At 45.3% G+C, this 249,022-nt stretch overlaps 6 protein-coding genes, 1 long non-coding RNA gene and 3 other non-coding genes across 13 annotated transcripts; 9 read left to right on the top strand and 1 right to left on the bottom strand.

The window, feature by feature from the left end:
• Positions 1-16,416: 16,416 nt before the first annotated feature.
• EIF2B5 (eukaryotic translation initiation factor 2B subunit epsilon) lies at positions 16,417-43,881 on the top strand. The gene is made up of 16 exons (XM_035133626.2): positions 16,417-16,611; positions 24,524-24,648; positions 25,729-25,914; positions 26,042-26,219; positions 27,925-28,005; positions 29,225-29,302; positions 29,656-29,968; positions 30,681-30,826; positions 31,359-31,497; positions 32,435-32,536; positions 33,668-33,775; positions 33,997-34,087; positions 36,337-36,460; positions 40,638-40,763; positions 41,726-41,836; positions 42,314-43,881. The coding sequence occupies exons 1-16, from the start codon at positions 16,447-16,449 to the stop codon at positions 42,377-42,379; spliced, it is 2,139 nt and encodes a 712-aa protein (XP_034989517.2). The 5' UTR covers positions 16,417-16,446; the 3' UTR covers positions 42,380-43,881.
• An 8,223-nt stretch (positions 43,882-52,104) lies between these two features.
• DVL3 (dishevelled segment polarity protein 3) lies at positions 52,105-107,060 on the top strand. Of its 3 annotated transcripts, XM_035133622.2 has the most exons (17): positions 52,105-52,484; positions 79,592-79,661; positions 82,393-82,514; positions 84,128-84,234; positions 84,954-85,089; positions 86,393-86,486; positions 86,682-86,751; positions 88,356-88,495; positions 90,534-90,610; positions 91,098-91,165; positions 92,047-92,097; positions 92,215-92,364; positions 94,204-94,335; positions 95,408-95,575; positions 96,174-96,386; positions 99,818-100,210; positions 100,644-107,060. In XM_035133622.2, exons 1-17 carry the CDS (start codon positions 52,318-52,320, stop codon positions 100,673-100,675), a joined length of 2,190 nt encoding a protein of 729 aa, XP_034989513.1. In that variant the 5' UTR covers positions 52,105-52,317; the 3' UTR covers positions 100,676-107,060. The 3 variants fall into 3 exon arrangements, with proteins under 3 accessions (XP_034989513.1, XP_034989515.1, XP_034989516.1); XM_035133624.2 differs by lacking the exon at positions 92,047-92,097; XM_035133625.2 differs by lacking the exon at positions 92,047-92,097 and having other exon boundaries at positions 99,818-107,060.
• A 745-nt stretch (positions 107,061-107,805) lies between these two features.
• AP2M1 (adaptor related protein complex 2 subunit mu 1) lies at positions 107,806-134,873 on the top strand. Its single transcript, XM_035133641.2, has 11 exons — positions 107,806-107,906; positions 115,630-115,746; positions 122,290-122,555; positions 124,341-124,423; positions 128,344-128,479; positions 128,592-128,733; positions 131,052-131,171; positions 132,090-132,225; positions 132,678-132,775; positions 132,917-133,028; positions 133,732-134,873. The coding sequence occupies exons 2-11, from the start codon at positions 115,673-115,675 to the stop codon at positions 133,864-133,866; spliced, it is 1,302 nt and encodes a 433-aa protein (XP_034989532.1). The 5' UTR covers positions 107,806-107,906; positions 115,630-115,672; the 3' UTR covers positions 133,867-134,873.
• A 6,170-nt stretch (positions 134,874-141,043) lies between these two features.
• On the top strand, positions 141,044-154,771 carry LOC118093957 (matrix metalloproteinase-23-like). Its single transcript, XM_035133825.2, has 8 exons — positions 141,044-141,719; positions 142,424-142,551; positions 144,516-144,652; positions 148,130-148,297; positions 148,961-149,125; positions 150,738-150,851; positions 151,027-151,159; positions 153,430-154,771. Exons 1-8 carry the CDS (start codon positions 141,567-141,569, stop codon positions 153,644-153,646), a joined length of 1,215 nt encoding a protein of 404 aa, XP_034989716.2. The 5' UTR covers positions 141,044-141,566; the 3' UTR covers positions 153,647-154,771.
• A 314-nt stretch (positions 154,772-155,085) lies between these two features.
• On the top strand, positions 155,086-155,204 carry LOC118094098 (5S ribosomal RNA). Its single transcript, XR_004693716.2, has one exon. It is a non-coding gene; the product is annotated as a 5S ribosomal RNA (ribosomal RNA).
• A 667-nt stretch (positions 155,205-155,871) lies between these two features.
• Positions 155,872-155,990, top strand: LOC132592227 (5S ribosomal RNA). The gene has a single exon (XR_009557700.1). It is a non-coding gene; the product is annotated as a 5S ribosomal RNA (ribosomal RNA).
• Positions 155,991-157,103: 1,113 nt separating this feature from the next.
• On the top strand, positions 157,104-157,222 carry LOC132592213 (5S ribosomal RNA). Its single transcript, XR_009557686.1, has one exon. It is a non-coding gene; the product is annotated as a 5S ribosomal RNA (ribosomal RNA).
• An 11,265-nt stretch (positions 157,223-168,487) lies between these two features.
• Positions 168,488-215,889, top strand: LOC118093867 (cytochrome P450 2J5-like). Its single transcript, XM_035133647.2, has 18 exons — positions 168,488-168,677; positions 170,936-171,098; positions 172,945-173,094; positions 174,242-174,402; positions 175,842-176,018; positions 178,907-179,048; positions 179,432-179,619; positions 181,658-181,799; positions 182,825-182,991; positions 195,884-195,985; positions 201,876-202,038; positions 203,898-204,047; positions 204,227-204,387; positions 206,993-207,169; positions 208,950-209,097; positions 210,063-210,250; positions 213,327-213,468; positions 214,054-215,889. Exons 1-18 carry the CDS (start codon positions 168,510-168,512, stop codon positions 214,239-214,241), a joined length of 2,877 nt encoding a protein of 958 aa, XP_034989538.2. The 5' UTR covers positions 168,488-168,509; the 3' UTR covers positions 214,242-215,889.
• Positions 215,890-217,008: 1,119 nt separating this feature from the next.
• LOC118093865 (cytochrome P450 2J2-like) lies at positions 217,009-237,978 on the bottom strand. 2 transcript variants are annotated; one of them, XM_060274310.1, is made up of 9 exons: positions 237,708-237,978; positions 234,150-234,312; positions 227,625-227,774; positions 226,960-227,120; positions 226,383-226,559; positions 221,370-221,511; positions 220,600-220,787; positions 219,377-219,518; positions 217,009-218,310 (listed from the first exon to the last, which is right to left on the bottom strand). In XM_060274310.1, exons 1-9 carry the CDS (start codon positions 237,873-237,875, stop codon positions 218,123-218,125), a joined length of 1,479 nt encoding a protein of 492 aa, XP_060130293.1. In that variant the 5' UTR covers positions 237,876-237,978; the 3' UTR covers positions 217,009-218,122. The 2 variants fall into 2 exon arrangements, with proteins under 2 accessions (XP_060130293.1, XP_060130294.1); XM_060274311.1 differs by lacking the exon at positions 237,708-237,978 and adding an exon at positions 236,121-236,505.
• On the top strand, positions 236,121-241,964 carry LOC132592141 (uncharacterized). Its single transcript, XR_009557557.1, has 4 exons — positions 236,121-236,156; positions 236,245-236,322; positions 237,107-237,560; positions 239,837-241,964. It is a non-coding gene; the product is annotated as an uncharacterized LOC132592141 (long non-coding RNA).
• Positions 241,965-249,022: the final 7,058 nt, after the last annotated feature.

Genomic DNA, 249,022 nt, shown 5'->3' on the forward strand with positions numbered 1-249,022 from the left:
TTTATGTGCCAACATTGATGCCGTTTTGCCATCTCAGTATAGCTTTTCCCTCAATAACCTATGTCACTATGATTCCTTCTGTAAAGATGATGAACTGCAGCGAAGATTGTGACTTGCCCATCGGCCATGCAATAATTGCGTGGAAAATTTAGGACTTGCTCGGACTCCCCCGGACCTGTCACTCACAGAGCCATGCTGGCTCCCAGTACTGGGTTTCAAAATATAGGCTAAATAAATTCATTTGAATAAAATAAAAAAATTCCTTCAGTAGCACCTTAAAGACCAACTAAGTTTTTATTTTGGTATGAGCTTTCGTGTGCATGCACACTTCTTCAGATATTTGAATAAGAGAGCAATCATTGCATTATTTACAGAGTGCAGGATTTGTAGCTTCGGAGTCATTTCTCATCTTTGTATTATTTGGGCTTTACGGAAATATGGGGCCTAGATTTCACACATCACTAAGACCTAAGAGGCCCCATTTCTTTCTTTCCAGGAAAGGAAAAGCAACTTCTGTCATTTTAGCACAGTACAATATGGTTCTCTATAGCAATGGCTCACCAGCTATGACATTTTGCACAAGAACATCAAGGGGGACTTTGTCAAAAGCCTTACTGAAATCAAGATATACTATGTCCACAGCATTTCCCTGATCCACCAAGCTTGTAATTCCATCAAAAAAGAAATTACTGTATTCATCTGGCATGACTTGCTTATGAAAAACTCATGCTGGATCTTAGTAATCACAGCATCCTTTTCTAAGTGCTCACAGACTTCATTATCTGCCTCCAGTCTGCAGGTACATCACCTGTTCTCTAAGAATTCTCATAGATTATAGACATAGGCTCTGAAATTACATCTGCAAGTTTTTAATTTATTTTCATTAAAGATTTTCTTGGTTTATAAAAGTTCATGCCTTGTTTCTTTTTTTCTGGTTTTACAGACTTTCTTACAAATCGGTTACATTTGTTGTGAGACATTAGTGTTGGGGAAGAAGAGGGGGGAGAGGAGGGGGTGGTGAGGCTTATATTATTTTGTATACTGTATGTCTGGGGTTTTGTGTCAGCGTCAACTGGGTAGGCTTGGTAGTGAGAGGTATGGGGGAGCAGGGTGTGGTTGGTTGTCTGTGGTTGTCTGCAGTGGGGTTTGTTTGCATTGGGGGGGGGAGGGCTTGTTGGGTCAGGTAAGCCAGATTGATTTGTATGCTCTTGGTGAGTTCTTGTCGTTGCCTTGTTGGTCTGTGTATGTGATAAAGGGGAGCCATACTGGGGTGAAGGCATCCTCTTCTATTTGTCCCCATGTCAGTTTCCGTTTATTGCTCAGCTTTTCTAGTAAGGCTGTTTCCCATACAATTTGATACCATTGGTCCATGTTTACTCCTGATAGGTCTCTCCAGTTTCTGGCTATGACGCTTCTGGCTGCTGAGAGTACGTGGGTTATAAGCTCTGTATAATGTAAGTGGCATTATGTGATCTTAAGGATTTTCAGTAGGGCCAGTTCTGGGGTGAGTTCTAATACCTGTTTAGTTATTTTGCATATCTCTTGTCCAGAAGGGCTGGATTTTAGGGCATTCTCACCACATGTGGAGGTATGCGCCTGTGCCTGTGGAGGGGCAGCCTCTCCAACATCTTGGTGAGGTTCCTGGGCGTATCAGTGCCAGTTTCCATGGTGTTAAGTACCACCTGTAGGTGAGTTTCAGAGTACATTTCCTTCTTTTGACCGGTATGGACTTAAAGGGAGGTTTAGACCACATTCTAGTCCATTGGGTGGAGTTAATTTCATAGCCTATGTCATGCTCCCATTGTTCTTTGATTGTGTCAAGGGGGTTTCTGTGATGTTGGAGCAATATTTTGTATATTGTGGATACCATCCCTTTGCCATGTCCCTCTGGTGTCAGGAGGTTTTCGAAGGTGGTCAAGGGCCTAGTGGCTGCTGATTTTACTGCTGGATTGTTTAGGAAGACATGTAGTTGATGGTGTGTTAGCCAAGGTATTTGGGTCTCCCCTAGTTTGTCTTGTATTTCTTGTGTTGCTATGGGTTTGTTGTTTTGTAGAAATCTTTTAGACAGTGTAGGCTTCCAATGTCTTTCTGAAGGTAGAAGTCATTGCACTCTCTAAAGCACAGGGGTTTTCCACCAGAAAACTAATAGGTCATGTGAACTGGAAACCAGAATAAGGACATCACCACGCAATGTTCCTAGTGTTACGAAGGCAAGAGTAACAATTGTGACTCTCCAATAAAGTCAGCCTGGAGTGCGTGGGAGTGCTTTGCTCTCTCCGTGAAAATCTAGCAAATACAGAGGAAAGATTTGCCCAGGAATGAAGTGTTTGAGAAACTGCAACTGTAAACCTAACAGCATTAAGCCAGCACACATTATGTTGGAAATGTCAAATCTAACTTTAGATTTACCAAGCCACTGGTTTCCATCCCCCACACAAATTCCTGTGAGGCATTGGAGGCTGCCATAACTACATCTAGGTGTAGTGTGCCTTAGGTATGACTGATATGGGGGGTGATTAACTTACCTGCTCTGTTTGCAGCCCTATCCTGCTCCTGGAGGTCTGCTTTCCAAGCAACACACCAGAGATGCTGGTACCTTCACATCAGGGGTCACCCAGTGAGCTTCATGGCCAAGTAGGGATCTGAACCCAGGTCTTCTAAGCCCTAGCCCAACAATCTGGTTTCCCCAGCCACTCTGAGCGGCTCCCAACAGAATATTAAAAGCACGATAAAGCATCAAACATTAAAAACTTCCCTAAACAGGGCTGCCTTCAGATGTCTTCTAAAAGTCAGATAGTTGTTTATTTCCTTGACATATGATGGGCGGGTGTTCCACAGGGTGGGCGCCACCACCGAGAAGACCCTCTGCCTGGTTCCCTGTAACTTCACTTCTTGCAGGGAGGGAACCACCAGAAGGCCCTTGGAGTTGGACCTCAGTGTCTGGGCTGAACGATGGGGGTGGGGACGCTCCTTCACTACATGGGCTGTTGCCCACACTGGAGACATGCATTCCACCAACCAGATTCAGGAACAAAATTGTGGCTCAGGAGCCTTTATTCCTTTGATTTTGGAGGAAATCCAGGAGTGGAGTTTTGTGCAAAAGGCTTGTGAGCTCAGTTCTGGTACTTGGGTGGCTCAGGAGAGGATTCCTTGAGCATGTCCTCAGAGGCACCCTGACCCTTCATTCCCAGTGTGTGAGTCAGTCTCCCGAGCCATTTGACTCTGGTTGGCCTAATCTGTGGGCGGGGGACTTTTTGTTGTTGCTGTTGTTAAACATTTAGGACATTTACCCCCTTCCTCCCCGCTTCCCTCAGTGCCGTTTAGAGGAGGGGGTGAAAGTGTACAGTATTTGTGGTTTCTGAACTGAGTGCATAAACAGCAAAGGCTTCTTAATGTTGACACAATTCCCGGAGCCCAGCCTTTCAAGATAAACATCTATGACCATGAAACTACAAGTTAAAAAATTCCTTCCAGTAGCACCTTAGAGACCAACTAAGTTTGCCACACTGTGTATCTGAAGAAGTGTGCATGCACACGAAAGCTCATACCAATGACAAACTTAGTTGGTCTCTAAGGTGCTACTGGAAGGAATTTTTTTATTTTGTTTCGACTACGGCAGACCAACACGGCTACCTACCTATAACTAGAACCATGAGACTAAGGATAACATTACAGAACATTTCTGGTGGAGCAATGGAGCAGGAAATGTTTCTTAAAGGCACAGCCCTACACAGGAGTTTTCCTGGATGAGGGGTTGTTATCTTCTGGAGCCACACTACACCTGTAGAATGACCGAAAGATGCTCGTGGACCACTCCATCCCCTTCTGCAGGTGAAGTCACGCTTCCCCTCCAACACACAAGCTGATGAAAGCTTGCTCTCTAGCAGGGCACAGACAGCAGATAACACTCTGACAGCCCCCTTCCCCAGTTTCCCCAAAGATATTGCCACACACCACCCTAATCTCCAAGTGACATTAGTTTCCAGAGATTCCAAGCGTTTGCCCAAGGTTCATAGGCACCTGCAGCGACTGTGGTGTCTTTATGATATATGGTTCATTTCCACATATCTACAACCTGAGCCTACGATGAAGGGGTTCACAGCATGGACACTCCAAGAGGGTCTTGTTTTTCCCATAGCCACAGCCCTGGATTCAAACATCACTCTGTCTTTCTCGTTTCCCAGATTGCTGCTTTGCTTCCAGCTCACATCACTCCAAACTATCTGCTCTCAACTTTGCCTTTGCCCTTCTAACTACCCGTGAGTTGAGGGAGGGGGCACCACCTATTTGCCACCTTGCACAGAGCCACTTCCTTTGTTCCCCTTCATGGCCCATCACATCACCAGGAAGCTAGCTAGCTATTTCAGGAATTAGAAGGTGGTCCAGGAACACCCCCCCCAAAAAAAAATTAACAGTGTTACGCCCTTTTCTCTGAAGCATTATGTCCGTCCTGGGATTGACTGGTTGGAGCCACTCAAAAATCAGAATCCCACCTGTACCAAGCACCCCTTATCAATGGAATCCATCTGACCACCCAGAGGCAACCAGAAGCCTATTTGTAGGTAGCTGTGTAGGGCAGAGATAGAAATGTTTGTTTCCTTCCCTTCTCCCTTTTGCTCTCTTCATAATAGCTGCTGGAGTTTATGTGCATTTGTGGCAGCTTGTGGGAGGCTCCACCCAACACTGCCTTGAACGTCTGGGCTCATGCCACACATTCGTCTCTGGGGAGAATTGGAGGAAAGCAAGCAGTTCAGTTTCCTGGAGAGAAAAGAGAGGTGCGAGCTGGATGCCCCATCAACTTTCTAACTGATATTAATCGCTTGCAGCCTTGAGAACTGATTGCCTTTGTCTCAAGGTCGGACAAGGGCTGTGCAAGAGCTCGCTGTCGCTTGACGTCTGTAGCAACTGCTTGTGCAAATAGTCTGAGAAATGATTCGATCTTCCTGTTTTGTTTGGACGTCACGTCAGCGGCTCACACCAAAGGAATATACACATGTTGCTGTAGATAAAAGCTTTAGGCATGGAGGCATGCAAGACAAGACCTGCGCGATCAGTTAAAGCACCAATGGAAAACTTGTGCCTTTCTTCCTGTGCCAGGATCCACACGGCACGAGTCCCGGGTTGCCCTGAGCAGAGCAAAAAAAGGTTTCTCAAGTCCGCTTGCAACAAAACACTGACAAGAGTAGACCAAATAAAAAAATTCCTTCAGTAGCACCTTAAAGACCAACTAAGTTTTTATTTTGGTATGAGCTTTCGTGTGCATGCACACTTCGTCAGATACACTGAAACAGAATCCACCAGACCCTTATGTATATTCAGAGAGTGGGAGGTGGGGGGTGGGGGGAATGGGTGATGGGCTGATAGGAGTGGTAAACCTGTAGATGCACACGAAAGCTCATATCTGACAAAGTGCACATGCACACGAAAGCTCATATCTGACAAAGTGCGCATGCACACGAAAGCTCATATCTGACAAAGTGCGCATGCACACGAAAGCTCATATCTGACGAAGTGTGCATGCACACGAAAGCTCATACCAAAATAAAAACTTAGTTGGTCTTTAAGGTGCTACTGAAGGAATTTTTTTATTTTGCTTCGACTCAGACCAACACGGCTACCTACCTGTAAAGAGTAGACCAGGAAGGGTTTTTTTGGGGGGGGAGTGGGCTTCTGGTGGTGGTCGCAAGGAGTGGAAACATTTGGGTGAAAGGAAAGCACCCATTATTCTACTTCACCATCTTTATTAAATTCTCTGTCACTTTGTATGGAAGAAAAACTTTCGAAGTGGCTTGACAAGATATTACGCTGATAGTATGCAGTGGTTTGACTTCACCCCCCAGAGGCACACTCCATTGCCTCTCAAGACAGATAGATGCCAACAACTGTGTTCCTCACTTGATTTGCAAACAGGGACTGAAGCAGAGCAAGAGCTCCAGCTGGTGGCTAAGAAGTGAACCATCTCTGGGGGAAGCCAGGGAATGCACTGGCTTTGGGGGAAGCTCCCACAGCTTTTCAGCAGCAGCCTGGAGACTGGAAAGGAATGCTTTTAGCACAGGGTTGGGGAACCTTATTTCAGCCAGAGGGCCACAGTCCATTCTGGGTGACCTTCCAGGGGCCATGTGCCAATGCTAGGACAAAAGTGGGCAAAGCAATGGATACAAATCCAACCTTCCAACAAAAGGCTGGTTTCCACACACAGAGACAGAGACACAGCTCTCTATCCAGGCAAGAAAGAGGGTGAAACATAGGGGAGCCCTGGGGAGGAGATGTTGCCTGGGAAGAGTCTCAAGGGCCAGACAAAATCTATATCCATAGCAGTGAGTGACCAGGGGAGGAATAAAAAAAAATTCCTTCAGTAGCACCTTAAAGATCAACTAAGTTTTTATTTTGGTATGAGCTTTCGTGTGCATGCACACTTCTTCAGATACACTTGAAACAGAAGAGTCAACCCTTATGTATATACAGAGGGGGGTGGGGGGAGGGTAGGAATGGTTGATGGGTTGATGGGAGTGGTAAACCTGTAGATGGCTGTTAATGACTGCTGATGACTGCAATTGGTCCTGCGGGGGGGGGGGAGCAAGGGCTGAGGCGCTAATGAAAGCTTGATCATGCATAATGAGATAATAATCCAATGTCTTTGTTCATCCCAGGTGGCTCCTTGGTTTTAAGCTTGGTAATGAGTTCCAATTCAGCAATTTCTCTTTCCAGTCTGTTCCTGAAATTTTTCTGTAATAAAACAGCTGCTTTGAGATCTTGTATAGAATGTCCTGGGAGATTGAAGTGTTCTCCTACTGGTTTCTCTGTCTTGTGGTTCCTGATGTCAGATTTATGTCCATTTATCCTTTGGCATAGGGTTTGGCCTGTTTGTCCAATATAGAGAGCTGAAGGGCACTGTTGGCATTTGATGGCATACACAATGGGAGGAATGACAGCTAGGAGGAGTGCAGAGAGAAGAAATGCAATGGTGTATCTGACCCAGCTACAACAAAACACATCTCTCCCGTATGGGTCTCTACAGCCACAGCAAATGCTGCAACAGGCCAACAGTTTGCTCTCACCCGCAAAGGCACACTTCTCCACAGTCTCCTGAGACAAACAGAAGGCAACCTCTGGTTATCTCTCTGTGGTAAGAGACTGCTATTAAAGGTTGGAGCTAGGCCAGTGAGCTGTCCTCCTTCTTCCAGATCCCTAAATCAGTCTTCCCATACCTGGTGCCTATGATATAAAAATTAATAAGTTCCCTTAAAGGGAGATCAGCCTCAAAAGGAGAACTGAAATCCTCTAAGGCAGGCATCCCCAAACTGCGGCCCTCCAGATGTTTTGGCCTACAACTCCCATGATCCCTAGTTAACAGGACCAGTGGTCAGGGATGATGGGAATTGTAGTCTAAAACATCTGGAGGGCCGAAGTTTGGGGATGCCTGCTCTAAGGAGCAGATGGACCTAGGCTCCTTTTGGTTGGGATAAAATGACAAAGACCAAAACCCAGGGCTTGTAAAGCAAAGCGTGATCTTTATTAAAAAAAGACAGAGGTCTGTTATAACAGAGGTTCCCCCCCCCCCCCGCCCCAAAGCAGAGATGGCAAGAGGGACCCTGAACAAAAGAACATTTCCCCTTATATACCTTTGGCTGTACATGTAAGTGGATGGAGCGAAAACAGGCGGGAAGGGGAGATTAAAATTTTCAGTAAACAGAGCACTTGTGAGCATTATCTGTGAATCTTCTGGAAATGGCACCCTGATTATTCTGGAGATGGCTTGATTACAGCGATGTCCCTGAATTTGACAATATGTAAATGCAAGTATTGTTGGTAAGCGGTTGGGTGTGAGGAGGCATTAACATGAAATCCTGTCTATCCTGTTTACTATGTAACTTATTAATTTAACAAAGTTCTTAGTTTGCCTTTTCCTGGGTAGCCTGGCCATTCCTTTGAGATGGAAATCACTTTAATTCTTGAGACAATGAGAAAGTTCCTTCACCCTCCTTCTCTCCTTGCAGAGAAACATTTGGTCGTTTTTGGGAGAATCAAAATGGTTTTCAGGCCTGTCTTCCTGTACTGTTTGCTTGGTACATTTATGAACATTTATTACATATATGACCTCAAAATTCTTACACCACTTAGAAATCCCTTTTTTTTGGCCTACAACTCCTTTCTGCCCCAAGCAGCATTTCCTCAGAAACCCTCAGTCCCATTAACCAAGAGAGAGAGAAAGTCATGACTGTGTGATTTTGCTTCATTTAAGATTGCTGGACTTCTGATTGCAAACTGAACATTTTACTATTTCTTATAAAGGTAAGGCATAAGACTATAAACTTAGGAACCACTTCCTTGCTTTGTCACCAAGATCTGCTGATTGGCTTCAGCCAGTTCTAACATTTGCTCCCCAGTTGTTGGAGGGATGGTGAAGTATTCCCACGACATCCAAAGTGACATTTCCCCATCTCCATCTGACAGCAAACACACCAGGAGTAGATTCACAGCTCTTGTCTTCACTGTGCTGTTGGCAAATGCTATCCCACCTCCCACCCCCCAAATGATAAATCTTTGGGGTGTGATGTCTGCAAAGAACTCCTGCTAAAACATTCTTGTTTAGACAAGCCTACCCAGATGTTGAGAAAGCTGAGGTAAATTTTATCTGCTTTAGCATCTGAACTTTTGTATGCTTTCAAGTAGGGTTGCATTTTTTTCTTGATTTGGCTGTTTTACCTTTTGTAAAACGCTTTAAAGTTTTTGGGATTTGTTTTTAAACAATCAAGTGGTGTTTAAATTTTATGTAACAAACAAGGAGAGTGGCTTCCCTTCATTTGTGAATCCTCTTCCAACCTGGCCACCCTCCTTGAACAGGCACCCCCAAACTGCGGCCCTCCAGATGTTTTGGCCTACAACCCCCATTATCCCTAGCTAACAGGACCAATGGTTGGGGAAGATGGAAATTGTAGTCCAAAACATCTGGAGGGCCGAAGTTTGGGGGTGCCTGCCCTTGAACCTTCAGATCCAAAACAAGTGAAGTTTCCAATGCTCTGTCTCCCTTGACACTTTTGATGTACTGTCTTTTGTCTTCAAGTTTCACTTTCCATTGTGACCGATTAGCACAGAGAACGAGGGAAACAAGGAAGCAGATGCTGGATACATCTTTCCTTTTCTTTGATGGGGTTCCTACTTCACCCCAGCAGTTTAAATGGTAATACTTCCTTGCAAGATGATGATGATGATTATTATTATTATTTGCATTTCTAATTAAAAGGTAAAGGTTGCATTTCAGATTGCTGAATATATTTGCCACTGGAGATGCTGCCATGGATTAAACCTGGGGATTTCATAGAATCATAGAGTTGGAAGAGACCACAAGGGCTATCCAGTCCAACCCCCTGCCAAGCAGGAAACACCATCAAAGCATTCTTGACATATGGCTGTCAAGCCTCCGCTTAAAGACCTCCAAAGAAGGAGACTCCACCGCACTCCTTGGTAGCAAATTCCACTGCCGAACAGCTCTTACTGTCAGGAAGTTCTTCCTAATGTTTAGGTGGAATCTTCTTTCTTGTAGCTTGAATCCATTGCTCCGTGTCCGCTTCTCTGGAGCAGCAGAAAACAACCTTTCACCCTCCTCTATATGACATCCTTTTATATATTTGAACCTGGCTATCATATCACCCCTTAACCTTCTCTTCTCCAGGCTAAACATACCCAGCTCCCTAAGCCGTTCCTCATAAGGCATTGTTTCCAAGCCTTTGACCATTTTGGTTGCCCTCTTCTGGACACGTTCCAGCTTGTCAGTATCCTTCTTGAACTGTGGTGCCCAGAACTGGACACAGTACTCCAGGTGAGGTCTGACCAGAGCAGAATACAGTGGTACTATTACTTCCCTTGATCTAGACGCTATACTCCTATTGATGCAGCCCAGAATTGCATTGGCTTTTTTCGCTGCTGCATCACACTGTTGACTCAGTGTGATGCAGTGTGATTTGTGCATGCAAATTAGATGTTCTACCTACAGAAGGGTTAGAAGGAATCAGGCAGTCCTTAAAGTGACCGGTGTTATATGGTCCCATTGGCCGCTCCCAGTCACCAGTCTAGCTGCTGCATTCTGGACTAGTTGTAATTTCTGAGTCACCTTCAAAGCAGTCACTGATAAAATTCCTAGCCGCTGAGGCTGCCTTTGTCACCTTCAGTGACAAAGATAGATCCCCAAACTATTAACCTGTTATTTCAGAGGGAGTGAACCTCATCCAGAATAGGTGGCTGACCAATCTAATCTCCTCAAGTGGTTTTCTGGTATCAAACCATCTGCAAGTGGCCTACCTGAACTTTTCTACTGCTCAGCGTCATGGTGTCAAGGGCAAGGCTAGTGTTGCACCGTTTGTACAAAGAGGAGCTCCTTTGCTGACGCAGCATCCTTTATCCCAGGCAGATGCTCTCTTGCGCTGACATGCCAACTAATCCTCTCCCACCAATTTGGGCTGCTTTATTTCCCCAGGGCAGCTGGTCTCCAAAGCAGCATCTGTTTCTCAGCAGAGGTCTAATCTAGCTGCTTTATTCCTGCCAACCAGCACAGTTTCTCCTCTTCAAACCCAGCCTTGCCTTCAGTGATGCTGCAAACCGTTTAGTCTAAAAATCTTTGCCAATACACCAATAATACACTCATTAGCTTCTCCCCGCCTTGAAAAAAAAAATGGGTCAATATCTCATTTATATTTCAAATCAGGTTACAAATATGCTGTCTTTTGCTAGATTACTACAGATCTAGGGGTACTGGTACGGCCTCAGCCGCGTATACCTGAAGGAGCGTTTCCACCCCCATCGTTCAGCCCAGACACTGAGGTCCAGCTCTGAGGGCCTTCTGGCAGTTCCCTCTGTTGTGACGTGGGGTTTGTGATTTCAGCTCTCTTGACATAACATGCTGGAGACAGTTCTCTAGTAACAGCTCTTTATTAAAGTGAACAAGACTGAAGACTGAGGAGAGGAAAGCTACATTTATAGGGACAGGGGACTAGCTAGGAAGGGATACATTTTGGAGGGAACAATATCAAGCAATCACAGTGCTGCCTTTTGGAGGAAACCAATAAGACAGAGGATCCAAATACAGCAGCTTAAATGAACCAATAGTAGCTGTACCCTCTGGAACCAAAAGGCAGTTACTTTATCCTAATGCAAATACAGACAATAATAATACAGATATAAAATCCTTTGACTCAATACACAACACCCCTCCCCCCCTAGTGAGCACAGCAGACGTAATCCCTCAGGTACTGTGGGGTCCTACAACTTCTACCTGATCTCCTGACAACAGGGGTTGCAGGTTCTGGATTGGGTGTTACCTGTGGTGGAGGGGCTGCTATAGGGGTTTCGTCAGGAACAGATGGAGTCCCAGACATCTCAGGGTCCCCGACCTGTACCTCGTCATCCTGAGGACTAGCAGACCCTGGTTCATTTGCTGAAGCCCCTGGTGACTGCACCTCTGGGCCATCTTCACTCTGGTCTCGCAGCTGTGCGTCATTAGCCAGGGATGAATTATCTGACTCCTCCCTGCTGAGCGCCCGGCGCCTCAGCTGATCTATATGTCTCTTCCAAACTTGCCCATTTTCCAAGGTCACATAATAGGACACAGGTCCACTAGCCCGGGTGATCACACCGGCCACCCACCGCGGACCTCGTGAATAGTTCCTCACCCAGACCAGATCTTCAGGGGCGAGATACCTTGTTGTGTCAGTCTCAGCCTGGGGGGTTGCTCTTGAATTATGGTTTGGCATTTTATCTGGGTGGACATAATCCAGCACCGTTACCAGTCTTCTACCTAAGAGCAGCTCGGCTGGCGACTTGCCCGTCGCAGTACACGGCGTCGCATGCTGCAAAAATAACATTCGCGCAATGCGAGCCGACCAGTTACCCTCCATTAAGCGCGCAATGGATTCTTTGGCTGTTCTTACCATGCGCTCAGCCTGCCCATTGGAGGATGGGTGAAAGGGCGCGGATGTGACCCCTCTTATAAAGTTATCAGCCAAGAATGCCCTGAATTCTTGGGATACAAAAGCTGCCCCATTATCTGATACAATGGTCTCAGGTAACCCGTGGGTAGCAAACAGCTGCCTCAACACCTTGATTACGGCAGCTGATGCCATACTAGGGACCATCGCCACTTCTAACCATTTGGAATATGCATCAACGATAACCAAAAAGACCTTCCCTTGGAATGGCCCAGCAAAATCTATGTGCAGCCGGCTCCAGGGAGTCCTGGACTGCTCCCACCAGTGGACTGGTGCTCTGGCCACTTCTGGCCGCACCTCTTGGCATGCCTTGCATGTTCGTACCCATTGTTCTATGTTCTGGTCCATTCCAGGCCACCACACATAACATCGGGCTAGCGACTTCATCCTGACCATTCCCGGGTGTCCCATGTGAAGCGTCTCAAGAACCCTGTTTCTCAGTGGTGCTGGGATGATCACCCTATCTCCCCATAGGAGACAACCCTTATGCATGGACAATTCGTGCTGCCTTGTCGCATAAGGCCTGAATTTTTCTTCATGCGGACCACCTGGCCACCCCCTCCCCACCCAAGTGAGCACACGGGAGAGAACAGCATCTTTCCTAGTTTTCTCAGCTATATCCGTAGCTGTTACAGGAGCCCCCGGAAGTGTTTCTAGCATCATAATGTGCTCCGCCAGAGCAGGATCCTCATTGCTCCCGCCAGGAAGGGGCAATCGACTCAGCGCATCAGCATGGCACAACTGTTTCCCCGGCACATGGGTCAAGGTGTACTGGAACCCATTCAGGAATATTGACCAACGCAACATTCTGGGGGAGAGAATTTGTGGCGTTTGTTTGTTTGGGTTGAACAACCCTAACAGTGGTTTGTGGTCCGTTTCAATGGAGAAATGGCGACCGTACAAATAATCATAGAACCTTTTGATTCCGGACACAATAGCCAGTGCCTCTTTATCAATTTGAGCATAGTTGCGCTCTGTGGGCGACAACGTACGGGAATAGAAAGAGATGGGCTTTTCCGACCCATCCGGTTCCCTATGACTCAGCACAGCCCCCAGACCGTATTGAGAGGCATCACATGCCAGGACCAGCGGCTTTGACTCATCATAATGAGCAAGGACGCTCCTGCTACTCAGCATTCCTCGCAAGGAGTCAAAAGCCTTCTGCTGCTCCCGCCCCCATCGCCACACATTCTTTTTCTGCAATAGTCTATGTAATGGTTCAGCTACCGAAGCTTTCTGGGGTAAGAACGAATGATAAAAGTTAATAAGTCCCAGGAATGACTGCAACTCCGTCTTGTTCTGTGGTCGTGGTGCCTCGATGATGGCCTTAATCTTAGCATCTGTGGGGTGGATGCCTGATGCATCAATTTTAAACCCCAAGAAATCCACAGTTGGCACCCCAAAACTGCATTTTTCTTTTTTCAGTTGCAACCCCACCTCCTTGAACTTGAGCAACACTGCACGGACACGCGCAACCAGTTCCTGTGGGTCTTTTCCAGCAATCAAAACGTCATCAAAAAATGGCAAGACCCCCGGCAGACCTCTTAACAGGCGTTCCATGAGCCCTTGAAAAATCCCTGGGGCCACACAAACTCCGAACTGTAATCTGTTAACTCTGAACACCCCTTTATGTGTGACAATAGTCTGTGCTTCCGCTGATTGTGGGGTTACTGGCAGCTGTTGGTAAGCTTGTGCCAGGTCAATTTTGGCGAACACCTTGCCCCCAGCCAGTTTAGCCAACAGATGTGATACGACTGGAATGGGGTATGAGTTTCCCCTGAGTGCCTTATTGATAGTACATTTGTAATCTGCACATATCCTGACTTCCCCATTTGCTTTAAGGGGCGTGACGATTGGAGTCTCCCACTTAGCAGAGTCCACGGGTGAGAGAACTCCCTGCTTGACCAATTTATCCAGCTCTGCCTCGATCTTGGGTTGCAGTGCAAATGGCACTCGCCTTGGTTTGAGTCGGATTGGGGCCACACCGGGGTCCAACTCGAAGTCAACTGGGGGCCCTTTATAACAACCCAGTTTTCCATTAAAGAGACCAGCAAATTCCTTGCATAATGCCTCGCTCATCTCAGGGCAGGTTTGGATTGAATTAAGCCCTGAGATACTCAGTCCCAGGGCGGGGAACCAGTCAGTGCCCAGGAGACTGGGGCGACTGCCCTTCGCAATCACCAGTTTGAGTACAGCCTGTTTGTCCCGGAACTGTACTCTCACGGCACACATTCCCATAACATGGATGCGGCCTGCTGAGTACGACTGCAAGGTTGCCGGGAAGGGCTCCAGAGGGGGCAACTTACCCCTGGGGAAGAATGTCTTCGCGGTCTGGTCCGACACGATGGTGAATGCAGATCCGGAGTCCACCTCCATGTCGCACTTCTGACCCTCAATCTTCACCTTGACGTGTGCCTTGCCTTGCGCTGGAAACTGCACGGCCCTCCCGTTGATCTCCGTTACGTAGTGGCAGTCCTTTAGAAAACGAGTTGCTGTGGGCGGTCTGCGATGCTCCAGTCTAGGTGCTCCTGTTGCTCCCGACGCCGCCGATCTACAGACCCTGGCGATGTGACCCGTCTTTCCGCACGTCCGGCACATAGCATCCCTGAAACGACAACTCTTCCGCTCATGGTTTCCGCCACAACCTGGGCAACTGCCTCGGCGATCTTTGTGCACTGTGCAGGCCTGACGCACCAACTCGACCCCACGGACTGGGCTCTGGCTCGGAGTAGCCTCTAGCTCGTCCATGGCATGCGCAACTTCTATCTGTGGCTTAGTGGCCTTGCGACTGGCATCAAGCTCCTCTCTTTCATAATTCTCCGTGGCGGTGGCCTCCTTCAAGGCTGAAGCAAGGGTAACCTCTTCTTTAGCCACGATGCGTCTTCTGGCTTTCTTGCTGCTCAGACCACCAATAAACCGATCCAGGAGAGTCTCTTCCAGATTTTGGAAGCCGCAGTGCTGAGCGAGCTTCCGGAGTTCAGCCAGAAATGTGGATACAGACTCCCCAGCATGCTGCTGCCTCTTATGGAACTCCATCCGCCGGGCCATCTTGGTCTCAGTAGGCGCCAAGTGGCTTGTTAGGCAGGCAAGAATATCTTTGAGAGATGTCTCACTCAGCTTCGCTGGAGCAAGTAATGCCTTGGCCAGCTTGAAGGTCTCGGGCCCACAGTAGCTCAGGAATGTGGCCCTTCTTTTGCTGGCATCGGTGATCCCTTGAGCCACTGCAAAGAACTCGAAGCGTTCGACGTAGTCTTCCCATGTGTGGGGCTCTGATGGCTGGAAGGGCTCCAATACCCTTGGACTCTCCATTGTCCTAGCGGGCAGGGTCGTCTTCTCAGCTGGCCAGTGAGTCTTGTTCTAAGCTGCAATCCGGACTCTGAGGCAGGGCTGTGTTTAACCGCTCCTCAGCATTCCGGATCCCACCTTCGTCGCCAGTTGTTGTGACGTGGGGTTTGTGATTTCAGCTCTCTTGACATAACATGCTGGAGACAGTTCTCTAGTAACAGCTCTTTATTAAAGTGAACAAGACTGAAGACTGAGGAGAGGAAAGCTACATTTATAGGGACAGGGGACTAGCTAGGAAGGGATACATTTTGGAGGGAACAATATCAAGCAATCACAGTGCTGCCTTTTGGAGGAAACCAATAAGACAGAGGATCCAAATACAGCAGCTTAAATGAACCAATAGTAGCTGTACCCTCTGGAACCAAAAGGCAGTTACTTTATCCTAATGCAAATACAGACAATAATAATACAGATATAAAATCCTTTGACTCAATACACAACACCCTCCCTGTGAGAAGTGGGCTCAGTGTCCTGCACTCTGAGAGAGGCATTACCACAAACCGAAGCACCCATGCAGGACCTGCTCCAAGTCTGAGCAGAGGCAAGCAGGCAAAGGTTTATGCATTTATCTGTATTTAAAAGAATAAAAATTGTGTGTGGGGTTCCCTGGGGAACGCCCTCCCATCAGATGTCAAGGAGATGAAAGAACTTCACACCTTTTGGAAGACATCTGAAGGCAGCCCTGTATCGGGACGTTTTTAAAGATTGATGCTTTATTATGTTTTTATAGGTGTTGGAAGTCGCCCAGCATGGTAGCCAAACGGGCGGGAAATAATATATAATACTAATACTAATACTAAATTATAAATAATAATAATAACTATTATTATTTTACTCTGAACTCAGCAACCATTTTATTTGGGTGCAGGATCGCTTCCCAACTTTTGCGCAGAGAACAAGCCGCTAAAGAAGAAAAGGCGCCGGAGCCACGCGCTGGCCACACTAAGTCGAACGTGCGCATGCACCGCGCGGGCCCCTCATTCCTCGTCTCCCCCTCCGCGCCCTGGTCTTCGCTCTCCGTCTTTTGTCTACTCTGAGGCACCGTCCCCCTACCCCTTTCCCCGCTTTTTCCGGAAGCGGAAGAGGCGGGCCCACACGCCGCGAGCGAGAGCGAGGCGTGATGGCGGCCCGCGTCGGCGTTTCCTCCTCCGGGAAGCGTGGAGCCGGGTCCGGGGGCTCCCGGGGAGCCGAACCCCAAGAAGAGCCGCCGCCGCCTCTCCAGGCCGTGCTGGTCGCCGACAGTTTCAATCGCCGTTTCTGCCCCGTCTCCAAGGACCGTCCCCGGGTGAGGCGGCCAGGGATAGCGGCGTGGCCTTCCCTCCCTCGCGGATGCGCTGGGGCCTCCGGGCCGAAGCGAAGCGCCCGGAGCTTCTGCGTTGCTGAGGGTCGGTGTGTGGGGGTTTCCCAGGTTCGACCCTCAGAGGCATCTCCGGACAGGTCTGGGAGAGACTCGCTGCCTGGTCAGCGCTGATAATACTGAGCTGAACGGACCAGCCTTTCTCAGCCTCGGGTGCCTTACACTAGAACCGTAGAGTTGGAAGGGATCCCGAGGGTCATCTACTCCAACCCCTTGCAAGGCACGGATCCTGGCTAAAAGATCCCTGACAGATGGCCACCCAACCTCCACATTAAAACCTCCAAGGAAGGAGATCTCTGGACTACAGCTGCCGGCACTTCTAGCCAGCAGCCAGGGAGGTTGGGAAAGCGCTGCTGGCATCTGTCTCAGGAAGGTTGCAGCGGCCATGGGGGCTGTAGAGACTGATGTGGGAGAGACATGTTTTGTTGCAGCTGGGGTGGATGAAGGCTTCAGGTTGTACTGCTGCAGGTGCACCGTGGCATTTCTTCTCTCTGCGATCCTCCTCTCTCGTTCCTCCACTGGTCACTGCTGTGGATGCATGCCCTGACTGGCTGTCTCCAGGCACTGCGACCATTTGCAAGGGATGTTGCCAGCCTTCATGTCACAAATGTAGACATCTTTGTAACGCAGAATTGTTTTGCCAACGGCCTTGGTCCCTGAAGCCAACTCAGCTCTGTGTTACAAAGATGTCTGCAAACGCTACATGAAGGATGGCAACACCAACCCTGCCGTGTGGGAATCCCTTGCAGATTATTGTAGTGCCTTGAGGTCTGGCTCGGCTTAAGGCAGCTTCCTATGTTGTTTGTGGAAGGGCTGCAGCTTGCGTCTGCTTTGGCTTGGTTCAGTCTTCAGTGTCATCTCCAGCTGAGTTGAGAGAAACTCCTGACTGAAATCCTGGAGAGCTGCTGCTGGCCAGTGTAGGCAGTGTTGAGCTGGGTAGACCCCAGTTGTCTGGCTCATTTTGGAGAAGAGCCGCAGCCCAGAGAGTAAAGTTGCAAGCAGAAGGTCCCAGGTCTGGTCCCTGGTGACATCTCCAGGTAGGGTTGGGAAAGGTTCCCTGTCTGAAACCCTAAAGACCCACTACCAATCACTGCAGACAATACTGAGCTAGGTGGACCAATAGTCTGACTTGGTGTAAGACAGCTTCCTATGTGTACCCTAGGAGTAAGCCCCATTGAATTCAATAGAGCTTCCCTGTGGTTGATCACAGTCTGGATTGTGCTGTCATTCAGTGGTTGAAATTCATCCCCCTTCCACACAACACTTTGCCCGTCTTTGGAAAAAGCTTCATCTCTCCTGTTGCATGACAGTTTGCTGTTAAAGCAGCAGAAATTATTTCATTTTTTTAATAAAAAAGAATGGCTGACTTTCAACTAAACAATTGCACAAGCCAAATGAGCCTCATGTGCAATGGAACTTTTGTCCTCCCCTTTCCCCATGCACACACCCCGTTGTCCCCAAATGTGCTGCAGAGGGTTAGGTTAGGGGAACCTCATAACAGATTTAGGGGGTGTATGGGGAGAAGAGGGGGAGAATGTTTTATTGCACAAGGAGAACTCCTAGCACTGACATAACATTTCCGTTAGTACTGTGTTGAATTCCATCCCTTGTGTCTTCCATTCTTGGAGAGATGACTTCCATTGTGTTTTTAGACTCCATTCATATCACACTCCTTTCTTAACTGATAGTTTTAAGAATCTCATTGTCGGGACATGTTTAAGATGCTCACCTCCAGCCTCTGAGCCCTGCACCCAGCGCTGTAAGCATTTTGTGCACACACAAATGCCAATGAAAAATCTCTTGTGTTGGGATGTTTTTGGGAGAATTTCTGAGGGCTGGAAATATGTTCTTTTTTCTGAAAGTGAGCCAGATTAAGTCATCTTCCACCTGTCAGAACATTAGCTTGCATCTTTTAAAGTAAGAAAAGTCATGATCCCTTATATTCAGTGCAATAGAAGGGTTAGTACTAAGACTTAAACCTTTCTAGATATTGTCAGTTGATGGAGAAGGTAACTTCTCCGGGATAATTAATATTAGCCTTGAACAACAGCATGCCTTCCACTGAAATTACCAGTTGTGGAAGATGTGTCATCCTTTGATCTTGTCTTTTATAAGAGCGGGGTGGGGGTTGGGATCCCAGTATTTAGGAAGCCCTTGCTGGTTGTTAAGCAGGCTTTGCTAGATAGTTTTTGTAGCAGCCAGCTTACCTGCACAGAGTTGATTGCTGGTGAGATTTATCAGTTTACAGCTGGCAAAACTTATTAAAAAGAGACACCTGTTATTGTGAGAATACCAGCCGAGTCCTGTCAAGAAAAGAGAATACTGTAATTCAGCTCTTGAGCAGATACTTTGGTAGGCTGGAGAATTCTCATGTTTTCTTACAAGAGGAGTCCACAGTGATTGCTACTGGTGGCTGGTAAAAATACTATCCAATTTTGAGGCACCTGCAGTCATCTGAGGAGTTATGTGCAGCACTTACTTGATTGCATGCTTGTTTTGGAATGAACACATGCCAACAGTTTGCTAAAACTGAACACATTGAACAGTTTCAGCAGAGTGCATGTTAAAGAACACACTGAGAATTTGAGACTCATTTCCAACAAGAAACTTTAAGTGAGGAATACCATATGCAGCAAGCTGGAGTGAATTGGTTAGATTCAAGTTGCTGCCAAGATTTTGTGGCACAATGGGAAGGGAACTGAACTAATTTTTTTTGCAAGGGATGATGGAGACAATAGCATTGCTCTTAAGAAACTCTCATAGATGAACTTGTAGGCTATGAGCAGGAATGGACAGAAGGGTGGCACAACTGAGAAGGCCCACTTAAATATAGTTGCCCGTTTTAACTTGAGAAGCAGGAGCAGGATTCCCCCCCCCAATCTTTGATGTAAAGAACTTGTAGGCTATGAGCAGGAATGGACAGAAGGGTGGAACAACTGAGAAGGCCCAGTTAAATATAGTTGCCCGTTTTAACTTGAGAAGCAGGAGAAGGATTCCCCCCCCCCCCAATCTTTGATGTAAAGGGAGAGTGTGTGGGCAGATGCATTTCTAAAAGTTACTGAGTCCAGAGGATTAAGAGTTTTTAACATTTAGCACTTTGAAGTTTTCCTGGAAGCTGTATGGTTCATTGAGAGCTGGCTTTCGGCAAATTCCACAAGCCAGACACCTAATGTATAGGCACTTGTGTACACCTCAGACATGCAGGTCCCCTTAGGTTTTAAAACTTTAATGTGGGACCTTACCATCAGTCACTAGTTTACAGGGAAGAAAAATAAACTGCAAATCCATGCTGTGGTTAATTAGGAAACAATCTGCACCCAGCAGCTTGAATGTTTACCGTTCTGGCTGTTGGAGCTACTGTTGTCATGTGTGCCTGGAAACAATGTGTGCCATTGTGTAAGAAAGGAAAGATGGCTGATCAGTGTGATAAGAGAGCACTTTTATTACCTGAAATTTGAGGATGTGGCCATATGTCAAAAACCCTCTCACCACAAGGTAACAGCCAGGGGGAAAGGGAAATAGGAGGGATCAGGGATTATAACAGCCATAGTATGGCTGTGCTATCTCGTTTCCTGCACTTCCTGTGAATGAAAGGCTGAATTTGGGCTGAAACGAAATTACAGGCAGAGGTTTCTAGCAAAAGTTCTGTTGGTTCGCCTGTCTAGACTCTGTGGAATGGAGCCACGAGGCAGGGAATGTGTGGGAAGGCTGACTTGTTAATTGGTTTATACGCAGAAATGATTCAAACAGGTTTTATGTTGAGGAAAAATAAAACACATACCTGGACTGTGGTTAGTGAAAAAGGAACTCCACAGCAAGTATTTTGGAGGCTGTTTTGCTTTTTACCTTGCTGACGTAGAAGCTGCTGTCGTAATGTGTTGCTGTGAGGGCTTTGTGGCTTCGCTGGAGGCGAAAGAGGCAAAACCACCACACAAAACTGCATTGCTTCCAGGGTGGATTTGATTTAAATCAAACTGATTTAAATCACGATTTAAATCACGATTTAAATCACTAGTCAGTAAGGCTTGATTTAAATCATAGTTGATTAAAATCATAAAGACTAATTCTTGCTGGTATAACTTTATTATGCAAGTAGATGAAGATTTTTAGAATAACAACTTTTCATATTAGTTTTTTTATCCCCAGTTTAATAGGTTAATCATTCATATTTGGACAACTTTACTGTTGTACTTAGGAAGGAGAAACATAATCATTACCTTAATAATAACAATTTAAATAGATTTATTCAACTGAAACAATAACATTTCAGCAAATGTTATTTGCTTAAACAAACATCCATGTTTGTTAACTAATTTGGCTAAACAAAAACAATATATATATATTTAAGAAACTTAGACTGTCAGCCCAGCCTACACATGAAAAACTTAAATACTGTCCAAACAATCAGAAAAATATTGTTTCTATTCTATTCACTGAACTTCTTGAAACTTAGCACTGAAGGGGTTGCTTCTGTATTCATAGGTTTGTAGAACAATAGGATTAAGGCAGGGGTCCCCAGACTTACCGTGCGGCGGGCCGGTGCCCGCCGCGCCGACCGCGCGGTGGGCCGGAGGGCAGGGGAGTGCGCGCGCAGCGGGCCGGAGGGCGGGGGAGTGCGCGCCCGTGCGCATGCGCACACGCGCCCGTGCGGGGAAAAAATCGCCGAAAATCGCTTGTGCGCATGCGTATGAGCCTCCCCTGACCCGGAAGTGCACCAGAAATGACCTCTTCCGGGTCAGGAGAGGCCCATACGCATGCGCACAAAGGATTTTCGGCGATTTTTTGGCGATTTTTTAGATCGTCGCTGCGCCGCGCGCCGTGAGAGCGGGCGGCAGCAGCGGGCGGCGGGGGTCGTCGCGGGCCGGATTGGAAGGCCGATTGGGCCGCATCCGGCCCGGGGGCCGTAGTTTGGGGACCCCTGGATTAAGGTCTTTTTCTCAACTCTGTTCATGTTATAACATTTTTGCTGTGAAGAAGAGGCGTGTGATCTCTGTTGAGTCAAATTCAGTTTTGAGAACTGCAAAAGTAAACCAAGCACCTGTGATAATATCTTGTAGGCAGAGAAACTGCCCAATAATCTTACAAAAACCTCTGGAAGAGGTGAATGGATTAATGGAATTTATTTACCCCATAAATTAAACATATACAACCTTATACTACATAATTAAAAAAACTAATCTTTATTTCATGATGGAATAACCTTTGGATGGTAATATTCTTTCCTCAAAAAGCATTTTATTTAAAAAATCCAATTTAAAGCAAAAAAATCGATTTAAATCAAAAAAATCCGATTTAAATAAAAAAAATCCGATTTTTTTTGATTTTTTTAAAAAAATCATTGATTTTTATCCACCCTGATTGCTTCCCTGCATTGAATTGGCCAGCCAGTCTTGTAAGAAGAGTACTTTTACTACCTAAAATTTGAGGTTGTCGCAGCCTGGGAGGATGTGTAGCTTTTGTGTTGTCTGATGAACAACTTGGGTCCAGGGTACCCTAAGGATCGCCCAGTCCTTATATCCCAGCTTGTTCACTGGGATAGTCTGGACTCTGGAGGAACGCTGTTCATTGTGCCCCCTGCTACAGAGGCCTTACTGGCCTCAAACAGAAGTCAGACACTTTTGCAGAAGTAAAATAAAAAAATTCCTTCAGTAGCACCTTAAAGACCAACTAAGTTTTTATTTTGGTATGAGCTTTCGTGTGCATGCACACTTCTTCAGATACCTGTAACCAGAACTTTTGCAGAAGAAATTCAGCAGGCACTCTCACTTTTGAAGACTTTCTCATGCCAACAGGCCTATGTAGCTGCTTGAAAGTTTCTTGTTTTTTGAGTGGCCAGTTGTTTTAATCATTGTTTTGCATGGTTGTTTTCCATTTTATCTTTGTACACCACCCTGATACTGTAGTAGATAAATGCCAGTATATAAATAAATGATGACCTTGGCAACTAGACATGCAATGTTTTTAATGTCTGATATTTTATTGTGTTTTTAATATTCTATTGGGAGCCGCCAAGGGTGGCAGGAGCAACCCAAGTTAGATGGGCAGCATATAAATACAATCATCATCTTGCCACTTATTTTGGGGGACTGGTTGAAGACAGAACGGGAACTATCCCTAAATTTATCACGAGCAGCTTGGTTTTAAGATTGACCAGGAGATAAAAGGACGTGATTTGCTGGCTGCTGCATCAGCAATAGGAGATAGCAGAGCATGACACAGCAGGAATTCATACCAGGCCGTGTGTTATTGGCTGTTAGTATGCTTTGTTGAAGAGTCAGGTTAAATGGAGCCTGCATGCAGAGATAAAAGCTTGTGGAACTTTAAAGTAGGAGAGCATACTTTGTGATGCAATCCTTTGCATTTCTAAGGTAAAGGTAAATGGACCCCTGACCATTAGGTCCAGTTGCGGACGACTCTGGGGTTGCAGCACTCATCTTGTTTTACTGGCTGAGGGAGCTGGCGTTTGCAGACAGCTTCCAGGTCATGTGGCCAGCATGACTAAGCCGCTTCTGGCGAACCAGAGCAGTGCACGGAAACGCTGTTTACCTTCACACCGGAGTGGTGCCTATTTATCTACTTGCACTTTGACGTGCTTCCGAACTTCTAGGTTGGCAGGAGCAGGGACCAAGCAACAGGAGCTCACCCCGTCACGGGGATTCAAACCGCTGACCTTCTGATCGGCAAGCCTTAGACTCTCTGGTTTAACCCACAGCACCACCCATGTCCCATTTTGCATTTCTACTTGGGTCCAATTCCCACCAAGTTACGTGGGAATGTGCTTAGTAAATGTGCCTAGATTTGCAGCCTTACAGAGCAATCCTAGGCATGTGTACTTGTGTTAATTGTCCCATTGTGTTAATTGGGGCTTACTTCCAGGAAAGTGTGCATAGGATTGCTGCCTTAATTTCTTTAATAGACCAACTAAGGCTGGTTAAATTAGTGGAGCCGAGACTGAAAAATAATGGAAAATTGGAGGCAATGGGTGAAGATGTACCCCAGTGCCTGGTTCAGTATAGCTGCTGCTGTGTTGTGATGCCTGTCACCTTCCTTTTACATGAGGTGGAAGATGTGCTCATTTGGATGTCATGTTGGCTCTGTTGTATTGCTAGACTAAGGCATGAAAATATTAAGATGGCCTATTGATAAAAGCTGCATCTCATTGTTAACTTAGCTTGTCATTTTAATATCTTCAGAATGGCACTCGTGGTGAGATTTGGTAACATACAGAATTTAAAATTTTAATTGGCTAATGCTAGAAGGAAGGTGGAATGGTGTGCAGGACTAAGTCCCCGAAGAACACAAAACTTTCAAACTCGGCAGTGCTGTTAAAGAGGATCAAAACATTATTCTAACAAGTTTCAGGGGCATGAATTCTATAAACCCAGGGTATGGGGTTGTTAATTTCAAAGTCAAATTACACAGTATGCTAAATGCATGATTGCGTTCAATATGTCTGGTGGGTTTTTTTTAAAAAAAAACCTAGTGGCTGTGGATTGGGACCATGCAGGGAGTGTCCCTGTCCTGGCCATCCCTGTCCAGATGAATATCACCCCTTGAAGTTTGGCATTGGGGAGAAGCCACTATTAGCACCAGTAGCAGCTTGGGGGCTGATTTTTGTCAGGTGTGCTGTGGGAGGGCGGGGGGTTAACCCTCCTTGCTGTGGTCCTGATCCTATCCCCCCCCCCATGGCTGCTATTTAAAAACAACAACACACAAACTGTTTCATTAAATACACTCACACACTGAACAAGACGTTAGGGTGTGTTCCTGCTAGCAGAATTATAGAATATAATGTATTCTAACTTTTTTGTGGAGACACTGACTTTTCTTTATCCTGTAGGCTCTGATTCCATTGGCAAATGTAGCCATGATAGATTACACCCTGGAATTCCTAACTGCAACCGGAGTGGAGGAAACCTTCGTCTTCTGCTGCTGGAAGTCAGCAGAGATCAAGGAACATTTGCTGTAAGAGCAGACACATTTTTGTTGCTTTTGGTCCTCCTTAGCTTTATCTTAGGGCAGCTATTCCTGCTGGTGGTGGGTGCATGGCTTTTGTAGGCCGGAGGTGGTCAGCCCCCATAACCTCTTGCTTCAAGTGGCATATAGGTTTGTGGCATCCAAGGGCAGATATGCTACAAGATGATGCTGTGCTTTGCTAGGAATTGGGCACCATGTATGAGTGTGTGCTAAGTGGTGGAACTGAGGCAGAGAGAGATCTTGGGGGGAGAGGGAATGTTAGCAAGAGAGAAAATGGGATTTTAAACCTGCTCCTGCTTTCCTCAAAGACTGTAGTACACACTCTTTATACAAACAGTAGGGTGACAGAATAGTTAAGATATCAAAGATGCCTAAAAATCAACTCATTCTTTCCAGCTTTTTTTTTTGTTAGGTGAGACCCACATATGAGAGGTTTCCTGTAGATGGTGCCTTTTATACTTCGTACACAAGGCAATATCTGCTTTCCAGGATAATCTGGAATAGCTCTTGATCTCCAAATTTATAGTAGTGCTAATAAAGAATAATAAATGTGGGTTAAGCAGTTTTTAGCTTTATGCTCTGCTCAGGTGGACTCATTTGGTGATTTTGGTTTATAATGCTGTTGTGTTTTTTTAAGTATGTATGTCTTGGGATTTATATCACTCCTTATTCTGAATGCTTAGAATGACTAGTAGCATTTTAGTACTCTGTGTTTCTTTATAGCTCCCCCATGCATGGAGAAATCTTCTAGCTCGATCCTTTGCATTTTTATTATTAATTAAATTTATTAGATGCCTTCTCTCGCCACATGCTACTCAAGGCATCTTTACAGAAAACAAAAACGAAAGCGACAAGAAAACACACACACTTATTTTCATTAAAACCAATGGGGGAGAGGGTGTTAGGGTTATTTCCTTGTTGCTCCCTGAAGACACTTCAAGCCATTTGATTTGTAATAGGGTTTTTGTTTCTTCTAATGCTAGAAAAAAAAAATCATGGAGTCATCATCTACTGTACGCAGTGTGCATCTTTCCCCTTTAATTCCATTCCATCTGCCTTCTTTGCCAGGAAATCTAAGTGGTGCCGTCCAGCCTCTCCAAATACTGTACGGTTTGTGACTTCAGACCTCTACCGCTCACTTGGTGATGTGCTGAGGGATGTTGATGCCAAGTCACTCGTTCGCTCTGACTTCATCCTTGTCTCTGGAGATGTGGTGTCCAATATTAACGTTTCCACAGCTTTGCAGGAGCACAGGTGGGTACCTGGGAGGAAGATGAAGCAGCCTTTCTTGATGAGATGGTCTCTGACTGTTTTCTCCTGGCGTGTGTCACTTAAATTGAAATCTCTCTTCCTTCACCTCACCCTGGCCACCTCTTCAAAGGCTACGGCGGAAGCTGGAGAAGAACGTGTCCGTGATGACAATGATTTTCAAGGAATCCACACCAGGTCACCGTTCCAGGTGCCAAGAGGATGACGTCATCCTTGCCATGGACAGCGCGACGAAGCAAGTGCTGCACTACCAGAGACCTCAAGGGCTGAAACGCTTCCGGTTCCCTACGGTGTGTTAATAGGGGAGCAATTGTCAGGAACCTGAGGGTCAGATTGGACTAAACCAGGCATCCCCATACTGCGGCCCTCCAGATGTTTTGGCCTACAACTCCCATGATTCCTAGCTAAGAGGACCAGTGGTCAGGGATGATGGGAATTGTAGTCCAAAACATCTGGAGGGCTGAAGTCTGGGTATGTCTGGACTAAACAGTTGCGCGAGTGGGAGCCAGCGCAACGAGACCTGTTGGTGCAACAGGGCTCTCCCTTCCCAACTAGCTTTGAGGTGTTGGGGATTCATGTGGGGGAGGAGAGGAGAGAAATGCTTGCAGTGATGGAACAATCCTAATAATGTGACATTGAATTCCTCATCCAGTTACGTTCTTCTCTTGATAATTCTTCACTGGTTCCTTTCCAAGACCCGGGCTTGGGCTTGGGCTTGCTTTTGAGCACGGACAGTTCAGTGCACCTCCCGTCTTAAGATTATTTTGCAGGGTTGGTTGATGGTTGAATAAGAAAATGTTGTATGCATGCCTAAAACAGGAGTAGGGAACCTTGCGCCTGGCTGCAACCCACAGAGCCTTTGGGTTCTCCCCCTCAAAGGAACAATTAGGCTCTGTCTCCATGGCCCGAGGCAGTGTGTCTTGGAATACCAGTTCAGACGGTTGTAAATCACAGTTGGGTAGAATGTTGTTGCGTTCAGCTAATGGGAGAAAGAAGGGGGTATGGAGAGGACAGAAGAGTTAGTTAAGAGAAGGGGAAGTTTAGATTATTATGATTTTATTATATATTGAATGCTGTGGATGCTTGTGAATTGATGTCATTTTTGTTCCACTAGGGCAACTTGCTGCACCCTAGTTTCAGTTCTACACTTCTTGCTGTGAGGGAACACCACATGTTGCCTTGAAAGTGTAGAAAGTCTTAAACTAGGTGCCTGATCCCCACTTCCAGTTCAAATCCTAGGCAAGCTCAGAACAACCGGGGAAAATGTGTTCGTCCCCAGCTTTGGTGGGACTCGTCCTAGACTGAGTTGGTGGTGTTTCAAGTCAAAGGATTTTGGGTTCTGACAAAATTTGAAAGGACACTTCTTCCTGAAAACTTCAGAGCTGCTGGCTTTTGGAGCAGACAAAACTGGGCTCTCTTGGTGTGAAGCAATTAGAAGATGTGCAAGTTGCCTGTGTTTTCCTCTGTGAGCTCCTCCACCTAACTTGTGATACTGTCTGGAAACACTGGGAGGCTTATTGTTTTACATCTCATTTCACCCCACCAATGGGGTCGCAGGGAAGTGCTGCAGAGCTCTCTAGATTCCCTGTGTAGTGTTGTGAAAAACACACCGGCCTTTCACGAACAGAAAACCACTGATTTTTAAAGAAATGTTAGCATTCTTTACCAGGAAACTTAGAAGAAAAGCAGGTAACGGTTATGCCATTAACATTCAAACATGCATTGATTAAAGTATTAAATGCTGAAAACGTATTGGAGTTTGCTCCTGATTTCAATTCTGTGTGCAGTTTCTGCAGGCACTAAATGTTTCTGCTGCAGGTGGTTTAGTCTGAGCTGGTTGCTGGGCTTGGTTCGTGTGACACCGTACACACATGGTCCATTCAGGGCACTGCTCCTGCCAGATTCTTGCTGTCAATTCTCTAGGTTAGCACGGAGAGATGTTGGTATCGAATTTGTTGTGCGAGGCTCACTAGGCCTTTGCTGTGTCCTTTTCAGAGCCTGTTCCAGGGCAATGTTGAAGAAGTACAAATACGACATGATTTGTTGGACTGCCACATCAGCATCTGCTCTCCACAGGTGGGTGTCAGAAGCAGACTCAGTGTTGCTGCTGGGGAGGCCTCCATCTCAGGTGTCACTCTATCTCAAGTTTGAGCAACGTTAAGGCAAAATGTGTTAGGTGGATGCTGAGGGCTGGCTGGTGTCTTCTGCTTAGGGAAATACCCTGTTTCCCCGAAAATAAGACATACCCATAAAATAAGCCGTAGCAGGATTTCTAAGCATTTGTGCAGTATAAGCCATCCCCCAAAATAAGACATAGTGATAAGGCGGAGTTCTGGAGGGCGTCAAGGAAGAGGCGAGGCTGGGTGCATAATTAAAAATGAGACATCCCCTGAAAATAAGCCATAGTGTGTCTTCTTGAGGAAAAATCAATATAAGACAGTGTCTTATTTTCGGGAAAACATGGTAGTTTATGCAGAAGGACTTCAGCCTAGAGGAACGACTGCTTTGCAGTGAAACAAGCTATATCTTCCATCCATCATTGCGTGGCCCTGAGTATTATGGGAGAGTGAGAAAAACGTTTCTCTCTGCTCTTTCCACACAATGTATGATTTTATACAACACTTGCCAAGCCCCCTCTTACTTGCCTTTTCTCTAAACTGGAAATCCCCCAAGGGTTGTCACCATAAGGCTATGGAAGTTAAGGCTGTCAGTGGCTACTGACCAAGATGGCTATGCTTTGCCTCCACTGATGGAGGCAGTGTGCCTTCTGAATGCCAGGTGCTGGGAGAGGCAGGTGGGGAGAGCATTGCGGCATTCATGCCCTGCTTGCTGGCTTCCTGGAAGCACCTGGTTGGCTGCTATGAGAACAGGATGCTGGATGAGATGGGCTGTTGGGCTGATCCAGTAGGCTCATAGGTTCTTAACCTTTTCTCATAAGGGAGTTGCTCCATCGCCTTGAGAATTTTGGTTGCCTATTTCTGAACTTTTTCCACTGGACAATATCCTATTTCAGGCGAGGCAGCCAGAAAGTATCTGGTATTTTAACAGTTGCACTTGTGGAAAGTTAGGTTATATAGGCAGTAAAAGCTGGCAGTTGCCCTGGCTTGGATGCATTGAATCTCTTTTGTGTTACACATAGTGTGTGTGTGTGTGTGTGTGTGTGTGTGTGTGTGTGTTAGAAATTCACTGCATTTTCTTCATCTTGATTCAAAGCTTTCTAAAGAGGATTATTTGGAGCTGTGACTTCCTGTTCTGGCTTGTTTGCCCTTATGTCTCTTCTCTTGTCTTCTCACAGGTGGCAGAGTTATTCACGGATAACTTTGATTATCAAACTCGGGATGACTTGGTGCGTGGGCTTCTAGTGAACGAAGAAGTAAGTTTGTGTGGTGGGAGGTTGCTTTGCGAGGATGAAGAGCCAGAGTGCTAACGTCAAGGACTGATGAAGGGGTTTGTTGGGTGGAGGAAGTACAGGGAGCTGGGGGCCCTCAATCTTTAGTGTCATATTTGAGCAATGTTGGCAGATTGATGTCCCAGGCTGGTTGCTGAAGCACATCCATTGCCTTTTGACATCAGGAAGGCTCCTTCACACTACTCTTTATGGCAGCCACTTAAAACATTTTTTCTCTGCACAAGCCTGTTCAGACATACTGTACATACATAATTTTATTTGTATGACCCTTGGGCACCCCTTCCAACTCTACAATTCTGTGATTCTCCCTTCTCCAGGTCCTGGGCAACCAGATCCATATGCATGTAACATCCGAAGAGTATGGCGCCCCTGTGTCCAACTTGCTGATGTACGAGTCTGTGTCCTTTGACGTCCTGCAGCGCTGGGTTTACCCGTTGACTCCGGAGATGAACTTCACCGACGACAAGACACAGAGTTGCACGCATTCGCGGCACAACATCTACCGGGGGGCGGGGGTGAGCCTGGGCCACGACAGTGTCTTGGAAGAGAACGTCCTCATTGGGCAAGGAACATCTGTTGGCAGGAAATGCTCCATAACCAACAGCGTTATTGGCCCCAACTGCAAAATAGGCAAGTTCTTCCCTAGGCAAGGGTGCACAGGCTGGTGAAGAAGTCCACACTGTTTTGTGGCTGAAGAAGCAGGAGTTCTGATAGAAGAAATGATAAATAGCCACCAAGAGACAAATGGGGAAGGTGAAGTTATGTTGGAAGGGGCAGAATTAATCCATCTCTGTCTCAGGGAATTGGTTCTGCTACTCAGACAGTGTAGCATAGGCTTTGACAATCTGTTCTGGACTGCAAGCCGTCACAGCTGGGCTGGAGTGCATTGCATGGCCTGCGTTGGTTCAGGCTCATACTTCATGGGGTTGACCTATTGGGTTAAGCTTGAGTCTTTCTTCTTTTGCTCCTTGAGTTTGCCCTACTTAAAAGACCTGCTGCTACCTCTTGTCTTTGAGCGCCAGCTTCCCAACACTGGGGACAGGCTCAGAGGTGTCACAGCATGCTAGGTTCTGCTCAGAACATGGAATGTGGCACCCTACTTACCATCTGCAAGAGAAGGATGGGTGAGTGGGAGAGGTAGGAAATGGGGGAAGCTGCGACAAGGGAGAAGCAGGTAAAGGGAGGGCTAGGATGAGTCAGGGTATATATTGGCCATCCCAGGTTCTTGCACGGAGCGTCTGCAGGGTTAGCCAGCAGCATTGAGTGTTTCTGCTGCATGATGAGTAACTGTGTAGTGTAAGATGACAGTTCTGTTTCACGTCCTTTTGTTTGTGATTGGCAGGGGATGAGGTCATTTTGGACAGGGCGTTCCTGTGGAACGGCGTCCGTGTAGGGGACCATGTACGAATCCAACAGTCTATAGTTTGCGATGAGGCCGAAGTGAAGAAGGGGGTAACCTTGAATCCTCGCTGCGTCCTCACTTCCCAGGTGAGTTCGAGAAGCTGCTGCTCTGCCCTTAGACTTTGGTTCCTTTGTGATATGTCAATAGGCAGATTTCTGGCCCTTTGTCCCCAAGACGCCCCTTTCAGAATTAAAATTCTGGCTGATGACTTGCATTATTATTATTATTATTATTATTATTATTATTATTATTATTATTACCCCACCCATCTGACTAGGTTGCCCCAGCCACTCTGGGTGGCTTGATGAATGCCCTAGGCTAGTTGCTGACCCAGCCTCTGCTGCCAATCTGTGAAATGGAGATAATGGTGACCTGCTCTACAGGAGTCCTTGCGACGTAAAGATCACAAGGCATTTTGAGCAGCTGTCAGCTTTCTTTAAAGCAAGAGTGTGATGGCCAAGATGAGAATTGCTGGTGGCCTTGACCACTGACCCTTCCGCAAGCGCTTGGATTTGTTATTTGGACCATCTGCCTGCGTGAATGCTCTGGAATTCTGGGCCTGGGGTTTGCAGGTGCTTTTCCCTCCTGGCATAGATGGAAACATTGCTTCATTTCCAGGTGGTGGTGGGCCCTGACATGGCCCTCAAAGAAGGCACCGTCATCTCTCTGCATCCCACGGACGAAGAGGAGGAGGATGACGACCAGTTCAGTGATGATTCGGGTGTGAACAAAGAAGAGAGCAACGTGAAGCTAAAAGGTGTGTGAACAATTCTGCCTGGAATTGTTGGCAAACAAAGTGTGGGGTCCCTTGCCCCCCCGGTGCCTTGTTTTCATGGTGGCTTTTACAGAGCCTTGTGCTTGTTCAGTTTGGAAAATTAGATAATTTGCAAGTATTGGTGCTTAAGCAAGTGGCCGAGAGACCTGTCCCTAGGGTAGCAGGGAGGAGATGCAGGAGAGGACAGAGACTTCAGCTCCTTCTGTTAGGGTGGTGCAGAATTCAGCATATCAAGCTGATCTTAGGTTCAAATCCAAGCTCAGCCCTGGTTTTGCCAGCCTTAATTTCTGCATCTTGAAAATTGTAATTGGGGCTTAACTGCTGGAGAACATAAGAAACTGCTGGACCAAGCAGGACCCAAGCACAAGAGCCATCTCTCCTCCTGTGGCTTCCAGCAACTGGTATTCAGAAGCGTTACTGCCTCTGACCATGGAGGCAGAGGGTAGCCGTCATGGCTAGTCATCACAGATAGCCTTATCCTTCATGAATGCGCCTAATCTTTTAAATCCACCCAAGTTGGTAACCATCACTGCCTCCTGTGGGCTAAGAAGCAATAGCTTGAACCTTCTTAAAAGGGAGAGCCCACTGTTAACTCTGTGTTGTTAGTTGGTTCGTTTTTGATAACATGGAAATAATCTGATGCTGTGTTTTAGAGAACGATTTGGAAAGAAAGATGTTTGTCCGAGGAAGAGATACATATGGGGAAGTACCATGCTAAACATGTACAGTACCATTTTCAATATTGAACACAGGCTGCCAGCCTTGATCTACAGGTCATCATGCACTGTTTGGGCCACATCTATCGGGGGGTGGGGGTGGGAGTGGGAGTTATGCTGGCCGCCTCCTTTTCTTAACCCAGCCTGTTTCTTGGGAAGTGGTTAAAATCAAGCCAATGTTGCTTCCTTTTCCCCTACTCTAGGCTTCAATATAGCAGACGTTGGTTCAGAGGGGAGAGGCTATCTCTGGAAAGCAGATGATGAGAATGATGTAGACCAAGTGGAGCAAAGGCACAGTCTTTGGGGTAAGAACAAATGGCACTTGGGCAAGGTGGGTTTGAACAGGCGCCTGTTGATGGAATGTCACAGCTGCTTGTCCCGTGCAGATGCCCTTGGAATGAACAGAAGCTGGGCAAGAAGGCAGAAGAGGCCACAGCTTCCCTTAGCCTTGCAAAATATTGACTTGTTCTGTGTTCAGGCTTCCTCCATATGGCACAGCCAGATACAGGATTCTTATTCTTATTCTTACTATTATATTTATATTTGTGTGTGTGTGTGTGAGACACGCGCGCGCACACACACACACACACACACACACACACACACACACACCTTTTCCCCTGATGGGACTCAAGGCAGGGGTATCTTATTTTAGAGAGAAAAATAAGAACTGCTAAAAATATAGGGGGGACTATTATTAAGGAGCACCCAAACACTGATGCATTTAAAACTATATACACATATAAAATCTATTAAAACCATACAAATAATCACAATAAAACAGCATGGCACCAGCCCTTTAATTGAAAGCAGTCAGTTCCCAAAAGCTGGTGGGAACAAGAAAGTCTTCACCTGCTGGTGGAAGAACAAGGGGGAAGCCAGTCTAGCTTCTCTAGGGAGGGAGTTCCAAAGACTGGGGGCAACCACTGAGAAGGCCTCCTAGGAACATGTCCTACTTGGGAGGCCATGCTGATGCCTTCCATAGGCAGGATCCTGCACTCCCGGGTGACAGTTTCCTTTCCTAATACTCGCTGTGGTGTCCAAAGATCAGCTGAGAGCATCTTGCAGTACACAGTCCTTGGGAGACTGAGCAAGGGTGGGGTGGGGTTCAGCACTGCGTTCTTCCAATTGTTCATCTCCACAAGCATTTCAGCTTGCCAGATGGAACGATCCCTCCCTCTCCTCCCCACATGCGCTGTTCCTGAGGTTCTCCCGATGCCCCCAGAGCCAATTTCAGGGGTGTGGAGGGAGGCGAGGGAGGGGGAAACCTTGTTGTGCAAGTATAAGTCCTTGCTCAGGGTTTGTGCTCAAGGGGAATCCTGCCCTTTAAAAAGCCATTCTTGAGTGGCTTCATAGCTTTGCAAAAACACCCAGCAGGTGGAATATCATCCGAAGGGGTTCCGCAGCCGGTCACTTTCTCTTTCCATCTTCAATAGGTCCCATTTTAAACGCAGAAGAAGAAAGTGAGTCAGAAAGTGAAATGAGCCTGGGGTCTGAAGGAGCAGACAGCCGGACAGCTTCTCCTCTGTTGGATGATATTAAAGGTAAGAGCCATTTGGCTTTCAAGGTAAGGAGTTAGCTCTGCATGCATCCTCTTCCCTGTTGTGTACTGTGTAGAACACCACTTGTGCAATAAAAAGAATTCAAGTTTGGCCACTGGACTTTGCCGATTTGGGAACTGATGTCTCCTGCTACTGGCTCTTTCCCAGGGAGTGCTGGTGTTTGTTGCTTCTGATCTAACAATCTGCTGTTTCCCTGACTGCAGTTTTCCAGAATGAGGTGCTGGGTACCCTGCAGAGGGGCGAAGAGGAAAACATCTCCTGTGACAACCTGGTTCTGGAGATCAACTCTCTCAAGTATGACAATCTCCCCCCCCCCCCAGACATTTGGAACTTGCAGGAGGTTGTTGTTTGATGGTGGTCTTCTCAGTCCACAGACAAGACAATTATCCAGGCCCACAGTTACATGTACAAAGCTCTATTTTGTGTCAATTTGATTTTTGAACTGCAGGAGATAAAGCAGAATTCAGGTCAATGCCCTGTTCTGTTCCTCTTGCGTCTCAGGCTTCTTTCTAAAGCCAGTCATGGAAGCAGGCAGGATGAGGAAGAGGATGCTCTGACCAGGCGTGTCTGTACGTTCCCTGTCTCTCCACCTCTTCCATGATAGCAGAGACATTTTGGGTGGTTGCAGTGCTAAACCTCTGAGATAGGAAATTTCTCTAGGCTGGGCTTTTGGTGCTCCAGTTGTTATTGGACTCTCTTTCCAGTCATCCCTGACCATTGACCATGCTGCCTGGGGCTAGTGGGGCTTGGAGTCCAACAACATCCCTCCCTGCTCTAGGTTTGTCTGCTACAGGATCCTTTCCCACTCTGTAACCTTACGCCCACGGAGGATAAGGCTATGCTCTGCCTCCACGGTCGGAGGCAGGATGCCTTTGAGCACCAGCTGCTGGGAACTGCAGGAGGGATGCAGAGATGGATGCTGGAGTAGGTGGATCATTGACCTGATCCAGGCTCCTCTAACATAGATATTCAAGAGCTGCCCCCTGACACATCTTCATGTTCTCCTCTGCTGAGCTGCAGGGCTCCTACTGCTGAGCTGCAGGGCCTAACTCCCAGATGCCTCTGCGATAGCTCAGTGGGTATAGCAAGAGACTTTTAATCTTAGGGTCGTGGGTTCAAGCCCCATGATGGGTGAAAGATTATTGCATTGCAGAGGGTTGGACTGGATGACCCCCGGGATCCCTTCCAACTGTGCGATTCTATTATTACAGTCATACCTCGGGTTACAGCCGCTTCAGATTGTGTCTTTTTGGGTTGCGCTCCATGCCAAACCCGGAAGTACTGGAACGGGTTACTTCCGGGTATTGGTGTGTGCATGCGCAGAAGCACTAAATTGCACTTTGCGCATACACAGAAGTGCAGAACCGCGACCTGCACGTGCACAGATGCAGGTTACGAATATGCCTCCCGCACGGATCACGTTTGCAACCCAAGCGTCCACTGTATTAACACTTGTAGTGTGAGTTACAGTATGAGTTTCTTTACTGCTAATAGTAGTAGGCGTAGTAGTAGTAGTAATAAATCAACTGAGAACATAACCTGTGAACTTCTTGTCAAATTGGCATACTTTTTTCAGCATGCTATTTATATAAGATTATTTTTGTGGCAGTCAAGTTCTGGTTGTGGGCTTTGCTGGCACTCTTAAATATTTAGGGCTGGGTCTGGAAACTGGGGACTGTGGCTGAGCATGCAGTAGCACAGAGCAGATAAAGATTGTTAAAAACAAAGCAGTGAATAGGAAGTTTTTTTCAAATGACAGCTATGTTAACACAGAATCTTAATATAAGCATGATAACCGTGAAGTGAATCTCTACACTAGATCAGTGCCTCTACCAAAGACGTACTGATAGTCTGCCTACCAAACACAAGGCATTTCATTTTCTCCTGATGAAAATAAGTTGCTCAATTCTCTCCAGTAGCTCTCTGACCTTGCTTCCACCCTCCAGTCATGGGAATTTCATTTTTGCCTGCTAATTTGTTTTTGTGAGGGGAAGGCAGGGCTAGGCAAAGGCAGACAGGAGCAGCCCTGAGAAGAGGGGAGGAGAAGAAAATATAAAAATTTCCAGTGTGCAGCTTTAACTTCAAAAACTACCATGAGTGCTGGCTGTAAGAAAGAGCCTATATGGCAATATTTCAAAGATGTTATCTTTGTAAGTAAAAAATGGAAGCATGTAAAATATGCAGAGGTGCCAGGTCTGGTTGGAATGAAAAGTGTAAACAAAGAAAGAACAGAAAAACCACCCTACTTAGTTGTAAATGAAAACCACATGGTCAGGCTTCTGCCATTGTTTTAAAAATGTCAGACAAAGGATCACAGCAGGGAACTCTTTAAAATCCCTTAATTTTATTTGGATAGTTTTCCTTGCTCATTTGAGCCAGCCCACCCTGCAATGCTACACGAGTAATTAGAGTGTTGTTGAAAGCACACTGCATTTTCTTTAAGCAGTGCATATTGGTAGTGGGTAGCAGATCAGATAGGGGAGATTTATGAGTTTCCCCTCCATGTCCCATAATACTTTGCTATCTCTCTCTTCCCCCTTCAGATATGCCTATAATATTGGCCTGAAAGAGGTGATGGAGGTGCTCAGCAAAGTGGTTCTGGAGTTCCCACTGCAGCAGCTGAATGCGGAAAAGGACCCTCAACAATACTGCACGCTGGTAGTCCCTGTGAGTTTCCCTGCTCTCTTGCTTGATGCAGTGTCTGTCTTTAGTTCTTCAGGAACTCCCCTCTGTGTTTGGAGAAAGGGCAGGATTTGCTGTTCCAGAGACACAGGTCTGAACCAGCTGCCTCCGATGAGACACTGCTAGATTCTCCCTGGGCAATTGTTTCCTGTATTGGATTTTGTGAACTGTAAAAGCATTATCTGCAGAGAAAGTGTTCACTGTGTTTGCAATTTCCTGCTCATCTGTGGCCTGGAAAGCTTATTATCTATCTATCTTTTTTTTTATAAAAAAAATACTTCTTAAGCACCCTTCACCAAAAGGGCAGCATACAAAAGTGTAAATAAAATCAATTCACGCAGCATATATTAAAAGCAAACAAAGCAAGCATAAGAAAATCCAACAAGTCAAAATCCCTAATCTAGCTGCATCTTTTCGTTCTTGCTTCCCCCTCCCCTTTCCTCTGCCATGGTGCAGCTCCCTCTTAAACACTTTAATAGTTTTCTTTCGTAACTCCTCTTTCTTGTAAGTATAAAATAGTAAGAAGCTGTTAACAGGCTCTGGCCGAAGTGCTATACTTAGTGGGGCTGTCTTGCTGCTTCCAGAGTGTTAATTAAATGGTGCAGGAGAGGATTGGCCAGGAATGCAAAGGGCTTCCTGCCTTTCATCCTTTCTCCTGTTCCTGGCAGTCTGTGCTGATAATCCTTGCAGTGCCCTGACTTGTCTCAGGCGAGCACAGATGGAGTTTCAGGAAGGCTTCTTAAGCAAGGGGTGCATTTGACAACTAGCCTCCTCCAGAGGATACTAGGGGGGGCTCCACTGGAGCCCAACTTACAGGTGAAACTCGGAAAATTAGAATATCGTCGAAAAGTGCATTTATTTCAGTAACGCAACTTAAAAGGTGAAACCAATATATGAGATGGATGCATGACATGCAAAGCAAGATATGTCAAGCCTTTATTTGTTGTAATTGTAATTATTTGTCGTTAGGCAGGTAAATTACAAATGGAATGTAATTAATGAAATGTTGTGGGCTAAGCCACTGAGCCTAGGGCTTGCTGATCAGAAGGTCGGTGGTTCGAATCCCTGTGACGGGGTGAGCTCCCGTTGCTTGGTCCCAGCTCCTGCCAACCTAGCAGTTCGAAAGCACGTCAAAATGCAAGTAGATAAATAGGAACCGCTATAGCGGGAAGGTAAACGGCGTTTCCGTGCGCTGTTCTGGTTTGCCAGAAGTGGCTTTGTCATGCTGGCCACATGACCTGGAAGCTATACGCCGGCTCCCTCGGCCAATAATGCGAGATGAGCGCGCAACCCCAGAGTCGGTCACGACTGGACCTAATGGTCAGGGGTCCCTTTACCTTTACCTTTAATATTGATGTTTATTTTTGTTTTATTGTAACTATTTGTTTTATTACAGTGGAATTTCCAAAAGAAAGCATGTGTAAAAATTAAAAGAAAAATAAACAATAATAAGTTGCATTACTGAAATAAACACACTTTTCGATGGTATTCTAATTTTCCGAGTTTCACCTGTAATTGCTCCTTTCTTCCACTCCTGCTGTTGTCACAGGAAGTTGCCTGGTGCACTCTTGCTCAGAATCGTCTACACCAGAAGTGGGGAACCTTTTAAAAAGAGGATTGGACAAATTCATGGAGGAGAGGGTTTTCGGTGGCTACTAGCAATAATGGCTGTGCTCTGCCTCCACATTTGAAGGCAGCAATGCTGCTGAGTAACAGTTGCTGGAAACCACAGGAGGGGAGAGGGCTGTTGTGCTTGCATCCTGCTTGCAAGGCATCTGGCTGGCCTGTGTGTGAGAACAGGATGCTGGACTAAACCAGGCACCTCTACCCTTTCCAGACCCAGGACCCACTTTTAACGCAGCAGGGACTCATTTCTTAACCTTTCACCATATGTTTGCATAGTGGCAGTGCTCCTGTTGAGAGTCACCCTACATCAGGCCGCAGCCCACCAGGTGAAGACCAGTGTTCTAGGCTGAGATACATTGCTTTGGGTTGGAATCTGTCCCTTCCATTGAAGGCTCTCCTCTCCTCCTGCACCACCCTCCCTTTTCTCCAGTCCTCTGGGGCAAATCTAGGGAAGGTGTGTGGGTGGCTGCTAGAGGGAAGGGAAACTGGGCAGAAACTACCTCCTTCCCTGTTCCATGGACAGAAGCCTCTGCTGGATTAGAGAGCCTTCTGTCAGCAGACAGACCCTGCTGGATCCAATCCAGTGCTTTTCATAATGAATATTGCAGGTTTTTTTTTCTTGTCGGCTTAATGTTTTCCATATTTAACTGGTTTTGGTTTAGTCCTTGCATGTTGCCTTGGGTGCTTACAAAATGTGAAACATAAGTAAATTAATTCTCTTTTTTTTAAAATGGCTTTTTCATGGTACATGCAAAACTTGCCTTTCATTCATGTTATGTGGAGGGCTTTGCCAGGATGTCACTCACGTCCTCTTGAGTGTAAACAAAGCTTGCAAATTAATTCTGAGTTTCCATGCCATGCGAGCTGCCCCCCCAAATTAACTACATACACACACACACTAGATACAGCCCCCGCCCCTCGCATCTTTATTTTAATTTACGGAATAAATAAGAATCCGCTACATTATCAATATACTTTTTAAAAAATGAACCCAATTTTCAGAACAAATGGAAATTTCATGGTTTTTACAAGCCCTCTGTTAATAAGCAAGCAGCTCTGGTCCTTGCGAGAATGTGAGCTATTAGTGGGAATGCTTGACTGCCTTTAGAGCAAGTTTTTGGCTCCCCAGCTCCCATATTTTCTGACCATTGGCCATTCTGGCTTCAGCTGATGGGAGTTGTAGTCCAAGAACTTCTGGGTGGGCTTTGAGCGCGCACAGATAATGCACATAGTTATAATGGATAATGTGAAAGGAGTTTAATTTATTTTGGCTTCCCCCAAATCTGCAACTTGTAACCGGTTGCTGTGGAGCAAAATCAACAGAAGGGCTAAGCCTCAAGTACAAGTGATTCTTGTTTCTTTGCAAGCTGTAATAAATTCCCATAATGCTGCCGTGTATGTGATGGAGCTGCGTTGTAAGGCCCTCAACCATCCTGAACTGCCAAGCAGGGACAATGCACCATCTCAAATTGCACGCGTTTTAATTAGTATCACATGCAGATGTTGCTACAGGTGCTAATAAAGCATCCTGTCATTGTGTTGTCAGCTCTTAAGGCCTTGTTTTTCAAACATCTGGAAAGGGGGTTGCACTCGATGACCCTTGGGGGCCCTTCCAGCTCTACAATTCTATCATTCTATGACAGGCATCCCCCAACTGCGGCCCTCCAGATGTTTTGGCCTACAACTCCCGTGATCCCTAGCTAACAGGACCAGTGGTCAGGGATGATGGGAATTGTAGTCCAAAACATCTGGAGGGCCGAAGTTTGGGGATGCCTGTTCTATGACTCCAGGAAGGAGCTAGCTCTAAATGTGTTTAATGTGAGTGATGGCTAAGGTAATTTAGCCTTAAAGCAGACTTTGCCAACCCCGGGGAGTATCAACTTGGAGGGTACCAGGCGGTCAAGGGTTGCCTTATTGTTTTCCATTAATTTATGTCATCTTTTCTCAAACTTGGGCCCCAAGCTTTTATTGGACTACAACTCCAACATCCCAGACCACTGGTCCCGGTAGTGAGGAATGAAGGGAGCTGCAGTCCGGCAGCAACAGGGGACCCAATATTGAGAAAGGCTTATTTCGACAATGTCAGGGTCAAATTCTCTAGTGATCAGATGATCAACAAAGGAAGCCTTGTACTGAATCAGGGCATTGGCCCATCCATTGGCCGGTAGTGGCTCTCCAGGGTTTTGGGCTGAACTCCTTCCCATACCTACCTGGTGATCCTTGGGATTGACCCCGGGACCTTATGCATGCTCTGCCTGTGCTCTGCCACTGAGTTATGGCCCTCCCCATATATATTTGTATGACATAATGCATTGTTTCTCAAAACTTGGATCTCCAGCTGCTTTTGGACTACAACTCCCATCATCCCTGACCACTGGTCTTGCTAGCTAGGGATGATGGGAATTGTAGTCAAGAAAAACAACAGCTGGAGACCCAAGTTTGGGAAACACTGATGGAATGGCACGTCTGTATATGATACCTCTGTCTAAGTGGTCACCACTTTGTCTCTCTTCTGCCCACTTTCCCCCTCTAACAGTTGCTGAAGAACTGGGCTCCAGTCTTCAAGAACTACATAAAGCGGGCGTCAGATCACTTGGATGCCTTGCACGCTATCGAGGAGTTCTTCCTGGAGCATGAAAACCTATGCATGTCCATGGCCAAAGTGAGTTTTATGCCAATGGGAAGGGTGTGTGTGTGTGTGTGTGTGTGTGTGTGTGAGTGAGAGTGAGAGAGAGAGAGAGTGAGAGAGAGAGAGCTTGTTCTTTCCAACGTGTCTGCCTGAATTATGCCTTGTTTTCTGCACCAGCAGTTAGAGTTGTCCCTTATCAGGAAGGGAAGGGTTCATGTGCCTGTCAGCAGGAGTTGATTAAGAAGCTGCTTTACGATCGTTGAAAGGGACTTGTTTGTGCAGCCAACACAGTTGGCACGCAACACAGTGCTGTGTGCCTCTTGTTAAAGGCAAATGTCCAAGACGCACAAACTCCAAATGCCTGCTGTGTAGCAAGAAGACGCTAACCCTCGGATCAGATCCCAGTTTAGAAAGCAAGTTTTTGCAAAGGCTCAGAAGCCTAAGCTACTACAAGTCTCTTGCATCACCTGCGCTGCTGAGACTGCCAGGGACCTTGGAGGGAGCATGTGCCTTCAGCTGATTAATATTCCACAGTGTTTAAAATGTGTTTGTGGGAAGGGGGGGTGGGGTAATAATTTTGGTGTCTTTGTTTTAACTATCTTGTATTTTATTCTGTGAGCCACCCTGAGATCTTGTGAAGAAGGAACATTTTTGCCTGGTGCCTAAAGATATATAATGAAGGTGCCAGGCAGACATAACTGGGGTGGTGGGGCTGCATTGTACAGGTTTGACTTTTGTCACCAGCTGTTTTCCATGCAAGCCTCAGGAGGAGAAGGTTTTTATTTAAAAGTGGTGGCATTTCTATGAAGCCTCAGGAACTGAAAGAGGGCTGTGTGAGCCTTGCCTGCTCTGCACAGTTCCCTTTCCTCAGCCTCCTCATCTTGCATCCCAGGGCCTCTGACATTGGTTTGCTGTGCCCTTTTGGCCCCCGAGTAAGCACCTGATCCAGAATAAACTGCCCACTTCATCTTAAGTGCCCAGGGCTCTTGTTGCAGGTCTTGATGACTTTCTACCAGCTGGAAATCTTGGCAGAAGAGATGATTCTCTCCTGGTTTTCTCAACGGGACACAACGGATAAAGGCAGGCAGCTTCGTAAAAACCAGCGGGTGAGTCTCCAGGGTGAGAGGAAGCTTTTATCGGCAGCTGTGTTGACTCTGTTGAGACCAGCAAGTGCACACATGGCACCTTTTGGCAGTGTCTCTCCAGGGTTTCAGGCCAAGGGAACTGCCAGCCCTACCTGGGGATGGGGGAATGAACCAAGGACCTTCTGTGTACATAACAGGTGCTCTACTGCTGAGCTCCAGCCCTTTTAAGCGGGGTAACATTCAATAATGTGCCGACACACCCCTGCTGGAGCCTGAAGTGGTACAGGCCGCTCTACCACCTCATTCTGTACCTGTAAGCCCCATGCAGTGTGTGGTAAACCAAGGATGAAGTGAGCAAACTTCTGTGTACATGTGGATCAGCCTGTACAAGTGAGCTCAGTTGGTCTCGAAAATGTCTGAAGCTGTTGGTGTTCCACTGGGGAGTTGCCTTTGCCGATTTCGTCACGTCCTGTTACAGCTTCTTCTTTGCTCCCTCAGCTTCAGAAGTTTATCCAGTGGCTAGAGGAGGCCGAAGAGGAGTCGTCCGAAGAGGAGCAGAACTGACCTGGCAGCCTCTCTCAGAAAGAGATGCCCCCTCGCCCTGCTTCCAAGAGGGAGAGGGCCGCAGTGCCAGACTTTGCCTGGCGAAGTGGCGGAGCGAGCAAGAGCAAGACCCGGTGCATGGCGTGTACGTGGGGGACCTGAAAATCAAAGCTGACTGACAATCCCATTGCTGTTTATGTACTTAGCATCTACCCCTGAAAAGGCACCGCACGCAGGACAATGAGAGAGCAGTCAGAAGGAAAAGCTAGAGCTGTGTAAAGTTAAAAGATTTTTCTGAGACATATATGTGTGAGGGTGCGTGTATGTATGTGTGTATACAAACACACAAACATGTATGTGTATACACACAAACATCTATGGTGCTGTATAAGGAAGCTGTCCACTGGGACGGGGGCTTTGCTGCTGCTGGAGGTGGTGACAGAGGCAGATTTCCATGTCAGCCTTATCCCTTGGGGGCTTTGAGCCACTTCGGATTTGCGTAGAAGGCAGTCCCGTAAGACCAAATTCCCCAGGAGCCCCTGACTTTGCTGCACGTGCTGCACTTGCAGCGGGTGTCCCTCTAGTTTCCTTGATGGGGACAGCTGGTAAAGCAACATGAGGCAGGAAGAGAGTTCAGCAGCCCAAAGTCAGGGCTGATACCTGAAGCCTCTGCTGCAGATGGAGGTGGAGCTGTTCCTGGATCCGGGTGAGATTCAGAAGAGAGGTGGCTTGGCTTCCTTTTTAGCTTGGAGGTCAACTTGGCAACGCAGCCTTTGCCAGAATCACGGAGCCTTTTCTGTTTCAACTTCTGTTCATACAAAACGGGGAAACGTTCACCTACCTCACCAGGAGTTCATTCATAAATGAAAAATCTGTAGCAAGCAAGTGCTGTTCTTACGCCCCTGATAGTGGGGGCCTTTTGTCTGCGTCAAGCCTGCTTACTGACCAATCTTAACCCTTTGGATCTGGAACAGCAGATCCACGCCCAGCTGCAGTGGAACAGATGTGCTTGGTATCTTACCAAGACGCTGCTGGAGTCTGTCCTCTGCAGCTTTTGACAAAGGTCGCTTCAGAACCCTTTGGGAGTTCTGTTTTGGCCCCTGGGGACACTCACTCGGCATAGATGCAAGTTAGGTCAACCACACATGCTCCACATAATTCTAGAGATTTTCCAGCCATGCTTTATATAGGGCATAACCAAGATGGTTCCTTCTAGATGTTGTGGGACTAGAACTCCCATCAGCCCCAGCCACCGTGACCAGTGATCAAGGATGATGGGAGTTGCAGTCAAAGCGGCATCTGGAGAGGGCTGCATTGGCTAGCCCTGTTTTATATAAGAAGCACTTACGTTTCCTCTTAAATGCTGACATCAGAAGGCCTGTGGTTCTGGGTTTGGCATAGGAGTGTGTGGTAGCACGTTCTCCCTGCCCTGGCACCATTCTCATAATTCACAGAGTCCTCAAGCAGCCACCTTCTCTTGAGTTGCAGGTCAGCATCCATCCTTCTGCTAAAAGGGAACGGGAGGCACAGTAGGCACTTACCTGTGTCTAGCAGTCAGTCTGACTTGTTGATCTTGTTCCTTCCGGGAAAGGGCTGCAGTCTTCTCTAGATGAAGGGAGTCCAAGCTTTGCCAGTCTGGAGGTGGCTGTAACCATTGGTGCTGCTGTGCCATGCAGGCACATTTAGACTGCCAGAAGCCTCTGGGGGAGCATTGCCTGCTGGGATGGAAGCTCTTGAACATTGGCGGTGGTGTTGGGCTCCTCGTCGCTACATCCTCTTGTAAATGTCGGGAAAGACGACGTGCTTTTTCTGTGTCTGCCAATATTTAATTTGGGGAGTAATTAAACATCCCTTCTGCAAAGAATGTTGTCTGTTCTGTAATATGTCAGCATCTACGCAAAAGTCTCGGGTAGGCCTCATTGGCCTGAGGCTCACAGGTAACCCCACATACAAAAATTCTCTTAAATCCCCTTTACATGTTGCTCAATTGATGTGGTTGCCATAGCTCCTGCAACAATATGTACCTGGAATGAGTTCTACCCGTGTGGTTCACTTTCTTGTTATGTTTACGAACCGCACAAATGATGTCTGGACCCTTGGGAGGCCTGCCACTAATGCATGGTTTGCAAATGTGTTAGGAAGCCAAACTAGGCAAGTGGAAGCCGTTCTACCTCTCCATACCTGCATGGAGGGGGAACGAACAACCACAGAGGTAGTGGCAAATGTAGCAATTAAAGGCATGTCAAGTGGGGAGCTTAATGTCCATTCCTTGTTTTGTGTGCTGAACAGGAGTTCCAAAATCCTTGTCGTGATTGGATTCTAGTGAGTGACTTAGCAGGGATTTTAAGTGGATTAATGCTTTTTCAATTAAGAGATACATGGCCATTCTAAGAAATCAGAGAGAGAAATACTAGCAGCTGTCCTATTTTGGGTAACGTGACTGATGGGGTGGCTATAACGCAATCAGCAATTGCAAACGACTCTTGGGAGAGCTTCTTACCTGAACCATGGCAAGGAATGGGAAGGTGGTGGTGATAATGTATTTACAGTAACCAGTCTCTCTCTCTCTCTCTCTCTCTCTCTCTCTCTCTCTCTCTCTCTCTCTCTCTCTCTCTCTCTCTCTCTCTCTCTCTCTCCCTCCCTCCCTCCCTCCCTCCCTCCCTCCCTCCCACACTGTTGAAAATGGGCACTCCAGCATTGATAATCCAATTAACATGTGTTTTTAAAAACAACACCTTTGTCCCAGTTCAGGAGTGATTGGATTGCACTTCCCTGATGAACTGTAATCCAGTGATTTCACTGGATTATTTCCCGAGATAGCAAATCGTAGCAGAATGCGATGCACACATCTTACTTTTCCTATTGATAAAATTTACCTCTCATTATTAATATTAACCTGGTCCCTTGAGAAATGGAGGGTAATGTCTGGCAATTTTGAAGTCAGGGAAGAATTTGTTAATTTTTTTAAATCTCTCTTGGGTCTCGGAAATGTGTCTGGTTTTATGGAGCATTAAATTGAAGAGAGTCCCTATGTGAAACGTTGTAAAAATATTGCCCCTCCTGCAGTGATAAATTCTGTATATGAAGCCTTCCTTAACTCCCCCCCCCCGCACCCTATAACCGTTTATGGATGCAGATAAATACTCCCCACGCTCTAGCCTAGTGTGAGCTCTCCCAAGTGTTTACAAGCTGTATAAAATGCAGACATTTAAAAATCTTGCTGGATGCCTGAGGTTTTCTCTCTTTTAACAGTTCAAAGGTGGCTTTAAAATGGGTTTGCCTTGTGATTCCATATCTGGTGGTTTGTTTGTTTGTTTTTTTAACTAGAGGCAGAGAATATTTGGTGCCACGTAACAAATTATGTTCTGCTCAAATCCTGTGCTCTGAAAGTACCAATTTTTATTGTGTGCATTGATTGCTAACATTCAGTCATACTGGGAGCATTCTCTAGATTTGTTCAACAAAAGAATCCAGCAGTGCCATCCTATGCATGTCTGTTGGGGGGGGGCACAATCCTACTAGGCTCACTGGGATTTACTCCAAAGGTGGCACTGTGGGTTAAACCACAGAGCCTAGGGCCTGCCGATCAGAAGGTCGGCAGTTCAAATCCCATGACGGGGTGAGCTCCCGTTGCTCGGTCCCAGCTCCTGCCAACCTAGCAGTTCAAAAGCACGTCAGAGTGCAAGTACAGTGGAACCTCGGTTTACGACTACCTCCGTTTACGAACGCTTCGGCGAGCGAACGCCGCGGACCTGGAAGTGTTTACATCCGGATTCTGCGGCGTCGGATGCGCAGAAGCACTTTATCGGTGCTTTGCGCACGTGAACGCCTCCGCGGAACGGATTGCGGTCGCAAACCGAGGTACCACTGTAGATAAATAGGTACTGCTACAGCAGGAAGGTAAACGGTGTTTCCATGTGCTGCTCTGGTTTGCCAGAAGCGGCTTTGTTATGCTGGCCACATGACCCAAAAGCTGTCTGCGGACAAACGGCGGCTCCTTCGGCCTATAGAGTGAGATAAGCGCGCAACCCCAGAGTCATCTGCGACTGGACCTAATGGTCAGGGGTCCCTTTACCTTTACCTTTATGTTTTAGGCAGCAGGCTTGAGAGTATGAAAATGAAGCTTTACAAATGATATATCAGAAGCAACCATCTGAAAAACATTTGCACCATCTCTTCTAGACCAAAGTTTCCCAAACTTTGGTCTCCAGCTGGTTTTTTTACTATAACTCCCATCATCCCTAGCTAGCAGGACCAGTGGTCAGGGTTGATGGGAATTGTAGTCCAAAAACAGCTGGAGACCCAAAGTTTGGGAAACCTGTGTTCTAGACGATGTCCAGTGATGCCACTTTTAAGAACCTTTCTTTTGAAGAGTTCTTCTTTCTTTGGCGATCACTCGTAGCTGAGTAAGATTGCCTTACATAAACACTGAGTCCGTAAGTGACTGTGGAGGCCAATTGTGGATCCAGACGCTCTTCCACGGGGGGGGACGGGGGGGACATTGCTTTCCGGGCAGGAGTTGATCACGGTGTGGATTTGCCAAGCATGCCTTCCTCATGTTTCTCCCTTGCATCCTGAGTTCGAGTGTCTTCAAAGCCTGTGACACCTTTGGTAAAGGCTGTTCTCCAACTGGAGCGCTCACAGGCCAGTGTTTCCCAGTTGTCAGTGTTTATACTACATTTTTAAAAGATTTGCCTTGAGACAGTCTTCAAACCTCTTTTGTTGACCACCAGCATTATGCTTTTCATTTTTAAGTTCGGAATAGAGCAGTTGCTTTGGAAGACGACCATCAGGCATCCGCACAACATGACCTGTCCAACAAAGTTGATGTTGAAGAATCATTGCTTCAACACTGGTGATCTTTGCTTCTTCCAGCACACTGATATTAGTTCGCCTGTCTTCCCAAGTGATGTGTAAAAATTTTCAGAGATACCGTTGATGGAATCTTTCGAGGAGTTGGAGATGGCATTCATAAGTAGTCCATGTTACACAAACATATAGTAAGGTTGGTAGTACAATAGCTTTGTAAACCTTTGTAAACGTTTTACCTTTTGAAGAGTAGCCAAGCCTGAAAACCTGATTTCAAGGTAGACTTTCAATTGTAGCTGAACAACCCTTTATATATTCCTACTTGATAAGTGGAAAAGAAACAGCTTCCCCCCAACCTGGGCCTAGCCTATATGCATGCGGTTTGTGTTGAACAGTTACACAGTTCCCTGAAATAATTATGTGCTGGGGCCTATCAAGCATTTTGCTGGTATAAAAATTAATAATGTTGGATGCGAATCACCCTGTGGAATATATCACAATCTTTAGATGTGCATCAGCATAATCCTTTATATGAAATGGAGAGGATGTGGCTGCTTCTCTGGTGCTGCTCATGCGGTTGCCAAGGTATGAACAGACAGTGTTGGGCTAGTTGCAGATAAATCTCTGGTCAACAATGGAATTTGGGCTAGGGGGTAGAATCCTGCCTGTTTGGATTGGCACGGTTCCACTTGAGAGGGTGGGAAACTAGCCTGAGTGCAGCAATGGGAATAACAAAACACAGTGAAACCACAAACACCCCTGTGCTTGAGGCTATGTGCAAACTGCAATTCCACACAAGTTCGGAGAAAGAATTGTGAGAGTAGCATTGGGCATTGAATTCTGCATTCCTGAAAATCTTTGCTTTAAAATGATGTTTAGCCTTCACGGGTGTGAAGACATGCTTGAAAGCTCATGCAAAGCCTGAAGAAACCTTAGCCACAGGGATTGCTAAGTAAGATTTGTCCAAGGAAGAGTTGGGGCTTAAGACTTGCATATCTTTTTAGCCCTTTCCATGACTAGCAGAAGCAGAATGAATTATTCAGAAGAAATTATGCAACTGTACCAAATTTGCATAATTAAACAGGCTCCAGAACTTGCCTTTTCTTGCATTGTTTTAGTTTATTTTGTGTTTTTTCGTTTTAAATCTCTATAAATTCTGTATAAATAAATGTGAGACAGCTTAGAAAAAAAAAGAAATGTTTTAACACACATCACTTGAGAAGGGGAAATCAACAAAAAAAAAACATTTGGGGTTTTTTGTATGTTGCTTTTCCACAGTAAACTAAGCAGTACACTACATGTTTTGCCAGGTGATCTATTTAAACTGCCTGGTGGCAATTTGATCCATTAAAATAAATATATTAAAAAGTGAAGGTGGCAATTTGATCCATTAGATTGCCCCATTTTCAAAAAGAGGGTGCAGCTATTGCTTCTTTATCCTTGCTTTGTAACCTTATACTGTATGTGTAATTGTAACACCTAGCACAAACTTGCTCAGTCTGCAACTTCCACCTTGGAATGAAGTCTAAAAACCAGCCTTATTTGCGTAACATCTTTCCTGATTAAGTGTTCTGAATGGCTCAAGCATTTGCATATTTTGGTTGCTCAACAATGGATTTTGGAGTTCCTGTATAGATAGAAATCAGTTCACATTAAGATCCGATCACTAGGCAATCAGCAAGCCCCTAGCTGTTGAGAGGATCAGGTACAAGTGTAAGCCCTTCTGCAAACTGAAAGGAGAAGCTTAGTCTGGAACAGGGACCCCAAACTAAGGCCCCGGGGCCGGATGCGGCCCAATCGCCTTCTAAATCCGGTCCGCAGACAGTCTGGGAATCAGCATGTTTTTACATGAGTAGTTACGGTATCTGAAGAAGTGTGCATGCACACGAAAGCTCATACCAAAATATAAACTTAGTTGGTCTTTAAGGTGCTACTGAAGGATTTTTTTTATTTTACATGAGTAGAATGTGTCCTTTTATTTAAAATGCATCTCTGGGTTTTTTGTGGGGCCTGCCTGGTGTTTTTACATGAGTAGAATGTGTCCTTTTATTTAAAATGCATCTCTGGGTTATTTGTGGGGCATAGAAATTTGTTCATATTTTTTTCAAAATATAGTCCGGCCCCCCACAAGGTCTGAGGGACAGTGGACCGGCCCCCGGCTGCAAAAGTTTGCTGACCCCTGGCCTGGAAAGTCTTCATGTGAGAGAATTGGTCTCAGGCATTCCAGAGGGGCACCTAGCTAAGAGGCCTTTGCCCTTGAAAGGTTAAGACAGCGACCATCCACAATCACCAGAGTATAGCTTATTGAACGTTGTGCTACCTACTTCAGAATAATCACCTACCTAATAGCCGACATAAGATTTAGTTTCCCACCTCACAAAAGGAGAGAGGGGAAATGTTACTAGGAAGTAGCATCTGCTACAAGGCCGGCCCACCCATAAGGCAGGGTGAGGGGATCGCCTAGGCGGCAGGATCCACAGGGGCAGCAGATCCTGAGCTTCCTTGTTCTTGATGTAGATCTTCATACCCCTTCTCTGGTGTGGAGGAGAGGCACCATTTTGCAGTTTGCTGCAGGTGCCAAAATGTCTTGGGGCTGGCCCTGTTCTGCCATTATTGCGTAAATGTAAACAAGGTCAGGGTGAAGAATAAAACCAGGGTGGTTGCAATCTACCATCTGGAAAAGAAGTGGCACAGTGTGCATGGACACCTAAGAGAGAAGGGACCACTGGCGTCTGCTCTGAACTAGCTGCTCCCAGTCTCTCTTCAGCCCAACTCCAATAGGACCGAATCTCCATATAAATTCTGATCCAGCAGCTTGACATGTCATGCTCTGCCTGCCCACAATAAATGTGCTAGTTTCTAAGGTGCCTTGGGATTCCTTGTTGCTTCTGCCGCAGCAGAATGACTGAAATGCGTTTGCTTTAAAACTGCCTTTTTATCAGTCCTCAGACTTTACACTCTAGGACCAACATGGCTATAACAGAAAAACATTAAGCGCCCTTCATTCACTGCATCATCAATTAATTTAAAGCTATCGGTGATTGATCTAATGCTTAAAGTAGCAGCAGCTTTATTGTCTGTAGCGACTTGAGCGACTACAATTTATTTTAAAGTCAAAATACTAATACTAATACTAATAATAGATACCCTGCTCATCTGGCTGGGTTTCCCCAGCCACTCTGGGCATTAAAACATTAAAAGCTTCTCTAAACAGATGCCCTGCCTCCACTCATGTGCATATGGTACCTGCAAGAGAGATGGGAAACCACTAGCTCCAAGGGAGCAGGGCCTGCTGGCTAGTCCCAACAATGCATACTGAGCACCTGTCTTTGAAAACAACAAAACAGGCCTAAGTGAACATTTTTGCTTCTGAGCCAAAGAGAGATAATATGTTTGTGCATATATGCTTGTTTTTGTTTTAACAGGGCTTGGCCTGGGCTTCCTACGGAATGTTTTCTGGTGCTGTATACTTCCCCTCACGCTGCAAGTTTAGCCCTGAAACATCTTATCTTATGAACATAAAGAGAGACCTGCTGGATCAGGCCAACAGCCCATCTAGTCCAGCATCCTGCTCTCACAGTGGCCAACCAGATGCCTGTGGGAAACCCTTCAGCAAGACATGAGCACAAGGCCCTTCTCTCTCACTGTGGTTTCCAGCAACCGGTATTCAGGAGCATTGATAGAGTTAGAAGGGATCCCAAGGGTCATCTATTCCAACCCCCTGCAATGCAGGAATATGCAGCTGTCCTGTACAGGGATTGAACCTGCAACCTTGGCGTTATCAGCACCACACTCTATGACCAACTGAGTGGGATCGCCCTCTCCATGAATTGTGATATTTTGTTTCTGTCCTTAACCTTATGCCCCATATACACTTTGCACATATCAGAGGAATGAAGAATGATCAGTTTATTGCACAAAATTGAATTTACCGGTATATCTTGCCTTTTCCTGCTAGGAGATTAACAGAATACTGCACGGGGCGGACTTGTTTCCGTTTGTTATTATGGTGTGCATTTTTGTATTCCAAACCACCCCGTGCTCTTCGGATGAAATTCGGTAAAGAGTAACAACAAATTTGTCCAATGCTCTCTTAAAGCCATCCAAGTCGGTGGCCATCCCTGTCTCCTGTGGGAGGGAGTTCCATAGTTTAAATCTGCTTACCTGTCCTGAATCTTCCAATATTCAGTCTTGCTGGATGTCCATGACATCCAGTTTTATGGAAGGGAAGCTTCTCTCTTCCCACTTCTCCTTATGCTGTGCATAATGCCATGTGCATAACAAATATTGAAAAACATTGGAAATACTCAACTGAGGTTTTGTGTGTCCCCCCGCACCCCCATGGCCTGTTTTTGGTGGGGTTTATGTGTGTGTATGTACATACACACCAATGAGTTCTCCCCAAAAGCTCAACATCTTTGGCTGCCCACCCCCCCCCGCCCCCAATGATGCCATGCATTTCTATCATGGCAATATGTTAGTGCCTGTTTTCTACTTCCATGTGGCGCGTTCAGGAGTCCTTAAAGCGGTCTGGGTACCACATAGCTGCCAAGTTTTCCCTTTTCTCGCGAGGAAGCCTATTCAGCATAAGGGAAAATCCCTTTAAAAAAGGGATAACTTGGCAGCTATGGTACCACCTCCCTCGGGTCAAAATAAATAAATGAGCAACAAACACCCCACCAATACCCGGCCTCACGGCCTTCCCCTGGCGGCCCTCCCCCCGCGAAGAAGCTTCTCCCTGAGGCGCGATATTCTGCCCGATATTCCCCGAAGGGCAGCTCCGAGGGCGAGGCGAGGGGCGCAGGAGGGCTGCTGCGGAGCCGAGGCCGGCGGCGTCCGCGTGAGGCGGGGCGCTCGAGAGGCGGCGGCGAGGCCCGGCGGCCGAGGAGGGGAGGAGCCGCCGCCGCCACAGGAGGCGCTGAGGCGGAGGAGGAGGAGGAGGCGGCGGCGGAGGCGGGAGTTTGCGCGGTGAGGCGGCGGCCGAGGGGACCCGGCCGGGAGGGGCGGAGAACGTGAGGCCTGCGTGGCCCCCCCTCCGGCTTCTTGAGAGGCCGCCGCGGCCGGCGGGACGGTCGGCTTGGGCTACTACTAGGCCGCGGCGCCTGGCTTTGCTCCAGGGGTCCCGGCGAGGAGGAGCGGCAGCGGCGGCCATGGCGGCGGCGGAGACCAAGATCATCTACCACCTGGACGACCAGGAGACGCCGTACCTGGTGAAGCTTCCCATCCCGGCCGACCGGGTGACGCTGGGCGACTTCAAGGCGCTGCTCAACCGGCCCAACTACAAGTTCTACTTCAAGTCTATGGACGATGATTTCGGGTGAGACGGAGGCCCCGCTCCCATCCCCTCCCCTCCCTCCCTCCTTCCTTTATCTTCTTTCCCCACCTTTCAAAATCAACGCCTCGCCACGGACACGTCTGCAGCAGCAGCAGCGGCGGCGGCGGCGGCCAAAGCCCTCGGGATCCTGCCGCAATGAATGGCCCCCTTGGCCCGTCCTGTGTTGCTGACCTCCTCTCCCTCTTCCCCTCTCCTCCTCGCGAGTAGTGCGGGGCGAGCACAGCCCTCTGCCCTGGTTCATCTCTAGTGGGACCCCCAACAGGCAGGCAAGAGCTTCTCCTTTCAGAGGAGGGGACCCCACCCCCCGAACCCACCCCAGGGTCATGTACTCCAACCCCCCTTGCAATGCAGGAATCTCAACTCGAGAAGCACCCATGGCAGATGACCACCCGTGTTTTGCTTAAAAACCTCCAAGGAAGGGGTAGTGCACCACCTCCAGAGGTTGTCCCCTTCCCTTCCCAAGCTGATATATTCTCAAGCCTTTGCAGAAGAGCAGAGGGAAGGGGAGAGAAGGGGCTTGGGGAGACATAAACCCACCTCCACTCCAAAGAGGTTAAATGTGAAGTGGACCTTAAATGCCCTTCTCTGCTAGGAAGATCTTGGGAAGGCCAGCCAGTGCCAGAAGAGAGGTCTGTCTCTTTCTGGCTGCCTCTCACACACAATTCTCCCCAAGTCTCTTCAGGAGAATCCCCATGTCACGCTGGAAATTCTTTGCATTGGGGACGGAGGACTTGTGGCCCTCCAGATGTTGTTGGAAACCCATCACACACAGCTAACATAGCCCAGTGGCAAGGGAGGCTGGGAGCTGGGTTCCAGTATTGCCTGATTCCCCAGACCTCCCTTGCAGGCTCTCTTCCCTCAAATGCATTAGAGCAAGGCACTTCGTAAGTTCCCACTCCTGATAAATTTCATTCTTCCTTGAGGAAGGAGATCTGTTGTTTGTGGGAACGGAGGGGTCTTCCAGCACCAGGCTTACTGCGGACACACAGCCCAAGCGAGGAGAGATTAGGGCTGCTGGTGACTTAAGTGCGGTTGTAAGAGATGCGCCCCAAGAATCCCTTGCCAGGGGATGGGTTCAGTAGTTGCCCTTTCTTTCCCCAGCATTCTCTGCAGTGCACTTCTTAGCTTGTGCAGTGCAGACCCCTGAAAGGCCTTTTGTATGCAGTTACTATCTGAAACTGTGCAGAAGAAGCAGCTACTGTAGAGTCCTGCTCTTTCATCCTGCAGCGCTCCCCAACACCCAAATCCTTGGTGTGTTGGGAACACTGACATCTCAAGGGAAATTAACCATGGTCTCTCTCCTGTCACTGCCCCCCCCCCCCCGTTTTGATGCTTCCTTTTGCAGGACAAGGTGGTGTCTGAGTAAAATGCAGGAGAGGTTGTTTTCTTTGGGGTTGGTTTAGCTTCCCAAAACCTATTCCTTGTAAAACCCTGCCCTCTGCTCTGATTGTGTTCTGCTCTGGTTTGTGAGCCTCTCCCACAATCCTCTGAAGGCCGTGTAATTTTCCAGACTCTGATTGTATGTCCTAAGACACAAAGAAATTCCTCTTTAAGGAATTGGCTATGTACGACTGCTGCTCCCCCCCCCTATATTTTTGTGACACTCTCTTCCTAGGATCTTTCTGTCTCTTGCAAATACATACCGTACATCCACACTTCACACCTTGCTGTCTTTAACATCCTATCTCTGTGAATCTTTCCTGGTTTCCTGCTCTTCCTAGGGCTCCAGTAGCATTCACAAGATTGAAGTGTTCTTTTGGTGTTTGCTTGTGAGAACTGGGCAGCAAGTTTTGTTAGAGCTTTGTAGTCCTACAAAGACATTCTGCTTGTGGCCACCTACCCTGGGGTTGTATCCTGCTCACAGCTCTTGTTATAAAAAGCTGATCTACAAGTGCAGCACAAGTACATGGGCCAGCCTTTTTTGTTACTGTAGCAATTCACAGCAGAAATCAGTATTTGTGTGCATGCTCCCCCATACACAAAACATTTCAGCAAGAAAGCTAAGGTAGAATCTCTCTTTCCATGGGTAGGAAGCATTTAATGTGTGGCACATTTGATTCTGTGACTTTCCCCAACTGCATTCTGATGTAGTTCAGTCCCATAGCTCTCCCCACCCCTGTCCTCCTGAATTTGCAGATGATTGCAAAGGCTGGTTTTGACCTAACAATGCATGTTTGGCTCAGAAGCCTGCACAAAGCTTGTGGAAAATGTAGGGAGTAAATCAATAGGAGGCATTTTCCCCCATATAAAGCACAGGCCATGATTTGCTGGTTTTCCTGGCATATGAAAAGTTCCAGGGATGTTGAGTTTTTTTGGCTCACATACTTGCTGGCACTGTGTTTGTCATTCTTGATTTCAGTACAGTATATTGTATCTTGGTCCCTAAGCCCTAATATTTTAGCTGAGTCTGCTGTGTGTTGCTAAACAGCTGTTGCCTCCCAGGCAGAGAGGGCCTGCCCTTTCCTTGGTGGAGGAAATGCTGTGGATATGTTTATAAACCAGCACATTGGGTTCTTTGAAATCTTACACTAGAAAATAATTGGTGCAGGTCTGTTGCAATCTTGCCATATGGGCTGAAATTGTATAGTGGTAAATGAAACATATGGGAAAAGTCAGACTATTAATATTCAGCACTATAGTAGGATGTGACTAGTAGATCAGAACTTGACCATGGAAACTTGGGTATGAAGCTTTGCTTGGCCAGTATCAATATCTCAGAAAAAGGTCCTCCTTTCTTTCCAGCAGTGGCAATTTTAATCTGAAATTTTAGGCACTGTACTGCACCCAGAGCTCAAGAACTGCTCGCATTAATGAAATTCTCTGTCCCAAAACGTGCCTAGAACAGTGGGAGTTTTGAACACTGGTTTTCGGCAAGACTATGTAAAGGTGTACATCAGCTCAGTTTGTGTACGTGGTTGTGAGAGATTTGCACATTTGCAAAATGTCTGGGGTTTTTTTTTTAATACGGTAGATAAACATTGTGGATAGCAGAGAGCCAGCATGTTGAGCCAGACCTTAGATATGCATTTAAGTGCTACCTTTGCAAGGATACGTTGTGAGTAAAAGAGGAAAAAAGGGCTTCTAGCAAAATATTACTCAGTGGCTTGGTTTGCATGTTACACTAAAGTTTAAACATACTATGGCTAAATGCGATCATGCTGCTCAAAAATTCCTAGGGTGCTCCTTTCCTGTTCCTGCTGTTGCCATGCCAGAGACAAGAAAGCTGGAGTCTGGCTTGTCATGTAATCTGAACCTGGGCTCCTCAAAACAAACCGCAATCAGGAACCAGGGTTTACTCTTGGCTTAGTGCTAGAGAAGCCAACCATGGGCCTGAGTTGGACCAAACACAGCGGAGACTCTGGCTTTTGTCATCTGCAGCACGGCAAAAGCAGGAGTTGGGGAAGTGCTTTCTGGGGAAATCTTGAGCAGTGTTCACGGACACACTGTTCAATCACATTAAATCATAGCTTGCTTTAAGCTATGGGTTAATGCAGGGGTGGGACACCTCTGGACCTCCAGAGGTTGTTGGATTATGGCTCCCATCACCCCTGACCACACCATAGGTCATGCTGGCTGGGACTGATGGGAGTTGAAGTTCAACAACACCTGGCAGGCTACAGGTTTCCACCCTTGGTTAACAGGATGTGTGGACAGGGCCAGTTATCTTTAATAAGCAAAAAGGAGCTAGGGTGTTTAAGAGTAAATGAAAACAGGACTAGGAGATAAATAAGGACATTTATATCTATATAGTAATGGAGCAAAAGATTCCTCAAAATAACTTTAGAAGTGCATTCCTATATATGCGTACTTAGAATTACATCCTCTTTAGTTCAATGGGGCTTCCTAGTTAAATGGCCTAGGATTGCAACCGTAAGTGGATTACACAGCTCCCAAATCCTTTGCCAGTGTACATTTTTACATAATGAAGATTTCCACTTGGAGTGAGCATGTTCTACCATTTAAACAGTACTGGAGAAATATAACAAATATATCATTTAAAAAATAAAACAGTTGAATGTTGGATATCATTTCCATTAATTTTGTTACATAGAAACCATTATGATTGTATCAACAACTGCTGGAATAGGCACGGCAAAGAATTGTGTCACTAAGCTGTGAAGCCTCTAGAAAACAGTGGGGTTAACTTAGTAGACTCCATGTGGGAACAGAGCCGACATCTGAATAGCTTCATTAAAAACATGTACTGTAATTTGTGAAGTACTTCATGCCTTTTTTAACTTTTACTTTTGAAAACTGCTGTGAGTTAAGCCTGTATTATTCCCAGTTTTACAGACTGAGGAGCTGAAATGGAGAGGAGATGACTTGCTCAAGGCCTTGCCAGGAATCTGTGACAGATCTGGCTTTGGAGCCCAGTTCCCCCAGTTCCAAAGCCAACCCTCTTTCACAGGTTCTTGTTACACCTAACAAAGTGGGCTTGAGTCCATGAAAGCTCATGCTGTAATACATTTGTTAGCCTTTAAGGTGCCACAATACTCTTTGCTGTTCTTGCTACAGATGTTTTTCTTTTAACGGTGGGAATACAGTCATACCTCGGTTTAAGTACGCCTCGGTTTGAGTATTTTCAGTTTAAGTACTCCGTGGACCCGTCTGGAACGGATTAATCCCATTACTTTCAGTGGGAAAGTTCGCTTCAGGTTAAGTACGCTTCAGGTTAAGTACGGACTTCCGAAACCAATTACACTCATACCTCGGGTTAAGTACGCTTCAGGTTGAGCACTCCGTGGACCCGTCTGGAACAGATTAATCCACTTTCCATTACTTTCAATGGAAAAGTTTGCTTCAGGTTAAGTACGCTTCAGGTTAAGTACTCCACGGACTGTCTGGAACGGATTAATCCACTTTCCATTACTTTCAATGGGAAAGTTTGCTTCAGGTTAAGTACGCTTCAGGTTAAGTACAGACTTCTGGAACCAATTGTGTTTGTAAACCGTGGTACCACTGTATTGAGTCACATCAGTAAGCAAATCAAATTGTTTTTTTGCGAATTTCCATATGTTTTGCTATTCAGGTATCACTAATGTTATTTAAGCAAAGGTTCTAAGTTTCAAATGGAAAAGGTCCTATATAAATGGTAGACAGTAGTGAATTTTGGTTTTGTGTTAGGAGCAGTTGCCTTGGTTTCATAAATGGTTCCACAGAGAGAGAAGGGCAGGGTTTAATATTGCAGGTCACAAATGGGATGTCTTTTAGATCCCAGCAAGGGCTGAAAGAACAAATGCGGAATGCTCAGGAATGGGCAGTAAACCTTGACTCACTTGGGCCCCAAAGCAGCTAAAACAGCTGTGGAGGAAATTCATCCTACACCCTAATCCTCTTGAGAACTGGGTTGCTTGCAAAGCAATGCAAATTTTACAAGATGTCAACTTAATAAAAGCCAGTGTGTGTATAATAATGGGCAGTTATGTAATGTGGCCCAGTCTGCCTGGGCCTGGGCCCCACTTCTATTCAGAAGAGAATCTCTTTCTCTGCAAGACAATAGGAACACCAGGCCTGGAATGTTGTTGTGCTCAGCCCTGGGCTTCTCAAACAAGAGGAATGAAGAACTGCTAATTTGGAGAAGAGCTTACTGATGTGTCTACTTGAGATTAGCATAAAAACAGAGGCCAGTTTGGGAGGGGGGGGGGAAGCTGCAACTCTGTAAATGCATTGAATTTCTCCAAAAGGCTCGGGTGGGCAGCGTTTCCACTTCCCTCTTTTATAGTTGCATTTATCCTGTGAGTCAACAATATTCCTGTTTTACAAATGAAGGTTCCTAGTCTTTGCAAGAATTATTTGCTCCTGTCACCAGAAGTGGAATGTGAGGCTAGAGCAGGGGTGGTTTGCCTGCGGTGCTCCGGATGTTGTTGGACTCAAACTCCCATCCGCCCCAGCCAGCATGGCTGGCAGTCAGGGAAGATGGGAATTGTAGTCCAGCAACATCTGGAGGGCCACAGGTCACCCACCTCTAACATATAGAATCCCGAGTTCCATGAGGGAAGGGTGTGACACTGGTGTGATGGATGAATGCAGAGATGGCAAGGAAGCCCCTTGATGGAGAGAATAATAAACAAACTACTGACTCCAAGGAACAGCTACAGTTGGAAGCATGCATGCCAGGCTGTGGGCCACTTTGCATTTGATCCCTGAGTGATGGATTGACTGCCGATCTTCTGTTAAGAGTGTTCCACCTGCTGCTGTTTGTTCTAAGGTCCTGTTCAGCTACATGCATTTCGTAGTGAGCTGAAGTACTGTGTATACCGTAACTGCCTTCTCACTGTTCCAGACAATTTGCCTTTTGCTTCAGGTTGTGCGGTGTCTTGTAACTGCTGTGTGCTTGGGTTAAAGTGAATGGAAGTCACCTTTTAAACAGTTTTTTTAAAGGCCCTTCCCACTACATTCCTCTCTCTCTCTCTCTCTCTCACACACACACACAGAGAGAGAGAGGGGGGGGGGACATGAACGGCATGTTGGCATCTTGTTATCTTGTTATGATGACTGGCTTCTCCAGTTTGTTTTTTTTAATGCCGATTAGTGCTTTGTACAGTTGTTACTCTGCTTGTTCTTGTGGTTCTGTCCTGTTTTGCATAGCACTGTTGCTAGGAGTCAGAAGTCCAGCAGGTGTCTTCCTAACTGCTTTCTTCCTAACTGCACATAACAGCCTCTGTCGCAGTGTTTGGGATGGGCAACTTGACACTTCTCATAAAAGCCAGATAAAACTATCAGTAAAGGTAAAACATACTAAACGCCTGGGCAGTGAGCCTTCCCCTGGTGCAGAAAATACAACAGTACTAGGCATGCCTCCAGAAATAATATACTCCAATACATATTTTACCGGTCTGCGGATTCATACTGTGACAGTCTCCCAGTGTGTTGCTGATCTGATCTCAATCTCTTTGGTCAAGTTTGCATTCTCACTCTTTCCATCAAACAGATGTTTCTGTTGTGGCCATTGATGAAGAACATGATTACCAACAGAAGCTGATCCTTCTGGTCTTTCCTACATAACATTTCTGTGTTTGGCGCTCAGGTTGCCTGTGCGAAGCATACAGTGCTTTACCATAGACTTTGGGGGCCAGTATGACACCCCCTCTTCATTACTAGGAAATTGTGGCAGTTTTCATAGAATCATAGAACTGTAAAGTTGGAAGGGACCACGAGGGTCATCTGGTCCAACCCCCTGCAGTGCAGGAATCTCTTGCCCAACATGGGGCTTGAACCCACAACCCTGAGCTTAAGAGTCTCATGCTCTATCGACTGAGCTATCCCCTATATAGAAGTTCAAGAAGCATGTTAACATATCACAGCTCTAGGGTAATTGGCTAGTGGTGGTGGGGTTTTGCCTGAAGTTCAGCAGTGGGTTAGTAGTAGTGCTGTGCCAAAACGGTTCCTCCAATTTCTCAGAAAGTTTTTCTTCTAGGGTGAGAGAGGCTTTATAATTTCAGTTAGTGCAGGGTTGAGCTTAACTTGCCCTTGAGACATGGCCAAGTGGTGTCAATTGGAAGGTATGTTGAGGTCCTGTAAGGTTAAAATACATAATTTTGCATCACAAGGGTGTGAAGACCTGCTCAAAACCTATCAATTTGGTGATTGAAGCAGAATATTTGTGTTAATAGATAGATAGTGACACTCCCTTAAGCTGTTGAAGGTCTCCAGGCAGGGGAACATGTTCATTATCCTGACAGCTGGCAGGCGGTGCAAGGTCCGGGCAGCTGTAGGCTTGTGCTCAGCTGCTGCTAAGCAGGGGTTCTAGCATTGCCCTATCCTGTGAAAGCAAAAGGGTTTTTTCCTTCCTAGGTGTTGGACTGCTTCCCCCAAGCCATCAGATTCCTGAATACCAAGTTTGCAATATCTTGCTCTGCTGACAATTGGTTGCATCTACAGTTAAATGCTTCACCCCACACCAGAATTATGATGTTTGATTGCTTTTGGCCATTTTCCTAGATAAATTTTGGAGCCTGTGGCAAGTGATGGGTGGAGAGTGGACAGATACTTTTGTGTGCAGTGGTGAGGAGACTACGAATGTGAGAGTTACCTATCAGGATACTAAAGGTAGCCATTCAGATATCAGATTGGGTAGGTCAACTCACAGGCAGATTTGGATTCCTTGCTTATCCTGCCTTCTAGCTATGGCAGCCTGACTTGTCGCTGGAAAATATGGGAAGCACATAGTTAGAAGTTAGAATGTCACCACTCCAATGTATGCCACTTCATTTATTTCTTGAATTTATTAAAATTTATGCAGTATACCGCTTGATTGCAAGAAAACACCTCAAAGTGGTTATAAATATAACCTGCCCCTCACTGTATGGCCCCAGAGAGGGTTACATAAGCAGTCGCATTTTAAAACAATGTTCAATTCATTGAAACCATACATTAAAACCACAATGCTAAAGAAAATCACAGCAACAGAAAAACAGGAGTTGCTTGTTATTATATTATGTATGTTTGTGGTTTTATACTGTAAACCACCCTGTGATCCTTGGATGAAGGGTTGTATAGAAATACAATAAATAACAAATCACCATCATCTTCAGAGGGGAAACATCCACTCAGCCCCAAGTCTTCCTGTTGACTTACTTGATGTGTTGTTGCACATTCATCTCACCTGGAGAGATCATCTTGGAATTCCAGTTCTCCAGGTAGCTCTGTGTGCTGAATGTGGCCCTCACTGATGAACACATTGCCTTGGGATGCCAGGTGAGGCATTGGGATGGAGACCATTTGTCTTCTCCATGAAAGTAAATGGTGTAGGATTCTTTCCATCGACTTGTACAAGGGGCCATAGTTGATATCCCCTTCACTCCAGACTTGGTTGTTCAGAGTCCATCTCCCTTACTGCCCAGCAGTAGTACTCCATTGGGACCCCCCTGAGTCACCCCTGCTCTCTCTGTCTGTGCTCTACTCCCATCATGATGCCCATATCACAAGAGATGAGGACTCTGGAGTTTGAAGAGGAACCTTGTGAATTAAGGATAGGAGTAGAGTCAGTTGTAACAGCTAGAGTATGAAATTTCAACCAGGAAGGCTTGGGTTTGTCTCCATTGAGCCCTGAGGCTCGCTGAACTCATTCGGGACCATCACTGTCTCTACCATAAAATGAGAATAAAATATGGGAGCAGAGGGAACAATATGTGGCGGAAGGATGGGGGAAAATGAAAGAACAACATTGCACCACTGCTATTTTATAAAGCAATCATCAGCCCCGGCAGCTGGCAGGCAGTCTGAAGCCTCTGGGTCGCTAGGCTTGGTATGCCAGGAGCCTGGCCTTCTTGCCCGTACCTGTTCAACAAGGCAGGACCTTCTAACTTGCTGCACACTTGGCTCCAGTTTCAGCAAAGGACAACAGGAACCCTGTGTTGCAAGCTCACCATCTCAGGTCTACAACAGGTATGCCCTAACTGCCCCCCTTACCCCTATTTGAGAATACCTGGCTAGGGATTTACTTGCAAAGTAAACACTCCACTACTGGGTGCAACCCTTTCCCAAACAGAGAAGCAAGCGGTCTTTCTGTTAGTGTGACACAGTGATAAGATAGCTGCTTTCCCCTCCTGATTTTTGCATCTCTTTTTGCAGCTGGTGTTTCCAATTTTAAGTTCGGAGAGATTCCCTGGTCTCAGCTGGTGAGTGAAAATTAGTATCCCAAGTAATTGCTGGTCTGATGACTAAGCCAGGGCTGCTTAATTATCACCCATCTTTCACTGGATGGGTTCAAGGCTGAGCTTTGCGGGACTTCGCAGAGGAGAGAACAAAGAAAGCGCTGCTGGAATTCCCAGTGTGTCAGCCAGACGCTGCTGGTATTTGGCAGCCTCCTCTCGCACACATGTGCATGGGGGAAATGTGTTGACGTGGGCAGAGCAGCAAATTGATTTATTTTTATTGTATGTCCTGTTTGAAATCAGTGCCAGGAACCCCTGTCCTCCTAGCAGAGACATTTTCCAAATACAGTATGGATCTCCTAATAAATTGCAGTCCTCAAATGATGTTCCACCTTCGCCTGCCTTGTGGCCTGCTAGCCATTTGTATCCCAAGTTGACATTTCATTCTATTGTTGACAGTTTGCAGGAGCCCCTTGGCTGTGTCATGCTGCTGGCTGATGATGGCTGCCTCTGTCACTTGAAGTGGGTTTTGTGGAGGGCCAAGAGAGAATGTGAGGACACTATTTGCAAACTTTGGATGTGCTGTGTGGCTTGTTTGCTTTAGTAATTTCCATTGTTGCTCATCTGGTTGAGTGGCAGGGCTGCCTTGCTTCTGAGCTCCAGGCACTGACTTGCTGGCTTCACCCAGATATTGCAGACTGGCTCCTTAAAAGAGCCGGGAATGTTCGCCCTTGAATTACCTTGCTTCGTCTATTGTCCACTGAAGTGCGTTTTGGTGCAGAACGGTGTGATACCATGTTTTCTCTCTCTCTCCTTTCAAAATATTCCCAAAACTCCACTTTCTCCCTAAAACCATTTTGTCCTCCAACTGAATTTAAGCCTGAGTATGTGCACATTTGTCCATTGTTACCCTTGCCTTTCCCCTCTGTTGTCTCAACCCCTGCCCCCAACAAAATTAGTGTTTAGCTTCCTTGGAGCAAGGAACTGTTATTTTGCTTATGAAATGGGGTGGACTTTGGCACTGTGTAAATAGCTACTGATCCCCACCCACACCCGGTGGGACTTGGTGGCAAGTAATACCTGAAAGAATTCATCCACCTTTACTTGGGGGAAAGGAAGTCTATAGTTTTATTTGGGAAATTTGTGCAGCCATTGTGCAGTCCCCAAGTTTCCCTGGACCATTTTGTAGTACACTTCCTAGAGTTCCACTATCAAAAGCTCATTTTCCTTCTTTTTATACCTATTTCAGCACCATAGGCTTATAACACACCTCTTGTTTAGATAGGTTTATGTAAACTGGTAGATAGTTGGTAGCTGTTGCTGCTTTTATTATTATTTAAATACATAGACTGTGCAACACTTGTAAAGCTCTTCTCTTATGGAAGAGAGTAGTGGAAGGTTGTTTTAATGTTTTTTTTAAAATGCTGCTTTCATTGCAACACTTAACACCAGGTTAAAAAACTAGTGAGCTGCAAAGTCGCTTAGAGGTCTCTGTGATGCAATGTAATGGCTGTTCCTTGAGTAACGGACATTCACATTTAGCTTGAGGAGCACAGTGCTTTACTGTGTTTTTCTGATGCAGGGCATTTTCCATTTCTGATTCTGTACATTTTGGTGGTTTTTGAGGGAACCATCTAGACCAAATCTGCACAGTTGGCAGCATCTTAACCTATGAAGAACTGCCAGAAGACCCCGTGCCAGGTCAGGTCTTGTTAAAACAGTGAGTCATCCTCCCCCTCTGGCTACTTGGAGAAGAGGACTTGCGTGGTTTTCTAGTTTAGCCTGAACTCGCCTGTCTTAGGCTAACAACGAAGCTATAGCAGTAATTTGTTTGATCTGCTGATGCATCTTTTAAGAATTATTTCTTAGGACTTTGTTCAGATCTGGTTGCCATTTAGAATGCGAACACCTGGTGCAAATGGAGAGTACTGTAAATTTCAGCTTCCCAGAAGGACACATCCAGCACCTCTTTGAGGCCTCTGTTGTTGACTGCTGAGAGGGCTTCTCTGTCAGCATCATTCTGTCAAAGAGCTTTATTGAAGTATAATAAACAAGGCTTGGAATTTTCTCATAATAAGGCTGTGTTGAGACAATTGAGTTTAACTGCCCTTTGGAAAGGTGTCTCAGTTGATGAGCCTTGTGATTGGCCAAGAAACCGAAACTAGGAAACATGGTTTAAAGTCTTCCTGTAAACTATGGGTTGGTGTGATGTCTGAGTTGACAAACAGTAGGGCAATTGCCTCAAGTGCTGAGCTGATGGCAAAAGAAAGCATGCAAGCATTTCTGAACTATTGGATGTTCAAACCGTGGTTTGGGTTGTGAATTCACCATTTTGAGTTTTCTAATCAAACTTGTACTGTACATGGATGTACTCCTTTCTGGCAAGTCTTTCCTCTGCCACCTCTTTTCCTCAACATATCTTACCAAAGGTTTCCTTTTCCTTAAACCTATTACAGTACTGCTTTTTCTCAGAATATTTCCGGTGCCTGGGCGATTGCTGACCAAATACTAAAGTCCTGCAGCTGTGCAGCATCAAACTGTTCTCTCCTCAGCCAACAATATGTCTGCTGTGTCTTCTGCACAATGGACCCTGTGATTCAAGGCAGCTTCTGAGCTGCCCCATTGCTGTTCACGGCCTAATTCCCTCATAATTAAGGAAATAGCTGACAATGCGCAAAATGATGCAGCACACGGTGCTTCCTTTGTGCTGGGTGAGATCATCATTTGGACTGGGGTGGGGGCAGAAAAAGCATGTTGAATTGAGTGTTTGTCATTGTGTGTCAACTGACTCATCCTGTCTGCTGCTTACCTCTGATAGCAGCATCTTCTCCCACAAGCAAGGGAAAAGCCTGGCTAGGCTAGGTAACACCCCTTAGATTCCAATCCTTAACTCCCACAGTCTTCCAGGTGTGACTTTCCATGGCCTTCAGATCTTGCTAGCTGCTTGCAATTCCTGTGTACCAGATAATCTAGTTGTGAGAAGCATGGTCTGGCTACTTGGCCTCTGGCTCTGTTTGCAGATTGTCTTTTAGGGTAAACATGCAGAGCGACCCCATATGCACAGAGCACTGTGTGCATACTAAAGCATTCCCACATTTACCAGTTTCTGCCAACTTCACTCACTTCTGATGCTTGGGATGCTGCTGCTCCAGGTTGTGCTATTTGCCCATCTCGCCTGGACTTGCTTTCATTTTTAGGTACCGGTATCTGTAGGACGGAGCACTTTACTCTCTACCGTGTCAATTTCTGGCCAAATGTTCTTTTCAGATTTGTTTTTCTGAACTTACTCATCTACTTCCTTCAAAACCCTGTAGTTGGCACATCATATGTTCTCTTTAAACCCCTACAGTCATTAATCACTCCTGCAAGTGCTGCAGTGCCCCAAATGTGTGTTTTTATATACCGTATCATGGTTCTACAAGTCCATATACATAAGAGCCTAGATATTAACTTCCATTACCGTACTTCATATATTCAGGCTATTGTGCCTACAGGAGATAGGATGAGTGCGTTGCCCTTTTGACAATGATCTGTGCAAGCCTTAGCAGGGAAGCAACATGTTGGCCTTGCATTAAGCCACAGCTTTCCCCCTTAAATTGAGTCCAGATGTGTGATGGAGCTGTAGCAACATATGGAAAAACCCCACTGGCTGCTTGTGAGCAGCAAGTCACTTTGGCAATTGCAAGAGCTTGGCTTGAGGCCTTAAGACTAATTGCCAGTTGTCTTAAGCCACACACCCCAGCCCAGGGAGCTAAGTAGCTGGGCAGGGGAGGGGTGTGCGATGATAACTAGCTTCTCAGAATTTACTTCTGACATTTTATCCTAGCCTTTGCTGCTGTAGGTCCCCTTTGAGCAGTGTAGATGGGGCTCGGCATCAAAAGTAAGTCGGTCTGTCTAAAAATTAAATATTCTGTGTAGCCCCGGTGGGTCCTACACACTTCATAGGCAAACTTCATCCACACTGCACTCAGCAATGAAATTTGAATGTCATGTGGGGCCTATATTTGGAGTGGCAAAGCCCCAAGCAATGTAGCACACCAGGGCATGCACATTTGGCAAAAGAGTTTTCACTCATAACTTGTCAATTTTTACTCTCGAGCTGCAGTTACTATTTTGAGATGCCTGCAAATTCATTTCACATTCTTGATCTGGCACTATGCTGTCCTGTGGGGTTGGGAGCGTCCAAACTAGCTGCTGCTTATTGACTTTGTAAGAAACATCTACCCTTTTGAAAGCTGAAATGTGGCCAACTTCTCGTCTAAAAATCTTTTTAGAGGGAAGGAAGAGTCCAAGCGAAAGCTGTGTATGCTATGCTTTTGTCGGCTTGCATTTCTATCATTCAGGGCTGATTTCAACTTCAAGCCAGTTCAATATTTTGGAGAGGAAGAAGGGCAACACCCTATTTCTTGAGGGTGCGTGTGTGTCAGAACAAGAGCTGGGAGCCTCTGACTGTGAAGTTGGATGAGATGTATTATGGAGGGAGATAATGAGGCTGTGTGTGTACTCAGTCCTTAGAGCCCTGTTCAGGAGCAAAAGGGAATGGCCGTATGCAACATGACCCTCTGCTATTAGCAGGCAGGATAAAGCATTCAGATTGGGCTGGAATGTGTATAAATGCTAGGATCCTTCTGTCCTGGTCTGGTCAACAGAGCAGCACCTTCTGCCAGTTGCACTTAAGGCTTCAGTGAAGCCCCAGTTCTTAGGTAGTCCCTAAGAAAAGGTTGTATATTGTCTCCCTGCTTATTTAACTTATATGCAGAATTCATCATGCGAAAGGCTGGACTAGATGAATCCCAAGCCGGAATTAAGATTGCCGGAAGAAATATCAACAACCTCAGATATGCAGATGACACAACCTTGATGGCAGAAAGCGAGGAGGAATTAAAGAACCTTTTAATGAGGGTGAAAGAGGAGAGCGCAAATTATGGTCTGAAGCTCAACATCAAAAAAACCAAGATCATGGCCACTGGTCCCATCACCTCCTGGCAAATAGAAGGGGAAGAAATGGAGGCAGTGAGAGATTTTACCTTCTTGGGCTCCTTGATCACTGCAGATGGTGACAGCAGTCACGAAATTAAAAGACGCCTGCTTCTTGGGAGAAAAGCAATGACAAACCTAGACAGCATCTTAAAAAGCAGAGACATCACCTTGCCGACAAAGGTCCGTATAGTTAAAGCTATGGTTTTCCCAGTAGTGATGTATGGAAGTGAGAGCTGGACCATAAAGAAGGCTGATCGCCGAAGAATTGATGCTTTTGAATTATGGTGCTGGAGGAGACTCTTGAGAGTCCCATGGACTGCAAGAAGATCAAACCTATCCATTCTTAGGGAAATCAGCCCTGAGTGCTCCCTGGAAGGACAGATCGTGAAGCTGAGGCTCCAATACTTTGGCCACCTCATGAGAAGAGAAGAATCCTTGGAAAAGACCCTGATGTTGGGAAAGATTGAGGGCACTAGGAGAAGGGGACGTCAGAGGACAAGATGGTTGGACAGTGTTCTCGAAGCTACCAACATGAGTTTGACCAAACTGCGGGAGGCAGTGGAAGACAGGAGTGCCTGGCGTGCTATGGTCCATGGGGTCACGAAGAGTCGGACACGACTAAACGACTAAACAACAACAACAAAGAAAAGGAGATAATTTAATATCTTTTATTGGGGAATTTCAGGACAGTTTTTAGCCTGTAGCTGTTGTCACTTTTCTAGTTGTAGCAGGGAGAGGGCTTATGTGGTCTTGGAGACTTTGGGAAGAGCTTGATGGGCCATGGTGCCACGCAAGAAAAATCCCATTGCAGAGAGAGGATAGCTGCCAGAAGGTCATATTGCCTGTGCTGGAAAACTTCTCTGTCCTATTTTAGCTTGCCTTTGTTTCTTTGTTGAAACCAGGGTGGATAAAAATCAATGATTTTTTTAAAAAAATCAAAAAAATCGGATTTTTTTGATTTAAATCGGATTTTTTTGATTTAAATCGATTTTTTTGATTTAAATCGGATTTTTTTAAATAAAATGCTTTTTGAGGAAAATATATTACCACCCAAAGGTTATTCCATCATGAAATAAAGATTAGTTTTTTAACTATGTAGAATAAGGTTGTATATGTTTAATTTTGGGGCTAAATAAATTCAATTAATCCATTCACAATGTCATGCTCTTCCAGAGGTTTTTGTAAGATTATTGGGCAGTTTCTCTGCCTGCAAGATATTATCACAGATGCTTGGTTTACTTTTGCAGTTCTCAAAACTGAATTTGACTCAACAGAGATCACATGCCTCTTCTTCACAGCAAAAATGTTATAACATGAACAGAGTTGAGAAAAAGACCTTAATCCTATTGTTCTACAAACCTGTGAATACAGAAACAACCCCTTCAGTGCTAAGTTTCAAGAAGTTCAGTGAATAGAATAGAAACAATATTTTTCTGATTGTTTGGAGTGGACAGTATTTAAGTTTTTCATGTGTAGGCTGGGCTGACAGTCTAAGTTATATATATATATATATATATATATATATATATATATATATATATATATATATATATATTGTTTTTGTTTAGCCAAATTAGTTAACAAACATGGATGTTTGTTTAAACAAATAACATATGCTGTAATGTTATTGTTTCAGTTGAATAAATCTATTTAAATTGTTATTATTAAGGTAATGATTATTTTTCTCCTTCCTAAGTACAACAGTAAAGTTGTCCAAATATGAATGATTAACCTATTAAACTGGGGATAAAAAACTAATATGAAAAGTTGTTATTCTAAAAATCTTCATCTACTTGCATATTAAAGTTATACCAGCAAGAATTAGTCTTTATGTAGAAAACTATGATTTAAATCAAGCCTTACTGACTAGTGATTTAAATCGTGATTTAAATCGTGATTTAAATCAGTTTGATTTAAATCAAATCCACCCTGGTTGAAACATACCTTGTTCTTTAGAGGAGGATTTCATAGACTCATAGAACTATAGAGTTGGAAGAGACCCTGAGGGTCATCTAGTGCAGCCCCCTGCAATGCAGGAATCTCAACTAGATCTTACTTGACAGATGGCCATCCATCTGTCCAATGAGCTTCTTGGCCTCATTGGCTTCTCCTACCTGTTTGCTTCTTTTTGTTGCTTGATAGTTAGAAGATCCATTTAGAGGTGGATACTAGTGGATACTTTGTAGAGGGGCATGCCTGTGTCATTGATTGCTTGCCCTGGCCTGAAAGAATTGAGACTTAGTAGGTGCCTAACAACTTGAGAGATGAGGTTTGATACACAAGATGTCACTTTCAGAAGATGTCACTTTCAGATGATGGAACCTTTCACCTTCAGGTGAGCAGCAACACCACAGCGGTCTCTCAAGTGCCATTGGTTGGCAACTGGCTAGAATACTTTTAACCAGCTGCCTTGTATTAAAAATCATCAGTTATAAAATCAATTACATTTGCATAGGTTAGCATAATAGCAGAAAATTCATTTGAAGTAATAATATACATTTCGGCATAATAGCCCTGCATTAGCTTGAATTGTGCTTTATATTGCATATGGTGGTTGGCCTAGGTAGGGACATGCATCTGTTTGAATGGATCAGGGACACCCATCAAGCCAGATGTGTAGTACAGTGTACATTTAGATGCATATCCTCATAGGCTGCAAAGGGAGATCTCCCTTGAAGGGTTGGGACACATGTCTCTGTGAGTTACATATATATGGACCTGTTTTTCTGTTTTGTCATTATGTTGCCATCCTGTAACCAAGATGGCCAGTGCACAAGCTTTTGGTGTTCTGTGGCCTGGCCCTGTGACAGGAGTGTGATGGAAGCTAAAGGGGGTCACCTGATGTGGCACACAGCTCTAGCAGCTTTTTGGGGGGAGAGCATCCACTGAAAGATGCAACTGGTGTGCAATTTGATGTTTCTGTTGATGGAGGCAAGGACTGTGCAGTCTGCCACAGCTGTTACTCATTGACCAGTGAAATAAATGACTTTGTAAGACAAAAAAGAAACAAAGCTGTAGCTGAATGGTCAAGGGAGATCTGGAGTGGAATTCTTAGGCTGGAGCTGAAAACTCTTGATGTCACTTCACAAGAACACTTGGCAAGATCCAGGAATGTGGCTTTGAAGCTGGTCACAGCAGATAACCAAGGCCAGCCTACATCTTTCTGGCAAGTTGATACCTGCTAGAATCATAGAATTGTAGAGTTGGAAGGGACCGCAGTGGTCACCTATCTAGCCAGCCTCCTGTAATGCAGGAACCTTATGCCCAATGTGGGGCTCAAATCCATGACCCTGAGATTAAGAGTCTCATACTCTACCATTTGTTTTGTTTTATTTGTTAAAGTCATATCCTACCATTCCTCCTAAATCTGTGATAGAACATTACCATTAAAAATAAAATCATGTTTGGAACATTTAAATACAGTACAATAAACACAGCAAAACATTAAACAAATGTTAAAAGAGATATAACTAAATATGCCCACTGAATCAGAAAAGCTTCAGCAGGTGTCACAGTGTTATGAAGTCATCTGCCTAATGCTAGTGGATAGGGAATTCCGGGACGCTGGGGCTGCCACATTAAAAGAATTATTGTCTGTGCCATTTTGCGTGAAGAAAGTCTGAGTTTTGCACTCTGAAGAAACAATGGAAATAAGCAAGTTGGTGGTATTCAAAGTTTTACTCAAAGTAGACTTACTGAAATAATGGACCTAACTTAGCCATGTTTTGGTGAGTCTACTCTGAATAAAACTTCAAAACCACCCCATTTGTTGATAACCAGTTGAATGTTATTTCTAAACCAGGTGTTTCTCTTTTTCCTTTTCTTCTTCTCAAATTGCAATATTGGCATTATGCGGCTAGTGGTTAGGTAGCTTTTTGTGATAATTCTTCTAGGTGTGGGGTTGAAGAAGCTCAACTCTGTTCTTTTCTCTTTTCTCTCTCCTCCCTGGCCCTTCCTGCCCTCCTGCTGAGTTGAGGCTTTTCCAGGAATGAGCAGTTTTGCTCACAAAGCACATTCCACAGCCTCAGTTCCTTTTTGGCAAGAGCATTTGCCTGCTATTAAACCAGAGCCAGGCCCAACTTGTCAACCTTTTTCTAAGGCTGGGGCTAGAGGGGTGCAAAGCAAATAGAGGGGTGCAGAGGTGCTCTATTTAGCTGCCTACTTGAGGGCTGGTTCTGCCTTGATACCTGCTAAGCCTTCGGTGTCCAAGGAGCACACGGCTACTACCCTTCGCCCCCTGCATTCTGGCCAGACAAACTTGCATGGGACAGTCTGAAATCCCTTTTACTACACCATCTCCTGGGAATTAACTGAACTTTGTTGGCATACATCTGTCTCAAGAGACAATGGAGTACGCCTCCAGTGGTGGAGTCAAACCTGTGTTAGCTGCACTGAAGTGACTTCCCCAGGGTGCAGGCCTGAGCAGTGTGTATGTAAATCCTGGGCTGCCCAGATGACAAGACTCTCAGCCTCCCTGGTGTGATCCAGAGGAAAGCAGAGCAATACCTTTCGCACCAGCTTGGCTGCAGGCGTTGTCGGAAGGAGGCGTACAAGGCACCATCCCACCGTCTTAGGGACTCTGGATTTGTGTAGGGCTTTACACTTTAGACTTTTCTTCTCCTGAAGAGATCCTGCAAGGCAGCAGAGGTTTAGGATCAGAGTTTTCCTTCTCCTAGGTACACAAGCCCCACCTGCCCCTCATATCCCTCTAGAGTCTTGACCATGTGTAGAAGCCGCCTTCTTGGCCATTGGACCCACTAATGGTCTCATCTGTTCAATCCATCAGAGCCTGTATTTGCATGCAGGGAAAGTCCCTAATTCACTGAGGGTTGAGACCCATTGGCTCCCCTCATCTGGTTTAGCAGGCCAGTCAGAGCTGTTCTAGAAGTTGTCAGCATTTACATGGAAGGAAACTGAGTGTGTGCAGGGCTTAGTTAAAGCACCAACATCCACCCACAGATTTGTTGCATTCCTGCATTGCCCTTTTCCCCTTTATGGATCTCAGTGTAAAGGTGGTAAACTCCTGGTCTCCCACTCTGTTATTGGCCAGCCTCAGATCTGCTTAGCATCTGTGATGGAATGACAGCAAGCACCTTCAGGCCATTTTCTGGGGCTGGATTTGAACAAGAGTTCACTTTGCAGCCATGTTTGTGGGGTAAGATACAGAGGGTGGTGAAGGGCTTATTGCAGCCACAATATAATCTTGTCTAGTCACAACATTTTAACTATCTTAATTACTACATGCAGAGGTAGAAAACATGTCACTAATGTGTTCCCTAATGGTCATTGTAGCCTCTTATTACCCTCAGAGCAATTTCAGTTTTCGGTGTGGGTTTGGCAGGCTTGTAAGTAGCTGCTCACCCGCTTGCCTGGAGTGAATAAAACACACTTCTAGGCAGTCAAGCTTTACAAAAGGCCGTTCTCCTCCCCATTATTTGTTTTTCTTACAGGCTACAAGTAATTAATATAGTTAGGTGTGTGTGCAGACAAGTAAGAATATTTGAAGGTTAGCCATTTCTGTGGACTTACTGCCAAGCTAGGATACAGCAAACAAATAACAAGACTTTTGTAGCTGGCAGTACAGCATCAAGTGACTTGCGTTGACAGTGATGTAGATTATGTTATATGAACAGAGGACATACCGCTAGATTCAGTCAAAGTAGCAAATTCATCTTGCGCAATTTGCCGTTCCTGTGAAATTTTACCCTTGCACATTGGGATGGCGCTTCTAGTGAGAAACCGCTTATGACAAACACAAGTTTGATAATCCTGGTGTGTGTTAAGTTGCCTGTCTTGCTATGGGCACTGCTCTTGAAATATAATCAGTAATAATTCCTAATAGCTAACAACATTCAGGGTGGGATGGGCACAGCATTTGGCTCAACAAGCGCCTGGAGTCCCTTCTAATATGCTGCCTAGGCAAGGTTTGTGCGCACTGCAGCCTCTGTGTCCTAGGTGTCCTTGGCATCAGATTTACTCCCAGCTCCCTCTGTTAAAGGGGGAGGGCTCCTGTGTAACAGGATGGTTCCTTGACTGGAGAAGCTGAGAGAGGCATACCTGGAAGGCAGGTGAGGGGAAGCACTTCTCAGAATTTTCCTGAACCTACTTTGGGGGGTGGGTGTCCACCCCCCCCAACCTCCTGGGACCCTCCCTGCGATCAGACATCTTTGGGGGGGTGTCAGAATCTGTTACCCCGCCCCCTGGGACTCTCATCCAGGTTTAACTTCCATTTTTCCTTGGGGTCTGACCACTTTTCCAGGGGACTCATGACAGATGGGAAGGGCTTCCAGCATCGATACATCTCTCTTGAGAAATGTAAGTCGCAGGCCATATGTATACTTAACCTTCAAGTAGATCCCATTGAACACAGTGAGGGTGATCTGAGTCTGGGTGCATGTGATCCAAGTGTGTGGGAGAAAGAAATGAAAAAACCTGAGCATCTGCAATGCTTCCATGAATTGCAGTTAATGTAGAAGCAACATGTTCAGCATAATGGAACTAAAAATTAAGCAGTTCTTTCATTGGAATTCGATGGATATAACCCACATGTTTGTATTCCATTTTCCACCATCCATGAGGACTAAATCCCCCTGTAAATGAAAATGACAATCCTTGGGTTGCCAGCTTCTTCAACAGGTTCTGTTCTGACTGTTAACACAGTGCCTGCCACCAAAATGTATATTGAGTCAGACCGTTGGTCTGTCTTGTTCAGTATTGACTTTACTGACTGGCAGCAGCCCTCCAGGGTGTCAGGCAGGGAGTCTTCCTAGCCTTACCTAGGGATGCTGGCGATTGCACTTGAGATGTTCTGCATGCATAACAGGTCTGTACCACAGAGCTATGGCCCTTTCCACAAAAGGGCCTGCATACAGGGGATAAAGGTTATGATCCTATGTCAAGGTGGTCCCTTGGTGCTCTGCAGATTGCACTCCTGGTTTTGTGAGTAAGGGGTTGCCCACTGGCTTGCAGTTCAGTTTCTTGGTGCAGAGCCTTCTGGAGCTCTTTGAACCTCTTTTGCCTGCATCTCAGTAAGACACAGTTAGCTGGTTGGTTGGTGCAGAAGATGTGGGAAATGGTGTCACTTTAAAAGACTCCATTCGGATTAAATGAGTGCATCTGAGCCTTCAGGGCCTCAAGGAGCAGGTTCCTTTGATGTATAAAGTAGGGACAGAAGGCGTCGTCTGGGTGGGGCAGAGTTAATTAGGATGGAAAACCCTATTTGCCTCCTGCAATTTTCTGTCCATGTTTTGAAATGGGCAGAAAAATCCTACCTGCGGAGGAGTTCCACAACTGGAAGTACCAGGAGTTCGTGACTTCATCTTATTACCCCAGTTCCTAAGTGGATACAGGAGGCATGCAAGAGGAGTGCAGCTCCAAAGTTAACCATAAAATGAGGAAACATACTTAACATACCCGCCGAAACAAACATGTCTTCACCAAGTGCCTGAAAGGGGCCTGTCTGATCTCAGCTGGAACTGAGTAACACTGAATTGAGCCCACAATATTGAACACTCCTGGTGGATCTGAGTCGTGTACGACTACTCACAGTAACTCCTCTCAAGAGCTCTGTGATTGGGCAGGGATATAAGGCATCCATCAGTCCCTAAGGTATCCTTGAACCCAAGTTGTTAAGGGCCTTGTAAATTAATACAAGAACCTTAAATTTGGCTCAGTAGGAACTAGTTGTTGTTGGCACCTGTCTACCTTGAGAGACAATGGAGTGTGCTTCTGGGAGTGAAGCCAAACCACTGCACTGGGAGCAGCGAAGTGACCTCCCTGGGATGCAAGCCTGGGCAGAGTGTATGGAGGTTCTGGGCTGCCGAAACGACAACACACACACACACACGGCCTCGCTGATTTGGTCCTAAGGAAAGGAAAGGAAAGCAATATGTTTGGCACCAGCTTGGCTGCAGGTGTTGCCGGAAGGAGACAATGTACTAGGCTCCATTCAACCATCTTAGGGGCTCCACTTTGGATTTGTGTAGGGTTTACTCCTTGGCCTCATCTTCTTGCTTTTAAACACTATAGTTATATGATGATGGTGGTGGTGGTGGTAATAATAATAATAATAATAATAATAATAATAATAATAATAATAATAATAAATCTATTATTTGTACCCTGCACATCTGGCTGGATTTCCCCAGCCACTCTGGGTGGCTTCCAACAAAAATCTGAAGGCAGCCCTGTTCAGGGAAGTTTTTAATGTGTGACATTTTCATGTATTTTAAATGTCACACATTAAAAACTTCCCTGAACAGAGCTGCCTTCAGATGTCTTCTAATAGCCTGTCTAGACCTACTCTGTGTCCCCACATAATTTCTAACCCTCCTTCCCCCCGGTGCTGTAGACTGAGAGGCCTTTAAAGCTCAGCTTGCACATTTTCCAAACCCATTTTTATGTATGGATTCTTGGAGCACCGGGAAAGTTGAAGATGAATGAGAGGTTCTCCATATCTTGTTGTTTAGTCATTCAGTCGTGTCCGACTCTTCGTGACCCCATGGACCAGAGCACGCCAGGCACTCCTGTCTTCCACTGCCTCCCACAGTTTGGTCATGTTGGTGGCTTCGAGAACACTATCAAACCATCTTGTCCTCTGTTGTCCCCTTCTCCTTGTGCCCTCCATCTTTCCCAACATCAGGGTCTTTTCCAGGGAGTCTTCTCATGAGGTGGCCAAAGTATTGGGGCCTCAGCTTCAGGATCTGTCCTTCCAGTGAGCACTCAGGGCTGATTTCCTTCAGGAGGGGTAGGTTTGATATTCTTGCAGTCCATGGGACTCTCAAGAGTCTCCTCCTGGTTCTACATATAGATGGCCATTTTTCAAATAATCTTTGTGCTGTACAGAATATCTTCATCTTGTGCATGAAGTTACTTGAGTCCGTTTTTTTTTTACAGAACTCAAGGTCAGGTCAGAAAGCCAAGGATTCTTGTGTGAACAGAATAGCCAGTGGATTAATGAAGGGTGGAACTAGTTACCACCCCAACTAGTAGAAACTCAACATTCAGAAAGCTGAACTTCTGAGGATTTTGTTGCAGTGAATACGTTTTTCTCAGCAGAAGTGAGCTTGGTTGATCATGGCACATTCAGATGTATTTTGCCTGAAGAACATAGGATTTCCAAATATGAAAGTGATTGACTCCCCCTTTTAAAAAGATGGGGCCTCTCCTAACAATAACACAGCGTCTGAGCTGAACCCTGTGGGCTGCTTTCTCTGCCCCCTCCACCCCACCAAGGTGTCGACCCAAATGATTGTACTTTCTTGCATGGTTCCATCTGGTGAAGAGACTTCAAAGTCTGTCTCATTTTGGCAGGAACATATGGCCTTCCATAAGTGAGGAGGGTTTTGCGGTGGGGATACCTCAGCCTCTGTTCAGCCTACAAGCACAATTGCTTTCATTTATGGAGCTTAGACTCTGTGTAAATTGAGGAGAAAAGGCCATATTTGTGTCTTGTCTTATGCCCCAGGATGCTCGAACATGTTGCTACATGTTCTTTGCTGGGATGGAAATAAAGCAATTTAAATAAGAGTCACTTAAAGATTTCTATCTTAAGCTTGTAAAGGCCTTTTGTCAGATAACTCTTGTTTTGCTGTGTGTTGGGGAAGGTTAAGCCCATGTGCCTCTAAATCGTCTTCACCAGCCAAGGATGCCTGAGACCAGTTGCTGGAGGACTAAAGGAGGGCAAGGGGGGCAGCAATCAGACAGCTCCGCTCTGTTGGCCAGGCAACAGCAGACGGTCATGCTCCTTGTCTTTAAGTTACGCCTGGCCAGTCCAAAGACCTTTTGCTGCCTGCCAAATTCAAGACCAGATGTTGCACACACCTGTTCCCTTCTGTCCTCAAAGGGGCCTCTGAGAGCTGAGCGCCCCAGAATCCCTGCCGCTCTGATCTGGAGGCATTGATACACTTGCAGAAGAGAAAACAACAGTCCCTTCTTGTTCGCAAATGTTGCTCCATTTAGCCAGCATCTATAGCATGGCTTGGTAAACTAACGCCTGCGGGCTAAATCAGGCCCAATTGTCTTCTGGATGGTTCGGGAATCATCATTGCCTGTGGATGGTTCGGGAATCATCATGTGGATCATCAGCGCACGCGTTCTTTCTCTCTCCCTCCCTCTCCCTCACATGGTGGCGGCACCAGCGCCTCCTCCCTCCCTCCTCCTGGCTTCTCCCCGTCCTGCCTAGAGGAGGAAGGGGGCTGGGCTTTGTTGGTGCCAGCAGCAGCAGCAGCACTCGAGCGGCCCCCATTTTAAGCAGCCCCTCTCCGCAGCCCTTTAGCCCACTGCTCATCGTCAGCGCTCCGCCACTGCCGCTAGCCGCTGCTGCTCACAAGACACAAGTAAGCAGCCACCGGGGCTCATGGTGCTCTTGCATCATTTTATTTTTTTCAAAATATAGTCCGGCCCCTCTCAAGGTCTGAGAGACAGTGGACCAGCCCCCTGCTGAAAAACTTTGCTGATCCCTGATCTATAGGTTCACTCCATTTAGCCAGCAACTATAGATTTTCCTTCATATCATTTGCTCCAAGTAGGCTTGCATTCTAAGGAATCTCTGCTATTTTTTTTTAAAGGAAACATTAGTCTTGGCAATGTGATATACAGTAATATAGGCTCACCATAGTTTATGCAGGTTACAGAACCCAGTTTTCTTTTGTACAGGATTGGGACCATCCCACCATGTCCCCTTTGACTTCTGTTTTCCGGATATGTTACTTTATAGTCTGCCTTTCATACCTTAAGATAGCTTTGTGGTAAGATGTTGTGTGTAGTCTAGGAGCCAGCAATTGAAAGGAGATCAGTTTTCTCCCTCAGAATAAAACTTCAGTTGAAATATTGAGACCTGACAGGATAATGTGGCTTACTTTGATTTATCATTTTAAAGTGAACAATGTTTTTACCTGTCATTGTGCAAAACAGCCTTGTTCTCTCCCTATCTTTCTTTTAAGAAGGATTCCCATGCAGATTCTTGCTTAGTCATGTAGTTTTCCGGGCAGCCTAGACACGTCTCTACATCTCTATCTTGCTTCGCTTCACAGGGCTCTCTAAGGGACAAATGAACTGTTAAACACACACACTTCCTTTTATAGAAATCATAAATAAGAAGCAGAAATTGGAGAAGGCTTAGCTGCAAGTTGACAGATCCACAAATATGACCTGAGAAATAAGCAGTTTAGGAAGTACAGATGTTTGTGGTTTGATTTGAGGTTGCAGAATAAGGATAGGGGAGAAGAAAGTTGTGTGATGCACACAAGACTATGCTGGGGTGTGTGTGTGTTCCAGAGATCTTTTGCAGAACTAATATGGGTTGGACGCTGCCTTCTAAGTTCTCCCCACTTTTCAGATATTTAAGGGTCCACTATTGGTTAAAACAATGACAAACCTAGACAGCATCTTAAAAAGCAGAGACATCACCTTGCCGACAAAGCTCTGTATTGTTAAAGCTATGGTTTTCCCAGTAGTAATGTATGGAAGTGAGAGCTGGACCATAAAGAAGGTTAATTGCCGAAGAATTGATGCTTTTGAATTATGGTGCTGGAGGAGACTCTTGAGAGTCCCATGGACTGCAAGAAGATCAAACCTATCCATTCTGAAGGAAATCAGCCCTGAGTGCTCACTGGAAGGACAGATCGTGAAGCTGAGGCTCCAATACTTTGGCCACCTCATGAGAAGAGAAGAATCCTTGGAAAAGACCCTGATGTTGGGAAAGATAGAGGGCACTAGGAGAAGGGGACGACAGAGGACGAGATGGTTGGACAGTGTTCTCGAAGCTACCAACATGAGTTTGACCAAACTGTGGGAGGCAGTGGAAGACAGGAGTGCCTGGTGTGCTCTGGTCCATGGAGTCACGAAGAGTTGGACACGACTAAACGACAACATTGGTTAAAAATGGGCTGGAAGCTGGTTTAATTATATTATCTGCCTATTTATTTATATCCTGCTTCCAGGCCAGATTAGATTCTAAAATTGCTTACAATTAAAACTCACAGAAAGGTACCGTATAATTTGGGGTATGTTTGTGGTGCTGGGATAGGCTCTTCTGCCCTTGGCACTTGGTGGTACAGTCCAAGTTCCAGTCTCTTCCATCCAGGTAGAGCTGCAGGTGCTTGCTTGGTGGTAAAGATGGTGGCCTGCAGCAGCAGCAGCCCTTCGTGAAGCACTTTATTTCTGTCACCACCACTTTGGTTCGGGTCAATTACTGTTCCTTTTACATAGTGAGAGGGTTCCTTGGTTGGGAGCTTTGTTTATTTTCAAGAGGCTTGAAACTAGTTCTGAGTTTGACATGTGGATGTGCTGAACTGTCTTGGTTGGGTAGGTAGGGTTTAGGATGTGGAATTGAGAGTCATTCACGTATCATGCCCAATCCTGCCTCTTAAAAAACATCCTCAGGTTTTATTATCGTGGCAATCCAAGTTCTTCTGGGGTTTTTTACCCTAGAATCAAGCTGCCAGCTCTGTTATTTTTTGACCTCATGAGCTGGCCTGTACTTTGACATCTGTCTCTCTCTTCTTTTTGCAGCGTTGTGAAGGAAGAAATCTCAGACGACAATGCAAAGCTTCCCTGTTTCAACGGCCGCGTGGTGTCTTGGGTAAGCTGGATTCTTGACTGGGTTTCTCTTTCCAGGCAGCCGTGTACAGGACTGGCTTTACCATGTGGGCAGGTTAAGCAGCCGCTTCAAGTGAGATATTGGAGTCCAATTAGCTGAAGTGCCCCTCCCCACAGGGCCTGTAACTGCAATGCCTAATTCTCAGGTTTACTGTGCCTGTGTGGCCACCTCATCTTTGGTTCTCTGGCCTCTACCCACCCAGCACTCCTTAGCTTCTCTCTCAGGGCAGTCAGTCACAGAACTACTGCCGCCATATTAATATTGCCAGTTGCTCCAAAAATTGCTTCGCTGGCTGGTGGTGATGGGAATTGTATTCCAAAACATCTGGAAGGCACCAGTTGGGAAATAAATGGCAACTTCAGCAAGGCCACCTTTGGGGCTCAGTCCTATTCCTGTAATGCAGGGACAGTGATAATGTATGTGTTCATAAATCATGCATAGCCACTGCTTCCACCTTCTGTTGCACTGTGTCACCCACTTCTGGAAGGGGGCCACCCACCCACACACAGGAGGAATCCAGAGGATGGAAGAGGAGGACATATGTATACACTATGGGCAGACACCTGTCCTCCCTGCTGCCTCGCTGCCCCCCCATCCCTACTCCCCCACCCTCCATTACAGATTTTGGCCCATCTTCTCTTTCTCGTAGAAGCCAGCAGTCCTCATTGACCTGTAACAAAAAATGAATGTGGCTGCAGTAGGAAGATGTTTGATGGGGAGGACAACCTGTCTTGCTTATCTGACACTGGTATCAGTTATCACTTACTGGGAGGGGGTGGAGAGACACCATATTTCCACAGCATCAGCTGTGTTTCTTTTTGGATAAAAGTTGAGGGGCAGTCAGAAAAAGAAATTGAGGTACGGGAGAAACAAGTCTCATAGATATAATCGGACCAAAAGTTAGTTGCAGCTGACACTACAGCCCCTTTCTTATAGATGTCAGTGGCTGCCGTCAGTCACCATGGGAGACATTGACAGAGCAGCAGCTGGGAAGGTTGGGGCAGTGGAGAGGTGAGGGGCAAAACCTGCCCCCTTTTAGAAATAGATGACCTCAGAAACAGCTATTTGCTGTAGAATATCCTGCTGAACGATATAGACTACCAATGCTTAGTAGCACTCAGTCCTAGAATAGTCATTATTATTCCACAAATATGGCTTCTAGCACACAATCCTGAAAACTTCATTTTGAAGAATAAACGAAGCTTCTAGCCCATTTACCTGCAAATCGGGAAACTCTCTAAACCTATTACTGTGTTAACAATCTGTGCTAGACAGAGTGTTGTAGGACTTTTGAATAGCCAGGTGTAAGATCTCTCCATTTATTCACCATTTATTAATCAGATTTCCTAACTGGCAGGGTTTATTCCGGGCACAGAATTTTGAGATTTCTAGGCACAGCCTTTTGGCTTTGTATGCCATCTGTTTCCTAGCAGGACAGCTGGGCCCTTTGAGTGAAGAGTGGCCTCTTCCTTTGTGCATTGTGCCTGTCACCTCCTGCTCTCATATCCCCCATGACTTAGGGGTGGAGTGAGGGTGTGTGTGTGTTGCTGGGTCCAGACACTGAGGAGCTATTTCAGGAGTGTGACTCTAATTTTAGGAAGATGGGGTGGGGGAGTTCAGCCAGAGTCCGTCCAGACAGCTCAAGAGGCCAGGGATTAGGCAGGATTGTTCATCCAAGGAATCCTGTCTTCAGGCATGTTGGTAGACAGATTCCCAGCCTGTCACTCCTGGGAGAAAGAATCCATCTACTTCCTGTAGCTGCCAAGTTGGCTCTCAAGCCTATTCTCTACTTGGGTTTCTTTAAATATATGCATTCATTTTTGCAGAAGGAAGTCACTATTAAGTGATGGTTTAGTACTTTTAGGAAGTACTTGATGCAGCGAAGATGGTTACAGCAGCACCAGAAACAATTAAAGAACATCAAATACTCAATGGGCTATCCTTGCATCTCTGTATTAATGTCAGTAAACTCTTAGGGATGTAGGTGGCGCTGTGGTCTAAACCACTGAGCCTCTTGGGCTTGCCGATTGGAAGGTCAGCGGTTCAAATCCCCGCGACAGGGTGAGCTCCCGTTGCTCTGTCCCAGCTCCTGCCAACCTAGCAATTTGAAAGCACGCCAGTACAAGTAGACAAATAGGTACCACTCTGGTGGGAAGGTAAATGGTATTTCTGTGCGCTCTGGCTTCTGTCACGGTGTCCTGTTGCTCCAGAAGCAGTTTAGTCATGCTGGCCGCATGACCTGGAAAGCTGTCTGTGGATAAATGCCGGCTCCCTCGGCCTGAAAGCAAGATGAGTGCCGCAACCCCATAGTTGCCTTTGACTGGACTTAATTATCCAGGGGTGCTTTACTTTTTAAAACCTTAGGGTGTGTCCCCCCCCACCATCTTTGGTAGCTTTGTTTGTTAGTATTATTATTTTTAGCCTGCAAAGCTGATTTTTAGCCTCCCTCTGAAGCCACTTTTTGCAGGTGCCTCTGTAAGTGCTGTGCTTTGTGCTTTTGTCCCTGCAGTTAGAAGTTAGATCTTGGCTCCCATCCCAGCTGCACAACCTCAGAGTGACATCCTTATTTCTTATAGCGTCACTAAACAGATGTACGTAACTAGACCAACAGGCTGCTTCGTTATATTGCAATACTTTGAACCTACCCTTCAAAATGGAATAATATTTTTATCTGCCTAGGCTGGCTTACCTTCAGCTTGTTTTCTCCTTTCAGCTGGTGTCTGCTGAGGGGTCTCATTCGGATGCTGGGTCTGTCTGCGCCGACAATCAGCCGGAGCTGCCGCCCTCCATTGAGCGTACTGGAGGAATAGGAGACTCCAGGCCTCCTTCTTTTCAGTAAGTTGTGTATAAGGAACAGCCTTACCTTGAGCAGGGAGAAAGTTGAGCAGTTTCTCTGCAGGAAGTGCGTTCAAGATTCCATTCTCTTCTGGCAGAAGGGAAGCTTAGTCTCTGCCTGTTTCAAGTGGCAGGGATAAAAGTTAACACTCGAGAGACCCAATTCCTGAGCATGGTGAACTAATGACCAGCCTTGTGACTGGAGTGCTCTCAGCACGGGATCCGCAAAGGAAACTGAGACCACTGGGCTTCTTTCCTCTTTTAACACTTAAACTTGACACAATGGCTTATGGACACTGTGCTCTGGCACCCACCCCTGCCGTACGTAGGAGGGCCCATAGCTCAGTGTTAATCCCCAGTAGCTCCTGTTGAAAAGGATCACAGATTGCTGGGAAATACCCTGACCTTGGAAAGTTGCTCCTGCTCAGAGTAAACAGTAGCAGGCCAGATGAAACGATGGTTGGCCTTGGGGTAAGGTACCTTCATACATTGCTGTTGCTGTACATGGCTACCTTCATGTTGAAAAAAACCTCAGACCTACCCTAGAGGAATAGGGGCGCATTTGGGGTTGCCACTTACAGCACTCCTACTCCCAGAAAACAATTGGATTGTTGATGGAGAATGTGAGGTTGGTGCAGCTGGAAGTGTTTCTTTCTTGTGTCCTTGTTGAAGCGTTCTGATGGTCTGACAGGTAACTTTTATTTTAAAAATTCAGAAACCTCAGACCCGACACCCCCCCCCCCAATGGGCAGGTTGCTTAACAGCATTTTAACAGGGGGGAATGGTCCCAGGATCCTGGAAAGAGTCTAGAATAGTGGTAATAGTGAAACCAGGTAAAGATTCAGAGGCTCCAAAATCATAGACCCATTTCACTCACCGGCCAGGGTGCTAAAATATTTACAGGTATTTTAGCTAATAGATTGGCAAATATGTTGCCTAATCCATGCAGATTAAATAGGTTTTGTTAAACATAGATATACTGCAGATCCCGTATGTAAGATGCTGAAAGCAGTATTATGGGAAACTGTTGAGGAATCTGTGTGCAATTGCTTCATTAGATGCCCATAAAGCTATTGATAAAATAGCTGTTGAAGTATTCTGGGGTGTGGGGAGCAAGTGGGATTCTTGGCAGCATCATGTAAGGTCTGTAGGTGCAGCCTGAGGACACCTTGGGAGCGTTGGCACTCTAGATAACTGCTGGCTTCCTCCCCTGACCAGAAAAAGTATCTAGTGCAGCCTTTTCTGGAGTGTACTACTTCAAGGAGCCATGTGTTTAGATGTTTTCCTGGCACATGTGAAACTAGCAGGAAGAAGAAGCCTGATAACATTCCTCTCTGATATGCTAGGATTTTTTACACATAGAAAGAAGAGTGTGCATTTGGTTTTTAAAAAAAGGAAATACAGGGAATGCCAAATATTTAGGCCCCCACCCTGCCGTCTGACATGGTACAGTCCAGAAAGGATTGCACAGCACACCTTTTGCATGTTTTAAGTTCTGCCCTCGGCTTTTTCTTTTAAGCCTCACACTTCTGTGAGCAAATTTGGAGGAGGCGCTTCTGCGGAGTTTTCTACTATGTGTGTGTGCATGGGTTTGTTTGTTGTTTACTCTGCAGTCCCAATACTGGAGGAAGTCGGGAGAACCTGGATAATGAGACTGAGACTGATTCAGTGGTATCGATACAGAGGGAAAGGCCGCGCAGGAAAGATGGACCTGAAAATGGTGAAGTTTATTTCCTAAAGTTCAACTGACTATAGTAGTAGTCCCCACCCCACCTCTAAGTCTGTTCTGCAGGCTGTGCCCTTGACTCGGCTGCTGTGTGCCTGGGTCAGGTTCGTCCCCATCCTCGGGCCTTGGGAGGTCTACCTTCTCTGCCGCCATCCCAAGCCAACAGTTTTTGAAATTCCCTTGTAATTCAGGGCTCCAGCAGCCCTGTACCCACTCAGGGCCTGGCTCCTTCATGGACCCATCTGCCCATCTGATGAAATGGGCAGACAAACTTCCCCCTTTTAAAACAGAGAAGAAAAAATGATCTGACAAGTTGTGGGGAGAGGGAGCCTGCTCAAAGATTGCTTGGGACTCAGGAAGGCCTTCCCTTTCCCATACTGCTCCTTCTCACAAAGTGAAAACTGGGTTCAGATTTTTAGTTTTCTGCCAATTGAAAGAGTTTGCCAACGCGGGCTGCTATGTTGATATAACTCTCTCCCACTCAACCCTGCCAACCTCCTTCAGGGTTGTTGTTCTGTAGGATTGCCTAGTTTGCACAGTGTGTTATGAAGGCACCATTATTTGTAGGCCCCCTTATATTTTCGCTTCCCCATTTCTAGAAAGGCAACTGGCGATCCTTTCCCAGGTGGGATATAGATTTGTTTGACTCTTTGAAGGCCTTCTCTTCTGAATGGCTCCCCTTGGCCGTTGACCCTCTCCTCCTTTTACTCCAGCCCCCAGGGTGAACGGGACAGCCAAGGCGGAACGGCGGCGGGAAGTAGGGGGCTATGAAAGCTCCTCCACCCTCATGAGCAGTGAACTCGAAACCACCAGCTTCTTCGACTCAGATGAAGATGATTCTACAAGCAGGTAAAGGAATATTCATGGCTTGGGAGAAAATGACCTGCTATGACTGGAGTCTGGTGAAAGATCCCAAATAAAAACACCTTAGTTCTTCTTTCCAATCTAACGCTTCTCCCTTGACTTGCCCCAGTCATTTCTTCCTCCAGATTCTAGTCTCCCTGGAACAGTTGTGGAAGCAAAGAACTGGTTTGAGTTCCAGAGATTTGGCCTTTCTTCACATTGTGGCAGTCAGCCAGGGTTTGCAAAAGTGTGTGGACTTGGCAGGAACCTGACCCTGACTCTCTTGACTGTGCGTGTAGGAGACACTTTGTTCAACTTTGCTCGTCTTATTTGCATGCACTGCAGTATTTACCTGTGCATTGTTTTTCTTCTAAAGAAAAACCATAGCATCAGTATTAACCTGTAGTTTGGTAGACTTGAGTGCAGGATATCTTTCATCTTCCAATTGCTCACATTGCCAAGCTGGTTGAGGAAGTTGTCCCTCTGTCCTGAACATTGTTCTGCCACAGTTAGGAACAGATGCAACTAGAAACAGACTGTTGAGTGATGTGAACACCCCCCCCCCGAATTGCTCTGTAGGTATGTTTTGTTCACCATCGGCTTTTGTTAGAACATGTTCAAAGGAGGACTGTGTGTATTCCAGTTCCTCCCCAGTTCCCTTAACACCAGGAATGGGATACCTATGGTCCAGATGTTGTTGGGACTCCAACTCCCGTCTGTTCCAGCCAGTGGTCAGGAAAGATGGGAGTTGTAGTCCAACAACAACTGAAGGACTACAGGTTCCCCCTCCCTGCTTTATGCAAGAAGCAATATATGAAACTTTTTAATTGTTTGCCAGGTTCCCCATGGAGTCATATTGCTCCCACAGTGTGAATCAGTCTTTGTCGAACTGGTGGCCCCCAGATGTTTTGAACGACAACTTCCACCAACCACAGCTGAACAGCTGTGCTTGCAGAGGCTGATGGGAGTTGTGGTCCAAATCTGAAGGGCAACATGTTGGTAAAGCCTGGTGCAGAGTGCCTTTGCAGCATTTGGCCTAGCCTGTTCTAATCTCTTGGAACTCGTTTTTGTGATGTGTCTGTTCATTTGCTGCTTTGTTTTTGTGTGTGCTTGGGGACAAGAAATGGATGGAAGAGAAGGTCCTCTCTTGTGCAAGAGATTGGTCAAGGTGACTCCCTGACCTCTTCTAACTATGTTCCTAGTTATCCAGAGGGTTTCTCCCCCCCCCCCCGCCGCCTCCTTGCTCCCTTTTTTCTGTGCTTTTCCTGGTGACCAGCTTGTGAGCTTTGCTTCTGCCTCCATACTGTAGGTTCAGCAGCTCAACAGAGCAGAGTAGCGCCTCCCGGCTGATGAGAAGGCACAAACGACGCAGGCGGAAGCAGAAAGTACCACGCATTGAACGGGTGAGATGCCTGGGGAGGGTGTCTGGGAGTTGGGGAAGTGCTACAAGTGACCTCACGAGTGGTTGGGCATGATTTAAAAATTAAAGGAAAAAGGGAGAGAACCTCTGAGGGCATTGTTACCCCATCCTCTCCACAGGTCTTGCAAGTGGCATGTAGGTTACGTTTTGGGTCTCACCCTCTTCCTTTCTGTTATAGTCCTCATCCTTCAGCAGCATCACAGATTCTACCATGTCGTTGAACATTATCACAGTTACTCTCAACATGGGTGAGTACAGGTAGCTGCTTGAAGCCATTTGGCCCACATAACCCAGGTTGGGATGGCAGGGAGGAAGTGGGCAAACAGATATTTTGCATAAAGCTGGAGGTCAGGAAGGAAGAGTCTTTAGAGGTTTTACAATCCAACAATCAGGCGAATCATGCGTCAAAATATTCAAAAGAAGATTTCTTTACTTTCTGAACATTGCTCACTGATCCCCATCACTCTCCAGATGGGATCCCACAAATTCCCAGTACATCTTCTTCTGTGACAAAGTGGTTCACATGATCAGGGATGCGTGTAAGTTTGTTTTTTAAAAATCCCTGTTTATAGTAATCTTACATGCAATTACATTAGTGTTATCGCTCCCCAACGTAGGAATGTTATTTTATCATTATTAAATAAAAACAGACCTATGCTGTTGCAAGTAGTTGTGCCCACCTTTTTATATAAAAAGAGAAAGAAATATCAGAGTAATCCATGCAATAGAAAATAATAATAATTTGGAATAAATACTGTCACTGTGGCGCAGTTCACGCACTGCTCCAAACTGTAGTTAAAAACAAACCATAGCTTAATGTGAACATACAGTGTGCTGGTGAAATGTTCTTACTCCACTCCTTCCAGAACCTTTTACAGTGGTACCTCTACTTACGAATTTAATGCGTTCCGAACGCACAGTTGTAAGTCGAAAAAAATTGTAAGTTGAATCCCATAGGAATGCATTGGGAGAAAAAATTCGTAAGTCGAAGCAACCCTATCTAAACCGCATCCAAGATGGCGGATGGAGCTCCGTTCGTAAGTAGAAACATTCGCAAATAGAGTTATTCGTAAGTAGAGGCACCACTATATTTGTCTTTTCAGAGTGTAGTGTTGTGACACACACACCCCATTTGAGAGCGGGAGCAATTATCGTGCTCACCCCCTCCCAAAGGGTCCAATTCTCTCAACTGAATACAATGCAGGTTGTGTTAGTCCTCCTCAAAATATTACGCCTCAGGCCACACATACCTATCTCAGGCCGGATTGCTGAAGAGCAAACTACAATCGTACTTTGGATCCTGAAGGCCTTGTGAGTCAAACATTTTGGCTCCTGAACGCCACAAACCCGGAAGTGAGTGTTCCGGTTTGCAAACGTTCTTTGGAACCTGATTGTCCGACCCGGCTTCCAGTTGGCTGCAGGAGCTTCCTTTAGCCATAGACAAAACATTATTTCATAATGTAATGTTAAATGGCATGCACCATTTATTTATTTTTTGCTAAGTGGTACATGTTTATATCGTTTTCCATTTGTCCACAGTCTCTAGTATGTGCTACCACACAGGTAATGCCTATCTCTGTGTGTTCCCCTCCTTTTTCTTTTTTTTTAGCAGTTTCCTTTTTTGCTTACCAATAAAACAAGATGATTTAGATTTGGCCATCCAATCCCCCCCAGACATTTTCAGCCTGTCTCCATTTTCTGTTGTCTAAAAATACCTAACAGGCATTCCTTGTAGCTAGTTAATGGCCCGACTGGATTAATGAAATGCTGGCCATTGGTTGTGTGCTGTTCTAACTGCACAGATACCTCCCCTTTGGGTCCCTTCCAACTCTATGATTCTATGATTGTACAGAGAAGTACAACTTCCTGGGCATCTCCATCGTCGGGCAGAGCAACGAGCGTGGTGACGGCGGCATCTACATTGGCTCCATCATGAAGGGAGGGGCTGTGGCAGCCGATGGAAGAATTGAGCCCGGAGACATGCTGCTGCAGGTGCTTTTTAATTTTTTTAAAACTTTGAGAGCGAGATGTCCAAGAGGCCTTGGTTTTATGCTATACGCACAATGCACAGTGAGCCTAGGGTTTGCCTGAGCATGACGTGAGAACCAGGCCTCTTTCTACAAAATCTGTTATCCTGTGATCACGACAAGGATTTCACTCATGGCTCAGTTGGTAGAGCATGAGACACTTAATCTCCGGTTGTGGGTTCAAGTCACACACTGGGCAAAAGGGGGTTGGGCTTAGATGATCCTCGTGGTCCCTTCCAACTCTACAATTATGTGATTCTATACGAGAGAGCGTACTTGCTATCTGTGGAGGGTGGAGTTCACATCTCCGTAGACAAGTACAGCGACCCAAGACAGAGAGAAAATCAGGACGGCTGATTTGGTCTTGTTTGTGTAAATGATGTGGTTCTTATCTCAAGGGAACCCTGGGGCCATGATAAACCCTCTGGGCTGTGTACGTAAGGCTTTGAAAGCTTAAAACCTGCCTGTTCCTAGGCAAGGACCATCGGATCTAGGAAAGAGGCCACAGGTGGGGGGCAGAGCACACACTTTGCATGTACAAGCCCAGATATGCTCAGTCCATAGCATTTGTTTAAAACATCTTTAGTCAGCTCTTCACTGACAAGGAATCCCAGGGCAGAGAACAACAAAGCAATTAGTATTCCACAGTACAAACACTAAAGCTGATAATATATCAACGCAACCATACCCCACAAATGCTTGGGTGAAAAATAGGTCTTTAGGTGGTGGCAGAAACTGTCTGTGATGTCTGTTTTAGATAGAGAGTTTTCTATCTCAGAGGGATTGCCACCAGGGGACCACCACTGAGATAACTACACAGCAGATCTCAAAGGCTTGCAGCACAGTCGGGAAAGTCTGCCCTGCTGATATTAATGCAGATGCAGTTTCATATATATATGAGCAGATTTTTCAAGTATTTAGGCCCCATGTTCTATAGGGCTTCATAAATCACAACTAGCCCCTTGATTTTGGCCCAAACAGCATATTCTGAGCAAATGCAAATCTTTCAGGATAGGCGTTCCATGCCCCCAATGGGTTAAGCCACTTAGAAGCCTAGCTGTCACATTCTGCTCTTGCTGCAGCTTCTGGATCTTCAACCCCCCCCCCCCCAAGCACATTATAATAGTCCAGCTGGGAAGTCACCGCTTCATTGGTCACTGTAATCAGGCACTCCCTGTCCAGGAACTGCTTTACCTGATGAACCAGCCATAGCTGACATAAGGTTCTCCATGCTAGCCATCTCATTGTCCAAGGAAAGGGCAACCCCACTTAGAACAGGCCAGCTATCTACTTTCCAGATCTGATAACTGCCCATGCACAGCTCCTCTGTCTAGTTTGGTTTCAGTTTCAGTTTCGTGACCCTCCTCCAGGCCACCACTGTGTTCAGGCATTGTTCCAAGACTTGTACAACCTCATGTGATTCAGGTGTGAAGGAGAAACATGGCTGGGTGCCACCTTGCTCCGTGATGCTAAATAGCTTGAGGAACACGATGGAACCTTGCAAATCTCCGCAGCACAAAGTGTGCCAGAAGGCTGAGCAATAGCTCCCTTCTGAAACTGGCGGGCCCTGCAGGTAGTAGTGGAACCGCCAGATCACTGTTGGCTTCCTAACCCACAGAGCTGGTCCAGGAAGATGCCTTGGTCAATGGCATCTAAAACCACCAAGAGATCAGGAGAAGCAACAGTCACACTCCTGCTGTTGCGCTCCTGATACAGGTCATCAGTCAGGGCAGCCAAGGCTGTTTCAGTCTCAAGCACAGGACTGAACCCAGACTGGAAAGGGTCAAGGCAATCAGTTTCTTAGAAGACTATCTGATGTGGAGCAGCCACTGCCCTCTCCAGCACATCTCTACCTAGAAAAGGTGGCGGGGCTGTGAAATACTTCTACCTGATGGTGACCAGATTGATCCATCTATCCCAATGCTGCTATTGGGCATCTCCACATGTTCATTTAAGACCCATACACTTTTGTGGGGCTCTCACATTTTCATCTTTCTCTGCAGGTGAATGATATCAATTTTGAAAACATGAGCAACGACGATGCTGTGCGAGTGCTGAGGGAGATTGTGCACAAGCCAGGGTAGGTAGCCTTTTCTCCCCCTGCGGCTCCAAGGCAGATCACTCTCCAAACCTACAACTGTTCTTGGGAGTGTGGGCTTGGTGGCGTCTGGTAATGCAGGGCTGGTGCTCAGTTACTAGCAGTGCCCCCTGGTGCCCTCCAGAAGATCCATGGCCATCTTGGGCTGCTGACTGTTCCAAGTGGGCCTAGAGGACAGTTAAGTCCCGCAAATCAGCAAAAATAAAAATTCAAGGAAAGATAGCCCAAGGCTTACAGGTTCATTGTGTGTGAGCAAAAGACAAAGCCTTCATCTATTCTAGTTGCTGCATTTGGGTTTGGTGGCAGTGGAATTCTGTTTATGCAGAAGGACAGCCTCTCTGTCCCTGACACTTTGTTTTATTTATTCTTGTTTCTTTTGCATGTCTGGACGTGCGAATGTGGGTGGCTTTTCTGCAAACTGAGCTGACCAGATCTGATAGCAGTGACAGCCATTGTGTTTCTCTTCCAGGCCCATCACTCTGACTGTTGCCAAGTGCTGGGATCCTAGCCCCAGGGGCTGCTTCTCGCTACCCAGGAGTAAGTGGCTTTTGCTTCATTTCTTGGTTTGCTTAGTAGTGTGCATGAGGACTGGTGTTCTATAGAACCAACAGTTAATAATGTCTGCCCCCCCCCATAATGCCTTGTTGCAGGATGCAAATGGCCAAGGGAGTTGCATGTTTGAATGCTCCTTTACTGGGATAGAGTGGGGGCTCCTAGGCCAAAGCCCTTCACCCTGCTAGTTTTACAACATACAGAGAGATTTTACATACAGGAGACCCAGTGTGGTGTAGCGGTTAGAGTCTTGGACTGGGATCTGGGGGGGCCAGGGTTCAAATCCCCACTCAGCCATGAAGCACCCTGGGAGACCTGGGGTGCCAGTCACACTGTCTCTTACCGCACATGGTTGTTGGGAGGGCAAAACAGAGGGGGGGGGAGAAGCGTGTTTGCCACCTTGAGTTCCTTGGAGAAAGGTGGCATAGAAATGTAACAACAAATAAATATTTTGTGGGTGTGATCCCTCACCTACACTAATAATAATAATAATAATAATAATAATAATAATAATAATAATAATGATGATGATGATGATGATGATGATGTAATACCCCACCCATCTGGCTGTCTTGGAACACCTGACTGCTTCTTTCTGTTGAATGTATAAATCGGCCCTAAGGGTGCGACGGAGGTTTCGAACCCATTTATTCTGGCCCTCTGCGCTCTCTCTTTCTCTCTGCCTCTCTCCTGCCTTTCTGTCACCCTATGCCTAATCAGTCCCCTATTCCACATCACACCCAAGGCCAATTCCCTGCATGCAGCCCACGCCCCACATACCCCCCCCGTGCCCCCCTCCGCCTAGGGGGAGCTGCGCCTCCCCCGCACCTCTCGTGTTGATCCTCCCTCTCTTCTTTCTCCCCCAGTTGCTCCCCAGCGGATCTGGGCTGGGCCAGACTCTCCATGCTCCGATCCGGGTGAGTCCCGGCTGATGCTGGGGGAGGACAGGGCTTGCCCAGAGGTGGCGGGTTTGGCGAGAGGGGATGACTCTTGAGGAGGGGGCCTCCTCACGTGCCCTGTGTGTTTCCCTTTAGGTGAGCCCATCAGGCCCATTGACCCAGCAGCCTGGGTTTCCCACACCGCAGCGATGACCGGCACCTACCCAGCGTACGGTATGAGCCCATCCATGAGCACAATCACTTCCACCAGCTCCTCCATCACCAGCTCCATCCCAGAAACCGAACGTAAGTCCTCGTGCCTGTGTGTCCCCCACCCCTGCTCGGCTTCTGGTCACCTGCACGCCGTAACCTGATAGGAGCAATACATGCACAGGGGCAAAACCCAGATTTGAGGGTTGGAAAGAGGGTGGTTTCCCTCAATAGATCTTGAGCTGCATGGAAAGAGGTGTTTGCTCCATCTTTTGCTAAAGCAACAGGGATGCTTTTAGAAGCTAAATATTTTAAACCAAAGATTGGAGGATGAGCAGGATGAGGGACCTGTGTGAGGCTAGGCGAAACAGAAGGCCGCAGATTTCTTCACTTAGTTGCTTCTTCTAGGATATTGAGCGTTTCTTGTTTGTTTGTGTGGTCGGTGGGAGAATCAAGAGGGTTCCAAAAAGGATGGAGGAGAACCCTGGCAACTTTGCATGGCCATCTATTTTTATTTATTATATGTATTAGTAGCATTTTTACATCCGTGCCTCAAAGCGACTTACACGTTGAAAATAAAAATAACAAAAGACATCACATAGACAAGTAGCAGTGTACAGTGATTTTTTCTGGTGGAGCACTATCCTTTTCAGTGAAGCACCGTTGACTGAATTGCTTGAGATAAATGGTTATGTTTGGGGCTGAAACACTGCAGAGTCCCTTGTAAATGGATTGAAGTTAAGCAGTCGCTGGCTGAAAACCCTGAACGGTCCCAGAATAACTTCAGGGAGCATGGATTATTCACGTGGATGCAGTGCTGGCTTCCTGTTAGGCAAATGGTGAGGAAGTTGGAAGATGTGATGCTGAGCACAGGAGAACTTACCCTCTCTTCCAAAAGAGAGCTCAAGAGAGGAAAGGTGGACACGTTAGGAATTGTGCATCAAAGAGGTGCCTTTGGGACAGCTGCCTCAAAGTGCTGGCCTCTGAGTGGGTTTTGGCCAGAGTCTATGAAGTTGGCCCGTTGAGAAGACTGGCAAGGCCTGGTGTTGCAGTGTTACTGAAACTAAGCAGATGTGTACCTGATCAGGTGTTTAAGCTGCTCTGAGCTTTCTAAAAAAAGAGCTGTTGTTGAAGGATAAAACAGTCTGGGTAGTAATGGAGGTTGCGCGCCAGGGACTGGCAGGGCTCCGCAGAGCAGGTGGAAAATGTAAAACTGCCAAAAATGTAAAAAGCCAGAAGCTGATCTGGGGAAAGTGGGTAGTGATTTATGGGATTTTTGTGCCTCCTGCGAGGCAGCAGCCAGAGACTGAGGATGGGGAGCAGTCTGAGCAGTCAAAGATGGGGGAGGAAGGACATGATGTGCTAGGAGAGGAGGGGCCTGGCAGAATCCCCTCCCCACTGTCCCCCAGGACCAGGAGCAGCTTGAAGAGGCAGCTACAGCTACAGCTCCCGTGTCGAAGGAGTCACAGGCCGTCAGATGAGGGTACTTGTTTGGGGCGGCCACCCATTGCACCAGCAGTCCAGCTCAGAGCATAAGCCCGGGGAGGAGCGCTGGCTGCCTAGTCACCAGAAGTGTGTGTGTGTACTTAGTGCACCTCTGGTGCAACTGTTTGTGCTTTGTCAGTAAAGGATTAAACCACTGGCTATTTGCCCTGCTTGGGCTGGGTGTGCTCAGGGTGTTGTGGTTAGACTGCAGTTGACTGTTTCTAGGAAAAAGGCAAAGAGCAGCCCAGTATGAGGCCCGCTGCTCTCCTTTTTGCACCTTCAGTGGTTGCTAGGGGAAATCCTGCCCCAAGGTGGATTGCAGAGGCTTAGGGTGTGCCTGTGGTGTATTGTTCCCTTGCCCCCACCCTCCTGTGTGTGGCACCTTCATGTGCTCCTCTGCCTTTCCATCTCCTCTCATCTCTGCCTCCCTTCCCTCCGTCCGACCCGCAGGTCTCGATGACTTTCACCTGTCCATCCACAGCGACATGGCCACGATTGTCAAAGCCATGGCTTCACCAGAGTCGGGCTTGGAGGTGCGCGACCGCATGTGGCTGAAGATCACCATCCCCAATGCCTTCATTGGTAAGACACGGACCCTCCTCAGGGCAAATGGGTGAAGGGCCATGGGAGAACCATTCGCTGTTTGCCTCTCCCAAGCAGATAACGGTCTCAAGCCCCTATTTGAGATAAGCGACGGTAACTTCATAAGGAGGACAAATTAGATGTGTATCAGAGGGAAAATATACAAACCTGTTAGCAAGAGAAGTGTCTCTAAAATTAGAATTATACATGGCATCTGCTGCAGAATTGGTTTCAGCTTTCACCCTCTAGCCCTCAAGATCAGCAGAATAAAGAGAATACTTAGCATTTACACAGTGCACTTAAGTGTTTTATGTGTCCTGTAAGATGGGTCTTACTATGCCTGTCTCACAAGTGGGGCTGGGGTGTCCTTGAGGCTGAGAGCCTTATGGTTTGCCTGAAATGAGTTCAGGGGTGAGAACAGATTTGGGTCAGAAACTTCTGGTTCACAACCTTCGTTCTAAGCCACTGTGTTGCACCAGATCGAGCACAGAGATTGGCAAGATGTTATTGAGCATGTCAGGAGGAGCTTCTAGGTACATTGTGACTCCGTCATGACTTCTGAAAATCATCTTCTTTATAGCCCAATAAGTAGAGGGACCCAGGTGGCGCTGTGGTTAAACCACTGAGCCTAGGGCTTGCTGATCAGAAGGTTGGCGGTTCGAATCCCTGTGACGGGGTGAGCTCCCGTTGCTCGGTCCCAGCTCCTGCCAACCTAGCAGTTCAAAAGCACGTCAAAATGCAAGTAGATAAATAGGAACCGCTACAGCGGGAAGGTAAACGGCCTTTCCATGTGCTGCTCTGGTTTGCCAGAAGCGTCTTTGTCATTCTGGCCACATGACCTGGAAGCTATACGCCGGATCCCTCGGCCAATAATGCGAGATGAGCGCGCAACCCCAGAGTCGGTCACGACTGGACCTAATGGTCAGGGGTCCCTTTACCTTTAAGCTGGACTAAGGCAGCAAAACAAGGCTGGAGCCATCTTCCCTCCAAGCACCTTCCTCTCCTCAGAGCAGAACAGGTGCTGTCCGCTTCCATCCTTGCTGAGTCCCTCTGTGCTGCTGTCTCTTGGCAGGATCTGATGTGGTAGATTGGCTCTACCACCATGTAGAAGGCTTCACAGACAGGCGAGAATCCCGCAAGTATGCCAGCAACCTCCTGAAGGCCGGTTACATCCGACACACTGTCAACAAGATCACGTTCTCGGAGCAGTGCTACTACATCTTCGGCGACCTCTGCGGCAGTAAGACTCCTTCTTTGCAATGTGCAGGGGATGGGGAGAGCAAAAACAGGTAGTGGGTGGTTCTGGCAGGCTCTCAACGTGGCCATCTGTTTCCTGGGAGAGCAGAAGTAGGAGAGTCCTCAAAGCAAGCCCATGTGGCTTTACAGAATCATAGAATTGTAGAGTTGGAAGGGAACCCAAGCTCATCTAGTCCAGCCCCCTACAATGCAGGAATCACAGCTGAAGAATCAATGACAGATGGCCACCCAAACTCTGCTTAAAAATCTGCAAGGAAGGAGAGCCCACCACCTCCCGAGGGAGTCTGCTCCACTGTCAAAACAGCTCTTATCAGAAAGTTCAGTTGGAGTCTCCTTTCTTGCTGAACCTAACATCTTCCTTTCCCCTTTGACCTGTATTTTGGAGTCAGACTAGTCACCTCCTCTGCGGGGATCTTTAGCTTTCAATCAAAAACTCCCCACCACGAGATAAGCATCCTCCCATGCTGCCCACTCCCTCTTTGCACTACAATCTGAATTTCATAGGTAAGAAATGTGGATAAGCTCACTTATGCCCTTGCTCCTGGTGTAACCTTTGCCCTTTCCCTGTCCCTATTTCACAGACATGGCCAGCCTGTCTTTGCATGACCATGATGGGTCCAGTGGCGCCTCCGATCAAGACACCTTGGCACCTTTGCCTCACCCAGGAGCTGCCCCATGGCCCATGGCCTTCCCCTACCAGTACCCGCCACCCCATCCATATAACCCCCACCCTGGATTTCCTGACCCAGGCTACAGCTATGGAGGCGGAAGCGCGGGCAGCCAACACAGCGAAGGTAAATGTGAGCCGTGTGGGACATGGGCGGAATTTCTCCCATGCCATAAAGATCGTATCACGTGCAAGCACTTGGCTTGGCTTGTTAAGTCTGAGCAGCTGGACTTCCTCTTGAGGAGCAACCTTGCTTCTGCCCAGAAATAAATGGGCCAAGTGGGTTGTGTGTGTGTGTGGGGGGGGGGTTGTTCCTTTGGATTGCAGGTGTTTGTTAGAGTCAAGTTCTTGTGAGTGTGCCAGAGCCTGCATTTGCTCAGTTGTGAACCTCTTTTGGCATCTCTTTATCAAAGTCAGGAGGTTTAGTGGCTGATCCCAAGGTTGTGAGATCTGCCTAGAGTCCCCACGGTTCCCAATTGGGGGGGGGGGCAATTTGGTTTTTAAGGGGGGGGCAATTTGAGAATGAGTTATTAACAGTGAATGGCCTTAACAACCCAGGACCCCCAGGAAAGCATTCCGGAGGCCATAAAAATTATAAAAGATTTTGGGAAAATAATGGGAATGAGAATAAATTGCCAAAAAACAAAAATAATAGCTAAAAATTTAAGACAAAAAGAAAAGGAAGAATTAGAGAAGGAAATTGGATTGGAAATAAAAAATAAGTGGAAATATTTGGGAATTTGGATTTCAAATAATAACCTAAATTTGTTTGAGGATAATTATCAAAAAGTATGGAAAGAAATTAAAAGAAATATGGAGGCCTGGAACAAGTTACATCTATCCCTTTGGGGGCGCGTATCAGCTGTCAAAATGAATGTCCTGCCCAAATTAATGTTCCTATTTCAGACGATCCCAATCTTAGGAGGATCGAAGTGCTTTAAGGAATGGAGGAGGGAAATTGCAAGATTCGTCTGGTGCGGCAAAAAGCCCAGAATAAAGCACTTATCATTAATTGATAAAAAATCAAGAGGTGGATTTGCGCTACCCGACCTCGAAATATACCACGCAGCGGTGGGATTAGTGTGGCTAGGAGAATGGATAAAACTAGAAAGAACAGACGTATTAGATCTAGAAGGCCATGATAGGCGATTCGGTTGGCACGCATACCTGATCTACGGGAAAATAAAAGTACACAAAGGGTTCCTTAATCATGTGATAAGGAAATCCCTCTTTAGGCTGTGGATTAGGTACAAAGGGATATTGGAGCCCAAAATACCACTCTGGACCTCTCCCACAGAGGCCATTGCGGTTAAAAGGAGAAATATGAGTAACAACTGGCCCACATACAGAACAGTACTAGAGACAACAGAAGGGAAACCAGTACTGAGAAAGTATGAAGAAATTAAAAATCAATTAACGAGCTGGCTACAATATTTTGAACTGAATCAGAAACTAATCGTAGATAGAGAGACAGGGTTAGCAACAGAAATGTCAAGATTTGAAAAGATAATAACAAAAACAAGGAAGAAGAAAATTTCCCTATTGTACGACTATCTTTTAGAATGGGAGACGATCGAGGAGCAAACTAAAACCCCAATGATTAAATGGGCCCAAGACCTGGGTTATAACATCAACATGGATCAGTGGGAGAGATTGTGGGAGAAAGATCTAAAATTTACAGCATGTTTCAATCTAAGAGAAAATTGTATGAAAATGATATACCGTTGGCATTTAACACCATGTAAGCTGGCTAAAATGTATGGGGGTATAAATCCGAGGTGCTGGAGGTGCAAGAAAGAAGATGGCACGTACTACCACATGTGGTGGTCCTGCAAAAATATAAAAGAATACTGGAACAAGATATACGAAGAACTAAAGAAAATGTTTAAAATAACATTTAAAAAAATGCCTGAAATGTTTCTTTTAAATATCCTACCATCAGAAATAAATAAGGAAATAAGATCTTTATGCCTATACGCTGTGACCCCTGCTAGAATCTTGGTAGCTAAAAATTGGAAGAGCGAGACGCTGCCCACAGTAATAGACTGGCAAACACAAATGTTAAACTATATCAGGATGGCATGGTTGGCAGATTCAATGAGAGATATACCCGTACAAAAGACAGCGAAAGAGTGGAGAGTGTATAAGAATTATCTCAAAACATATTACCCAAATAGCTCTCTACTCATGGACATTGAATGATGCTTGAGAGAAACAGAAAGGATTAGAATAATAAGGAGGAGGAAAAAGAGATATCATTAATATAAGCCTGTGAAACATAAGATATAGAAAAGTGTGCAACAAAAGGGACAGGAAGTATCTGTATGTAGATGTGATGAGTGTATTTGTTTTGTATTCTTATTTGTTCTGTAAACCTGTGAGGATAAGTTTTGACGAAATATTGGAAGAATAAGGGTTTCTTTTGCCCTCTTTTTTCTTTCTCTTTTTTTTTCTTTTTCTTTTTCTTTTTTTATTCTTTTTTTTGATCTTCTTTATTGTATCGTTGATTCTCTTGCCCCTCCCCTATTATTCTCCCCACCTTATTATTCCTTTTTATATGTAAGTGTGTATTTGCTGCTTTGTTGATTTTAAATAATAAAAACTATTTTTAAAAAACAAACAAACAAAAAAACAAAAAAACAGTGAATGGCCTTTTAGGCTTCCTCCACGTGAATTTTTGAATAATAAGAATTATATGTCATATGGGGGAGGGGCATCAGGATTTTAGAGATGCTTAGGTGGGGCATGGCCAAAAAAAGGTTGTGAACCACTGGCTTTGGGGGGGATTTCATTTAGGGCAGAAAGATCTGCTGAAAGTATTAAGAGCCTTCTCTGTAGCAGCACCCAAAGGCCCTTCTCAGTAGTGGCGCCTGCACTTTAGAACGCTATCCCATCAGATGTCAAGGAAATAAACAACTATCTGACTTTTTAGAAGACATCTGAAGGCAGCCCCATTTAGGGAAGTTTATAATGTTTGATGTTTTATCGCTTTATTATTATTATTATTATTATTATTATTATTATTATTATTATTATTATTATGTTGGGAGCTGCCCAGAGTGGCTGGGGGAACCCAGACAGATCAGCGGAGTATAAATAATAATATTATATCATTAATTAATTAATTAATCCCGGGAGATCTGTTTGGCTCTTGCCCTGGCTGTGTTTTAATGCTGCCTGATGGGCTTTCTTTATTTCTGAAGGCAGCTATGTATAGGGAAGTTTTGTAATGTTTGATGTCCTACTGTGTTTAAATTTACTGGAAGATGCCCAGAGCCTTTTGTTATATGATTGCCACTTTCCTTCTACTGGAGATCATATAACAACAACAGCAGCAGCAGCAGCAACAACAACAAACATAGTATAGCACCCCTGCCGCTTTGCTTCCTGCTCCCCCATTTGCCTGGCTTCCCACTTTTGTGCTGCACTTCCATGGACTTTGGGCCCAATCCAGCAAAGTGACAGTTGAAGGCTCCTTTGAGGTTATTCCTACCTATTCTGATGGGCCTGACCCAAATATTCTCTTGTCCTTTTCCCCACCCCCAATTTATTCTGCAGGAAGCCGGAGCAGCGGCTCCAACCGCAGCGGCAGCGAGAGGAGGAAGGAGCGAGAGCCCAAGGCAGGGGAGTCCAAGTCGGGCGGCAGTGGCAGTGAGTCGGACCACACCAGCCGCAGCAGCATGCGGAGGGAGCGAGCGGCCAGCGAGCGCTCGGTCCCGGCCAGCCAACGCAGCCACCACTCGATGGCTCACAGCATCCGCAGCCACCACAGCCAGCAGTCCTACGGGCCTCCCGGCCTGCCGCCTCTCTACAGCCCTCCCATGCTGCTGATGCCTCCGCCGCCTTCCGCCCTGGGACCCCCGGGGGCTCCCCCTGGCCGAGACCTGGCCTCTGTGCCCCCTGAACTGACGGCCAGTAGACAGTCATTCCGAATGGCCATGGGCAACCCCAGTGAGTTCTTTGTGGATGTAATGTGAAACGCCGCCCCTCCCTCCGCCTGCCTGCCGCCCCCGTTGGTTTTGTCTCCTAGGAACAGCCTGGCCTGCGGGGGATTCTTTTTCTTTTCTTTTTTTGGTCTTTGGAATTATGAAAAGGGAAAAAAACCCGAAAATAAACTGAACTAAATGTTTTTGATTCTAATCCCTGCCTGCAAGAGGGCCCGGCAGCCTCACCTGAACCACCCCTGGACTTGATTGCAGAGGCGCGTCCCACCCCCTTGCTTGTGCCAACCCCTCCCCCCATAACCCCTTCTCTAACCCATTAATCCGCATCTGCCTGGGGACTCTGCTGCTCGCCTGTGTTTTCCCTGCCGGCTCACTTCTCCTGCCCTAAACACATGCCCTCTTTCTTCTCGCCCCTTTTTGTGTCCCTCTCTGTCGAGCAGCCAAGAATTACGGGGTGTTTGACTTCCTCTGAGCTGGCCGCCCGTGCTGGGGAGAGCCGCAGCGTGCTGTGGTGGTTTGGCTCCCCCACAACCGAGGAAGATGCAGAGCCCTGCAGGCAGGCACTTGGCCATGTGGGGGCTGAAGATGGCTTCTTTCCATACCGGGAGAAGGTGCCCCACCTTATCCATAACCCCGGGAAGGGAGCAGGGCTCAGATCCAGCTGTGCCTTCAGTCTTCCATCCGTTAAGATGTAGCCGCTTGGTGGCCATTGGCATGAGGTTGAGAGGAGAGCTCCCACCTTGCCAGGCAGGTGAGAGTTCCCCTTGAGAGCTTCTCAGATGGTGATCAGAGCCGGAAGTCGCCATGTCTTGATTAGCGCCAATAGCGAGAGTGCCTACCCCCGGTATCCATAGTTCACGTTCCTGAAGGTACTACAGGTACAAGTGCCCCTCTTTCTAATATGTTTTCTTTCTCTACCCAAGCGCTCATGGTGAGGCATCATCTTGCTCTATCTCTTCGATGTCTGGTGGCCTGCTTGGTAGAGCCTTTTTTACTGCCACCTTTCCACACCCAGGTCTCTCTTGTACCCATCAGTCATTTGTCTCTTAAGCCGAGCTGTTTTTAGATGCTCTCTGTCCCCCTCAGCCTGCTCCACTGTTTCGTTTAAATGCCGTGCATCCACACTACATATAACCCTGGCAGCAGTATGCCTTGGTATTTCCTCTTCCCACCTCCCCATTTTGGGGTCGTCATGGTTGTGGACATGGGTGGATCTCCAAAATCAGAAGAGTTTCTGCACTAGGCTTATGTCCCAGGGGCCAGATGAGTTGCCCAAGTGGACACCTGCCCCATGATTGCCAGCAGCAAAATAAACAATAAACTTATGCAGTGCTCCTGTTCACTGTTCCTGTCACTCAGCATTGTCTTCTGCCATGACGCTGCAGTCCATTCTCCCCCCCCCCCCCGCCCAAACATCCATTCATCTTTCCTTGGCCATTGAGAATACACTGAAATTTTTATTGGGTTGTTTTTAGGGTCTCCCCCAGAAAAGGATTTTATGTACTCCAGCAAATATCAGATTGCTGAGCCTCCTCCCTCTTGGATGCAGATGCAGAAGTCCATTAAATATTTTAAATTATTTTTAACCCTAACTATTCTCAACACATGGCTGATACTATATACTTAATTTACCCAAGTGCCAAATTGTTTTGCTGCAGCTCCATCACCCAGGCTAAGGATCAGTGGGAAGTGGCTGTCTGTCCATAGCTTTTTCCTCTGCTACTTTTTAATGACTGCTGTGGTGATCTGTAATCATGGACTCTTCCCTTTGATAGCTGAGGGACAAGTAGTAATTGTACCAATTAACTAGGACCACGTTTATTCTGAATATGCCCAAGGTTAGCTGAAGTGTCACCTTTAACTTAGACCAGCACATTTTATGCCATCTGTCATGCCAGTATCCATCCCAAACTGATGTTGAGCCATGCTTGGGAATGAGGCCTAACTTTTCACTGCTGTGCATGGAAGAGGGGGCTTTAAAAATGTGCACTCTTCAAGCTGAGTGCTTGCTTCTGCTGTCTCCACCCTCTGAACGAGCACTAGCACACCAGTGAAAAGCAGGTGAGCAGGGCATGTGTAGAAAATAAGGGCTCACTCTTTTCTCCCTTGCCGTCTTTACCTTAGCAGCTGTTAGGCCTTTCTGGACACAAGTGCAGGAAGGTTTGGGCTTGAAGGCAGGGGGAAAGAGTCCCACAACTAAGCCCAGACTGCTCTATGGACACACTCTGCATTTTGTGTGTGTCTGGGATATAAGCAGGGCCTCTGGCTTATCTACATTGCTTGCAGCTGTGCTGTAACATAGACACTCCAGAATCGCACATGGGGGAATGTCAGTTTCCAAAACATTCCTAGCCCTCACACTTGCAGAGGGAGCGCAGTGACCATGTTTGCTAAATCATAGAAAATACAAATGGTTGAAGAAGAGATTTAGGAAGTCCAGAGACATCTTCACCCAGTATAGCGCTGTGTCCTTCCTTGTGGCTTCTGTTTAATCCCCCTGCCTTTTCTATACTTGCCCTCTCCACTCCCTGCATTTCTCAGTCAATCCTAGCCCATCCTTCTTAGCCACCCACGTGCAGAATTTCTTACATTTGCAGGCAGGGAAGGCTTGCAATAGAGGAGTTATACTGAACTGCAAAGCACACAGACAGATACAGTCATGTGTGACTTTACACAATTTTCACGCAGTTCTTGTAGGAAACTCATCACACGTGAAGCAATATTTAACTCTGCTTGCTATGGCAGAGATTTGTTCAGTGGAGAATTCCAGAGCCCTTGACTATCCCACGCCGATGCAAAAAATTGTACGATTTATCACAGCCCACCTTTAGCTAAACTGCTTATGTGCTCTTGCCAAAGACCTGGTTGGGAGAAGCACCCTCTATTAGACGGTACATTCTAGTCCCCTTGCGGCCCCAAACCATCTTTGGCCTTCCAGCCATGCGACAGTTGTCTTCTGCACCAAATATCAACTGTTTTTGGAATGTCTTGTGGGGTTTGTTTTTAAGATTGAAGTGTTCTTCACTCCTGCTTTCCTCTCCAGCCCAACATCAGCTCCCCCTTTTTGCTGGTCCCCTAAGCCCACCACCATGATGCCAGTTCTTCTACACCTTTGCCACTGCTCTGCTCATTTGGTCTTTTCAACCATTTACCCTTTCTGCCTACCATTAGCCTCTCTTTCAGGGCACTGCCCGTGATCTTAAGTGTCATGTTGCCAGTCCTCCCTATCTCCTCCTCCTCCTCCTCCTCCTCCTCCTCCTCCTCCTCCTCCTCCTCCTCTTCCTGGTGCTATATTGCCATTCAGTCCCCCCTCTTCCTCCTCTTCCTCTAGCTCCTTCCCTCACCTGGCACTACATCACCATCTTGCTCTCTTTTCAACTTCTCCCCCCCCCCCACTTTGGTGCTATTTTCTCTCGTCACACATATTGCCCCTTCTCTCACGCACCCCTCGGTTTTATATAAATTGAAACCACCCTACTTGTTTTTATTTATAAAATAGTTTTATTGGACTCAACCTTGCCTGTGTGTTGCTCATTTTTGTCAGTATCCAAAAGATTTAGCCTGCCCCTTGTACACATGACATCATCATAATAATATACAGTGGTACCTCGCAAGACGAATGCCCTGCAAGACGAATTTTTCGCAAGACGAATGCATCTTGCGATCTGATGGTGACTCGCAAGATGAATTCGTTTTGTGAAAAATTCGTCTTGCGAATTGCGGTTTCCCATAGGAATGCATTGAAATTTAATTAATGCGTTCCTATGGGCAAAAAAAGAAATTTCAATGCATTCCTATGGGAAACCGTGATTCGCAAGACAAATTTTTCGCAAATTGACTCGTGGAACAAATTAAATTTGTCTTGCGAGGCACCACTGTACAGTTGTACCTAGGATCCCGAACACCTTGGTACTCGGACATTTTGGCTCCCGAACGCAGCAAACTCGAAAGGGAGTATTCCGGTTTGTGAACATTCTTCAGAACACGAACGTCTGACAGGGCTTCTGCGGCTTCCTATTGGCTGCAGGAGCTTCCTGCAGCCAATCAGAAGCCGCACTTTGGTTTCCGAACGTTTTGGAAGTTGAACAGACTTCCAAAACGGATTCCATTCGACTTCCAAGGTACGACTGTATTATGATGATGATGATGATGATGATGATGAATGTGCTGCCCATCTGATTGGGTTGCCCCAGCCACTTTGGGCGGCTCCTGACAAAAAAATAGTAAAAACAATACAACACACACTAAAAACTTCCCTGAACAGAGCTGCCTTCAGAGCGGTCTTTTGAAAAGCACATACGGTAGCTGTTTATCAGTTTGGCATCTGCTGGGAGGGCGTTCCCCAGGGTAGGCATGACCACTGAAAAGCCCCTCTGCCTGGTTTCCTCCCCTCTTGCAATGAAGGAACCACCAGAAGACCCTTGGTGCTGGATCTCAGCGTCTGGGCTGCGTGAGATGCTCCAGCCCCATTCACATTTTCCATTTCCATTTCGCTATAATGTCTACACACTCTCATACTTTAATGCTTGTGGAAATGCCCCTTTAGGCTTCCTCCTGCTTCTGGAGTAGAGCCAGAATGAAAACTGAATGAGGTTTTGGAGCAGTGTCTTGGGAAGCTGTGGCTCAAATGTAAGCCTGGTTTCCAGGGAAGACCATCGTACAAAAAGGAGCAATGGGACAGATAGGAAGCAGGGGAAAGAGGGCCATGGCAGAGGTGAGAATGCAAAAGAAGAAAGCTGAGGTGCTAAAAACAAAGGGGGGATGTTAAAATGGGGGGGGGTTGGCTATTCTGAAAAGGCAGGTAAATGTGAAGGACGCCCTGCACAAAACGGCAGCAGCACACAGTAGCCACTTTCTGCTGTTCACCAACACCTGTGTCAGCTCCCCGTCCCAGTGGTTGTCAGTGGTGTCTACAATTTTCCATCCTTCAGCAGAAGAATGAACTGGAAGGAAGGGAAAGATGTAGCAGGCTCTACCATCAAGTAGCAGATTAGTTGCATTTGTAACCTCACAATGTATTTTTTCAGTACAGTGAGCTTGGGAAATTGAGAATTTTCAGGCAATTATCTGTGCAAACGGGACATAAAGATAACAAGGCACCTGTGCACTTCAAGTCAATGGGAGTAAAAGCACCAACCTATTCTGCCTTGGTCAGACCGCACCTGGAATACTGTGTCCAGTTCAGGGTGCTACCATTTAAGAAGGCTGTTGGCAAGCTGGAACATGGGCAAACGAAGGCAAACAAGATGATCAGTGGTCTGAAAACCAAGCCTTATGAGGAATAGTTGACGGAGCTGGGTATATTTAGCCTGGGAAAGAGGAGACTGAAAGAAGATCTAGCCAGTGTTGGTTTTTTTCTGTGGGAACTCAAGCGTGCTCAGTACCGGCACCTCCATCTTCAGATATCTAAAGGGCTGCCACATGAAAGGTGGAGTGAGCTTGTACCCGTACCGATAGATTCAAGTTACAAGAAAGGGTGTATATATAGGTGTGGGGGTGCTGTATTAAACTAACTCAGAGTAGATCCACTGAAATTAATGGACTTAGCCATGTTCAATAAATTCAGCTAGTGTACTTTGAATAATACCACCTGTCAATTACACACCAATGTTGAGATGATGATGATGATGATAATAATAATAATAATAATAGTTTATTATTTATACCTCACCCATCTGGCTGGGTTTCCCCAGCCACTCTGGGCGGCTTCCAACAAAATATTAAAATACAATGGTCTGTTAAACATTAAAAGCTTCCTTAAACAGGGTTGCCTTCAGATGTCTTCTAAAAGTCTGGTAGTTGTTTTTCTCTTTGACATCTGGTGGAAGGGCGTTCCACAGGGCTGGTGCCACTACCAAGAAGGCCCTCTGCCTGTTTCCCTGTAACTTGGCTTCTCGCAGCAAGGGAAACGTTTAGTACATACTTCTGGAACTATATGGACCACTTCAGAATGCAAGCAGGGGAGAATTTTCTTCAGCCTGTCTGTTCATCTGCTATGCTGTTGCTCTGTTGGCAAAAATAAGTCTTGTAGCTCCTTAAAACACTATTTCGGGGGCAGAAACTTCATAATACTGCTACCCCTCTGTTAGCTTTTTTTTTTAATGTGAAGTGTAGGTGACTATTTCTAAAAATAAAATGGACAGGACAAGCCTTTGTTTTGTGGGGGGAAACCCAAAAATGATCAGTGTTCTTTGGCTGCCTGTAATTCCCTTTGTTTAAGTTCAATTTACTTAAGTTGCTTGGTGCTATTTACAGCCAGACATGACAGTATGATATGGATATAAAATATACTTGTGATAAATGCCCTTTAGATTATGTTTGTTAGCTGTCTGTGGGGTATAAATCTTAACGAATTACAGTGGCCAGGTCCAAAAGAGAACAGATTATTTAAAGGGCATATAGAAGATTGAATTTATACATCTCTAATAGGTGTAAAGAGGAGGGAATTTCAGCAGGTAAAGGTTGTCATATAAGCTACTACGGTAGTAGTGCAGATAGGTAATCTTAGATTAGAGCCTAGGACTTCCCCTCCCCCTTCCCTTTAAGCATCCATGTGTATTACTGAATCACACAATTAACACTTTCCTCCCACCTGCGCCCAATTACTGCTGCATTCCTAATAGGACAAAACCAATTTGTCATTCCTTAAAAAAAAATACTCTGAGCTTGTGCAACATTGCATTTAAGAACACAAATCATAACACCATCATTACAGGAAAGAAAACACGATTTTTGCTACTGCCAGCTTGATGCACAGGTCCTTTCAAATGAGCAGTTTTGTTGTTAGAAATATATAATACATTTTAAAAACTTAATTATAATAATTACTGGAAGGAGCATCTAAAGCAGGCATCGATCCCCAAACTTTGGCCCTCCAGATGTTTTGGACTGCAATTCCCATCTTCCCCGACCACTGGTCCTGTTAGCTAGGGATCATGGGAGTTGTAGTCCCAAAACATCTGGAGGGCCACAGTTTGGGGATGCCTGATCTAAAGCCATGAAAAGGCTCAGCCAGCCTCTCCCCAGTTAAATGTTTTGTATGGTTCAAATTAGGGTTGCAAATTTTTCTTTTACTGTTTTGTAAACGGCTTTGAGGGTTGGTTTTTATTTGCAGTCAAGCGGTGAATACATTTTACGAAATAAATACCTGTCACAGTTGGGGGGTGGTGATGGATTGGGGAGATGTCTCTGCCTGCTGAAAATCCCTCTGCCAAAAGAAAAAAGGCAACCCCAACTCAACCCTATTAAAAGTGCAGGAGCCTCGTCCACTTTTTCCACTAAATAAAAATAATAGGAAACAAACTATGCAACGGCGGCAGCCTCATCATCCCGTAAGCAGTTTCTGTAATCGAACGGAGGCATATAAACTACACTTCCCATCGTGCCCTGCACGCCACCTCCGCCTCGAATAGAATCCGCGAGCTTGCGCGTTGCATTCTGGGTTCAGCAGCAGCAACCGGCCCCGCCCTTCCTCCCCGGCACTCGCTCGCCCTTAACCACCACCCCGAACTCGCCCTCGCCCTCTCTAAGGAGGGCGGCGGCGCATGCGTCTTGGGGCCCGGGCGCGACCCGCGCGTGCGCAGTGGCGGCGGCTCTGCAGTGATAGGGGAGGGGGGAGCGGCCGCCATCTTGCCAGTCGGTGCCGGAGGGGGCGCAGCTGGAAGGACCGGCAACGGCAGCCGCCTCAGCGACGGCGCCACTAGGTGAGTCCGGCCGGGTGGTGGTTGTCGCCTTCTTTTTCTTGCTGGCTCTTTCTTTTTATCACAATCGTCGGTAGGCTGGTTGTCATTGTGGCTCCTTCTCCTCTGAAAGGGGGCCTCGCCGACGCGGACTGGGCTCGTCCTCCTGCTGAGGGTCTGCTTCTTCGCCCTTGAGGGCCGCTTCTCCTAAGCCTCTTCCACCCTTCGAGGGTTGTGGTCGGGCGCCCTTTCCCGGGAAGCTTTATAGTGTTAAACTACGTTTTTCTAAATGTTGGGGGCCTCCCAGAGTGGCTGGGGCAACCCAGTCAGATGGGTGGGGTACAAATAATTTTATTATTATGAATTAATTAATGTGGTTTGTTGTGGCGACAGCTGTAAAGCGGGCCGAGGCGCCGGGAACGCGTTTCTGAGGGAGGGAATCGCCCGGCAGCAAACGGGGCGTGCGAATAACGGGCTGCCTCTCCCCTGTTCTGGCGTAAAGCTTCCCATGGCAGTTTCGGCTTCTCTGAGCAAAAACACCACCACACGTCCTCGGTAAGGATGTGTCTCCTCCGGGTGCTCGTGGCTGTTCTGGGTGGGATCGGGACGAACCCGTTGCTCGTGAGGAGCCTCCCATTAGGCTTGGCACCCGCGGAGCCCAGGAAGCTGCCTCATGCCGAGGCCACCCAGCTCAGTGTTGGCGGAACTGGCTGGCAGCGGCTCTCCGGGGTTTCAGGCGGGGTTTCTGCTGGCCCTCCCTGGAGATGCGGTATGGGGTCCTGACCTGGGACGTTCTGCTTCGCGAGGCAGACTGTCAGTTAGCTTTCGCCCAGAGGCGGGGTGAGAAGGGAGAGATTCTGTACAGAGAGACAGTGTGGTGTAGTGGTTAGTGTTGGGCCTGGGAGACCAGAGTTCAAATCCCCACTTTGGGTGAACCTGGGCTATTTACTGCCTCTCAGCCTAACCTACTTCACAGGGCTGTCTTGGGGGATTAAATGAAGAGAGCCATGTGTGACACCTTGAGCTCCTTGGAGAAAAAGGTGTGCTATAAATGCAAGAAATGGTTAAATTTAAATAATTCCCGCAGGTGTGTGAGGCCCGTTGTCTGGGAACTTGGGTCAGGGGGAAGGCAGCGGGCCCGTCCTCATCACTGTCTTCATCCCTTATTTATAATGCTTCTGAAATGACTCAAATGGCATGCAGCGAATCCGCCTTGCGCGGTTCCCCCCCATAAGTCCCTTTGCCTTTTGTCCTTTACCTTTTGAGCGCATTCAGTCAGAAATTGTATTTTGAGGGCAGTGCTGGGTGTCCCAATGTTTGTGGCTCAGTGCTGCTTAATGCAGAATTTGAAAGGTACAAATGTTTGCCCCCCCCCAACTTGGGGTGCTGTTGATGTAGTAGCTCAGGAGTGTTGGGCTTCAAATCTGGCTAGCATTTGTGGGATCTGGGCCAAGTTAGTGTGACTCAATATTTGAGGGGGGGGTGCTGTCAGCATGATCAAACAAATATGGTACCACTGGTATTCTTTATGGGGCAGGAGTTTTTGGGCTTCTTGGTAGCTCTACTCTTTTGTTCCCTGCCCCCACAACCTAGCCCAAAATTCCTGCCATGTGGTGTCTTGCACACCCCACTGTAAGAAGCTTTGAAGATGCAACTTTATCATTTGAATGAGGCATGTGGTAAGTGCCAGAGTAAGGGAAGGTTTTTATTTGGAAGTGTGTTCAGTTTAATTGGCTAGATGCCAGGAATAACAGTCTTCATCCAGAGTTTGACGCATGTTGCTGACCAAGTCAGTGAAAAGAGGTGTTTCCTTAGGAAGGAAGTTGGAATTGCTGCTAGTCCTCTGTCCAAAAGTTTTAAGTACCGGTAATTTATGTCCAAAGGAAATGCAGTGGTACCTCGGTTTAAGAACAGTCCGGTTTAAGAGCGATTCGGTTTACAAACTCTGCAAAACTGGAAATAGTGTCCCGGTTTGAGAACTTTACCTTTGTCTAAGAACAGAATCTGAATGGTGGAAGGGCGCCAGCGGCGGGAGGCCTCTTTAGGAAAAGCATACCTCGGTTTAAGAATGGACTTCTGGAACGGATTAAGTTCGTAAACCGAGGTACCACTGTACCAGTAATGTCTCTGCAAGTGTGAAGCGGGGGTTGGGGTAGAGGGTGCAGGAAGTTATTGCTGACTTGCTTGAGTTAGCATAAAATTCAGCTCCCCCACCTTCCTCCCAATATTTGTTGGTAACATGTATGTTTCTTTCAGTTGTGGAGTGTTTCTGGGTGGAGAGCAGCATATAAAAGGCTATAAGGACCAAGTGATGTATGCAGTTTGTGCACATTTACTTTGGAAAGCAGTAGAAATATCACATTGCTGAGAAGATGTGATTTTTTGTAGTGTTCTAGACATGCTAATTAACTATGTGCCTGGAATACCAACCATACCAATCATGGTTGCACATAAGTATTGTGACTGAAAAAAAATCGCTGGCTGAAATACACAATAAATCCTTTTCTCTTAAGCCAATTTCCAGTGTGCAGATGGCTGCCTTATTTTTCTTTCCTCCAGAAAGAAAGGCAGGACTAGTACCCGGCATAGCATTCTGCTGTGACTCTTCTTGCCTTAAAGTGCTAGTATCTCTTTTAAAATTAGGCGGAAGAAGGGTTCATAGTGGGCTACAATTCCCATCATCCCTGACCACTGGCCCTCTTTGCTAGGGATCATGGGAGTTGTAGGCCAAAACATCTGTAGGGCCGCAGTTTGGGGATGCCTGACCTAGCAATTAGAAAGCATGCCAGTGCAAATACTGTACAAATAGGTACCACTGTGGCAGGGAAGGTAAGTGGTGTTTCCTTGCACTCTGGCTTCAATCACAGTGTCACGTTGCACCAGAAGCGGTTTAGTCATGCTGGCCACATGACCCGGAAAGCTGTCTGTGGACAAACACCGGTTCCCTCGTCCTAAAGTTAGATGAGCGCTACACCCCATAGTCTCCTTCGACTGGATTTAACAATCTAGGGGTCATTTACCATATTTACCTTTTTAAACCTGGATGGTTGCATGGGGGGATTAGCTGTTGTGGAATCTGATTCTGTGTTGGAAACAATATTAATATTATTAGCCATCCATCTAACTAGGTTGCCCCAGCCACTCTGGGCAGCACCCAACAAAATATTAAAAACACAATAAAGCTTCAAACATTAAAAACACCCCTTCAGATGTCTTCTAAAAGCCTTCTGGGACTTGGGATGGTTGTGTAATTGCCCATTTCTGTTTGAATGTTTTAAAATTATATTGAGATCACTAGTAAAGATCAGGTATCCTTGCTTGAGGACAAGGTCCAAACTCTTCAAAGAGCATCCTCTTTCCTGGAATGGCTTTCACCTTCCATTCAGGTTTTTGCCAGTTAATAGGGAACCTAATGTAAATAGTCAGTAGCTGGGCTGAGAGGGGTGCCTTTAAGGGAAAGGCAGAGGGCTAATGGCAGAACTTGCTCGCACTGCCACTTGCTTTTGGCCTTTCTTTTTGAGGACAAGCTTTTTTCTTTTTTTGCATAGTCACTGCTCTAGGCTTCCAAACAGGAGGCAGACTTGAAACAGTGTCAGTCAGAAATGCCATAGTGGACTCTTCCATAGTTGAGTAAATGCCTTGCCTCACAGAAACACACATTTCATAATATTTTAGCTGCAGTTCATTCATTTTCAGCTTTGTATTGTTATATAAAAAGCACGCCTAGACATTCCATTGTTGCCCCCATAACCTAGGTTTAAGGTGCCATTTAACTCCTAGCTTTCATATATCAAATATTGTGTGACTTGTAGATGGGAATTGTAGTCCAAAACATCTGGAGGGCCAAGGTTGGGGATGCCTGGTATAGCACATGGCTCTCAGATATCAGAGAGCCATATAAACCTATGATTTTCCAACTGGGGCTTGGTGATATATTGATACATTGTCCCAAACTGGTTTGAAGTCCATATCATGATATTGGTTTCATAATTTTTGACTTGCCAAACACCCTGAAGCCAGCCAATGCCTCTACAATGGCTCCATCCTTATTTCAGACATCATTATTCATCACAATGTTGAAACATGTGATCTATCACAATGTTGAAAACCAACTATCACCCAACCCTACTTTCAACAAAGTGTTTCTTTGCGATTAGGATAAGGCTATAACTCCCTTTTAAGTTGGTGGCCATTTCTTGGTACAAATTCCATAGTTTTACTCTGCACTGTATGAAGAAGCTCTTTTTGACTGTCCTTGGTGTTCTACCATTCATCTTCATTGAATGATGATTGGCTTTAGTATCATGAGAGGTGGGGGGAAACCTTTCACTCCACTCTATGCATACTTTTGTAAATCTCTATCATATTTTCTCTTTCTGAGGAGCCTGTTCATATTCTGCTCATTTGAGCTCTGACTACTTAGCTTGAGCTGAGCTATGGAACTCCTTGTGACAGTTAGTCAGCAACATACATTTCTCTAATTTGTTGGGGTGTAAATAATATTTGATATATGGAATAGAAAGTGTTCCACTGTGTTGAGAGGAAGTCTTCCCAATAGGGTTGAGAAAAGCAGCAGTGCTCTAAGACAGAGTTATTCAGCCTTGGGTCCCCCCCTCAAGTTGTTGCACTACAGCTCCTGTCATCCCTGACCATTGGCTATGTCGGCTCAGAATGATGGGGAACCAAGGTTGAAGAATCGTGCTCTAAGGAACATGAAGTTATTTGAGAGAAATACTAGTCTGTACTGATGTTATCTGCGTTATTTGGAGAACAGAACAAAATATGCATGGCTGGCTGTGATCTGTAATTGCCATCAGCTCAAAATGGCTATTTGCAAGACTGCTGTTTGTAATCTCCATTGCACAGTACTGTTAGGAAGCTAAGATAAGAGCCGTTGTTAGAATGGATGTGCTGATTTGTGTACAAGACATTTCTAAATTGAGCTACACCCTTCAAGCAACGATAAAGCCACTTGCTTTGCTCAGAGCAGTTTGTGAAAGTGGTAATCCCAATTTGATATCAACTTGGATGCCCACAATTCTGCTTGCCAGAGCAGACTATCTTTTCCCTCTAACTTGCAGCAGCCTCTAACAGGTGTTCACTTGTGAGTTTGGATAATAAAAGAAAATGGCTGTCATTTCCTTGTCCTTCAACCAATGAAGCAAGACCCTGTTGTGTTTGCAGAATCAGTAACCAAAAAGAGAGAGACTTGGCTAGTGGACCAAGCTGATACTTGTGGATCTATATATATATATAAATGTTCCCACTGCGTGCGCGGATACAACAGCCTTTCACCGTAACTGCTGAACCGAATTTCATCAAATTAGGACAGAGCGTACTTTGCCCATCAGGGCAGGGATCTGGCATAATTCCCCCCCCCCCAAAAGTACACCTTTCATACCTAAAATAATGATTAAACACAAAAAGTGGCGCACAAATTAGACATCACCAGCAGAAGCTCTGAAGACTCCAGCAGCATCCAATAGAAAGGCAGATTGCGCACTGTCAGCAAAAGCTCTGAAGGGCGGCGCCAAATAATGATGTCATCAACTGAGCAACTGAAACCACCAAGGCGGCCATTACCAGACAACCCACAGAGTCAGGCTGGGGCCAAGGAATGGAGATACAGAGTGGAGGCCTCGGCTTGCATTTAAATACTAGGCCTTGCCTTTACTTTAAAGCCTACAAACTAGTTCTCTGCTCTACTTTACAAACTAGGCCTCAGCTCTACAGCCCTTTAAATACTATCCCAAATGGAGCCCGGGGTGGGGGGAGGAGGGGCCCAAATAGGTCATGGGCTGACATAGGGTGGGGGGAGCCACAGGGTGGGGGGGAGGGGGACGGGATACCTCATGGGTCGCTACAGGATGGGAGTAAACACAGGGATGAGACACAACCACCGGGGGGGGGAGGAAAAACCACATAGTCCAGGGGGAAATGGACACATCCTCCCCCTTTCCTGGGAAACATTGACCCTGAGCATAGCTGTCAAGTTTTCCCTTTTCTTGCGAGGAAGCCTATTCAGCATAAGGGAATTTCCCTTTTAAAAAGGGAGAATTTGACAGCTATGACCCTGAGTCAAGCACAGCAACGCGTCATGGATCGTCACAGAGTGGGGGCAGCCACAGGGATAACCCACAGCAACGCATGAGAGGTTCAACTAGTTATTGTATAAGAAGCTAGGTACAGGTCTTATACCACCTAGTACTCTTGGAGCATGGCACTGGGGGGGGAATGCAAATTTAGAGCCTAAGGTTATTGATTATGAAACAAGTTTTCTCTTTCATGTGACAACCCTTAAGATATTTGAAGATGGCTATTGGGCCTAGACAGTGTATTGATACATCTGAAAAGTTCTCACTCAATCCCCCCACCCATCCCAAAAAACCCTCAGCTGCACTGCTGGGAAACAAGACAGAATGTGACTGATTGTGACATCTGAATCTGGGCTCTCCAAACAAACCATAAGCACTAGCCAAAAATTTTGTAAGTCACGTTGAGATTTTTTTCTTTTTAACGATCTGATGGTATATAAATTTTATGAAACAAATAATAAATTATTGGCTTACTGTTTGTGGTTTATTTGGAAAGCAGCAAACTGTGTGCCTCTACCTTGGATGTCATGATAAACCAGATTGTGTCTTGTTTCCCAGCTGCACGGCAGCAGGAGGCACTGGGGAGGAGCAGAGTAAGAACTGCTCATTCACATTAAATCATTAAAAAAACCTTCCGTGCTATTCCATAATTTGGTACAAATGGTGGATTCTGTACCCAAGCCTACTTTACATTGTTTAAAATATAATCTTTCTTGCTACATATCATGAGCTGTTGGTTCAAGGCAGAACTGAGAACAAAGCTTCCTCTTTTAATTCCACAGAACAGCTATGGACAGTTACATACTTGGAACTTGAAGTTTGTCTTTATGTGGAACAAATCTTGGCAACCTTCTGTAATGAGTCATCCTGCTGTGTAATCTACTACAATCTAATGTTGCCAGTTCTGTGTCTTACAAGACTGTTCTGTATTAGGAGTTGCCAATCTGTTAATTAAGGAGCCACACAATTCGTTCAGAATACTCATTGCACTATCTATGACACTTACTCCTAAGCTACTTCCTTTCTGTTATAGAATTGAATGCACACAAGTTTTATGGCCCAGTTGTTCCCAGAACTGTGGTGATACATCCTTGAATTCTTATCTAAAAGCATGTATCTTACCCCATTTTCCTCAAGATGTTTAGAGCTCCTGGTTTCTCTGGCTGGAGGTAGACATCTGTCAGAGTTCCTCAAAGAGCTGAGGTGCATCCTGGCAAATAAGAATAAGGCTTGTGGAGAGGCAGTTGTTGCTACTAACAATATTCTCTTGCTTCTATCTCCTTGATGCTTTGCTCCTGGAAGGATGCTACCTTCCTGTTTTAAGAAGTTGAGTCAAGTGTACACATTTTAATCTGTTTAGGTGAACAATCTTAAACCCTAAGCTCACTGCCACACTAAATGAAAATTGTAACATATTTTTGCTCTTATGGAGCTTCTGAAAATGGTTATGGCTGGCTGGCATGCCTTCTTAAATACAGATTGTTTGGAATAGAAGCATACACTTCCTTTATGGGAATAGGCCAGTGTCCAAGAATAATCTTGATCTGGTGAAATGGGAGTTGGTGAATCGGCCCACTTACCAAAGCTATTAAATTGCCTTAAGCCTATGCTCTGTACTGTAAGTCTCATAACTTCCTCTCTTGTATCTGTAGATATGATTTAAGCACCATGGAAAAGAAAGATTAAGATTTCAACATGATTGGAGGCCTATTCATTTATAATCATAAGGGAGAGGTTTTAATCTCTCGAGTCTACAGGGATGACATTGGGTAAGTACTTCAACATTTTCATCCTGCTTTCATTCTGCACCCGCATCCAAGTTCTTGTAGCTTCTGAGCTGCTGCTTTAACTGTGTGTGCATGTAGAGATTGTGTGCTATGTGTTGCATCCAGTCTGTGTCTATTCTGCTACATCTCTGGGTATACCATGGCTTGAATCATTCCCAGTCAAATGTCCATCATGGTAGCATAGTTGGGAATAGCTCTCCTTAAATGCAGTATTGATTCTAGTATGAGGAGAACTTCTTTAGGATGGTCTCTGATGGTTACAGGGCTACAGCCATCAATGTGACACTGATCATCATCTGAACAGTTTCATAGGCTTTAATTGCTTTAGGAAAGTACTTAAAGCCTATGATACTGCTCAGATGCTGATCAGTGTCACTTTAATCATTGTACTCCTGTGACCATCACAGACCTGTCTTGAATGCAGCATCTTGGTGTCTTGGTTCAGATTTCTGAGTGCTTCTCTGTTGGGTATAGACTAGGGCATGGTTTAATTCTAGCTCCCTAGAAATATAGCTGGCTTCTGGATCAGGACTAGATTTTAGTATCTTTTTTTGTCTCCTGTCTCTTCCTTCAGCTTAAGAAACCGATGCATGTTTTGTAGAATCCTAGAACTTGACCCAATGAGTCAACTTTGCAAGCATTTACTATAATTCTGCATTTCAAGATTTATTTATTTATCCATAGATTCCAGGGTGGTGTACAACATTAAGAACATAACCTTACACAGTATAATAATAAAAACATAATACAGAACATAATAGTACACACCATAATAAAATAATCATATAAAAACAACAACCCCAGCCCTCAAGCCTGCCTTGATGTTGTGCCATGTACCTGGGTGGGCACAACTGGCTGAGAGCAACTCCATGCTTTTCACCCACCAAGGGCTCAGAGACATACAATTGCTGTAGAGTAGTGGCCTACTCTCTGTTCTGCTTGTCAGGGTTGCTTTGCCTTCCCTGTTAACAGCTCATAGGAGTGCCCCTTGTTCCAGCAAAGGAGGAATCTGAAGCCCATTTTAAGCTCCTGATAGTTTGCTTGAAGACCACCCTTACTTGCTGCTCTGTGTAATGCAGCTGAGCATGGCTTCCTCAGAATGGTCTCATGGGTCAAATTGGGAAGCATGGTGGGTCAGTTTTGGCCTACAGGCCTGAGTTCCCTACCGCTGAAGTACAAGTTTAGCATAGTTTCCCATACCTCTGCTTCAGACTTGGGCCTGCTATGGTGATTGGTGTCTGATCTTTTCTGTTATGCTTTAGGCAGCAGGACCTTGGATCCCTTTGGTGACGGTTGGTCTCATAACCTGTTACTGTCAAGCACTGTTCTGGCAGAAGCTGTAGCCTTTAAGTGCATAATTATAGTTGTCTTAAAGATGAGTCTTTCCTCTAAGGAAAGGTAAAATCGGGTTCTTAAAATCAAGAAAAAATCATAAACATACATTAAAACATACAAAAGAAAGAAAAAAAGGTAAATACTAATTATAGATTCATGAAGTATAGCCACACTCCAGTAGCTGGCAGATGAGACGTAATAGAAAACATTCTGCACACCAGATGAGGGAAAGTAAAAGTCAAGTTCTACAGCTACATAACTTCTCAGGGAGTTACTGTATTTTTAATGAAAAGAGTGCAACTATAACTTACAGCCAAGGCCACACTTTGAAATGAGTTTTTTATTTTGCCTGCAGTGTCTTACTCTGCATCTACTGGGCAGCTGCATGTTCAACTACTGTACCTAGTCTCCAAAATATCACTCCTCATATCAGCTCAGTGTAATGCATAATGTGGGAATGTGTCTTAACTTTGTTTCTAGCCTTGGAAATTTGTGCTTTAAGGCTTGGAACATGGCACCTGACAGTTAAGCATGGCTTTACCCTAGGAGCTCATACTAAACTGGTTCTCATCTTTTTTTGAATAGATAATGTAAGCCTCACTATTCAGGTTTGTAAATAGCAACTTACCCATTACCTGAGGCTAGTTTATTCCTGCCAGGTTACCCAAGATAGAGTCCTTACAAAAGTTGTTAAAACAGAAAGTTGCTGGTATATGTGGGATAAGAGTTCACCTACTTCTTGTGGGCTGATAAAGATGGATCAAATTTATTATGACGAGCCCAGCATTCACTATTACCTATTTGACAGAAAGTAGATGTTTTTTGTTTGGTCTTGTCAAAGTGCCTCTTCTGCCTCCTGAATGGTATATTAAATATTGTTTTTTGGGGAGGGGGTGGGGTTTGAAACCTGTACACTGGACACACAGAATGAAGCTTCAAATGACACCTTTATCTGGTGCCTAGACATGATCAGGGTGACTAATGTAGACTGTGGATTGGTCACAGCTCAAATTTCTAAAGACAAAGAGGGCTAATAGTAGCATGCCTAGCTGCCTGCTTGAGCTTGGAATTTCTGCACAGCTTATTACAGCTGATCTGTGCTGCCATCTTCTGTCACACGACACTGTCAATCCTCTTCTCATAGGAGGGCTGTGATATGAAACTAGTTAACTATTTTGAAACATGTTTCCCTTTTAACTATTTTTAAATGCACTTGGCTGCAAAGGATTGGCGCAGAGCTTTAAAAACCTATAACACTTGTGGCCAGTCTCAAGTGGAGCTTCTGGCTTTCATTGAACAGCATGTGTCTGCCTAGTATGTGAAAGTAAATGCCGTTAACATCGCATGGTTTAAACAGTTTTAGAGTGTAAAAATTAGTGAGTCAAACAGGGTTCTGAATTTTGGAGAGCTTTGTACTGTACAGTGCCAAGAGATCAGTTAACACTTCAAAAAAACAACAACCCTCATGCATGTATAGAGAAGTTGGATGTAATTTGCACAGATCCCATTGCATGATTCTTTATCGATACAAAACTAATACAGCCAATCCAGGATATGTAGTATGTGAGATAAGTCCTGCCTGCTATTCTAGGGTGCATCTGGTGCATTATGGAAGTGCTACAAGTAGAAAATAGATGATTGAATCTTACTATTAAGCAGCCTGCTTGTCAAAGCGGAAGCTGCAAGGAAGCAGGGTTGCTGACTAAGCAACAATTGGGCCAAATGATAGTGAGATGGTAAGGAATGTGAATGCTTGCAATAACACTTGTTCAGAAAATGTTGTTATTTCCCAATAGATTCCACACTATTAATAACTCAGTCCAGGGCAGCAAAATAATGTTATAAACCTCATGTAATTCACTTGGCAACAGATATGTTGCATAACTCCATCTCTGCTGAGAAGCCACCGATGCAGAATTGGCTGCAGTTCTAAACAAAAGTGAAGCCATTACTAAATTTCTACTTGCAGATTTTAGTATTACAAGCAGGTGTGGGGAGCGGAATTGATCTGTGTTGGTGTCTTGTGGAGAACATGCAAGGATCTATTACTGCTAGCCATGCCTTTCCTAGTTTCTACAGAAGGAAAGCTTTATTGGGCAAATCACAACTTCTGTTATTCATGAAATTTGTTTTCACGTATTGAGGGCAAATTACCAGAGCCATGTGGCTTTGGAATGTTGACCTTGTATGCTTATATAACAGTTCTATAAAGCAATGTTCTGAATTATCATACTGCTCATGCAAGACTTCTCTGGTCAGGTTTGCAGTATGCATGGAGCATGTCTGTCTAGTGTGCAGCAGTGATCTTCTAGCTGCATGTTGGCTTGGCAAAAAAATAATAAAAAATATTGCAGTACAGACAATCATATTAAGTAGCTATGAAGTTTGGGTACCGATCAGTCATTGTATTTCCTCATTAGCATTGCTGCCAGATACTGAATTTTGAGAACTTGCCCCTTCAGTAGCTTTCAAGAATCTGTTCCTAAACATTTCATAACTAGCATTTAGGCATTTGTATTTCTACCAGTTTATCTCAGTTAGAGCACACTTGTTCAGATTAGGGTATATTTCAGTGCATTGACTAATTCAACAAAGTATTCTTTAGGAAAGGAAATAGAAATATCAGATTGCAGCCACCACTTTTAGATGGACAAGGATGTGGCAAAGGATGTGTAGGCTAGATATAGGCCGCTCTGCCCACAACAGCATACTGTCTTCATCTAAATGGTAATAACAGAATCTGAGCATATTCTAACTTGAACTTGTATATGTGAAGTTGCTGCCTTAAACATCAAAGGAAGTGAGCTGCTTGAATTCTTTTAAAAATTGTGTTTCTTCATATTGCATTTGCATAGCAGAGTCAGAATGGCTTGGAAAGTGGAACCATCCCTCTGAATCTTTAGTTGATGTAGAAATTGTCAACTGGGGCTAAAGGCAAAGAAAAGTGTTTGGCAGGGACTTTCAAAACTCAAAGTATTTGTTCCAAGAGTGCTTGTTATAACTAGGATGAAGCTTCACTCATAGAAATAGAGTAGTTTATTTCAGTTGGTGGTTTTGTGCCTCAAAGGACTTTCGAGAACTGGCAGGCTGATGCTGCCCATCTCCTAAAGGAGGAGGAGCTGAGTTGGCTTCCAAAGTTGTAAGATGGACTTGAAAGCTAATAATGCAAACTCTAAAATCTTCTGAGTTGTCACATTTACTCTTCAATATCTCTAGGAAATGAATGTTGGCATTCAGGTTTCTGCAGCTGAGGACTAGAAATATTTAAAGCAAATCATAGCAGGCTATTAAAAGTGTGGTCAAAGGCTACCGTAATTCAAGCTTTGGCTTGTCCCATATTTTATCAGTGGCATCAAGTACCATGATCTGTAGCTGTCCCTTGACCTTGGGTTCTCCATGAACAGTGTTAAACCTGTATGTTTTGCTGCCCCTGTAAGAGCTTCAGCTGCTGCTGCCTAGGGAATTTAAGTACCACTTTGAAACTTTGGAGTGGGAGGGGGTTGCTGTCTGTCGTCTCTTCTTTCTTTTCTTTCTTTTTGTTCAGATTCATTGTGCTTTGTGTGTATGTGTGTGTTCTAACCTTTCTCTTGTTGCTGTCACTCCTCCTTTTTCTTCGCTGGCGCCATTTCTGTTCATCCCATCTCATTGGCTGCTGTAGCAATAGGTAAGAGATGTATGGCAGGATGTAATGGGCACTGCAGTATGGGGGAACTGATTTGATATACCAAATTTAATACTATGGCCAAAGTCACAGTAGTATTACATCAAAAGCATATGTTAACATTAATGCAAATAGTCCGGCCCATTTCAAAGCAACTCATCACCCTCCCAGTTTAAGAGGTTGAAACCTACAGACTCTTAAGTCGCTTGTATAACACATTGTCTGACCTCAAGGAAACTGGTGTATTGAGAAGCTATGTACACCTGAGTCTCCTTCCATTATTCTTAGAGCTAGTATTACTTGGGTAGATATAGGAATAGGATATGGGTGGGAATTCGTCACGTAACGTTGATGCAAAAGAAGCTTGGAAAGTGCACTCTCTTAAGAGTGAATCAGACACATATAGCATCTGTCTGCAGCACTAAAGGCACTTTGGAGCTTTGAGTAGAGCAGGCAGCTGAGCACCAAAGTTTCAACAAATCACATGTTCTGTCTTTCTGGCTTCAGTTCTCTTGGTTTTTACTTCAGTATTCTTCCCTGTCAAAAGGCAGATCTGGGAGGCTTTGGAGAAGATAAAACTTGTACATTTTATAGTGCTCTATCCGTGCCTTGCTTTATTTATTACACCCTGCCTTTTCTCCAGTGTGCTCAAGGTATCTTGGAAGGTCTCTCTTTCACCTCCCATTTTATCCTTGCAGTCCTGTGAGGTAGGCTAAGCCAAGCAGGAGTGACTGTCCCCAGGTCTCCCATTAAGCTTGGTTGCTGAGTGAGAATTTGGGCTTGGATCTCCCTGGTCTTGGCACTCTAGCCATGATGCCACACAGACTTGATTAGAGTTTGGTGGAGCATGTATGTTGCAGCAGACTCTCATTCACTACTGCAACCAAATATTCAGTATGCATTGGCAGATGCATGGATGATGAGGAATGATGTGCTTTGGTACCTGAAAGCATTAAATGGTAAATAAAAGGTACTGCTTTGAAGTTTCTTACCATAGCTGAAAGGGACCCAGTAAGTTCCCTGGGTAGTTCCCTGTTGTTAACATTCCCAGAGATGATTGCAGAGCCTCCTGATTGACGATCTCCCGAGGATGGAGATTCCTTGCCCTCCTGGGCAGCTTGTTCCACTGCTGAACTTGCTCTTACACCGGCAAGCAGTTGCTTCATGTGCAATATAATATACTGTTGTTCTGTCCATAGTGTTGCTTAGAACAGTGCTTTTCAACTTGTGATACTTCACCATATGCCTGGCTGTTCAAGTGTCATCAGCTGAAAAGCGCTGATTAAGAGCTAAATTTTACATCTATTTAATAATAAACTTGGTATAGACTATACATGTAAACCAGATTAAATCCTTAAGAAGCATGCCTTCTGAAGTTGGAGGAATAGGTCAGCATGCCTGTGTATGTCAACACTTTGGTTTCTTCAACAGAGACATAGGTAAACAACTTGGTGGGATAGTATGTATCTTGTCTGCCTGGTGCTTTTGGTCTCTCATTCTTGTCTTCCTGCCACATTCCAATTCTCCAGGCGGAATGCAGTGGATGCCTTCCGGGTCAATGTCATCCATGCACGGCAGCAAGTGCGCTCACCTGTTACCAACATTGCCCGCACCAGTTTCTTCCATGTCAAGCGTTCCAACATCTGGCTGGCTGCTGTCACTAAGCAAAATGTCAATGCTGCCATGGTCTTTGAGTTCCTCTACAAGATGTGTGATGTGATGACTGCCTATTTTGGAAAGATCAGTGAAGAGAACATAAAGAACAACTTCGTGCTCATTTATGAGCTACTGGATGGTGAGGATGAGCCGTTCTGACTCAATGCTGAGGACTTGTTTAGTAGTAGATGCCCAAAACTTGCATTGTAAACTTGGGGTTGCCAGTAGGGCTAGCGGGTGTTGGGCATGTTGTTGATGTGAACATTCAGGTCTCCCAAGTGCTTAGCCAGATGGGTGGGGTATAAATAATAAAATTATTGTTATTATTAGCCTTGCAATAACTTTCCATTTAATGCTAAATGCTAAAGTTATAACAAGCTGGTGCAGCTGGGAAAACTTTGAGTTGGGTGTAGCCCACCACAAGCACTTCATTTTCTCTGTAGTTTGCTTCTGCTTTGTATTTAATTCTGCATAGAGTTTAAGATGGGGAGGTAACCTTGTCTTCTTCCATCAAGTGAATGAGATGACACAGTCATCCTAGCTTTGGAACCAAGATTTTAACTTGTAATGAGTTTGTAGGCTTAAGTTGCAGACTGAAGACTTCATTTAATGCAGGGTGTGTGTAGTACAAATACCACTTGTTTGGGAGGTAGAACTCTGCTAAACAGCTTTAGCTTACACTAACTCCATAATTGTCACTTTAAATAAAATTCTACTTTAATGCAAGTCTCATGACTTGACTGGTCCCTAACTTGCACCAAGGAGACAATTGGCTGTATGTGAATTTGCTGCTCTAACTGCATTCTTCCAGTTGGCACCCCTAATTTTGTTGCTGCTGCATTATTTGACCATTCTGATGCAGGGACTCTGCAGAACTACCTGCCCTCACGTAAGACACGTTGTGGAACGTTTCACATACAGAAAGATGTGATTAGGTTTGCGAGGGCAGGTAATTCTTCATAAGTGAACCATGTGTTCGAAAAGCAAACCTTTTCAGGTGAAAAGTGAAGTGTTCTTGCAATTCTAATTCAGGCAAAAATATAGAATTTAACAGTCTGGTAAGCCTTGGTTTAAAGAATCCTTCATAACAGCTGCTACTGAAAGATGTTTCAGTTCAACTCTATTCCCACAGGCTATCTACTACTCAAAAGGTTCAGTACTTTCATTTACAAGGTGGCAGAAGTTCACTTTAGTTCTTAATGCTGGTCTTACTGTAATCCAAAGAATGTAATTAAGCTTTCTTAGTTCCCAAATTCTGTAGTCATGGTTTAATTACTGCTGTATCAATGTGACAAATATAGTGGAATTCCAGGAATGGCACCAGTGTGCTGGAATTTATGAGCCTGGTTCCTAAAGCTTCATGCAAGCCTATCTGGGAGAGAGAGCGGGAAGGCTATATAGATCTGTAGCTTGCTGGAGTCTAGCAGGAAGCAGGTCCTCAAGCGCAGTGTCACTTCCTATTTGTGTTGCAGATCTGGATCCTGAGAGGCAGCTCAGAGGGAGGGGCTGGGTGGGGGCAGCTAATGGCAGTTTTCTTTTTCCCAAGCCTGGCTGGTCGGCCTGCCCTGCGACACCTGCTACTCTGCTGTTATTTTTTTAGGTTTTGATTTTTATGGTATGCTCATGCGAAAATCAAAACCTAAAGAAAACGCTGCAAAGATAGATTATTCTGCTGCTGTTGGATAATCCTGCTTCAGAGCAGGTTCCCTTGGATGTCTGGATCCCATCCTGTTAAGTGGTCTTTCTGTCTTATCTTTACTGCTGCAGACTATAGGGCAGCTCCGTGGGATCAGTCTCGAACACGATTACAGTTGGTGTGGGGAATTGGGTGGTTGCTTGTCAGCGTAAGCAAAGGCTGCAGTTGATGCACCAAACTTTCTGGTTGTTGCCTTTTCTCTGATAACTCTTTTACCCCCTTCTGTAGAAATCCTGGACTTTGGTTACCCTCAGAATTCCGAGACAGGGGCCCTGAAAACCTTCATAACTCAGCAAGGAATCAAGAGCCAGGTAAAAATGGGAAGAGGGTAAGAAGAGTTGGGATATGGGGTGTGCACTTTTCTGTACATAATTAGAGTGACCACAAACTCTCAATGGCCGCGGCAGAAAATGGCTACTTTAAAAACATCCTATGCCCTTTTAAAATGTGGTTCTTGTTTTTTTGGGGGGTGTTATTTGGTAGCTGTTTTTATTTTGATTATATATATTGTGGATTTATATGTTGTTCTTGTTTTGTGAATTTCCCTGAGACCTCCGGATATAGGGCGGTATATAAATTCAATAAATAAGTAAATAAAACATGGAGCTCCTCCTATTGGGAGATGGATGGTTTTTTGGAGTCCTTCTTTTCTCATCAGGAAACAAGGTGTATGAATCCCTGCAGTACTCTTACTGTCTTGGCTTATATCCTCGGACTATTTTAAAAGAACAGCGTAATTAAAGGACCCTATTGAGCTTTGCCAGTTCTAGAATAACCTGCTTGCACCCAGTTCTCTAACATGGTCCGGGTAGGTGCTGGTATAGAATACCAAAGTTGGACGCCTGTGTGTTTACTCAGAAACCTTTCAGTCAAATATTTCAGGTGTTGGCTTCTGCATTGTATTGACTGTGGCATTAGCAATTGTATCAAAATAAGCTTAGATGCTGACTAAAGACTAACACTGTTGAAATAAACCTGTGTGAGAAAGCGACAGATCTTCTGCCCTTGGTCTCTTAGTATAGGTGGAAAGATAAGAATGAGATATGGCTTCAAGTTACATGAAAGGAGTTTCCAACTAAACACCAGGAAAAACTCTCTGACATTAAGAGCTGTTTGACAGTAGAAGGGACTCCCTTGGGAGGTGGTGGACTCTCCTTCCTTGGTTTTTAGGCAGAGGTTGGATGGCCATCTGTCATGGATGCTTTAGTTGAGTTTCCTGCATTGCAGGGGGTTGGACTAGATGACCCTTGGGAGTATCTTCCAACTTTACAATTCTATGATTCTATTTTTGGAGTGGAGGACAAGAGAAAGATGTTGGAAATGCTCTGAAGCAGAAGACTGGAGCAGAACTATAGCACTGTAGTTCAAATGATGCTTCAGAAATTAGTTCTAGGTGGCATATGGAAGGAGGCATGAAAAGTGGCATGTTTTATGCTGTAAATAATCTGGAACAGATTAAGTATAGATAAACAGGCCAAATAAATTGGCCAAAATATTTGACCTACACTAATACTAGTGGTGCCTGTACAGCCTCCATGCAATGAGTCCTGGACAGTAATTTGGCACGCTGTCATGAGCTAACAGGAATGTTCTGCTCTGGTCAGACCTCACCTGGAGTACTGTGTCCAGTTCTGGGCACCGCAGTTCAAGAAGGATACTGACAAGCTGGAACGTGTCCAGAAGAGGGCAACCAAAATGGTCAAAGGCTTGGAAACAATGCCTTATGAGGAACAGCTTAGGGAGCTAGGTATGTTTAGCCTGGAGAAGAGAAGGTTAAGGGGTGATATGATAGCCATGTTCAAATATATAAAAGAGGAGGGTGAAAGATTGTTTTCTGCTGCTCCAGAGAAGCGGACACGGAGCAATGGATTCAAACTACAAGAAAGAAGATTCCACCTAAACATTAGGAAGAACTTCCTGACAGTAAGAGCTGTTCGGCAGTGGAATTTGCTGCCAAGAAGTGTGGTGGAGTCTCCTTCTTTGGAGGTCTTTAAGCAGAGGCTTGACAGGCATATGTCAAGAATGCTTTGATGGTGTTTCCTGCTTGGCAGGGGGTTGGACTGGAAGGCCCTTGTGGTCTCTTCCAACTCTATGATTCTATGAATGTGGTTGATGTGTAGATAAAAGGCTGCCCTAGAACAGGGGGACAAGTGAACAGTTGTCACTGTGGGCCACTGATATGGATGAACAGTGGTTCTGGGAAAGAGCAGTGGAGACCAGATTCATATTGCTGCTCGGCAGGTGCCTTTGGGATCATCAATGGCCAGTTTTGGATGTAGTGTTAAGCCAGCGATGGGGAAACTCAGGCCTTGGGGCCAAACCCTGCTGGCCTCAATCTGTTTCTTGGGACTCTTCCCCATCCACACCCCTTTCTCAGGCACACCCTTCACCTGCCCTACCTGGCTAGAATGTGCCCTTGAACTCTCTAATAATGCCTCTTGCTAGTCTTCCTAGAGGATAAAGAGGGGTGTATGAGTCTCCCTATAAACTAGCCTGCTGTTCAAAGGTAAATTTGACATTTGCTGTTCCGCCTGGTTTGCCCACCACTGGCATGTTACCCACCTCCTGGATACCAGATGTTGTCAAAGACATGGGTGGCCAACACACCAGCCAGTTTTGAGAGGTGGAGTGTGTTCTGGTATTGATATAGGCATGGAGTTGGGTCAGATATAGGTACTTGCCAATACCTGCATAGTGGTCCACCCCCATTGTTTAGCCTGGACACTGAGGTCCAGCGCCGAGGGCCTTCTGGCAGTTCCCTCACTGTGAGAAGTGAAGTTAGAGGGAACCAGGCAGAGGGCCTTCTCAGTAGTGACACCTGCCCTGTGGAACGCCCTCCCATCAGATGTCAAGGCAATAAGCAACTATGTTACTTTTAAAAGACATCTGAAGGCAGCCCTGTTTAGGGAAGTTTTTAATGTTTGAAGTTTTATTCTGTTTTGAATCTGATGGAAGCTGCTCAGAGTGGCTGGGAATACACAAACAGATAGGTGGGGCAATAATAATAATAATAATAATAATAATAATAATAATAATAATAATAATTAATAATTAATAATAATATATCATCATCATCATCATCAAACTAGTCTGTGGTCTGAATTGATCCACTGCTATCATTCCGTGTCAAGTCACATATGAATGGACAAATGGTCTCAATATATATAGGTTGTAAATTTAAGAGGAAATCATTCTCTATTTCTGTTGCTTCTCTCAAGCAGCAGATACTTGGCTTAGTACAGCATTTTCTGTCTCCAGCTCACCTGAGCTGCAGAGGCATCCAGGCAATCCGGTCATGAGTCTTGCCCTGCAATCCTGCCTGTTAGATTATTTCTTCCCTATTGCTGGCATTCTCATCTTAGTCTAGACCAGCCTTTCTCAACCTGGTGCCCTCCACATGTTTCGGTCTGCAGCTCCTACCAGCTCTGCTCAAACCAAATTGAGAAGGCAGGTCTACTAGAAGACTCCTCCCTTGGCCAGGCTTATTAATTGAATAGATGAGCATCTTTGTAGCACCTGAGATTGTCCTGAGCATAACACTCTTCTCTCTTCCTCCTTCACTCCCACTGACCTGCTTGGCTCCTAACCCTGTATGTGCTGCGCTTGCTGCTATGCATCTGTTTTTCTCACTCTGCGTGTGACTGGTGGACCTGCCTATAGCACCAGGTAGGAAAATTTGCAATTCCTCCCAGGTCCTTCCTAAGGGGCACCAGTTATGAGACGGTTCTGAAACAGGGACTGACCAGCGGCCTTGCACTGCATGAATGATTGTACAGTAGAGTCTTTTTGGGATGAAAAACCAGTTGATTGGGCAGAGTGGACAGTGACCCTTGCTCTGCCATAACTACATCTTCAGCCTCCTTGTAGTATTCAAATTGTGTTTCCTTGTCGTACTCCTGGCTTGCAAGTGCTTGCTTCCACAGCACATACGAGGGCAGAGTGTGCTTTCAGTTATAACATTTCCAAACCCAGTGGGGGTGTAACTTTGAAATCTTGACCCTTAGAACAGATGCACCTAAGAACTTACCTCCTTTCCTAGTTGACGTGACTGATGTTCTCCACACTGATCTGCCCACTGGCCCCTTGGGTGTTCATAGAATAAATGGGTAGTGGTTGCAGTTATGTCTATTTGTAGCAAGTTTATTGTCATGCAGGGCAATCTTCTGTTGTTGGTAGAGTTTGCCTGTGACATATTGGGCTCCTAAAAGCATGTGTGTTCTTTGTCCTTCAGACTAAGGAAGAGCAATCTCAGATTACTAGCCAGGTAACTGGTCAAATTGGCTGGAGGCGTGAAGGGATCAAATATCGTCGCAATGAACTCTTCTTGGATGTGCTGGAGAGTGTGAATTTGCTGATGTCACCACAAGGTAAGTGCAGCAAAGGGGTTCCTACTCTAGTGAAATAAAGGAAGGAGGTTGAGGGTGATGACACTTTCTTCTCTCCTGCTTTAGCAGTTGTTCTTTCTGTGTTTCTCTCCAGGTCAGGTATTGAGCGCCCATGTCTCTGGAAGGGTGGTGATGAAGAGCTACTTGAGCGGAATGCCAGAATGCAAGTTTGGCATGAATGACAAGATTGTAATTGAGAAACAAGGCAAAGGGACTGCGGATGAAACAGGGAAGAGGTAGGGGGAGGGCTGACTGTGGGCCCCAGTCACAGCTGCACTTTGTGTGCCTATCTGCCCTCACTTGCTCCCTTCTCATTTGGGAAGCCACTCTAGCTTTCTTAAGGGTGATTGTTCTTGTTTTACACCCTGCTGCGACCAGAACCACTTTTGTTTATAACCCATTTCCAGTAAGCTAGTTGACTGTTCTCTAGTCTTGCTGCTGCTACTTCCAAACTGATAATGTTTTAAGTGGGAGTGAGAACAGCAGAAGGTACAAATAGCGAAGCTGATTTTTCATTCCACTCAGCATTCCCCTATTGTTGGCTTGGCCTAGTAGCAAACTATCCTAATCTAGTTACAGGTAGGTAGCCGTGTTGGTCTGAGTCAAAACAAAATAAAAGAATTCCTACAGTAGCACCTTAAAGACCAACTAAGTTTTTATTTTGGTATGAGCTTTCGTGTGCATGCGTGTGCATGCACACGAAAGCTCATACCAAAATAAAAACTTAGTTGGTCTTTAAGGTGCTACTGAAGGATTTTTTATTTTATTTTATCCTAATCTAGTGTGTATTATATGTTGTGAGCCTTTAAATTAAGGGCCATGAAATTGCGTCCCTTCCCACTGGGCTAGCTAGCCTGTGGAGTGAATGGGAGTGGCGGGGTGGAATAATACCGCAACCAGCATTGGTCTGCTTCTCCCTCCACTTGCCAGCTTCAACTAAAGCATAGTTGTCTGTGGTCTTGTCAGTTTTCAAATGGACCGCCGGTGCAGGCTGACTGGCTCTGAGGCCCTCCTTTCTCCCTGATAACCACTTTTGTTAATGAATTTCTTTTTTTTCTTTTTTGTGTTCTGCTGTCTCCAGTGAAACAGGAAGGTAGATAACCTGCTTACTGCTGTGTGCACGCACTCCTCACCCCTTCCCCATCTTTTTGCTTTGTGTGACTTGTGCATGTGCCACCATCTTTAGACACTTCCACACAGGTCATGCCTGTGATTGAAGGCTGAGCTGCCACTTGCCTGTTCTAGGGAACAAAGCCCACTACGAAGTGTTGCTGTCCCATCAGGCTGGTCTGGGGACAGTCCTGCGCAAGCTGGGCGAGTTTCATAAGGCTTTATAGTAGGGGTTACTACTCCTGGCGAAGGCTGTGGTTGGCTTCTTGCATTTAGCAGAGTAGCCAGATGGCACAGGAACTCCTTCCTCCTCCCAGGTATGAAAGCAGGTGAGGAAGCCCATGAGAGAAGTTTGAATAGGAAGGTGAATCTAAATATGGTTTTATTGTGATGACAGTGAGCAGAGAAGTAAATTCATTGGGTTGTGGGGAAGTTACTTTTCTCCAACACTGCATCATATGTTATGTGTATGTGAGAGAGCGCCTGAATTTCAAAGAGATATTCCCAATAGAATGCAAGAGACAAGTTGCTAAGTGAAGCCTTTACCAAACCCTTTCAGCAAAACATATTGGCCAGGCTATTCAGCCAGCTCCCTCTTGAAACAAAGCCTGAACCATATAAATATGAAGCAAGCTGTTTCCTATGCCCATTCCATGTCTTGGGCACCCCCTTCTGTACCCTGTGGCCCAGAAGCAACCCTTCTGTCCTCTGGCACACCCTCCTTGAATGACGTCTGTGTCTCAAGTGTCATTCGCTTGCTCCCATTCAACACTTGCACTAGCCAAGAGTTGCAATGAGATCTTGGTGGTGTTGGATTGTTCCTGGAGTTTTTCCTACAAGTGGCTGCGGGGAGCCTCCCCTGCCTCTTTCAGCAAAGGTGCAGAAAAGTGAGACCTCGCTGGATACTGTAAGTCAACACTAAACTCCAGTGACTTTGCTGATCTTTTAAGCCTGCCAGAGAGAAGATTGTCTGGCCCCCAAGTCCTTTCTGGTACGTACATGGAAATCTGAAGATTGGAGGGCAAAGAGCTCCTTCCACCTTGTGCTGCTTAATGGTTTGGAAAAAAATCCCTCTTGTAGGGTTGTGTTGCTTCTTCCACCCAAAGGGCTTGGGCAGGGCAGACTGGACTCCAGTCTGCCAGATGAAGTGTTATGGGCAGAGCAGGAGTGAGCCTTGTATAGAAATCACTGGTGGGCTGCCAGGGAAAAGTCTATTACTTGAGTCTTGATGGATAGCCAAACAGCCCTACTGCCTGTGAGGGAATCCGTTGGCTCCAGTTGCTCTCCTCTCTGCCTCGTTTCCTTCATAATTCCTCCTGTGATGGCAAAGTGCTCTGTAGAGTAGTCTCATTGCAGCTGATAGCCTGAGTACTGCTGCAGCCTCATATGCATGCCAGCAACTGTTTCTGATTGTGAATCTTGTGATTGTGTTCTTGTGCCGTAGTGGGAAGCAGTCGATTGCTATTGATGACTGCACCTTCCACCAGTGTGTGAGGCTCAGCAAGTTTGACTCGGAGCGGAGCATCAGCTTCATACCCCCAGACGGCGAGTTTGAACTCATGAGGTATGGCTGGTGGGAATAGGCTGCTGCACAGGTTGGCCTCTGCCTTGGCTGCCATAGGGGAATCATTGGGGGGTTCCCTGCAAGTCACAGCTAAGTATTCTTCACTTGGTCGCTTGCATTTTTGAGTACAGAATGGGCACAAGGGGTGGAGCTTGTAACTGTATTGCATTGATCGTGTGGTAGTGATGATTGACACTCTTCTGCTTGAGACACTGGAGGCCAAATGGTGCCTAAAGATATATAATGAAGGCGCCAGGTAAACCTCCCTGGGGAGAGCATTCCACAAAGGGGGAGCCACTGCAGAAAAGGCTCGTTCTCGTGTTGCCGCCCTCTGGACCTCTTGTGGAGGAGGCAAATGAAGAAGGGGCTCAGATGACAATTGCAGGGTCTGGGTTGGTTCATATGTGGATAGGTAGTCTTTGAGGTATTGCGGTCCTGAGCGGGCTAAGGCTTTATAGGTCAAAACCAGCACTTTGAATTTGGCCCGGAAACTAATTGGCAGCCAGTGCAGTTGGGCTTTGAAGGAAAGCCCTGTTTCCCTCTCCCCAATAAATGTGCATAAGCTCCACTGTTCTCAGCACCCTTTCGCATGCTGGAAATAGATGTGGCTGCCTTTTCAGGTTTTTAAATTGCTTTTCCATTTAATTGTTCTGCAAAGTAGACTGAGAGCAGTTTAATCTAACTGTACTTAACACCTGCTCTGTCGATTATGTCCTCTTTCCTTTCAAAAGCTAACAAGTGGTTTAGCATCAGGCTGTCCTTTCAGATCAAATGTCCTCTCAAGGAGAGGATTTGCAAACTGTGGCATGGCCACCCTCTGTTTCTGTAAGCGAAAGCATATCGGTTTCTTTTCTTGTCACTATTCAGTGGGAAGCCTTCCCCTCCATCCACTAAAGGATATTAAATCTTGACCTTCAGGTATCGAACCACTAAGGACATTATCCTGCCCTTCCGTGTGATCCCCCTGGTGCGGGAGGTGGGCCGCACCAAGCTGGAGGTGAAGGTGGTGATCAAATCCAACTTTAAGCCATCCCTCTTGGCTCAGAAGATAGAGGTAAGTGCAACAAGGGCATCAGGTTTGTGCAAGGCGCAGCAGTATGTTGTAGTGGTTTTGGGAGGGGCTTCTGTGGAAGGAGTCACTTCGCCTCCAACTTGTTAGCCTATGAAAGATGGGGGCAGGGGCTGTTGTCCCTGCTTTTCCCTCTTGGTGCCTGAGTATAGATGCTGCCAGGCCTTTGGAAAGCCTTTGCTTTTTCTGAAGATCAGAGTGCCGTTCTTGGATATGATGCAGGTTTTGGCTGGATAGGTTTGCACTGCAACAGAACCACACTGCTAGTAGCTGAGCATGGCTAGAGTCTTTTGGCATTCATTTCACTATCTGTTGCAAAGGCAGCTGCTCCATATGTGTCCTGGAATGTTCGTTGACAAATGGGAAAAGTTCTGTTGAAATAACAACAGAAATGAGATTTCTGTTGAAATGGAGTTCCAACTACTTCTGTCTTCCAGGTGCGAATCCCAACACCTCTTAACACAAGTGGCGTTCAGGTCATCTGCATGAAAGGGAAGGCGAAATACAAGGCCAGTGAGAATGCCATTGTATGGAAGTAAGTAAGTCCTGTTACACTTCTTGATCTAGGCAACTGTAGCCTAATAAGGGTATTGGTACTGGCAGTTCTCATACTCCCCTCCAGGCGTACCTGATTTAGAGAACAGCTTCCTCTTTATTCCCTTTTTTCATTTCTTAGAATTAAGCGTATGGCTGGAATGAAGGAGTCTCAGATCAGCGCAGAGATAGAACTGCTTCCCACCAACGACAAGAAGAAATGGGCTCGGCCACCGATCTCCATGAACTTTGAGGTATGAGGGCAGAGTCTTTTCCTGGATGGCTGCTGAAGCCACCTATGAATTATTCCAACTCCAAGAAGGGGCAGCATTACTGCAAAAACAAAAGTGCAGTTGAGCACAGGCATTAATTTCTTGTATGCCCCTGTTTAACAGAAGTCATTTGTCAGTGAAGAATCTTTCACCATAGCTTTTGTGTGTATGCCCCCAAAAGTTTTGCTTATCACTATAGGACTTTTCATCCTGATTCCCATTGGTACTTGGCAACTGGCATTCCACAAGGAAACTACAGGGTAACTCTGGAACATGGGGCAGAAGGGGGAGGTTGAGGAAGATCTCAAGTTGTACTGAAAGCAAAATTTGCACATTCCTATCACAGTTCAAGGTGGTGGTTCAGCTAATCATTAGCTACTTATGTATGTCCCTGCTGGGGAATGAACAGGATCCTGCAAGCAACTTGTGTATTTAAATCTGTCTCCCAGTTGTGTGCTTCTGGATAACAGCTGCAGATTTCTTACTGCAATTGTTAAAGAGTAGCCAGCAGTTTGGCTTTTGACTTAAGGAGATCTTCAGAATTGCTGAGGTGGTAGAGAACTAAAAAAGATTCCTGCTATGAGCAGTTTCTTCAGTGCTGTATGATGGGGTGGGCAGCTTTTACCCACGGCATCCAGGCTATAGACTTATTTCTGCTCTCCATCCTTGCTCTCCTTTTGTACAGGTCCCATTTGCACCATCTGGGCTGAAGGTGCGCTACCTGAAAGTCTTTGAGCCAAAGCTGAACTACAGTGACCACGATGTGATCAAATGGGTGAGGTACATTGGCAGGAGTGGAATCTACGAGACAAGATGCTAGCCCTCAGCAGCCAGCTGGCTCCCTTTTCCCCAGCCTCCCTTGGTCTCAAAGTACAATTGAAGAGTATCTCTCTGGCCCCTCCTCCGTACAGAGGCTGGAAGCTAGACTCCTGCAGCTTCTCTGGAAAAAGAACACTGGTGTCTGCTCTGGCTTCAGTCACTGTTGGAGTTTGCAGCTGGCGTTGGGTGGCTAGAGAGCCCCCCCTGCCACAGCTCACTTCTTGCTTCTGTCCCAGGGTATAAAAGGGCCAGTCTAACCGCCACCCCCTTGTGGTCATTCTAGGGAACATCCACCACCATGTGATAAAACCCTCCTCTTCTGTTGGTGTCACTACTTGCATCATATCCTAGTATTTTTGGAAGTTCTTGTGCATATGTACTTGTAGAATAGGCCTGAAAACCATAGGCTGGGCAAACCTTGAGTTGATTCTGGCTCCTGTGCTTGCTATTGCTGTTGTGATTGTTGCTGTGCAGCCAGAGTGGGGCTCACACTTCCTCTCCCTCTTTGTTGTGTAGAGTCCTTGATATGGAGCCCTGCTCTGGGAAGGTTTGTGACCAAAAAGGCTGAGGGTTGGCGCCTGCTCCTTGTGGGGCTGGGGTGGGTGGGCATAGCACAACATTTCAAAGCCTTGGGGCCCTGTTAACGGCTGACAAAGCCAGCACCTTCCCCTTCCCCACCCCCAATCAGAACTACACCCTCCTCCAAAAAGTAAACCCAGCAGGCACATGAGGAGAGGTCAACTTGTCTTTAAAAATCTACAGGTTTTGTCCTCTTAATTTGGAATTGGCCAGTTATGTAATTCCTTGCCTCCATTCTCTTCTCTCTCCCTTGCCCCCGGCCCTTTTTCTTTTGCCCAATCAGTTTATGCTTTCATTTCCCAAAATGCTTTTGGGCCAATAGAAATGCTGCTGAAACCCACAGTCCTCTGCTTCTGATAGTGTGGTCTGCCATTTTGTACACTTGTGATTTGTCCAGTTCTAAACCCAATAAAAATATGTAGAACCAGATTGTTTGTAAGTGGTGCTCTTATTAGGGGAGTCATGGGTTGGACCCATCACCAGACTGTGGCTACCCTGTGCTCTAAAAACTGGGAAGGGACCAAAGCTGCTTCCCTGTTCATTTGCTAGTTGTTGGCCTCCGGCAGAGCTTTCCAAACTTCTCATGTTGGTGACACACTTTTTAGACATGTATCATTTCATGACACAGTAATTCAGTTTTACTAGCAAGCAAGAGGAACCCCTTTCCATGTGGAGCACATTAGCGTCATGTGTGGAGCACATTAGCACGACACACCTACACACACACACTAATGTGTCGTGACACACAGTCTGGAAAGCTCTGGCCTATAGTGTCAGCAATCAAGCTGTATTTTTCAGCCTTGCAGTCATTGCCTACAATTGAGGAGGGAAATCAAAGCCTTGACAGCATTGGCACCTGGGACCACCTCTTCCTTGCCGCCACAGAACTGCCATAAATACACACTCCTGTTACTGACACACAGCTCTCCCGTCTACAAAGGTCATTGCATTAAAGTACAGAGGTTTCTCTGCTAAACAATCCCCACATGACTGCTGTGAAGTTCTTGCCTGGTGCAGGGGATTTCTGGGAAGTGTTCTGCCATGCACTCTCAGTTCTGTTAGGGAGCCAGCCAGACCTGTTGCGCTTTATCTTACCTCATAAGAATAGCATCAATTTCACACTGCAGCCCACCCCTCCCTTCATAACCAGTGATTGGTAGAGGTGGAGAAGAGGTCTTTTGAGTAAAGGGTTTGTTATTACTGTATCACACTGATTGGAGTCATATCCCGCACATGTTGAGGTTTTTTTTTGGAGAGAGTCAGCCTTGGAAGCATTCACTTTTGCTCAAATGTTAGTTTTTGCTTCACTATGGAAATCGGTCAATAACTTTCTCAACAGTGGAAACTGCCTATAAAAACCAGGCAGCCTGCAGGGCATTCTCTGGACATGGCCAGAGTGAATTCTATTGTGCCACATTGCAGTCCTGGACCCTGCAAAAAATGAAACCTTGAAGAGGAGTTTTAGTCACTGCACCTGGAAAAGGGTTCTCTTCATATAACTTTGCTATAGGGCAGCCTTCTCCAACCTGGTTCCCTTTGGGCTCTGATGCAGGCTGCTTTAGTACCAGCTCAACCTTCCTATTAGTATTTTGGGATTTAGTGGCAGTTCACTGAGCCAGTCCACCTCCCCTGCTTTTTCAGGCAAGCCAGAAAGTGGATGCTATCACTCTGCACATTAGGCTGTGGCGTGGAGGTGTTCCTTATGTTGCTGTCGTGAATGGATTCTGGATTCTGCAGCATCATAGAAGGCTCCAGTTGACAATGTTTTGCTGCTGTGAAGGAGCTTCACCACCAGGGGGATTTATGCTCTGTGAAGCCTGCCAGCGCTCTTTGAGCAGTGGGTGGTTGCGCATGCTTCTCTTAGTCTCTCATGGCAAATCTAGCCTGAAAGGTATATGGCATATTATAGGTGATTGGCAGATTACAGGGGAATAAATATCCAGGGTATCGGGTCAAGGCCAGCTAGCGTGGACAGAAACAATGTGATTCATCTCACTGAATGCATCAGCCTATTTATGGGGGTCCCTTCATAAGCCACTTGATTTTGCAGCAGGCTTACCCTGCCAAGGGCAATGTCAAATGCCTAGCAGGCTACAATCTATAGCTGACTTTGGCTAGTTGTCAGAGGTGCCCAATGAATGGCCAGACAGCTTGTGGATTGCAGTGGTCATGCCAGAAGAGGAAAGCTCAGTAAAGTAGAGCCTGCTTATCTTTTGTTACACAACTGCCTCATAGAGTAGGCCAGTTAAGTCCAGTCGCGAACGACTCGTGGGTTGCGGCACTCGTCTCGCTTTATTGGCCAAGGGAGCTGCCGTTTGTCCGCTCCACAGATAGTTTTTCCGGGTTATGTGGCCAGCATGACTAAGCCGCTTCTGGCGCAACGGAACACTGACACCAGAGCAGCGCATGGAAACGCCTTTTACCTTCCCATTGGAGCAGTACCTATTAATCTACTTGCACTTATGGTGTGCTTTCGAAGTGCTAGGTTGGCAGGAGCTGGGACCGAGCAATGGGAGCTCACCTCGTCACGGGGATTTGAACCACTGACCTTTTGATCAGCAAGCCCAAGGCTCAGTGGTTTAGAGCACAGCGCCAACGGTGTCCCTTTTGTTGTGTCTTTAAAAGGGTAAAGGGGCCCCTGACCATCAGGTCCAGTCGTGTCCGACTCTGGGGTTGCGGCGCTCATCTCGCTCTATAGGCTGGGAGTCAGCGTTTGTCCGCAGACAGCTTCCGGGTCATGTGGCCAGCATGACAAAGCTGCTTCTGGTGAACCAGAGCAGCACACAGAAACACCGTGTCTTTACCACCTAGTAATAGCTGCCTCTACTTCCGTCTCAACTCCTAGCCCACCCAGATGGGAAGGAATACAGGGGTGCCCTAGGAAATACTAAATTCCTGAGACAATGCACCCTGTGTTTCCCAGCCAAATCCCTCTCGCTATGCACAGAACCAGTCTACTGCACCCTGTCTTTCCCAGAGATCAGAGCACTTGATGCTTTTTTACGCTCCTATAGCCTGAACCTAAGTGGCTTAGACATGTGGGAGATTCACTAGATTCCCAGATTTTGGCAAACGCACACCGCAGACCCCAGTAGCCAAAGTATATGAAGTTTTATGAATAATAGAAGGAAGGGAAGAAGGCAAAGGGAAAAGCCAGGTTGTTTGTTTGTTTTTTAAAGGGAGTGTTGTGGCTGAAAGCCACCTATCCTGACCTAATAAAAACTGGCTTCTCAGACTATTCACAAGCATTATAACATAGATGGGCATGTTCTGATGGTTGAGGGCAGATGAATGGACCCCAGTAGTAGGGAGGGAATCAGCAGACCCTGATGCAAGGAGCAGGGAATAAGGCAACAACCCAGATTTAAAGGGCTTTCTCTGGCACACTGGTTTGAGTGGTCAAAAGGAGACTGGTGTCATTCAGAGCCTGTGTCACATTTGATGCCTTTGGTGGGAAGGTGCTAGATGCCCCTTGGGGCAGATGGACCTGCCAGACAGCAATGGAAGGGCAAGAGATCAGGCTCGCTCTCTTTTTGTCACAGTGATTATTATAGAGCTCTATGCCGGGGAGACCCAAATTCAACTCCCCACACATCCATGAAGCTCACAGGCTAAGTTAGACTAAAAGTAACTAGCCCAATCTAGTGACCATAAGTATAAAAGGGATGGGGAATATATTGATGTACTCCGGCTTGAATTCCTTCCAGGAAAGGCAGGATATATAAATTAAATAAAAACAGAATCCAATGACTTCCTCACCAACAAACTGGCAATCTCACTTCCAGGCTCAAGTGCCTTTATTTACGTTTTCATGCTGATTAACTGTTAGCATCAGAAAGAAGTTGAATAAGAACAACTAACCACTTCAGATCCTGAAGCTGAGGCTCCAATACTTTGGCCACCTCATGAGAAGAGAAGACTCCCTGGAAAAGAACCTGATGTTGGGAAAGATGGAGGGCACAAGGAGAAGGGGACGACAGAGGACGAGATGGTTGGACAGTGTTCTCAAAGCCACTGGCATGAGTTTGACCAGACTGCGGGAGGCAGTGGAAGACAGGAGTGCCTGGCGTGCTCTGGTCCATGGGGTCACGAAGAGTTGGACACGACTAAACAACAACAACAAACCACTTCAGACTTGGTCCCCTGCTTACAGTGAACCCTTAGTAACTTTCTTAAGTGCCAAACTAGGAATAGGCTAATTTCATCCATCAAAAACCTGTTTTTAGTATTAAGCACCAGAAAGTTAATGCAGGGTTCCCATTATTTCAAGAAGTAAATATCCAGACAGAAAAGTTATTGAGCTTTTGGGAAGGTCCTGCCATGGCTCAGTATCACTAGCAAGGTTTCCTGCTACTCCTGAGTGGGGGAACAACTTTTAGGCACTTCTGCAAACTTGGAACTTTAAATTTAGCAGGGCTTGTGCACCAGATGGAGATGGGACTCTTTCCTTCCTTCCTTAAAAAACAAAACAAAAAACGTCAATTTATCACAGCTCCTCCATAGCTCCTATATTTTAGGTCTGGTCCTAACTCCACTATGATGAGTTCTCAGTCATAGGAAGAAGCCTGGAAGTCATAGGAAGCCTGGAAGAAGAGGAGGTGGGGTTAAAACAGTGCAGGAAACGAGAGGGGCTTTAAAAAAATAGCAAATAATGCCCTCCCCACCTCAATGCAGATTTCAACCAGAGTTTTGCATGCAGGCCAAAGCAGCACAAGTCTTCACTTGTCTGTAGTGTTGATTCTGGCCTTGGCAGCTACCGTATTCTGGGACACTAAGAGGCACTGTGCAAATTCAGAGTAGGAAATGGCAGGTCTTTGCTGAGGAAGAGGGGCTGCACCAAGAATATGCTGCACTCTCCAAAAGCTGCTGGCTGGGGACTCTGCTTGGACGTCTGCATGTGGCAAGTGCTTGCACGGGCTGAGAGAGTGAACATGGGGCACTGCCCCTGTATTGCACCAAAGAACTCATCCATCTGTCAGTGACTGGCAGTGGCTTTCTGGGTTTTCAGTCGGGAATCTTGCCAGTACTGCCAAGAGGTGCCTTGCATTGAATTGAGATCTTCTGCATGCTTAACACTAAGCTCTACAATCCTTTCCTTCCACGCGACTGAGGTTTGCTGGAGGACAGCGCCCCCTTCTGTCCTGATCACAGCAGCGTCGATACTTGCTAACTGCTAACAGTTGCTTCCCCCTCCCCTTCTAAGGTTTTCTTTGGCATGCTTGAAGCTCTATTGCTGGTTCTTCCAACAGTAACCCCATTTGGTTTAGCCCCAGAGCTATGTCTGGAAAGGAGAGTTTTGTGACAGTTGGAGCACGGCCAGTAGTGAAGGCCTGGCAACACTAATGTGTGGATAGGCCTTGCCAGACTCTCCCTTTCCCTTCAGACAGGAATAGCAGCAGGTAAGATTAAGGAGGGCATCACCAGGGCTGCAGGACAAGATGCCTCTCATGCCTGGGAGGGTGGGATAAGATGTACTCTTTGCATGAAGAATGGTGACCAAAACACTTAATTCAGAAGCGAAACAGAATTAAGGCTGTAAGCTCAGTTCCATCTACGTCAGTTTTGCATAATGCATGTTCTGCTTTTTTGGAAACATTTTTGTTCGTGGTGCTCCTGTTCCAGCCCTCTTGCACCTTCACCCTTCCAAAGCCTTAGTAGTAGTAGCAGTAGTTGTAGTAGTAGTAAAAAGGTAAAGGGTCCCCTGACCATCAGGTCCAGTCATGTCCGATTCTGGGGTTGCGGCGCTCATCTCACTCTATAGGCTGAGGGAGCCGGCGTTTGTCCGCAGACAGCTTCCGGGTCATGTGGCCAGCATGACAAAACTGCTTCTGGCGAACCAGAGCAGCGCACGAAAACGCTGTTTACCTTCCCGCCGGAGCGGTCCCTATTTATCTACTTGCACTTTGATGTGCTTTCGAACTGCTAGGTGGGCAGGAGCTGGGACCGAGCAACGGGAGCTCACCCCATTGCAGGGATTTGAACCACCGACCTTCTGATCAGCAAGCCCTACAGGCTTCCCCAAACTGCGGCCCTCCAGATGTTTTGGCCTACAACTCCCATGATCCCTAGCTAACAGGACCAGTGGTCAGGGAAGATGGGAATTGTAGTCCAAAACATCTGGAGGGCCGAAGTTTGGGGATGCCTACCCTAGACTCTGTGGTTTAACCCACAGCGCCACCTGGGTCACCCAGGTGTAGTAATAGTAAATAATTTATGCCCTGCCCATATGGCTGGGTTTACCCAGCTACTTTGGGCAGCTTCCAACAAAATAGTCAAAATATAATAAACCCTTCCCCCCTTTCTGACCTTGCTGTACAGCTTTCTCCTCTTTATCCCTTTTCCTGTGTTTCAGCACCAAAAATATTGCAGCAACAGATGAGAAAGGGTGGCAGCTTTAAGGCTGTAGGGAGGCAATAGAGAGTTCTATGCTTGGTCCGCCAGAAGGTTCGTCAAGCTCTGCAACCTGCCACATCTCGGAATCTCAGCCAATACAGCCAACAGCTTTCTGTTGTTTTGTTCCTGACATCTGGTATTCAAAAGCACCTTGTCTGCACAGGTCCCAAAAGGCTTTTGCGGGTAGGCCCATCCTCTCTGGATTTGACTGAATCTATCAAGAAAAGAACAAATACAGTAGTGGCTGTCACCACACTGGCTGTGGCAAACTGTGGGGTGGTCCCAGCCTGGTGGTTGAGCATCTGCTTGGCATGCAGAAGGCCTCAGAGTCAACCCCCAACATCTCAAGGGAGGGCTGGCAAAGATTCCCCGTCCGCAACCACAGAGAGCCATCGCCAGTCCGAGCAAACACTCCTGGGCTGGGTGGCAGCTTCCTGTGTAATTTCATACATTCGTTGTGCCTTTGTGGTTGCGGTGCCTAGGAACTGGGATGTTGGCGGTTCTCTGGATTGTAGGGAAGAGATGGGAGTCTGCAGCTGGAAGTTCCAGCAGGCGCCTGCTTTTGTTCCTGTGTATTTTGGACAGATGGATCCAATCTGGCGAGGCTGGGGGCTGGCTGTCTTGCGGCAGCAGCAGGGGCTCCTTTTTGCAAGGCTGGACATCTTCATGGGGTAGGCGGCAGCGATGGGCGAATCCTAGAGGCGCAGGACGTTGGCAGGAGTGGCCTCCATGCAGAGTTCTGGACTTCCCTCAGCTCCGAGACCCCCTGTGTGCCCCAAAATGTCAAAGTGGGGCTGGGCAGCAGCAGTAGCCGCTGGAGCAGCAGTTGTATTTGTTCTGTTGCCTGCAGCTCCTTGGATTCTGCAAGATGTGGAGGCAGAGGTGAGTTAGGGGGGCTGTGCTTGGCAAGGGAAGCTGATGGAATGTGGTCAACAGGAATTGGGGGGAAGGAATTTAGAGGGGGGGTCTCTTCGCTGCTAGATCGGAGCAGCTCTCTACAGAGAGGAAACCATTGTCCCTGGAAAGGGGATGCAAATGAAACAATAACTCCACTCAGTCAGGTTCATGGTGGAGGGAGGAGAGGTTGCAAAGACTTTTGCAGGGCAATCCTAGGCATGCCTGCTACTCAGAAGGAAGGCTTACTCCCAAGTGAGTGTGCACAGGGCTGCAGCTTCCAATTCCTTCTTCCACACACACTTCCCTCCCCCCCCCTCCCTGGTAGCTTCTCACAACCCCCTTTTCCTGGACAGCCTCAATTTGTTGGAGTCAGAGAGGTGGGAGGCTCCCAAACAGTAGGCATAGCTGTCAAGTTTTCCCTTTTCTGGCGAGGAAGCCTATTCAGCATAAGGGAATTTCCCTTTAAAAAAAGGGAGAACTTGACAGCTATGACGGTGGGTGAGGAAGGTGGGTGAACCGACCAGGAGGAACAGCATTTGCATAGCTTGAGGTTAAGGGGAGTAGTGTGTGTGAGAGGGGGTGGGTGGGAGAACATGGGATCCTCCAATTTTAAGACTAGAATGGGACTTTCAGCTGGAATGGCTCAAAATATTTGCTGAATGGCCTCCCCTGCCCTTGCTTTTTTGCAGGGGGACGAAGCAGCCAAATCTGTTGTGGCTTCTGCTACTTGGCAACCCAACAAAGGCTTGGCCAGAAGGAGGCGCTATGCAATCAACCCTCTAGGCTACAAATGGGACCATGTGAATCTGACCTACAAGTGAGCATGTTTAATTGGGGTGGGGAATCAATAGCCTGGTTATTGCAGGCTTACTAAATACAGTTTCACAGGGCAAGTTATTGTTATAAGAATTTTATTTTTGGAGCTGTTGTGTTGCTCTGTACTACTAGATTTGATGCTTTCCATCTCTGCTTGACAACTGGACTACCTCTCGGTGGGGCTCCTCCAGACAATCTGTTTTTTGAGCATTCATCCTGATTTGCTTGTGCAAAGCTTCCATGGGGGTTTAATGTTGTCCGCTGTTCACTAAGCATTTGTTCTGATTGGTTTTCAGGGAAGTTAAATGACAATGAACATTTGTTGTCATTTGCTTTTGTAGCAGTTATACATCTTATCATCAAACTATTTCACCTCTTTTATTCCATTTCTCCATCACTTTCCTAACTGCAAAAATTCATATTTTAAAAAGTGGATTTTTTTGTGCCAGAGTGTGGGAAAAAAGTGAGCCAGGAAGGGCTGGGCGATGGGCTCCGTGGGGTGGTGAATGCTTCCCTCTGTGAGGGAGTCTTCCCAGACCTGCTTAAAGAAGCTGCTATTAAACTGCTTCTTAAAAAACCATCTTTGGACCTGGCCAATATGGCCAATTATTGCCCATTTTTAAATCTTCCAATCTTGGGCAAGGTGATTGAGCGGATGGTTGCTGAATAACTCCAGACACACTTGGAGGATGTGGACCATTTAGATCCCTTCCAGTCGGGATTCAGGCCTCATCATGGGACTGAAACTGCCTTGGTCACACTGGTTGATGATCTCCGGCGGGCTAGGGAAAAAGGTGAGAGCTGTTTCCTAGTTCTGTTGGATCTCTCAGCGGCCTTTGATACCATCGACCATGACATCCTTCCAGACCATCTAGAGGAGTTGTTATACAGTGGTTCCGCTCCTTCCTCCTGGGCCATGTCCAGAAAGTGGTGTTGGGGGATGAGTGTTCAGACCCCTGGGCTCTCACTTGTGGGGTGCCTCAGGGTTCTGTCCTCTCCCCCATGCTTTTTAACATCTATATGAAGCTGCTGGGAGAGATCATCAGGGGGTTTGGGTTGGGTGTTTATCAGCATGCGGATGATACCCAGCTCTATCTCTCTTTTAAATCAGAACTAGTGAGGGCAGTGAAGGTCCTGTGTGAAGGTCTGGAGGTGGTTGGAGGATGGATGGCAGCTAACAGATTGAGGTTGTATCCTGACAAGACAGAAGTATTGTTTTGGGGGGACAGGGGGTGGGTAGGTGTGGGGGACTCCCTGGTCCTGAATGGGGTAACTGTGTCCCTGAAGGACCAGATGCGCAGCCTCGGAGTCATTCTGGACTCACAGCTGTCCATGGAGGCGCAGGTCAATCCAGGGCAGCTGTCTTCTAGCTCCATCTGGTACGCAGACTGAGACCTTCCCTGCCCGCGGACTGTCTTGCCAGAGTGGTGTATGCTCTAGTTATCTCTCGCTTGGACTACTGCAATGCGCTCTACATGGGGCTACCTTTGAAGGTGACCTGGAAACTACAACTAATCCAGAATGCGGCAGCTGGACTGTTGACTGGGAGTGGCTGCTGGGACCATATAACACCAGTCCTAAAGCATTTCAATGGCTCCCGGAGAAAGAGAGGTGAGTAGCATCACCAAAACAATACTGGTGTCTTGAGCTGATTAATCTGTTTAGCACAGGCACCCCCAAACTGTGGCCCTCCAGATGTTTTGGCCTACAACTCCCATGATCCCTAGCTAACAGGACCAGTGGTCGGGGAAGATGGGAATTGTAGTCCAAAACATCTGGAGGGCCAAAGTTTGGGGATGCCTGGGCTAGACTGACCCTTTGAGGATTGTATCCTCCCTACAGCGCCCCCTGGTGGAAGAACCTGCTAGCAAAATAGTTTGAAATCAGCCCAGTCTTCCGCTGCTCATAATGTTCCTGGTTATGCTTTCCCCCATGCTTGCTCTCTGTACCTCTTTCTGGCTGCAGGATTGTACAGTTCCCCAGCACCCTCAACAAGGCAGACACCGAGCGAGCCATAGCGAGCGCCTTTCGCATGTGGAGTGATGTTTCTCCCCTCAGCTTCCGGCGCTTGGCCCCTACCCAGCTGGCAGACATTACTATAGGTAGGAGCTGCAGTATGAAGCCATCCCTAATGCACGATTATTGTCTCAGGAATATGTTGCCCAAGATGCGTGCAATTACACACCAGTCTGGAGGGGCTACTGCTCTAAATCTGCCCATCACCCAATTCCCTTACTGTCATTCATTTTCCCACCAGCTCCCCTGTCATGGTAGAGAGCAGTTTAAGAGTCGCTTTTCATATTCCAAGTGGTAAGTGAAGTTGTTGCTTCTGGAAACGGTTTCGAGAAGCAGGTAAGATCCTCAGGCTCTCCCAGCTGCTGCATCAAGACAAAGGCCCATCTAATCCAGCATCCTGCTCTCGCAGTGGCTGAATAGATCATATAAATGTAGAGTTGGAAGGGACCCGGGGCCGCCCAAGGTTTACCTTGCCTGGGCTGGTTCACTCCAGTGGAGATCCCTCTGTGGGCTGGATCATGCGTGCACCCGCGATTTCCGGTGTCTGTGTCTGCGCATGCGCAGATGCAATTTTTGGCACAGCGGAAGCAAGGTCCTGCGCTGCGCTGCGGTGGTTTAGCGCAGTGGGTGGGAACTCACTGAATGGGTGGCTCGGTTCAGGGGCAGCTCATGGGCTGGTTAAACGACCCTCGTGGGCCGCTTGTGGCCCATGGGCCTTAGGTTGCTGACCCCTGATCTAGTCCAACCCCCTGCAATGCAGCAATATGCAGCTGTCCCATACATGGATCGAACCTGCAACTTTGGCGTTATCGGCATCACACTCTAACCAAGTGAGCTGGTTAGGCTGGTGCCTATGTGAAGCCCCGAGGCAGGACCTGAGGGCAACAGCAACTGGCATTCAGGGCCTTACTGCCTTTGATAGGGCAGGTATATCCTAGAAGGGGTTGAGATCTTCTTGTCTCCAAGATCTATCTCTGCATATCACATATGTGACTGTAGTGGCGCCATTTTGATTTTTATTCCACATGTGAAAATGTTCAAGGTTGGGACTGCCTGGAAATATTAGAAAGTGCCTGTGATGGTGCCCAGATGCAGTGGGTTGGGCTGCCTTGTTCTCCCAGATGTGGATTTAGCTCAGCACAACTGGTTCCCTTGCCCTGGGCAAAGTGCTGAGGCAAGTGCCACAGGGCCTTGCAAGTATGACACAAGGCATGTGCAGAATGGAAGGCGAGAGGGGGACGGGGGGACACGATGACCAAATTTTGACCTTGCACAGGGTACCGCTGAAATTTGAAAGACTGAAGTCCGCTCCTGGTGCTTCTCTAGCTCCCCGCCCCCCTTTGCTACTGTTTTAACATCTCTTCCAAGCTGCTTCTGGCATAACCCAAAGAGCGGAAGAGAGACTTCCCCTGGCAGATTTATTACATCTGGACAAGTTGGAGAAAGTTCAAAGGAGCTCAGCAGAGATGAAAAAGGCAGCAGAGGGAATGGAAGACACATGGAGAGAGGCAGCAGGAGTGGGATTTATTTAGCCTGCATGCAGGAGTGTGGGAGAACAAGAGAAAATGTTGGTCTAAATGGGTGGTTGTTACTTTAAAAGAGGGGCTGTAGGAGAATGACTTGTGTCTTGTGTTTCTGAAGGGAGATTTGGCAAACGACAAATATCCGACATAAAATAAGTTGGGGATTCGTAGCCCTGTTTTAGTTCAAGGAAAAGGTTTGTAGAGGTTGCCAACACGTTGCCTTCCAAATGTTGTGGGCAACCATTCCCATTGCCACTGGCAATGCTGGCTGAAGTGGATGGGCTGTGGGAGAATCATGTAGTCCAGCCTCCTGCAATGCAGGAATCTCAACTAAAGCATCCCCGACTGACAGTCATCCAACCTCTACTTAAAAACCTCCAAAGAAGGAGAATCTGTTATTCACATTCTTTTATTCTGTGAATTCTATAGTGAAGAACGAACGCGACTCATTTTACCCCATTATCAAAATTCAAACCCTTGCAATATTATCTGGAATTCTCCCCCGAAACATTACATAAATTCCTTTTGGAAGATTCTTTGAGCTCAGTATCCTATGCTGTGGCCAAATTTTGCACCTTAGCTATTAAAAAACGTAAAACTCTTTTATTGAATAACATATTATAACAATTTGTCCTGCCCTCTGACGATGATATTGCTGCTACAGTTTTTAGTTAAACCTCTTATTTTTTATGGTGTTTTATTCCTCCGGACCTGTATTTTAAGTACTGTACATTTAATTAGTATATTGGCTGTTAAAACCCCATATGAGTCATTTTTATTGTTTATGTAGAGAATTATGCAGAATTTCTGGTTTGATATGCTGGCTGTTTGCCGTAATAAACACTGACTGACTGACTGACTGAAGGGAATCGGCTCCACTGTCGAACAGCTTTTACTGACAGAAAGTTCTTCCTGATAGCTAAGCTTGGTAGAGCATGAGACTCTTAATCTCTGGGTTGTGGGTTCAAGCCCAGCAGAAAGTTCTTGCATTGCAGGGGGTTGGACTAGATGACTCTTGTGGTCCCTTCCAACTCTACAAATTCTAAGATTCTATGTTTGCGGCAGTGGCCCAAAGGGCCACAATCAATGCGATAATGTGCACCCCTGTAAATCCTTGAGTGTGCTTCTAATGGGGAAGTTATGGTAGCCTGTCACTTTAAGAAACTGCTGATTTTGCAAGTTGCCCCCTCCCCAATTGGGGCAGAAATACAGCTAGTATGTAAATCACAAAGCTACAGCACAAAGCTGGAACTTAAGTTGCTACATGACGCAAATGGCTACACGTAACACAGGTTCCCAACATGAACACTAACACAATGTATTCATGCAAGGTCATAGCAGAACACGGTGGGAATCAGACCTTAGTCAGCAGCATAGCTGCCAAGTTTTCCCTTTTCTCGCGAGGAAGCCTATTCAGCATAAGGGAAAATCCCTTTAAAAAAGGGATAACTTGGCAGCTATGGTCAGCAGAAACAGCCAATGCTTATGCATTTGATTGGTCTAACAACTTAAATGAGGTAATGATGTATATGACTGGTGGAAATTGAAATTGAAATGCTTTGTTTGAAACTTTATAAATACCACTGCCCGGACCACTGGCCGGGGTTGAAACCTTTGCGGAGCTATCCCATTGTAACCTATTGCTGTGCAATAAACAACGTTGGACTCCTAACTCCTCTCGTTTCTGAGTTTTATTGGCGTAATCTCAGATAGGCTGTTTTCTGGCTTACTTCATGTTTAGTTGGAATCTCCTTTCTTGTAACTTGAATCTATGGGTTCGAGTCCTCACCTCTGCAGTTTATTGGATGGTATTAGATTGGCCTAGGAATGCTGGGAGCTGCTGTCCAAAATACCAGGTTGGCAAATCCTCTGCCAGGTTCTCTCTCTCTCTCTCTCTCTCTCTCTCTCTCTCTCTCTCTCTCTCTCTCTCTTCCTCTGCTTATCTTACCTTGCCGGATCGTTGGGATAAATGGCAGAACTTTACGGGAGCAAATGCTAGCAATAACCAAGCCCTCTGTCTTCTTGGCTACCGCCGAGCAGGTTTCTACACGTTCAACCACACCGACTGCTGGTTCTCCCCACTGCACCCTTGCTTCGATGGGCTCAATGGGGAACTGGCCCATGCCTTCCTCCCTCCCCGCGGCGAGATCCACTTTGACAATCATGAATTCTGGATTCTGGGACGCTCCCGCTTCAGCTGGAAGCAAGGTACCGTGCACAAAGTAGCGCTTACACGTTTGGGTGAGGGCAAGAGAGAGTATGTTTTTTGCTATGGGGTGGGGAGCCAAATGTGGCCCCCCCGGCCTCTCTAGCTAGCCCTTGGAGAGGAGGCCATGCCCCCTCTTTCCAGACCACAACTTTGCATCTGCCTCAAATGTCTGAACTGTGATTTTGCCTCTGCCTTATCTGAACGGAAGGAGTCTATGTGTAGATACACTTGACTTTTGTGTGGCTTGAATGCACCTTACTGTACAAAGCAGGGGCCACATTCACCCCATGTTAACTCTCCAGTGGCCGCATCCAGCAGTGAATGTGGCCACTGGCTCTTGCACACTTACACAGACCCTCAGATACGCAGCCCACTTTCTGCCCCCATGCAGATCTGTTGAGGGGAGGGTTGAGGGCTGAAGTCTAACAACACCACTATTTCAAAATATTAAATGGTATATGCTTTTCAATAAACAAACATTTGGAAGCCTAGAGGTTCTCCATCCCTCTCAGAAAAAGTGAGACTGGTGCGATGTTGTTCCAGAGGTTCCTATAACTTTCTGCGTGGGCTTCTCTTTGGAGCTGGCCTGCGGAGATGCCAGGCAGTGGTGGCAGAGGAATTCCGGTCCTCTTCTTCTTTTTCTCGCCTTTTCTCTTTGGCAGGCGTCTGGCTGAATGACCTGGAGCAAGTAGCAGCTCACGAGATTGGCCATGCCCTGGGGCTCTGGCACTCCCGGGATGCCCGCGCCCTCATGCACCCCAATGCCACCTACAGTAGGACATGGCGCATTGGCCAGGACGACGTCTGGGCCATACAGCGGCTGTACGGTGAGGAGCACACCTGGCAGGCGGTTCCAAACCAGTAAGCTCCAACATCTGGTACCAGTAGACTTCCCCGTTCAGTTTGGGAGCAGTTGCACTGTTATAGGGCAACTGTCCTGTGCAGAGATTGTCACTCCTTTGCCACTCATGCCTCACCTTTTCTCGGGTGCTGAAACAGGATGGGCTGCCCCCGGTTCCACAATATGCATCCTACATAATATGTACGATAAGCACAGGGAGAATTCACAACAGCTGTTATTGGTGGTAAGAATATAACCCTCCTAGATTAGCTCTGTAGTGGGTTTGCTAAATTATACAAGCAGGCAGCTGTAGGCCAGAGGCAGAGAGAGTCAGCAATCCAGCTCACAGTCTTATGCAGCTGTTTCTGCTGTCAGAATCCTTTTGGCAAACTTTCCCAGCCCACCTCCAAACTCCAGTTCCGATTTCTGCCCGAATGCAAACTTGTTTCATCCCTCTCAGCCCTTAATCTGAGCCTGACTTTCAGTTCCAGTTGAGGCAGGAAGGGGCAATGCCTCTCTAGCTGGCCTGGGCAGGTTGACGGCCTGTTTTGGACTAGGTTGCAAGAAGCCTTTGAATAGTATGTCTACAACTCCTGTTGGGCCAGAACTAAAAGAAGGCACTTGTGAGGTTGGATGACCACAGAGGAGCAGTCATGCTAGCCTGTTTTAGCAAAAAAAATATTGTGGCACCTTACAGCCAAACAGGTTTATTATGGTTTTATAGACCATAGTCCACTTCATCCAATCCAGGATGGCTACGTTCTCTCTCCACTGTCAGAGGCTCTGAGTACCAGTTGCTGGATATCTCGAGTCAGGAGTTGTTGCACTCAGGCATTGAGACACCTGGTTGGCCACTATGAGAACAGGATGCAGGAGGACTTGATGGACCTTTGGTCTGATCAAGCAGGGTTCATTTTCTTATCTTAAGTTAAAGGTAAAGGTAAAGGGACCCCTGACCATTAGGTCCAGTTGTGACTGACTAGGGGGTTGCGGTGCTCATCTCGCATTATTGGCCGAGGGAGCCGGCATATAGCTTCCAGGTCATGTGGCCAGCATGACAAAGCCGCTTCTGGCAAACCAGAGCAGCACATGGAAACGCCGTTTACCTTCCTGCTGTAGCGGTTCCTATTTATCTACTTGCATTTTTGACATGCTTTCAAACTGCTAGGTTGGCAGGAGCTGGGACCAAGCAACGGGAGCTCACCCCGTCACAGGGATTCGAACCGCCGACCTTGTGATCGGCAAGCCCTAGGCTCAGTGGTTTAACCCACAGCGCCACGCAGGTGTTATATACACACAGGTGTAGAGAAAAACAACTTAAACACTGAGGGCAAGTGAAAATGAAATGTAAGGATTACATCAAAGCTTAAATGTGTGCAAAAATAAGAACTGTGAGTTAATCAACATTTGTAGTGAGAGGGGAAACCATTATCACTATTTAAGCCAGAGTTGATAGAAATGAATTTGTTCATAAATTTTAATTCAGCTCCTCTACTCTTGCAACTTGAAACCTCCTCTGCTCCCTGAAGCCAGATCTGTTTCAACCAGGGCATAGAGACAGCTGCTTTACGTGTGACCCCCCCCTCCTCAATTTGCAGGCTGTGTGGATGAGAAGAGGCAGTGCCAGCTGTGGGCCAAAAAGGGCTTCTGCACACACCAACGGCGAGCCTTCATGAAGAAGCACTGCCCCAGGATCTGTAATGCCTGTTTTGGTGAGACCAGGAGCTGCTTGCTGCTCTCGAACTGCAGCAGGCTCTCTGATTTTTTTTTTAAGGGGGGGGGAGTGAGGGTTTGTTGTGCAAGAGCTCCAAATCAGCTTCGATTATGTAACCTGAATTTGAATCCCACCCCAAAATAGCAACAGTCATTTCTGTCTCTTTCTTACAGAGCACCCCACGGCCACCACCGCCTCCTCCCTGCCTGTTCGGCCGTCGCGCGTTCACACCAGATACATCTCCAAGGGCAAAGTCATCACCTTCCGCTGTGGATTGAACTCTTCCAGGTTGCGCTTGCAAGCCAGGTAAGAATCCCTGTGTGTATTCTCAAGCAGACTGTGCAATAATGGCCAGTGCGGGAAATAATATTTGCCTCCTGACCTGAGCACGGTGCGTGTTTCTTTTAGAGCTCTGGAGGAGTAAGAAACCCTGTGTTTTCTCTCCCACCCTGCCCAAAGCCTGCAGCAATCCAGCCACTTGCCCACCTCCCTAACCCAACTTCTCTCTATGGCCAGTGGGACAGAATGGTGGGCCTGAAGTTGGGGTGGTAAGCAACGGGGTTGGAGGCAAGATATAGGAGAAACATCTCCCTTCACTGCATGCTGAGAGCACAGTCCGAAATATGTTCCGAAACATTTAAAGCAAGCAGCCTAGGAACCTTTTGTTATAAGAATTCTAAGGTCTCAAATATAAAATAAACGTTCAGAAATGTACAAGGCAAGCATGTGTCTGAAATAGTACAGGAGAGCAATCCTGAAGCCATTTTGTCTCTCCCAAACCATTTTGTATCTCCCAAATTGACCTCAATATATTTCTCTGCAAGGAGGGAGGCAATGGGGAAAGCCTTCCTTTTGTCTTTTTGCTTACAAATCCTGTCTTAAGGGAGTATTTGTGAATAGGGTGAGCCTGTGACCTGGATTCAGGAACTAAAAGTACACTAGTTACAGGTAGGTAGCCGTGTTGGTCTGACGTAGTCGAAACAAAATAAAAAAAGTCATTCCAGCGGCACCTTAAAGACCAACTAAGTCTACTTAGTTGGTCTTTAAGGTGCTGCTGGACTGAATTTTTTTTTAAAGTACACTATTAACCATCACAAAAGAATGGCCAGGCTACCCAGGTAAAGCAATCAGTGACCATTATCAGGTATCCTGGCAAACAGGATATCTGCTGTAGACTGCCTCCCATGATGTATTTGTGCTGTAGACCCGCCTCCTTCTGTGATGTATGTATGATGTTTTTTTGGGGTGGTGGTCTTGAGCTACAGGGTGGGCAATTTCAAAAGTCTATATTAGGGCTTGAACACCATTGTTTGGGGTTCCTCTCCTCCTTCCTGTGTGTAATGAGTGAGGACCCTGTTGCAACAGTTTAATAAAGATCAGGCTTACTAGCTGCTTTGCTTCTCAATATTCTCTGGTTGGCATCTGTTATTTTCTCCTACCGATAGAGAACCCCCCCCCCCTAAGGAAAAAGGAGCCGTTCCCCCCCCATAACACTTTGTTCCCCCAGGGTGGCATTCCCCATGGGCTACATTCTGGCGGTGGCAAGGACTGAACCCCAAAGTGCCAGAGGCCAGACAGGAAGTGACCAGGGCACCCCCTTTCCCCACACCTTCCCCCCACTTGCATGGAATTAGGCCAAGGACCACATGGAATTTTGTCAAAGGCCACATGTAGTTCTTGGGCCACGGGTTGCCCACCCTTGATTTAAATTGATGGTACTCTCACACCCCTGCCAAACTTTATGCTGAGATTCATAGAATCATAGAGTTGTAAGGAACCCCAAGGATCATCGTGTGTAACCCCCCGCAGTGCTGCAACATGCATCCGTACGAAGATCGAACCTGCAACCTTGGCGTTATCAGCACCACGCTCTGACCAACTAAGCCAGGGGTCAGCAAACTTTTTCAACAGGGGGCCGATCCACTGTTCCTCAGACCTTTGGGGGGGGGTGGACTATATTTTTTTTGGGGGGGGGAAATGAACGAATTCCTATGCCCCACAAATAACCCAGAGATGCATTTTAAATAAAAGGACACATTCTACTCCTGTAAAAACATGCTGATTCCCGGACTGTCCGCGAGCCGTATTTAGGCGGCCTTAGTTTGCCTACCCATGAACTAAGCTAACTGGTCTTTGCTTGCTGTCACTTATGGCAAGTGTTAAGGTCTTATTGTTTAATAAGTTATTGGTTAATATAAGGCAAGGTCATTCACTTTGTAGGTCCAAAGCAAGAAGCTGTTAGCCTGCTCATCAATAAATACACAGCAATGTAGGAAAACAAGAGTAGCCAGAAGCTAAAGGGTGGAGTGTTTGCTCCAACCCGCAAGAACAGGAGACAATACTGTATTTAACTCACAATTACCAGTTACTGCAGTGAGCACCAGACCTCAACGTTACCACATGTGGATAAGTCCCTAATGAAACAAGACGCTGTTAGGTGACAGAATACATATGGGAGGGTAATCCCACATTTCCCTAGCCTGAAGTAGGGAAGTTTGCCACCCTAGCATGTGAAATGTGAATTGTGGGGCTGAGCTAGTCTCCTCCCTCTGACTCCTGCCTTTTCCCGCTTCCAGCTGGTATAAAGATGGGGAGCCGCTCTCTCACTCGCTGCCAGGCTTCGAATTGCTGCCCAGCCAGGACCTGCGAGTCGTCGCCACTGAGTTCAGCGAAGGGAGGTACGCCTGTTTGATCCGCCGCGGCAGCAGGACTCTCCGGGTTAATTCCTGGCAGATAAAGCTCAAGCCCAGAAGTCATTTGCCTCCCAAGATGGGCGCGCAGGGGAGAGCATGAACAGGAGCAACATTGTGTGAGGTGTGTTTATAGCCCTAGCTGGCTTGGCACTGCCCACTTGGACCAGGCATGGCATCTGCCACTGCAGCCTCTGGACTCGCCTGCTGTGTTGCCAGGTATCTTGATTTGGGAGGCCTTGTGGGGAGCTAACACTAACATGTCCAGAGTTTGGTACAGAACCTGGATGATGTGTTATTTGTCTTCTGAACCCACTGGGTTTTCATCCAGTCACATGCAGAGGCAATAGGTTGAGTGTTTGTTGCCCGGGGCCTTCTGCATGCAGAGCAGATTCTCTACTACTGAGTCTCACAGCTCTTGCCACTTAAAAACAACAACTGTTTAAACCAACATTATTCCAAGACCTGCAGCAGGTGTGGGGAACTTGTGGTCCGCCTGATGTTGTTGGGCTCCAATTCCCATCAGCCCCAGCCAGCTTGCCTAATGGTCAGGGAAGATGGGAATTGGGAGTCCAACAACATATAGAAGGCCACTGCTTCTCCATGTGTGTGCTGCTATCCCTGAGAAAAATTTCTTCATGTGAGTACACAGAGCAATCCCAAAGCCATCTAGGCTCATTTTGGAACCTTTCCCAATAGCTGCTTCACTCACAAATTCTTCAAATCCTGTTAATAGATAAACCTCTGCAAAACCGGCCTGGCGAGTATTTGTTAAAGCCAAAGCAGACCTATTGAAAGAGCATCTTTCTGTCTATCAATAGGTATTTACCATTTCAAAGGAATGGACCAGACTAGCAAGGAAAGACAATCAGAAATATGATCACCTATCTTGACAGACAGGAGACAAGCCACACTCTCAAATTTCTGTTGTTTTTCTGCCTTTTTCTGTGATGCTTGTATGATGCTTTTGGGTGGTCTTTAGCTAAGGGGCTGGGCAATTTCTAAAGCCTTTAAAAGTTATTACGCTCCTTTGTTCAGGTCCTCACATCCTTGCAAGGGCGGAGGAGACTTTGTTGCAACAGAAAATTAAAGATCTTCCTTTTAAAATTTCTACTGGTTCCTGCCTCCACTCATCTTTCTCTGACAGACTTGGGGCACACTGAGTCCCTTGATGGAAAGAATAATAATAATACCAATACTAATACTAATAATACTAATAATACTACTAATAATAATACAGTGTGTGGCTTATGGAGCACATAATTACTTGACTCATCTACACTCACACAATTTTGCACCAAGCTCTGGTGAGCGGCCCTCGGGTTTCTCATAAAAAATACAGTAGGCAGCAACTGCTGGACATGAAGTGCCCCACACGAGAGCTCCAAGTGGAAAGCAGCTGCAGGCCGTTTAGTCAAAGGCAGCCACGAATGGAGAGGAGCTACGTAACGTGAAAGGTGCATATGGAAAGCATCCAGGGCCCAGGGGGAGGCGCTTTCCCTGCGCTCTTGCTTATAGGCCGGGTTGGGAGGCTGGTGCAGTGTCTACAGCCATACTACCCTGAACACGCCCGATCTCGTCTGATCTCGGAAGCTAAGCAGGGTCAGGCCTGGTTAGTACTTGGATGGGAGGCCGCCTGGGAATACCGGGTGCTGTAGGCTTTTGCTTCCTTTGGCCGGTCGGCGGCCCCGCTTTCAACTCTGCCCTTCCCCTTGCCGCCCGTTTCATGCCAGCTCTTTCGATCTTTCTTTTAATTTGCTTTCCTTCTGACCTGCACCTTTCCAACCTGCTTGCATGTGGAAAGCATCCATGGCCCAAACTGAGCTACGCCGAGAATTGCTAGGCCAAAGGCTGACCACCGGCAAATGTGCTTGCACCGCTGGAGAGCGCCAACTGCTGGACATGAAGTGCACCACATGAGAGCTCCAGGTGGACAGCATCCGCAAGCCATTCAGTTAAATTGTATTGAAAGGCAGCCACCAACGGGCAGGAAGTACGCAACGTGAAAGCTGCATGTGGAAAGCATCCAGGGCCCAAAATGAGCTAGACCGAGAATCGCTAGGCCAACGGCTGGCCGCCCACAAACGTGCTTGCACCACTGGAGAGCGCCGAGGGGCTCCGGCCGCAGCTCATTTGGGAGCAGTGGCCCTGCGCCGCCCTAAGGCCACCCCTTTGGCGTGGCGGGAGAAGCACGTGAGATAAGTTGAGTGGGCTAACCGCCGTTGGATGTGACGACTGGGCGTCGCCTGAGGATTTATTATACTGGCCGAGCGGGAGGCGCTTTCCCTGCGCTCTTGCTTAAAGGCTGGGTCGGGAGGTTGGTGCAGCATCTACGGCCATACTACCCTGAACACACCTGATCTCATCTGATATCGGAAGCTAAGCAGGGTCGCGCCTGGTTAGTACTTGGATGGGAGACCGCCTGGGAATACCGGGTGCCGTAGGCTTTTGCCGGTCGGCGGCCCCGCTGGGCACTCTGCCCCTCTACCTGCCGCCCACTTCGTGCCAGGCAGGCGCTGCTGTCTTCTGTTTCGATCTTTCGTTTATAATAATAATAATAATCTTCTAAAAGTCAAATAGTTACTTATTGCCTTGACATCTGCTGGGAGGGCGTTCCACAGGGCGGGTGCCACTACCGAGAAGGCCCTTTGTCTGGTTCCCTGCAACTTGGCTTCTTGCAACGAGGGAACCGCCAGAAGGCCCTCGGTGCTGGACCTCAGTGTCCGGGCTGAATGGTGGGGGTAGAGACGCTCCTTCAGGTATACAGGACCGAGGTCGTTTAGGGCTTTAAAGTTCAGTACCAACACTTTGAATTGTGCTCAGAAACGTACTGGGAGCCAGTGTAGATCTCTCAGCACTGGTGTTATGTGGTGCCGGCGGCCACTCCCAGTCACTAGTCTAGCTGCCGCATTCTGGATTAATTGCAGTTTCCGGGTCACTTTCAAAGGAAGCCCCACGTAGAGCACATTGCAGTAGTCCAAGCGGGAGATAACCAGAGCATGCGCCACTCTGGCGAGACAGTCTGCGGGCAGGTAGGGTCTCAGCCTGCGTACCAGATGTAGCTGGTAGACAACCGCCCTGGACACAGAATTAACCTGTGCCTCCATGGACAGCTGTGAGTCCAAAATGACTCCCAGTCTGCGCACCTGGTCCTTCAGGGGCACAGTTACCCCATTCAGGACCAGGGAGTCCTCCACACCTGCCCGCCTCCTGTCCCCCACCATTGCTTTCCTTCTGACTCGCACCTTTTGAACCTGCTTTTCTTTTGCAAGCCCCTGCCCCCGCCCCCTGCACCGCTCAGGGCGGTTTGGAAGCATTTGAAGTCACAGCTCATCTGAAGTCTATCATTGAGGCAGCAACTGCTGGACATGAAGTGCACTACATGAGAGCTCCAAGTGGAAAGCATCCGCAGGCCGTTCAGTTAAAGTGTATTGAAAGGCAGCCACGAATGGAGAGGAGCTACGCAATGTGAATGGTGCATGTGGAAAGCATGCAGGGCCCAGGGGGAGGCGCTTTCCCTGCGCTCTTGCTTATAGGCCGGGTTGGGAGGCTGGTGCAGTGTCTACGGCCATACTACCCTGAACACGCCCGATCTCGTCTGATCTCGGAAGCTAAGCAGGGTCAGGCCTGGTTAGTACTTGGATGGGAGACCGCCTGGGAATATCGGGTGCTGTAGGCTTTTGCTTCCTTTGGCCGGTCGGCGGCCCCACTGTGCACTCTGCCCCTCTACCCATAGCTACCAAGTTTTCCCTTTTCTCGCGAGGAAGCCTATTCAGCATAAGAGAAAATCCCTTTAAAAAAGGGATAACTTGGCAGCTATGCCTCTACCTGCCGCCCATTTCATGCCAGGCAGGCGCTGCTGCCTTCTCTTTCGATCTTTCTTTTAATTTGCTTTGCTTCTGACTCGCACCTTTCGAACCTGCTTTTCCTTTGCAAGCCCCTGCCCCCGCCTCCTGCACCGCTCAGGGCGGTTTGCAAGCATTTAAAGTCACAGCTCAGCTGAAATCTATCAAGAGGCAGCAACTTCTGGACATGAAGTGCACCACATGAGAGCTCCAAGTGGAAAGCATCCGCAGGCCCCCACTTTTAGTGGGGGCAGTCCAAACTCTAAAATGTCCTAATAGCAGCACTGATCCCACTAGCCTTTACCAGTTTTCAGAGTAAGTGGTCTTTCTTGAATTAGAGATCAATGAGGCAACAACATATTATTGCCTATAATTCTTTTAATAACTGCTGCTTTTAAATTATTTACAGCCAATTTCTTTTTGCGGAAACACTGTCAGAAAAAAGGGATAAATTTAACTATTCAACAGAAATCAAAGTAACCATTTCCTCAGGATCTAGAATTACCATGCCAACAGAAAAAAAATCTACAAAGGTAGCTGGAAGTATTTGGGGGCTTAAACTTGACAGCACAGCTGTTTGGGGTGAATGTTTAAATTCTCCAAATAAACCTCTAATTTTTATTCAGCAGCTAAACATGCCCCTTCTATTGAAGTAACCCTGATAGAGAAAAGGAACTATCAGTGGCCAAAATGCTTTAGAAAAGTTGCAACATCCATCTCCCCCATCTACTTCTATCCCACTCTTTCTTCCCAATGTCTCAACAAATGAAACTGATTTGTAAACATGTTATGAGATATAATATATTTCTGTAACTCAAGAAAACCTTTAATAATAATAATTAAAAAAGAAATGTTGCAAAATGAAAATTAAAGCCTGGCATTTCTCAAAGAAAGCACCTTTTCATGGCATCAGCTTTATGATCATACATTGATAGCAAGGCTTCACCACTGATGTGAAAAGGGACAACTAAAACAACTCTTTATGCATGCCAGGGAATGGCCTGGAATGGCCAGGGTCACTCTGTCACACAGATTAATGGGAAATAACTCCACCCGTCCCGTGTCAGCTCTCTGCCTATGTCAGCTGGAGAGCATCCAGATAATGATGTCGCTGTGTCCTGACGACTTCCAGATAATTCCTTGGCATGCCATGAAAGGTTAACAGGTTTCAGCCCTGACAAAGCAAGAGAGCCCAGGCGGAATACGACAGGTTGACTTGTATATGTTGTGCTCTAGTAGATAACGAGCACTTGATAGTCATTGGAAGGGACAGCTTCTGCCAGAGTCCTCAATTTATAGCACCTGCAATTAAATAGAAAGCAAGCAATTTTAGGCCCTAAAATAGAAGCCATGATAATCCACGCCCAATGTGTCAGGCAAAATGGCTTTGTGATCCCACTAACATAAAGGCCATTATCTCAAAACAGCACCACCGATCCTTCTCACAGTTTACTTGCCCACAGAGATATGCAGGAAGGGCAAAAATATCCCAACAGGTTAAACACTCAAACTGCAAGCAAACAGAATCTGTACCACTCTTTGTTGATATGCATTACAAGAAAACAGAGTTTATACCTTCTTACATATGAGGAGCTGGGGGAGGGTTTTGCAGTTAACGTGAACGAAATGAGCTCTGCCACACTACTGTATTCCTGGATTTAACTTCAGGCAAAGAATGCATTCTCTGAGGAGTTCTTGCTAAACTGAAATTGTAGTAGCAGTTCTAGAGTAATTCAAGACAATACAACAGCAGGCCCTATTCAGATGCTCTACTTCTGCATTAAATCAAAACACACAGTAGCTCTTTCCCCTGGCATTGTACAGGGCTGGTGTCTGTAAGGAGCCTGCGTGCTGCTCCACACATGAAAGCCCCCCTATCTTCCCTGCAGGTGCTTGGACGGGCACCATGTGGAAGGACTACTCAGCACCTGTGACACAGCCCTGCCCCTGCCATTTGACCCAGAAGCAGAACACCTGAATAGAGACTGCCTCAACCGGGTGCATCCACAACAACAGGGGCCCCACATAGGCTTAGGGGAAACAGGAGGATGAAAAGTTGGGGTCGTGTTTTTGGAGACTCTCTGAACACAGGATTCAGATCCAGCCTTCTGCATAGCTTGGCAGAAGGGTAGAGAAGGGCAGGCAGCCGCAGCCTGGTGACCTCCAGAATTGCTGGACTCCTGACTCCCATCAGCCCAGGTTAGCATGGTCAATGGTCAGGAATAACAGGACTTTTATAGTCCAAAGCTTCTGGAAGGCACCAGGATACAGAAGCCTAATCAAAGTCCGCTGAACAGACGGTCCTCTGCAGAGAAACCTGCTGGTCTGAAATCGTGCATCCTTTGCTTACCGGTACTAACACAAACACACACTACGGTTTCTTGCCAGCTAGCAATACTGCAGGAACCCATTTGGGGGCAGCAGAGTGTGCTGAATAGGGAAAGGGACACCTGTTTGTGTGTGTGCAGCGGCGGATGTGTGTGTGCTGCTCTTACCCTTATTAGCTTTCGCTTTCCGCTTCTTTCTCTTCAAGGCCAGCATCCCCATCTGCCGGATGCACAGATGTAGCAGCTTCTCCTGCCTGAGAAAGCACACCCAGGTCAGCAGTGACTCATGCAGAGATTCAGAGGCAGGGCCTTCAAAAGGCAAACAGCTCTTGCACATCTGGAGAGGTGCTGCAGCACAATGGGTAGAGCACATGCTTTGCATGTCAAAAGGTCCTAGGTTCAATCCCCAGTGGCATCTCCAGGTAGTGGTGGGGATGCCCCACCTGAAACTACTGCTGCCTGTCAGTGTAGACAGTACTGAACTAGATGGACCAGTGTTGATTCGACATAAGAAAACTTCCTATGGACCCAAGTGTAAATTGAAACATGCTTCCAATTTCAAAATACAGAAAATAAGAAAGGTTCCTTAACCCTCAGAAGTCTGGGAAACAAGCACAACACACTAACAGAGTAACATTCATGATTTCATCGTTCAAATTAGCCCAATACACTTGCCCCCAAAATATCAGCGACCCACTATAGTTAATGGCATTGTCCCTCAATTTAGCATTCATGTGTCACAATGCTGCTTACCTCTTTAAGGTTGTTTATCTGTTGGTCATAGCTTGTCTGAGCAGCTTCCAGCTGAGAAATGTACCACTGCTGATCCCGACATTTCTGGAAGACGGTTGGTGACCGCACCTGGAACCTGCGGGGGGGGGGGAGGCAGAAGGAGGGGAAGACTTCACAATGCTTACAAAAGTCCCATACAAGAATAATGCATGTTTTATTAGCAGTTGGGTTCTCTACTAAGCTGTGACAGCAACCTTGTGTCACCATCGTTAAAGAAGAATCTGAAAGGAAGGACAGAGCAATATTTAAATTTTTGGGTATCTTTGGAAGTTGATTTGGCTGTAGGATTACCCGTAGTAGTAGAAGGTAGTTGGTAAGGAAGGTAGATATAGGTAAGTGTTAAAATGTGAGGAATCTGTGGTAAAGTTTAGTTTATTAAAATGGTTAAAATTATGATTTATGAAAACTGTTAAAGATGAGTTAAAATGAAAATCAGATAGGGGGGACTCGAGGAAGTCCACATAATAATGTTCAGAAAATGAGAAGCAAAAAGGGCCTCGCAGTAGTAAACGGACTAGAGAAAACCCCTGCACAACTTGTGAATGGACTCAACGGGATTTTATGAATGGAAAATCCCGTTCCCAGCTTCGGACTTCAAATCCGCTGCCCGTTCTCAGCTTCGGACTCCAAAGCTGCTAGGCTGTACAGTACTGAGTTTGCACTCTCAACTGACTTTTAACCGCCGCTGGCAGGGAGAGAGAAGATAAGACAATAGGTGTAAATTCTAAACCGCTTACGTCACAATGGACTGGCTGCGATTGCATGGAAGCGGAACTCGGGGAGCGAAGCAGAGTTCAGCAAGCCGGCCAAACGGCTTGTGAATGCTAAAAAAAAAAAAAAACCCTAATAAAAAATTTAGACTATTATTGACCTGAAAAAATACAACGTCAGCCCTCTTCAGTCAGTAAGGCTAATAATTAGATTTAGCCACATTTTTGAGATAAATAATAATAATAAAATGAACTACAAAAAGAACAGAAAAGGCTACCAGAACTTGGAGGGGGGTGGGGTGGGGTGGATTACGGATGCCACTAAAGGACCCCCTCTGAACAGCGCGCACAAGTCAGGCTGCTGCTACTGCAGCTCGCGCCCGCCCGGGACTCCAAAAAGCACTTTCCTATCTCGCGCCAACTGCGCCCCAGCCAGCCACCTTTTCCGGTGCGCGCGAGACTGACGACACACAGGGTATTCTTGGGAGGGAAAAAGAGAAGGCGGAGAAAGAAGAAGAGGTGGGGAGGGCAAAAAAAAAAAAAATTGGCGCGCGCGGGCAAGTTGCAGCTTTGTATATATATTATCTCTCTATATACAGTATTAGAACCCACATAAAGTTTTTATTTTCCTTTTTAAAGGAGAAGGCCACTCCTGAAATATGGTGTTGCGACACTGCAGCAAGCAATGAAGAAACAAAAGCAAAAATGCTTTCCATGAGAACTAGGAAATGACCTCTTTGGACAACAGAATGACCCTTCTTTTCTTATCTCTGTGGCTGTGATCTTCTTGGTGACATTGATGCTGTTAGGCAGCTGAATGTACATGCGTACTCCATCTGTTTCCTTCCCTCCCACCCCTTGCCTCCGCTTGGCCCCAGGCACTGGCAACCCACGCTATGCCACTGCAGCTGTATGAGGCTTGCTTGCTTGGCTAGTCATTTTACCAGTTTGTACTGTTTTTAGTGGTGTGTTTTTTCTGCTTCACTCTGATATTGCAGTATATAAATGGCAGTGCATAAATTATTTTATAGATTAAAAAAACCATGCATACATAATGTGAAATATCAATGCTGCAGGCTGTCTCAGAAAGGTGTGCTGAATACATAAAAAACAATGTTTTACTTCATTCCTCTAGGTGGTGTTTGCAGCCTCTATGGGGCAGGCTGCTGAGAAATAGAGCTATGGAGGCCTTTTCCTAGCCCCTATTTTATTCGTATACCACTTATCTGTCAATAAAAGCTCTAAGCAGTTCACAAAACCTGAGCTGTCCAAAAGACCTGAGACTTGTTGTCCTGCAAAATAAACTTTGGCCTGGCTGCAAGGTGGAGGTTTGGAGTGTGCAAGAGCTACAGTCAGCCCTGGGCTGGGGAGGAGTAAGTGGCCAGTTGGAATAATGGACCATTAATTTATGAATTAGCCTTATGAGCAGTTTTGTCTCCTGATGCAGTTGCTACGCCCAGCTCAGGGTGCCAGTGAGAGAAGAAATAGAAGGGAGGTTTGTAGTGTGTGTGGATAATGTAATTATATAGTTTAGCCACAAGGTGGCACTGGACTTAGTTGTATGGGTGACGTTTCCTGTTGCTCTTCTCTTCTTGTGTGAGACACACAATGAACATTTCTGTCTGCCGTCTCTACTACTATGTACTGCTAGCCTTTTGTGACACAGTACACAATTTGGCCACAGGTTAGGAAAGAGTCTGTGGATGCGTAGAATAGTGTAGATATGGGTGGAGGTGGCTTAATTAGATTTACAGGCCAACCCTAGAGGGCAGTTTCCTTGCCCATTCATTTCTCAGTAGGGCAGCTGGCCCAACCCATTGGGGTGCTGGTGTTGGCTTATAGCCAGAAGGGGTGTGTGTGTGTGTGAAGGAGAGGAGGTGCTGGCTTTGTTGTAATTTGTATTGGACAGGAAGTTTGGTGAGATTTCATTGACCAAAAAGACTTCCCCCAGCGGCCTTAGTTTGCATCAATCATCTGGGATGAAGTCTTTTTGGACTCAAAAATCTAAAGTGGGAGTAAGTGAAAGACATACAGGGGAGGGGAGAGCATAGCTAGCAAAGACTATGATAGTTTTTGTTTCTGTCTCAGGCTGGATTGAGATGCTTTCTTGGTTGTGTAGCTGTTTGGGGAGAAAGCAGCTACTTTGGATCATCACTAGCTTGTGTTAGGAGCGAGCCAGCAGGACACCACACCAAACAAGTTGGAGTTCATCTGAGACTGCGCCTGCATGAAGCTAACTTCTCCCCCTCTTCATGTCTCCCCTGGTTCTGGGAGAAAAGGGTGGGGGAGTTTGTTACAGCAGGAGAGGAAGACACCTGTGACTCTTTGCCAGCTAGACCCATCTCTGTCTCTTAGCCCCCCTCCACTTCTGCTTCAGCTTCTGCCTCTGAGTCTGGACTGTTTTCTGCCACAGACTGCCCCCTATTCATTAAGCCCTGTTACCTCTTCAGTTTCTGAAACATCCTCCTCGCAGTTTTCTCCCTCTTCTCCAACTGGTGTCCCACCCTGGCTCTGAGCCTTCTTCCTTTGCGGGTTCCCCAGCTGGTTCCTTGGGCCATTCCTCTGCGTCCAACCAGTCTATTAGTATATACCAAATTAGACAATTGCTGCATCCAGCTCAGAATCGTCTCTAGTGAATGGCAGCTGCTTTCCAAGGTTTCAGGCAGGGGTCTCTTCCAATCCTACCTAGAGATGCCAGGGATTGAACCTAAATTAAGTTGAGCTTGAAGCTTCACATAATTCAAAAGCACGTCAAAGTGCAAGTAGATAAATAGGTACCACTCCGGCGGGAAGGTAAACGGCGTTTCCGTGCGCTGCTGTAGTTCACCAGAAGTGGCCTAGTCATGCTGGCCACATGACCCGGAAGATGTACACTGGCTCCCTCGGCCAGTAAAGCGAGATAAGCGCCGCAACCCCAGAGTCATCCACAACTGGACCTAACGGTCAGGGGTCCCTTTACCTTTACCTTTATGGCAAAGTTGGTTATGCTTATGAAATACACTTTTCAGTTTGCTTCATGTTAATCTATCCTAGAAGTTACTCAGAGCAAACTGTCTACACAGCGAGGGAGCCTTCATCTAAGGAGCTACCTGCTGTTGCACAAAGGACTATGAAATTGTGCCTTAAGTCCCTTTTACTAAAACATTCTCTTTTTATGTTTGGATGAATAATTGGAGAGTGAGGTGGAATCTCCTCGAAATTTAGCAATGCTGTGCATATGTTAAAATGTCAGCGCGCAATTAAGGCATTGTCCTTTTGCCTGCTCATCTGTGTTTGCTGTGCAGCTCAGGTGTTTTTCTTACGCAATTCTTGTGCAATGGACCTGGAAAAGTGGAGCACCTCCTGCAGAAGATCTTGCATATTGATAACAATTTTTGAAAAGGAAGTATGCCATTCCTATATGTCATGCCAGTGTCTCTGGATTCGATGCTAATTGTACCTAATTGTTATGCAGCAGAACACCCAAGTTGTTTTATGTTGTTAACAATGACTCTAAGAACATGACATCTTCCAGGAGGAATCTAAAACTGACTCAAGGGGCCTCAGAATCTGCTCCGCCACTACCTAGGGACCTAGTCATATGCTAATTGCTAGCTTCAGAAAGGACTGCTGGCTTAATTTGCAAATGTATAGGCTTGCAACAATTGTTTACAGAGACTACCTGGATGTAATGGGAACCTATACACTGCCAAGCAATTTATTGTTAAATGGAAAAATGTGGATGTTGCATGACACATCTTGGCATATTGATTTAAAAGTGTATTTTTCTACATACGAGCTTTGGATTTGACCTTCCTTTGTAAGAGAGTGCTGGTGTATTTTGAAATACACCTCCACATAAGCCCCCATTTGCAATTGACATTTGAAGCCTCTTAGTAGGCTAAAAAACCTGTCCAGAAATTGGATGCAAGTAGGGTTGCCACCTTAGGTCGGACAAAATATGGGACAAGTCCAGGGGTGTGTGTGTGTGAAATGGGGGGAGGGCTAAAATTACTTTAACTGGTGCAGAATGAAATGACTTCAAAGCAATCCAAAGCAATTCCAATGTTGGTCATACTAGAGTAAACCCAATGAAATTTATGGATCTAAGTTAGCAATGCACTTTAATTGCAATGACTCACATCCTCTCCACCTGCTGAATTTCTGCCTATCAGAAGAAAGGTAAATGTAGAAATCTGGCCAAAGAAAGAAAGAGCTGGAGATAGCAACAAATTCTGTTTCTCTCCCTAACAGAGCTTTGCCTCCCCTCCAACATCCCTTTCCATATAACTGCTAATGCTAATTCATTCACTCTCTCTCTCTCTCTCTCTCTCTCTCTCTCACACACACACACACACCATAGTCAGACACGTTCACCCAACAACTAGGGTTACAGCTTTTCTTGTCACAGATTAGGGTTGGTTTTTTTTTATAGCATTTATAGAATCACAGAATTGTAGAGTTGGAAGGGACCCTGGGGGTCATTTAGTCCAACCCCCTGCAATGCAGGAATCTTAATTAAAGCATCATTTAAAGCAGTGTTTCTCAACCTTTTTTGGGCAAAGGCACACTTGTTTCATGAAAAAAATCACGAGGCACACCACCATTAGAAAATGTTTAAAAAATTAACTCTGTGCCTATATTGACTATATATAAAGTAATTCTCCCACGGCACACCAGGCAACATCTCGCGGCACACTAGTGTGCCGCGGAACAGTGGTTGAGAAACACTGATTTAAAGCACTCTTATATCACTTTAACAGTAATGTAGTCTCCCAAAGAATCCAAGATTGTTTGGAGACCCCCTAGTCTTCTCCCAGAGTCTTGGGCCAACCTAGTCCTGCCTCTTTAAACAGACTAGAATGGCTTCCCTGAGTGGGTCACCATTTGTAGTTTCAGCATTTGCCTAGAGGAAAGTCACTACCGTAAGTCCTAGCAATTCTGCCAGTCTCTGCTTCCTCCCCCTGCATTTGTAATATAAGGGGTAATAAGGTTGGTCTGCAACAGAGGGGTGCTGAAAAAAATACTGACTTGTAACAATTCTAATAATTGTAGGTGGCATGTGCCATCATAAAATATGCATTTAGTTCTGTGTGTGACAAAGGTCGCGGGGGGGGGGAGGGGAAAGCATCTTTCAAAAACAATTAATTGGCAGGATTAATAGAGGACACCTGATCAGTGATCCACTCGCATTCACAGGCACCAGAGCTGCTGCTTCTGAGACAACATGCTAATAATAGAAGTTCGCCTGGTGCCTTCATTATACACCTTTGGGCGCCAAGCAAAAACATTCATTTTTAACCAGGCCTTCGGTTGATTTGATTGACATCCTATGTCCTTTTAAAATGTTGTTTTCTTTTGGGGTGGGGTTATTGGGTTGTTGTTTTTATTTTGATTATAAATTTTGTAGTTTTATACTTTGATTTTGTTCCATGAACTGCCCCTAGACCTCTGGGTATAGGGTGGTATATTAATTAATTGAAGCTACAAACATGAGTTTGACCAAACTGCGGGAGGCAGTGGAAGACAGGAGTGCCTGGCGTGCTCTGGTCCATGGGGTCACGAAGAGTCGGACACGACTAAATGACTAAACAACAACAGCAACAAATTAATTAAGTAAGTAAGTAAGTAAAAAAATAAAAGGCAGTGGACCGAAACAAAGAAAGCCCCCTTCCCCAAATGCCTGGCCACTTCTTTCATCTTACAAATGCAACACAACACAACACAACACAACACAACACAACACTCATTACTCAAACTCAGTGGTGGGACCCTGCTCTTTCTCTCTCTGCCCTTTGAAAAGGCTGCTCCACTATTGGCTAGCCTGGAGCGTCAATCAGCCGGCTATGGAGGGGAGGGTGGCCTCAACTTCCTAAGTACCTACCATGTTTAGTTGTGCATGAGACAAGCAAGTTGGAGCGAGCGCCCAAATGCCCGACCCCTAGGTATGGTCCCGCCAGCAGGGCTCTTATGGCCCATTAAAAAGTTTTGGAAATAGGAAGGTAGCGGGCAAAATGAAATAACAACTCAGCACTTAAAGGATCTTTGTCATGCTGCTGAACCCCCGTTTCGCATTGCCCAACAGTGGATGGAAACAGGTGGGACAGTTTAGCTATAAAGATAATATCATTAGTCTGTTACTTGCAGCAAAACTGTAGGTGGCTCAGAGGTGGAAGGAAACTCAGGCAAATACTTGAGTCGTAGCTCAGTGGCTGAGTAAAGTGTTTGGATATATACCAGCGATTCCAAAATTAACAAATGCTGCTTGTGACCCGAGGCACTTCCAAAAGAGGAAATTCTTAGGGCCCCTTTCCTTGGTTAATCAAATGGCAAACTGGATACATTTAAACAATATATATGTTGTGATAAGGGATGAGGATGTTTCAGAAAGATGCACATGCAATGGTGAAGCATGCATAAGCATGCCAAAAAAAATGCATATTGGGCATAAATTACAAAGATGTGGTATATTGGGAGAAAATTGCAGGAAAGTGCTGGTGAATTTTCCCGAGGATTTAATTTTTTTCAAGAAAGAACAGAGGCAGAAATTTGGGGGACTGAACTGAAGAATGGAAAAATGAGAAAATGAAATGGATAATTTGCCCTTCTTTGTGACAGCATGTTTATGCTGGGATAAACTTGCCTGAGCCATAGAGCTATTGGAGAGAGAGAAGTGGACAGGAGGACAAAATGCCCACGAATGGTTCTGGTTCTTTATATTGAAGTTAATCTAATAACGTATGTCACAGAAACAACGACAACGACAACAATAAAATGCAAGACCTAGGTTTAATATGGGCCAAGCAGCTCATCCCACTTAAAGGTTAGTTAAATACAACCCTGATGTATCTCAGGTTTCTGTTTACAAGAAGAGAAGCAAAAACAAAATTCGAATAAAATGAACAAATACTATAAAAATAACTATTGGCGTAACAGAATCCATAACAGAACAGTAGAGGAAAGGAGACTAGCAAGAATCATTACAAAACAAAACCAAGACCCAAAGGCTGTCATAGGATAGAAACATTTTGATTCACTGCATAGGAAACCCAGACTATAATATAATGGGGATAAAACAATTAGCCATCATGATAACAGTTACAGTCATGAGGGTGTGCTATAAATAGATAATTATGATAAATGCTAGTTAGTTAGAGAGATGAGTCCACTTTGTCTTTAAAAAGTGGAGTACATAAATAGGTGCTAGCCGGGAAATTGAGAGAGGTGGCGATGTCTCTGATGAACGCAAAATGCCTTCAGAGAATGGGGATTCCTCTCACCCGGCTCTGCCTGGAAGAAAGGAAGACAGGAACATGGTGCGAGCATCGGCATCTCTGATTACTCTGGTTCCGCGTAAGATTCTGGGCTTGATGAAACTGCCCTGGTCCCGCAAGCGCTACCCTCCTGGCCCCTTTCGACTTCCCATCATCGGAGGCATGTGGCGGTTTGGGGTCACACTCTCCCTGGATACTTTCATGAAGGTACTTCTTTCAAAATATTTTGTCAGCTGAGAAACAAGAAGAGCGAAAAGGCATTGCAAATTATTTCCTTTATTTGAGAACTGTGGATAATGATTCACCTGTGAAATCTAGGGCTGTGGCAATTGCAATGTGCTGTGTTAGATGCTGCATTGTTTAAATTGTTTTTTGTTTTGTTTTTTGGTTGCTTCTTTAATTCCTTACATATTGAATTTTGATGTATTACAATTTTAATTCCTTAAGATTAAAATCGTAATGCAATAAAATGCACAGTGTAAGAATAAAAGAAGGAATACAAATAAGAAATCAAAATGAATATTCAAATCTACAGACATGCTGTGGAGCATCTTAATGCAGCTTGTGGACTCATGGTGGTCCATGGACCATATTTGGGATCGCTTGATCTATGGGTCTTTTAAGAATTTATGTGGAGAAGAAATCCTTGAAACAATATATTTATGGTCATCTCTCCAACAAAACTACTGATCATTTTAAGTAGTTTTAGTTAATCATCTTAGTTGGTCTTTAAGGTGCTACTGAAGGAATTTTTTTATTTTGATCATTTTAAGGTTAGTGTGTATCCTATCAAAAATTTAGTTACAACGATCCCAATCCAATTAGTTTTTCAGGATTTTTTAATTCCAGCCAGTTAGTCAATAATTCTCTTCTGCTTGGTCACATCACCAACAAAAATGATCTTTCTTTTTTTTTAAAAAAACACTAATTATGAAATAACTGTTTGCATGGATGGCCATATTCATTATCTCACATCAAAGTTTGTGATATTCCACCCATTGATGGATGTGGAAACAAATAAAGAGACCTCAGTGGAACAAATACCAGATCACCAACCTCTTGCCTTTGAGAGAGAGACCTGACTCTTTGGGAGTAGGTGAGATACTTGTGGTTGAAGGGAAGCCTGTCTGAGCAGGTGCAAAAAAGTTATTTAAGGCCATGTGCTAACTGCAGAAATACCCTTTATCATCTTAATTCGATATGTCACCTTCTTAGAAAGCTACTGTCTCAAGGCAGAGAATAATAATAATAATAATAATAATAATAATAATAATAATAATAATTTTTATTTATACCCCGCCCTCCCCAGTCAAAACCAGGCTCAGGGCGGCTCACACCAATAAAATTACAATAAAACATAAAAAGCAATTAATTAAAATACAGATTGAAATACAGTATTAAAATTTAAAATGCAGCCTCATTTTAAGTAATCCATAAATCCAAGCCATGAGGGAGGAAAAACACAGGGGTCAGACTAAGTCCAACCCAAAGGCCAGGCGGAAAAGCTCTGTCTCGCAGGCCCTGCAGAAAGATGACAAATCCCGCAGGGCCCTGGTCTCCTGTGAAAGAGCGTTCCACCAAGTTGGGGCCAATACTGAAAAGGCCCTGGCCCTAGTAGAGGCCAATCTAGCCACCTTATGGCTCGGGATCTCCAGAATATTGTTGTTTGTGGACCTTAAGGTCCTCCACAGGGCATACCAGTAGAGGCGGTCCCGTAGGTATTATTATTATTATTATTATTATTATTATTATTATTATTAGAAAGCTACTGTCTCAAGGCAGAGATCTATAATGTTCTGTCCTCAAGTAGTGACAACCACAATGTGCTTTACGTGCGACTGCTCTTGAAATTGCTCCAAGAGCTTCACCTAACACTGCAGCACCCCCTCCCAACCAGTATGGCTTCTTTTATTGTATATCCAAAATTGGCACCACCCATGAACCAGACAGTGGTTCTGCAGGCTCAAGGAAATCCTAGGGTTTGCAGAAGTGCACAAAAAAAACCCTTTAGAAAATTCATGAGGCTATGCGGGGGAAACACACCCCAAAATATCAAATTGAGGGCTGAGAAGTTTTTTGGGGGACAGCCTGCTGGTGGGAGGAGGTGGAAAACCAATTAGGAAGTGGAATGTTATGAAGCACCCTGTTATAGTGGTCCTGGCTGACTGGCTAGAGCCCTGAATTGCAAGTGACACTTGCCCAGACGGCTTACACTGCAAAACTGAAACCACAAAAGATTCAAAAGAAACACAACCTGCAGCCTAGATCATGTTCTATCCATTCCTGGTAACATCCAGCTGGGCTGCAGCATTCATTTCTCTTACACATCTTACCATTCCAACATTTCCCGAGGGATGATGCAAATCAAAATGCACAGGGCCCCTACAAGCCAGTACTTGAAGCTTCAAAAATAACCTAATTATAACTAATCTCTTATCTCTTTCCCTTTTTAATCTGAATGGCAGCTGGCAAAGCAATATGGGAACATTTGCACTGTATGGATTGGGCCTATACCTGCAGTCATACTGTCCGGCTACAAAGCTGTCAAGGAAGGCCTGGTCAACCATTCAGATGATTTTGCTGACCGCCCAGAAACGCCGTTCCTTAAAAGTGCAGCAAAAGATAGGGGTAAGTTCTTGGTTTGAGTAGGAGGTTTTACTAGCCTTTTATCCAGTGAAAGAAACAAAGGACCCTTCCATATGGGACTTTCTCCCTATGGGTGTCTTCTTCTGCAACATGTCATTGATGCAAGAATGTTGTTGTTTAGTCGTTCAGTCGTGTCCGACTCTTCGTGACCCCATGGACCATAGCACGCCAGGCACTCCTGTCTTGCACTGCCTCCCGCAGTTTGGTCAAACTCATGTTCGTAGCTTCGAGAACACTGTCCAACCATCTCGTCCTCTGTCGTCCCCTTCTCCTTGTGCCCTCCATCTTTCCCAGCATCAGGGAGTCTTCTCTTCTTATGAGGTGGCCAAAGTATTGGAGCCTCAGCTTCATGATCTGTCCTTCCAGTGAGCACTCAGGGCTGATTTCCTTCAGAATGGATAGATTTGATCTTCTTGCAGTCCATGGGACTCTCAAGAGTCTCCCCCAGCACCATAATTCAAAAGCATAAATTCTTCGGCGATCAGCCTTCTTTATGGTCCAGCTCTCACTTCCATACCTCACTACTGGGAAAACCATAGCTTTAACTATACAGACCTTTGTTGGCAAGGTCATGTCTCTGCTTTTTAAGATGCTGTCTAGGTTTGTCATTGCTTTTCTCCCAAGAAGCAAAAGCAATGACAAACCTAGACAGCATCTCAAAAAGCAAGAATAGTAGTGGATGCAAGAATAGTAGTGGATGCAAGAATAGTAGTGGATTTATACTGGACCACCCACACCGCTTTATTAGTTGTTCTGCTTTCCCAGTGTTACTGCATTATCCAACGAAAGCTGGACAACCCTCCACCCAGAACATTTGCATAATGGAAAGTTACAGGATTTCAGCAGGAAGTAACAGGACATGCACTATTCGGAAAGGGAGCAGGGTGGGCCCCTCTAAAAATAATTTCTTTGTGCATTCATGATGGTTTGTGCTCTTGATGGTTTTGGGGTGGCCACAAAGAAGCTCTTCTTTCAGTGCTGTTTGTACAGTACCTGCAAAGTTTTGGGGCAGTGACTCACTCCCAGTCTGTGCATATTGATTAAAGAGCCGCAGTTCCACAATGAAACTGGTACTGCAGTGGAAAAAAAGAAGAAGCTAGAGGTACTAGCATTGTAACCAGTAAAACGAATGCACTAAAGCAATAAACCCACTTCTGAATGCAGCCTTAGTATTTCCTATGTAAAGAATTCTTTTAAGAGCAGTTTTTGCATGCACTAATTTTCTCTGATTCTTGATGGCCCCAGGTATTCTGCAAACCTTAGGACCCCACTGAGCAGGCTGATACCTCCCTGCTGTTGGCCTCATTTTGGCTCCAACCCTGTTGGCACTCAGCACTTGAGTTTGGTTAATAGAGGGAGTGATGATGAAAGTCTTGTTTCTCATATGCATTTTCTGAAACAGTCACCACATCAGAGATCTAACACTCTACAAGGAATAAGATGATTCTGCGCCAGTCTTCCTGTTCTTAGGTTCTTTAACGCCTAGGCATGAACTGCACTGGTGTTTTCTAGGCTGCTGATGTATTAATTTTGTAAGCAATAATTTCTTACTGGTCTGTGATGGCTTTTTCGAGAGCCAGTGTGGTGTAGTGGTTAAGAGCAGTAGACTCTTAATCTGGGGAACCGGGTTCACGTCTCCGCTCCTCCACATGCAGTTGCTGGGTGACCTTGGGCTAGTCACACTTCTCTGAAGTCTCTCAGCCCCACCCACCTCACAGAGTGTTTGTTTTGGGGGAGGAAGGGAAAGAAGATTGTTAGCCGCTTTGAGACTCCTTCGGGTAGTGATAAAGCGGGATATCAAATCCAAACTCTTCTTCTTCTTCTTTAGGTATTGTGCTTTCAAATGGTCACACCTGGAAGCAGCAGAGACGGTTCAGCGTGGTTACTATGCGGAAGCTGGGGCTGGGGAAGAAAGGCATGGAGCACCAAATAGAAGAAGAGGCCATTGAGCTTGTGGAGATCTTCGCACGTGCAAAGGGTATGTGATAGCAGAAAATGAGGCTAACTCAGGTTGGTTTGTTATCCACCTCTGCCTGAGACAATCTGTGGGTTGCGGCAACTTCCTGGGACTCACAGCAGAAGAGGGGTTCAGTTTTGGAAGCTGAGAGAGAAGCATTCACTGGCATCCTGTAAACTGGGTAGGGATTGCTTGGGAATACAAATATTTAGCAGCCACGGTGCAAAGAGTCAGTGCCTAGTTTGCATCCTCCTGGTGTATACACACACACACACACACACACACACTGGAACCTTGGTTTACGAATTTTCGGCTTACGAACGCCGCGGACCCATCTGGAACGGATTAATTCACTTTCCATTACTTTCAATGGGAAAGTTCGCTTCAGTTTATGAACGCTTCAGTTTAAGTACTCCGTGGACCGTCTGGAACAGATTAATCCACTTTCCATTACTTTCAATGGGAAAGTTTGCTTCAGTTTATGAACGCTTCAGTTTATGAACAGACTTCCGGAACCAATTGTGTTCATAAACCGAGGTACCACTGTGTATATATATATATATAATTGATGGAAGATGATGAATTGTAGAGGTGGCATGACTTGCTGTTGTTTGAGTCTAATACATTGTCTGTGAATTGTGCAATTGTCTCACCCCAATTTTATTAAGTAGGCAAAGTGTGTTAAACTGTTTTTTAAACTAAGGAACTTTCTTAATGGTTTATAATGACAATGGCCAGGGAAGGCTGCAATTAGCACAGTAAATTCAAAATGTTTAATTGAGTGTTAATTTAGTTTACAATGAAAGGAAGCTGAAATTAATTAACAGGGTTGGGCTTGGGTCACCATGCAATATATTCTCAGGCTCTGGCAATAATTTGCAGTTGACAGCAACTAATTAGAGTGATGCATACACTCTAATGGATCCAAGGGTGACTTGTATGAGCAGAAAGGCGCTTGTACTTGAGTCTGGTGCTCTCACCCCTAGTTTCTGCAGATTCTCTCTTCTGTTGCAACCTGGCCATGCTCCATCACTCACCACTAAGGAGAATTCCCTGATCCTGAAGAGCAAATTGTTGAGAAAGCAAGAAATGCACTGGAGTGTGTGTGTGTGTGTGTGTGTGTGTGTGTGTGTGTAAACACTGGATCTCATTAGGATTTCATCTACAGGGCAGCCATTTGACCCATCCTTACACATCATCAATTCAGTCTGCAATGTGATATGTGCCGTGTCCTTTGGATACCGATTTTCTGTTGAAGATAAAGAATTCCTGAGGCTGATGGAAGCCATTCGGATTAGCTTACAGTTCGGAGGCAGCTTCTTTCATGGCGTGAGTAGGTTGAAGCTTACGCTTGGTGGTGGGCGAATGGAGGAGAGCATGAGATGGGAGGCCCGTGAATTGTGGTTGCCTACAGGAGACGCTGTGGGCTAAACCACTTAGCCTAGGGCTTGCTGATCAGAAGGTCGGCGGTTCGAATCCCTGTGACGGGGTGAACTCCCGTTGCTTGGTCCCAGCTCCTGCCAACCTAGGAGTTCGAAAGCACATCAAAATGCAAGTAGATAAATAGGAACCGCTATAGCGGGAAGGTAAACGGCGTTTCCATGTGCTGCTCTGGTTTGCCAGAAGCGGCTTTGTCATGCTGGCCACATGACCTGGAAGCTGTACGCTGGCTCCCTTGGCCAATAATGCGAGATGAGCGCGCAACCCCAGAGTCAGTCACGACTGGACCTAATGGTCAGGGGTCCCTTTACCTTTACAGGAGACATCAGTTCAAACTGGGATAGCCAGCAATGTCAACTCCAGACATCCCCATCAGCCACTCCCATCAGCCCCAGGTAGCATGGGAGCTGTAGTCTAAATCATCTGGACAGCACCACATGGGCTACCCCTGCTGCAAAGGATATGTCAGTATACTCTCTCTCTCTTTTTTAAAAAAGATATGTTTGTTGAGTTTTCAAAAGCAGCAACCTGCAAACAAGACAAACAGTGTGGGAGCAAAGGACAAGAACTGTGTGCAGCACATTACTGCAGTCAGTATAAAATGAATAGAAGGTTCAGTACACTCTTGCAAATGCCATAATAAAATAGATTCCACGAAGGGACATTTTGGAAGGAAGTGGCCCATATTGATAAGGAAGCCTCGCCATCCAGACATGGTCAGAGGCAGTAAGTGCTTCTGAAGACCAGTTGCTAGAAACCACAGGAGCGGGGGGGGGTGCTCTTGTGCTCAAATTGGTTGGCTACTGTGAGAACGGGATGCTGGACTAGCTATGACCTGATCATGGAATCATAGAACCGTAGAGCTGGAAGGGATCATGGGGGTCACCTAGTCCAGCCCCCTGAAATGCAAGAATCTTTTGCCCCATGTGGGGCTCGAATCCCATAACCCTGAGATTAAGAGTGCCATGCTTTACCAACTTGAGCTATCCCATATGCAACAGGTTCTTATGTTCCAATATACACATCTTTGCAAAGCAAATTTTACACTGTTTTCACTATTATCTATATACCGGTACTTCTTATGTGCCATTTACCCTCTAGCATATGCATTTTTACACATTGCTTGGCTGGAGAGCTGCACTATAAATATCAGAGGAGTGCGGATTTCAAAGTGTGGCTCTGTTCCTGGTCCTGTATCGTTCCGGAAAGTTCAGGCCAGGGAGGTTCACCTTATAAATTTCTAGCCCTCAAGAACAAGCCGAAGCATGAGGTTGGAGTTGACTTGTGGGTTGTGTTGCTGATAGGATGTGCCTGTTCTTTCCTTGTAGCTCTATGAAATTCTCCCGTTTGTCATGAAATTTCTCCCGGGGCCTCACAAGACGGCTTTGTCCTCCATGGAGAAGGTCTTTTCATTTGCGAAGAACGAGATAGCAAAGCACAAGGAAGACCAGACCGTGCATGAGCCACAAGACTTCATTGATTTCTATCTATCTCAGATGGAGAGGGTAAGTAACTGCTTTGTGGGCGAATGCTCCTTCTTCGATGAATCATTGCATTCTCTGTTACAATCAAACAATAACATCTGCGGGACTTATTATTAGCCAGCTGCCATGCAGTGAAAAGGTTGGGGAAAGTAGATCTTTTCATATCCTTGACAGTATAGGACAGGCTTCCTCAACCTCAGCCCTCCAGATGTTTTGAGACTACAATCCCCATCATCCCTGACCACTGATCCTGCTAGCTAGGAATCATGGGAGTTGTAGGCCAAAAACATCTGGAGGGCTGAGGCTGAGGTTGAGGAAGCCTGGTATAGGAACATAATAAGAGCTGCTGGATCAGGCCAATGGCTCGTCTAGTCCAACATTCTGTTCGCACAGTGGCCAACCGGATGCCTGTGGGAAACTATCAAGCAGGATTCAAGCACAAGAGAAACTCTCCTCAATTGCGGTTTCCAGCAACTGGGATTCAGAAGCATGGCTGCCTCCAACCAGGGAGGCAGAGCACAGCCATCCTGGCTAGGAGCTGTTCATAGCCCTCTCCTCCCTGAATTTGTTTAACCTTCTTTTAAAGCCATCTAGGTTGGTGGCAGTTGCTGCCTCCTGTGGGAGGGGGTTCCATAGCTTACCTATGTGCAGAGGTTGGAAGGCCACCTCCCATGCATGATCTAGTTGAGATTCCTGCATTGCAGGGGGTTGGACTAGATCAGGCGTCCCCAAACTCGGCCCTCCAGCTTTTCAGGGACTACAGTTCCCATCATCCCTGGTCCTGTTAGCTAGGGATGATGGGAGTTGTAGTCCCAAAACAGCTGGAGGGCTGAATTTGGGGATGCCTGGACTAGATTCTCACAATAAGAACGGGGTTTTTCCTTCCAGACTGTCATTGTTTGTTTGTTTTGTTTTTTTGGATGGGATTCAATCGCATACAAGCAAATTTAGGGTGCATGATTATACAGTGGTCCCTCGACTTACGAATAACTCGACATCCGTAGGTTTCGACTTACGAACGGGACAAATGGTCGCACGCTTACGATTTTTTCTACATCCGAACGGAAACCGTTGGCGGCTTTAAATGCGGTTTCCTCGACTTACGAATTTGTACATGCGTTTTTTTTTACTTACAAATTTTTCCGAATTCTTTTTTTCCTATGGGAAACCGTGTTTTGACTTCCAAACTTTGTGCATTCGGAATGGATTAAGTTCGTAAGTCGAGGGACCACTGTAGATGATTGTTGGAGGTTTTGAACAATGATCTACTTTCCCCCCCAAAGATACGGACAGTGACAGGGAAATGCACTTGGAATTGTGGGGTAACAATTGCTTGGATGCAATTTAACCTCCTCACAAACAAATCAGGATGAATGCTCAAGGAGCAGGTCATCTGGAAACACCCTCCCATCCAGGTCTAGTATCAAGAAGAGAAATAACATGGTGTTCCGATAGTGGCAGGATTACTCAGGTGGTAATTCCTCTACTCATCCTTGGTCTTCCTTGTGGCAGTCACCATTTGACCTCTGCTCACTAGGCAGCTGGAACTTCCTCAGTTCCTGATGGAAGTAAGTCTTAGTTGATTAGCTGTATGCACTTATGTTGATTAATCAATAAAATTTACGTACATAGAGGCAAAAAACCAGTCATTTACATCTACTGGTTGCATTATTATCAGATAAATGAAATGTTTAAAGAAGATATGAAGAAAAATGGATTTGGTGAAATAAGATCAAAATTTGAAATTGAAATATTGGATAGTAATTTTAAAGTGTTGTTAAAAATGTATAAAATTTTGCTGGAATGGCATTTAAAAGATGAAGAGGTTAAGTCGGTAATGATACATTGGGCAAAAGATTTTGGGTATAACATAATGTCAGAATGGGAAAAGCTTTGGAAGGAAGGAAGGAAATTTACAATGTGTAATGCGTTAAGAGAGAATATGCTTAAAATGATGTATAGATGGTACATTACACCAGTAAAACTGGCTAAGATATATATAGTTGATAATAAGTGTTGGAAATGTAAAGAAAAAGAAGGAACATTTTATCATATGTGGTGGGAGTGTAAAAAACTGAAAAGTTTCTGGGTGATGATATACAATGAACTTATAAAAATGTTGAAATATACATTTGTTAAAAAACCAGAAGCATTTTTATTAGGAATATTAGGACAGGAGATTAAGAAGGCAGATGTAAAGCTTTTCCAATATGCAGTAACAGCAGCTAGAATATTATTAGCCCAAAAATGGAAACAGGAAAAATTACCAACAAAAGAGGAGTGGATTATAAAATTGATGGAGTACGCAGAAATGGACAAAATGATGGGAAGTATCCGAGAACAGCGGGATAAAATTTACAGAATATTTGAAAGACAATGGTACAGAAATGAAAAATGTTAGTAGGACTGAAACAATCTTTGTAGATATAAGTAGTAAAAGACATTGCGTAAGGACAGTATAATATGAAAAGACAATATAAGAATGTTAGAATTTGGAAATATAGTATTTAGAAATAATGTTTGAAAGTCATTAGAAACGGGTGGAAGGAAGTCGAGGCTTGGAAAAGCCACAATGGAAGAAAGATAAAGAAATTAGGAGTTAATGTAAAATGTTTATGTATGTAAAATAAATAAAAATGATTTGGCAAACAAAACAAAACAAAACCCACCAATAGTTTTGAAGCAAAAAGTATACTTTTCTGATTTAGCACATCTGTGTCACAGCAGGTATAATCTCAGGAAAGGCACCCCCTCATTTAAAGAGGCACTTCACTGCCTGCAATTTTTATTAGCACTTGTATTTTATATGGAATGCCCGTTTTTCAGGGCTTACACTGGTCTTAGCTTAGTTGGCTGGGGCCTGTGCGTCACTGTGAGCTGAATCTAACCTCCGCTATTGCTCACAACAGAACAAGGATGACCCCTACTCTACCTACAATGAAGACAACCTGGCTCAGTGTATTTTTGACCTGTTTATCGCTGGAACAGAGACAACTGCTACCTCTCTGCAATGGGCACTGCTCCTCATGTCGACACATCCAGAAATCCAAGGTGAGAGGGAACTGTGCAATGGCAGCAAGAGGCCATTTTGACCTCTTCATCTTTGACCTGAATTCCTCTCAGATTGGCCCCCATCCAGCCCATTACTACTTCTGGTCAAACACCTTCAAAGCCTCTCTTGATTCAGATGGAATGGAGAGACAGAGCCATGTGTCACTAGCATACTGATGGCACCATGATCCAGACCTCTGGAAGATCCCTGCAGATCTTGAAAATCTCAGAAAATCATTATTCAGGTTCCCCCCCACCCCCAGCAGATCTAGGTGGAATACTTTCCTGTGGAACAAATACCCCCTTAATGATTGCTTGACTTGTTTAACTTGAGATGCTTCATCCGAAGCAAAACTTAATTCTCTCTCCACCATTTTCCTCAGAGAAAGTCTACCAGGAGTTGGAAGATGTTTTCGGTTCGTCTCACTCAATCCGCTATCAAGATCGGAAGAAGCTGCCCTACACCAATGCTGTGATTCACGAGATCCAGCGTTCAAGATATATCTTATTATTTGGGGTTCCGAGGCAAAGCGTGAAGGACGTGAACCTGCATGGTTTTCACATTCCAAAGGTATAGACGATTGTGACAGTTGCATTGCTATAGCCTAGGGGGAAGGTGGATCACAAGAGAGGCAGATTCCCTTGTAGTGCAAATTCTGAAGAAAGTACCGGTAAACTATAGCTCCTTCCATTTCCAAAAAAAATGAGGGGAGTTCATGCAGGTGGTATCTTGTGCTGGGTCCTCCAGATGTTGTGGACCACAACTCACATTATCCGTGACCCCCGTCATTGATCTATGTTGGTAGGGGCTGTTGGGAGTTGTGATCCGCAGCAGGAGCGGTTGGTGAGCAGAGGTGCAGCAGCAGAGTTGCTCCTGCTTCCTGGGAGGAAGAGGAATGAGATGACAGGGGAGATAACATCTGTGCAGGCACATTGGCTGCATTGATACGCCCACTCAGCAAGCACCTCCTCTCGGTAAGCAGTAGCAACTCCACTGCCAGGAGGTCAGGTGTACAGCATGTTGCCTACTCCTGGTTTAATGTATCATCCCAGCTTGTGGCTTGTACATACCTGCCAAGTTGCTGTGGGAGAAATAAGGGACCGGGCCGGAAGTAGCGCTGCCGCCATTTTGGAACTGGGCGGAGCATGCTCAGAAGTGACTTTTGATGCTGCTTTGCCCAGTTCCAAAATGGCCACCGTGCCAGAAGTCGCACTGCAGCCATTTTGGAACTGGGCAGAGCAGCATCAAAAGTCACTTCTGAGCATGCTCCGCCCAGTTCCAAAATGGCCGTCGCGCCAGAATAAAGTGGGAAAAAACAAAAAAAATCCGTTTTTTCAGCTAGGAACAGCTGGAAAAAACGGGGATTTCCCGGGGAATATGGGAGACTTGGCAGCTATGGGCTTGTACCATCTGTTGCATGCCTTCAGGTGTTTGGATGTACTCAATTGGCAACAAATAGCACCTTTGGGTGGGGTGGTGGTGGGGAACTTTGGTGGGACTGTGAGAGGAAGGGTTAATTTCTCTTTCCCAACCTTCAATGCTGCCCAGGTTGTAACTAATATTCAGTTTATTTTAAATGCATTTTAATTGCACCCACCCAGTTAGGTCTACTTTGGTGCTTAGTCTACCCTGGCCAAGATAAAGGCCCCATTTGAACTGTACATTTAAAGCAGCATTTAAGTTTAAACTGTTGTGGCTCCCCTGGATGAATTAGGGAGACTGAGAGAATTCCAGGTGCTGAGAGTTAGGAAGCCCCTATTCCCATTATGAAGCTACAATTCTCGGAGTACCTTGGGATGAAGGATTGATTGCTAAACCTCTCTATGTATCGCAGCTCTGAGGGGACGAGGAGTTTCCTACTAACTTTCAGCACCCTTAACAAACTACAGCTCCCAGGATCCTTTGTGGGGAGCCATGATTGTTGGTATGGTACTGATATTGTGCAGACGGGACTTAACTGCCCCAGAAATGCACAGGATCGCTTCTGTGGAGCTTCTTCACAATTTGCCTCCTTCCATCAGCACTCAAGACTTTTAAATTCATGAAGGTGCAAATCTGAAAATTCATCATTTGTTAAAGAAAGAAAATGTGATTCTTCAGTTCCAGGAGAATGAAGCTTGTATGTAAAGATTAGGGGATATACCGTAATAATAATAGCAATAATAATAATTAAATAATAATAATAATAATAATAATAATAATAATAATAATAATAATAATAGTAATAATAATAATAGTAACAACAACAACATATTTACACCCCGCCCATCTGGCTGGGTTTCCCCAGCCACTCTGGGTGACTCCCAACAGATTTAAAACAAACATCAAACTCCCCTAAATAGGGTTGCCTTCAGATGTCTTCTAAATGTCAGATAGTTGTTTATTTCCTTGACATCTGATGGGAGGGCGTTCCACAGGGCGGGTGCCACCACCGAGAAGGCCCTCTGCCTGGTTTCCTGTAACCTCACTTCTTGCAGTGAGGAAACTGCCAGAAGGCCCTTGGAGGTGGACCTCAGTGAGCGATGGGGGTGGAAAATGGGGGACCTGAAGGGCAAAAGTGCAATGTTCTGTTTAGATGCATCCTGAGACACGTCTTCCTTCTCTGCAGGGGGCTGTGATTGCTCCAGATCTCCGCTCTGTTCTTCTTGATCCTAAGGAATGGGCCACACCTAAAAAGTTCAACCCAAATCATTTTTTGGACGAGGATGGGCAGTTTGTCGACAGAGAAGCATTTCTGCCATTTGGTGCAGGTATGTGCAAGAAGCTCCGACGGCCACATTCAGACAACACTTTATTCCATTTTCCTGACGTTTTCTTACCAGATGATTTTCACATTCTGTGTGATCTCTACACAACATAAATGCCACTTCTGGAGATGTAGCGGAATCTAGTGGAAGTTTAGCACTCGTTTCAGTTTGTGTCCAGAAAGCAACCTGTTCTCGGCTCTGTTAGTACGGAAAATAGAGCCACAAAATTTGGGGTGCTATTCCAACATACAGTTCTCTCCGACCATTTTCATTGGTGCATCATGGCAGAACAGAAGCACACATGCACACTAAGGACTAGCATTGGATACAACCCAATAAAAATAGTTATAATAAGTATTATTATTAGTAATAACTAGTATCATTTGTAAAAACAATGGTAAGTATTAAATACTACTATTAGTACTACTAGCTAATGATAGAGCGTTTAGCATACAGCTTTAACATGTAATTTTAGTACGTATAATTCTTTTTAAATTACTGGTTTGATTCTTTATATTACCTTCATTATGAACCTTGTTTTCCATGTTTGCTTTTACTGGTATTTTTATTGAACACTTAGATTGTCTTTTGTAAGCCGCTTAGAGGTCTTTAGTTTGAGGAAGCAACTAAAGCAACTTTTACTAGACTCAGGAATTTGGGGAGATCTGGCCTCCTGCAAACTCATAACAATACTTAAAAGGGAGATTTAAATAAACAAATTACTGAAATAAAATAAGTAACCAGTCCTGATCTCATGCTGAGCCCAGGTCTTGGTGGCCCCTGGAATAAAGCCCACTCTCTCAGTGACCTCCCCCCACCCCAAAGTTAAAAGGGAGGCACGGGGGGCTCAGGAATAGTAGAAAGAGGAGTTGCTTTAGGATGCTTTCATAGGTGGAATGAGGCCTTGGCCCAGAGACCCAGATTCTTTTCTCAGAGTCAAAGCAAATTGGTGACCTGGTAAATACTCTGGAGTATAGGCGGAATAGCAGATAATTCAGTTCCTGCTTTCCTTTTTTATTTTCCTGCAGGTGCTCGGGTGTGTCCAGGGGAGCAACTGGCAAAGATTGAGCTCTTCATCTTTTTCACCAGCCTGGTGAGAGCATTCAGGTTCCAGCTACCAAAAGGAGTGAGAGGAGTCCATAGGAATCCTATAATTGGGCTGACGGTCCGTCCTCGCCCCTTCAAACTCCATGCTGTTCCCCGCTGCAATAATCTCCCCCTTTAATCATTTCCCAGACTCCTCACATTCTTTCTTGGCTTGCTCAGTTGAGCTTCTTCAATCTGTGATGCCACTGGTTGATAAATGAGTTGCCACCAGCCTAGCAAATATTCATTGTTCCTCATTCAATTGCTGGTGCACAAGTATCCGGGACCGATTTCTTGCAGTTCTCCTGTGTGTTTCAGAGACAGCAAGGGGTTAGCTGAATAAACTATTTGGTCAGATCTATGTTCTGAGCTGTGAGTGTATTATTTCGTAAAGAATGAACTGTTACATGCCACCCCAATCTCTGTGAGCGCTACGAGATTCCAAGGGCTGCAGGCACACTTATCAGAGTCTGTGTTCCCTTTTGGGACAACGAGGCACAATAGAAACGGTGGTGTCTTTATGATTGAAATATACTCGGAGTCAAGAGTGAATTTCATGCTCTTTATTCAGCTCATAGTCATCAAGGAGGAGAAGAGAAGACGAATGGCTCTTTTCCCCAAACCATCTGCTTATATACATTATTTACACAATGGGCCTTGCGTGATTGGCTACTTCAGGGCTACACCTGTGGGCCAATTATATTATGGATTGACTTCTGCCTGCAGCCTGATTGGCTGCTCCTACAGGCCAATCAGGTAGCAGATTCACTTCTGCCAGCCGCCTGATTGGCTGCTCCAGCAGACCAATCAGGTTGCGGATTCACTTCCACCTGGAGTTGGATTGGGTAGCTCCCGCTGATTCTGAATCCTATTGTTCTAGGATTCAGCTCAGTACATAACACCCCTCCCCTCTAAGTTCCAGTCCTGCCCGGGAAGTTGCATTCGTAGTCCCCAAGGTCTGCTGGCCGCCTCCGTGTGCGTTGTGGCCTGGGGTGTTCCTTGGTCAGGGGTTCTGGTTCTGGCTCGTGTTCCGAGGCTGCTGGCTGTGCCAGGGCTTTCTGGTCTGGCGCCACTGAACCACTAGGTTGTAGCTCTGGTTCCGGTGTCCTTCCAGCCTCGGGGCGCCCCTCTGTGCCTACTGCTTCTGCTTCCCCTGCCCACCCCTCTCGCTCTACAGGACTCACTGCCCTGCTGTCCCCTTGGGACCCCTCTGTCCCGCTCTCCTCCCGGGTTCCTCCTGGGAATCGTCGTCGTAGCTGGTCGCAGTGGCGGCGCCAACATTGCCCCCCTTCCGTTAGTACCTCGTACGACACGGGACCGGTCACCTTGGTGACTGTGGCGGGTACCCATGCTGGGCCTGCCCCAAAATTCTTTGCATACACTGGGTCCTGGGCCACAAATGTCCGGGGGTTCCTGCCTTTCCCCACCACTACCTCATCCTGAGCTCTGTCGGGGTGAAGTCGGTCCAGTCTAGTTGCAAGGCGCCGGCCCATTAGTAATTCAGCTGGGCTCCGGCCCGTCGTTGTGCTTGGGGTGCTGTGCTGTGCTAGAAGAAATGCGGCAAGGCGGTATTCCCAGTCCCCTTGTGTCATGCGGCGGAGGCTGTCCTTGGTGGTCCGCACCATGCGCTCCGCTTGGCCATTGGTGGCAGGGTGGAATGGTGCTGAGCGGATGTGGCGGATGGCGTTCTGCGCTGTGAAGGTCTGGAACTCCTCTGACGTGAATGCGGTTCCATTGTCCGAGACGAGGGTGTCAGGGAGCCCGTGGGTCGCAAACAGCTTACGTAGTACCCGGATGGCTGCCGCCGTAGAAGTGGATGGTACCAGTGCCACCTCCAGCCATTTGGTGTAGGAATCCACCACTATGAAGAATGTTTTTCCCTGGAAGGGGCCAGCGAAGTCCACGTGCAAGCGTGACCATGGATGTCGGGCGGACTCCCAGGGCTGGACTGGGGCCCTTGGGGGATCCGGGCGGGATTCTTGGCAGGTCTGGCAGTGTTGGACCCAGGCCTCTATCTCTCTGTCAATCCCCGGCCACCACACATAACTCCTGGCAAGGGCCTTCATCCTCACTACCCCTGGGTGTGTCTCGTGTAGGGCTGTGAGGACCCTTTTGCGGAGGGGCTGGGGAACAACAACCCTGCTTCCCCATAACAGGCACCCCTTGTGGGCCGACAGTTCATGTTTGCGGTTTGTGTAGCCAGCGAATTCTGGCCCGGGGCTGCTGCTGGGCCATCCTCGCCACACCCAGTCCAGGACCCGGGAGATGACCCTATCTTTTGTGGAATGGTGCGCAACTTCTTGTGCCTGAATGGGTCGGTCGGGAAGCAGCTCCAGGGTCATAACCTCTTGCGCAGGCGCTGGGTCGGGGCCTGTTTCTGGTAGTGGTAGCCTGCTGAGGGCATCTGCGTGGCCCATCGCCTTCCCAGGGCGGTGGATTAGTGCATACTGGTAGCCGGCAAGGAAAATTGACCACCTGAGGACACGTGGAGACAACACTTGGGGGGTCTGCTTCTCAGGGGCAAACAGGCCAAGCAACGGCTTGTGGTCAGTCACTATGGTAAAGGGCCGCCCGTACAAGAAATCATGGAATTTTTTTACGCCCTTCACGATTGCCAGACCCTCCTTGTCAATCTGTGAGTAGTTTCGTTCGGCTGCAGCAAGCGTCTGGGAGAAGTATGCCACCGGCACCTCTCTTCCATCCGGGAGTTGGTGTCCCAGGACAGCGCCGATGCCATAGGGAGAGGCGTCGCATGCCAGCACCACTGGCAGCCTCTCTTCGAAGTGTGCTAAGACCGAGTTCGAGACGAGCAAGTCCTTGACTGCCTGGAATGCGGCCCTTTGTCGCTGGCCCCACACCCAAGGGGCCCTTTTATCTAGGAGTCTGTGTAGGGGCTCCGCTACCGCTGCCTTATGGGGAAGGAAGGCATGGTAAAAGTTCAATAGTCCCAAGAATGACTGAAGTTCGGGCTTGCTCTTGGGCGCTGGGGCCTCACAAATGGCCCGTACCTTGTCACCGGTTGGATGGACCCTTTCTGCGTCCACCTTAAATCCCAGAAAGTCCACCTGCGGCACTCCCAGTAAACACTTTTCCCGCTTCACCTTGAGGCCCGCCGTCTGGAAACGGTGCAGGACGGAGCGGAGGCGGTCCTCAAATTCCTCTGGTGTGGGCCCGGCGATCAGTACATCATCGAAGAAGGGGGTGACGCCAGGAATCCCTTTAAGGAGAGAGTCCATTAGATTCTGGAATATGCCTGGTGCCACGCTAACGCCAAATTGCAGCCGCTTAACTCTGAATGCCCCTCTGTGCGTCACAATCGTCTGAGCCTCTGCTGTGGCTTCGTCAACAGGCAACTGTTGATACGCTTGGGCCAAGTCCAGTTTGCCAAAGATTTTTGACCCAGCCAGGGTGGCGAGGACATGGCTGACCACTGGCACTGGGTATGCATGGGCCGTGAGAGCCTTGTTTATGGTGCATTTGTAGTCTGCACAGATGCGGACCGAACTGTTAGGCTTGACGGGTGTGACAATTGGAGTTTCCCAGGGGGCGTTGGGCACCGGCTCCAGCACTCCTTGCTCCACGAGCCGGTCCAATTCCTCGTCTATGCGGGGTTTCAGGGCGAACGGGACCCGGCGGGCCTTGTGCCTGATGGGTCGTGCAGCGGGGTCCAGCTGTAGGGCAATGGGGGGTCCTGTATATCGTCCCAATGCCCCATCGAAAACCCCTGGAAACTCTTTGCATATGGCGTCCACGTCCACTTGTAAGCTAGTGCGGTTCACCCCGGTAACGGCTAGCCCCAGAGGTCCAAACCATGCCAGTCCCAGTAAGCTAACGTAGGGGCCCTTAACTACCAGCAAGTCCAATTGTTGCTTTCGCCCTCGATATTGCACCCTGAAGGTCCCCACCCCCATAGTAGGGACCTTACGTTTCTGGAAGTCCCGGAGGGTGAATGGGGCCGGCCTTAGTTTGGGACCCCCATTAGGGCACAGTTCCCTTAATGTTCGGGCCGAGATTATGGATAGAGTTGAACCCGTGTCCAGCTCCATGCGGCATGGGGCTCCCTCTATCTGTACCTCTATATAAATTTTCTCTGTGCTGGGATGGGGCAACTGGAATACCTGGTAGTCCGTGATCTCCGTCGAGTTGCCTTGGTGCATGGTGCCGTGTGACCTGGGGCTCCTGGGTCGGTCATCTGATGCTTGTCGACGGGTGAGTCGAGCCCGACACACCCGGGCGATGTGTCCCAATTTTCTGCACTGCCTGCACTCTGCGTTGCGGAAACGACAGGTCCTCCTCTCGTGGTTCTCCCCGCAGCTTGCACAGTTCCCTCCTTCTCGTCGAGGCTGCTGTGGTGTGTGTGCTGCTTGAGTGCGCCGCTGTACTCGGTGTACTTCCTCCCTGTCAGATTCGGATTCGTCGGTGAGGTCTTCGTGGTAGACCCTCGGTTGGGATGGCGGGGCCGGTCGTGCCTCTTGCGTTGACCTCTCGGCGGCTTCGGTTGCCAGGGCTTCCTCCAGAGCAATCTGGAACGTGAGGTCTTTTTTGGCGTAGAGGCGTCGTTGCAACATCTCGTCCCTCAGGCCACCGACGAGGCGGTCTCGAAGCATGTTCTCCAATTCTGAGAAGTTGCATAACCGGGCGGCTTGGCGGAGGGAGGTCACAAACCCAGTTATGGTTTCCCCCGGGGCTTGCCGCTTTGCGTAGAAGGCATTTCGGCAAGCTACCACCGAGGGCTGTGGTGAGAAGTGCTCCTTCAGCCGTTCCATTATTGTTTTGTAAGAGACGGTAGCGACATCTCTAGGTGCAAGGAGAGCCCGGGCGATTTCAAACGTCTCCTCTCCACAGACGCTGAAGAATGTCGCCCTCTTCATGGCATCGTTGGTGACTTCTTTCGCTTGCAGGAGGAAGTTGAAACGGGCGGCGTACCCTTCCCAGTCTCCTGATGCTGGTTTGAATGGCGAGAAGCTGCTGTCGGTTGCCATTCTGGGTTCCTTGGGTCCTGGAGCTGAAGCCTGGATGCACGGTGCGATGCAGCGGTGCAGCAGGTGGCGGTGCTGCGGTGCAGTGCGTGGTGGCGGTCAGCTCAGCAGGATCCCATCCTCGTCGCCAGTGAAATATACTCGGAGTCAAGAGTGAATTTCATGCTCTTTATTCAGCTCATAGTCATCAAGGAGAAGAGAAGACGAATGGCTCTTTTCCCCAAACCATCTGCTTATATACATTATTTACACAATGGGCCTTGCGTGATTGGCTACTTCAGGGCTACACCTGTGGGCCAATTATATTATGGATTGACTTCTGCCTGCAGCCTGATTGGCTGCTCCTACAGGCCAATCAGGTAGCAGATTCACTTCTGCCAGCCGCCTGATTGGCTGCTCCAGCAGACCAATCAGGTTGCGGATTCACTTCCACCTGGAGTTGGATTGGGTAGCTCCCGCTGATTCTGAATCCTATTGTTCTAGGATTCAGCTCAGTACATAACAATGATAGATGGTTTATTTTCACGTATGTACAACCTGAACCAACGGTGGATAGGTTCCCAGCATTACACACTCCAAGAGGATCTCTTGCTTCTCTCATAGGTGCAACAGCCAATCTCCTGCTTCCCTATTGGCTGTCACGTTGGATCCAAAGTTGGTAGCACCCATTGGTAGCTTTGCCCCACACCCTCCTGCTTGCAAAATGCAACTGTTTTCCTACAGCTTATATCACTGCCCACTGCCCACCAGGGACTTCCCCTTCCCTTGCTTGTAGCCACAAACAGAAACAGAGGGGTTTTCTTCTTGACCACACCAGGCCAACACCATTCCTGAAACTTAACTCTGTTTTTGTCTCTGCTAACCACCCCCTGAGTAAGCGGATGTTCTTCTCTGGAAGATCTCCAGAACTCATCTCTATCGGGGCCACCTAGCAGTATGATGTGCAATTAGAGCTACATCATCTGCTCTAATCATTTATGTCCCTATATAATTGTAGGAGGAACAAACTCATAGCCACTGTGGTTTTAAACTCGTTCATTTCCTGTTTATGGAAAAGCTGTCGATGTTACGGATGACCTGACCAGCTCCTATGGATCAGATCAGAAACTAAATAGCTGATCAAGCTGGCCGCAATGAGGTCACCACAGCTGTCCTGTACTAGCCTACACATAAAATCTTCTTTACAATTTTCTGTTTCCTTCTGGAAACAGTCCTTTTGAAAATAGCAGGAGCAGCAAGAAGGAGCAAATAATTTACCCGAGGAATATTGAAAAAGGCAAGCTGCCACCTGATGTATACAAAGTTCAAAACTAGGTTTACTAACCACAAAAATGGGTTGTTCCACTGCCCTCAGAAGCTTGGGGTGGTGGCAGCCCAGGAAAGGCATCATTTGTAGTGGCCCCTAAGTTGTAGAACTCCCTCCCACCTCTTTACCCTGGCTTTTGACACGTCAGATGTGTATATTTTTAGAACCCACCTTATTTTTATAACATAAAGTTGTTTTTTCTGGGGAAACCCAGCCAGATGGGTAGGGTAATAATAATAATAATAATAATAATAATAATAATAATAATAAACATTGTGTAATATTGCATTTTAACATTAATATTGAGTTTTAATTGTTGTAACCCAACCTTGGAACTCAGGGTGAAGGGAAGGTAAAAGATTGTAATAAATAACAGCGACAACTTGAATGCTGCAATTCAGAACTTTCCTCAGCACAGAACTCTTATCTAGTGCTATGCTGTAGCACTTGGACTTACATACACCAACCTCTGCTGCCCCCCCCCCAATTTACTGAAGAACTTAATTACAGTGGTACCTTGGTTCTCAAACTTAATCTGTTCCGGGAGTCCGTTCGATTCCTGAAACCAAGGTGCAGCTTCCGATTGGCTGCAGGAGATTCCTGCAGTCAAGCGGAAGCCGTGTCGGACTTTCGGCTTCCGAAAAACGTTCACAAACCAGAACACTTATTTCCGGGTTCACGGCATTCAGGAGCCAAAACATACGAGTACCAAGGCGTTCGAGAACCAAGGTACGACTGTAAAATTGTCTCACAGGGGATTTGTTTAGGTGGAATAAATGATCTCCAGTTTAATTGGTGGATCTATGAGAGAATGGGTTGCTACCAACTTCGGCCTGCTGACAAGTTTGAGCAGAGTGTGTGTCTCCTTTTGTTTCTTTAGGGTGAAACATTACATTGCATTTTGTTTTTCAATCACATAATGACAAGTATGATGGAGGGCTGTCAGTGATTGCTTACCACCCACATGGATGGAGGCTGGACTTCTCCTCAGTGGAGTCCACGTCAAGGCCAGCAAAGAGGGGCAGTGCCACACCCACACACCCACACACCCACACACCCACACACCCACACACCGTGCCCCACTATCAACATGAGTAGAAATGGGCAAATCTGTCCATTTTGGATTATGGTTAGGATGGCTGTTAGTTACTATATGTTCTTTCACCACCTGTAAACTGTTTTTAAGGGAATTCCAAAGGCTAGGTTGCTTCTGCCACCTAGGGTTGAAACTCGGTTACTTAACTCAGCCCCAATGCTAAACACAATTCCTAAAAGGGTGAAGGTTTAATCCCATGTAAACTCACTTGGAGACCAGCTGCATTAAGGATGCACTTCTAATTTGTAATTGCCACCCTCACCACCCTCATACGTGCTTATGTGCCACCATTGCATAAGGTTATGCGGGCAGGATTAATTTTTCCCACAGTAACTGCATGTTCTTATCTGAAGAAGTGTGCATGCACACGAAAGCTCATACCAATGACTAACTTAGTTGGTCTCTAAGGTGCTACTGGAAGGATTTTTTTTATTTTGCATGTTCTTACACATGTCTACTTATAATCATAGTATTGTAGAGTTGGACGGGCCCCAATTAGTAGGTTTACTTCCTGATAAGTCTAGATACAGGTAGGTATCCGTGTTGGTCTGCCGTAGTCGAAACAAAATAAAAAAAATTCCTTCTAGTAGCTCCTTAGAGACCAGCTAAGTTTGTCATTGGTATGAGCTTTTGTGTGCATGCACACTTCTTCAGATACACCAGGTGTGTGCATGCACACGAAAGCTCATACCAGTAACAAACTTAGTTGTCTCTAAGGTGCTGCTAGAAGGATTTTTATTATTATTTTCTGATAAGTGTGTAGGATTGCAGCCTAATTGGGTTTGTCTTCAACAGGACACAGGACAACAAAACAAAACAAAACCACCCATCCCTTCTTCAGCCAGCTCCCCCCCCCCCATTACAGTGGTCAGGCTGTCCTGGTCCAGAAATGGCTGTGTCTTATTAAGCACAACTGGTTAAAAGCACCGTCTCCACCCCCATTGTTCAGCCTGAACACTGAGGTCCAGCTCCAAGGGCCTTCTGCTGGTTCCCTCACTGTTGGAAGTGAAGCTACAGGGAAACAGGCAGAGGGTCTTCTTGGCAGAGGCGCCCGCCCTGTGGAATGCCCTGCCTTCAGATGTCAAAGAGATGACTAACTATATAACCTTTAGAAGACATCTGAAGGCAGTCCTGCATAGGGAAGTTTTTTAAATCTGTAATGTTTTACTGTGCTTTTATATACAGTGGTACCTCAGGTTACAGACACTTCAGGTTACAAACTCCACTAACCCAGAAATAGTACCTCAGGTTAAGAACTTTGCTTCAGGATGAGAACAGAAATTGCATGGCGGCGGCACGGCAGCAGCGGGAGGCCCCATTAGCTAAAGTGGTACCTCAGGTTAAGAACAGTTTCAGGTTAAGAATGGACCTCCAGAACGAATTAAGTTCATAACCCGAGGCATCACTGTATGTTGGAAGCTGCTCAGAGTGGCTGGGGCAACCCAGTCAGATGGGCAGGGTATTATTATTATTATTATTATTATTATTATTATTATTATTATTGATGTAACCTGTGCACTTAGCAAGGAAGATGTATCGAGGAGCACCTCTAGACTATGAACCTGCTATTTCAAGGGTAGTACAACCCCAGGGACCCAGGTGGCGCTGTGGGCTAAACCACTGAGCCTAGGGCTTGCTGATCAGAAGGTCAGCGGTTCGAATCCCTGTGACGGGGTGAGCTCCCGTTGCTTGGTCCCAGCTCCTGCCAACCTAGCAGTTCGAAAGCACGTCAAAATGCAAGTAGATAAATAGGAACCGCTACAGCGGGAAGGTAAACGGCGTTTCAATGTGCTGCTCTGGTTTGCCAGAAGCGGCTTTGTCATGCTGGCCACATGACCTGGAAGCTATACGCCGGCTCCCTCGGCCTATAGAGCGAGATGAGTGCGCAACCCCAGAGTCGGTCACGACTGGACCTAATGGTCAGGGGTCCCTTTACCCTTTACCTTACAACCCCATGCAAAGAAGGCAATGGAGCAATTATCTGGACCACCTACTTACAGGAACCACCTACTCACAGAGCTTCAGTCTTGCCAGGTTTCAGAGTCAGGGCTTATCCACACTTACCTTTCCTTGGTTTCTTCGAGGCACGGCCTGTGCTCTGTAGCTTTCCCCATCAAAATCCACTCCTTAAAGCCCAACCAGAGTGAATGGCAATCTGGAGAGAACCAGAATTGACATTTGCTCTGACTGAGTGCTAAAGAGCGGTCCTTGGCGGGTGAGTTTAGATACCTAAAGACAACTTGGTCAGGCCCTGATAGTCTTCCTTCACTCCATTTCAGTCTCTGCAGCGCTGCCCCTGTGGCTCCTAGAAACTGTCAGCATGCGGCAGCAGCCACACCTTGGGAAACTGCTTTGACTGGATGGCACGACCAGGTGAGGGAGCCGGTGAGCCTCAAATTCTCAGTGAGTTAGGGACCTTCCCCAGCATGTGAAGGCAAACTCCGGTGGATTGAGCCAATGAGACCACTAGTGGGTCCAATGGTCCTGAAGGCAGTTTCTGCACATGCTGTAGAGGGAAGTGAGAGGCAGGTAGGGCTCGTCAACCTGGGAAGGTAGCCCACCTAGGAGAAGGAAAATTCTGACCCTAAACCTCCACTGCCTTTGCGGGATATCTTCAGAAGAAAAGGCTAAGGACTAAAACCTACACAAATCCAGAGTGGAGTCCCTAAAATGGTTGGGTGGCACCTCATACTCCTATCTCTGTCAACTCCTATAAATAATAATAATAATAATAATAATAATAATAATAATAATAATAATAATATTTTATTTATACCCCGCCCTCTCCAGTCAAAACTGGGCTCAGGGCAGCTAACACCAATAAAATTACAATAAGACATAAAAGAAAAGAAAACAATTAATTAAAATACAGATTAAAATACAATATTAAAATTTAAAATTTAATATGCAGCCTCGTTTTAAGTAGTCCATAAATCAAAACCATGAGGGAGGAAAACACAGGGGTCAGACTGAATCCAACCCAAAGGCCAGGCGGAACAGCTCTGTCTTGCAGGCCCTGCAGAAAGATGACAAATCCTGCAGGGCCCTGGTCTCCTGTGAAAGAGCGTTCCACCAAGTCGGGGCCAGTACTGAAAAGGCCCTGGCCCTAGTCGAGACCAATCTAACCACCTTATGGCTCGGAATCTCCAGATGTTGTTATTTGTGGACCTTAAGGTCCTCCGCGGGGCATACCAGGAGAGGCGGTCCCGTAGGTACGAGGGTCCTAAGCCGCATAGAGCTTTAAGGGTCAAAACCAGCACCTTAAACCTAATCCTGTACTCCACCGGGAGCCAGTGCAGCTGGTAAAGCACTGGATGAATGTGATCCCATGGCCGGGACCCCGTAAGGAGCCTCACCGCGGCATTCTGCACCCACTGGAGTTTCTGGGTCAGCTTCAAGGGCAGCCCTGCATAGAGCAAGTTACAATAATCAAGCCTGGAGGTGACCGTTGCATGGATCACTATGGCCAGATCAGGGCGAGAGAGGTAAGGGACCAACTGCTTAATAAGGCGGAGATGGAAAAATTCCACCTTAACTCCTACAGCCAAGTTGGTGCCAAATGTATGGTTCTGCTTTCCTTTGGACCACATCAGCAAGGCTGTCATCTGGGCAGCTCAGGACCTCCATACACAATGCCCAGGCTTGTGCCCCGGGGAGGTCACTTCTGTGCTGCTACCTCAGAGTTTGCCTATACAGTGGTACCTTGACTTACGAACGACAACCGAATTTTTCGACTTACGAATGGGGGTAATGGCCGTGCGCTTACGAATGTCTCGACATCCGGAAAAAACCCACGGTGGTTTTAGATAGGGATTTTTCGACTAACGAATTTTTAGATAGGGTTGCTTCGACTTACGAATTTTTCAGTTTTCAATGCATTCCTATGGCGTTTTTCGACTTACGAATTTTTCGACTTGCGAAGGTGCCTTCGGAACGGATTAAATTCGTAAGTCGAGGCACCACTGTACTGAACTTTGATTTGAAATTTCTCTCAATTATTTGAGCGACACATATCAGGATTAACCATGTTGACTGCCGTATGGTAATCCATGCCTGGAGTACCACATTTCTGGGCTACTTGAATAAAGTGTCAGAAGGCACCTCTAAAGATATGGCCTTCTAAGTGGCATGTATAAAAGGTTAGCAGGAAAACCAGCAGGTGGCAGCTTCTTTGAAGAGAGCCAAACAGCATTAGGGAGAGAACACTCAAGAAATATTCTAATGGGAGTTGCAGTCCAATTCAAGGCACCAGGTTGGCAAAAGCTTGTCTAAAATCACTGATGGCAGAGGAAGTTGTTTGACAGCTGGAGAAACCTGGTTAAACAGGGTTGTCTGGTGCACCAAATAGGACACCAATATGCAACTGCCCAGAATCTTGTGGAGCACCATTGGCAGAAGAGGCAGAGGTGGAGGGCATCTCAGCAGTTTCTGGGGGAGTTTTTAGATACGACTTTATCTGAGAGAATTGGTTCTGATTTGAATTGCTCTGAGGAGACTATCTAGGAAGTTAGATAGGATGACCATGTTGAGTGTCTGGGGAAGGTATACAGACAGGAGTTAATTGGAGGGCTGAGTTTGAGCCAGGGGAGGTAGAAGCTGTGGGAATACAGACTGCCTGGGTCTCCTTCCAGTCAGGAGGGGAGAGTTATTCTAGGAAAATAAGGCTCCCAAGGGGTCTGGAAACCTTAAAGAGAAACCAGCAGACCCTTTGCTTGGAAATTAAACAAAGGGTCTGCTGGTTTCTCTTTAAGGTTTCCAGACTCAAAAGAGAACAGGGCAATTAAAGGCACAGAGGACCTGTCCTATTGAGTCTAGCAACCCTAACAATAATTATGCAATTTTGAGACAATTATCAGCTGGTCACGTCTGTTTTATGGTTGACTACTCAGGAGTAGACCCATTAAAATTAGTGGACATGGCTGATTTAGGTCTGTTAATTTCAATGGGTCTTCTTTGAGTACAACTTAGTTGGCTACAACCTCACATCTCTAGGAAGTGAGCCCTAGTAAAATGTAAAAATGGCTAAAATGTTTTACATTGTTTTTAACGGTTCTAATATTGGTTCCTCTGCTTTGTTTTTGTCAGGTTGATGTTGGTTAAATTTTTAGTTGGTGTTGGTGGTTAGTTTAATTTGGGTATAACTGTAACTGTTGATTGTTATTATTGGTTTCTATTGATTTATTGTATTGTTGCTTGTATAGGATATTCTGTTTTTTTTAAAAGGGATCATTTTGATTTCATAAATGTACGATACACAATGTTTTCCAAATGCCTCTCACTTGAAATCATTATTATTGCAGTAGATTTTAAATGCATTTCGTCTCTTTTAATTGAGTGACACATATAATAATGATTAGAGCGTATGACTGTAGTGCGTGCCTTGAGAGTTGCAAAATTACATAAGATGCCAGAAAACCTGTTTGTCTTTTACAACAGCATATATAAGTAGGAAAAAGAGAGAGAGGTTCTGTTGTCGCTGAGGAATGCAAAAAGCCTTTTGAACCCAATAAGGCATTGTAGCAAGAAACAAGGTGAAAGAGACAGCAAGAGAAGGATGGAGATACGGGCATTTTTGATTGCTCTGCTGGTGGCGCTTCTGATTCTGCACTACCTGAAACAGCTTTGGTCACGCAGGCATTACCCTCCAGGACCTCTCCAGCTTCCTCTCATTGGAGGTGCATGGCGGATTGGATTGAAGTTTCGTGAAGATACTTTAATTATGGTACTTATTTCTTACTGTAACTTTGTCTAATGTGAGCAATTGTTTCATTTATTTTCCCCAACCTTTTTGATATTTAAGCTTAAACAGTAGCATCAGTTTCAGATAGGTTAAAACGGTAAATGCAATGGCCACACAAATTATTCTAAACAGTGCTATTTTTCCGGGGGGGGGGGGGGCGGGGAGATTGTGCTGGAACTCACCATGAACGCCTCCCTTGTTCTCTTATAATGGCAAGGGTGCAGACCTGAGCAGTGCCAGGACTGAGATCTGGCAAGTTTTGACTGGAAAAACTTACTTCTAAATGCATCTCTCCAGTTAATACTATTCTTTAGTTGTTGTTGTCGTTTAGTCGTGTCCGACTCTTCGTGACCCCATGGACCAGAGCACACCAGGCACTCCTGTCTTGCACTGCCTCCCGCAGTTTGGTCAAACTCAGGTTCGTAGCTTCGAGAACACTGTCCAACCATCTCGTCCTCTGTCGTCCCCTTCTCCTAGTGCCCTCAATCTTTCCCAACATCAAGGTCTTTTCCAGGGAGTCTTCTCTTCTCATGAGGTGGCCAAAGTCTTGGAGCCTCAGCTTCACGATCTGTCCTTCCAGGGAGCACTCAGGGCTGATTTCCTTCAGAATGGATAGGTTTGGTCTTTTAGCAGTCCATGGGACTCTCAAGAGTCTCCTCCAGCACCATAATTCAAAAGCATCAATTCTTCGGCGATCAGCCTTCTTTATGGTCCAGCTCTCACTTCCATACATCACTACTGGGAAAACCATAGCTTTAACTCTACGGACCTTTGTCGGCAAGGTGATGTCTCTGCTTTTTAAGATGCTGTCTAGGTTTGTCATTGCTTTTCTCCCAAGAAGCAGGCGTCTTTTAATTTTATGACTGCTGTCACCATCTGCAGTGATCATGGAACCGAAGAAAGTAAAATCTCTCACTGCCTCCATTTCTTCCCCTTCTATTTGCCAGGAGGTGATGGGACCAGTGGCCATGATCTTCGTTTTTTGATGTTGAGCTTCAGACCATATTTTGCGCTCTCCTCTTTCACCCTCATTAAAAGGTTATTTAATTCCTCCTCCCTTTCTGCCATCAAGGTTGTGTCATCAGCATATCTGAGGTTGTTGATCTTTCTTCTGGCAATCTTAATTCTGGTTTGGGATTCATCCAGTCCAGCCTTTTGCATGATGAATTCTGCATATAAGTTAAATAAGCAGGGAGACAATAAGCCGGGAGACAATTCTCTAGTAGGCTTGCTATATTTTAAAGAGCAAAACAGAGGCAGCATTTGCCAACTTCTACTTTCTTGCACTGCTCTACGTTTGGGGTGGTGTGCAATAATATAAATTCTGTACCGCAGAAAATATTAGGCATTCATTTCATTAAAACATATATTTACATGTTGTTACTACAGCAGGTTGTTAGTATGCATACCAATTAATAAGCTACTTGATTTTATTAGCCCTATTCATGGCTGTTTAAATCTCTGATCATTTATTTTAATTGCTTTGGTTTAATCCTGAGAGATACAGATATTCCAGTTAGATACTGCAGCAACCAATACTGGTACGGAACAAACAAGTTATTCTTCTTTCTTCTTCTTTGGATCACTCGTAGCCAGGTGATGGGACCAGTGGCCATGATCTTGGTTTTTTTGATGTTGAGCTTTAGACCATATTTTGCGCTCTCCTCTTTCACCCTCATTAAAAGCTTATTTAATTCCTCCTCCCTTTCTGCCATCAAGGTTGTGTCATCAGCATATCTGAGGTTGTTGATATTTCTTCCGGCAATCTTAATTCCGGTTTGGGATTCATCTAGTCCAGCCTTTCGCATGATGAATTCTGCATATAAGTTAAATAAGCAGGGAGACAATATACAACCTTGTCGTACTCCTTTCCCAATTTTGAACCAATCAGTTGTTCCATATCCAGTTCTAACTGTAGCTTCTTGTCCCACATAGAGATTTCTCAGGAGACAGGTGAGGTGATCAGGCACTCCCATTTCTTTAAGAACTTTCCATAGTTTGCTGTGGTCGACACAGTCAAAGGCTTTTGCATAGTCAATGAAGCAGAAGTAGACATTTTTCTGGAACTCTCTAGCTTTCTCCATAATCCAGCGCATGTTTGCTATTTGGTCTCTGGTTCCTCTGCCCCTTCGAAATCCAGCTTGCACTTCTGGGAGTTCTCGGTCCACATACTGCCTAAGCCTGCCTTGTAGAATTTTAAGCATAACCTTGCTAGCGTGTGAAATGAGCGCAATTGTGCGGTAGTTGGAGCATTCTTTGGCACTGCCCTTCTTTGGAATTGGGATGTAGACTGATCTTCTCCAATCCTCTGGGCATTGCTGAGTTTTCCAAACTTGCTGGCATATTGGGTGTAGCACCTTAACAGCATCATCTTTTAAAATTTTAAATAGTTCAGCTGGAATATCATCACTTCCACTGGCCTTGTTATTAGCAGTGCTTTCTAAGGCCCATTTGACTTCACTCTCCAAGATGTCTGGCTCAAGGTCAGCAACCACACTACCTGGGGTGTACGAGACCTCCATATCCTTCTGGTATAATTCCTCTGTGTATTCTTGCCACCTCTTCTTGATGTCTTCTGCTTCTGTTAGGTCCTTACCACTTTTGTCCTTTATTATGGTAATCTTTGTACGAAATGTTCCTTTCATATCTCCAATTTTCTTGAACAGATCTCTGGTTTTCCCCATTCTATTGTTTTCCTCTATTTCTTTGCATTGCTCATTTAAGAAGACCCTCTTGTCTCTCCTTGCTGTTTTTTGGAAATCTGCATTCAGTTTCCTGTATCTTTCCCTATCTCCCTTGCATTTTGCTTGTCTCCTCTCCTCCGCTATTTGTAAGGCCTCATTGGACAGCCATTTTGCTTTCTTGCATTTCCTTTTCCTTGGGATGGTTTTCGTTGCTGCCTCCTGTATAATGTTACGAGCCTCCATCCATAGTTCTTCAGGCACTCTGTCCACCAAATCTAAATCCTTAAACCTGTTCCTCACTTCCACTGTGTATTCATAAGAGATTTGATTCAGATTGTATCTTACTGGCCCAGTGGTTTTTCCTACTTTCTTCAGTTTAAGCTGGAATTTTGCTATAAGAAGCTGATGATCTGAGTTACAGTCAGCTCCAGGTCTTGTTTTTGCTGACTGTATAGAGCTTCTCCATCTTTGGCTGCAGAGAATATAATCAATCTGATTTCGATGCTGCCCATTTGGTGATATCCATGTGTAGAGTCGTCTCTTGTGTTGTTGGAAGAGAGTGTTTGTGATGACCAGCTTGTTCTCTTGACAGAACTCTATTAGCCTTTGCCCTGCTTCATTTTGAACTCCAAGGCCAAACTTGCCAGTTGTTCCTTTTATCTCTTGATTCCCCACTTTAGCATTCCAATCCCCTGTAATGAGAAGAACATCCTTCTTTGGTGTCATTTCTAGAAGGTGTTGTAGGTCTTCATAGAATTGGTCAATTTCACTTTCTTCAGCACGGGTAGTTGGTGCATAAACTTGGATTACTGTGATGTTAAAAGGTCTGCCTTGGATTCGTATCGAGATCATTTTGTCATTTTTGAGATTGCATCCCATTACAGCTTTTGCCACTCTTTTGTTGACTATGAGGGCCACTCCATTTCTTCTACAGGATTCTTGCCCACAGTAGTAGATATGATAGTCACCCGAACTGAATTCGCCCATTCCCTTCCATTTTAGTTCACTGATGCCCAGGATGTCGATATTTATTCTTGTCATCTCATTTTTGACCACATCCAGCTTACCTCCATTCATGGTTCTTACATTCCAGGTTCCTATGCAATATTTTTCTTTACAGCATCGGACTTTCCTTTCGCTTCTATTTAATTTAAATCCTGCCAATTCCCCAAATTCTAGAATTTTCTCTATCACCTTAGGGAGAGAGTTTTTCGGATCCTCTATCATAATTGCTAAATCATCAGCAAAGGCTTTCAATTTTAATTATTCCTTCCCAGTTTTTATCCCTATAATCTCTTTTTCTGCTCTTATGTTTCTTTCAAGTACCGGTACTTCCAGGACCAAGATGAACAACAGCTGTGATAACGGACATCCTTGCCTAGTTGCTTTTTGTATTTTACATTCCTTCGTTAACACCTGATTTACAATTAATTTCGCATCCTGTTCTGAATATATTGCTCACATTCCTTTTAGAAATTTATCACCACAATTAATTTCTTCAAGCAGTTTTTTCATAAAATCCCAGGACACATTGTCAAAAGCTTTTTTGGCATCTATAAACACCATTGCCGTTTTTTTCTTCATTTTTTACCTCCAGTTATTCTATCACATTTAGAATATTTCTTATATTCTCCTTCATTTGTCTACCTGGAAGAAACCCTGCTTGGTCTTGGTGTATATATTCACCTAATTTCCCCCCCCCCATCCTATTAGCCAAAATATTTGCAAATAAATTATAATCGTTATTTAATAATGAAATAGGCCTATAATTTTTTATTTGCATTAGATCCAAATCTTGTTTTGGAATTACTGTTATATAAGCTTCCTTCCATGTTCCTGGGATTTCACCTGTCTTTAAAATCTCATTCATCACATCTTTTAATGGATTCACTAATTGTTCACTTAACTTTTTATACCATTAGTCCATCTGGCCTTGGAGACTTTTTGTCCAATTTATTGCCTCTAAAGCTTCTTGAGCTGTTATTTGGGTATTTAGAATCACTAATTGTTCCTCTTTTATTTTTGGCAGATTAGTATTTTTTATATATTCCTCTATTTTGGAAATTTTTTCATTTCCTTTTTTTATAGAGATCTGAGAAATATTTCACAAATGCATCTCTTATTTCCTTCATCTAATCCGTAATTTCCCCCTTTACATTAATTTTATTAATGAAATTTCTTTGTTCACTTTTTTCAATTGCCATGCTAACAATTTTCCTGATTTATTGGCATGCTCAAAATATTTCTGCTTCACTCTTTTTATTTTCCAACTTATTTCTTCATTCACTATCATAGAGTATTGGGTTTGTAATACAGTGGTACCTCGACTTACGAAGGCGATCCATTCTGCGGCGCTCTTCGTAAGTCGAAACCTTCGGATGTTGAAGCGTCCATTTTGCGCATGCGCAAAGTGTGATTTTGCGCTTTGCGCACACTGCTTCTGCGCATGCGGCGAAAATACTTCTGGGTTTGCCAACTCCGTAAGTCGAAACCTTCGGAAGTCAAGGCATTCGGATGTCGAGGTACTAATGTATTTTAATTGCCTGCTTTACTGACTCTTTGTTAGCTTTTTTTGACAGTTCCTTCTCCTTTTCTGCGATTTGTTCCTTCTTCTTTTCTGTGATTTGTGTTCCTGAGCACCCTAAATTACTTTGTTAGTTTTCCATAAGGGCCATATTCCATATACTATCCCACCATACCTCTAGGGTTAAGTTAGTAGCTGTTTTCCAGGTCTGCACTATTATATTTCTAGTTCTACTTTATCTCTTACCATATGTTTATATGATGGTAGTACTCCTGTTGTGTAGGTCAGAAGTGAGTTCCAGTGATATAAGTTAGCATATGCTAAGCTGGTGCCACAACTGCTGCCCACCCCAAAGTGAATGACCAATGGTCAGAGATTATGGGAGCTGCAGTCCAGCAACATCTGGTGGACTACAGTTTCCACATCTCTGGACTGGGGTTATGGATGGACGAGGGAAGGAAGGGTATGATGTTAAGAAAATGAATCAAAAATGAGATGAGAATAAGCAGCAATCTGGAAAGGAAAGGAAACCTTGTGGGGGAGAGAGGAGATGCACACATGGCCAGAAACTGCAAAGGTGGGGAAGGCTGAAGTTCATGTTGAAATAATCATCTGCTTGCTTTGAACCTAATATCTCTCTCCTCCCTAATGACCCAAACGGTAGATGGCAAAGCAATATGGAAACATTTACACCATATGGGGAGGACCCCTAGCCTTTGTAGTACTGTCTGGATATGAAGTAGTGAAAGAAGCACTCATTGACCGCTCTGAAGAATTCTCTGAGAGACTAGAGACGGCATTCCTTAATGAAGTAGTAAAAGGAAGGGGTAAGTAGTCAAGAACGAGAAGTCCTACTGTTATTTCCCCCAGGCAAAACATTTAAGGGGGGTATCTGGAAAAAGAGAACAAAGGATCTCTCTTAATGTTGCAGTCAACAGAAAATGGGTTGTATCCAGTGTTAGCTCTACTCACAGTAGACCCATTACAGTTAATGGACACAGCTAACTTAGGTCTGTTAATTTCAATGGGTCTACCTTGAGTACAACTTAGTAGGCTCAAGAAGAAGTTTAGCCTGGAAAAGAAGAGACTAAGAGGAGATATCTAAAGGATTGTCACTTGGAAGATGGAGCAAGCTTGTTTTCTCTTGCTCTGGACGGTAGAACTCGAACCAATGGCTTCAAGTTACAAGAACAGAGATTCTGACTAAACATATGGAAAAACTTTCTGACAGTAAGAGCTGTTCGGCTGTGCAACAGTCTGCCTCAGGAGGTTGTGGACTCTCTTTCCTTGGAGGTTTTTAAGCAGAGGTTGGATGGCCATCTCTCTTGGATGCTTTAGCTGAGATTCCTGCATTGCAGGGGGTTGGACTACATGACCCTTGTGTCCCTTCCAACCCTAAGATTATATTATTCTATGATTCTATGATCAATCAGAAGAACTGGCACTATTACAGGTGCCACATAATAAGTGTTCCGTATTTGTAAGAACTTGGAGGTTTAGTGCATCAGAGTCCACACTTTGAAACTTCCTGCCTATTGAGACCAGGCAGGCTCTTTACTCTTTGGGGTGTCTAAAAACATCCTTGTTTAGACATGCCTACCCAGATGCTTAGAAAGCTGAGGCAAATTTAATCTGTTTTAGTATTTTAGCTTTTGTATATTTTAAAGGAGGCTTGGAAATTTTTCTCGATTTGATTGCCTAATTTTTGTGTGAACTGCTTCGAATCTTTTTTTACTATAAAACAGTGTATGCAATAAATAAATACATACACAAAAGCTATAAAGGGCTAAGTCCAAGATAAGACATACCGGTAGATTGAACCATAGGAGCCAACTCCTGGGGACCGAGAGGGCTTCCGCCTCACAAATAAAATATTAGAGGGGGCTGCCCCCCAAGTTGATGGGCATTGCCATTCAAATAGTGTGTGTGCACCATGTCATGTGATCGATTATGTGGGATAGGGCTTACCTGGGCCCCCACAATATTTTGTTCAAGTTGGCACTCCTGGATCGAACAAGTGACATGTTCCTTACACCTGGCTATGTTGAATAAAAAACAAGTGTGGTGGACCCAACAGAAATAAGCTGCAATTTAAGTTTTTCTGCAGAAAGTATCACTGTATTAAATACTAATTCCCCCCCCCCCCCAGCTCAAAATAATAATTTGTAGAACTGCCCAAAGATCTCACTTTTAGGTGATACCTACTGTAAAGTGCAGGAACTTTAAGCAGAGGTTTGACAGGCATATGTCAAGAATGCTTTGATGGTGTTTCCTGCTTGGCAGGGGGTTGGACTGGATGGCCCTTGTGGTCTCTTCCAACTCTATGATTCTGGAACCATCTGATTTGTGTTCTATTGTCGTACAAACCGAGACACCCAAGACATTTGGGTGAATCACTTGTGAGTGTCTGAGTGCTCAAATAGGTTCTCTCTGGCACTATATTCATTTCATTTTCATTCCATAAATTTTATATACAGCTTGGCTGTAGGGAAAAACAAAACAAAACTCAAAGCGGTTGTACAAAGCATGCATATATTGTAGAGATGTCCATGTAATAGACAGATGTCACCTTTGTTTCAGAGAGACAGAGTAGCTCTTGAGTGCAAAACGTATAGCCTTCTGGTTTAGCTGTTTAATTTTCAACATCAGTTTATGTAAGTAATAATTTCTCACTGATTTTCCATAGGTATTATATTATCAAATGGTCACACCTGGAGGCAACAGAGAAAGTTTGGTGTAGTTACTATGCGGAAGCTGGGGCTGGGGAAGAAAGGCATGGAGCACCAGATAGCAGAGGAGGCCCGTCAGCTTGTGGAGGTTTTTGCACATTCAAAGGGTATGTGGTGATGGGTGATGGTGCTCAGCTGGCATATATTCCAGTCTGAAGAAATCTTTGTGTACTACCTCTGTCCATTTTGGAAAGGAATGTGATAGTTTTGCTTAAATCTAACATAAATATGATCTCAGCATTAACAGGAGTGGCTGAACTAACATAAGTATAATTTCATTTTGCAGAACAACCACTTGACCCCACCTTGCACATCACTAATTCAGTCTCCAATGTGATATGTGCTGTGGCTTTTGGGCACCGATTTGCTCTTGAAGATGAACAGTTTCAGAAACTGATAGAAGCCACTAATCATTTCCTAAAATTTCTGGGTACCCCAACTCATATTGTGAGTAGACATTTTCATTTCTACTGATCCAGACTGGTCCCCCAGAGACTATAAGTCCCCCTATCAGCATTCTGGAATCCATCATGATAGAGGTTAGAGTGTTGGCTTTAGACAACTGGGACCAGGGTTTAAAATTGGTCATAGTCATAGGCCATTTACTAGCTCGCAGCTTAATCTATTTCTCAAGATTATTGTGCAAATTAAAAGATGTGAAGCGACTATGTACACCACCTGGAACTCTTTGGAGGAAAGATGAGATAAAAATGGAACAATGACATAAATACAGGTCATCTAGAGCCCATCTAAATGCAGAAAGAGGATGAGGCCACAATATCTTCACAGTATGGGCATTCCATAGTTTTGGTACCATTATGGAAAATTGGATGTGTCTACTGTCTGGTACAGGAAATTGAATGCAGACTTCAAGGAGAGACAAGAGGGCCTTTTTAAATGAGCAGCGCAAAACAATAGAGGAAAACAATAGAATGGGGGAAAACCAGAGATCTGTTCAAGAAAATTGGAGATATGAAAGGAACATTTTGCGCAAAGATGGACATGATAAAGGAGGAAAATGGTAAGGACCTAACAGAAGCAGAAGACATCAAGAAGAGGTGGCAAGAATACACAGAGGAATTATACCAGAAAAATATGGAGGTCTCGTACACGCCAGGTAGTGCGGTTGCTGACCTTGAGCCAGACATCTTGGAGAGTGAATAATAACAAGGCCAGTGGAAGTGATGATATTCCAGCTGAATTATTTAAAATCATAAAAGATGATGCTGTTAAGATGCTACACTCAATATGCCAGCAAGTTTGGAAAACTCAATAGTGGCCAGAGGATTGGAAAAGATCAGTCTACATCCCAATCCCCAAAAAGGGCAGTGCCAAAGAATGCTCCAACTACTGCACAATTGCGCTCATTTCACATGCTAGCAAGGTTATGCTCAAAATTCTACAAGGCAGGCTAAAGCAGTATGTGGACCAAGAACTCCCAGAAGTACAAGCTGGATTTTGAAGGGGCAGAGGGACCAGAGACCAAATTGCAAACATGCGCTGGATTATGGAGAAAGCCAGAGATTTCCAGAAAAACATTTACTTCTGCTTCATTGACTATGCAAAAGCCTTTGACTGCGTGGACCACAGCAAATTATGGGGGGGGGGTTCTTAAAGAAATGGGAGTGCCTGATCACCTCATCTGTTGCCGGAAGAAATATTTGGACTTTGGCTATGCTGGCTGGTTCTGATGGGGTTGTGGTTCAGTAACATATAGATGGCCAAGGTTTCTTTCCCCTGCTCTAGACTGTTAAGATGTTCAAAGGTCAACATGTTAAAGTTTAAATTGATTTACCCCAGGGGTCAGCAAACTTTTTCAGCAGGGGGCCGGTCCACTGTCCCTCAGACCTTGTGGGGGGGCAGACTACATTTTGAAAAAAATATATGAACTAATTCCTATGCCCCACAAATAACCAAGAGATGCATTTTAAATAAAAGGACACATTCTACTCATGTAAAAACACCAGGCAGGCCCCACAAATAACCCAAAGATGCATTTTAAATAAAAGGACACATTCTACTCATATAAAAACATGCTGATTCCCCCAGGCCTTAGTTTGGGGACCCCAGATTTACCCCTCCAAGGGTGAAAAAGGAACTAGAAAAAAATGGTATCCTGGCTGTTGGCTCTTAAGGTCACAAAATCATAGAATTGTAAGGTTGGAAGGTACCCCAAGGGTTATCTAGTCCAACCCCCTGTTATGCAGGAATCTGAGATAAAGCATCTATGACAGATGGCCACCCAACATCTGTCTAAATATCTCCAAAGAAGGAGGGTCCATATCTTCCACCCCCATTCCTGGGGATCAAATTGATTTGAATGGTTATAGTAAAACCAGGGGCGTAGGAAGATAGGGGCAGTGGGGGCGGTGCGCCCCGAGTGATGCAATCCCAGGGGTGCCATCGCCGCTGCCCGCCCCACCCCCAAATGCCCGCCCCCAAAATGCATGCTACGTCACTGGGGGCAGCACGCCTGCTCTCCGCCCCAGTGGCAGAGCATGAAGCTCCGCCGCTGAGTAAAACATGCAAGCAACTATAATATGTAATATGAACCATGGAAGGAGAAGGGCAGTCATTGGATGTTTCAAAGTTTGTAAAACGTTTAATTTGATATGTAGAAAAATGAAAACTCGTGTGTGTGTGTGTGTGTGTGTGTGTGTGTGTGTGTGTGTGTCAACAACAAACTATGTACTTGGTTCTTAGCGGGGAGTGAAACTTGAGCAAAATTGAATTTCTTTGCTATCCATATTCTCCGTCCCAAGTCCTGGCCTGGAACAGTGCAGTTTTAGAAGGAAGCCTGAAAGCTGGCAATATATTTCAAACTCTAGTTTTCATTCCACTTTTCAGCCAGGCTTAATGATCATAAACCAGTCATTGTGGAATTCTGAAGATGCTGTTGACACCCACCTTCTTTTCCGCGAGAGTCAAACTAATATACTATCAGCGAGGAATAAACCAGATCATGCTATTTAAGCACTAGCCCACAGGAGTTGATTCATGAACAGTGTGACCAAACCTCTTCATGGCAATGTTTTTGCTATATTTTCTTTAGCTGTGTGAAATATTCCCATGGATTATAAGATATCTCCCAGGGCCCCACAAGAAGGTCTTGTCCTGCACAGAGATGGTGCTTTCCTTTGCAAAGGAGGAGATAGAGAAGCATAAGGAAAACCAGTCTCTGCATGAGCCACAGGATTTCATTGATTTCTATCTACTTCAGATTGAGAAAGTAAGTACTGAATACCAGGACTATAAAACAGGAGGGCTTTGTTCAGAGTACATGTGGGGCACACTGTAATCAAAGTATATCACACCATGCACCCCATAGTTAAATGGTAGTGCAATCCTGAAATTACTTACCAGTAGCCACAAATGCTGTATGCTTAGAGTCTAATGCTCTGTGTGTTTCTGTACACGTTGCTTGGCTATCTTTGCAGCTCTGCAAAATTCAGAGAAATGAGAGTTTTGAAGGATGGCTGAATTTTCACTACTGATATTGCTTCAAAAAGTAAACAACTCTGTATATGCAAAAATTCCTTAACAATACATAACATGCTTATAAGAATATCCTTGTAAGATTATAAGCATGTTATGTATGATCTGTTGTTGTTGTTGTTTAGTCGTTTAGTCGTGTCCGACTCTTCGTGACCCCATGGACCATAGCACGCCAGGCACTCCTGTCTTGCACTGCCTCCCACAGTTTGGTCAAACTCATGTTCGTAGCTTCGAGAACACTGTCCAACCATCTTGTCCTCTGACGTCCCCTTCTCCTAGTGCCCTCAATCTTTCCCAACATCAGGGTCTTTTCCAAGGATTCTTCTCTTCTCATGAGGTGGCCAAAGTATTGGAGCCTCAGCTTCACGATCTGTCCTTCCAGGGAGCACTCAGGCCTGATTTCCTTAAGAATGGATAGGTTTGATCTTCTTGCAGTCCATGGGACTCTCAAGAGTCTCCTCCAGCACCATAATTCAAAAGCATCAATTCTTCGGCGATCAGCCTTCTTTATGGTCCAGCTCTCACTTCCATACATCACTACTGCGAAAACCATAGCTTTAACTATACGGACCTTTGTCGGCAAGGTGATGTCTCTGCTTTTTAAGATGCTGTCTAGGTTTGTCATTGATGTATGATCTAGAGCTCCTTTTTGGGCCAACCAGAAGAACATTCACGAAACAGAGATTGAAATCCTGGGTATCCCGTTGTTGGAGTTCCATCGGGATTGCACCAGCACAAGTATACACATAGAGAGTCGTTCTCATGCACTGATTTCAGGAATATCGATACACTTTGGCTTGGAGATACTGAGTTGCGTATGTCATTATTATTTTGGCATTGTATATATTATTTAAGATTCCATGTATTAGAAGGTTTTGAAATGTTGTACATTATTGTTAAGGAATTATTGCAAACCATATACAGAGTTGTTTAGTTTGTGATTTATCTCTCTGTATTCATTGGGCATGGCCTTGTTTCAAAAAGTACAAATTAAGCAATAATAATTTTAATAATAACTTTATTATTTATACCCCGCCCATCTGGCTGGGTTTTCCCAGCCACTCAGCCTTTAAATGTGACCTGAATCATATCTACCCCACATTCCTAAATGGTACACAGTTGCAGTCCGAAGACAAATAATGCACACTTTGAGTGCCTTGTGACAATAATCTATACTAGAGCTTCTCAAACTTTTCATGTTGATGACACACTTTTTAGATATGCATCATTTTATGACAGAGTTATTCAGTTGTACTAGCAAACTGGAGGTTAAACCAACCCCTTTCCAGCCCCGGGAGGAACTCAGGGAGCATTCACATGACACAACTACACACTGTAATTGACACACTAACATGTCGTGACACACAGTTTGGAAAGCACTGATCTACTCAATGAAAGAGACTCAAATATATTCAAATGCTCACAGGGCAAGAAGTTGGCAAAAGAAGCTAAAGTAAGTGATAGAGAACAGATTGTAAGGCATATAAGTGACATGCCACCTTTCTTATTTTTAGCACCAGAACAGGAATGATCCAGAGTCTACGTTTAATGAAGAGAACCTGGCTCAATGTATTTTAGACCTCTTTCTAGCAGGGACAGAAACAGCCACCATTTCTCTGAAATGGGCACTTCTTCTTCTGGCAAATCATCCAGATATCCAAGGTGAGAGGGGTAGACATGTGCAATGGGAGCCAAAAGACAAGAGCATATTGGAATAAGCTAAATGTTTCAATGGAAGATCATTCTTCTTCACAAATCTCATGGAAGATCATTCTTCTTCACAAATGTTTCCTTATACAGATTCTGGAACTTGAGTGGCTTTGCAAATACTGTAGAGGGAAGACAATTTGAAGACTGAGATGGTCAAAGGAAGGGAGAGAAAGAGATGAATGTTTTTGCCAGTGGTCATGGTGAATCCAGCAGTCCAGGTGCCCTTCATGACAAACCCCAAGCCATGCCCCTTCTAAAACTCTGCAACCAAAATGAAATGTTGACCAATGCACAGATTATGACTTAATGAAGTCATGTTTTTTTCTTACTCCCCGCCCTTCCACTTTGCTTAACATCCAGCTTGGAAGAATTCTGGTAGACCTGCTCACTCCCTTGTGACATTTTGGTTGGCCATGATATCGTTCCAAATATAAGTAGCAGCTGAGATTAGGGAATCTTTCAACTTTCCAGACCTAGGAACTCACCTTTAGCTGAGAAATGTTTTTGGAGGAGCACTCCTTAATTTTTTACCAGATATTTATATGATGGCAGTGCTGGTGTTGCAACCTACTTTAGGTCAGGAAAAAACCTTGACCCATCAGTGGAAGTAGCAGTTAGAATGTCAAACTAGGATTGAGAAAACCCGGGTTCAAATTCTGATACAGGTATGTAACCCTCTGGGTGGCCTTAGACTAGTTCATATTTTTCAGATTAACCTATTCTCCCAGGTTACTAATGAGGTTTAAAAAGAGCGGAAGAACCACGTACTGAAGTCCTTGGAAGAAAATATGGGCTATAAATGAAATAAATTGGGATTCATTCATATATCTTCTTAGAATAATTTCATGGTAAATAAATGTCCTGGAAAAAAAAACTTCTTGTCAAAATAAACAATACATTTCCACCATTTTCTTCAGATAAAGTCCACAAGGAGATCAAAAATGTTTTAGGTTCTGCTCACTCAATCTGCTATCAAGATAAGAAGAAACTGCCCTACACCAATGCTGTGATTCATGAAATGCAGCGCTTCAAATATATCTTAATAGGTGGACTTCCCAGGCAAACTGCAAAGGATGTGAAGATACATGGTTTTCTTATTCCCAAGGTAACAACGGCATTCTTGTATATCAAGAGCATATAGGGCTGGATCATAAGTGGCTTAAATCTCACTTATGAGCTGCCAAAGCACATGCCCTGGCTCCTAATAGGGCCTACAATGGCCCTACAAGGGCAGTGGCTTTATCCTACTTTGCTGCCTCCATTACATCCTAGGGGAACCATTGAGCAGATCTATTCTGTGTCATCCAGAGGTTGGTAACTTCTGACCGGTGGGGTGGATCTCCTGAACACATGGTGACTAGCGGTAACTGGATTGCTAAACATTTCAAGGATAAAGTTGCTTGGCTCTGCAGCAATTTAGATGCTGCTATTATTGAGACTGTGCCAGCTGAGGTGTCCTACAAATTGCCAGGCCCAGTATTGTGGAATCAATTCCAATGCATAATCTCGGGGTTGTGGGTTTGAGCCCCATGTTGGGCAAAAGATTCCTGCATTGCAGGGGACTGGACTAGATGACCCTTGTTGTCCCTTTCAACTCTACAATTCTAGGATTGTTATTCTATTACAGTGGTACCTTGGTTTAAGAACAGCTTAGTTTATGAACAACTTGGATTAAGAACGCTGCAAACCCGGAAGTTGGTGTTTTGGTTTGTGAACTTTGCCTTGGAAGCAGAACATGTTTGACTTCCTGTTGAGTGTGTTCCATTTGTAAATTGAGTCCCCGCTGCTATGGGAAAGCACGCCTTGGTTTAAGAACGCTTTGGTTTAAGAACGGACTTCCGGAATGGATTAAGTTCATAAACCAAGGTATCACTGTATTATTATTATTATTATGTTTAATGCATCCTGAGGATGTGGCCATGACACTTGAAGTGATGTGCCCAAATACCTGCTCATTCTATATATATCCTGCCTTCTTAAAGCTAACTGGGGTGGGGTGACTGGATTGATCAGAGGTTTGTTAAATGCATCTTTGTGTGATGGAGTGGTGCCTGTTGCCCTTAAAGAGGCAGTGGTGTTCCACTTCTCAAAAAGCCTACTCTAGACCCAATGGAGTGTAATAACGATAGACGGGCTGCCAACACACCTTTCTTAGCAAAGGCGTTTGAGATGGTGGTTGGAGAACAACAGGTATTCCTGCATACTCTCCAACTGCTCTGAAAATGCTGGGACTGTCACAAAAGCCCTTCAGCCATCATGGCTTCTGACTCTGTGATGCAGAGTTCTGAATTCCCAGATGAAAACCTTTCCCACCAACCACCACACTTCTCTCTATGGCTTAAAATGAACCAGACTAAATTCCTAGCGAAGAAGGGATTCGGGGAGGTGGGGAGGGGTCCTCCAGAGCAAAAATTAATCCCTCCAAACCCCCTTCTTGTCTGGCTTCTTATGTGGATTGGAAAAAGGCATTGATCTCTCCCATGAGCTGAACCCACTCAGGATTCACCACAGCACCACGATGCTGCAGTTGCTTACAAATTCCTAATTTGCTCAGTAGTTCGAAACACTATAAAAGGGAAGTTTATGTATCCCTGAACTCAAAAGTTTATATGTCCCTGGACCTCAAAATAAACATTGGGATTTTGGGGTGAGTGATGGAGAGTGTATTGAGTCATTCACTTCGTGAAACTGAAAGTAGATTCAAAAAGCAGAGAGAGCTGAATTGTTTAGTCTACAAAGTAAACATCTGAAGATGTGCAGTTCCTACAGGAGACAGTGAGCTGTATTTTTCCAGTCTCCGCTTATCTCTCTAGCAAGCAAGAGAGTGAGAGAGCATTTCTGCATTGCCTTTAAGCGAACCTTTACTGCTGTAGTAGTAACTGCTTGTAAAATGAAACCTTTATACATTTTATAGCCTGCTCAAATAAATAACTTACTTGACTGATCTTTCTTGTTTCCATTTATTGCCTTTTGTGTGCAACCAGCCCTTTAAATGTGTTTCCAGGGAGGCTGCGCTGATTGACCACTCTGCTTATTTTAGGATGGGCACACGTGGAAGTGTTGCCAGACCCAGAGATTTATGATTTGGAGATCATAAAATATTTAACATGGGATTCCATGTGCTGCTCTGGTTTGCCAGAAGCGGCTTTGTCATGCTGGCCACATGACCTGGAAGCTATACGCCGGCTCCCTTAGCCAATTATGCGAGATGAGCGCGCAACCCCAGAGTCGGTCACGACTGGACCTAATGGTCAGGGGTCCCTTTACCTTTACCTTTACCCCATATCATACACCTGCACAATCACAACAATTATTGTTCAAAGTTACCATGTTTCCAAAATGCTCATAAATGCATGACATCACATAGTCTCCACACACACAAACATATAAAAGGTAAAGGGACCCCTGACCATTAGGTCCAGTCATGACCGACTCTGGGGTTGCGGCCCTCATCTTGCTCTATTGGCTGAGGGAGTCGGCGTACAGCTTCCAGGTCATGTGGCCAGCATAACAAAGTCACTTCTGGCGAACCAGAATAGCGCACGGAAACACCGTTTACCTTCCTGCTGTATTTATCTACTTGCACTTTGACGTGCTTTCGAACTGCTAGGTTGGCAGGAGCAGGGACCGAGCAACAGGAGCTCACCCCGTCACGGGGATTCAAACCGCCAACCTTCTGATCGGCAAGCACTAGGCTCTGTTGTTTCACCCACAGTGCCAGCCGCGTCCCTATACACAAATATATAGTAAGCTGTATTTATTGATTTGAGGTTTTCTTTTCTGTCAGGCATCCCTAAATGCAACACATAAATTCAAAGATTTATATGCTTAAAATACTGCAATTTTGTGTGTTTCCTCTAATAACGTTTGTACTTGACCAGGAGGAAATACACAAGCAGTGATACTGAGTTCAGAACAAGTTTCAGAACTGAATCAGCCTTGGTGAATGGCCGTTATTCGCCAGAGGTCTCAGTCTGGATGTTGGGCTTTCCTTTTAAAAGAAGGGTGGGGAGAAGGAAGCCATTCTGTGTTCCTGACTATACAGGCAGGTTTTAATAGGGAGAAAAGCTGAGGATGAATCTGGCCACTGGTCAATGACTTCCCTCCCCTGGAATATAGAGCGACATTTCAGAAATGTGTTGATCTTAGTGTATTCCATGACTATGGTTTCTTCTTTACAGACGACTGGTATCCTTCCTGATCTGCGCTCTGTTCTTCTTGATCCCACACGATGGGAGACACCTGCAGAGTTCAACCCAAATCATTTCTTGGACAAGGATGGGCAATTTGTGGACAGAGAAGAATATCTGGTGTTTGGTGCAGGTAAATGCAGCAGTCCAAGCTATGTTTTGATGTGTAGACATGCATATTGGGCTACTCACAGGAAATGACATCAGCAGCAGCACATGGAAGAGAGAGTAGATAGCACTCTTCCAGGAGCAGTGGCCCTGCCACTCACCAGAACAGGAATGGGAAAGGAAGTGGCAACTTTGGGGAAGCTCTGAGTTGGTGGTGGCGACTCTGCACATACACTTTCAGGGTCTTCCCCACCAACAACCTGAAGCATCTCAGGAGACAGGAGTCCTGATTATTTCCTTAATCCAACTCCTTCCAACTCTATGATTCTTTGAATCTATGACTAGTAGTTGGACTTGGTTTTTTTAAAAAAGATATTATGTGGAGTATTTCAAAGTTGTAAAATAATGATATCTGCAGACAGTGCAATTTTTCTAGAAAAAGAGGTGCCGGAACTCACTGTGAACACATCTCTCATTCTCTTAGAATGGCATTGGTGCCTATCTGAGAAATGCTGGAACTGAGAGCCAGTGAATTCCAGCTGAACCCCTCCCCCCCGACTGGAAAGTAAGTTATTATTCACCTGCTGCCTTTCACTTGTCCCATCCTCAGGGTCTCGCATGTGTTTGGGAATGCAGCTGGCAAAGATTGAAATGTTCATCTTCCTGACCAGCCTGCTGAGGACATTCAGCTTCCAGCTGCCAGAAGGAGTCAAAGAACTTAATCAAGACCCTGTACCAGGGGTTACAATGAACCCTCATCCTTACAAAGTCTGTGCTATTCCCCGCTGCAGGACATAATAAAACATGCAAATAATTTCAGGGACTGGCACATTTCTCTCTCCTTCCTTTCCACTGAATATGATGTTCTGCCTTGACTTGCTCATTTTATCTGAAATTGACATAAGAACATAAGAGTCTTCTGGATCAAATTTAGGGTACAGTAGTTGTATACCAGGCAAAGGGCCTTCTCGGTAGTGGCGCTTGCCCTGTGGAACGCCCTCCCATTAGATGTCAAATAAATAAAAAATCTGACTTTTAGAAGACATCTGAAGGCAGCCCTATTTAGGGAAGTTTTTAATGTTTGATGTTTTAAACGGAAATGCTGTTTACCTTCCCACTGGAGTGGTACCTATTTATCTACTTGCACTTTGACGTGTTTTTGAACTGCTAGGTTGGCAGGAGCTGGGACCGAGCAACAGGAGCTCACCCCGCCGCGGGGGTTCGAACCGCCTACCTTCTGATCAGCAAGCCCTAGGCTCTGTGATTTAGACCACAGCGCCACCCGCATCTCTAACCATACAAGACAATTATTGTCCACACATCGGTTGGTTCACCCCCCCCTCCTGTATTTTTGTTGGAAGCCACTCAGAGTGGCTGGGGCAATCCTGCTAGATGGGCGGGGTGTAAAAAAATAAATCATTCTTATATCATATTATTATACAAGCCAGGAATTTTTTTTTTGTGGGGCGTGTGTGTCCTGCTTCAGGGCAAAATGGTACTTTTCTTGTTCATTTGGCCTGCATCTTCTGATATTCAGCTTCTTTGGATGGCCTCAGGTTCTAGTACCAGTATTAGGAGAGAGGGAGCAAAACCTATCCACACACATGATTTTATACAGGGCCTTCTTGGTGTCGCCCTGTGCAATGCCCTCCCATCAGATGTCAAAGAGAAAAACAGCTACCAGATTTTTAGAAGACATCTGAAGGCAGCCCTGTTTAGGGAGGCTTTTAATGTTTAATAGATTATTTCATTTCATTGTTCTGTTGGAAGCCGCCCAGAGTTGCTGGGGAAACCCAGCCAGATGGGCGGGGTATAAAGAATAAATTGTTGTTGTTGTTGTTGTTGTTGTTGTTGTTGTTATTACTACACCTCTATCATGCCTCCTCCCTGCCTTTAAAGCAAAATACCTCATGTGTGGCTTTTGCCCAGAGGGTGCTGCTCTATTCTGGATGGTCACTGGATGGTCTTGGGTCATTCACAGACTCTTAATGAAATTGCTGTTGTTGTCCCAAGTAGGCTTTGAATAAGGACATCAGCACAGTGGCGGAGGAAGGCTCTCTGGCACCCGGTGTGGGGCGTCCTGCTCATAGGGGGGCGTGAACCGCCCACAGTGGGTGGGGTAAACTGCCTGGCGGTGCAAGTGCAGCGCCGATATGGACAGCGCACATGCGGTGCTTGAGTGGTGCCAATACGGACGGTGCTCAAGCACAGCACCCATAGACGGTGCATGGATGGCGCCCGAGCGGCTATGTGTGTGCCCTTGGCCACCCTACAGCTTGGGGGGAGGCAGTGGGCAGGCAGCACGGAGCTGGCTGTACTTCCTGGGGCTGGTGGGAGTTGTAGTTCTGCAACATGTGGTGGGCTAAGGTTTTCCACACCAGGACAAGGTGCACATTGTGAGCAAGAAGAGCAGGAAAGTACCAAGGTCAGTGAAGCAGAAGGGAGACAAGCTCGGGTGCTCCCCATGCCCCAACCATTCTAATGCTCTAGTCCATATGGGTTTGTGCTTGCTATTTTTTATATTATTTTAAATATTGTGTTATGTGTGTTGCTTAGAGCTGCTGACAAAGGAGGCTTCACTGAAATGTATCAAGTGGACTAAATAAACAGGTTACTACAAGCAGATCTGGAACTTGTATTCCTTCTCTTGTAGCGCATGCCGCAACATGGATTAGAACACTGTGTACCGTACCTCTCCTCCTCCAACAGATTATCTGGGCACCAAGTTCTCTTGGCAGTGAAGGGGTAGCTAGAGTAGGCAAGAGACAACTAGAGCAAGCACTTCTCCATTGCCTCCTCTGCAAAAAAAGTTGCTCTTTGTCAGTCCACACAGTATGAAATTAACCAGCCATCACATATTAGCATAATTAAAACTTTTATACCATCCAAAATTGGTAATAATCCTAAAAGCTAGAACAAAGTGAGAGAAGATAGCTTTGTTATTTTTAATCTTCCAAGTTTACTTTGGTTTATCTTCCAAGGTACTTTACTTTGTGCTGCTACCAGAAATCTCTCTCTTTTTAAACCCTGTAGCCTTCTCTTAATAAAGCTTTATTATATTTTTATAAAGAAGTTTGCTCTTTGAGCTATTGGACCTACCCAGCTTGGTTAGGTCCCAGAGACAGGTCAGTCTCTGCACATTGGGGTGTGGGGTGGGGAGTGGCAGTTTAAAACAAGGTTTGAATACAGCAAGAAGGGAGTTAGAGAGTCTATGTTGTGTTGGTGTTTTAGTGTACACCTGTATGTACTACCCATCTCTGCTGTTTCTCCTTGTTAAGACAGTTTTTAAAAATAAATAAATAACAATTGCTCAGGATCCCTCCATCCTTGCTTTAATCAAACCTCTGCTTGTTTCAAACCACAGCGGAGGAAAGAATAGCGGAAGTTGGAGGAATGGCTGCTCTAAAACTCTCCCTCTTCCATTTCTTAGCAGCCTCACGGGAGAGTGATAAAGGATGTGACGTTATCAAATATTCCACAGTGGCTCCACACAACGTATTTAACTCCTGATCCCATGTGCCCCCCCCCAAATGAACTTCCAGATTCATTGTAGTGATTTGGAAGAGATATTTTATTAAAAAGCAGATGGCTGTAAATGCACAGGACCTATAAACAGAACTTAACCTTCTCCAGCTGGGCAAGTCGACAGCCTTGCTCTTGGGATTCTACTCATCTGAAAGATACAATCACATATATCGGCATGGGGGTGTGCTGAAAGGGGGCTGTGTGTTATATAGGTGTTGAGGAATAAAAGGGGAAGGTGGGAAGGTAGTGAGGGTAAGAATGGGGATGCAAAGGAGTTGAAAAGAAATGAGGGAGTAGGAGGCATGGATAGGATGGAAGATGAAAGCAGGGCCATGAAAGAGCTTGAAGAATGACCTCTCCCCACATCAAATGGGGGGCGACTTTTGCGTGGCTGCACACAGCCCCCCGAATCCCAGTGTGGCTCCTAGTAGTTCGGACTGACTTCATCCTCCGCAGGCTGAATACCTGAGGTCTCCGCCTACCACAGTCAACCACCCAATCCTGCCTGGGGAGGCGTTGCCAGGGGATTGACCAGGTAAGGGGAGGGACCACCCTCCACACGCAACAGAAGGGGGGGCATGAAGCGGTGTCCCACATTCCCTTTGAGGCGGTGATACCAGGGTTCCCCGTTAAAGGGGTATTGAGGGGAGGCATTGGCCATACACCGAGAGGGTGTCATTGCTCTCCCCTCCAGCGGCGACAAACGGGGGGCTGGCTCTCTGCTTGTACATATGTTCTCCAGAGCCAGCCCAATCCCCACACTTTCTGCATAACCCTGAAGTCTCCCTGATCCCCGGCTGGGGACTGGGAAGGATAAACGCCCAATGCCTGAGCCAAGGTCTCCCTACATCTGAATCTTAATAAAGTTGTGGCCAATTTTAATCCCATAGCAAGTTGTCTTGAGTCATTATTCCACTTGGGGGGCGCCTGGGGTTTGGGGGACTCCGCCCGTCCATGCAATAGGAGGAGATGGGGTGATGGTGAAATGGGCGCAAAGCAGAGCTGCAGAAAAGAAGAGAGAAGCCTCAGAAATGGAGCTGGGAATGTGAAGAGAGACCTCAGAAGTTGCATGAGATGGGAAGGGGAAACTATGTGTCAGGAGTGACAAAGGGGATGGTAAGTGGTAGAGGAAGCAGAGGTACTTCCATATTTTATTATGCCTTGCAGCGGGGAATAGCACAGAGTTTATAAGGATGGGGATGTACTGTAGCCCCGAGTACAGCCTCTTTATTGAGTTCTTTCCCTCCTTCTGGCAGCTGGAAGCGAAATGCCCTCAGCAGGCTGGTTACAAAGATGAACATTTCCGTACTTGCCAGCAGCATACCCAAACACATGCGAGACCCTGAGGATGAGACAAGGGACAGGCAGCAGGTGAATAATAGCTTACTTTCCGGTGTTCATTACTTTGTAGCTATAAAACACTCTGCATAATATGACATAATAAGGGCAGGAAATTACAAGTGGAGGGAAAGGGCTCATGGTTTTGGTTATCTCTATACTAACACACTGGGACCCAGGTGGCGCTGTGGTTAAACCACTGAGCCTAGGGCTTGCTGATCAGAAGGTCGGCGGTTCGAATCCCTGTGACGGGGTGAGCTCCTGTTGCTTGGTCCCAGCTCCTGCCAACCTAGCAGTTCGAAAGCACGTCAAAATGCAAGTAGATAAATAGGAACCGCTACAGCGGGAAGGTAAACGGCGTTTCCATGCGCTGCTCTGGTTTGCCAGAAGCGGCTTTGTCATGCTGGCCACATGACCTGGAAGCTATACGCCGGCTCCCTCGGCCAATAATGCGAGATGAGCGCGCAACCCCAGAGTCGGTCACGACTGGACCTAATGGTCAGGGGTCCCTTTACTATACTAACACACTAACATACTAAACCACAGAGCCTAGGGCTTGCTGTTCAAATCCCTGAGACGGTGTGAGCTCCCGTTGCTCGGTCCCAGCTCCTGCCAACCTAGCAGTTCAAAAACACGTCAAAGTGCAAGTAGATAAATAGGGACCGCTCCGGCGGGAAGGTAAACGGCATTTCCGTGTGCTGCTCTGGTTCTCTAGAAGCGGCTTTGTCATGCTGGCCACATGACCTGGAAGCTGTACGCCGGCTCCCTCGGCCAATAACGCGAGATGAGCACCACAACCCCAGAGTCGGTCACGACTGGACCTGGTCAGGGGTCCCTTTACCTTTACCTATACTAACACACAAAACATGGAAAACGAACAAGACAATTTTGAACCATTAATACAGGATGGCAAATATGACCTAATAGCCACAACTGAAACATAGTGAAATCAGACTCATGACTGGTATGTAAAAGACTGCTCTGCCCCTCTTGCTACTGTTGCCATTTTCTGGAAGCAGACCAATAAGCATGCCTACAGATCACAACATAGCTTGGACTTTTGGATTTACCTGCACCAAACGCCAGATAGTCTTCTCTAGCCACATATTGTCCATCCTTGTCCAAGAAATGGTTTGGGTTGAACACTGCAGGTGTCTCCCATCTTGTGGGGTCAAGAAGAACAGAGCGGAAATCAGGAATAATATAAGTTCCCTGCAAAGAAGAAACAAATGATTCACACTCAGAGCAATACATTTCTGGATTGTTCATCACTGTTCTGCAACTAATCTTTGAAGATTCAAACTGAATTCAAACTGAGTAGGGTTTTTTTTGGGGGGGGGAATGCACATTTACCAAAGGCCAGGTCCATTCCCAATTCCCCCACCCCCATTAATAAGCTACTTGTACAGGCAGAAACACAGGATGACCTCCTTCTCCCTTGTTGTTTAGTCGTTTAGTCGTGTCCAACTCTCCGTGACCCCATGGACCATAGCACGCCAGGCACTCCTGTCTTGCACTGCCTCCCGCAGTTTGGTCAAACTCATGTTCGTAGCTTCGAGAACACTGTCCAACCATCTCATCCTCTGTCGTCCCCTTCTCCTTGTGCCCTCCATCTTTCCCAACATCAGGGTCTTTTCCAGGGAGTCTTCTCTTCTCATGAGGTGGCCAAAGTATTGGAGCCTCTGCTTCACGATCTCCCTATCCCTCCTTTAAAATGAACCCATGGACTGCAAGAAGATCAAACCTATCCATTCTGATGGAAATCAGCCCTGAGTGCTCACTGGAAGGACAGATCCTGAAGCTGAGGCTCCAATACTTTGGCCACCTCATGAGAAGAGAAGACTCCCTGGAAAAGACCCTGATGTTGGGAAAGATTGAGGGCACAAGGAGAAGGGGACGAGTAAGGACGAGATGGTTGGACAGTGTTCTCAAAGCTACCAACATGAATCTGACCAAACTGCAGGAGGCAGTGGAAGACAGGAGTGCCTGGCGTGCTCTGGTCCATGGGGTCATGAAGAGTCGGACACGACTAAACCACTAAACAACAAGAACATGACCTCTAGCCACTGCGTGTTCCTCCCTGCCTTGCATTCCCAATAGAACAGCGCTAGCCAGTGATGAAACATGTCTACAGACGGAGCTCCTGCTCTTGCATCCTTTTCCTGCCCTTCAAGTTTTTGACTACACAGGAAGTTCCTCTATGGCTTTATGCATCTCTCAATGTGTTACTCTAGGATTCTCTTTGCTCTTGAGATACAGGAGACAGGAGTGCAGTTGTATCACTCTTCTTTACCTTGGGAATGAGAAAACCACACAGCTTCACATCCTTTGTACATTTCCTGGCGATCCCGAAAAATAAGGCATATTTAAAGCGCTGTAATTCATGAATCACAGCATTGGTGTAGGGCAGTTTCTTCTTATCTTGATAGCAGATTGTGTGAGAGGAACCTAAAGCATCTTCTATTTCCTTGTGGATTTTATCTGAAGACAATGATGGAAACAGAAGGTTTATTTTGAATACTGCATTTTATTTCAGATGGACATTTATTTTCCCAAAGGGTCTGTGAACGAGCCTCAGTTTCTTATATTTATAGTCCATCTTTTCCTCCAAGGAGCTCAAGTCAACGTACATGGTTCTTCCCCACTCCAGATCCCAAGTGTGAAAAGGTTGAAAGCTGTTTCTTGTTACCAGAGCTGGCTGGATTTGCTGAAGGTCTGTGATCCAAGGCTGCCTGTTTTACACAATTTTTTTTAGTAAGTCCTCCACCCCTTAATTTTAACTCTTTCTGATGTTTTAAGTTCTTTGTTTTAGCATCTCATTAGATGTGAATGAAACCTTTACATAATTATGGTCCACTCTAGAGATCAAGAGAAGCCCAGGCTCCCATTGCTGCCAAGGAGTGTGGTGGAGTCTCCTTCTTTGGAGGTCTTTAAGCAGAGGCTTGACAGCCATATGTCAAGAATGCTTTGATGGTGTTTCCTGCTTGGCAGGGGGTTGGACTGGATGGCCCTTGCGGTCTCTTCCAACTCTATGATTCTATGATTCTATGCTCCATCTCTCACCTTGGATATCTGGATGACTTGCCAGGAAGAGAAGCGCCCATTTCAGAGAACAGGTGGTTGTGTCTGACCCTGCTACAAAGAGGTCAAAAATACACCAAGCCATGTTTTCTTCATCATAGGTGGACTCTGGGTCATTCCTGCTCTAATGTTGAAAATGAGGAAGGTGACAAGTCATTTACATGCATTAAAACCTGTCCTTCATCACTTACTTTATCGTCTTTCCTCCACTTGTTACCATACCACCAACATAAGCTTGTTGTGGGGCAGGGCACCCCATTACACAGCTTGCTGAAAAATGGGAAGATGCCACCACCACCACCACCCTGTTGCCACCGCTGCCCCTCTTACCTGAATAGCACAACAGTGCCCACAAAGATGCCGCTTCTTGCCATTCCACCACCCAAGACCTCAGCCTGCCTAATGGGCTGGCCGGCCCTGTGCTTCATAGTTGGTTGTGGCAAGAGATCTATGCACACCTTCCTGTGACCACAGTTGTAGCTGCTGGTGCTGGTAGGAGGAGAGGGATCCAATGGAATCTCAGGTGCTATTAAAATCTGTTTATGCTTAGGAGTAGCTGCAGTTCAAGTCCCCACATTACCAAGGGCTGAACAGGACCAGCCTCTATTCCCCACAGGAAAACAGGAATGGTATGGGGGTAAAGTTAATTTCTTTAAGGAACTAGAGGGGGAATTAATGGATTATGCGGAGGAAAATATGATTATAATGGGCGATCTGAATGGAGTCTTGAATCCGGAGTTGGATAAATCAGCAAACAAGGGGGAAAAGAAAGAAACAAATCTCCCAAATAATTTTTGTAGAATGGTTGAAAATTTAGATCTTGTAGATTCATGGAGGTATAAATATCCAATCCAGAAAGAATTCACATATTACTCCTCATTGCACCAAGTAGCAAGTAGGATTGACAGAATATGGGTCTCTAAAGATATAATAAGGGAAATTGGGAAAGTAGAGATACTTCACAAGACGCTAACAGACCACAACCCGGTAACGCTGTGTTTGGAAAGGAAAGAACAGGAAAAGAATAGAAGATGGAGAATGAATGTTTTTCTTTTAAATAATGAAAAAATTGTGCAGGGAGCGCATGAGCTGATGAAAGAGTATTTTGAGCTAAACTGTACCGGGGAAGTAGATCTGAAAACGGTTTGGGATGCGGAGAAAGCAGTGGTGAGGGGTTATTTCGTCCAACAAAATAAAATTGAAAGAAATTTGAAGGAAGAAAAGAAAATTAATGGAGGAAATAAAGAAGAAGGAGAAGATATTATATAAAACAAAGAAAAAAGAAATAGAGCAAGAATTAAAGATTTCAAGAACAGAATATGAAAACATAATAGAACAAGAATTGGAGAGACAAATACAATTCTGGAAATATAAGCATTTCGAGTGGGCCAATAGACCAGGGAGGCTACTTGCGTGGCAATTAAAGAAAAGGAAAACGGAAAGGCTAATAAATAGATTAAAAGTGGACGGGATGGTGATTGAAAAGCCCAAAGAAATTAGGGAAGTATTTGAGAAATTCTTTTCTAACCTCTATCGAAAAGAAGAAGAAAAAGAAAAAGAAATGGGAGAATATATAAGTAAAGCTAAATTATCTAAAATAGCAAAAGAAAAAGTGGACAAAATTAATGAAAAGATAACAGAAATAGAAATCAGGAAAGTAATACAAAAAATGAAAATTGGTAGGTCCCCGGGGCCTGATGGGATCCCGATAGAATATTATAAAAAAATAGATGACATACTAATAGTGCAATTGAGTAAAGTAATGAATGAAATTTTGAATAAAAGCACAATACCGGATTCTTGGAAAGAAGCAATTATAACTTTATTACCAAAACAAGATAGTGATTTGGATTCTCCAGTAAATTATAGACCTATATCCCTGCTAAATTGCGATTATAAAATATAGTCAGGAGTATTGGCCAATAGGATAAATTTAATATTAAACGAAATTATTCATGAAAATCAGGCAGGATTCGTTAAGGGAAGGCAAATTAAAGATACTATTAGAAATATAGTTAATATAATTGAACATTTAGAAAATGATAGAGGAAAGGAAGCGACAATTTTGACGATAGATGCGGAAAAGGCCTTCGACAAGGTGTCGTGGGCCTTTTTAAGAAAAATATTAGAAGAGTTAGGAATCGGGGGGAAATGAGAAGGGGATTTAGAGCAATTTATGAAGAACAGAAAGCGAGGATTGTGGTAAACGGAATTACATCTAAAGAGATTCGAATTAATAAAGGTACGAGACAAGGATGTCCGCTTTCCCCCTTGCTGTTTATTATAGTATTAGAAATTGTATTGAAGAATATAAGAGAGGAGAAAGGAATAGAAGGAATTAAAATAGGACACAGGAAATATAAGGTTAGAGCATTCGCGGACGACATAATCATCACCACTGGGAACCCACTGGAAAGTATCCCCAAGGCACTTGAAAAGATAAATGAATATGGAGAATTGGCAGGGTTCAAAATAAATTGTAAAAAAAGTGGCATTTTAACAAAAAATTTAGAGGAATTGGATCGAAAAAAATTACAAGAATTAACGGGAATTGAAATTAAGAAAAAAATAAAATATTTAGGAATCTATATGACGGCCAATAATATAAATTTATTTCAAGAGAATTATGAGAGAACGTGGAGAGAGATAAGGCAAAAAATGGATATGTGGTCCAAATTGAAGATCTCTTTGTTAGGTAGGATTTCGATAATTAAGATGAGTGTCTTGCCTAAGATGATGTTTCTGTTTCAGAATCTACCAATTCTGGGGGGCTCAAAATGTTTTGACAATTGGAAAAGGGATATCGGTAAATTTATCTGGGAAGGAAAAAAACCAAGGATTAAATATAAAGTGTTAATAGATAAAAGAGAGAGAGGAGGGTTAAGCTTACCAGACTTAAAATTATATCACGACGCAGCTGCACTATATTGGCTAAAAGATTGGGTTGAATTAAAAAAATTATGAAATATTAGATTTGGAAAGTTCCGGGTTGGGGTTTGGATGGCATTGGTATATGTTAAGAGACAAAATGAAAGTGTTTAACATCTTTTGGAATAATATCATATGAAAATCAATATATAAAGTGTGGGGAAAATATAAAGCAACATTGGAGCCGAAAACACCCTGGTGGATATCACCTAAAGAAATAATAACAGCAAAAAAAAAAAAAACAAATATGGAAGACAATTGGCCAATGTATAAAGATTTGTTAAAAGAGATAAATGGGACCCTGAGGTTAAGAGAATATAATGAAATTCGGAATTATTGTAATGTTTGGCTGCAATATTTTCAAATTAATGAAAGATTTAAAAAAGATAACACAATTGGATTTGAAAAAGAAATGTCTAAATTTGGGGAAATAATATTGGAGGGTAAAGATAAATATATAAAAAATGTATACGATTTGTTATTGGAATGGGAGACCAAAGAAGAATTAACAAAAAATGTTATGATCAAATGGGCGCAAGATTTGGGGAAAACGATAATGTATGAAAATTGGGAAAAATTATGGCAAAGAGATATCCAAATTATATCGAGATATGATTTAAAAGAAAATATATATAAGATGCAATTTAGGTGGTATCTGACCCCGGTGCGATTGGCTAAGATATATAAAGGAAGCAATAACATCTGCTGGAGGTGCAATGAAGAAGTTGGAACGTTTATGCACATTTGGTGGAGGTGCAAAAAAATAAGGACTTTTTGGGATGGAATTTATAAAGAGTTAAAAAAGATAGTTAGAATATCATTTAGGAAAGAACCGAAAATTTTTCTCCTAAGTATGTTAAACGAAGAAATCAAGGAAAAAGACAGATGTGTGTTACTATATGCAACAGTGGCCGCTAGAATCCTAATTGCGCAAAATTGGAAAAGTGAAAAAATTCCGATGATAGAAGATTGGCAAATGAAATTAATGGGGTATAAAAATTTAGCTATAAAATATGGAATTTCCAAATGAATAGGGAAAGAGAAAGTAGGGAAAAATTGGGAGTCCTTTGAGATATATTTAAAAAACAAGGTAGAGAAAGCGAATCTTGTGGCAGATTTATGAAGGGTGAAGAAATTAAAGAAAAAGAGGAATTAGAAATAAGCATGCATTAATCAAGAATGAAATAACTCAATATACAGGAAAGACTGGAAGCCAGAAAGGGGGGGAGGGGGGTAGAGGGTAGAAGATCTATTGGGTATGAAAGAATGAATGTAAGAATTTGTTATGATTTTTTTTTCTTTTCTTAATGACTTAATTTAGGATTATGTTTAGGTTTTTTATGTTCATTATGAATTAATGTATGATTATGTTTACGACGATTTTTACTTTTATTTTTTGTGTAAATGTGTAATTTTGTGTGAATTTTTTTCGTTTTTTCCTTGTTTGTTTTTTGTTTTCTTTGTGTATTTGTTTTTGATGTGATTGTGTTTTTAAAGTGCAATTCAATAAAGTTTAATTTTATATATAAAAAAGGAAAACAGGAATGGCAAATGTCCCACCCTACATGGCAGTTGTGAGGGTGAAGAATATGAAACCTCAGTCTGGGCACAATCCAAGTGGATAGTGGCAGATGTCTTATTACACGCCATACACCGGGGTGGGGGTGGGGGTGGGGGTGGGGGTGGGATTCAAACCCCTGACACCATTGCGCTGCCTCCACATGCGGAGGATCCCTCCGCCGTTCGTATGGTGCACATGTGCCATACGTAGTGGTGCCGCACATGTGCCGTACGTAGCGGCGCTGCACATGCTCCGCTGGGCAGTTTGCCCCGCCCCTCGACACCCTGCACTGGGTGCTGGAGAGCCTTCCTTCGCCCCTGGATCTGCCCCCAGGAGTGGTAGCAACTAAAAAACTGTGAAAGAGAATTGGGGAAAGCTCAATTTGGTTTCCTGCTGAGATTCAGAAAAACATGTTGGTGTCCTGGCAACAGATTAATATTCACATGTAATAAGGAATATAATGACTCCTGGGATGAGCAGTATTCAGTTGCAAAACAGATACTTACTTTCTCCATCTGAAGCAGATAGAAATCTATGAAATCCTGTGGCTCATGCAGAGCCAGATTCTCCTTATGCTTCTCTATCTCCTCCTTTTCAAATGAAAGCATCACCTCCAGGCAGGACAAAGCATTCTTGTGGGGCCCTGGGAGATGTTTCATAAGCCATGGGAACATTTCATACAGCTGAAGGAAAGATAGAGAAAATTTGGTCACATGGTTTGTGTTTTGGATTAGCACTTAAAAAAACCTGATCTGGATTATTCTTCAGGGATAGTTATTGGTTTGAGTCTCATTGAGAAAAAGGAAGGTGTCTGCAACTTCTCCTGAATCTCACAATGACTTGATTCTGGGAATTAGAATAATAGAATCTTAGAGTTGGAAGGATACCAAGGGCCATCTAGTTCAACCCCTTGCAATGCAGGAATCTCAGCTAAAGCACCATTGACAGATGGCCATCCAACCTCTGCTTAAAAATGTACAAGGAAAATCCACAACCTTTCAAATGATTCCAGAATGCTGTTTGGGGGATTTAAGGCCCTTGGGAGACCTGTCTGGCTCAGTAGGAATGAAAATGACAACTCACAAAATGAAAAAAGCTACATAGATATCTTAGGAGAAAATTCATGGCTTCTATCATCTTCTGGAACCTTTCATCTTCAAGATCAAACCGATGCCCAAAAGCCAGAGCACATATCACGTTGGAGACTGAATTAGTGATTGGCATGGAGGGGTCAAATGGTTGTCCTGCAAAATAAAGTTATACTAATGTGAGTTCAGCTGCTCCTGTTCATATGGAGAATGGGATTTCATGGTGGCCAAGAGAAACTTCTGAGATCTCCAGCAATTTGTTTATTAACATCAATTAATCAATCAATCAATCAATCAATCAATTAATTGGTTGCTTGCTTGCTTGGTTTATATACCACCCTTCAACACAAGATTCTAGGGTGTTTCACAGAGTAAAAATACAAGCTAAAAACCCAAGTAAATAGTTAAAAGAAAAATAACAAAACAACCACCCCCCATTCCATAAGCACATTTAAAAGGCCGTTCAGCCAAACACATGTTTGAAGAGGAATATTTTTTCTTGGCACCTGAAGATATATAATGATAGTATTCGATTTAATGCTCATTAGGAATCAATCAAAACCTATCACATTTATTTCCAAAATGTACAGAGGTTATACACAAATATTTCTTCAAACTGGAACATATGCCAACCCAGCACCATTGCCCCTCATCACATACCCTTTGAATGTGCAAAGACTTCCACGAGCTGACGGGCCTCCTCTTCTATTTGGTGCTCCATGCCTTTCTTCCCCAGCCCCAGCTTCCGCATGGTAACTATTCCAAACCGTCTCTGTTGCCTCCAGGTGTGACCATTTGATAATATAATACCTATGGAAAATCAGTGAGAAATTATTGCTCTCAGAAATTAATGTTAAAAATTAAGTTCAGAAATTAATGTTAAAAATTAAGTTCAGAAATTAATGTTAAAAATTAAGTTCAGAAATTAATGTTAAAAATTAAGTTCAGAAATTAATGTTAAAAATTAAGTTCAGAAATTAATGTTAAAAATTAAGTTCCTAGCCCAGAACTGAAGTTCATGCCCTTGCATGTAAGATCTGCTTAGTCTCTGTAATGCAAATAATTACTAGTTGATGCTGACTCCGTCTCAATTTAATGCATGAGTATCTCTACAATACTCAAAGTGCAAGTAGATAAATAGGTACCACTACAGCGGGAAGGTAAACAGCGTTTCCATGCGCTGCTCTGGTTCGCCAGAAGCGGCTTAGTCATGCTGGCCACATGACCTGGAAGCTGTACGCCGGCTCCCTTGGCCAATAATGCGAGATGAGCGCGTCATCCACGGTCAGGGGACCCTTTACCTTTTTATCAATATTGGCCAGCATTGCTTACTTTACATAATTCCCATCAGAACATCACTTTCCATTGTCTTTCATCATTTAGAATTTCATCATTGGTTCAACCCAAAGATTTAGCTGTCTCAATTTGTGTGCTAATCTGATTGCTTCAGAAGTTCCTCTACTTTGCAGTATCAGCAAAAAGTGAGATCTCTGGGCGTCTCTATCAATTTTGACTCTTGTGGGGAAAACTGGTACCTAATATGCTGGTAATTTCTGCAACAAAGACTGAACTTGCAAGTATCACATGAGCTTTCTCACAACTTTAAACCCCGGCAACACTCCCCCCCCCCAGTTTTAAAGGATATAATTTAACTGATGTGTAATGTTGACAAGTTTCCATCTTTCCCTGGAAGGGAAAAAAATCACTTCTCATTTGGGAGACAAATGGATGCCAGATGTTGTAGAAGGATAAAGGACTTCTCTTGCCCCTAGTCACCCTGACCTGACAGGTTAGTTTCTTGGCTATAGACCACACCTGAGCATACCATGAGTCTATTGACAGCCCTGTTGCACAGCACCTTTCTAAGCAAACATTTACCAGCAAATATGTCAGCATCTCCCAATGAGATAAATTTGATTTGATTCACCTATTATTCCTAGCATGGCTAACAAAGGAGTTGGATGTGATAATCAAACAGAAACCTGATTGTCTCAGAAGTTCCTGCAATGTGTCAGCAAAAAGTGAGGTCTCTGGAAAGCAGTTCAAAATTTGACTTTTGTAGGGAAAACTGGTAACTGATACACTGGCAATTGTGGGCCCAGCCAGAGTGCCGCCCACTTCTGGGTCAATGTCTACATGTTGTTGTTGTTTAGTCGTTTAGTCGTGTCCGACTCTTCGTGACCCCATGGACCATAGCACGCCAGGCACTCCTGTCTTGCACTGCCTCCCGCAGTTTGGTCAAACTCATGTTCGTAGCTTCGAGAACACTGTCCAACCATCTTGTCCTCTGTCGTCCCCTTCTCCTAGTGCCCTCAATCTTTCCCAACATCAGGGTCTTTTCCAAAGATTCTTCTCTTCTCATGAGGTGGCCAAAGTATTGGAGCCTGAGCTTCACGATCTGTCCTTCCAGGGAGCACTCAGGGCTGATTTCCTTAAGAATGGATAGGTTTGATCTTCTTGCAGTCCATGGGACTCTCAAGAGTCTCCTCCAGCACCATAATTCAAAAGCATCAATTCTTCGGCGATCAGCCTTCTTTATGGTCCAGCTCTCACTTCCATACATCACTACTGGGAAAACCATAGCTTTAACTATACGGACCTTTGTCGGCAAGGTGATGTCTCTGCTTTTTAAGATGCTGTCTAGGTTTGTCATTGCTTTTCTCCCAAGAAGCAGGCGTCTTTTAATTTCGTGACTGCTGTCACCATCTGCAGTGATCAAGGAGCCCAAGAAAGTAAAATCTCTCACTGCCTCCATTTCTTCCCCTTCTATTTGCCAGGAGGTGATGGGACCAGTGGCCATGATCTTGGTTTTTTTGATGTTGAGCTTCAGACCATATTTTGCGCTCTCCTCTTTCACCCTCATTAAAAGGTTCTTTAATTCCTCCTCGCTTTCTGCCATCAAGGTTGTGTCATCTGCATATCTGAGGTTGTTGATATTTCTTCCGGCAATCTTAATTCCGGCTTGGGATTCATCTAGTCCAGCCTTTCGCATGATGAATTCTGCATATAAGTTAAATAAGCAGGGAGACAATATACAACCTTGTCGTACTCCTTTCCCAATTTTGAACCACTCAGTTGTTCCATATCCAGTTCTAACTGTAGCTTCTTGTCCCACATAGAGATTTCTCAGGAGACAGATGAGGTGATCAGGCACTCCCATTTCTTTAAGAACTTGCCATAGTTTGCTGTGGTCGACACAGTCAAAGGCTTTTGCATAGTCAATGAAGCAGAAGTAGACGTTTTTCTGGAACTCTCTAGCTTTCTCCATAATCCAGCGCATGTTTGCTATTTGGTCTCTGGTTCCTCTGCCCTTTCGAAAACCAGCTTGCACTTCTGGGAGTTCTCGGTCCACATACTGCCTAAGCCTGCCTTGTAGAATTTTAAGCATAACCTTGCTAGCGTGTGAAATGAGCGCAATTGTGCGGTAGTTGGAGCATTCTTTGGCACTGCCCTTCTTTGGAATTGGGATGTAGACTGATCTTCTCCAATCCTCTGGCCATTGCTGAGTTTTCCAAACTTGCTGGCATATTGGGTGTAGCACCTTAACAGCATCATCTTTTAAAATTTTAAATAGTTCAGCTGGAATATCATCACTTCCACTGGCCTTGTTATTAGCAGTGCTTTCTAAGGCCCATTTGACTTCACTCTCCAAGATGTCTGGCTCAAGGTCAGCAACCACACTACCTGGGGTGTACGAGACCTCCATATCTTTCTGGTATAATTCCTCTGTGTATTCTTGCCACCTCTTCTTGATGTCTGCTGCTTCTGTTAGGTCCTTACCACTTTTGTCCTTGATTATGGTAATCCTTGTACGAAATGTTCCTTTCATATCTCCAATTTTCTTGAACAGATCTCTGGTTTTCCCCATTCTATTGTTTTCCTCTATTTCTTTGCATTGCTCATTTAAGAAGACCCTCTTGTCTCTCCTTGCTGTTTTTTGGAAATCTGCATTCAGTTTCCTGTATCTTTCCCTATCTCCCTTGCATTTTGCTTGTCTCCTCTCCTCCGCTATTTGTAAGGCCTCATTGGACAGCCATTTTGCTTTCTTGCATTTCCTTTTCCTTGGGATGGTTTTCATTGCTGCCTCCTGTATAATGTTACGAGCCTCCATCCATAGTTCTTCAGGCACTCTGTCCACCAAATCTAAATCCTTAAACCTGTTCCTCACTTCCACTGTGTATTCATAAGGGATTTGATTCAGATTGTATCTTACTGGCCCAGTGGTTTTTCCTACTTTCTTCAGTTTAAGCTGGAATTTTGCTATAAGAAGCGGATGATCTGAGTTACAGTCAGCTCCAGGTCTTGTTTTTGCTGACTGTATAGAGCTTCTCCATCTTTGGCTGCAGAGAATATAATCAATCTGATTTCGATGCTGCCCATTTGGTGATATCCATGTGTAGAGTCGTCTCTTGTGTTGTTGGAAGAGAGTGTTTGTGATGACCAGCTTGTTCTCTTGACAGAACTCTATTAGCCTTTGCCCTGCTTCATTTTGAACTCCCAGGCCAAACTTGCCAGTTGTTCCTTTTATCTCTTGATTCCCTACTTTAGCATTCCAATCCCCTGTAATGAGAAGAACATCCTTCTTTGGTGTCATTTCTAGAAGGTGTTGTAGGTCTTCATAGAATTGGTCAATTTCACTTTCTTCAGCACCGGTAGTTGGTGCATAAACTTGGATTACTGTGATGTTAAAAGGTCTGCCTTGGATTCGTATCGAAATCATTCTGTCATTTTTGAGATTGCATCCCATTACAGCTTTTGCCACTCTTTTGTTGACTATGAGGGCCACTCCATTTCTACTACTGGATTCTTGCCCACAGTAGTAGATATGATAGTCATCCGAACTGAATTCGCCCATTCCCTTCCATTTTAGTTCACTGATGCCCAGGATGTCGATATTTATTCTTGTCATCTCATTTTTTACCACATCCAGCTTACCTCCATTCATGGTTCTTACATTCCAGGTTCCTATGCAATATTTTTCTTTACAGCATCGGACTTTCCTTTCGCTTCCAGGCATATCCGCAACTGAGCGTCCTTTCGGCTTTGGCCCAGCCGCTTCATCAGCTCTGAATCTACTTGTACTTGTCCTCCGCTCTTCCTCAGTAGCATGTTGGACGCCTTCCGACCTGAGGGGCTCATCTTCCAGCGTCATAACTTTTATATGCCTGTTGTCTTTGTCCATGGAGTTTTCTTGGCAGGGTTACTGGAGTGGCTTGCCAGTTCCTTCTCCAGGTGGATCACGTTTAGTCAAAACTCTCCACTATGACCTGTCCATCTTGGGTGGCCCTGCATGGCATAGCTCATAGCTTCTCTGAGTTATTCAAGCCCCTTCGCCACGACAAGGCATTGATCCATGAAGGGGAATGTCTACATGTAATATATGATTAATAACTCAGACAAACAATGATCTGGGTTAAAAATGCCCACAACATTTTTGATTACAGATGTAAGTGGAATGACTGCTGCCTCTCCAAGACGTTGATCATCCTAAGGCCACTGCTGGAAACCGTATGGCTCATCTGCCCCATGCTTGGCTTCAGGACAGAGACATCCACCAAAACCACTTTAACAGGGTACCCTGAAAACAGTGCAGGATCACTACTGGGTGATGCACCCCACACTTGAAGACCAGGATTCCACCCAATACCTTAACTGTTGCTATGGGGAAGGCAAAGCCTTTACACCAGCCAATTTGTCTACAGGGAAACTCCTTCCCAGCCCCTAATATGCCATTTGTAACCATTTGCAACAGTAGTAAGGTCAGGAGATATACGGGAAGCAAAATAAGGTTAAACCGTGAATGAAGGGACTAGAACATTGTTAAAGCAGCAACATGAAAAGCAGAAAACATTTTAAAACCCAAAAATGACCTGGAAAATACGGAAGGTTAATGACAGGGGGGGGTAGAGTTTTGCTCCTTCTCTGACTGCGTTGAGGCAGGATGGCGCTGTCGGCTTTTCTGCCACGCTGGCTGTGAGGCCACAGCCAATGCCATTTCAGCCAGCGAGGTGCACCCCCCCCCAAAAAAGGCCACCAGCTGGCCAATTTGAAGTGCAGCAGCTGGTGGAAACTTGACCCAGCTGCTCAGGAGGCCAGTGAGAATTCCCCCAACAGCCGCCCAGCCATGTGCACTCCATCCTCACTGCCCAGGGATGGCAACTGTGTGAGAGAGGCCACAACAGCCTCCCACCCGCAGGAAGAGCTAAGCAACAAATTTCTGCAACGAACACTGAACTTGAAGGTATCACTTGAGCTTTCATAGAATGGTAAACACCAGCAGTAAACTTCAGTCAAAAACCCATTTCAGCTAAGTTTTCCACACTGTTTTTAAGGATATAATTTCACTGGTGTGTGATGTCAACAAGTTATTTTTCATCAGTTTGATATAGGCATCAAAGCCTTGGGTAGAAAGAGTTAGGAATTCAAGTTCTTCATCCAGCCAATGCCTCTAGCAAGTGCTCTCTGGAAGTAGCAATTGTAGTGCCCTGTGGTTAGAGTCAGCTGCAGGCAGACTTTGTAGCCTGTTGATTGTAATGCATTTACTGGCCTGGCCCTCAGTGCTGATAGATAGATAGATAGATAGATAGATAGATAGATAGATAGATAGATGATACTTTATTGTCATTGTACATAGTACAATGAAATTGAATGCCATCCCATAAAATCAAAAACACAATTACAGCCACACACACACACAGACACACACACCCATCCATAGCTGCCAAGTTATCCCTTTTTAAAAGGGATTTTCCCTTATGCTGAAAAGGCTTCCTCGCGAGAAAAGGGAAAACTTGGCAGCTATGCACCCATCACAACTCCCCAAGTTGATCTTGGGGAGGGCCAGGCCAGTAAATGCATTACAATGGCAACAGGCAACAAACTTCTGCCTGCAGCTGACTCTAACCACAGCGCACTACAATTGCTACTTCCAGAGAGCACTTGCTAGAGGCATTGGGTTGTATCCAACAATGATAGAGTAGACCCACTGAAATTAATAAACCTACAATGGTCATGCCAATTCATTTCAGTGGGTCTACTTTGAATAGAACTAGTATTGTATACAACCCATTTCCTGTTGCGTGCAACATTAATAGAGAAGCTCTGTTGTTCTTCTTTTCCAGACAGCCCTTCAAATGTTTTCCCTGGGGAAAATACCAGTGGAAATTCTCACATTTCACTACTTACCCTTTCCTTTTGCCATAGTCCTAATGAAATGAGTCTCTGGTCGCTCGTCAAATTCTTCAGAGTGGTCAATGAGCGCTTCTTTCATTGCTCGGAATCCAGACAGCACTACAAAGGGCATATGTCCTGCCCATAAGGTGTAAATGTTTCCATATTGTTTTGCCATCTACCATTTGGATCAAAACAAAAGAAGGAGAAGATTGTTATATTCAAAGAAAGAAGATACTAATTTGAACTTAAAACGTGAGCTTCATCCTTTCTCCATGGGCGTAGCCAGGATTTTTGTTAGGGGAGGCAGAACCTATGTATTTTTATTGATTTTTATTGATTTAGGGGGGCCGTATGAGCTGTTTGATAGTGGAACAGACTCCATCGGGAGGCTGTGGACTCTACTTCCTTGGAGGTTTTTAAGCAGAGGTTGGATGGCCATCTGTCATGGATGATCTAGTTGAGATTTCTGCATTGCAGGAGGTTGAAATAGATGACCCTTGGGATCCCGTCCAACTCTACAGTTCTTTGATTCTATGATCTGCCTCTCTCTGATGGATCTGGACTGATAACTTGGAGCTAAATGGTACCTTTGGGGATACCAGAACTGAGCCCAGGGACCACTTATTGCACAGAAAGAAAGTCAAGACTGCCCTCCTGACCATTGCATTTGAATACACTACTTCATTCCTTAATGTATGCACATTTAGATTTGACCCTTAACTTCAGATAATGCTGAGGTTTCTGACCCACAGTGGGTCACAGCAGGAACATTACCACCATACAAATATATGGTAAGAAATTAAGATAAGATCCCCCAAATGTATGTTTGGGTTAGAAATTATTAGCAAGTTCAGATGTTTTAAAAGATAACACATTCATATCTGATGATGTAGTAATTTTGTATTTTTGGAAGAGTTTCCTCTAGAAAAAATGACTTATAAACATATTAAAATAAACAATAAATTACAGTATGGATTGATAAAGAGTGAATTCTTCTGGAGGAGGCAATGGAAAAGTGCCTGTTCTGTTTGTCTCTTGTCTACACATGAGCTGTAGCTCCCCTTGGCTTTCCTAAAAGGAGTTTGTGAGCTTCTGCTTCACTGCCAAGAGAATTTGGTGCCCATTAATCAGTCAGAAAGGGAGTGCTACACAGTACACAGTGTTCTTGTTAAAGACCGGCAAGGCTGAACCTGGCTGAACATGGTTAAAGACCGGCAAGGCTGAACCTATACCAGTTGAACTCAGCAGAGTAGCGCAGGCACAGCGGAAACTTCTTGGTTTGCAAGATGAAGGCAAGTTGCAGGAACACAGCTTTATTTACAAGAACAAAACAACAAACAGTTCAGCTGTCCAGTTCTTGAAATTTCTCTAACTACTCTTGTCTCTCAGTATAGCTGGGTTGGGACTATAATCCTGGAGAATTCTCAAAATATCTCATTAGCTCTCTCCCATTGTGCTCTCATCTTGCTCACTGTTTCTGGACAATCACATACTCCAACAGTCCACTCTTTCTCACTACTCATTCAACATCTAGAAATTTCCACAGCCCGACAAAGAGGGATCCGGCTCCCACCGCAGGGGATCTTGGAGTACTTTCATTTTAATTAATCACCACCAAAGTCTCCATGCCTCCATTGTCCATGACCCCAAATTCCTTTCATCTTTATGATTTCATTTTGGCCAAAGTCCACTTAAGTTGTATCTCTTCTCTGTTGTTTTTAAGGAGGGTAGAGATAGTATCCTCTCCAATTTCCCAGAATGATCCATTCCAGCATTAGAGCTCTCCCCTCATCTTTTTAAACTACATGCAGCTAACTGTTCTTTTAATCACACGTTTTATTTCATACAGCAATCCAATCTCATTTTGTATCTTTAAAATCTTCCGTCTGGAGAGAGTTGCCAAATCATTAAATAAGAAACCAGACACTCCCCTCTCCACTATCCACCGCCCACACCGAATAAAATCTTTCCTCGGTTCCATACCTCAGATCAATGCAGCTGGGAAATTTCACAGTTCTGGTGAGAACATCTTTTTTTTGGAGCGCACCCGACTTTAAAGCTAATTAAAAATGCAATTAACATGAGAACATCTGCTTCTTTTCATCAGGTGGAGTGCTTTTATACTCAGCACCTCCCTGCTCCCTGCATTCCATGCTGGAATGAGAGCCAAGTACCAAGACAGATTGTAAGTGAAGCCCATTCCTCCCTTCCCTGGGAGGAATGTCCAAGAATGATTTATCCTCATCATTCTTGTTTTTCTCCACCTTCGATCCCACAGTGTGATGGGGGCTGCCTCCATCAAGGCAGATAGGAACCGGAAATGAGCATGAAACCATTATAAGCAATATAAAGCCATGAACAACTTGGGAGGTGGTTATGTGAAAGATCCCCAGTAAGACCTGTAAGTTCTTTTAGTTCATCCTTGGAAATTCTGCTTGTGGAAAAAGCCAAGAGAATAAGTGTGCCTGAAGTCAAAATTGAGGGAGGACTTGCAACATCCATGGAGCAGTTTGGGTTGATGCACCAGCAGTGAAGCAATCAATGGCTGAAGTGGTTTCTGCAAATGAACCACTGGCAGATACCGAGATTCAATATAGCAGACCAGTGCGGATGGGATGGGCTAGAGGGTCCTGCAGAAAGTTAATTACATGCACCTGTGTACTACCTGTGTAACACAGGGGAAGTGCCTAGAGTGAACTAATTCATATTGACAAATTCACAGAATTAATTCTAAAACCTTTGAATTGTTTATTTTATCCTACTTTTTATTTATTACTTTTGTTTGTCTCTTTTTCTTGCTCATATTACGTCTGAAAGTAGTTTGTAAAAATTCTGGGTGACCTGAGCATGAATAATGGAACCTTGGGTGATTTTAATTAAATTCAGTTTTAATTCTAATTCAATAATTCATAAATGTAGGGGTTTCATTGCATTTAATTCTGTGCTTTTAATTCTGTGCTTGATTGCAGCTACTGCATTTACCTTTTTAACCTATGCTATGGTTAAACTGCTCACTGGAAGGACAGACCTGAAGCCGAGGCTCCAATACTTTGGCCACCTCATGAGAAGAGAAGACTCCCTGGAAAAGACCCTGATGTTGGGAAAGATGGAGGGCACAAGGAGAAGGGGACGACAGAGGACGAGATGGTTGGACAGTGTTCTCAAAGCTATGAACATGAGTTTGACCAAACTGCGGGAGGCAGTGGAAGACAGGAGTGCCTGGCGTGCTCTGGTCCATGGGGTCACGAGGAGTCGGACATGACTAAACAACAACAATGGTTTAACATTAAAGATAATAGAATCATAGAATTCTATAGTTAGAAGGAATCCCAAGGACTTTCTAGTTCAAGCCCCTCGATGCAGGAATCTCAACTGAACATCCATGGCCGATGGCCATCCACCTTCTTCTTAAAAACCCTGAAGGTAGGAGACTCCATCACCTTCCTAGGGAGCCCTTTCCACTGTCTAAGAGCTCGTATCATTGGAAAATTCTAAACCATCGTAATGGCTGGGGGAAACAAACAGAACAACTATTAACATTACATTAAATTATTGCTAAGAAGTACGTACCTTGCTGAAAGTATCTTCACGAAACTTTACCCCAGTCCTCCACATGCCTCCAATGAGAGGAAGCCGGAGAGGTCCTGGAGGATAGTGCCTATTTGACCAGAGCTGTTTCAGGAAGACCAGAATCAGAAGAGCCACAAGGAGAGCAATATAAAATGCCCATATCACCATCCTTCTCTTTCTCCTTAATTCTTCCTAGGATGTCTGATGAGGTTCACTGCTCTTTCTCTAAGGGCCTCTTCCTTTCTGCAGGGACCTCAGCGCTTCTCTTTGACTGGAGAACATTTATAACTGATTGGTTGGGAAGCAGTTAGCTTGCTTGGTTTTGTGGGGGAGGGCTAGGGTGAAAAGTCATGCTGGTTTTGCTTGTGCAAGACTTTGGGTTTGTTCATTCTGGAGTACAATGGGAACTTGAAGTTGTCTGTGCTGAAATCCACTGCCCTTGGCCCTTGTGATATCTTTCCTGATCTGTGGTGTACACCCAAGCTGAATATCCAATACTGTGGTTTAAAAATAACTCCCTAGCATTCTCAACATGGGACACCGTCTTATGCCAAATCAGACCATTGGTCCATCTGGGTTAGTGAGGTAGAGGGACACTGATATGACTGATTAAGAGTACCCCTAGCTGACACAGTTCCAGAGAGTTCCAGCTGTAAAAATAATAAAGGTGTAATAAAGGAGTTCCAGGTGTAAAAATAACAAACAAAACCTTTTTCAAATGCAGAAGGAAAGTCACCCCCCCCAAAAAAATCAGTAATCATAGTCACAATCAGAATTATATTGTTTCTTCACTTGAACTTCATGAAAGGGCACAAGTCACACACGTATGTTATAGATACAAGTCCCTATGCCAGGGATCAATGAGGGTTTTATTGGCATAGCTAGATAGGTCAGTCAGGCAATTATGAGTACAGGTTAGACTTATAGAGGTAACGAGAGGTTACACTTATGGTTACATACACCTAAGGTTACGCTTAGGTTACCTCCACCCACGTGAGGTGGAGCCTAAAGGTGACCTACCTCTAGCACCAACACTGGTAAGCTTTTATCACTTGTATTGCTGCTTTTATCGTTTGTATAGATTTCATTTGACAATATTCTTATTATACTGTTCACTTGCTTCATTTTAAACATTTTGATGGCAAGTTGCCTTGTGATGGCTTGCAAACCTTCCTTCAAAAACTCTACTTCATCAAGCTTGTGGATCAGATGATAAGAAGTCAAAGAGCTGGGTGCAGTCAGCATACTAAAGCCACCACTTCCTAGATACTCTAGATGCCTATGTCCAATGGCTTCAGGTAGATATGAATTAGCATGGCGGATAGCCCTGTTCCTTCTTGAACAGTCCTATATCACCACCACCAAAGCCTCTTTCAAACACAGAATAAAAGCTCTTCTGAGTCTGCACTTCCTGAAACAGCTATGGTCAAATAGGAAGTACCCTCCAGGAGCTCTTCAGCTTCCTCTCATTGGAGGCATGCGGCAGACAGGGTTGAAGGTTCATGAAGATACTTTAATTAAGGTACTTATTTCTCAGTCTAATGTCAACAATTGTTTTATCTATTTTCCACAACCATTATTATGTTTAAGCTTAAACCAGGCACCCCCAAACTTCGGCCCTCCAGATGTTTTGGACTACAATTCCCCTCATCCCTGACCACTGGTCCTGTTAGCTAGGGATCATGGGAGTTGTAGGCCAAAACACCTGGAGGGCCGCAGTTTGGGGATGCCTGGCTTAAACAGTAGCATGGGTTAAAATGGTAAATCAACAAAATCAACTCTGATGTAACCCATAGATATATAAATGTGGTTGAAGAAGTACTTTTTTGTCTGGTGCCAAGAAATACATAATAAAGGCACTAACCAAACCACCCTGTGGAGAGCATTTCACATTCTCGTGTTGCCTCCTCCCCAAGGAATCTGGAAGGTGGCACTTCCACGGATTACTTGTGGAGGAGGCACGCTAAGAAGGGCCTCAGAGGATGATCTCAGAGTTTAGATATGTGCATATGGAGACGGGCTGTCCTTGAGACATTGCAGTTCTCAGCTGTTCTGGAGCTTGTGTTGTGTTTGCAACATTTATATTGCAACATGGCATTGAATGCTGTACACCTCTTCCCTCCCAACAGATTTATGGGCACCAAGTTCCCTTGGCAGTGAAGATGAAGATCATAATCTCTTCCCAGGACAAGGGAGGGGAGCTTCCAGTTCACCTACAGCAGGGGTGGCCAACTCCCAAGAGACTGTGATCTACTTTCAGAATTATAATCTGGCAGTGATCTACCCCCATTTTTGGGGTTTGGCTCAAAGTTGTTGAGCTTTTTTAGGGAGAAGGAAAGGGGGGGTGACCAGATTTGGTAACCTTTTGGGGGGAGCACTGCCAAAATACTTTTCTTACAGGGGACAACAGAAACTTTTAGAGAGTTTCTTCAGAGAGAGTTGCATAAAAGCACTCACAAAACTGTACGCCGCACAAAACCTATCAAGATTTCTTAAAAAATACATGCCTTCATCCATTGTTAGTGTGACACCTGCATCACCATTTTGGTAACCAACTGTTCGATATCAGGCGAGTACTGTGTCAGGGCCAGCTTCAGGGAATCCTTAAGGTGCTCATCTGTCATGTTTGAACGATGCATACCCTTTGTCATTTTAAAATATGAAAATGCAGATTCACACAAATAAGTAAAACCAATACATGAGTGTAAAATTTCACTGCATCTTCTCAAATTTGGAAATTTCTGTCTGGGCACAAACTTCCAAAATGATGATTCTTCTGCACGGGCCCTCAGAAAAATGTCATTTTTCAGAGTTAATATCTCATTTTCAAAGATATTTTCCACAACGAGTAATTTGTACTGATAGTAACAGCAATTTTTTAAATGTCCAAATCAGATTTGAATGGAAATGGCATGTACTCTACAATTAATTCAATTTTTTGGAAGTCACCAAATCTTTTTTTCTAACTCCAGAATAACAGAACCAATTTCAGCCACATACTTCTCTGTTTGAAAAACAAAGTCAGGATTTTTCCCCAGATGGTCCTGCATAGGAAAGTGATCAAAAATTTTGATTGTAAGGTCAGCCATCATTAGCTTAAATTTTGTTTTGTAGGATGAAACTATTTTAATCATGTTGCCAATGCATTTACCTTTACCTTGTAGCTCAAGGTTCATATCACTAAGTTTACCTGTGAAACCAGGAAGGAAAGCCAGATCAAACAACCACTTGTCATCTTTTTAAGGGGGGGGGAACCCTAAAGTTGTTGACTTTTTAAGGAAAGGTTCCCCAGAGTTGTTGACCTTTTTTTAGGGAGCTGACACCATGCTTACACATTATCTCTGCTTGGGAAAAGAAAACCTCAATATTTAAGCTACATAGAAGATCTACCCTTTGAGTAGTGATTTAAAAAAGAAAGAAACAGAAGACACAACTTATACACGCAGTTTATTCTATCTCATTTTCTGAACTACTGCTATCATTTCCATTTTCTCTTCCTCTTCCTTTTTGTCATTTTTCTCATGGACTTCTAAAAAACTGCTTTGGAGGAAAATGGGGGAAAAAACATTTTTCCAGTCCCCCCCCCCCCAGGCCCTCATATACGATAGGCCCTGTTATAAGAGTTGCATTTTATAGTACTCACTTTATAGTACTCACTTTAGCGTTTTAAGCCCTAAATAACTTAGGGCTCACATAGCTGAAAGACCTCACAGGTGCAGAACCTCACAGGTGTTAGGATCAGCAGAGGGGAAGCTCTTGGGAGTTTCACAGCCCTCAGAATTTGGGGGGGGGATGTAGCCCAGATTGTATTCTCTGTGGAATCCCCTAAATTGTGGAATTCCCTCCTCACAGGTATGTGTTTGGCTTCTTCACTATTCAGCTTTTTTCAGGGCCCACTCTATTCCTTTGATTGCTAACTGTTTTAAATTTTGAATTTTGAATTGTAACCCAATCTGGGACATGTTGGTAAAGGGTGTGTAATTAATGATGATGAGTACAACAACAACAACAATGTGAAATAGTAGAAAATGCTTCAGGTATGTGCATACATTTTTGTCACTAATATTAGTAATCAAGAGGAAAGGAGAGCAAAATTTTCAAGTTCAGAAGTCATCGTGATTTCTAGCACTTATTACAGCCCTGATACCTATGGCTGTTGTTTGGTGGTGGTGGGGAGCTGGGAGGTAGTTTATTCCCATGAAAGCAAATGTGCTGACGTGTGGGGCTGGTATATACCAGGTTTCCCTGCCCCTTTGAGCTACTGGGAGAGCCAGCTAGGAGCACCCATCTCTCTTCCTCCCCAAAGCTGGGAGCCAGCTAGGGACACCCATTCACCCCCTCTCTCTCCCCCACCCCTCAGCTGGGAGGCAGCTAGGGGTACCCATCCACCTCTCTCTCTCTCTCTCCCACCCCCCAGCTGGGAGCCAGCTAGGAGCTTCTCTCTCTCTCTCTCTCTCTCTCTCTGGCTCCCAGTGGCTCAAAGAGACAGGGACAGGGGGAAATCCCTCTGTGAGTCGTGGCTCCCGCTTTCCTCCAGCTACTCACTCAGGCCCTGTTATGTCCTGAGGAAAGCGGAGCCATCCCACGCACACACACAAACTCACACACACCCCTCTCTCTCTGCCAGCATGAGGGAGGAGGAGGAGCCGGGGAGCTCTAGGCAGGCAAGAGGGATGGGGAGCAATCCAGCCATTCTGTGCAACGCACTAACACAGTCACACACATACTGGTAAGCTCTGTATCGGAAAGAGGGAAGGAGCTCTCCCTGCAATTGCCCTTGCTTATTGAGCTTTTTTGTGGGGAAGAGACAAGCGTTCTTGAGGGTTTTTTTTAAGGGGGATAGCTCTTTATTTTCTTTTAGGCTGGTGATCACTAAGGAACCCACAATCTACCCAGGATCTACCAGAAACGTCCTGGGGATCTACCGGTAGATCACGATCTACCTGTTGGCCATGCCTGACCTACAGCAAGAGAAAACAAAAGGCAAACAGTCCTTGGCAAAAAAATCATTCTTTGTTAGTCTATATTTTCTTTTACCTGTTTGTTTCTTTAATGCATTTATAAGCCCTTTTCTCCCAGAGAAAACTCTTCAAGGAATGCCCTCCAGTCCAGACTACAATGCCCATCTGCCTCAACCATCATGGCCAATGGTCAGGGATGATGGGAGTCACAGCTTTATAGCATCTGGTGGGCTAGTTTCCACATCCCTGCAGAAAATGTTTTTATGGTGATGATGAAGAAGAAGCCTCTGGCAATGACTGGCTCATCTACTTGCCTGCCACCAGATGGCTTGCCAAGGTGTAGCAGCTATATAATAGGTAAAGACACATGGCCAAGCACTAGCTAAAATGTTGATCCAACTAGCAGTATGTCCCCTGCACAGCTCTTAGTGCAAGAAGTGAGCATAGTTCCAAGAATGTGAGGCAAGCTAGCACTCCTTTGAGCATGTTGGACTTGCAAGGTTAGTTCATACCTGGCGTCTCTGTGCCCTTGGAGATGTAGGCAGTGTTGGTGCCAGATTGGCATCCAATTCACTCTCAGTCCCCTCCCCAGAACGGGGAGGCTGCTCACTGAGAATTCGATTTTGCACATTGGTTCTGATCCTCTCTCCAGGGGTGGTTTAATAGAATAGAATAGAATAATAGAATAAATCTTTATTGCTATTGTCCCCTTGCGGGAACAACGAAATTGCTTGGTTGCTGTATGAACTCAGATAAGACACTCCACATGAATTAAAATACTAATAAGCACAATACAATACAGAACAATAAACAAATAATTAAAATAGCACTGTCTGATTGTTTTTCAACCCCTTGGGCATTATGCTCTGGTGTCTCACACAGTACCATCGGTCTCTAATGCTATTTAACTTCTATATGAAGCAGCAGTGAATATCAGATTTTGGGCGAGGTGTTGCCAGCATCCTGGTTGATGTTCAGCTCTTTTACTCTTTGACATTTGAGTTGGGAGAGCCCATGGAAGCCCTGAAGTGGTGCCTGGATGGGCTGGATGTGGGCCAAGAAAGTGACTTTGAATCTTGGTGAGATGGAGGCACAGCCGGTGGATGGTTCTTGAGTCTACATAATTGGTCAACTGCTACAGATGGGATTGTACTCCCCCTAAAATAACAGATTCATAGTCGGGGTCTGTAGAAAGGTATATACAACTTGGGATCTGGATAAATGAAAGATCATCTCATACAGGCTGGATCTAGAGACATACCAAAGAAGCATTTCAGTTTAAAGAGTTGTAAAACAGGTAGAGAAAAATGGAATTCCACGTCACAATCTGGTGGTGTATCAGGTGTTTTCAGTCAAATGAAGACATACCAGGGGTTTGAGGAAATGCCTTTATTTTAGCTGCATAGAATCATAGGATCATAGAATCGTAGAGTTGGAAGAGACCACAAGGGCCATCCAGTCCAACCCCCTGCCAAGCAGGAAACACCATCAAAGCATTCCTGACAGATGGCTGTCAAGCCTCTGCTTAAAGACCTTTAAAGAAGGAGACTCCACCACACTCCTTGGTAGCAAATTCCACTGCCGAACAGCTCTTACTGTCAGGAAGTTCTTCCTAATGTTTAGGTGGAATCTTCTTTCTTGTAGTTTGAATCCATTGCTCCGTGTCCGCTTCTCTGGAGATATAGATAGAATATAAAAGGATAAGATGTATAAGATAGAAAAATAAGGAAATATTAAAGTTATAGGTAGAATATATATAAGATCTAGACTTTACTACAGAGGTGAGGTTAAGAATCGCAGAAGGAGAGGGAACGAGGAAGTCATTAGATTGGAAATAAGTGCTATAAGTTAGAATTTTTGTTTTTTTCTTGTTTTTATATTTTTTTGTATTTTTGTATTTTTTGTATTTTGTATATCTATATCCCTCCTCTATATGACATCCTTTTATATATTTGAACATGGCTATCATATCACCCCTTAACCTTCTCTTCTCCTGGCTAAACATACCCAGCTCCCTAAGCCGTTCCTCATGAGGCATCGTTTCCAGGCCTTTGACCATCTTGGTTGCCCTCTTCTGGACACGTTCCAGCTTGTCAGTATCCTTTTTGAACTGTGGTGCCCAGAACTGGACACAGTACTCCAGGTGAGGTCTGGCCAGAGCAGAATACAGTGTTACTATTACTTCCCTTGATCTAGATGCTATACTCCTATTGATGCAGCCCAGAATTGCATTGGCTTTTTTAGCTACTGCATCACACTGTTGACTCATGTCAAGTCTGTGGTCTACCAAGACTCCTAGATCCTTTTCACATGTACTGCTCTCAAGCCAGGTGTCTCCCATCCTGTATTTGTGCCTTTCATTTTTTTTGCCCAAGTGTAGTATTTTACATTTCTCCTTGTTAAAATTCCTCTTGTTTGCTTTGGCCCAGTTAAGGTCTGACTAATCTGTTAAGGTCATTTTGTAGTGTGATCCTGTCCTCTGGGGTATTAGCCACCCCTCCCAATTTGGTGTCACCCATCATCCACGCAATTGATAAAGATGTTGAATAAAACTGGGCCCAAGACAGAACCCTGTGGCACCCCACTAGTCACTACTCTCCAGGATGAGGAGGAGCCATTGATGAGCACCCTTTGGGTTCGGTCAGTAAGCCAGTTACAAATCCACTGAATGGTAGCATTGTCTAGCCCACATTTTACCAGCTTCTTTACAAGAATATCATGGGGCACCTTGTCAAAGGCCTTGCTGAAATCAAGATAGGCTACATCCACAGCGTTCCCTTCATCTACCAGGCTTGTAATTCTGTCAAAAAATGAGATCAGATTAGTCTGACATGACTTATTTTTCAGAAACCCATGCTGACTTTTAGTGATCACAGTGTTTCTTTCTAGGTCTCACAGACTGTTTGCTTAATGATCTGCTCTAGAATCTTTCCTGGTATTGATGTCAGGCTGACTGGGCGGTAATTGTTTGGGTCCTCTCTTTCCCCGTTTTTGAAAATAGGGACAACGTTTGCCCTCCTCCAGTGTACTGGGACTTCGCCTGTTCTCCAGGAATTCTCAAAGATTACTGCCAGTGGTTCGGAAATCACCTGTGCCAGTTCTTTTAATACTCTTAGATGTAGTTCATCTGGCCCTGGAGACTTGAATACATCTAAACTAGCCAAGTATTCTTGTACTACCTCCTTACTTATTCTGGGCTGTGTTTCCCCTGCTAAATGATCGGCTCCATATTCTTCAGGTCGGGCATTGTTTTCTTTTTTGGAGAAGACTGAGGCAAAGAAGGCGTTGAGGAGTTCTGCCCTTTCTCTATCCCCTGTTCGCATTTCACCATCTTCTCCTTTAAGTGACCCCACTGTTTCCTTGTTCTTCCTTTTGCTACGGACATACCCATAAAAGCCCTTTTTGTTGCTTTTAAACTCTCTAGCAAGCCTGAGTTCATTCTGTGCTTTAGCTTTTTTGACTTTGTCTCTACACGTACTGGCTATTTTTTTGAATTCCTCTCTGGTGATTTCCCCCTGCAGCTAGACCCCAGTCCTAAACAGACTGAAGTACTGATCTTCGTTCAGATCAAACTTATATAGGTTTTTCAGAAAGCGAATCTGCATGACATATGGACATATTGTATTGCAGTCCAGATCTCTAACATGATTTATGAAGCAGGACGTTCAGTTAGCCAAGAAAATGACATGATGTATGAGACATTTGACATGTTGCAGATAGGATGTACAGGATTTTCTATCTGCCAGGAAGGTTGACATGGCATTCTACTTCCTCGATAAGGCACTTCAAACTACACAAACAGCCTAGACATGCCAATTACTGAGATACTGTTTGGCAAGCAAACATACAAAAGATCATACGAATCCTCATTAATCCCTTTCCTGTAGCATGCTTATAAACTCCTTATGTTGCTTCCTTACTGCTAAACCTTGCCAACTGCTGAGTCTTCAGTTGGTCAGAGTCCAGTCAAAGTAAACTTTTCACCCCTTCGTGAACTGTAGGCTTGCAGAGGGAAATTTCTCCTTTTTACAGGCTTGGGGTTCATTTTGCAAACAGGCTTGTTAGTTTTCTACACAAAGTTGGGGTTCATGATAAATTCTGTTCGCTCCTTCCATCAGTGGTACAATGTTATATTGCACATACAACACATTAAAAAATGTGTTTTCTCTACTGGTCTAACTGAGTCCCTAGTTTATCACTGTCCTCTCCAGGTGAGGGTCTCCTTCAGATACCATCTAATCAGGAGGCCCATTCCATACAATGGAGGTATGGGACCTTTAGTGTTGTGTCACCTACCCTTTGGACAGTTGTCACCCTTGTTGTCTTTTCAGTCCCTGCTGAAGACCTTCCTCTTCTAAGAAGCTTTTAAGTTGAGCTGTCTGCATCTGTGTTGGAATGTTAAATAAGATTCTTATTGTCTTCTGCTTGCTGTTTGCAGACCTGAGTTCCTTTGGAGGAAGAGTGGGATATAAACGTAGTAATAAATGATTAAAAATAATCTGTCATTAAATTTATTGTGATGAAGGGTTTCAAGAGAAAATCTTACAGGCTTGAAATCACCAGGGTGGCAGAAGACAGATGCAGGTTTTGGAAACTAATGAGAGGCAAGATCAGGGAAACTGTGGGGAGTAGAAAAGAGGCATATAAGTAGAGGTGTGCAGCATAGTAACAGAGAGGCCATATTGTGCCACATACAAGTCTTCAAACACATGTAGGAGGATGATAGAGATCAGCTGAGTCTTAGGGTAATATTGAAGCATAACCTACTTAGACTCAATGAAATGGGCTGACACGACTAAGTTAGGTTCATTAGTTTCAATGGGTCCACTTTGAGTACAAGTTATCTGAATACCACCCTAAGATCCCAATTTTTGTTTGACTGAAATCATAATAGGCTGAGAGTCCCGCAAGTGGCTCCGGGTGTCTCTTCCTCAGTCATCACCAGAAATGTGTTGAAAACTTTTTGAAATTATGATTTAATCATAGAAGTGTGTTGCACATCAATCACCAGGAATTAAAGCGGCAATATCAGCGCCAATCATTCCGTGGAACTTTGAAGAGCAAGAAGTCATAGCAGAAAGGATGGGGAGCCAGTGCAGAATCTTAACGAAAAAAACAACAGTGGTTCCTTTTCCAGCAGAATTTTCCCACTGGATATCTGTTTCATTCAAAGTGTCTAGTCCACATGCCATCAAATGACTCATTAGTTTGGGTGTATGAAGACTTGGTTCCAGCCACTGTGAAGATTTTGTTGAATATGACATCTCTACGAGGCACTGCTTCTCTTGGCAAGGTCTTCCAACATGTTTTGGTCATGGGCTCGTGTAGCAATTATAACATGTGAACTTTACAATCATAGATATAGTGGGCAGTTACCATCATCACCATTCATTCTTTAATTTATTATTGTCCATTCACAAAAAAATAATAGCAGATTTGGAATTCCTCACACCCCAAACCATATTTTTAAGACACCCTTACTGAAGAAATTTGGCAAAATCAAATTTCAGCCCCTAAGACAGCATGCCCTCCTGGTACATTAGAAACTTTTTGACATCACACACCAGTCAAATTAAATAATTAAAAAACGTGTGGGGTTTCTGTTTTGTTTTACTGGTGTTTAAAGTTGTGAGAAAACTCATGTGATGCCTGCAAGTTCAGTCTTTGCTGCAGAAATTTCCATTGTATCGGATATCCATTTTCCCAACACGAGTCAAAGTTCATAGACTGGTTTTGAGCAAGAGCAGACACTAGAGAAATGCAGGGATGGAGGAACGGTGAGCAATTAAACAAAAACAGTTTTAACAAGGAGAAACAGCCGAGATGGTGTAGTACCAACAAGGAGACGCTAGGTGGTGCTCCTTTGAATAACTGCTTTAGTTGACGTAGCTGTCAATCACATGGCCCAGATGCAGAGAAGCTGCATCAATAGGCCCTCTCCACATTGTCCGTAGGCAAACATCAAGCAGGCAACTTTGTTATATGGTTTTAGATGCCGGTTAAAAAGTTATCATTTCAGCAACCTATATGGGCACATAATTCAGTTACACAATCTTTTTTTAAAAAAATAATGTATTTATTAAGGATTTTCAAACAACAAAACATACAAAAAAATACACACCCACATCAAACAAAACAAAAATAAAATACAAAATACAAAAAATACAAAAATACAAAAAAATATAAAAACAAGAAAAAAACAAAAATTCTAACTTATAGCACTTATTTCCAATCTAATGACTTCCTCGTTCCCTCTCCTTCTGCGATTCTTAACCTCACCTCTGTAGTAAAGTCTAGATCTTATATATATTCTACCTATAACTTTAATATTTCCTTATTTTTCTATCTTATACA

This window comes from Zootoca vivipara, chromosome 5 (assembly GCF_963506605.1).
Source record: "Zootoca vivipara chromosome 5, rZooViv1.1, whole genome shotgun sequence".
Taxonomy (NCBI): Eukaryota; Metazoa; Chordata; class Lepidosauria; order Squamata; family Lacertidae; genus Zootoca; species Zootoca vivipara.

What these genes read in the sequence shown, in the direction of transcription:
- EIF2B5 (XM_035133626.2), top strand. Translation starts at nt 16,447, where the DNA reads ATGGCGGCCCGCGTCGGCGTTTCCTCCTCCGGGAAGCGTGGAGCCGGG. An exon ending in GGCTTCTAGTGAACGAAGAA is followed by an intron (nt 29,303 to 29,655) that starts GTAAGTTTGTGT and finishes TCCCTTCTCCAG; the next exon opens with GTCCTGGGCAACCAGATCCA. An exon ending in CTGGAGATCAACTCTCTCAA is followed by an intron (nt 34,088 to 36,336) that starts GTATGACAATCT and finishes TTCCCCCTTCAG; the next exon opens with ATATGCCTATAATATTGGCC.
- DVL3 (XM_035133622.2), top strand. Translation starts at nt 52,318, where the DNA reads ATGGCGGCGGCGGAGACCAAGATCATCTACCACCTGGACGACCAGGAG. An exon ending in AAGTACCACGCATTGAACGG is followed by an intron (nt 86,487 to 86,681) that starts GTGAGATGCCTG and finishes TTTCTGTTATAG; the next exon opens with TCCTCATCCTTCAGCAGCAT. An exon ending in CTCCATCCCAGAAACCGAAC is followed by an intron (nt 92,365 to 94,203) that starts GTAAGTCCTCGT and finishes TCCGACCCGCAG; the next exon opens with GTCTCGATGACTTTCACCTG.
- AP2M1 (XM_035133641.2), top strand. Translation starts at nt 115,673, where the DNA reads ATGATTGGAGGCCTATTCATTTATAATCATAAGGGAGAGGTTTTAATC. An exon ending in GCGGATGAAACAGGGAAGAG is followed by an intron (nt 128,734 to 131,051) that starts GTAGGGGGAGGG and finishes CTTGTGCCGTAG; the next exon opens with TGGGAAGCAGTCGATTGCTA. An exon ending in GGCGAGTTTGAACTCATGAG is followed by an intron (nt 131,172 to 132,089) that starts GTATGGCTGGTG and finishes CTTGACCTTCAG; the next exon opens with GTATCGAACCACTAAGGACA.
- LOC118093957 (XM_035133825.2), top strand. Translation starts at nt 141,567, where the DNA reads ATGCAGAGTTCTGGACTTCCCTCAGCTCCGAGACCCCCTGTGTGCCCC. An exon ending in TGCAAGATGTGGAGGCAGAG is followed by an intron (nt 141,720 to 142,423) that starts GTGAGTTAGGGG and finishes GCTTTTTTGCAG; the next exon opens with GGGGACGAAGCAGCCAAATC. An exon ending in GGCCATACAGCGGCTGTACG is followed by an intron (nt 149,126 to 150,737) that starts GTGAGGAGCACA and finishes CTCAATTTGCAG; the next exon opens with GCTGTGTGGATGAGAAGAGG.
- LOC118093867 (XM_035133647.2), top strand. Translation starts at nt 168,510, where the DNA reads ATGGTGCGAGCATCGGCATCTCTGATTACTCTGGTTCCGCGTAAGATT. An exon ending in ATGGTTTTCACATTCCAAAG is followed by an intron (nt 179,620 to 181,657) that starts GTATAGACGATT and finishes CCTTCTCTGCAG; the next exon opens with GGGGCTGTGATTGCTCCAGA. An exon ending in TGAAGTAGTAAAAGGAAGGG is followed by an intron (nt 202,039 to 203,897) that starts GTAAGTAGTCAA and finishes GATTTTCCATAG; the next exon opens with GTATTATATTATCAAATGGT.
- LOC118093865 (XM_060274310.1), bottom strand. Translation starts at nt 237,875, where the DNA reads ATGGTGATATGGGCATTTTATATTGCTCTCCTTGTGGCTCTTCTGATT. An exon ending in AAGTCATCCAGATATCCAAG is followed by an intron (nt 220,788 to 221,369) that starts GTGAGAGATGGA and finishes CATTGTCTTCAG; the next exon opens with ATAAAATCCACAAGGAAATA. An exon ending in GTGGTTTTCTCATTCCCAAG is followed by an intron (nt 219,519 to 220,599) that starts GTAAAGAAGAGT and finishes TCTTCTTTGCAG; the next exon opens with GGAACTTATATTATTCCTGA.